This window comes from Felis catus, chromosome B2 (assembly GCF_018350175.1).
Source record: "Felis catus isolate Fca126 chromosome B2, F.catus_Fca126_mat1.0, whole genome shotgun sequence".
Taxonomy (NCBI): domain Eukaryota; kingdom Metazoa; phylum Chordata; class Mammalia; order Carnivora; family Felidae; genus Felis; species Felis catus.
Genome location: NC_058372.1, coordinates 94,043,112 through 94,262,145, shown reverse-complemented (window position 1 = coordinate 94,262,145; position 219,034 = coordinate 94,043,112). Strand labels below are relative to the sequence as shown.

The 219,034-nt window shown below is 37.7% G+C and overlaps 2 protein-coding genes, 1 long non-coding RNA gene and 3 pseudogenes across 9 annotated transcripts; 5 read left to right on the top strand and 1 right to left on the bottom strand.

Annotated features, from left to right (window-relative positions):
* The first annotated feature begins 22,795 nt into the window (after positions 1-22,795).
* Positions 22,796-28,972, top strand: LOC109500201. The gene is made up of 3 exons (XR_002742117.2): positions 22,796-23,050; positions 26,402-26,483; positions 28,614-28,972. It is a non-coding gene; the product is annotated as an uncharacterized LOC109500201 (long non-coding RNA).
* A 14,668-nt stretch (positions 28,973-43,640) lies between these two features.
* On the top strand, positions 43,641-44,041 carry LOC101095660 (apolipoprotein C-I-like). Its single transcript, XM_011282536.3, is given in 2 exon segments — positions 43,641-43,822; positions 43,824-44,041. Coding segments are annotated over 2 exon segments (267 nt in total). The 5' UTR covers positions 43,641-43,663; the 3' UTR covers positions 43,932-44,041.
* Positions 44,042-51,966: 7,925 nt separating this feature from the next.
* HACE1 (HECT domain and ankyrin repeat containing E3 ubiquitin protein ligase 1) lies at positions 51,967-173,489 on the top strand. 7 transcript variants are annotated; one of them, XR_006598123.1, is made up of 25 exons: positions 51,967-52,178; positions 59,901-59,955; positions 61,174-61,263; positions 62,520-62,624; positions 69,659-69,734; positions 77,574-77,705; positions 90,230-90,312; positions 98,622-98,718; positions 99,749-99,850; positions 100,468-100,574; positions 107,029-107,179; positions 115,309-115,643; positions 116,131-116,199; positions 116,435-116,522; positions 136,973-137,084; positions 137,178-137,275; positions 137,456-137,543; positions 141,473-141,622; positions 142,152-142,348; positions 151,238-151,369; positions 159,530-159,628; positions 159,926-159,996; positions 171,418-171,487; positions 172,092-172,205; positions 172,758-173,489. XR_006598123.1 is itself a non-coding variant. In XM_023254199.2 (24 exons), the coding sequence occupies exons 1-24, from the start codon at positions 52,103-52,105 to the stop codon at positions 172,858-172,860; spliced, it is 2,730 nt and encodes a 909-aa protein (XP_023109967.1). In that variant the 5' UTR covers positions 51,967-52,102; the 3' UTR covers positions 172,861-173,489. The 7 variants fall into 7 exon arrangements, 5 of the variants coding, with proteins under 5 accessions (XP_023109967.1, XP_023109969.1, XP_023109970.1 ...); XM_023254199.2 differs by lacking the exon at positions 171,418-171,487; XM_023254201.2 differs by lacking the exons at positions 171,418-171,487; positions 172,758-173,489 and adding an exon at positions 165,792-165,915.
* On the top strand, positions 109,822-115,372 carry LOC109499807 (annotated as a pseudogene).
* A 967-nt stretch (positions 173,490-174,456) lies between the features above and the next one.
* LOC101095174 lies at positions 174,457-177,162 on the top strand (annotated as a pseudogene).
* A 12,022-nt stretch (positions 177,163-189,184) lies between these two features.
* Positions 189,185-194,428, bottom strand: LOC101094928 (annotated as a pseudogene).
* Positions 194,429-219,034: the final 24,606 nt, after the last annotated feature.

Below are 219,034 nucleotides of genomic sequence, written 5' to 3'. Positions count from 1 at the left end.
GTGTTTTTTAGGTGCTTTATTAGACTTTAGGTATATTTATGTAATACCTGTGTGAAGTCCTGAGAAGAATTGCAAATAAAATAAAAATTAAAACTTTAAAACAAGGGCACATAGGTGGCTCAGTGGGTTAAGCTTCCGACTCCTGATTTCAGCTCAGGTCATGCATGATCTCATGGTTTGTGAATTTTAGGTCTTTGTGCTGACGTGAGGAGCCTACTTGGGATTCTCTTTCTCTCTGCCCCTGCCCCCAATTCGTGCACACACACACACACACACACACACACACACACACACACACGCTCTCAAATAAATAAACATTTAAAAAATAAACTTGTTATGGAAAAAACACATTAAAACATAACCTAGAGTTGGTATCCCAGACAAATCCAGAGGTAATTTTTTTTGGATTTCAAACTATTTATCATCATGGCATCATGCTGCTGTCACAAAAATGAAAAATGGGACATTATAATATTTAATGTATAATTTCATATCAGGTGCCAGGAAGGGGAGATAATTAACTTTGATAAACTAAGCACTTGCTAAAGAATATCTTAGTATGATTAAGAAAGGATAAAAAGCTACAAGAGAAAGTTAAAGGCAAATGAATGCATTAGTTTTGTATGGCCCTTGACGATATCTTTCTGAAAATATGTTTTTCGGGGCACCTGGGTGGTTCAGTCAACTTTGACTCAGGTCATGATCTTACGGTTCATGGGTTCAAGCCCGACATCAGGCTCTGTGCTAACAGCTTGGAGCCTGGAGCCTGCTTCAGATTCTGTGTCTCCTTGTCTCTCTGCCCCTACCCCACTCATGCTGTGTCTCTGTCTCTCTCAACAGTTAATAAAAATTTAAAAAAATAAAAATGAACAAATAAATAAAAAATAAATAAAAATAAAAATATATTTTTCTACCTGAGGCCATGTTGATAAGTTGCTTTACTCTTACAATTATATCTGATAATTACTCCCAGAGAGAACAGGCTCTATCTTACTATTCTATCTCCAATGCTTGCAATAGTGCCTGGCACATAGCGGGTGTGAAAAAAGTGTTTTTATTTTTATTGTTTTATTGAAGTATAATTAACATACAGCATTATATTAGTTTCAGAAAAAAAATAATTTTTAGAGTTTATTTTTAAGTAATGCCTATTGGGCTCAAACTCACAACCCTGAGATCAAGAGTAGCACACTCTACCAACTGAGCTGGCCAAGTGTCCCAGAAAAAAATGTTGGTTTTTAATTAGTGCATAAGAATGCACCCCTTTAAATTTTCAAGCAAATAATTAGCAAGACGTTTAGAAAATAACAGAATGCAGTTTGAGTGTGTTATGTCTCATCCCCGCCTTTTTAAATGACTGGAGTATAAGGGGTGCTTGGCTGGCTCAGTTGGTGGAGCATGGGACTCTTGATCTTTAGGTTATGGGTTCCAGCCCTATGTTGGATGTGGAGATTGCTTTAAATAATCTTTAAAAAATAAAATAAATGACTGGAGTATATGAAAGTAAATCCCAGGTATCATGTCCTTTTGCTTATGAATTACAAGTGCTGAATGTTGTAATACTGAAAACTAGGTTCTTTACATGTTTGTTCTCTTGTTCTAAAACAATTTTTAAAATAGTTTAAGAATATTAAACTATAGGAAGGGGGTCCTGGGTGGCCCTGAAAGGATAAGCTTCAGACTTCAGCTTAGATCATGATCTGGCAGTTGTTGAGTTCAAGCCCCCCACATCAGGCTCTGTGCTGACAGCTCAGAGCCTGGAACCTGCCTTGGATTCTGTGTCTTCCTCTCTCTTTCTGCCCCTCCCCTGCTTGTTCTCTCTCTCTCTCAAAAATAATAAATTCATAAACTTTATTTTTAAAAAGTTTGAAAAACATTTTTAATAAAAACAGTGAAGTATGCCAAATTATTGATGCTACTTCTATGGAAAGCACTCTTAAAATTTTTTCCAATTTTTTGAAAACTCATTGTTAAAAAAATGACAGCCCGCCCACCCAAATGAAACAGTGTGGATCAGTGAAGGAAATTTGGCAAAATCTTGGTAACTGTTGATCTTGGTAATAGGTATAAGGTAGTTCATCATACTTGTCTAATTTTATCTATTTCAACATTTTCTCTTTTTTTTTAGAATTAAAAAAAATTTTTTTAATTTATTTTAAGAGAGGGATAGAGAGCAAGCAGGGCAGAGGCAGAGAGAGAGGGAGACAGAGAATCCTAAGCAGGCCCCATGCTGTCAGCACAGAGCCCCATGCAGGGCTTGAACTCGCAAACTGTGAGATCATGACCTAAGAGCTGAAACCAAGGGTTGGATGCTTAACCTACTGAGTCATCCAGGCGCCCCTGAACATTTTCATATTTTTAATGTTCTTTTAATCATAAGCATTTATTAAATTGTATGAGTTACCTAAAAAAATTAGATAAATTTGTAAAAATTTTTGAAAAATTACGTATCACTAAAAAATTGTTGATGTCTAATATACCTGGCTTTGAAGGACTCTACATAATTCTAGGCTTTAAGGCAGTTGGCTAGAAATAATCAGTAAAGTGTCCTTTGAATTGGTAGTCTTGTCAAGTAAACCAACCAGGAAAAAAGGAATGCTTGGCAGAAAGGCTATTTATTATTACAATTCACAGTAATAGATAGATCTATAGACCCCAACATTTAATTTTATTATTTATTTATCTATCTATCTATCTATTTATTTATTTACTTATTTTAGAGGATGAGCAGGGGAGAGAAGCAGGGGCCAAGGAGAGAGAATATCTCAGGCAGGCTCCATTCTCAGCTCCAAGCCCTACATGGGGCTTGATCCCACACCCTGGGACCTTGACCTGAGATGAAATCAAGAATTGGAAGTTGAACCACCTAGGCACCCGGACCCCAACTTTTTAAAATCAAACTTCCTCATCTGTCTCCAACTTCTGAGAGAATCATTGCTCATTTTTAAAGTTTAATTATATTTTAAATTGTTAGAGCCATGGTTTTTGTATTGCACCACTTTAGTAAAAAAAAATTTGGACCACATACCTCCAATATGTTTATTTATTTATAGATTTTATGCATATACATTTGTAAATAATATGGCATGTACATTATTAAACATATATAGAGTAGAAATTTAAACCAATGGGATAAAAACCAATTTTAATTATGTATCTCCCGTTCCTTATTGGATTATCTTGTGTGCTCATCCCACTTGGAGACCATTGGATTTGGTGGTCTGGATGCCAGGCTGGATGCCAGGTAGGCTGGATGCCAGGACAGTGCACAACTGTAATCCTACCCCACTATTGCTTAAGGGCACAATGAAAACCGAAAAAGGGCAGATTAATAGGAAATTTATCCCTATTCTGGAAAAATAAAATCCAGGACTTAATGATGGTATATCAGTAGTGTCATTTCCCTCTGTTATAATTTAATTGTGATTTAGCCCCATGAGGATAGGTGTTTTTGCTTGCTTTTATACTTTGGAGTATAAAATAAATAACAACAAATTTATATAAATGTATAACAATAAATAGCTATAGAATAGACTGAAAAAATGAATATTTGTACTACTTTCATCCAGTTCTCTCCAATTCTGCCTTGAGGCAGAAAAGAATTTATTAGATCTAGCCACAATAATGTCAGAAATCTAGGGTCTTGTAATATTTAGAATGACATCTGCATTTTCACCTTATATGGTAAAACATCTGAGTTTGTAAATGTTTGGCTGATTAAATATTGGTCTTGGAGTGAACCTAAATTAAACAAAATCCTCTAAATGGATTAAATTATCTCAGAACAAAGATTAATCAAGGAAGCGGCATTCATACATTTATACTGGGACATATTTAGAATATATCTGAAGGGCGCCTGGGTGGCTCAGTCAGGTCATCATCTCCTGGTTTGTGAGTTCGAGCCCCGTGTCAGCTCTTGCTGTTAGCTCAGTCGGAGCCTGGAGCCTGCTTTCGATTCTGTGTCTCCCTCTCTGCCTCTCTCTCTCTCTCTGTCAAAAATAAATAAACATTTAAAAAAATTATATATATGTATATATATATATATATATATGAATATATGTAAAAGCAACTCTTTCTACAAAATTGGAACCTAAGTAAAAGTCCACTTCTGGGTGACTGGGTGGCTCAGTGGGTTAAGCATCTGACTTTGGCTCAGATCAGGATCTCACAGTTTGTGGATTTGAGCCCCACGAGGGGCTCTGTGCTGACAGCTCAGAGCCTGGAGCCTGTTTCAGATTCTGTGTCTCCCAGTCTCTCTGCCCTTACCATGCTTGTGTTTCAAAAATAAATAGACATTAAAAAAATTTTTTTAAATACTTAGTCCACTTCAGTTCCAGGGGCTGGATGCTAGGCCTCATAGAATAAGTGTGGGAGAAGCATTTACCTCTGACTGCTGCCTTTAGTTTACGCTCTTTCTCCCAATAAGAATCACCTACCCAACCCAAAGAGATACAAGAAATAGTAAGTGTTTGAAATTTTAAGCCACTACATTTTGGGGTGGCTTATTACACAGCAAAATTGGTATGAAATTCTTATCCTCGGATCCTTTGCTAGCTTCTGTCATATGATGTCTCCAGGTTGTGGAAACCCACTCATCCACACCTTGTAGAGAAGTGCAGCAGAGCATTTTTGCATGGCCACAGAGCATTTTTGCATGGCCTCTTCCTTATTCTTCCATTTTCATCCAGACCCACCTGCTCACTGATGAGAACTAACGTGGTGAATAAACTTTGTGTGCATATAATCATAGGCTAATATTTTTATGTGGCTTCTCACACAAGTTTTCCTATCTTGATTTCTAACCAGGACTTTTGGGGAAGAATTTCCAGGGCAGGCAAATTTGTTCTGAGTCATTTGGAGGAGTAGGGAGTGGTATTTGGGGAGCGTAGATGGAGAATACTTTGCTAGTCTTCAGATCATGCCCATCTTCTTTACCTAAAATTATTACTGACTCACTGACCATTTAATAAAAAGGTTGAAGAATGACATACACATAAGGATAAATTCAGGGTCCTCCATCTTTTTACATTGTTCCCTTCAGTAGTGCTACTCAGAACTTGGTCTACATATAAATTATAAGAGATACTGAGGCAATATGATTCAAGGTTCTGTTGTATGATCATTGTTTAATCTGCAAAAGGATTACCTGGAATCATCTGCTTTTAGTTTTGTCAGAAACGCAATATACAAGACAATACATTTAAAACGTTTTTCGGTGTTTTTTTTTAAGTTTATTTGTTTATTTTGAGAGAGACAGAGAAAGTGTGAGTGGGGGAGGGGCAGAGAAAGGGGGAGAAAGAGAGAATCCTGAGCAGGCTGGGCACTGTCAACACACAGCCCGTGCAGGGCTCAAACTCACGAAACTGTGAGATCCTGGCCTGAGCTGAAATCAAGAGTCGGATGCTTAACTGACAGAGCCACCTAGGTGACCACGTTTAAAATAATTTGTGTAGGGATGCCTGGGTGGCTCAGTCTGTTAAGCATCTGATTTCAGCTCAGGTCATGATCTCACGGTTCAAGAGTTCAAGCCCCACATTGAGCTCTGCAGTATGTGCAGAGTCTGCTTGGAATTCTGTCCCCTCTATCTCTGCCCACCCTTGCTCATGCCTTCTCTCTCGCTCTCCAAATAAATAAATAAATAAAATAATTTTTGTAGTGCTTTTCTTTTTTTTTTAAACTAGAGAACCCTCCCCCACATCGGGTTTGTAGGTGGTGATAGCCATGAAGAAGGTGTCTCTGCTACCTTTTAGAGCACACTTTCAAATTTTAGATGCTGGGTTTCTCTCCCAACAAAAATTCCCAAAGAGTTTAAGGATTGTCCATTAAAAATAGATTTATTGAGAAAAGAAAGACATTGGTTTTATTTCATTGCAACATATTTTAAAATGTCAAAAAAGAAAAATGGAGGATGCCTCAAAACTTTACAGATTTATAAATACCTTTTCTTGTTACTTAGCTTTAACATAGATTGTATTAAATGGTTGGTTAACAAAAAAAAAATCATTATAGTTGGAGCACCTGGCTGACTTAGTTGGTAGAGCATGTGACTGGATCTCTGGGGTACTGAGTTTAAGCCCCATGTTGGGGGTAGAGTTTACTTAAAAAAAATCATTATAGAGTTGATGGGTAAAGAACTCCCAACTGGTGGTCTTCCCAGGGTCACTTTCTCTATTAGTTATTACTTTAATAACTCTAATAACTTTAATAACTTAGTTATTACTTTAATAACTGAAATTGCTGTACTTTTAGCCCTACAGATCAAGTCATGGGAAGATAGTGTTAAAGTCCAAGTGATATTTCATGTTTAAAATAGGGACAAACAAGTTAGCTCAAATTATGGGACAGTATTAAAATATTGTGACAGCCATCTTGATTTTCATTTATTAGAGCATAGTGTAATGGATGTTAACCTGGGGCAGGTGGTAGACCAGTTTTAAACAGTCAGTAAAGCTATCCAGAAATAAATCTAGCTGAACACCAGAATACATTTATTGTGGTCATATTGAGTAGGGGGAAATTATATTCAACATTTTTCCTTCTTGTGTAGTGGAAAACAATTTCTAAAACAGAAAGGAAGGGATTTGGGGTGAAGAATTAACATGTGTCAAATCCTTACTAAGTTCCAGACTTTGTTGTAAGCATTTATGTACATTACCTCACTTGTATCTCATAAGAAACCCATGAAGTGAGCATAATCATTTCCATTTATAGAGGAGGATTCTAAAGCTATTTACTTCATGTTTCTCAAAGAGTGTTCCACAGGTCACTCACATCAAAATTGCCTGAAGAGCTTAGTAGAGGTTTAAATTCCTGGACCTCAATTCAAATTCCACTGAATCATAATTTCTGGGATACTTTCACAAGAACCAATGAACAAAAACGACAACAATTAAAACAAAACAAACAATATCAAAACACCAATGAACTAAATAAATTATACTAACTTTGAAAAATGCATGAAAGTTTTCTTTTTTTGATAGGTGGGTGTTAAAATCATCAGTTAATCTACCTTTGTTCATGATAAAGTTCTTTAGTGACCAATATCTGTATATTTATAGTTATGTTTCTGTGTTATCAATGGTCAAATACTAATTTTTTGTCTGTGAATAAAGGCAGCATTATAAAGAGGAAAGAGATCAACATTCTAGACTTTAGTCTACTCAGTCTCTTCAATTGACTGTCAGGAATACCACCAAAAGCAATTACTAGTACCATTCTTATCACTTACAGTTATTTTAAAAATATATTCTTTGTTTTTATTTTGCTTTTCTTATTTCAATTTCTCTTTTTAAAATAAAGTTATGTAATTTTATTTTTTTATTTTTAGAATTTTTAAAAATTTTAATTCCAGTTAGTTAATATAATCTTTTCTACTTTCTTATTGATGTGCCTTGAGTTTATCGCTATTTTATGGTGGCTTGGTAAGGCATTTAACAATACTCCATTTTCCTTTTCCCAGTTCTGAACCAGTTATGATATGTACAGAGAAAGAAGACAGATGGAGATTAAAACAAAAAAGCTAGATTGAAAACTAAGGCTTAGGACAACGACAAGCAGACTTCCTAATACTTCTCACCAAATCTAGACCTTGGAATCACCCACTGACTTGGAATCACTACTTCAAATGTCAAGCCCAGGGAGCCATAACAAAGACAAGTAGTAGCCTTGAGCCATGTTTTAAGTCAGGTATGGGTGTTAGTGCTTTTGTATTGGGACATATTTAGAATACACACAAATACATATGAAGGCAAGTTTCTCCACAAAATGGGGACCTAATAAAATTTAGTCAACTTTAGCCCCAGAAACTAGATACTAGGCCTGGTAGAATAAGTGTGGGAGAAACATTTACTTCTGACTACTGCCTTTAGTCTATGCCTTCTCTCCCTGTGAAAATATGCAGAAATAAAATGTTGCCATACAGATTTCCTACTAGGTTCACCTAGCTTGAAAATTCACCTTGCTTGAAGAGATTCAAAAAATCATATAGAATCATGATTAAGTGAATTGATTATGCTAAATCATCCAATAGGAATTAATACATGGTTCAAGAAGTCACATAGTGACTATTAGAATGCAGATGTCCAGACTCAATGCGCATCCTCCGGGACTCTTTGAATTGGGGTTTTGAGAAATACAGACCCAGGATATCTCTGCTGCTTCCTGGTATATTTGATGGTATCATATTAAGCAAGTATGGGGTTTCCCACCAAATTAGAAGGCTGTTGTGACTTTTTTTTTTTTTTTGAAGCCATGTAGCAGAGTTTTGGTTAGAGAAGCGTGACACAGTCTATGGCAAAGATAATGTGGGTGGTTGCAATAGAAACCATGAAAAGGGTCAATCACTTTCAGACAGAGCCTCCCAAAATGGTATACAGAGATGAATACGACCATCCCAACCTCACAAAGTTTGTAACTTGGTAGATAAAGGAGATGGGAACAACTTACTTCAATGCTAGAAATAAGAAGAGAGACAATAGCCAACATTTATTGAGTGCTTACTGTATTCCAGGCACTGTTGATCAACACCGTTGATCTTTTCCACAGAATCGTGATGTTGGTACTAATATAATGCTCATTTTATAAGTGCATAAATTGAGACTTGGTTGGGGGGATATTAAATAGTTTACTCATGGACATACAGAAATTAGGTCCTTAAACTAGGATATAAACTCAGGAAAAATAAAACCCAGTAGATCAGATGGAAAGAGAGGCTTACATGGGGAGATGCTTATGTGTGGTTACTACCAGTTCCCTTTTCTCAGTAGACATTACCTTGCCGTGAATACCATAAGCCTACTCGTTGAATTTTTTTTAATAACCATAATGAGCTTATCACAAATTTGGGGGAAGGAAGTGGCAGGAGTCACATTTTGTGATTTGTCATTTGAGTCCATGTTTTTCCTGTTAATCTTCTGGTCTGAAGACAGACAGGAAGGAGAGGGTTTGCGGGCAAGCTTCAGAACAGAATGAAGCCAAATCTGACAAGTGAGAGAAGTACCAAGTATTCAGGTCTCAGAGATTATGGTGGATTCAGGGATAGATAGCTAGGGCAATTAGAATATGCAAGTAATTAGCCAGAGCTAATTAGTTAACAACAGACTTCCCCTAAGCTCTGAAAACCTAGTTACAAAGCAGTTGAAACAGCTAAAGTAAGGCTTTAGATGTTGAAACTGTTCCCAAAGTAGAACACACAAATCGAAACAGCAGGCATAACTGAGCAGTTTCAAAATACCGTAAGTAGAAGATTTACATTTTTCTTAAAGGTAGCAAAGAAAACCAAAGATTAAGGAGTCATTGATAGAAGTTCAGATTTACTCAGAAAGGGATGTGACTTGTATCTTAAAAAATGTTTCTTTTATACCACTTTTTATGTATTTCATCACTTTATATAATGAATAGCTAACTCATTTATAATATCTCAATAAAAGTTTATATATTTATATATAAGCATTTACTTTTCAAATTTACAGAGCTAACTTCTGGAGCTCAAAGGATTGTTATAATTTTTTTTTTTTTTTTTTTTTTTTTTTGAGAGAGAAACAGCACAAGTGGGGGAGGGGCAGAGAGAGGGAGACACAGAATCCAAAGCAGACTCTAGGCTCCAAGTTGTCAGCACAGAGCCCAATGCAGGGCTCGAATCCAGGAACTGTGGAATCATGACCTGAACCCAAGTCGCCGCTTAACTGACTGAGCCATGCAGGTGCCCCAGGACTGTCATAAATAGATTACAGCTAGGAGACTGTGCTTCTGAGTCCTGATGGGACAGCCCAATGCTATCTTATCTGAGGAACCATTAGAAATACCTGTTGGATGGGAGATGGAAGGATATGGAAAGTGACATTGGTTGTTAATCTACCCAATGTGAACTTTGAAGCAGGTTACAAAATTGCCATTTTGCTTAGAGTCCCAAGAGCCCTTGAAGAAAGTTTTGGGACTGAAAGCTAGGGCACTGTGCTAATGAAATTAGGACAAAGAAGGGAGATGAAATCCATCCAGCTGGATGGAAATAGGGTTTAATGCATTGGGAGGGGAAACAATTCACTACAGAGCAAAAGAGCTTCTTGTTGATCATCAAGGAAAGGGTATTCTTTTCAGTCTATTTTTTTCTGTTATTCAGATTTGGTGAATTTATCTGTTCTCAAGTTTACTGCTTCTATCCTATCATCTGCATTATACAACTAAGTCCATCTCGTGATTTATTGATTTTGGTTTCTGTATTTTTCAGTTTTCTCTTTTCCGTTTTTTAAACATCTGTTTCTTTACTGAGATTTTCTACGTTTTCATTTGTTTCAAGAGAATTCATATTTGCTTGTTGAAACATTTTTATGATGGCTACTCTACAATCCATGTCAGATAACTTCAACATGTGATTCATCTCAGCGTTGGTGTCATTTCATTGTCTTTTCTCATTCAAGGTGTGGTTTTCCTGGCTGTAAGTATGGCAGGTGATTTTCTATTGTATACTAGACACTTGGGCTGTTGTGTTAGGAAATTCTAGGTCCTATATACATTTTCTATTTTAGCAGGCAGTCATTCTGTTTAGGTTTAACATGCAGGTCATGGTCTACTTGTAGACTGTGGTTCCAATGACAGTTTAATTTTTGGAGCCTTTGCTGTGTTATTTTGGTCTGCTTGCTTCCTTTGGTGCCACTCGGGTCTCCCCTGGTCTCTGCTGTTGCCACCTATGGGGATAAAAGGCACTTCCCCAGTCCGAGCCACCCATGCCTCTAGGTGGGAAAAGGAAGCCTTCAGCCCACAGTGATGAAGAGTAGTTCCCCAGGGCCACTTGTCAGAAGAACTTCCCCTCTGTCCCCTTTGTCAGTGCCACTTGGCCTGCCTGGTGTTATTTGCAGGACTTCTGTTTGATCCAGGGGAGAAATAAGCCTACCTGGGCCATCTTCTGCTACTCGGTTAGGCACAGGGTCTGGGTTGCTTTCTTTTGCTGGGTGAGAAGGCTAATTAAGATACTTAGCCACTGTGTTCCTCTAGTCTTGGCTCCCTAGCCAGTCTGCCTTTCCCTTTTCATCTTTCAAAGTCCTCCTATGATTGCCTCTTTTGTTATTTCCGGGGTTTATAGCTGTACTTAGCAGGAACAAGAAGAGAAGTCTATGCCATCTTGTCTGAAAAACAAGCCCACCAGAAAGGATATTTTTAAAGGCAATGTTTTCACTTATGTACTCTCTAGCCAATCCTTGAGGGACTTGGACCATTCATTGAACAAATATTATTGACTTACTATGTGCCAGGAAGGATCCTAGAAATACGGATAAGATTTGGTGCCTGCCCTCATGAAGGGGACATTTCAGTAGGATGAGGAATCATTTCATAGTAAGAGTTGTATTTGGAGACCAAAAGGGTATCATTAAAAGAACAAAACACTTTATCACCTCTCTGTCTTCCACTGTGGGATCAAAACAACAAAGACCAGGAGAATATTGTGGCTGGAAATGCAAAGACATGTGCCAACATCAGGATGATAGTAAAAACAGCCCAGAAAGCATTTCTAAGTAACGGTATCCTGTGGTGTTTACCAAAGAAGAGCATGAGCCACATGGGCTAGTCAAAGGAATAGACTTTACCCAGTCCTAATAGTGGGTAGAGGCTCTGGCAAATTCTCATTGCCATGCCGAACCACATTGGGTAGAGATGTAGAGGATGGTATGATTATCCCAAGGGTTGTTCGGACAATGATAAAACACATGAACATGAGACAACTGGGGCAGTGTTTCACACAAATAATAAGCAGGATTGGGACTAAAATATTATCTATGATATTAACTCATAAAACATTGTTTTTATCTAACCACCCACCTTGCTATAGTGATGCTCTTATCTTCAAAACAGTGTGGGGCAGTTAGCTGCAAAATAAACAGCTGATACAGAGTGGTATGGAAGTGCTCAAATTCCTTAGTCTCCTAGGTTCCTGCAGGGTTCCCCAAGGGCTTGGAACATAGACACCCCTCTTTAGCTGAATAGGTGACTTGGAAGGGGGTTAAATAACAATCAGTGCATTGTGAGGCAATTGTCTGGTTCAAATTATAATATCTGTGTGTGAGAGAACATCTATGATACAATCACTGTTTCATAAAAACACTTGGGAAGTTGTTTCAAGGGCTTATGGTTGATGCCTATGGCCTACTGAACTGAAACAGTTTTCATGATAATTGGGAAAATCAGAGCACTTCTATATGCAAAAGCATTTCTAGCATCTTCAAATGTTTTAACATTTCTGAAGTAAGTCAGTTAATTCAATAAGAAGCTCTGGACCCCTTTTCCTTCAGTATTTTCTTCAAATTGATATTTAGATTATACTGAATACAATTTTCATTGCATTTCAATAAAATTAGTTCCCTTCCTCAGTCCATGTACTCGCTCTAGTATGTTTATTTTCATTTAGAAACAAAATTCAATACTGCTATTTCTTTAATCATAATTTTATCTACTTTTTCTACGGAGTGTTTTCTTATTATTTACATGTAGCCATTCCATATTTAAATTTCCAGTGTTCTAAATTTTATTTGCTGCAATGTTAAAGCTAACTAATTTTTTAAACCTTTAATCTTAAAATTATGGAAACGAAATAAGTTTATTGAAAAAATTAGAACGTGATAGGGTACATAACGTAACAAGTAGAATTCTCAGAGTTAAGAGTTTGGCATATTCTTTTCCACGGCATCAATAAAGCATTCCCGTACTTGAGGTCATACAATGTCATCAAAAGGAAGTTACGGTTGGGGCGCCTGGGTGGCTCAGTCGATTGAGCTGCCGACTTTGGCTCGGGTCATGATTTCGCGGTCCGTTGAGTTTGAGCCCCGCGTCGGGCTCTGTGCTGACAGCTCAGAGCCTGGAGCCTGTTTCGGATTCTGTGGCTCCCTCTCTCTGACCCAACCCCGTTCATGCTCTGTCTCTCTCTGTCTCAAGGATAAATAAACGCTAAAAAAAAAAAAAAAAGTAAGTTACGGTAATAAGGTAACCACTGTACCCCCGTTTTGAAGATGCAAAGCTAAAAGCATGGGAGGCAATAAGGCAAAGACCAGGTCTCCTGAAGCAATTTCTCCAATGCAGAGGTTCACTTGTAAAAGACCCTGTGGCCACGAGCATTTAAAAGTTTATCTAATCTGGCTCCTTAATCAGGATAAGAGGGGATTCTATATTGGGAACCAAATTTGCAGCAGAGAAACAGAAACAATTGGATGGAGAAAAGGATAATTTTACCTACAAAAGAAAGAATGGGAGGAAAGAAAGAAAGAAAGAAAGAGAAAGAAAGAAAAAAGAACGAAGGAAAGAAAGAAAGAAAGAAAGAAAGAAAGAAAGAAAGAAAGAAAGAAAGAAAATAGAAGGAAGGAAAGAAGAGCTGGGAGAAGGGGAGGGAGAAAAGAGGGAGCGAGGAAGGAAATGGGTGACAAACCATGAGGTGTCATGCTAACCTAATTTCATACCAGGTTCTGTAACTCACCCTTAAATTACAGAACAAACCAGTATCCAAGGACATCCCAGTGAATAAGGAAAATATTGTTCATAATTCTGCATAAATGTACACTGGTGGCATGGTTAACATAAACCGTAACACTGTGGCTACCTACTGCCACAGGTTTTTACACCCGCTCTGCCTTAGGCAACTAGGGAACTGATAGGAAAATAGCATCAAAGTGAAACTTCACCTCACATTCTAAGGTAAGGATTCAAACGATGGCCAAATGAATAAGGAACGGCATTAAGATAATTCTACCACACTGTTTATGACAAATAATAAGAAACACTCACATGGGGGATGCCTGGGTGGCTCAGCCAGTTGAGTGTCCAGCTTCAGCTTAGGTCATGATCTCACGGTTGGGTTCGTGGGTTCGAACCCTGTGTCGGGCTCTGTGCTGACAGCTCAGAGCCTGGAGCCTGCTGTGGATTCTCTCTCTCTCTCTCTCTCTCTCTCTCTCTCTCTCTCTCTGCTCCTCCGCTGCTCCTATTTTCTTTGTCTCTCAAAAATACACATTAGAAAAAAAAAGGTAAAAATAAATAAATAAATAAGAAATACTCACATGGTACCTGTAGAGAAATGTTGGGAACAGAAACAGAATGGAGCAGAAGATGTATATTACAAATGAAGAGCACACTTCAGAAGAACAAAATTTTTCATAATTGCTTTGATTCCCAAAGATTTTAAAGAAAATAATGAGCTCTGCAAAATAAGAAAAGACCATGTCAGATAACCCCAGCTCTATGTCTGACCCACCACATAATCTTGACTGAAACAAATAAACAAAATCACTTGTGTGTGTTTAAAAAAATTTTTATGTTCATTTTAGTACTTATTTTTGAGAGAGAGTGTATGAGTGGTGGGGAGGAGCAGAGGGAGACACAGAATCTGAAGCAGGCTCCAGGCTCTGAGCTGTCAGCACAGAGCCCCACACAGGGCTTGAACTCATGAACCATGAGATCATGACCTGACCTGAAGTCAGATGCTCAAACGACTGAGCCACCCAGGTGTCCCTGTGTGTGTTTTAATGTGTGTGTGTGTGTGTGTGTGTTTTAATGTAAGCTCTGGGCCCAATGCAGGGCTTGAACTCAATCCTGAGACCAAGAGTCGCACACTCCACAACTGACTGAGCCGGCCAGGCACCCCAGTAAACGAAAGCACTTTGGGACTTTTTTCTTTCTGTATCTGTAAAATGTAAATGAAGGGGTGCCTGGGTGCTTAGCTCTGACTCTTGATTTCCTCTCAGGTCGTTATCTCTGTGAGTTGGAGCCCCCTATAGGGCTACGTGCTGTCATATGGAGCCTGCTTGGGACTCTCTCTCTCCCTCTATCTTTGCCCCTCTCTCAAAATAAATAAACTTTAAAAAATAAGGGGCGCCTGGGTGGCTTGGTCGGTTAAGCGTCCGACTTCGGCTCAGGTCATGATCTCACGGTCCGTGAGTTCGAGCCCCGCATTGGGCTCTGTGCTGACAGCTCAGAGCCTGGAGCCTGTTTCAGATTCTGTGTCTCCCTCTCTCTCTGTCCCTCCCCTGTTCATGCTCTGTCTCTCTCTGTCTCAAAAATAAATAAATATTAAAAAAAATTTTTAAATAAAAATAATAAAATAAAATGAAAATAAATGATCAAGTCATGTAGGAAAAGACTATCGATACACATTTAACTCACATAAACACAGTTAAGTTTAAATAACTCTGGCAATTATAGAAAGGAGGATATAAATCTTACAATTATTGAAAGAAAATCTTGGTGTATAAAAATCAACTGTAATAGTCTAGGGCAAAATTCTCAGAGCATGCAAACAAAACTTTGAAGTTGTGGGAAATGGAAAGCAATATTGGTGCCTTGTTTTACTTCTGTGTCATAAGACACAGCTACTGGAAATGCTAACTCCATGGTATGGTTTGATCATGTTTTTACTTTTAAATAAGGGTAAGAACAATTTTCACTTTCTTAAAGCTATGTACAGGTGGTACAAGAAACGGGCTATTCAATTAGACTCATGTATCACAGAACTTCAGATATGGAAGACATCTCTGAGAATACCTATGAAAGTATCTAATGGCCTAAAAAATTCTATTGTTTCATTTCAGACTCTGATCAAAATGATGCCAGTCAGCTGAGCTCAGTGTGTGCATTCCTCACTCAACCCCAGACAGCTTAATAATGGTTCATTAAGCAGCTAATTAGACTTACATTATTCTCAGCCACAGGCTCACAGACCCCGCCCTATGGACACACCTTTGGCCTGCTTCTTGCTCTTGGTGCATCTCACTTTGTATGCTATTCAGAAATAGCCCACGAGAGATTTTTGTGTTCTAGGAAAAAACCAAACCAAACAAACAAACAAACAAATGAAGGTTTGCTTTTTAAGTGGCCTGTCAGTGCACTGATTTTGATTTGTTGAATATGCTTCAAAAGCAAAGGAAATTTAGTGATTGCATGGCTTAAATCTAAAAGGAGAAACTGAAAAAAGTTGATGGATGGTTGGCAAGAAGCGGCATAGAAGTGTTTGTGCAGGACCATAGCTAGTATGGTTTTGCGAAGAAGAACATTTTGCTATCATGACCTGAAGGAAATCCCAAATACATAGGTTCAAAGTCCACTTATTCAGTTCTTGAGATGTTAGGGTATTTGCCTGTAGGGGATTCTTGCATGTAGAATCTCGTCCTGGTCTTTTTTTGGCAAAGTACCAGTTGGTGAACATCCAGGGCTTGCAAAATGATCACTTAAAATGAGATTTTTAGGGGAGCCTGGATGGCTTAGTTGGTTAAGCATCCAACTCTATTTTGGCCCAAGTCATGATCTCATGGTTCGTGAAATCAAGTCCCGAATCAGGCTCTGCACTGACAGCTCAGAGCCTGCTTGGGATTCTCTATCTCCCAATCTCTCTTTGCCCCTCCCTGCTCATGTTCTCTCTCCAAATAAATAAATAAACAATTTTTAAAAATTAGATGTTAATTCTTGTTATAAGAATTGTCACTATAATTGAGATTGTTTTCTAAATGTGAGTTTATCTACTTCAAGCAAACATTTACCTGTTTTCCAACTATCTTGTATCTTAAATCATAATCTTGAAAAGAAAAAAAAATTAAACCGACATCAGAGACATTGGTGGGATTACAGTTCTTAAGTGCTGACATCTAGTGGTTGTTGCTGTTTGATAAATTACTTCCCAGGTTCTTTTCTGTGGGTTCTGTCGTAATAAGTTTTTTAAAGTAGTTTACTTGAAAACGTTAAATAATTTTATTTCTCCTTATAAAACTCTATGCCCTTCAAATACTTTGGTTATGAAAAATCATTCTCAAACCTTCAAATTAAATAGAATTTTCAAATATTTCCTTCCATGCAACTATGGCATTCAGAAGTGCTTTCCCATCAAAACATCTGCTACATGCAATGACTTTCAAGAGGATCATGGAGAAGTGGGAGGTACTAGAGTACAGGCAAGGAGTTTCCTAAACCTCTTGAAATGTAACTAGTTGTAAGTTTTTCTTTAATGTCTGCTTATGAATGTGAATAGCATCAGGGATGATCATAATGTTTAAATTAATTGGTATTTCCTGGAAGCCTAGCTCTCTTCCGGTGATCACAAATGATCAGAATGAAACGATACACTTATGAAATGAAATGAATGAAAACATACACATATTACTTTTGTGCTATTCCCAGAGTAGCCCTAGGGATACAAGATTAATTTTTATGGACCCTAACAATGAGAAATTTTAAGGCAGGGAAGACAAATGTGTCAATGAGATAATTGCAGTTTAGTATGATAGGTAGACTTTTTGACTATGGTAGATTGAAAAGCAGAAAGGAGGAAATTACTAGAGAGGTGAAGAAAAAAACTCTAAAACAGAGTTTGGGGGTGCCCTGGGTGACTCAGTCGGTTAAGCGCCTGACTCTTTAATTTTTTTTTCAACGTTTATTTTTTATTTTTGGGACAGAGAGAGACAGAACATGAATGGGGGAGGGGCAGAGAGAGAGGGAGACACAGAATCGGAAACAGGCTCCAGGCTCTGAGCCATCAGCCCAGAGCCTGACGCGGGGCTCGAACTCACGGACCGCAAGATCGTGACCTGGCTGAAGTCAGACGCTTAACCGACTGCGCCACCCAGGCGCCCCTAAGCACCCGACTCTTGATTTCAGCTCTGGTCATGATCTCCCCATTCGTGAGATCAAGCCCCATGTTGGGCTCCATGTTGACAGTGTGGAGCCTGCTTGGGATTCTCTCTTTCCTTCTCTCTCTCTTTCTCTGCCCCTCCCCTGTTTGCACTCCCATGCACACATGTTCTCTCTCAAAATAAATAAACTTTAAAACAATTAAAAATATAAAACAGGTTTTGAAGACTGAATTAACCAGGTGACAAAAGAGAGGCATTTTACATTTATTCATTAGCTATTACTGAATATTTATTGAACACCTACTATATGCCTAGACACAGCATGTGCGAAGGCTAGAGTTGGAAACGGTACTTTATGTATGTTATTGCTGAAGCAGAAAATAGAAATTAAGGGAGAAGTAGGAAATGAAGGTGTGTAGTGGGAAAGACAAATCTGAGTTCAAATCTCATATCCACCACTCTTATTAGTATGTAAACTTAAGCAAATAACATAAACTCACTAACTATCATTTCTCCCATCCATACAATGCAAGAAAACAGTTTCACAGATTATTGAGAAAGTTAAATGAGCTAATAGATGTGCAACTTCCTCGCATGGAATCATAACAGATTCTAGTTAGTGTATCCATCAGCTTTTGCTGCATACTTAGCAACCACAAAAATCTTTGTGGCCTACAAAAATTAGCATTCATTTTCATGCTCACTGGTCTGCAGGTCAAGGGCAGATTGGCTGTTGTAGGGTTGGCTGGGGAGCTCTGCTTCATGTTGTGGGTCCAGCCCACATATCTCATTCTGGGCTCAAGATATAGGGACAAAGGCTATCACTCTCTTATAGTGATGACAGAAGTGCAAGCCAAACCATGCAGGCTCTTTTCAAGCCTCTGCACATGTCACATTCATAACATCCCATTGGTCAAATGGTTAAATCTGACCACATGGTCAACTCGAAGGTCAAAGAGTAGGAAAGCACAAAATGCCTCCATGAAGCCATGACAGGTGTATGCTGTATAATACTACCAAGGGGAATAAGATTTGGGAGTGATGTATTTTGTTAGTTTTTTTCCGGTTTTTGGTTTTTCATTTTATTGCAAAGCTTGCGTATCCTAAGGAGCTTGGACTTCATCCTGCAGGTACTGTGAAATATCTGATCAAATCTGTGATTTTTAAAAAATGTTTTTAAGTTTATTTATCTTGAGAGAGAGAAAGAACATTAGCAGAGGAGGGGCAGACAGAGAGAGAGAGAGAGAGAGAGAGAGAGAGAGAGAATCCCAAGTAGGCTCCACACTGTTAATGCAGAGCCCAATGCAGGGCTCAAACCCATGAACTGTAAGATTATGACCTGAGCTGAAATCAAGAGTTGGACACTCAACCAACTGAGCCATCCAGGCACCCCTCAAATCTGTGATTTTCAGAAAGCTCATTCCCTTGATGCCATGGAGAGTGGAAGTAAAGAGGAACAAGACTAAAAGCAAAAATACCAGTTTCAGTAACTTCTTAAGTCTAGAGATGACAAAGGCCTGGGTTGAAAGTGTGCTTTAGGACGCATAGAGGCAGGAGACTCTTGAATAAAAAGAGTAGTATAGTACATGGAATCCCGAGTCTGAATCCAGAAGAACTTATTGGTTTTATTTTATGTGCTTTGTTTTTAAAAATTGTTAAATAACTCTGACCAGAGTTGTTGTTCTTAAGGTCATGGAATTTAGATTTGATAAACTAGAAGTAATCTTAAATTGTATAAAATAGTGTCTTTGTCAATTGATGCAGAAAGTGAAGCTCAAGCAGAGATATGCCAGCCTATACCAGCTTGTTGAGAGCCAGTTGTTAAATTTGCAGGATTTTATAGGCAGGTAATTTACACTACCATTATTGAATATTAAATTGCATAAACTTATAATGAAATAAATTATACCAAAAATGAAGGTAATCACTTTTGCTTCCAGCCAGGATGAAGTAGTAAGAAATGGATTTACTTGCCCACCTGAAAAAAATTTTTTTAATACTTCAACAAAATACATGAAATAAGAGTTTTCTAGACACTGGACATTTGGTAACAAAAGACAATGATCTCCATGAGATGAGAAACAACAAAGGAACCCTACAGTTGGCTCCAACTTACCTTCCTTGAGAAAGGTTCAAGGCCAGGAGCAAAGGGGGAGAATGTGGATAGAGCTGAGAGTCCAGGAAGACCAAGGCGGCTAGAGTTCTCCAGACAAAGTACCAGAAAGGAGAGAGTTGCAGAGAGAAACTACTTCAGAACTCTTCAGGGTCCCTCCAAAGCATTCTGCACAGTACTTACCAACACATGCATTAAGGAAATCTCTTTAGGAATGAAAAATAACTATCTGGAAGGATTAGAGGAAATAATATTCTGTGCTAATACATGATCTGAAACAGTGCCTGTTCCCACCAGCTGGAAAAGCTCATAATTTGGGTGCAATACTCAGAAGGGTCTTGCCTCAGTAGCGGGGAATAATTAACTCTAGACTAAATGCTGCTGTGGCCCCACCTTAAAAAATGTGAAAATTGAGACCCAAAAGGAAATATTTTCCAGTAACAACTACATCTCAGAAATAGCTCAAGAAAATACAGAGGAGTATAAAAATATGCAGCACTATGGGGCGCCTGGGTGGCTCAGTCGGTTAAGCGTCCGACTTCAGCTCAGGTCATGATCTCGCGGTCCGTGAGTTCGAGCCCCGCGTCAGGCTCTGGGCTGATGGCTCAGAGCCTGGAGCCCGTTTCAGATTCTGTGTCTCCCTCTCTCTCTGCCCCTCCCCCATTCATGCTCTGTCTCTCTCTGTCTCAAAAATAAATAAACTTTAAAAAAATTTAAAAAAAATATGCAGCACTCAACAAAATTCACAATATCCGATCTAAGATTGTCAGGAGTGTAAAATAGCAGAAAAGCAGGAGCTACAAGAAGAAAAATCTGTCAATTAAAACTGACTCAGAATAGATACAAAGGTTACAATTAACAGAAAAACAGTAAAACAACTATTTATTTTAACTATGTTCCATGTGTCCAACATTTAAGTAGAAACGTGGGAGATCTAAAAGAAGACGCATATAGGGACACCTGGGTGGCTCAGTCAGTTAAGCACCCAACTTTGGCTCAGGTCATGATCTTACAGTTGGTGAGTTCAAGCCCCACATCGGGCTCACAGCCTGCTTCAGATCCTCTGTCCCTCTCTCTCTGCCCCTCCCCAGCTTGTGCTCTCTCTCTAAATGAATGAATGAATGAATGAATGAATGAAGACCCATATAGAATTTCTAGGGATGAAAACTACAGTGCCTGAGATGAAAAAATCTCAGGTTGGATTAACAGCTGACCCGACATTAGAGAACATTGGTGAACTTCAATACATAACAATGGAAACTGTCCATAATGAAACCCAAAGAGTAAAAAGAATTCTTTTCTTTCTTTTTTTCTTTTCAGTAAATGTGTGGATGGGAATGTGACATGTGAATGGGGGTATGAAATGTCATGTTGGGAATATTTATATCATGGAAATTGGCAAATTCCTAAAAGCACGGCCACTCCTCTCCCTAACCCGCCCCCTCATCCGAAGAGCCTGTTAGCTAGAGAGACAGGTCTGAAACCACGTGTCCTATTCCCAAATCCAGTGTTCCTTTCACCAAATCATGCCACCCATTTCACCAGCATAACTGCAGACCTCTGAGAGACACACGGGGGAAGGTGGACTGAAGCAGAGACCGAAAGGGCCGTTTCCTTCTGCCTTCCAACCAGAGGAACAGTACTAATTAAGACTGTGGAACAAGTAAAACTAGGAACAATATAAACTTTCCAAGTTTGTACTTTCAAAAAAAAAAAAAAAAAAAGACTGTGAAGCATAAGACAGTTTCCTTATTTCGTCTAATTTTTACTTCTTCACTACCCCCTCAACTTCCTTTCCATCTCCTTTTCTCCTGATAAAGAAACAGGTCTGCTGTTAGTAGTGTTGAGCAAAAGGAATAGATTATTTATGCTGGCACTTCAGCAATCAATGAAGACATTTGTCTTCTGATGATAACATATGAATATGGTAACTATATTTCTGCCCCCCACGTCAGGCATATAGTTTGGAGATGAAATTTGTGCATTTCCATGTATGTGTTTTTTTTTTTAATTTTTTAAAGTTTATTTACTTTGAGAGAAAGAGAGAGCAGAGAGAGAGAGCACGTGTGCATGGGAGTGGGGGAGGGGGAGAGAATCATGAACGAGCTCTGCACTGTCAGTGAAGCCCCATGCTCGGCTTGATCCTACGAACCATGAGATCATGACCTGAGCTGAAATCAAGAGTCAGATGCCCAAATCGACTGAGCTACCCAGGTGCCCCGCATTTCCATGATTTTTGAATACCATGGGAAGAATATTTGAAATCTGGATTTTACTGGAAAACACATATACACTAATTTTCAGTTGTCACCAGCCTGTGGGTACAAATGGACATAAATAAGTGATCAAATGAATTTCACATTAGTGCCCCTACCTGCTCTCAGAAGGCTTCCAGGCTCCTTCTGACTGCCCAGGGCATGTTTCACATTGGCTTGGGAAGCCCTCTTACATGCTCAGGAATTCTGGTCACCTGATTAATGTGCTGCATGAATGAGGAAGCCCCTGAAAGTGGTGCCTTCCTTTGTTGCCCACATCCAATGTAATATTGAATCTGTTAAAAGTGCCATCTTTCATTGCTTTCAGAGCTGCCAAATATGATGCCAGGTCATGCTGTGCTGTGACAAAATGTGGAAAATGCCCCCTTCCTTGCTTATATCCGGCTGTGTTCCCTTGGCTCCTAGAGTATCATATAGTGTATTCCTTGGCATTTTTTTTGTGGCTTCTCTTTCTGGAGTGTTCCACTAGGAATTAATGGAGCTGAGGGGAGCATGGATGGCTCAGTTGGTTAAGTGTCTGACTATTTTGGCTCAGGTCATAATCTCCCAGTCTGTGGGTTTGAGCCCACATCGGACTCTGAACTGACAGTGCGGAGCCTGCTTGGGATTCTCTCTCTCTGCCCCTCCCCATATGTGCATTTTCTCTCTCTCTCTCTCTCTCTCTCTCTCTCTCCCTCTCTAAAATAAGTAAACTTAAAAAAAAAGGAATTAATAGATCTGAGCTCCAGGAAAAACATGCAAGACACACAATATACTATTTTCTCCATCTTTGGCTTCTGGGGTGTGACTTGGGTGGCAGAGGGGGTGTGGTGGGGAGTAGGCTGTGCAGATGTAGGAAATGGCAGGGGAGAAAAGAATAAAAGCAAGTTAAAATTAGGTCCAGACACGTCTAAATGCTGTTTTTTTTTTAATGGCTTAAATTTGTTTCTTTGTTTGTTTGTTTGTTTGTTTGTTTAGGTAATCTCTACACCCAATGTGGGGCTTGAGCTCACAACTCCAAGATCAAGAGTTGCATGCTCTTCCGACTGATACTAGTTTTGACTCAGTAAGGGCCCACTACATCCAATCATGTGAGTAACCTTCAATTTTTCCTATGGTGGTAAAAATTGGTCTTACTTAAACTCTCCAACCTGATTCTCATTACAGAGATGAGATACGAGGGCAGCACATAGAGAGATGGTCTGTGGTTGCCTAAGGGAATTAAAACAAATGTTGAATAATATTGCCCAATAGCTTAGCTTTCTCTTTTTATTCAATCAATGATCTTTCTTATTCTACTACTGAATCTAGTGTTTTTATTTTTTATTTTGAAGATTGAGAAGGGTGCATTTGAAAGGCATAGAGAAGTACAAAATAAAGAACTCTGTCTTTTTCCTTCTTTTACATAACTTTACTATTAATTGAGGCATAGATACTAGCATGTGAAATCAATTTTATAAAGAGAAAAAATGAGGCACTGAGGGATTAAATGTCTTCTTTCACAAAGCCCCTTCAGGCAGAAATGATCTAAGAGTCTGTGTTTTTTAACTCCTAGAGCAGCAAAACCCCTGTGTTGGCTGCTTATCACCTTGTATTATCTACTCAAATCATAGTGTCCTATCTGCTGATAAATATTATGGAGGAACATCTTTATGTTACATTTTGGTATTTGTTTATGACTGCAGCCCATGTAGTTGTTGAGGGTTTTTGTGTTCTGAGCCTTTCTACGATGGATATTAGGGAAATAATGAAAGCCTTACAGAATGGGAGAATCTTTTGACAAATCATAAACCTTTAGGAACACAGATTTGTTAGAGAGTGTGGTTTTACATCTCTTATAATTCTCCAGGATGTAATTATATTTACATCTCCTATAATTCTTGCAAAAGACTGGCAATCATATGCAAATTAAAAACTCCAAAGGTTTAAAACCATACTTTACGTTCTAAAACTGCAGAAGCAATTGGATGATTTAGTCAGGCAGGGGGTTTGTAGGGCTCGGTTCTAATATTAGACAAATCAGTTCACTCATCTCTAGCTGACCTATTTGTTCATCCATCCAAGTCATTACTCTAATCTCTCTATAGCTCCGTGTTCTGTAAGGTAATTAGCACATATGTGAATCATTTGTAGCAGGCAGTGTCACCTCCTTGACGGTAAATTTAATCTAAATACATACGTTTATTAAAAAAAAAACTTCCTTCTTTAAGAGGAGCAGCTGATTAAGTGGAAATGGGTGTGATACACCTTGGCAACAGTTATCAAGCAAGTGTAGAACCCTCCTCATTCTATATATGAGTATTGCTGATGCTGGTAGGGTGCCTGGATGGCTTAGTCAGTTAAGCATCCAACTTTGGCTCAGGTTATGATCTCACAGTTCCTGAGTTCAAGTCCTGCATCTGGCTCTGTGCTGACAGCTTAGAGCCTGGAGCCTGCTTCGAATTCTGTGTCTCCGTCTCTCTCTGCCCCTCCTCTGCTCACGCTCTGTCTCTCTCTCAAGAATAAATGCTTAAAAAAATTTTTTTTAATGACACTGGAGGACTCTTTGCTACATGAGTGTGTGTGTCCAGTACTTTATGGGCATGGGAGGCAATGATAGACAAAACCAGTTAACTAGATGGCTTGCAGTGACCATTCCTACTCATTCAATTATACTCTTTTAGTTCCCTTATATATCTTTTGAAATTATGTATGAAAAACAGTGTCCTGAAAAAGTAGTTCTATGAATTAGTGGAAATATATAAATGTGTTTTTATATATTTATTATATATACACATTTATAAATTCATTCTTACATACATAAACATGCCCAGATATTTTTAAAATTTATTTATTTATTTTTTGAGAGAGAGTGAGAGAATGTGCATGTGTAGGAGAGCATGAGTGGGGGAGGGGCCCGGAGAGAGGGAGAGAGGGAGAGAGGGAATCCCAAGCAGGCTACGTGCTGCCAGCAAGAGCCCTTCACAGGGCTTGAACATACCCAACACCTGGTAATCACTGCTCTGTTCTGTTTCTTTTGAATTTGTCTTTTTTATATTCCACATAAGTGATATCATGCAGTACTTGTCTTTTTGAAAACCTGAATTTTTGCCTTCACATAAACCATCATTTCAAACATCTGTAAGGCAGATCAGCTGACCTGAGCCAGAGATCAAGAGTCAGATGTTTAACCCACTAAGCTACCCAGGCACCCCAAAATGCACATACATTTTATCTATTTTTATTTCTATTTCTATTTATCTATTCCTGTTATGTATATATACACCCACCCCACCCCCATACTCACCCCCCCACGACATATCACATACAGGTATTTTCTACATAATATGGAGAGAAAGTTTTCTTTCAAACTGTGGCTTATATAGCTGATATGAGGAAGAAAATCAAGGAAGGTAGTGAATACTCCCCTTGAGTTTGTCAGAAGTCTCTTTCTTTTTTTTTTAAGATTTTTTTTTTAAGTAATCTCTACACCTAACATGGGGCTCCAACTTAAAACCCTGAAATCAAGAGTTGCATGCTCTACTGACTGAACCAGCCAGGAGCCCCCAGAAGTCTTTCTTAGTAGTTTACTCTTATGAACATCATTGCTTGTGTGGAATGGACAAATCATATCATTTTCCAAGGGGTAAATTAATTTTAGTTGTCGAAACAAAATCATAGATGGTATGGCCATAGCCATTTGAAAAAAAAGAGTGTCACTTTTTTTTAGAAAGTTATTTGTGTTTTTCAGATTTTATTGATGTGCCCTCATCCCACACCTTTCTTTAGGTCAGGCAACTCTAATCTTCTTCTGAACTTTTTCCTTGCAGGAGTTGGCCAACTATGTCCTATGGGTCAAATCTGGCTTATAGTCTGTTTAAACTAAGAATGTTTTTTACGGGGTGCCTGGGTGGCTTAGTTGCTTCAGTGTCTGACTTTGGCTCATGTCATGATCTCATGGTTTGTGAATTCGAGCCCCGCATCGGGGTCTGTGCTGACAGGTCAGAGCCTGGAGCCTGCTTTGGATTCTGTGTGTCCCTCTCTCTGTCCCTCCCCTGCTCATGCTCTGTCTCTCTCTCTCTCTTTCAAAAATAATTAAACATTAAGAAAAAGAATGTTTTTTACATTTTTAAATTATTTTTTAAAAAGTTTAAAAAATGAAAGAGAATATATGATGGAGAAGAATATGTGGCCCACAAAGGCCTAAAAATATTTACTATCTGGGGGTGCCTGGGTGGCTCAGTCGGTTGAGTGTCCGACTTCGGCTCAGGTCATGATCTCACGGCTCGTGAGTTCAAGCCCCACATTGGGCTCTGTCTGGGCTGACAGCTCGGAGCCTGGAGCCTGCTTCAGATTCTGTGTCTCCCACTCTCTCTGTCTCTCCGCTGCTCATACTCTGTCTCTCTCTCTCAAAAGTAAAATAAAAAATAAAAAAAAAATATTTACTATCTGGCCCTTTACAGAGAGAAGTTTGCTGACCCCTTTTCTAGAAGTTGGCTCAAATCCGCTAATAGCATCTACAGAAGAAAAATCATTGTGGTCCAGGTATGGCCCTTAATCTTCCTAGATATTAGGCAAGACCTGAATGTGCTTTAAGCAGAAGTATAGTTTTCTGTTTATCTCTGAACAAAGAATAAGTCTCTTATCTGGGAAGGTATTCTATAACCAATAAAGCACAATTTTGGAAAAAGTACATATGGGGCACTGAAGAAGTTTAGGGATACCCATGTAGTCACATCGTACCAAATCTACTATAAAGGCCGATGAAGAGACTTAACTTAGTGCCCAATGACATTTGCGTCCATAATAATTATGCCAATGGTGCATCAAATTTAAGTGGGCATATGGCCCTCCATAACTTTGGCTTGTTTAATTGCCAAACTCTTGAACTTCTATTTAAAATTTCTTCCCACTAAGTTGGCACCATTATCAATCTCTGAGAAAGGAACGTCTGGTGTTAAGAATCTTACCTACTATACTCTTGGTTTGTTTTATCTAATGAGTCTGTCCTTTATTTAATATATTTAAAAAGACAGTATAAGGATTCTCTTACCCTTAAATAAGAGATGATTTCTTCTTTAGTGGGAAAAAGTATTTATATACTGTGGTTAATTGTCTATTTCTCCCAATTGTGTCGGCACCCCTTTATCTGTTTTGGATAAAATCAAAACAAAATTTCTCAATTTATACACACATGTACATACATACATACATACATACACACACATACACACATGCAGACACACACACATCATTTTCTTTCTAAAGGACGTCCATATAAAGTCACTTTTTGTCTAGAGAGATTGAAAAAAAAATGTTAAAATGAAATACCTAATAAGAAGGTGGGGATAATCATGTCAGTATGCATCAATTTCCCCTTCCCCAGTGACCTTATCCCTCTTTTCGTTCTTTTTTCTTTATCTTCTCTGAGTTAGTGCAAAAGAATTGATAGTGAATTAAGTAAGGCACTGCTTCCAGATGTCAAAACCTTGAGGATCCAGAAGACCTAGGTCACAGGTGTAATCAGTAGTATCTGTTCAATCTTGTTCACACCTCTGAGCAGTGCAAATCTGTTAGCTCTTATCTGTCCATACCAGGATTACTGCCTGAAGCCATTGTCTCACTATTGGTGTGCATTGAGTGCTTGTGGATTTGAATGAACTTGAATTGAATTGAATTGAATTGAATTGAATTGAGTTGAATTCAGATCCAAATGCAAGAAGACCTAACTCTAGTTGCACTGTTGTGAAACCTTGTTGCCTGCTTCTGTACTTGAAAGTGTTGTTTCTAGTCCTCAAGCCTGAATGCCTTCTGTTTTCTATTGTATTTAGCCTTAGCTTATACTCCAGTCCTGCTTTTTGACCTCAGATTTCGTTTGTTATTTCCCTGAGTGTGATTCCTGCATATCTGTCTTTGGATTTTAAGACCTTCACCATGCTTCTGCCTGGGCTCTGTTTCTGCTAGATTGACCTGTGCATTTGGCCTCTGAGCATGGTCTGTGCCTTTGATCTATCCACTCCAGATACACAGTAACAGATGCTTTTTTGTAGGAGCAAGCTTTCTACCACAGGGAGAAGGGAGGCGAGAGTGCCACTGTCCATGGTTCTGAATCACCATTGCACTGTTACCGTGTGATTACACTTAATTCGCCTAGTTCTCCAGCCTAATTCATGGTCTTGACCTCTGAGTTCTACTTTGCCTTGCATTAAACAACAACATTATTTTAATTTGCAAAGCACTCCAGGAGGATGCAATGTGGAGCCACTAAAATAGGGAACTGGGCTTGCATCTGCCACCTAGCTTATTTTCCTTTAACCAAGAGATGCTTAAGACAAAACATTGTGTGGAAAAACTATTACATCATTTCCCCCAATTATTTTGTTTTCTCAACTCCTCTATTTTTCTCAACTCTTTAACTGTCATTGCATGCTGATAGCTTTAAATAAACAATTATTGTAGTTCTTTGCACAGGATTTTTATATTTTTGAATTGTCATAGGGATAGAGAAAATCTTGGGGGATTTAGACTTTAAATAAGTTTGCCCCAGATAGTTGAGAAACTCTGATAAATAACCATGTTATTAATCGAAGATGATTCTAAAGGTTAATTAAAGTTGTTGAGAATAGTGAATGGACCAGAATCCAGACATTTATGAAATCTCTTCTTTATCCTTAGGTAAAGATTATTACCAAGAGAAGTTATATGAGTAGAGAAAGTAAAGTTTTCATTTAGGAAAACAGGTTTGGCCATAAATTGATAATCACTGAAGCTGGTTATGGATACTTGTAGGTTCCTTATTTGTATGCCATCTAATTTTGTTTTTGGAAAACTCCATAATAAAAGTTTTTGAAGTTGTTTTAAATAGTTTGAAACAAAAGACTTTTGAATAAAATTAAACTGTATCTATATAATAAAATACTAGATACATGTTAAATTACTTGTAGACTGTATTATGTAAACATGTTCATAATATAATTGTGTCATTGTAACAGAGCTATTAAAGGCATGGGAAATTTTATCTGCTCTGCTGTGTCACAAGCTTCTTCTTGTTGTTGTTTTAACTGACAAGATGAATACAGAATACAACTTGGGATATTTTTGAAAAAAAATTAAGAATATATGGAGACATGTAAAGTATAAATTGCTACATATGACCTTGACTTTTCTTCTCTCAATATATGTCCCTCCTTAGAGGTGATGCCACTATCAGGTTTTTTGCTATTATCCCTGTAGACTTTTTAAAAAATGAACTAATATTGATGTATAAATTTATGAATATATAATTGTATTGCATATGTATATGTTATATGGTACAATGTTTTTCTGCCAATTGGTTTTTAAATTTAACTGTATTTGAGGCCTAGTAATAGTCATTAAATAGATATATAGTCCTCTACTTAAAATACCTATTGCATCTGTTAAGTAACAAAATTTAACCAAGTAAATCTGAAGATCTAATTTGCTTTATTAAGCAAATTTATGAATCAAGCAGCCGCCTATCTAGGAAGTAGAGAGATGCTCCAAGGAGTTGGAAAATTTTTATAGAAGAAAGGTGGATGCAGAAAAGCTATTAGCAAAAGAAAACGATTGTTCCAGATGAGGCCATTTTCTAGGGGGAAAAGCAAAGTGTCTAAGTATCTCATGTAGGTTAACTCATCTTTTTCATGGGAGTGAAGAGGACCTAGGTGGCAGATTCATTTGTGCAGCTTGAAAAATTCCAATGTTCCAGGAACTATGGTACTGAGCTGCAATTAGACTTCTAGTCATGGTGGATTCTGCTCTGATCTTATAATGACAGCCTCACATGCAAATCTGACAACTTTGTTCTGGGTCATCCATATGCTCTTGGCTGCCTGTCAGTTGCTTTCTGTTACTTTTAACTTTTTAAAATTATTTATTTATTTATGTATTCACTACTTACTTACTTACTTACTTACTTACGTGATTAAGTAAGTAATCTCTACACCCAAGGTGGGGCTCAAACTCACAATCTCAACCAAGATTAAGAGTCCCATGCTCTACTGACTGAGCCAGCCAGGCACCATTCTGTTACTTTTATTGATCAGACAATTACTACACTACATCTAAGCACTGGAAGAAATATAAACAATCATCTGATTTGCTTAATAAAAGTTATAGAACAAAGGCCATTGCTCAAGCCTATTGCCTAAAAGCAGCCTCTACACCCAACTCCTGGTAATCACTGCTCTGTTCTGTTTCTTTTGAATTTGTCTTTTTCATATTCCACATAAGTGATATCATACAGTACTTGTCTTTTTTGAAAACCAGAATTTTTGCCTTCACATAAACCATCATTTCAAACATCTGTAAGGCAGATCAACTGACAATGTTATGAGATAATGACTTTTAAGTATGTTATGATGGAAAGAATGTCTGTGTATATGAAATTAATACAATTTGGGTAACTTTTACTGAGGTGCTATATAGCCTCTTACTCATAAGAGTTGATTCTGAGACAATATCTTTGAATATTTCCTACTTAAAATAATATATGCCCCTTCCATATGTAAGGGCAAATTTCCAGAATCAAATCTGCAGTGAGATTTTCATAAGAGGCAATATGCCTTGTAGAAGAAAAGTTGTAGTAGAGAAGAGTGAGTAATGGGTTAGGTATTAAGAATTCTATTTTGTGGGGGTACCTGGCTGATTTAGTCTGAAGAAAATGTGTCTCTTGATCTTGGGGTCATGAGTTCAAGCCCCACATTGGGTGTAGAGATTACTCAAAACAAAAACAAAAACAAAAACAAAAACAAAAACAAAAACCACAAAAACTTAAAAGAAATTCTAGTTTGGAGTCCCTGGCTAGCTCAGTCAGTAAAGCATGAGACTCTTGGTCTCAGGGTAATGAGTTTGAGCCCCATGTTGGGGTTAGACATTACAAAAAAAAAAAAAAAAGAGAGAGAGAGAGAAGTATTTTTTTGTTTTGCTATAACTAACTATATATCTTTGGAAAACTTATCTAGTATCTCAGTTTCATCTGGTCCAGTGGAAATTCTTTTCTTTTTGGCCTCCAGTGATGTGTTTTATTCCATCACCAAATATTTATTGAATATTCAAGATAATGAAGATATAGAGACATCAAGACTCTACCTCAAAGAAATCACTTAGTGAAGGAGATAGACAGTAAAATAAACAAATTCAATGATTAGCCTGAAATATGTGTATAGAACAAGCTATGTGATCCGAGAAGGTGAGCCCCTGACTCATCTAGGGGGAGACATGAGCTGAGTGTTACAGGAGAAGTAGTACTCAAAGCAAGTAAATGAGGTTGGAAGGACATTCAGTGAAGAATCAATAGTATATACATAGATGTGATGTGTGAGAAAGTACTTTGTATTTGAAGAACAAGTATTTTGTCATGATTGAAGTGAAGGTTTCATATAGCAGAATGCTGAAAGAAGATGAAGCTGATAGTGGGACTCAGAAGGGCCTTGTAGGCAATTCCAATAGTCTGAACTTTATTCTGAATGTGATGAAGATCACTTGACAAACTTTAGTTAGTGGAATGATACGATATTAGGAAGACATTTGTGTAGTAACAGTGCGGAAGACTGATGAGGGAGGTGGTAAAGGCCCAGCTCAGGGTAACCAAGTAGGACACTGCAGCAAATATCCAAGGAGGATATTGCAGAAGAAATGATGCAGGCTCAAAGTGTGGCCATGGTAATGGGATAGAGGTAAAAGGCAGGTAAAAGAAATGTTTGGTGGGGGGCAGGCAGATAATGAAGGTGGTCAAAAGGTACAAACTTCCAGAAAAAAATACTACAAAAAAAAAAAAAGCTTTGGGGTGTCTGGGTGGCTCTGTCATTTAAGCATCCAACCCTTGATCATAGCTCAGGTCCTGATCCCAGGGTCTTGAGCTCAAGACCCATGTTGGGCTCCATGCTGGGTGTGAAGCCTACTCTAAAAATAAATAAATAAATAAATAAATAAATAAATAAATAAATAAATAAATAAAATTTAAGAAAGAAAAAAGCTTCAAGGACATAACGTACAGCATGGTGACTATAGTGTTGTACAGTTGAAAGCTGCTCAGAGAATAGATCTTAAAATTCCTCACCACAAGAAAAAAAATTTTCAACTATGTGAGATGATGGATGTTAATTAAACTTACTGTAGTCATCATTTTGCAACATATACATATGTCAAGTCATTATGTTGTACACTTGAAACTAATACATGCTACACATCATTTTTCCTCAATAAACCAGGAGGGAAAGAAGGAGAAATAAGGGGCAAGGGTCAGTGAGGTGCAATGAGACCTATTGGGTGTAGGGGTGAACAATTCAAACATGATGCCTTGATTTCTGGCTTATGTATTTGGATGGATATAGATAAAGACTGAGGTAAAGAACACAGGTAAATAGCCAAACAGTGGATATTTCTTTCTTTTTTTTTTTTTTTTTTTTTTTTTTTTTTTTGTGGCTGCGCAGCATCAGAACTCCCTTCTTTTGAGGGGGCAACTCCCCATAATAAAATCTGAGCTACAGTCAGAGCTCACTTTCCACCATAGAAGCTAATATGACAGACTCACTTTCCTGGCCTTCTTTGCAGCGAGGGTAGAAGCACATGTCACAGACTCAGCCAATCTGATGCTCCAGCCTCAAAGTTTAAACTGAAAACCGATGATATAAGAATGGACTCTCTAATCCATTGTTATGATAGCAGTGGTAGCAGAAGTTCTGCTGTGGCATCCAGCTGATAGTAGCTGTGTGGCTGTGGTGCCTGGCATTCATCAGCAGTCACGTCAGACTCATTCTGCGGAGTGATCCTGGTTGTAACCCTGGTTGCTATTCAGGAACCTCCTTGCCTATTTTTCAAGCCTGGCTGTGTGCTTCCTAGTGACTCTTCAGCTCAAATTGGCCAGAGTGATGCTGATGCTTGTGATTAAGGTCCTTAGTGGATACTAACAAACTTGGAGGGTAAGATGTTGGGGGCTGTAGACAAAATATTTTTATGTTTCTGCACAGCCAAGGCTTTTTGAACAAATGTTACATGGTTCCAGCAAACACTGAAAGGTAACTTATGACAAATTAGATAATGAGAGACTTCCAGAGAGACTCCAGAGAGATATTCCTCACAAAGACACGTATACAGTTGTGGGGGGTGGGTAAACATGGTGAAAGCTAAGATAGAGACAACCCTGGGTTATAAAGCTGAAGACAATGGTCTTGTCTTTTGTCTGAGAGATTTATATAAGAGAATCCAGGATCCTCTCCATCCCATCTCCAAGGAGACTTTCAGTAGGGAAGGGGACAGCTTCTTCTCTCTTTTATATATATGCCCAGATTCTTTTTTTTTTTTTTTTTTTTTTTTTTTTTGGCATGCGGGAGCATTCCTCTGCTACAATACAAGCCTTGTGTTTGTAGAGTCACATCTGGCTTTTGTTGTATCACTCTAGGGGAAAGAATTGGGGGGCACATGGGTGGTTCAGTTGGTTGGGCGACCGACTTCAGCTCAGGTCACGATCTCATGGTTTGTGAGTTCGAGCCCCGTGTCGGGCTCTGTGCTGACAGCTCTGAGCCTGGAACCTACTTCGGATTCTGTGTCTCCCCCTGTCTCTATCCCTCCCCTGCTCATGCTCTGTGTCTCTCTATCTCTCAATAATAAATAAACGTTAAAAAAAAGAATTGGGACACAGGGCAATTTAGGGGTGTTATTTGCTTTTAAGTGAATAATAACAATCTGTCTCTACTCTAGGAACCTAGTGTATATACATTCAGAATAGTGTTAGTAAACACAGAAAGAAAGGAAGAAGTAGTCAATATATTCATGTATCTTGAACACATTAATGAATTGGAAGTAGCAGTTTTCAGGAGGTCATTGAGGAAGGAAAAGGGGACTATGAATTAAAAATGTGGCAAAAAATAAGAAATTGTATCAAAGTTGCATTTAGAAAAAAGTTGTGCTGATCAAGAACTGATAGTTGGGGGGCACCTGGGTGGCTCAGTCAGTTAAGTGTCCAACTTTAGCTCAGGTCATGATCTCACAGTCCGTGGGTTCGAGCCCCCTGTCAGGCTTTGTGCTGACGGCTCGGAGCCTGGAGCCTGCTTCAGATTCTGTGTCTCCCTCTCTCTCTACCCTTCCCCCACTCGTGCTCTGTCTCTCTCTCTCTCTCTCTCAAAATAAAATAAAGACATAAAAAAAAAAAAGAACTGATAGTTGGGGACAAATAGGAGCAAAGGACTAAAGGCTCAACACCTAGAAAATGTACATCCTTAGGGTCAGGGTCTAATCCGTTGACCAGGAATTAGAATAGGAATGCTTTTCTCCCTGAACCTCATTCATGCCAACAAATATCTGTGCTCCTCCACTTGCCAAGCACTACGCTAGGTTATGAAGATATAGCAACGAACAAAAATAAACAAATGTCCTGACCTCAAGGAGCATACATTCTAATGGGGAGGGGGGAGACAGATGAGTAACTACATGTATCAGATGGAGATAAATATAATAAGAAAAAAATAAAACAGGATAAAGGATTTAGAAAATGGTAGGAGGGGTTGGATGGGTGCGGTTAAAAGATAAATTGAAGTGTACTCTAATTTTAAAGTATATTTGAGCAAAAATCTATTGGAATTGGGCAGCATCCAACTGGAGGTGGTTGGAAGTGCTCTAGGGACAGGAGTGAGGGGTGAGACATTTTATGGAGAAGACATAGAAGCAAAGCAAGGAACTTATTTGTAGCTTAAATGGTTTCCCTATTTGGGAAAGCTTAGTTGCCTAGTGATTGGTTGTCCTTAGGTTTTGATTTCTTAACCTTGAGACATTTACAGGCTTAGTATCTGGTTTTCTTAGGTAGTCTGCTGAGGCGTTCGAACTACCTCAGTCTAATGGCTTCCTTGTTTAATTAATTTAACACTGTTAATTTATATAAGATGGTGGTCAAAAAACATCTCTGTGTCCTAGAAACAGGAAGTAGAACAGTGTTTCCAGGGGCTGAAGGGCGGGGGATGGGGAATTACTGTTTAATGGGTGCAGAGTTTCAGTTCTGTAGAAAAATGTTCTGGAAATGGATGGTGATGATGGTTGCACAATAAGGTGTATGTACTTAATTCCACTGAATAATACACTTAAAAATAGTTAAGGTGGTAAATTTTGTTACATAAATTTTACTATAATCTTTAAAAAAATTACCTTTACGTATGTTATTTTGCACATATCCAAGTATATTTGCAGGATAAATTCTAAGTTGAATTGCTAGGTCAAAGATATGTGCATTTGAATTTTGACTGCTATTACAAAACTGTCCTTTAAACTAGCTATATAAATTAACTCTATCTTCAGTGATATAGGAAAGACGTTCCCTTTCTCATTAAACCCATTCCAGTTGGGTTTCACACTCATCACTCCAATGAAACTACCCTTACCAAGAACACAAATGACCTCTATGCTGCCTAATCCAGTAGTCAGTTTTCAGACTTCTTACTCTCTCAGGGAAACTTAAATACTTCCTTCACTTGACTTCTGGTCTACCAACTCACACTGATTGCTCCTTCTAAGACTGCTTTGCTAAATGTATCTATACTTTCCTATCTGTAAATGTTGCATGGCTTATTTTCTCAAATTTCGCTATTTAAGTCATATCCTGAAGAGTCTCATTCAGCTCTGTGGTTTTAATACTTCGATGCTGATGAGGTAGACAATGTAAATATGGTAAAAAATGGAATGTATCTGGTATTGACCTTTTTCTTCATTGCTAGACTCATCTATCCAGCTTTCTACTTGACATTTCCTTTTAGATGTCTAATAAACATCTCAAACATAAAAGACTCTTGATTCCTCCCTGCCCCACCAAGCTCCTCCTCCAGTGTCCTCCATATCCATAAATAGCAACTTTAGTCACCCAGTAACTTGGGCCAAAGTCCTTAGGTTCTAAATTTTAGACTCTTGACTTCTCTGTCTCAAACCCCTTATCCTATGCACTAGCAAATTCTCAAAACACACCATATCTCACCACCTTCACTGAAATACTCTTGGTTCAAGCCACCACCATTCCTCTACTGAATTGTTGTGACAGTTACGTAACTGATCTCCTGGCCTGTGCTCTTGCATTCCTACAGTTTCCTCTCTACTCAGTAGCTAGACAAGTATTTTAAAAATATACATGAGATTTTATCACCCCATTGGTTCAAACCATTTGGTTCATCAGACTATGTCTACCTACCCCAATACCTCTTTGAACTTATTTCCTGCACTTTCTCCCAAGCTCACGATATTCTAATTACACTGGGCTTTGTGTTATTCTTCAAACACCAAGAGCATTCCCATGTAATGGCTTTTCTATTTGTTCCTTCTGCCATTTTTTCAGCACTTTTAAATAATATCATATCATATCATATTATTTATTTATATGTTTATTTTATTATTTTTGAGAGAGAGAGCATGTGAGCAGGGGAGAGGCAGAGAGAGAGGAGGACAGAGGATCCAAAGTGGGCTCTGTGCTGATAGCAGAGAGCCCAGAGCAAGGCTTGAACTCACAAACTGTGAGATCATGACCTGAACTGAAGTTGGACCCTTAACTGACTGAGCCACCCAGGCGCCCCTCATATTATTTATTTTTATTTTCATATTTTCAGTTTTCCCTACTAGGATAGGGATATTATCTGTGTTCTTTATTGCTATACCCCCAGTACCTAGAACAGCACCTGGAACAGAATAGATAAACAATAAAAAGGTGTCCAGTGAATTCAAATGTGCATGTCTTTATTTTAAAAGTTTCTTATTTTTGGGGCGCCTGGGTGGCTTGGTCGGTTAAGCGTCCGACTTCGGCTCAGGTCATGATCTCACGGTCCGTGAGTTCAAGCCCTGCGCCGGGCTCTGTGCTGACAGCTCAGAGCCTGGAGCCTGTTTCAGATTCTGTGTCTCCCTCTCTCTCTGCCCCTCCCCTGTTCATGCTCTGTTTCTCTCTGTCTCAAAAATAAATAAACGTTAAAAAAAATTTAAAAAAAAAGTTTCTTATTTTTATTTTTTTAGTTATCTCCACACCCAACATGGGGCTCAAGCTCACAACCCCTAGATTAAGAGTTGCATGCTCTTCCAACTGAGCCAACCAGGCTCCCCTAAAATGTGCATGTCTTAATCTGTCTTCTGACATGTATTTGACCTCTCCCCTATCTCTACCACCAGTTCTCACTTGCCATGTCTTTTATAGATTAGAATAACACTTATATTTCTCATGATCGCTTTTAGCATGAAGCACAATGCTCTGCACTTGTTTCATCTGTTGGTAAAATAGGGATTTGGAGAAAGAAAGAGATGTCAAAAAGATAAAAGACTATTTCTTTTAATTTTACAGTCTGATAATGTCTTCTAAAAATGTTTGAAATTGTAATTAACCCAATTATAAAAGTAGTCCAGATTAGCTAGTATAGCTCTAGTATAGTAGCTATTCAGTAATTATAATAGAATAACTGTAATAGAATAGTGTCAGCCTAGTGGCACTTGTCTGAGTATCATTGTAAGTAGTACATGGTGATGTGGGTCTCTCAGTGAAAATCTGACTTCTTCTACCTTCATGCTCTTAGGAATTCCTTCCAAAAATGACTGAGTCAGAGCCATGTAATCCTCCAACAGGAAGTGTCACTGAGTCTGAACCTAAGAATGCAGATGAGTTCCCCTCCCCCCACTATTTCTCAGGCATCCCTAGAGCACCCACTTCCCCCTTTATCTGCTTTCTGCCCCCATCCCCATCAAATCTTTCTTGGCAATGACCCAGGAAGCATAACTGGCTGTATTGTGTTGAAATTCAGAGAGAGAAACTAAAGATTCTGTATAGATTTTTTAGGAAGATGAAAAAAAAAAAATCACCCCTTTCCAATTGATTTCATGATCAGCTAAGAAAGCACTGGTAAATGTCCAAGATTTGCTACATTCTGTTTCTAAATCTATATATTTGCATTTCCAGGTATGCACACTTTCAGTAATTGTGAAGAAAAGATAGATCCAACAATCTTTACTGTTTTTCTGCCAGGATTTCCATATGAAGCCAAACACTGCCTTTGTGAATGCTATAGGCATACTAAGTTATAGATGTAGTTTGAAGAACTAGTACCCCAAATGTTGAAATGCAGGTGTTAAACTAGAACTGTGGCATTAGGTAGGAAGCAGGTTGGGGCACAGAAATCAATGGTTAATTAGGTGCAGCTGAGATTAAATAAGGACTTTGGAGCTGTGATATGTGTCTGGATAAAATGAAGCTGTAAGATCAAGTTCTGCTCTTCCTTAAATAACAGGAAATCCACGACTCCCAAGGCTCAGGGTGGTGAGGCTGATCAAGTATTCTTAACTCTGTCCCCAGTGGCCAGTTTGGGGCAGGAGAGTGGTGAGGAAGGGGGCACAGTCTTTCACCGTGGCTATGGTGGAGGATCAATTTGTTAGATCACTTCAGCTTGCCTGTTTTCCTAAAAGCAACGAGTGCTAAGATATTAAATTAATTGAGAATTCTTGGGGTTGTGGCTATCCTAAAAATGAAGAAAGATTCAGGAGGTAAATGCCAGGCTGGCAGTACAGACAAAAGAAGCAAAAAAATTTAACAACATTTTGAAGAATAGCTGTCAAGGAGGTGCCAAATAAAGATGTTACTTCCAGACACAGGCTTTTACAGTCAAATAAGTAAGTCTACATCCTCTGTATTGGCCAAATTATTTTGCATTTCTTGGCTCTTATTTTGGGGGGAACTACATCTCTCAAGCACATGGTTCCTAAGAGAGCAGCCTATTTAAATAGCTTGGCCTTGCACCCTGGTCCGAAAATGAGCCATCAAGGAAAGCTGAAAGACGTGAGACCATGTTTCCTACCGTGAAATACAGCATGAAATAAGTGAAATAAGACAGTTACTATAATTACTTACATTTTGCAAATGATGAAAATGGCGTTTTCCAGGGGCTAAGGAAGTTTTTTCAAGACACACAGTTAGTAGGGGTTGATCCATGAATTCTAATCCCAACTTGTTTCCCTTTAGGACAAATTCTGGTTGCAGTAAGGGCTCAATACATGCAGGCAATTGTTAAAAGAACCCTGAAAAGGCTGTTTGAGAACAGACTCCGTCAGGTTTTGAACACCATGCTTAGGAGTTTAGACTTCAAATTACGGAAAGTGGAGAAAACTACATAGATTCTGAGGTGGAAAGTGATATGTTTCAGGTTGTTCTTTAGAAAGATAAACCGGATAGGGATCAGAGAAAGTGCTAATGGTGCTTCCTCCTCTGGCAGTCCACAATACAATAATCCTATTGTATTAATAAATTCTTTATTTAACATAAGCTGGCTGAAGTCACATTTCTGCCATTTGAAACTGAAAAAGTCCTGATTAATAAATCTCAGTTTGCAGATGAAGAAACTTGAAACCATACAGTTTGAATGAATCACAGTTTTCTGGTATTATTGCCAGCACTAGAATGTCTCCATTCCCGGTCTTAAACCAGTCTACTCTGGCATATTAGAGTTTTTACCTTTTCACTCCATGATTTGCCTTGAAGAAATGCTGAACAAACCAATTCTTCTTCATGGTGATTTAAGGTGACTTTATGTAAATTAAACACAACTGATATGAATGTGGAACTTAAATGACAGATGCATTTATTAAATATGTCTAGCGTAAGATCATCCCATATTCCAGACTCAAGCCTTGATAAAGCTCTTTAGATTCTGCAGTCTAATGATTTGGAGTTAGGACACAGCATGTGCATATAAATAGTAAGAAAGTTTTAACAACTTTTTTTTTAAAGATTTTATTTTAGGGGCGCCTGGGTGGCTCAGTCGGTTAAGCCTCCAACTTCAGCTCAGGTCACGATCTCGCGGTCCGTGGGTTCGAGCCCCGCGTTGGGCTCTGGGCTGATGGCTCAGAGCGTAGAGCCTGCTTCTGATTCTGTGTCTCCCTCTCTCTCTGCCCCTCCCCCATTCGTGCTCTGTCTCTCTCTGTCTCAAAAATAAATAAACGTTAAAAAAACAAATTAAAAAAAAGATTTTATTTTAAGTAATCTATACACCCAACATGGGGCTCAAACTTACAACTCTGAGATCCAGAGTCACACAGGCTACTACCAACTGAGCTGGCCAAGCGCCCCAGTTTTAACTCTTGAACAAGATTTTCTCCCTCAAAAGAACTTACTCCTGACCACCACTAACTTTGGAGTCATCTTTAACTCTTGCTGATCTCGGTTCTGCCTCTTGTCAATCCATGGCGGTCCAAATCCATCTTTTTCCTTCACTACCACCTTAATATGGTCCTTTGTTTCCACTTGCCTATATAATTGTAGGGTCTCTTAACTCATTCAGCTGTTGCCACTCTCTTCTACTATCTAATTATATCATTTCTCACTGCTTATAGAACTGGCCTCTAGCTCCCACACCCACTATCAAGGCTAACTAAAATCTGACTAACATATGTTAGCCTTAATTCTCCAATTGCCCGTAAGCCTCAGCTAAATCAGCGATTAATGCTCAACAATTATCAGCTGTTATTATTTGTTGTTAATCAGATTGTCCTGCTTATTTCTATTCCTCGTGTATTAATGTGACCTCCTTTCAGGCATGAACATTTCCTTGATTCCACTCCTTCCCTACTATGAGGTAATGATTCTCCCCCTCATGTCTCCAGAGTTTTGACACAATGTGAAGAGCTCTCCACAGTTTGCCATGTGTTACTATCATATTTCTACATGACAGAACATTCTTTCCAGAAGTTGAACTCCTTGAGAGTAAAATGAAAAAGGCTTATTCTTTATTGTATATCCACCTTGCACCTTGCACGTAAATATTTGTTTACATTGAATTTGGGACTAAGTTACTGATGATGAAATGAATTGAGAAAAATCTTTTATCTACCCCAAACTGTATGTTTTAAAAAGGCAGAATTTTACTGAAGTGGAAAAAAACAATACATGTAAAATGGTTTCAAATATACACAGGTTCAATGATACTGGTTTTCTGGACACTATTATTTTTTGGTAGGAAACATGATCTTTCATGCTCTCAAGTGATCACTGAGCTCATTAAACTTACTATGAAATTCAGAAAATTCTTTCATAGGACTATTGATTTCAATTTCATTTATCATGAAATTCAGAGACTTCTGCAAATGCTTTAAAGGCTTAAAAAATTTAAATTCTCACTATGAGTCTCATTTTGGACATTGTCCGTTAGATCCTAATGCCTCACATTGGGAGACATAGCACTGCTTTTAATATTAGCATAAACCTTGAAATTTTTGTAACAGTTTTATGAAGGTTTTAAACGGAAAAATTATTTTAGTCGTAGCCAAAATCCCCTACTTTACACAATCACAATTTATATGATTTGTGGAAATCCCATAATTTACACCTCCCCCAAGAGCAAATACATTTTTAATCCTAAATGTCATGCATGCTCTCAATAATCTACTCCCAAGAATGTTCTAGTACCTTGCAATTTATATCCATGAGGAATAGCTGATGTTGGCATGTACTTCCCATGGATGATATGTGGGAAGAGAATGGTATCTATTGTGCTATGAATTCATAGAGTTAGGTATGAATTTTTAATGTACATGTTTTTTAATATTTGTAGTGTGTTATCTCGGGACTCAAAAAAATTATTTTACTACATACAGCTGGGGTTTTCCAGGACTAATTCTCCCCCATATATTAAGGATGAGTGTCATCTGGAAAGGAGAGCGTCTAATACCTTATCCCCATACTATTTCATTTTAGTCTTAGAGAAGAAGCCTCTTGCTTTGTTAAAAGTCACTAGCTTTATGTGTCATAAGAGATGTTAGAATGTCTTTCTATTCCATGGATGATGTATATTTTCTGAGAGCATTATAGCACAAACATCTTCAATTTGCCAGGTCGTCTTTTATTTATTAAAAAAAAAAAAAGTTTTGAGTAAGCTCTACACCCAACGTGGAGCTTGAACTGAAAACCTGAGATCAAGAGTTGAATGCTCTCCTGACTGAGCCAGCCAGGCATCCCCCTGGGTTGTATTTTAAATGGTAGGAGTTTTTCCATATAGAAATTCTTTATGTGGGGTGGAGTGAGATCTTGACATCTTGGGGATCTTGGAATTGTGAATTTGAGGCCTACATTGGGCACAGAGCTTACTTAAAAAAAAAAAAGAAAGAAAGAAATTCTTTATGAGATATATGCTTTGTAAGTACTCTTTCCCATGGAAAATTTCATTTTCATAATGGTATCTTTTGATGAGCTTAAGTTTTTAATATTGAAGACTAGCATCGAATATTTGTTTTTATGCTTTTTTGCTTTCAATGTTCTATATGTCCTATATAAGAAGTTTTTGCCTTCTCCAAGGTCATGAAAATAGTCTCCTGTATTTTCTTGCAGAAGCTTCTTGGTTTTAGCTCTTGTGTGCAGATTTATGATCCTCCCCAGATTGATGTGTCACATCATTGTCTATGATGTGACATAGAGATTGGGTTTCTTTTTTTTCTCCAAATGAGTATCAAATTACTCCAATACTGTTTTCACTGATTAGGATTCTAGTATAATGAAAAGAAGTGATGAAAACAAACATTCTTGCCTTATTCCTGATCTTAGGAGGAATATTTTGCCATAAATATGATAATAGAGAAAGAGAAGGGGGCTGGGGTGTGGAGAGAGCATGCACGAGTGCTTGAATTCTGGAGGCTTCCTTAGAAAAATGAAGAAGTTTCCTGACAATTCTCGGTAGCTTATTTTTCATTGGTCTGAATTATGAACTACTGACTATCAGTAGTGGCCTGGGATGAGATTACACCTGAGCCACATGCCCCTTGACTCAGGGATGGAGTCAGCACATGGCTGTGCAGAAGTATGGACACCTGAATGAAATTATAAATTATAAATAAGTGTTCAGGAAAAAGAAAAAGAAGAAGAGGATCCTATAGAATGAAAGAGACTTTTGAGCCATATCAACAAAATATGATATGTGAGAATTATTTGGATGCTGATTCAAATAAACCAATTGTTAAAAATATCTAAGATATCTATCTATCTATATACAATGGAATATCACTCAGCCATAAAAATGAGTGAAGTCTTGCCATTCATGACAACATGGACCCAGAGAGTTTTATGCTAAGTGAAATAAGTCAGACAGAAAAAAACAAATACCATATGATTTCACTTATATATGGAATCTAGAAAACAAAACAAAACAAATGAACAAACAAGTAAAATGAAAGCACACTCATAACTACAAAGAACTAACTGGTGGTTGCCAGAGTGGAGGGGAGCGTGGGGGGTGGATAAAATAGGAGAAAGGGATTAAGATTTACAAATTTCCAGTTATAAAATCAGTCACAGGGATGAAAAGTACGGCATAGGGAATATAGTCAATAATATTGTAATAAATTTGTATGGTGACAGATGGTAACTGTACTTATCAGTGGCAAGCATTGGGTAATGTGTAGAATTATCAGATCACTATGTTGTGCACCTGAAACTAATATAACATTGTATGTCAACTAAACTTCAGTTAAAAAGGTAGGTCTAAGACAATTGAGAAAATTTGAACATTGTCTGGATATTTGACAGTATCAATGTATTTTGGCAAATATTTTATATATAATAATAGTAGTATAATTATTCTTTGGAGCCCTTATCTTTTAAAGATACATGAGAAATGTTTACAGATAAAATGCTAGGATGTCTGAAATGTACATTAAAGTAATCCAGTGTGACCCCATGCTGTCCTGTGGCTGATCCAGTGTGCCCCTCCAGCCCAGCCATGAGTCTCATCCTGTCACTCCCGGTTTGGGTGGTGGTTCTGTCTTTGGTTTTGGAAGGCCTAGCCCTGGCCCAGGCAGCCCCACAAATCTCCAGCACTTTGGAGCTCATCCTGGATAAGCTGAAGGAGTTTGGTAAAGCTCTGAAGAACAAGGCCCTGGGCAGCCATTGAGAGCATCAAGCAGAGCGACATTCCTGCAAAGACCCAGAACTGGTTTTCCAAGACTTTCAACAAAGGGAAGGAGAGGCTCAAAATTACCTTCTCCTGAATACAATGAGAGCCGCCTGCCCCTCTCCTCTGTGGCTGTGCCCTAGGAGGGTGCTCCAAAATTTCCCATACCCCTGCTCCTGTGCCCAGGACTTGATGATACCCAGGTCCACCCCCACCCACCAACAAAAATCCCATAGAGGGGGAAAAAAACGTAATCCAGAGTGAAGGTAGGGGAGTAAAAATGAGAACATTGACAAAACAAGATTGGTTGGATGATGAGTATATTAGGTTTTATTTTGCTATTTTCCTTATTTTTTTTGTAAAATTATATTCCTTAATAAAAATTAAAAAATCCTCTACTTTGGAAAAGAAGTTAAATAAGGATTGTCATAAAAGAATGGGGAGACTGAAAGCTTTCGGGGCAACCACAGTGCCCACTCTATTAATACTTTTTGTATGTATCGTTGTTTCTTATTGTTTTAAATTATTCACTTGTTTATTTTCACAGTGTTGAATAAGAATTTATTTTCACAGTGTTGAATAAGAAATGAATTCATAGGGGCACCTGGGTGGCTTAGTCGGTTAAGCATCCAATTCTTGGTTTCAGCTCAGTTCATGATCTAATTCATGAGTGAGCCCTGCACCGGTCTCTGTGCAGACAGCACGGAACCTGCTTGGGATTCTCTCTCTTCCTTCCTGCTCTCTCTGTTTCTCAAAGTAAATAAATAAAACATTTTTTTAAATGAGATTTTTATTCTTGTTTTAAGAATTGTCATGGGGCACCTGGGTGGGTCAGTCAGTTAATCATGTAACTCTTGACTTCAGCTCAGGTCATGATCTCATAGTTGTGAGATGGATCCCCAAGTCAGGCTCAGCACTGAGCATGGAGCCTGCTTTGGATTCTCTCTCCCTCTCCCTCTGCCCCTCCGCTGTGCTATCTCTTTCTCTCTCAAAATAAATAAATAAACTTAAAAAAAAAAAGAATTCATAGAGGTCAAAATTAAAAAGATTTACAAGGGTATATATACAGTGATAAGTCTCCCTGTGATCTCTGGCCCTTGTCACTTAGACTTCCATCCCATAGCCCCCCTCCCACCTTAACTTGGGATCAATGCTACCCTTTTCTCATACGCACCATTTTTTTTTAAAGATTTATTTATTTTTGAGAGAGAGCACAAGCAGGGAAGGGGCAGAGAGAGAGAGAGAGGGGGACAGAAGATCTAAACTGGGCTCTGCCCTGACTGCAGTGAGCTTAATTTGGGGCTCGAACTCACGAACCGTGAGATCATGACCTGAGCAGAAGTTGGATGCTCAACCGACTGAGCCACCCAGGTGCCCTTCATACTCACCATTTTTAATGGCCGCAAAACATTGCATTGTGTAAACATACCACGATTTATTGAATGATTTTCTTATTGTTGAAGCAGTTCTCATTTATTTATTTGCTTACTTATTTAATATATTTACAAAGCTTCCTGTGCTTTAGATCTTACATCACTGATTATTCCTTATTATGAACCAAATGTTTGTGTCCCTCCAAAATTCATATGTTGAATTTCTATCCCCTGAAGTGATGGCATTAGGAAGTGGGGTCTTTGGGACACGATTAAGTCATAAGGATGATGCCTCAAAAATGGGATTAGTGCCCTTATGAAAAGACTTCAGAGAGCTCTCTAGCTTTTTCTGCCATGTGAGGGTACAAGAAAACAGCAGTCTGCAACCTAGAGAAGGGTGTCACCAGAACCAGGCCATGCTGGCACCCTGATATTGATTATCCTATCTCCAGAACTGTGAGAAATAAATGTCTGTTGTTTAAATAACCCACTCTCTGGGATTTTGTTATAGCAGCCTGAATGCACTAACACTTGCCTTTTTCTCTGGAATATTCAATTAATCTCAACCAGAGCATTTAAAACATCCTCAATCATCTGATTACTTGGAAACAGAAAACTTTCTGTCAACCCCCCATCCCACTTCACCTACCTCTGTATTACCCTTTGCTCCTTCCACACCCTGATCCAACACCTCAATATTCTATTGGAATAGACTACCTTTACCACTCAGATTTATCTACCCACTTTCCACTGAGCTTTCAGGAAGACAGCTTCCCCTCCAGGAAGTCAACCTGCAGGGATCAATCTCAGAAAAGTTAAGTCTACTTTTCTACTTTATGCTCTTAACTTAGTTTTCAAACACCATCTGTACAGTGATATCTCCAAATATTTATCTACCCCAGAATGGCTATGTATGTACCTGATACCCCACTGTACTACCTCAAAGGCATTTCAAACTCTTCACGACATGATCTCCTCCTCTAAACTTGGTTCTATTCCAGTGTATTTATTCTGTTCCAGGGAAGGGTACTATCGTACATGCAATTGCATGAGCCACTTTTCTCTTTCTCATTTCCCATCTCGATTGATCGTCAGTTCTTATTGATTTTATCAGCAAAATATTTCTCAATCCATCCTGTACTCTCTACTTACAGACTCATCGTGCTAGCCCAAAAGACAATTACCTCTCACTTAAACTAACTAGTACTCCTAACTAGCTCTTCTTATCTCCTCTACCATGAATCTAATCCATTCTTCATACTTTAGGTGGAGAGACTTTTCCTTCTGAAGACCATTCTGATCACATTACTCCCACCAGCTTAAAATTCTCTAATGCCTTTCCACTGCCATTACAGTTAAGGCCCTACCATGGCTTTCAAAGCCCTGTGTGAACTTCTTCCTCTCTTGTTTCATCTCAGTGTACTCCCTTTTATTACATAGCTTTTAGCGACATAACTGAAAGATAACTTTCTTTAGGTTTCTTAAACATTTCATGCATCAGAGGATCTTTGCAAATACCTTTCTCTCCATCCAGAATGTTCCTCACCAGCCTTTCTCCTATGCATAGATACCTCGTATTCGTCTTTTTTTAAAAATTGTGCTCTTTTTAAAAAAGTTTATTTTATCTTGAGAGAGAGAGAGCGAGGGCACGCGTGCATGAACAAGGGAGGGGCAAAGAAAGAGACAGAGAAAACCCCAAGCAGGCTCTGATCCTGGGCTTGATCCCGGAAACTGTGAGATCATGACCTGAGCCAAAAATCAAGAGTTGGATGCTCAACCTACTAAGCCAGCCAGGCGCCCCTGTCTTATCCATCTTTTGATTCTTAGCTTAAAAGTCTGTTTCTTGGGAAATCCTTTCTAGATGTCCTCACCCTACCACAGAATGGTTTTCCTTTCTTTCAGAGCATCTATCTCTATTTGTACTTATATATCCATGAGTGTAATTATTTGAAAAATATTATTTAAGATATATGGCATAGTGCTTAGATCACAGGACGTACTCAACACATACTTCTGAATGAATAAATGAGTATATTTACTTATTAATCTTTGTCTTTATTTCAGATTATTTCTTTGGGCTACATTCCCAGAGGTGAAATGAATTGATTAAAATAACTTTTTTTTTTAAATGGCTTAAAACAACATTTCTTATCTTGATATCTGTAGGTCAGGAGTCAGGGTGCAGCTTAGATGAGTCCTCTGCTTCAGTCTCTCACAAAGCTTCAAAATGTCAGCCAGGGCTGGGGTCATCTGAAAGCTCGACCAGAGAAGCTTCTGCTTCTGAGCTCACTCAGGTGGTTATCGGCAGGATTCAATTCCCCAGTGGTCAGAGGCTGGCCTCAGTTCCTTACCACACGGGCCTCTGCATAGGGCTAAAAGGTGCACAACCATTTTACATGGCTTTCAATAGATGGATAATTAGATATACTCATAAATGACTATGAAACATTCTCTCCAAAAAAGCCCATTAATGAATTAAAGATAATGTAGGAAAAGTTTTAAGTGGCAATTGTAATATTTTTTTTTCCTTTGTTCCCCTCTTATTTCAGCACTGTTACCTGACTTAAATCTCTGTAGAGAGATGTTTGTCAACATTGTACATGATACACATCACAGAAGGATACTAAACACCTGATTAGTAGATGCAGGATCCAAAAAGATCTTTGCAGATACAATAGGGGCCTCAGTATTCAAAGCTGAAATTCAACAGGGCAAGTATAGGATCCTGAACTTTAATTTAAAAATTCTGTTGATTGTGTACTGAATGAGAGAGTGTGGCTTAATGAGACCCGTGGCTGTTTCTTGTGGCTCGTCTCCAGAGTTCCTTTTTCTGGCTACTCTGTCCCTTGCCTTCCTTGACTTGCAGCCTGCTTTGTTTTCCTTTGATAGCTGCCTCTGTACACTTCATTCCTTGCAGTTTGCACACTACCCTAGCCTGGCTTCTCTCATGGTCTCCTTAGTTGCCTCCTGATTGAGGCTGTTTTGAAGACAAGCACTAGTGCCCTTTGTGTTTTTGTAAATATAACATGTCAGCGCAGCGCCCCCCGCAGGGCTCAAACTCACAAACCCATGAGATCATGAACTCAGATGAAACCAAGGGTTGGACGCTTACCGAGCCACCCAGGCGCCCTGTAACTTATGTACTTTAAACGAATGTGTATCCCCTCTATGTTAGGAGAGTGAATGTTTCACACATGCCCTTGATAAGGATTGTGTTTCAATTTTCTGAATCTTGTATCTCCTTACCTATCTTTTTCTTCTAGCTCTATCAGTTTCAGAGAAAAGGGTATTAAAAATCTACCGTTGGTGGTGGAACTTATTTTTGTTATTCTGTCAAGTGTAGATTTATTTTTAGTCTCTGTTGTCAGGTGTAGATTCAGGACTATTATAAACTTCTTGGTAGTCTCTTTGACTCTAATAATGTTTTTTGCTCTAAAGGTTATTTTGCTAATGTTAATAGTGTTTGTGACAGTTAATTTTATGTGTCCATTTGGAAGATCTTTTTGGATGAGTTAAAATTTAAATCAGTGAACTCTGACTAAAGCAGATTGTCCTTTATAACGTGAGTGGACTTCATCCAATCTCTTGTAGGTCTGAATAGAAGGAAAGGACTGGCAAGAGAGAATTCTTTGGCAGACTGCCTTCACACTTGATTTGCACCATCCTCTCTACTGAGTGTCCAGCCTCCCTGCCCACACTGAGATTTTGAGCTGGACACGCTCCATAATCACATGTGCCAACACTTTATAGATCTCCTTCTACATATGTACACATATCCTATTGGTCCTGTGTCTCTGGATAACCTGGACTAAAACATAACAACAGCTTTTAAAAATTTATTGGGTATCTTTTTTCCCATTTCCTCCTGGAAATGGCGGTCTCCTGCAAATGGTGGCCTTTTAGAAATAGCAAATAGCTGTTTTGTTTTACCTTTTCATACAATCAAGACTTCTGTTTTTTAACCATTAGGTTTTGTCTGTTTATATTTTCTGTGACTGTGGCCATGGATCTGATTTTTGTGTTTTGTTTTTATAGTGACTGTTCTTTATTCTTTGCTTTTTCCTCCCCTGTTCTCTTCCTGCTTTTTGTCAAATTGATTGTTTTCTTCTTCCAAAAGTTAAAATGGGCCACAGAAAAATCTGGATTCTTATAAGTAAAAACCTCTATTCTTTAATAACGGAACTTATGATACAAAATGACCTTTAAAATTTTTCCATTTGATATTCTTGGTGTTGACTTCCACAGGACAAGTGAGAACATCCTCAGTTTTTCAGCTAATAACCTATGAAAAGCTATTTGGTGTTTTTTGTTATCCTTGGTGTGATAAACTGCCCTGTTCAACATTGTAGCCACTAGGCATGTATGGCTATTTAATAGAAACTATTAATTTAATTAAACTATTAATTTAATTAATTATATGTATTGTGTGTTTAAAAAAATTTTTTTTAATGTTCATTTTTGAGAGGGAGAGAGACAGAGCATGAGCAGGGGAGGGACACAGAGAGAGACACACACACAGAGAATCCAAAGCAGGTTCCAGGCTCTGAGCTGTCAGCACAGAGCCCGACACGGGGCTCAAACTCAGGGACCTCAAGATCATGACCTGAGCCGAGGTCAGATCCTTAACAGACTGAGCCACCCAGGCACCCCTTATGTGTGTGTGTGTTTTTAAATGTTTATTCATTTATTTTTGAGAGAGAGAGAGCATAAGCAGGGGAGGGGCAGAGGCAGAGGGAGACACAGAATCTGAAGCAGGCTCCAGGCTCTGAGCTGTCAGCACAAAGCCTGATGCTAGCCAGAACCCACCAACTGTGAGATCATGACCTGAGCCTAAGTCTGACGCTTAACTGAGTCACCCAGGCACCCCATTTAATTAGTTACATTTAAATACATATTTAAAATTCACTTGTACTAGCCACATTTCATGCACTCAGTACCTCCACTTGGTCAGTGACTACTATTTTAGACAGTGCAGATTATAGAACATTTCTATCATTGTAGAAAGTTGTATTGGATAGGCGGTGATAAGCCTATCATAGTACTGTAGTTTCATACATCATGGAGCAGAGCTATTTGAGAGACTGCCTCATGTTGCAGAATTTAGACCTGACAATCTATAGCAGCATTTTTCCAGCGTCTTCTGCTCCTGTGGTGAATAGTGACCAGCATGGGGAGCAATGCCCACTATGGAGGTTATTGGGGGCTCCTGCCAGTGTACCCAGACTCTGGGCTTGGTGCCCACAGGACATTGGAAGTAATTTAAATGGGACTAACAGCTTAGGGAGTGATGGTGATAACAGGGACTGAGGTGTTAGCTTCTGTACAATAGTGGTCTTGATCTTCTGAATGGAGTGGGGAGGCCAAGAAAGGCTGAAGCATTTCCAGTGGAAACCAGATTGCAAAGGGTTGGGCATGGACCAGACTGGGCTGTAGCATTTGGTATTCCTTTGAAGCTTTGACCTCCCAATCTTGTTGTTAGACTGGTTTAGGTCTCATCTGAACCAGCTAGTTAGGAGGTCTGCCCTGAGCCTGTTGCACTGCTGGCAAAAGTGACCAACAGCTGCAGTTTAGAACTAATTTAGGGGGGCATTGGCAGAGAACACCATGCTGGCCACCATCTGCCCCTGCATATCCTGGATGGGCAGGTGAGACTCTTTCTCTAGCTCAGGCAACATGTAACATTAACACCTATGTGCCCATTCATTGCAGGGACAGCTTTGCTTCTTGAGGAAGGAGAAACTGAGAAAGTCTAAGCTCTTTGCTTCTTTATTACTCCAGCGTCCGAGAAAAGAAAATTCCTCCCTTAACTTTTTCATTGTCAGTGGTGTTAGCCAGGCTCGTATTTACCTGGATCGCATTCTTCCATGTTTCAGCTGCTCAAATTTCTGTTTTTACCTTGGCTTGTGCTCAACTTCAGTGCAGAGCTGACAAAAATGATTCCCCCCCACTGATTTCCTCATAATTCATTTCTTCCACACTTTGTTGGTATTGTCAAATTTTTTGCAAGCCATAAAGTCAAAGTCTGGGTTCCCCACTGGTATCTATTGTCACCTTCAACTTCAGCAGTGTACTAAAGAAACCAAAGTTTTCTTTCAGGATGTCATCATCTGTATCTTCTTAAAGTTTCATCGTTGTGTCAGGTGCCGTGGCAAGTACGGGAGTACAAGATGCAAGATAGGTTCGTGATTTGCCCTCACGAAGTTGTCCCAATGGGGAGACAAATAGTTGAGAGAAAAGGTGTATCCTGCTTTGCATTTGTTTGACTTCGTTCTTCTTTAAATTTGACTTGTGAACATACACTATTTGAACAGTTCATGTATCTGGAAAACAAATGTACCCAAACTAGGAGGAAGGCGAGGAAGGATTTAAGAACCGCGCAGAACCCCAATCTGCCATATAGGGGAGTGACAGAATTGAAAGAAGCTGCTCCTGTACAACTCTGGAGGGCAAGAGAGGGCGTGGGGCCACCCAGCAAGTCTCTCCAGGAACTTGGCGGTAAGCCCGGTGTTGGCCAGGCTTCCCGCACTCACCACTCTACCCCAGCGTCGGCGTGGCCTCGGCGCAGAGCCACGGGCGCGCCCAGCGTGGCTCCGCCTCAGGCGCGCGGGTCGGCCGGCTCGGAACTACAGTTCCCAGAAGGCCGTGCGAATCCGGGAGGGAAGCGGCGGCGGTGGCAGGAAGGGCGCGATCGGCGGCCGCGGCTGCCCCGTCAGTGATCGGTCCGGCAGTCTCCGGTCCCGGGACGGGGGACGCGGCCCCGAGCGGCCCGTGCAGCCCCGGGCGTCAGCCGGGGCGAGCCGGTGGCTCCTCCCGCCGAACGGGCCGGGGCGGGATGTAGGGCGCTGGGCGCGGAGGCCGCCGGCGCGGCGGGGTGTGCGCGGAGGGCGCGCCGAGGATGGAGAGAGCGATGGAGCAGCTCAACCGCCTGACGCGTTCGCTGCGCCGCGCGCGCACCGTCGAGCTGCCCGACGGTGAGCGGGCCAGGGGGCTCGGCGTGTCGGGGCGGCCGTAGGGGGCCGGAGGGCGGGGCTGGGGCGCGGCTAGGTCGGGTGAAGAAACTGACCCGAAGCCGAGAAAACGCCCACAGTTACTTTCCTTAGCTGGGAGGGGCCCGGCTGGAACCCGCGGCCGCCCCTCGCCCGCGGCTCCCGCCCTGGCAGATGGGAGTTTGCGGGAGGTCTGGGCTCGGCGGGGCCGTGGTGCTGGAAGAGGCACGACCGAAGTCTCTCCCGACTGTCGATTTAAGGTTTTAGCAAAGGGGCAGAAATTTCAGTCGGATGGCGGAGACCCGGATCCAGAAAACATTACAGTTGTGGGGCGTTTTACAGTCGCTGCTAGTTGGGGGTAGACAGATGCATCAAAACAGTATTATTTGCTTTAAGTTGCAGAGCGGGAATTAAGTAGCCTTTCTTTTCTTTTCGGAAATGTAGAGCACTGTTGTATTTTGATGGTAAACAGATAAAAGGGTGTCAGATACCACGCTTGTACTCTTAAAGTTCTGTTTGTGTATGTAGGTATGTATATGTGTATACTTTAAAAATACGCGTGCCTGCCTGCCTTTTTCATTTATTCATCAGATTTAAGAGTGAGGCGAGGACCTTCCCCAGAGAGGAATGAGGCATGACCCTTGTAGTTCCGGGATTTTAGTTCGTTGTGCCAGGGTTTCAGAATGGGTAAAGCACTAGCAATAAAGGAGGTGAGAAAACTGTTGTTCGCAGCCTCATGAATTCCCACCGTTTAGTGGCAGCAGGAGATGGCAGTGCTGCATCTCATAGGCTTTCGGTTCTGTATGCCCCAGCGAGAGAAGGGTTAGGAGGTTATGGCTGGTAATTTTTTTTAATGCGTTGTATTAGTGTGTCTTTCATTTTTCTTTTTTCTTTTCTTTCTTTTTTTTTAAGATAGAATTCCTTTTCTTGTTTTTTTTTAACATTTTTTAAAATGTTTTATTTTATTTTATTTTCGAGAGAGACAGAGCGTAAGCAGGGGAGGACAGGGAGAGAGAAAGACACAGAATCAGAAGCAGGCTCCAGACACCGAGTGTGTCTGCACAGAGCCAGATGTGGGGCTCGAACCCACGAACCGTGAGATCATGACCTGAGCCCAAGTCGGACGCTTAACCAACTGAGCCACCTAGGTGCCCCGTGTCTTTCATTTTTCAAAACTTTTTTTGAATTGCTGCCGGAGAGGTGACTTGTAGGTTATGGAAGGGGACCTTGGGAGAGAGTCATCAAACAAATAAATGTGGCACTGAGGACTTGAGGGGTAATTTTCACGAAAAATTCCCCCCCCCCCCAGTCTCTATTTAGGATTAAGAATAGGGATGATTTGTGTGACTTTCTGAAAAATGGTTTTCTATTTGATATTCTGCTAGCATGAAGTAGTTGACTGAAAATAATGAATGATGTCAGTAACTAGACTTCTAGCTTGAACTTCTACATTCTGTGTTTTCTTTCCAGCGTCTACTTTGAGTCCATTTCTTAGGTGCTGTCCTCACTCATTTTCCACAAATTATGGGCGTAGGCTGATGAAGAACACAGCACGTACAGTTGAATTAACCAGGCACTTGTGTTGCTTAGTTTAAATTCCACTATATTTTACACAAATATGATTTAGAAGACTTTGATAGTGTATCCTGCTCCGAAAAGTAATGTATTTTCATTGTAGAAAATTTCAAGAAGAATAATTTTAAAAATCTGTTATTCTACCATTTAGTAATAAAGTGTTAGTATTTTATTTCCTTTTCTTAGTGTTTTTTTCTCTTTATCAAATTAAGAACCTACTGCATATAGTCTTTTGCTTTTAGAAAATATCACATTTTTTATGTCTTTAAATATGCCTAATGATTTTGCAGCATTTCATAGGATACATGGAACAAATATTGACTCATTTTTGTTTTGATAATAGATTTTATGAGGAGCAACTTTGTAGTTTTAAAGTCTTAGCCTTCCTCTAAATATTTCCTTAAGATTAATAAGTGGGAGAAAAATTATAGACCTAATTACATCGACATTTTTAAAGCTCTGAGTTATCACCCTCCCATAGAAGGTTTCACCAATGGTCTAGAGTCCTTGGAAACTAGAGTAGTAAGTAAAACTAAAACATTTCTCTCATGTTGCAAGGCAAAAGTGGCATCTTGCTTACATTTGTTTCTGTTTCATTGTAATAATTTCTTCATTTTTTTTTCTTTAGTTTGTCTTTGTCCCTAAATTCTGATGTATCTTTTTGAATTTTCTGAGCTTGGCTTTTTCAAGTATGTAATATATGTGTGTGTGCACGCGCACGCGCGCGCGTGTGTGTGTGTGTGTGTGTGTGCGTGCGCGTATGTATTGCATTCTGGTTACAAAAATCCAGCTTGTTGTGCTTGCATTTTAAAAGCTGCAGGATTAAGTCCTGAGATCTCTCTAAATTTAGAAAATAATCAGATACTGTACTTATTTTGCCATGTTAGAATTCAGTGATCAATAAACGTCTAATTGGAACACAGTATTAAGGTTGGAAAGTTTTTAATCTCCTTTTACTCTAAAATTAACTTTGTTGCATAGGATTAAACTGCGTATTTGATTTACTGAAACTGGATTCTGGTAGAACACATTTATGTTTCCTTGGGATGATGAAAACCTGAGTATCACCACTAAGTAATACCACTAAGTAACGGAGTGCAGGTTGTTCAATCATCCTGGGCAGGGCTAACATTGGAATATTCTTGTGAGAGAGGAAGTGTAGAGAAAGAAATTACTTTAGGGATGTGGATTCTCAGTGGACGTTAAAAAATTGGTTTATGTTGTTTGTTTATGTGGAAAAAACAGTCCTAAACTACTGAATTTACAGTGAATTTGTTTAGTAAAATAATAGAACTTGAACCCATATTAGCATATATTTGAATGATGATTAGGGTGATTATCATAGTTTTTATTTTTTATTTTTTAAAATATTTTTTAATGTTTATTTTTGAGAGAGAGAGAGAGAGACAGAATGTGAGCGGGGAGGGGCAGAGAGAGGGGGAGACACAGACTCTGAAGCAGGCTCCAGGCTCTGAGCTGTCAGCACAGAGCCTGACATGGGGCTGGAACCCACGAACCATGAGATCATGACCTGAGCTGAAGTCTGGCTCTTTTTAGTATCTGTGCTGCTGAAGAGAGCACTGAAGTCTGGCTGTTAACCAGCTGAGCCACCGAGGCGCCCCGTGATTATCACTTTTTAAAAAATCACTCCCATTTGATGGTTTTATAGAGAATTGTAAATAATATAATGAACCTGAGCTCCCTGTTCTTAAAGGATTTCCTTTTAGTTGTAGAGTTCTGGAGCTTTATCAATTGATCAAAATGGTCACCATATCTGATAAACTGAGATTAAACTCTTCTTATCACTCTGAAAACTTCAATTATATGCTTAATTCTTAATGTGTCTTCATGAGTGTGGAGAAGGAAGCATGTGACAACAAATTTTGTTCTTTCCTTTTTTTGTAATGTTTACTTATTTATTTTTGAGAGAGTGAGTGAGCTGTGGAGAGAGAGGGAGTGAGAGAATCCCGAGCAGGCTCAATCCCATGACCTTGACATCAGGACCTGAGCCGATACCAAGAGTCAGATGCTCAACTGATTGAGCCATCCAGGCGCCCCTGTTCTGTTCTTTCGTAGTATACTATTTCCTGGATAGTCTCCTTCTAGCATCATAGTTGTGGTTATATTTATTTCCTCATACTTTTAGTGTATGTGAACTGAATTTTTATAAGGTTATATGTGACTTAAAAAGTAAGATCTTCATCTGAATTTTACCTAAATAAATACCCTCTAAGTAAAACCCATGTGAACCTTATGATACTCATTCATGGTCACTTAAAATTATGTACTAACTTGACTTAAAAATTTAAATTCAAAATAAGGGTATTTCCTTTTTGTGACTTTCTTTATTATGGAGGGACTTAATGAAATTGTCATCGTTTGGAAGTTCAGATGTTTATTAGGGCGTGTATCATGAGAGAGAAAGAATGTTGCCATGTCAAGGGAGGCTTAGTGCAGTGTTTTTCAGCTCCAGGTGGTGACTCACTGATAGTTAATGAGAATAATTTATTGCAGTCAGCATTAACAAAAAAATTGAAATAGAAGAGAATAAATTAGAGTGTATTGTGCATAGAAGAATAAGTATGTAGGCCTTTTGTTTACTGTATGTAGTATACTGGGTGCACTGTAAGGTTTTTACTGTATGGGCTGTGGACTCAGCCAGCTTTGAGTTTGAACTGAGCCCCTTACTGACACCATCACACAGCTTGTTACTTAATGTAGTGCTCAGTTTTTTCATTTGCAAAATGGGGGTAATAATAGTACTTCCTTCATAAGATGGTTGTGAGGTTAAAAGAGATGATGTATATAAAGTGTTTAGAACAGTGCCTTTAAGATTATGTTTTAGGGGCTCCTCCTGGGTGGCTCAGTTGGTTGAGTTTCGACTTTGACTCAGGTCATGATCTCAGGGTTTATGAGGTCGAGCCCTGTGTTGGGCTCTGTGCTGACAGCTGGGATCCTGGAGCCTGCTTTGGATTCTGTGTCTCCCTTTCTGTCCCTCCCCAGCTTGCACTCTGTCTTTCTCTCAAAAATAATAAACATTAAGGGGTGCCTGGGTGGCTTAGTCAGTTATTTGACTTTGGCTCAGGTCATGATCTTACAGTCTGTGACTTAGAGTTCTGCGTTGGGCTCTGTGCTGATCAGCCTGGAGCCTGGTTCAGACTCTGTGTCTCCCTCTCTTTCTGCCCCTCCCCAACTCGCTCGCTTGCTCTCTCTCAAAAATGAATAAACATTAAAAACAATTAAAAAATATTAAAAAAAATTAAAAAACCCCAAAAGATTATGGTTTAAAACATGTGGGCTGTTACAATTAGGATTTTTTGTTATTATTTTTTTGTAGTGAAAATGTTGCATCTGCATGCTGAATTTGTGAATAGTCCTGACTAGAACTAAATTGCTTTTCATGGATATACTTACAAATAGTGAAATAATGAGCAAAGATGTGAAGAAATGGTAACTTTTTTCCTTCTCAGTTATATATTTCTTCAGTATATATTTCTAAATATGTAAACTGCTTTTTTCAAACATAATCACAATATTATTCTTTTTTTTTATTTAAAAAAATTTTTTTTCAACGTTTATTTATTTTTGGGGGGACAGAGAGAGACAGAGCATGAACGGGGGCGGGGCAGAGAGAGAGGGAGACACAGAATCGGAAACAGGCTCCAGGCTCTGAGCCATCAGCCCAGAGCCTGATGCGGGGCTCGAACTCACGGACCGGGAGATCGTGACCTGGCTGAAGTCGGACGCTTAACCGACTGCGCCCCCCAGGCGCCCCTTATTCTTAGAGCCAACACAGTTGGCAATAATTTCTGTTATCATCAAATACCCAGTCCATATTGAGTTTTCTTCTCTCAGAAACATTCTCTTACAGTTGGTTTGTTTGGATCAGTATCCAAAGTCCACATATTACATTTGGCTGATCATCTCTTAAGACTCTTTTAATGAATAACAGTCCCCCCCCCCTTTTTTTTTACACCTTCTTATTTCTAAGTAATTTTAGACTTAGAGAAAAAAATGCATAAATAGCACAGAATTTCCATGCACCCTTCAGTCAGTGTCCCATAATGTTCATATCTTGAACAGCCATAGAACTGTTGTCAAAACTAAGGAATTAACATTGGTGTAATGCTGTTAACTACGTTACAGACTTTATTAGAATTTGGCAAGCGTTCTCAACAATGTCCTTTTTCTATTTTAGCATCCAGTTGGTGATACCATATTGCATTTAGTTGTCCATGTTTCCTTAGCTTTCCCAAACTGTAATAGTTCTTCAAGCTTCTCTTGAATTTAATGGCCTTGAGACATTTTTTAATGCTTATTTATTTATTTTGAGAGAGGGAGAGAGAGAGAGAGAGAGAGACAGAGTGCGTGCATACGTGCACATCCATACGTGCACATCCATGTGTGTGATGGAGGGACAGGGAGAGAGGGAGAGACAGAATCCCAAGAAGGCTCAGTGCTGCAAGCGCAGAGCCCAACAAGGGGCTAGATCCCATGAACTGTGAGATCATGACCTGAGCCAAAATCAAGAATCAGACATTTAACTTCCTGAGCCACCCAGGCACCCTGGGCCTTGAGACTTTTTAAGAAGACTGCTTGGATGTTTTGTGGAATTCCCCTTAGTATGGGTTTGTCTGATATTTTTTTCATGATGTGCTTTTTATAAAAAAACGTGGGTTATATATCAGAGGCTACATGATACTACATGATACTGATATGTGTTATATCTGGTGATGTTACCCTTTATCAGTTGATAAAGGTGATTATCAGCTGGGTTCTCCACTGTAAATTTACTATTTTCCTTTGTAATTAGTCAATATTTTGGGAAGATACTTTGATACTCTGCAAATACCCTTTTCTTCCTGAAACTTAACTCATTAATTTAGTATCAGCATTAATGTTTTAAGGGCTAAATGGTCATTGTCAGAGTTACTTCTCTGTAAATAACTCATAAAAAAACATAAATGCATTGAATTGAGAAACGACCACTAGTAATATGTAAAAAATAAATCCAAACATTGCTGAAACTTATGTAAGTATAATCTATCATAGATATTGTTGACATTTAACCTTTTCTTTTGGATCACACTTCTGTGAACTTACTCTATACAAGATATAAATGAAAATGTGAATAGTGTAAAGTAATAGGGAAAATTAAGACTTAAATTTCATAAAATAGGGGTGCCTGGGTGGCTCAGTCGGTTGGGCGTCCGACTTCGGCTCAGGTCATGATCTCACTGTCTGTGAGTTTGAGCCCCGTGTTGGGCTCTGTGCTGACAGCTCAGAGCCTGGAGCCTGCTTCAGATTCTGTGTCTCCCTCTCTCTCTGCCCCTCCCCTGCTCAAGCTCTGTCTCTGTCTCTCTCAAAAATAAACAAACATTAAAAAAAATTTTTTTTAATAAAAAAAATTCAATTTCGTAAAATATAGTTTCATAAAAGCTTCTAAAATAATTTCTTTTGTTTTAATGTTGGCAAGAAGCAAGTACTATGTATATTTAATGTTTTAAAATTATTTTAGCATATATATCTATAATGCCCATATATACTTAAAAATTTCCCCAAACTACATGTAAGTTTGATAAAACATGAAGTTGATAAACACATCTTTGGAAGTAAAAGAAATTTTTTTTTGTAAAGCTACAGAAACTAATATATATCTCATTTTCCCCATCACATCCAGAAGCTAATAAGCACTTTGGTGATGATTTAAAGGGACTGAACATTATGATAAAAAGTTCTGCATTGCTGCAAATTTTGCAATACCTCTGGTATTGTGCACTTTTTAAAATTTAAGTTTATTTGTTTATTTTGAAAGAAAGTGAGAGAGCCAGGGAGGAGCAGAGAGAGAGGGAGAGAGCATCCCAGGCAGTCTCCGTGATGTCAGCACAGAGCCCACCTCTGGGCTGGAACTCATAAACTGTGAGATCACTACTTGAGCTGAAACCAGGAGTCAGATGCTCAACTTCAACCAACTGAGCCACCCAGGCACCCCTCTGTACTATCTTTAACCTTCTTCCACCTCTTGTTACTTTTTATATGGAATTAGAAAAACTCTAAAGTAGTCTTAAGTATCTTTGGGAGAAAATAGATAAATTAATTCTGTTTTTTGTTTTGTTTTTGTTTTTTACTCAGATAATGAAACTGCTGTTTATACATTAATGCCAATGGTTATGGCTGATCAACACAGGTGAGTGCCGATTTAAATTGTTTTTTTTTTTTAACATTTATTTATTTTTGAGAGAGAGAGAGAGAGAGAGAGAGAGAGAGACAGAGCACAAGCAGGGGAGGGGCAGAGAGAGAGGGAGACACAGAATCCGAAGCAGGCTCCAGACTCTGAGCTATCAGCACAGAGCCTGATGTGGGGCTCGAACTCAAGAACCGCGAGATCATGACCTGAGCTGAAGTCGGACGCTCAACTGACTGAGCCACCCAGGCACTCCATGCCTATTTCACATGTATACTTTTTGTTTAAATGAGTACGGGAAGTATATAAATTTACCTAAATGTTGTGTACACTTACATGCACACACACAAACCTACACACACAGTTTGGACATAGATGTTGTCCTGGGGCATGTTGTTTAACCTCTGTTATAATTTACTGTCTGTGAAATAAAAACCAAAATTTTCCAAGATCCGTATCACCTGTAAAATTCTATGGTAAGAGATTTTCTGAATGAATTGTCAGCTATTAAGTCAGGTATTTGGTTGGTCACTGACAGAAAAACACTGTGATGGGTTCAGTTAGAAGTCACTACTGATCTTTATAGCAAAAGGTTAGGGCTGATGGACAACTTACTTCCCTAATGTTCTACTTTGATGTTCTTTTTATTTGGTGCATATGAGACACAGTTATCTGACTAGATGTTGAGATGTTTACACTTGTAGCAGACATTTCTGCTGTGGTTAGCCATTGGATAGTTTGGTGTAATAAGAAAGTGACAAGGGAACTATCTTGCAGTAGTTTACAGTGTAAATAATTTTTTGCTTTAAACTTCTTGTCTTATGCAACTAAAACATATTTTAATCTGATTTTTCTTTTTTGGCTATGATTAATACAGATAAGCCATACTTTTTGCAAGGGGATTAGCCAGCCCAAGAGTCTTTCTTAAGAATCTAGGGAGAACTGAAGCCAACTTAGGTTTCTTCAGAGCAGATGATATAGATCAGCAGATGAAGAAACCTTCAACACCAGTTTATAGGTCAATGCAGTTGGTTTTTGGATAAAATGTTGTTGGCTACCATACTATGCTTAGAGAATAGTGCTTTGTTTCTTGGTTGTTGTGGGACAGAACTTTTTGGATAATTGTTAAGAGTAACTGAAGAGCTATTAACTTGAGTTACTATGTTTTTAAAAGCACGTTTTTTTAACATATTGACTCTTACTAATTTTCTTTTGGTGTAGGTCTGTTTCTGAGCTACTATCAAATTCGAGGTTTGATGTCAATTATGCATTTGGACGTGTGAAAAGAAGCTTGCTTCACATTGCAGCAAAGTAAGAAAAAAGATATCGTGGATTAAAGTCTGATCTAGAGGAATGATCAGTAAGCTCTGGATCATTGTTATCCTACAGTAGTTTTGGGGAAAGATGAGAATAGGCTGCTGAATGGTTCTTTATTCTGTTTAGAGCATAGTATGCTATGTTTGTATTCTTTCTCTAGATAACCTTGAGATCAGACTCAAGTCTCACATCTACTGTCTTAGCTTGTTTTAGATCAGATCAGTAGGTTGCCTTTCCTGGATGTATTTAAGAGGGTACATTCACTTACTTATAGCAGCACTATCAACAATAGCCAAACTATGAAGAGACCCCCAAATGTCCATCGACTCTTGAATGGATAAAGAAGGTATGTTATATATACACAATGGAATATTACTCAGTCATCAAAAATAATGAAATCTTGCCATTTGCAGCAACGTGGCTGGAGCGAGAGTGTATTATGCTAAGCCAGATAAGTCAGTCAGAGACAGACAAATACCACATGATTTCACTCATAAGTGGAATTTAAGAAACAAAACAGATGAACATATGGAAGGGGAAAAAAGAGAGAGAGGGAAACATCATAAGAGTCTTTAATCATGGAGAACAAACTGTGGGACATGGAGATCAGTGGGAGAAGAGCTGGATGGGTGATGGGTATTAAGGAGGACACTTCCGTTATGATGAGCACTGGGTGTTATATGTAAGTGATGAATCAGTGAGTTCTATTCCTGAAACCATATTGCACTGTTAACTAGAATTTAAATAAAAATTTGAAAAGGAAAAAAAAGGTTATATTCACTGTAATCTTTTTCTTATCCTACCAGTATGAAATTTTATATGTTAACTGCTCACAGAGCCATTGACTTTATACTTTTTACTTAGGTCTGAGAATGATTTTTATCCATAGTCTTCAAGTATGTAATCAATCACTCAGTTAGTTGACATCTAACTTCCTTTCAAGAGTTAGGTAAATGTGTTAAAATTAATTTTTCATTATAAATTTGGCTTCTGGAAGTACTATGTGGTTTTTTTGTGTGTATTAATACTTTGTTTTGACTTATTTGAATATCTTCGTAGCTTTCATAGTAGAATGTACCATCTTGAAAGTAGAGGATATTTACTATTTGTGACGGAAGTTAAATCAAATTGTAAGTTAATAATGGACCTCAAAAATAATGTGTTTACTAGAGCTTTTTGTTTTTTAATTAAGTTATGTCAACTGTGGCTATTCATTGAATGTATCTGAATTGTTTTTAATACTGTTTTAGTTGTGGATCGGTGGAATGCTTGGTTCTGCTCTTAAAGAAAGGAGCGAATCCTAACTATCAAGATATTTCAGGCTGTACGCCCCTTCATTTGGCAGCTCGAAATGGGTAAATATTTTGTTTCCTTGAGGAGCTTAAGTTGCATTGTCAGTTATGTCTAACAGTATTCAAGGCACTCTTGATGATTTTGTTTTTTGACCATTATTTGCCTTGGAAAGTGGGTTGTGGGTCTTATATGCAATTTTTAAAGAACTATCGTATTTAATAGTTTATTACATTGTTTACTAATATTTTTTCTTGAAAATATTCTTGTTGAGGTTCATTTTTACTTGTATTATAATGACATTTTATTTTCTGAAAAGCAGAGTTGTCACCTCTTTGTTTTGGTATCCCTTTTCCTGATAATTTTTTCCTGTGTCTAATTTCATACCTTATTTTCCAAATTACTTGTTTAGTTAGTTTTATTAATGACATTAAAGATAGAGTAGGGGCACCTGGGTGGCTCAGTCGGTTAAGCGGCCGACTTCAGATCAGGTCACGATCTCGCGGTCTGTGAGTTCGAGCCCCGCATCGGGCTCTGGGCTGATGGCTCAGAGCCTGGAGCCTGCTTCCGATTCTGTGTGTCCCTCTCTCTCTGCCCCTCCCCCGTTCATGCTCTGTCTCTGTCTCAAAAATAAATAAAACGTTAAAAAAAATTATTTATAAAAAGATAGAGTAAATATATTGTACCTAGCTTATTTATAATTTTTTGAGAATGGGCTGTCCTATAGTCAGCTTTCTAAGTGAGGCTAGCTAACTCATTTTAGTGCCAAAAATTGTGTTTTCTTTTAATTATGACAAAAAGCTTTCTGAATAAATAATGTGTTTACTAGCCTTCCTTTTGAATTTTTTATTAAATAAATTTATTCCCATTATAAAACTAGTATTTCCAAAATGTAAATATATTTTTGCCTTTTTTGGATAACTTTGGTCATCATTATGAACATCTTTATGTTATTATGTGCTATTTTAAACCTTACTATATTTTTTATGGTTTTCATTTTCCTTTTTTTGTTGTTGAAAATTTCAGATGTCACATCTTTGTGTCTGCCTCTACCACTGTTTTTTACTTCTTAAAATTCACTTGGACTGCAAAACCGTATCAAATGGCTGAAATTATGTTTAAAATGAAAAAAAGTAGTTTTGACTCAGGACTTGAGGAATTTACATTTATAAACATGTTTCAAACGCTGTAAAGTTTATTCCCATGTGTCTCTTTGATTACTCTTGAAAATGTTTTTGTTTGCTCTTTTGATCTGGGATTCTAGGTAGTTGAGGTAGCTGCCTAACTGAGATAGATATGGGGCTAAAATTGTACACTGCATCATTCTGAGACTAAATTTTTGCATATAAAGGATTAAAGTGGAACCAAAAATACAAAAATCATAGTGACGTCTAGGTTGGACCAGGGGAAGGCATGGTCCTTTGACACTTACTGTTCTGTTCCAGTTCCTGATTTAGCATGTGAACTAGTTGTCCACTGTTCTGGTAGGTAACAGTGTGCTGATCAAAGAGCTGTTTTTATAATAATTAGCCACATTAGATATGTTTGTAGGGTGTCACACTCAAGGTCATAGATCTTGTTGAATTCATTCCTTGCTGAATTGATGTCAGATCTGGATACATTATCCCAGGTGTTGGTGGGATAGTAACAAAGCTCTTTAAAAAAATTACACATTAAGGGGTACCTATGTGGCTCAGTCGGTTAAATGTCCATTGACTCTTGATTTCGATTCAGGTCATGATATTGCAGTTTGTGAGATCAAATCCTGCCTAGGACTCTATTCTGACAGAGCAGAGCCTGTTTGGGATTCTCTTTCTTCCTCCCTCTCTGCCCCTCCCCTGCTCTCTTTCTCTCTCTCTCTCTCGAAAAAAAAAAAAAAATTACAAATAAAAAAATATCTCAGTACTATATCTCAACAACTGTAAGTGAGAGGACACATCATTACACACTGGGGATAAAATGTCTACTGCCATTGTAGTCAGAGACCTAAGTCATTCAGGAGACTATTAACTTTTTTTTTCCCCTAGCTTTGTTGAGGTATAACTAACAAAATTGTAAGATATTTAAAGTGTACGTCATGATGATTTCGTAGATCTATGCATCGTGAAAGGATTCCTTTCATTTAGTTAGGTAACACATCCATCATTAACACCTCACATATTTATCTTTTTTGCTGGGGGGATGTGTGGAAACATTTAAGTTGGAGAGCTTTAAGTTTAAAAGACGAAGAAACACAACAGAAATTACTTGATTCACATGGCAAATCCGTGAGGAGAGAAGGAATAAGAAGAGTTTGTAACCCTAACATAACATCTGATTTGGATGCCTTTCTATTTCTGTGAAGACTAATTTTGATATTTAATACTTAACTACTTTCTTTTTTATTACTGAGTACCTTGTACATTTTAGACTTGTTTCGTAAATGTTTGCTGAGTGACTTGAATGCATGTTACTTCCTGTAGCTGCTGCTGTTTTCAAAAATAACTTTTTATTACAATTTCTTCGAGTTTAGATTTGTCTAGACTGAAGCAGAAGTCTTTGCCTTTTGCTCATACGTCTGTTTTGGGGGTTTAGTTTTTTGTTTTGTTCCTTCAGTTATCGTCAGATGAGTAGTATAATTCTCTTGGCCTGCTTTAGCAGTCCTCTCTGTAACCAGTGGTGCTGGGCACATTAGTACTGAATTGCCCTCCTTTCTAGTAGAAGACCCATTAAGCTACCACAGACCACTTGGATGATTGGTCTTTGTGTCATTTGGGTTACCATAAGCTTCCTATAATTATTGCAGTATTGGGGCTGGAAAATAGTTGCTTCCTGTACAGGAGGATCCAGGGTTGCTCATGATTATATGAGATTATTAAAAGAGAAGACTTCAAAATTGTTGGGAATTCTTAGGTTGCATGTTGCTCAGATTTGAAATACGATTTTTTTTCTTTATTTTTTTGGGCTGTGTTGTGAGCTCATAAAGGGCAGAGCCTGTGTGTTAATTAATATTTTAGCTCTAATTCTTGGCAAAATTGGTGCTCATTTAGTGGGTTGCTTTGACTTACTGAGATTCTGGAAAGTAGCAATAATGATTGTTAAGTAAGAAAACATAATTTCTCTCATATTTCTCTTTTGCAATTCATTTTTGAAGGGGAGCATTATGGATTGCTGTTTTTCTTCATCAACACCCCCCCCCCCCAACACCCAACACCTCCTTGGGACTGTTTCCCTGGCCCATTCCCATGGAAGTGTTTATTTTGTCAATAGGCCAGTGGTCTAAGACAGCTTGAAGATGTTTTAGAAATCCAGCAATATGGGTATAGACAGTCAGACACGCAGACACACACACACACATTTTAAACAATGTATTCATAAAAACATTTTTTTAATGTTTATTTAGTTTTGAGAGAGAGACAGAGTGTGAGCGGGGGAGGGACAGAGAGAGAGAGGGAGATACAGAATCCAAAACAGACTTCAGGCTCTAAGCTGTCAGCACAGAGCCCGATGCGGGGATTGAACTTGGGAACCATGAGATCATGACCTGAGCCAAAGTCAGACGCTTCACTGACTGAGCCACCCAGGCGCACCAACAAATGTATTCATTTTAATAAGACTATCTGGTCTGTTGTCTTAGGATTATGGAGGATTTATTTCCTAAGATTTTCATAACAATGTGTTAGATAAAGGAACTTTGTAAATGTTTGAACTTATAAGTTTACTCAGAACTTTCTTTCTTTTCTTTGATTATAATGCTGATTTTAAATGACATTTAACTTCATTTCAGATACAGAAACCAAAGCAAGAAAAGTAATTTGCTCTCTGTTAAAAAATATTTATTCAGTTAATAAAAAGCTTAGCTGTTAACTTATAAATAAGATTGAATAATTAATCAATTAATCGTTTTATTGAGGTTCATTGAGAGCACCTAGCTGTGCTTTTTGAGTTTATTTAAGAAATATACAGTCTAAGGCATAAAGAAATTTGTGATCTAATTGAGTAAATAATAATATATACACATACATACTCTATATATTATATACTTTGTATATATCATATACAGCATTATATATGTAGTATACTGATGTTAATGCTATGTATATATTACATATGACATATAGTACATAATATGCTATTATATGTACACTGTTACATATTTTTTATATGTATAATTGTTCATTCAACCAGATCATAAACTTCTTCATGCTATGGATTATATCTTATTTCCTTAATTTAGTGCTGAGCATTGTCAAGCATATATATATATGTGTGTGTGTATGTGTGGGTATAAAATGTGTATTATAAATATATTGTGTGTGCATCAGTTTTGGTTTCTAAAACATGAATTTTCATTCTTTAGTGAAGAGGAAATGGAGATTGAATAGTCACTGGGAATGGATCAGGCTAAGAGTAAACATTGTGAGCAAAATGAAATCGATAGGCGGTTCGTAAGAGGACAGAGGACTTAAACAGATATTTCTACATAGAAGATCTACAAATGGCTAATAAGAACATTAAAAGATGCTCAATATCACTAATTATTAGGGAAATGCAAATCAGAACTACAGTGAGATGCCAACTCAAACTCATTAGTATGGCTATCAAAAAAAAAAAGCAGAAAATAACAAGTGTGAGCAAGGATGTGGAGAAAAGGAACCCTTATGCATTGTTGGTGGGATTGTAAAATGGTACAAATGTAGGGGCATCTGTGTGGCTCAGTCAGTTAAGCGTCTGACTCTTGGTATCAGCTCAGGTCATGATCTCATGGTTTGTGAGTTTAAGCCCTGCATCAGGCTCTGCACTGACAGTGCAGAACCTGCTTGGGATTCTTTTTTCTCCCTCTCTCTCTGCTCCTCCCTCCTTGCTCTTTGTCTCTCAAATAAGTAAGTAAACTTCAAAAAAATGAAAAAAAAAAAAAAAAAGAACTTTGGAGCACCCGGATGGCTCAGTTGAGCATCTGATTCTTGGTTTTGGCTCAGGTCATCATCTCATGGTTTGTGAGATTGAGCCCCATGTGGGGCTCTGTGCTAACAGTGCAGAGCCTCCTTGGGATTCTCTCTGTGCTGTCTCTCTGCCCCTTCTCTCTCTTTCTCTCTCTCAAAATAAATAAACATTAAAAAAAAATGGTATAGATGGCCTGAAAAACAATTTGGTGGGTGCTCAAAAAAAAAAAAAATAGAATTACCATGTGATCCAGAAATCCCACTTCTCAGTATATATCCAATAAAATTGAAAGGAGGGTCTTAAAGAAGTATTTGTACACTCATGTTCATAGCAACATTAGCTAAAATGAAAGCAATCGAAGTATCCACTGATGGATGAATAGATGAGCAAAATGTGGCAGATATGTACAATGGAATATCATTCAGCCTTAAGGAAGGAAATTCTGACTTATGCTACAACATGGATGAACCTTCAGGGCATTATGCTAAGTGAAATAAGCCAATCACAAAAGGACAAACACTGTCTGATTCCAGTTTTATGAGGTACTTAGATAAATTGTAGAGACATAAAGTAGAATAGTGGTTGCCAGAGGCTAGGGGGAGAGGAAATGGAAAGTTACTGTTTAATGGGTATAGAGTTTCAGTTTTGCAAGATGAAAAAAAGTTCTGTGCTTGAATGGTGGTGATGGTTGCACAGTAATATGAATGTACTTCATACCCTTGAACTGTAACTTAAAAATGGTTAAGATGACAAATTTTAGATTCTGTGTATTTTTCCACAGTAAAAATGACCAAAAAAAAAAAAAAAAGAAATGAAATAGGTAGGGGGATGCATAGATATGCACTTCATTAATTTTATAGTTATGTTCTTATAACTCATCTAAGTATTAACTTTTAAATATCTTGTAATCAAGAATGTAGGATACTAGAACATTGACTTTCATTGTCTTATATTTATTTAATTTTTTTAAAACTTTATTTTTGAGAGAGAGAGACAGAGTGTGAGTGGGGGAGGGGCAGAGAGAGTGGGAGACACAGAATCTGAAGCAGGCTCCAGGGTCTGAGCCATCAGCATAGAGCTGGACGTGGGGCTCGAACTCATGAACTGCAAGATCATGACCTGAGCCAAAGTCCTGACGCTCAACTGACTGAGGCACCCAGGCGCCCCGTCTTATATTTCTTTAAAAAAATTTTTTTTAATGTTTATTTTTGAGAGAGAGCAAGACAGGGAGAGACAGAGCATGAGTGAGGGAGGGGCAGAGAGAGGAGACACAGAATCTGAAACAGGCTCCAGGCTCTGAGCTGTCAGCACAGAGCCTGATGCAGGGCTCGAACTTGGGAATGGTGAGATCATGCTTAATCAGCTGAGGCACCCAGGCGCCCCACCCCCCATTGTCTTATATTTCTGAGGAAGGTTACTATTCCAAATGTTCAGTCAACAGTAGAAATTTCTTAGCATTTAAAAAAAAAATTATTGATTTACTTTATTATTTTTTTTTAAATTTTTTTTAACATTTTATTTATTTTTGAGACAGGGAGAGACAGAGCATGAACGGGGGAGGGTCAGAGAGAGAGGGAGACACAGACTGAAACAGGCTCCAGGCTCTGAGCTGTCAGCACAGAGCCTGACGCGGGGCTCAAACTCACGGACCGTGAGATCATGACCTGAGCCGAAGTCGGACGCTTAACCGACTGAGCCACCCAGGCGCCCCTATTGATTTACTTTAACATTTATTTATTATTGAGAGATAGATACAGAGCATGAGTAGGGGATGGGTAGAGAGAGGGGGAGACACAGAGTCAGAAGCAGGCTCCAGGCTTTGAGCTGTCAGCACAGAGCCTGACGTGGGCTCGAACTTAGAAACTGCGAGATCATGACCTGAGCCGAAGTTGGTCGCTTAACCGACTGAGCCACCCAGGCGTCCCGTTTTCCTTAGCATTTTGAATGATAAATTTGTCTTAATGACACGAAAACCTCATTGTACCTTTTCTTTATCCTATTATCTTGAATTATAGAAACAATTTTTCATTTTATTTTATATGTTATAGTTTATTTAAAAAGATACAGATTAATATTTGCCACCAACTAATGTTGAGTGTAGTCAGTATTTCAATAAAATAATAGTCATTTGCTTATTTTTCTTGTACCAGTTATCTGTATCTTTTTTTCTTTTCAGGCAGAAGAAATGCATGAGTAAATTATTAGAATACAGTGCTGATGTCAACATTTGTAATAATGAAGGCCTTACAGCAGTAAGTGCTAAGAATTTTATCTGAGAATTTTAAAATACTTTTAGAAAATGATATTGAAGGTGATAGTAATGCAAAGTGCAGTACAAGTGTTTCTGCAAGTTACTTCTTGGTGTTCATGAAGAAGATACAGAATGATTTGAGACCTGATTCTTTGCTGTATTAAGAGAAGTTACGTTTCACTTTGTTTCTCCTATCTCCTTTTTGTTTGTGACCTTTCACTTATTTTGAAGGCTTATTCTTCTAGCTTTTGTCACTGACTTTCAGGACACTTCTTAGGGGCATCTCTGCTCCTTCTTCATAGGAGAGCTGTTTTTTATTAGGTCCTTTAAAATATTTTAATATGTACATGGTAGGAAAATTGGATGGCTAGGCAGAAAGGAAAAAAAAGACAATGAATGGAATGATCGCTCACTGTATCCTGTGCACTCAGAGATAATCACTGTTAATATTTTGGCCTATATCCTTGTTTACATCTTTTACCTATGCTAGACTTGTTTATATCTTTTACCTATGCTAGACTTGTTTATATCTTTTACCTATGCTAGAATTTTTATCCATTTTGCTATGTCACATAAGTTAATATGTTTTTGATCCATATAGATGTCATAGGGAGGTGGTGTGGGATATTTCTGAAAAGATTGTTGAAATCCAAAAATTTTTAAAAATTTATTTATTTTTATTTTTATTCTAGTGTAGTTAATATGCAGTGTTTTTAGTTGAAGGTATATAATGTAGTGATTCAATAGTTCTGTACATGAAATAAAAAAATTAATCATTTTCATTAATGGAACATTATTCATTTTAGAAGTTGAGATAAAATAGAATTATGTGATTATTGAAAAATTGTTTTGAACTTGTGACAGATGTTAAATTTTATATATCAAATTTTACCTTCCTATATATGAGGTGATGGTATTAATTAAGTTGATGGTCAGAATCCTTTCTATTCAGTTTTTATTTTTAATTTCAATACAGTCAACATACAGCATTATATTAATTTCAGGTGCACAGTATAGTGATTCAACAATTTTATATGTTACTCAGTGCTTACCATGATAAGTGTGTGTTTTAATCCCCACCCCCTATTTCATCCATTGCTCCCTCCACCTCCCCTCTGGTAACCATCAATTTATTCTCTATAGTTAAGAGTCTGTTCCTTGGTTTGAAAAAAAAAATTTTTTTTTTAAATGATTTTGGTAGTGTTTTGTAGATTCTAAATCTTTTAATTTGTGGATAAAGAAGAATATTGAGTATTTACATACCATGCCAGTTTTTAAGACCTTTCTGATTAAAAATATTTTTGAAGGTAGGGGGTACTGGGGCATAACAAACAGCTTGCCTAAGATTTACTTTATTCTGTGAATGACTTACTAAAGGTAAAGAATAAGCTCAATCATGATTATTATGTGGAACCCACAATTCCTGTGATAATTCAGATTTTGTTATATATTAACAACATAATGCCGTCTATAAAGAAAAACTGTAGTCTGAATATCTACAAGATGCTTAGTGATACGGTAGCTACCATTTGGGTATTATAAAACTATGGCAATGATGTAGACCTGTCCTTAGTACACTATCTGATATAGGCAAGTTAAGATGTTCAGTGTTAACATAATCTGTTTAATCACATAAGTTTTTATCTGCTAATTTCCCACTCCTGAACTTTAAGGAAGGTAGAGTAGAAAAGTTTTAAAAATCAAATTTTTACTTAAAAAATTATTAGTGCATATATTAAAAAAATTTTTTTTAATGTTTATTTTTGAGAGAGAGAGAGAAACAGAACGTGAACATGAGAGAGGCAGAGAGAGGGAGACACAGAGTCTGAAGCAGGCTCCAGCCTTTGAGCTGTCAGCACAAAGCCTGACACGGGGCTCAAACTCACAAACTGGGAGATCATGACCTGAGCCAAAGTTGGATGCTCAACCGACTGAGCCACCCAGGTGCCCTTGTGCATATATTTAAAGAGTCAAAAGATTCTACAAAGCTTGTGGTAGAAAAATAGTCTCTGCACTCTTTCTGACTGGGACCAACCTTAATATTCTCTCCTGTGGCCCTGAATAGTATAGCGTGCCTCCTCCTCTTGGAAACTATTCTGGCCATGGACCATGATTCTGCCTAGGCCAAGACCACCATGATGGAATTAATTCAACAGCTGGGCCACTTGACTCCATCAGTTGAAGGAAGCTGGGCTGGTGAAAATGTGTTGCTGCAGAACTGAGTAGTTGCCAGCAAATATATGGGACAGTAAAGCCAAGGGCTCCTGAGTTGGAAGAAACCTTGTATGAGGAGCCAAGAGCCCCAAGACTTTTCTTACAAAAGGAGAGAACTGTTGACTGTATGCTTTCTAGGCTGGTTACCCTCACAAAAGAGTTATCATATTTCTTCATTCATTTGCTCTTTCAACAGGAGTTTCTTGAATACCTACTGTGTGCTGGGCACTTTGATATTGTGGGATAGAGCCATGAATATGACTGACTGGTCCTTGTTGTCCCCACACTTCTAAGGAAGACAGGAAAGTTAACAGGCAGTGGTAACACAGTGTAATGAATGTCAACACAGAAAAGGGAGATGCTATGGAAGTCCTAGCAGGGGCCCCATCATCACTTGGGACATTGGAAGAGGTATCCCAGGGACATACCACATGAGCTAAGTCCAGAAGGACCAACAGAAGTTAGATTGGTGAATGTCGCGGTTGTGGGGTTGGGAGAGGGGGTGGGGAAGAGAGTTTTGACTCAATGGAATAGAATGATGAAGGCTTAGAGATGAAAGCACGCTACATTAGAGTGGTGAGCTTAACTGGTGTTCAGGTACCCCTGGGGGTTCATGGAAACTTCCCAAAGGTCTTTGGCATGGATAGTTACAGGGATCACTTTCCAGACCTTTAGCTACCATATGTACTTTTTTCTCAAGATTATGTGCTCAAGGAACATTCTGTAGTAGATATCCTGCCCTTCCCACCTTCACCTTCAAAATCACTCTTCCACCACTTTTTTTTTTTTAATTTTTTTTTCAACGTTTATTTATTTATTTTTTTTGGGACAGAGAGAGACAGAGCATGAACGGGGGAGGGGCAGAGAGAGAGGGAGACACAGAATCTGAAACAGGCTCCAGGCTCTGAGCCATCAGCCCAGAGCCCAACACGGGGCTCGAACTCACGGACCGCGAGATCGTGACCTGGCTGAAGTCGGACGCTTAACCGACTGCGCCACCCAGGCGCCCCATTCTTCCACCACTTTTTGAATGAAGTACATTTTGTGCTCAGCCTTCCTGAATATTGCCAAGGCACATTGTTAAGGGTGGCCTGGGGTAGTGTCAAACAAAAGAGCAATTCAAAGTATTAGTGTGTGCAAAGACTCTGTCACTCAGTACCCACCATAAAATCATGGCAGGATTTTGTAGACTTTTCCCTGCCTTACACATATTGCTGTTAGGGGTGAGGTAATTAAACTGAGTTGGTTTGTTCCAAACTCAGCAAAATTATAAAAGTGAGGCAATAGGAGTGATGGAATATTTGTTTATGTCGCCTATAGCATCCCCCAACCACCGTCTGACAATTCACTGCCTCTAACAGAGGTCTATGAGAGCAAAGCAAAGAACATTAGTAAAAAATACTGAAGGCAATGTTGACTTATTTCACCCAGGTGACAAAATCAGGGTGACACCTGTATCTTACCTGTCTATCTCAGGAAAAGGAGGAAATGGGTAGTGACTGCTAATGGGTACTGGGTGTCTTTTTGGGGAAATGAAAATGTTCTAAAATTGATTGTGGTGATGATGATTGCACAACTCTGTGAATACACTAAAAACCACTAAGGTGTATACTTTAGTATACACTAAAGTGTATACTTTACACTTTGTGTATTGTATGGATCGTATGGCATGTGAATTGTATGGCATTATACTTCAAATAAATATACATCTATATTGTGACACCCCTCCAAAAAAAGGAAACATTCTCTTGACTCTCCTCCCCAACCTTTATAAACTGTTAACTCTGTAGTTAGCTCTTAACTATTTCAATGGATATAAAAATTTAGTTTCCTCAAATCTAAATAATGTACTATTGTTGCTACTTCTTGATTTTTCACTTTTAGGCATTACCAATTGACTTTATGGAACATAAGGTTATTTGCTGTCTTTTCCAATCCCGCCTCCTTTTATCCCATCATGTATAAGCACTTTTCTGTCACACCTTTCCAATATAGTTGTTGTAATTTTAGTTAGATCATTTTTTAGTATTTTAATATTTAAATTATATTTATACTGTTTATAGTAGTACCAAATAGTTTGTTATAGTTACTTCTCTTTATCACATAGCATTTTGTTTTTCATGTAGTCAAGAATTGCATTAAAAAATATCAAGACAATTGTAGATTCTTAAGTACCTATAAGAAGTAATACAGAGAAATCCCCTTACCTATTGCCCAGTTTCCCTCACTGGTAACATTTTACAAAATTATAGTATAATATCATGACCAAGATATTTATACTGACATCATCTTTCTTGTTCAGATTTCCCTAGTTTTACTTGTTTATCTGTACCCGGTTTTACTTGTGTGTGTATATGTATAGCACTATACAGTTTTATTACCTGTGTAGGTCTATGTGCCCACTACCACAGTCAATATTCTGAACATTTCCACCTCCACAAAGATGTTTCGTTTTGCTTTTCTTTCATAACCATACTTTTTCTCCCCTTCACTCCATGCCTAACCCTCAACAATCACTAATCTGCACTCCATCATTTTAAGAATGTTATATAAATGGAATTATATTGCATGGAACCTTTAGGCTTTTATATGTTCATCATATTCCATGGAGATTGATCTAAGTTGTATGTGTCAATAGTTTGTTCCTTTATATTGTTGACTGGTATTCCTTGGTGTAGATGTACTACTGGTTGTATAACCATTGAAGGACATCTGGGTCATATCCTGTTTGGAGCTATCTCGAATAAAGCTGCTATAAACAGCTATAGTGTACTAGTGAACCTGTATTAGTGTACAGGTTTTTGTGTGAACATAAAAGTTTTCACTTCTCTGGAATAAAGGCCTAAGAATGCAGTTGCTAGGTTATATGGTAGTTTCATGTTTAGTTTTAAAATGCACTGCCTAACTTTTGCAGAGTGCCTGCATCATTTTATACCTCCGGCAGCAATGTATGAGTGATCTAGTTTTTCAGCATCTTCACCAGCATTTGATGTTATTACTGTTTTTTTATTTCATCTGTTATGATGTGTGCAGTTGCTGTCTCATTGTGGTTTTAATTTGCATTTGCCTAAGTGACATCTTTTCATGTCCTTTTTTGCTATCTGTATATCTTTCCTTCTTTTTCTTTCTTAAAGTTTTTATTTAAATTTCAATTAGTTAACCTACAGTGTTCTATTAGTTTCAGATGTACAATATAGTGATTCAGCACTTCCATAAAATACCCAGTGCTCATTACAGGTGCCCTCCTTAATCCCCATCGCCTTTTTAACCCATCCCCCCCACCCACCTCCCCTCTGATAGCTATCAGTTTGTTCTTTATACTTAAGAGTCTGTTTCTTGGTTCTGTTTTTTCCCTTTGCTTGTTTTGTTTCTTAAATCCACATAGGAGTGAAATCATGCTAATTGTCTTCCTCTGACTTATTTTGCTTAGCATAATATTCTTTAGCTCCATCCACATTGTTGCAAATGGCAAGATTTTATTCTTTTTTATTGCTCAGTAATATTCCATTGTAGATACACACACACACACACACACACACACACACACACACCCCACATGTTTATCCATTCATCAGTTGATGGACACTTGGGCTGTTTCCATAATTTGGCTATTATAGATAATGCTGCTATAAACATCAGGGTGCATGTATCCCTTTGAATTGGCATTTTTGTATTTTTTGGGTAATTTTGCTATCTATATCTTTTGACATGTCAACCTATATCTTTCGACATCTTTTTTTAGTGTTTTATTTTTTTTTGAGAGAGAGAGACAGAGAGAGTGTGATTGGGAATGAGAGAGAGGGAGACACAGAATCTGAAGCAGGCTCTAGGCTCTGAGCTGCCAGCACAGAGCCCGATGCGGGGCTTGAACCCACGAACTGTGAGGTCATGACCTGAGCAGAAGTCAGACGCTTAACTGACTGCCCCAGGCGCCCCAATTACATTGTCCTTTTTAAAAAAAACAGTACCCTGTTCTTGTTTAAAGGGTGCAGTCAATATTTCTCTCTCTGAGAGTATTAAATATAACTTTTTCTTTTGCAGTTTTTCCTTCAATATCCATGGTTCCTTTTTTTCTCTTGCTATTTATTTATTTATTTATTTATTTATTTATTTAGTATTTTGTCTTTCAGACTAGATGCATTTGTCAAATATTTGGTGGAACTGGGAAAAGCTCTTTGAAAGCTCTGTTTAAATGAAGGAGGTTTATTCACTGTAGACTTCAGTGTAGGGTAATATGCTTGGGCATTTGCCTTTAGGATTCTTTCTGCTGTCAATTTCTTTAGGCATTTACTCTCAAGTTGGTCAGATTCCTCAGAGAAAGCTCTAACAGTCTCCAGGAGGAAACTGGATACTGGGTAGAGGAAAATGCTTTGGGATTTCAGTATTCAGTGTGTGTAAACTTGCACTTCATCTCTCATTTTCAGTATGATATTCTTGCTTCATTGTGCCTGGTGTCTCTCTTATGTAGAGACTGTTTTCATGCCTCTTGTGTTCTCTCAGATGGGGAGGGGCAGTTATTGGCCTTGAAGAGTTCAGGAGGGATGGTAATTTAAGAGTCTCAATCTTATTTAGGTCTGCTAATACACCCCTATTTCAAGAGATGCAAAGTGCTTACTACTGATTTTGAGCCTTTTGGGATTTCAGTGATCTGAATCACCTTCTTGGCTTTCTCTACTGCTGGTTTAGGATTCAGCTTTTTGTTCTGATAACTCTGACAAAAGCTTTTAGCTTCCAAAACTTGTTGCTATTTAGTCTCTTTTTTATCTTAAGATAAAGATCTATCTTCTAAGAAAAAGTACTCTTTATTGTCATTTCAATGGAGTTTGGGGAAGAAATAGAGGTTGATGCATATGTTCAAGCTGCCATCTTAAAACAAGTTTCATGATACATTTTTTTAATGGAAAAAAGTCATTTGAAAAATGCATGGATTGGGGCGCCTGGGTGGTTTAGTTGGTTGGGCATCCGACTTTGGCTTAGGTCATGATCTCATGGTTTGTGAGTTCCAGCCCCACATCAGGCTCACTGCTGTCAGCATGGGGCCCACTTGGGAACCGCTGTCTCCCCCCCCCCCCCACCAAATAAATAAAACATTAAAAAAATGCATGGATGGCGTAGTCCAAAGTTTTAATATTGATTATCTTTGAGTGGTAGATTTATAGGTGTTTTATCTTCCGTATATATTATTATTTATGTATGTTACATGCATTACTTGTAAAAGACATTAGGTAAAGAATATGGTGCCTACTGTGTTAATTACTTTTTTACTCATGTTTGCTTCTGGGGAAGGAAAAGTATCCAGTACCTTTTCTTTAGAGACAAGCTATGCATAGAGTCCAGGATCATCTAGGAAGCAGAGTATTTGATGATCCTAAGTCTAGGACCCTTAACTATTTTGATCTATGGAATGCTTGATTTTGAAGTACATAAAGTACATGGTGTGTAACGTACATCTGGATGCATAGTTTTTCCCCATATAAAAATATAGGAAAATGTAGGGGCTTTCATTTTAATTTAATCTTTAGTGTGTGTATCATGCTCACATTTGAGATGTAATAGCATTATTTATCTGCTGGTTTTATATGAAACACTCCTTGCACAAATGTTAAGTAACTCCATGGCTGCACAGATACACTGGCTGGCTGTGAATGGGCGGACAGAACTACTCCATGACCTTGTACAACACGTCAGTGACGTCGATGTTGAGGATGCGATGGGGCAGACAGCACTGCATGTGGCCTGCCAGAATGGTCATAAGACGGTAAATTCATCCCTGAAGACTTTAAATTGCATGTATTTATTTTTGAAAACTTTAAATTTATGAAAAGTTTTTCACTGTGCATAATTGGGAACATGAAGCACCATAGCAAAATCTTATGCATTATATGGACTTATGATTAATATATTCTTTGTGTATAAAAGGAATAGAAAACAGTGCTTTTAAATCTGTTTAAAATATTTGGATTTCAAATTTATTTCTGCTTCATAGATTTTCACTAAAATTTTAAGTGTATGTTCGTATGTAATTTTAAGTAATAATGTTCTTATTCTCAGTCTTATTACATAACTTTTTCATATTTTATTTTTTACCATTAAGCCCCAGTTACTGGGATTAGGTAGTAAGAAGGTAAACACTGACATTACTTAAATAGTTCACCTTGGATTATCATATTTTTCTGCTGTCTTGGAATATGCTGCAAGACTAGAGTGATGGTTTTCATTCTTTCTTAGAGTTCTAAAATCATGTATTTGTTTTATGTCAGTACTTTCCTGTTACTCCCATGTACAAAGCCTTTACCTTTATAAATTGCTAATAGTTGGGGTGCCTTGGTGGCTTAGTTGGTTGAATGTGCAACTTTGGTTCAGGTCATGATCTTGCAGTTCATGAGTTTGAGCCCCACATCGGGCTTGCTGCTGTCAGCGCAGAGCGCACTTGAGAGCCTCTGTCTCCCGCTTTGTGGTCCCTCCCCCACTTGCACTCTCTTTTTCTCTCTCTTGAAAATAAATAAATATTAAAAAAATCTTTAAAAAAAAAAATGTTGCTAATAGTTTTCTCTTTCATTAGGAGAACTGCTGCCTATGTAAAAATTGTTAGCTTAAGATTTTAATATTTGCTTTGCTATAATTTTCTATCCTGGTTACTTTTGAGTTTTTTTTCATATTTAACATTATTAATAATACAGTGTTACTTATTTACTTGTTAACTACAACAATAACAACAGCAAAAACCAGCCAAAAAAAAAATCACCAGTAACTGCAAAGATACATAAATTAGTGTGTTTATTATTTTGTACATACTCTCTCTGAGTCTTTATGTTGGGAGAATTCCTACTGGAATCTGGATTTTCATCTCTGCAAATACTTTTCCTTAATTTGGGTTCAGGATGTAGGATCCTTAGTGTTTAGAGGCTTTATGTATGACTATAATTCACAGAATATTGCACTTCTTTAAGATAGGCCGAGTGTGACATTGCTATGTTTTATAAGAATTGGATAAAAGGAGGGATATAGGATTTTTGTTTTCTTTACTGGAATTTCTTCTGGACACCAATTGTTCATTTTTATTTTATTTTTTTTGGTCTTTCATCATCTGAAAACTGACCCAGTATTTCCTTCTCATTAGTTTTTACTTTCTGAGAGTCAATACTATTCATTGAAAAAGCATTCTGTGTGAAAAAAAAAAAATGATCTGAAATGCTCTAATGTGGTGGAATGGCCCAGGTTTTTAAAGAACTGTTGTGTATTAGAGAAGGGGTCCTGCTGGCAGCTGTCATAGGACAGAAAAGCACCCACTTTAATACAAACATGCTCTGTTATAACAGATTGGAGTGTCATTTACTAAGATTATAAACCCTACCTGTTGCCCATAACTTTTGTATAAAACACTGGAATTCTGATCAGAAGAGATCTACAAAACCCAATTTTACTTGCCTTGAGCCAGTGAAGAAATAAGAATTACTAAGAAAACCTTATTTCAAAACATGTGTATTACAGGCTGCATTAAAAATTTAGAATTGCCTTCTGAAGTTATTGAAGAATAGTTAGTATAAGTATAATATACTCCATATGGTTTACAACCTAAAGCAGGTGTGGTGAAGGAAGGGAGAATTCCTCATAGTCAAATGCCTTTGAAGAATTATATTCTCAGAAGATTTATAGGGGGCCTGACTTCACTACAATGATGAGTTTCACAGAGTGAGATTTTGCAGATATAGAGGAGGAAGGGTACAAAAGCCATGTTGATTTGTGGTTGATTGTATTGGTGAGTGAGATTCCATTCTGTCATAGTTGGTCAGTTATAATTATCTGCAAAGATCATGAACAGAGAAAGTATGTTTAGCACTGACTATTTTGTGAATCATTGTATGCATCTTTTTTTTCTTCAATTAGGGCAAGAAAGAATCTTGAAAAATTAGTCTATCTCTTAGCTTCCAGGCTGAAATATACCTCTAAAAATCTTTGTTGGTAGTTGTGCTAATATTACCTGTGTCTCATAATTACTTACATATTTCTGGGACATGTTCAAATCTCAGTGGATGAGCATATGATATGATTATTACAGGGTAGGGATTATTGATTTTTTTTAACTCTTTGTATATTTTTCCCTATGTTGAACACTGAGTCTAAAATGCTTTGTCAGGTATCCTAGTGACTTATTTTAGCAGCAAGAGAAAAATGGCCTTTTTATTGTCTCCAAGTAGCCAGTTCATGCATAAATTTATTAAAAGGTCTTCAAAACTTGGTTCCATGTAGACATATAACAGTGCGTGTAGGTTTCAGGATTTATATTTAAACTTAAAAACTTACATATTGTTTATATGTATTTTACAGAATAAAATAGAAAACTTTAAAGGGCGAAAGCTCCATTTAAAATTATTTTTAGGGGCGCCTGGGTGGCGCAGTCGGTTAAGCGTCCGACTTCAGCCAGGTCACGATCTCGCGGTCCGGGAGTTCGAGCCCCGCGTCGGGCTCTGGGCTGATGGCTCAGAGCCTGGAGCCTGTTTCGGATTCTGTGTCTCCCTCTCTCTCTGCCCCTCCCCCGTTCATGCTCTGTCTCTCTCTGTCCCAAAAATAAATAAACGTTGAAAAAAAAATTATTTTTAAAAGATATTAGCACTTTTCAAATTAAAGAGGAAGATATGCCAATCCTCTGAAATTTACTTTCTCACTCCATTTTAGGGTAAATCTCAGGAGTACATGGAAAGATCCTGATCAACTGGTTAAAACCTCTAAAGCTTTGTAGAATTTATCATTGAATACTGCATTCTTGCTTTGATGACAAGAAATGCTGTTCAGATATGCATTATTTTTTTAAAAGACAAAAGATTTGGAAGAAAGATTCATTTTTGTTATAACTAAGAAATTGAATAATCTTTCCCATGATTTCATATAGATGCATTGGTTTCGGTAGTGGTAAACCAAGATAAAGGTGTCAGCATCTTACTGAAAGAAAGTGGCTTGCTTGCAGTCTGACCATTTTTTTGTTCTTGCAACAGAGTAGCACTATGATTTTAAACTACTTCTGTTCTGATTTAGAAATGATCAGGTGAAAGAAATGATCATAATAACTCCTTAATATTTTAATTTTCTATAACTTTCCTTAGGTCAGCTGTTATTAGTTGTATGGTTTGTCTTGGGATATTGATTTTATTTTATTTTTTATTTTTTATTTTTTTAAAGATGGCGGCTAGCAGAGGTCAGCTCCCTCACCTCTACAGTTCTTCCATCATTGCCTTTTATTTTTTTTAACGTTTATTTATTTTTGAGACAGAGAGAGACGGAGCATGAACGGGGGAGGGTCAGAGAGAGGGAGACACAGAATCTGAAACAGGCTCCAGGCTCTGAGCTGTCAGCACAGAGCCTGACGCGGGGCTCGAACTCATGGACCGCGAGATCACGACCTGAGCTGAAGTCGGACGCTTAACCCACTGAGCCACCCAGGCGCCCCTGGATATTGATTTTAAAAATCACTTCAGAGTTTGGTTATTCAGCTGGCCTAGTATATAGTCTTTGGCAACTTTTTCTTCCCTTGCCCTTATCTACCTCCTAAGGTATATTCTGTTTACTGATTATGTAATTAGGAAATTGTTGTCAACACTTTGGAAGACATTTCAGAGCGATAATAGAATTGGTATTGTTATTACATTTATTGTTTATTTTTACTATCATTATTAATATGGATGATGTGATTCTGCAAGGAAAGGTAGAAAACATTCTCTGAACCCTTAATTCATTTACTCTTGTATGGTAAGCTAGGACCAGTGTGTTTGATTTTTAATCTCAGTTTTAGAAAGTATAATAAAACATAATATTATTCTACATAGATATAATTGACACCAATTTTTTTTGGCCATAAATGGAACTTACTTTTTGATACTTTTTCTCTTCGTCATTAGTTTTTTAAGATGTATTAATGTGTTAAATTGCCACAAAAGGTTGATTACTGGTTTCCTAGAATAACTTGGATTTAGAAGCCCTAGGAAATTGTCAAATGGTTTAATCTCAATTTATATAAATTAGAGTATACAGCAGGATTAGTTTATGGACTGATTTCACTTCACTTAATTTTTAACTTTATACTCCTAAATTTATATAGCTAAATATGAAGCTTGACAATATAAAATGATAGTTGAACCCTGCTTAGAGTAGATTTAAGCCCTTGAAACTTAAAAACATTGTTTGACACTGACATTATAGACTATCTTTGATAGAACTGACTGCATGTTTTACTGAAATTGTAAGCTTGTTAAGGAACAATGTTTGCCTACTTTCAGTCCGCTCTGTTGATACCTTTCAGTCAGCTTCCAAGCTTTTCATCTAGAGAATTACAGGACAGCCATGCAAACTTAATTGAAAGCTTTTACAAAAACATTCGTTGGGTTCAGCCTTGAGTCACAAAGGTAGATAGAGTAACATTTTGGATTGTATTTTTAGGTTCAGAGTAATTTTATCTATTCTAATGTTAGAATTCTCCTTTAATCACTTCTGGGAAATGTGAGCAAATAATAGAAAGTTCTGTTACTGTGATTTTCAAACACAACTGGAAAATAATGAGTTTACTAGATGTTTACTAGATGTTTTCATATGACTTCAAAGTTTTGATAGGTTTAGGTGGACAGTTTTCTATAGAAAACCTATATAAACCAGTCATTGATTAGTGAGTTGGCCATTTTTTCTTGGTGCGTAAGTTATTTGTACATTGCTGTCAAGTCATGTCATCAGAATTATTTTTAATAAAAGGTAAAGATGCTTTTTTGTTGTTGTTTGGTCTTCTTTTAGGTAGTAATGATACCATAACTCAGATTTTTACTTGTAGTTTTAATATTGAATATCTGTTTCTTTTTACTTTGATCAGTGTTGTTTAGAGAGTTGACATTGATAAAGTAGAGCTGCCTTGGATTTCTTGCTTTGTAATTTATCAGTGTATTGGGCACAGGTGGTCTTGGTTAGTCACTGCCTTCAATTAAATGACTTTTGAGATTGACCCAAACATTAGCTTTTGCACATTAGTTTTCCACTTAGAATATTGTTGTATCACTTGAAAGGTCATGAACAGTCTGTTGAAGATGTGTTGTTTCTTTTCAAGAATTTCTTTAAGCCATATGAAAATCCCCTTTCAGTGCTTTTTTTTTTTTCAACATTCCTTCCCAGCACTTTCTTATACTGTAAGGAGGAAGGACCCCCCATTGTAGATTATCTAGGAATAGGAGAATTGTTTTGTTTTGTTTGCTGGGGGGGGGGGGGTGTTGGACAGGGAATTTGAAGTTTTGATTATTATTTTTATTATTTTTTAATGTTCTTTTATTTTTGAGAGCAAGTGAGGGAGGGGCAGAGTAAGAGGGAGACAGAGGATCCAAAGTGGGCTCTGCCCTGACAGCAGAGAGTCTGATACAGGGCTCAGACTCACAAGCTGTGAAATCATGACCTGAGCTACAGTTAGACACAACCAACGAGCCACCCAGGAGCCCCTAAAGTTTTGATTATTTTAAAAGCATATTTTGATGATCTGTGTTAGGCAAATAAAATGATTTCAGTTCAGTGTCATTCTTAAAATTATGTATTATGTTAAATTGGAAAATGTAGACAACCAGTTATCATTCAGGATATTTATGTTGGTATGCTTTTATATGTCTGCATTTTATACTGTAAGCTGCTGAGCTTAATTTTTTTCAAGTAAATGAGAAGTCACAAAATTTTGAAAACAGAAGAACTTAGGACTGTTGTAAACCACAGGTCTTTTTTGAACTTCATGGTTTATAGTCACAATACAATAGACACAATGCAGTTTTTACAGAAGTATTTGTATATAGGGGTACAGGTGTGAGGAATTTGCTAAAGCACATTGACTCCAAATCTCTCGTAGAGAATCTTGTTAATTTTTCTGCATATCACTAGTTACTGTCTACCACAGTACATATTTTATTTGTTTAGTCTCTTGGTCTTCCTTTTCTGCTAGAACATAAACTTCATGAGGGCAAAGATTTTTGTTCATTGCTGTAACTCCAGCATCTAGAGTCGTCTCTAGTATATAATAGACATTGGATTTTTTTTTTTTTTAAAGATGGAATGGACAAGACAAACAGTACTATTTCAGCCAGTTTTTTCCTGCCATTTTCTTTCCATTTCTGAATGTTTGTCACTCTAAAATTTTGTGCCTTTAAGTGTTGTAGATAGTGCTGATTCTTATAAAAGTTCGGGTTTAATTTGTTTCTACTGGTGAAAATCTCTGGTTTTGAGACCTGTTAGGGATTTTAGTTGTTAAATCTAGAATTATTTTCTTCAATTATGTTTTTCCTTATGCTTCTGTATAATTTAAAGTCCTCTAGTAGAGAGCTTTCATGTGTTTATTTTAGTTTAATAAACACGCAGAGTTTCCTCCCCCCGAGTTTTACTAGTTTCAAAGTTATTTTCAAGTAGTTCTACATAGACGGAAAATATTTTTTAAAAACTGTGATTTAGGCTATCTGTGACTTTCTTGCTCCTCCTCCTCTTCCATTTAACCGGTGATTGAATTCTAAATTATCCTTTCTCCTCCTGTTTCAGAGCTTTTACAAAACGCAGTCTGTATACAAACCCGTTTTCTTAATCCTAAAGATTAATGACTTTTCAGTCATTTCAGTGCTACGAGGCAGAGGCAGTTTTCATTCTTCACATTCAAATCCTTTTATATACTATTTATCCTTACTCTAAAGGAACTGTTTTTTTCTCCTTATTTGTCTTCAGGCAACATTCTAGGTACAAGTGGAACTGTTGAAAGCTTTTTAAAAATACATGTTTCTTTTAGTAGGTACATATTTTGATGATAATTTTGTTAGAAAAGCAGAAAGATTTACAAATGGAAAAGAAAATGCTAGAATGAGCTATTTTTACTTTCTTGATCTTTTCTTAAGAACAGAAATAATTTTTCATGTCTTCATCAGATATTTCCTATAAGTGAGGATGTGATAGGAACATATGATAGTTCATATTATAAGTCATGCTTTCTTGCTATGATTTGCCTAGTTTGTCTCATCACATTGTTGAAGAGAACAGTAGAGAGGAATATGTTAGTCTAATGGCTAAATTGTTTTTGTGCTCTTAAGTTCTACAGTATAGACACAGAAGTACTGTAAAAAGTATATGATTTAAAATGTATTATTTTAAAACTGAACACAAACAGCTGTCTAGGCACTTAAATTTGACTCTCAAGTAGTTATTTAGTGGGGAATTGGTAGAATTAATGCAGTTTGTGAAAGTATGCCAGTTAGCCATAATACTATTTAGTAGTCTGAATTCAGAAAAATTAGAATTCCTACTTTTTGGTAGGTAGCATAGTGGTTATGAATACAGGCTTAGGTTTAATCCCTGCATCCCTGTGTATTTGTATGTTGGGGTGCACATTACTTGACTTCTGTGAGACTCAGTTTTCTACTTTAAAAGTAGAAAGAATATCTGTTTCCTCACAGGATGTATTAAATTTATTAGCACAGTTTCCAGGCACATGTTAAGGTTACTTAAACTATTATATGTTTTACATTTTAAACATTTCAAACTGTATAATTTTTGTGAATGTATAATATGTTTTATTAATTTCTGCTTCTATCTGGATTGCTTGGTTTTAATTGCATATTAGTATATATTTTCAATAAATTTGCTTTCATCTCTCTTGAGCCTTTTGAATTGTGGCTTGTGTCTAATTGCTGTAACAGTTAATGAACATTATTGCTGTTGTCTATCTCATTCTTCTTTTGGGCCATGCAGATGCAGCTTCTAGGTCAAAGCTCAGAAAGGAGAAAGTCATGATCAAAAGGCTTAAATAGGTTTTGTCTTATAAAATACTGACCTAAATGCTTATTTTTCTTATATTTGAAAGTTGTGCTTGACTACTTGTCCTTAGTTTAAAGGAATTATATAGCTGATGATAAAGTCTTATGTAACAGTGTTTCTATTCCTCTTGGGATAGAAGTAAATAAAGTAGCAGTACTTGATACCTTTGTTTTAATTTTTATTTTTATTAAATTAAAAAAAAATCTTTAAATGTTTGTTTATTTATTTTTGAGAGAGAGAGTGCTAACAGGGGAGGGACAGAGAGGGAAACACAGAATCCAAAGCAGGTTCCAGGCTCTGAGCTGTTAGCACAGAGCCCAATGCAGGGCTCGAACTCACGAACTGTGTGATCATGACGTGAACTAAAGTCGATTGCTTAACTGACTGAGCCACCCAGGCAACCCTCTTTTTCTTTTCTTTTTTTAATGTTTATTTATTTTTGAGAGACAGAGAGAGACAGAGTGTGAGTGGGGGAGGGCAGAGGGAGAGGGAGACACAGAATCCAAAGCAGGCTCCAGACTCCGAGCAGTCAGCACAGAGCCCAATACAGGGCTGGAACCCATGAGCCTTGAGATCATGACCTGAGCCTAAGTCGGACACTTAACCAACTGAGCCACCAAGGTGCCCCCGTGAGTACTGTTATCTTAAAATATTTTTATCAAAATCTTTGCAGTAAAAATGATAGTCCCTTGAACCACCATTTTTTTGTGAAGCCATGATCACCAGGCTGCAATTTTCAACTCTTAGGTTTTCCTCTGGTATGTGTTTTCAAACAATATGCTTCTATTGCTCTTTCTCAACTTTTAGGTAACACTGAATCATTTCTTGTCCTGGTTGAGTGAGGATTTAACTCATTTAAATCCTCTTCCCATGCCTTCTTCCCCCATTTCTAAAATTATATTGTACATTTTGGCTAGATAAGACTAGTTGTATATATAGTTAGGTAAATATTGTTTACTGCTGAGTCAAGTAATGAATTGTAATAACATTTTCTATCTTGGGTGACTACTTTTATTAAAGTTAATAATTGGCCTTGTTTAATTTTTCTTTTTATAAATCAGTAATTCTTCCTGTATGCTCCTACATAATATCTTAGTACTGTTTTCAACAAAGACAAATTCATTAATTATCACTTCCATTTTTTTTTTTTAACTTGGGAATTTCTTAGTCTCTCTTATTTATGTTCAATCCCAAATAGTCTAGATTTCGCATCTTCTACTTTGATGTGTTCCTTCGTTTTAGAGGAGGATATCCTCCAGTAGCTTCTTGGAAAAGGTGCATTGGAGGAAACTTTTTCCCTCAAATCTTACATAGCTCAGCATATTTTTTATTTAAAACCATGTATTTGAGTGGTAGTGTGGTTGGTTGTAGGATTCTACATTGGAAGTTATTTACTTTACTTTTTTGAAGGCATTTCATGTTTTAAATTCCAGTGTTGCGGTTGAGAAGTTTAGCGCTAATCTGATTTCTGTTTATCTCTGGAATCGTACATCCCTAGTATTCTGCAATTTCACTTTGATGTACCTTGTTGAAAGTCTTAATTTATTATGTCAGACGCTTGGTGTGCCTTTTCAGTCTGGCACTGCAGGTCTTTCAGTTCTGGAAAGTTTTCGATATTATTTCTTGATTACTTCCTTTTGGTTCCTCGTTGTCTTTATTCTGGATTTTCACAGTGTCTCCCTGGATTGATCTACCAATTTCCCATTCTTCCCATTTTCTTTGTCTTTTTGTTTTACTTTCTTTCTTGTAGAGTTTTTCAACATTGTCTTTCTAAACTTCTCTTGAATTCATAGGGCGCCTGGCTGGCTCTGTCAGAGGAGCCTGTAACTCTTGATCTCGAGGGTGGGGCGGGGGAGGGGTTGTGAATTTGAGCCCCACAGTGAGTGTAGAGATTACTTAAATAAATAAATAACAATACACTTTAAAAAAACTGTTTAACTTCTATTGAATTTTTGCTTCTTCCATCATATTTTTGATTTCTTACTCTCTGAATATTTTTTTTCAGCATCTTGTTTTATCCTATGGATATAATATCCTTTCTGTTTGAGGGTAATATCTTACCTGATTTTTATTTTTTCTTTGGTTCCCTGTATTATCTTTATATTTTTTACTTCCTATTTCTGTTTTTTTAATTTTTGTTTTTCAAGCTAGAGACCTACTTTTAGTTAGCCATTAGGTTAATTGTCTCTTAAATATTGTCTATCCATTTGTGTATAGCGGTGAGGCACTAAAATATTGGCTGGAAGCATTGTATACATGGGCTGGGTTTTGTTGGCTGGCCTCACGGTATGCTATGGTTTCTCAGTTTTGCCGCTATTGTTATTTGGGGCCTGAGCTTCCTTTGTTATGGAGGCTGTCTGTAGATTTAGGACGTCTAGACATATCCCTGACCTCTACCTACAAGCTGCCATTTGTATTCTTTCTTCTCCAGTCATTAAAAAAAAAAAAAAAAAATCAGCATTTCTGAATGTTCCCTAGGGGACAACTGAGATATTTCATAGACACTCTGTAATGCCTTATTTGTAGTGGTGCCAGTCTTTAGAGAGGAAACTTACAATCTCTGCCCTTTGAGGTTTTAAGCCTGGCTACTGGATTTTTGGGAGCCTACTGGAATATGGGGGTTGGAGGTTTTCACTGAATTGTTTTCATCATGGCTCCTTATCTCTGCTTTACCTGTATATCCTGCCTGCAGTCTAGAGCCTCCCATTTTACTTTGCCCAGAGAATAAACCTTCCTACTTTGAGATAGTATAGGGAGGGATAGTGTCTAACTCTACAGCATGGGGAGGAAAGGTCCTGGGGTAAAGTTCAACTGTTTTTTATTATTACTATTTTTTAAGGTTTATTTATTTTGAGAAAGAGAAAGAACATGAATGGAGGAGGGGCAGAGAGGGGGGAGAGAGAGAGAGAGAAAGAGAGAGAGAGAGAGAGAGAGGAAGAGAGGGAGAGAGAATCCCAAGCAGGCTGTGTGCTGTCAGCTTGGAGCCCATTGTGGGGCTTCAACTCACAACCTATGAAATCACAACCTGAGCCAAAACCGAGTTGGATGCCTAACCCACTGAGCCACCCAAGCACCCCACCAATTATTTTCTTTTATAGGCTTTCAACTGCTCTTCCTATTTAGAACTTTTTGTAACTATCCCCATCATCCAAGGTACTTGGTACTTCCAATTCCTGTATTTTCTGTGTTCTATAGTGAGAATTTGGTGGTTTGTTGAAATCCACATTTGTAGGCACTTCGACTTCAGCTGTCTTTGATCTGCTAAATCAGCTACTTTTCCTCCACTTGCTTGCCATTTTCCCAGAACTTACTGACTTATCTAGTATGCTGTTGTGTTCTTTCCTGTTCTTCCTTGTGGGTTTATAGTCTTATTATTTTGCTGACCTTGTGCTAGGTTTTAGAGCAGCAAAAATGAACATGTGTGTTCAATCCAGAAGTAATACTAAACAGTGTAATTCCAAAAACTTTTGGATTTTTACATGTTTTCTTCCTTTTTGCAGGAGAAACTCAAATGAGGGTTAAAGAAATAAACCAGAAGAAATTCTTTTTTTTTTTTAAGGGTTTCAGGCGAGCCTCGTTCTCTCTCTAATTACTGATATGTATTTTTAAGATTTTATATTAACTTGATTTTCTTAGTTTGACTCACATGATTGCAGAAGTAGAGCTTAGGAGACAGAGTATGGATGAATGAGACTATCAAAGAAACTGAGTCAGTATTGGTTACTGTTAATAGCAAAAGGACTTTGTAGTTTTTTAACATTTTGTACTTTAATATTTATGTTTAATAGCTATGTTTGATTTTAAGAAAGGTATAGCTCTGGTACTTATTTTTGGCTTTTAGAGGCAAGAAATTGTGTAGTTTTTTTTTTTTTTAAGTTTATTTATTTATTTTAGAGAGAGACAGAGTGAGCGAGGGAGGGGCAGAGAGCAAGGGAGACAGAAAATCTCAAGCAGGCTCTGCGCTGCCAGCACGGAGCCTGATGTGGGTTTGAACTCACAAAACTGTGAGATCATGACCTGAACCGAAACCAAGAGTCAGATGCTTAATCAGCTGAGCCACCCAGGCACCCCAAGAAATTCTGGTATTTGATTTCAAATATCTAGAGCAGTGCTGTCCAATTTGCTAGCCATATGTGGTTATTTAAACTTGTGAATTATAGTAAAATAAAATTTCAGTTTCTCAGTTGTTGTAGCCATTTTTCAAGTCCTTGATATCTCCATGTGTCAGTGATTTTCTAGAGCCTTCCCAGGTTAACACAAGTTATGTTACATTATAATTCCACATATATTGTTTAGTGCCTGAGAGTCTCAGGAGAGCTAACCAAAAAGTAGAAGCTATTCAGCCATCGTAATTGTCATGTTCCTACTTGTTCTGCTTTAAAATTTCACGTTGGAGCAAGAGAATTCCGTATATCTATTTAAACTGTGATAATTGTGTCTTTCTCTGTATTTACTTTTAATTGTTCTTTTCCCCCTCAGACAGTGCAGTGCTTGCTAGACAGTGGTGCTGATATTAACAGGCCAAATGTATCTGGAGCCACTCCATTGTACTTTGCCTGCAGGTATGATATTTTATATTTTCAGATGCTTGCATTAAAGAATGTTGTGTATCTGTTATGTTTCCAAACACAGGCATTTCTGTACACTTTCTAAACCTCTCTTGTTTTCCCACAAATACTGCACACCCTTAACTGTGTAAGGAAAAGTTTTTCTATTGTATTGCCAGTGTTTTTATATGTTATAGGTGGGAGCTTTTGATTTACTTGACTATTTAAATTTTAAACTAATTACTTAGTAGGTAATGAAAAAAGACATGTTTAAAATCCAGTGATTTCCAAAGTTTGCCTTATTAAGTACTAGGTCAGTTCCAAAGGCATAAGCTATTAAAGTATGTCTTGGACCAGAGCCGTGTCTTTGTTTTCTTTGGATTTGTAACTTTTGCAAATATATTTTTTTAAATGTTTTTAGTGTTTCTTTATTTTTGAGAGAGAAAGACAGAGGCAGAATGTGAGCAGGGAAAGGGCAGAGAGAGAAGGAGACACAGAATCCGAAGCAGGCTCCAGGCTCTGAGATGTCAGCACAGAGCCCGATGTGGGGCTTGAACTCACAGACTGTGAGATCATGACCTGAGCTGAAGTTGGACGCTTAACTGACTGAGCCACCCAGATGCCCCTCGGATTTGTAATTTTTAAAAAAATCTTTGAATTTGTCTTGTTAGGTATTAAGTTATGCATTAAGTAACTTTTGCACTTCTGTCTTGGTTCATTTTCTTGGAGCATACATTTTGATTGTTGGTTCATTCATGTAATGAGAAAACATTGACTTAACCACTCACTGTGTGCCATATATTATAGGCATTAGTGATACAGTAATAAACCTCAGTCCTTAAGGAGCTAACAATGTAAAAGTTATACATATATTCCACTCCATAACCCCCCCCCCACATATATACATAATGTTATGTAAATGTAGTTTGCAATTAGAAGCAGTTTACAGTATGCTAGTATTTCTTGTCTTTGGTTTGGATTATATGAATTGTGTTACTTATTTAGGCTCTTAAATTCAGATATAAAGGTCTCCAGAAGGTTCCTCTTTTGTTATCCTTCTCTCTGTTGTATATCATTTCATTGGAGGTTTATTTTAGACTAAAAGACCTGCTTTTGTTCTTGTTTAGCTTCTCTTTGGGGTCTCTAATGTTACTGTGATTACACTGGTTCAGATCATCATTGAACAACCTTGAATTAGAATACAAGGACTTTTGGATCTCTAGACTTTTATATCTCGTCTGAACCCAGCAGTTTTCTTACATTATACTTATGATTTGGTTGCTTGGCTAGGAAGCCAATTCCTTCTGTAGTGTCCTGAATTTATGAATAATGTCATTGTTTGGTTTCCTGAAATCATATCCTATCTTCAGGAGTTATCTCTAGATCAGTTCTTTCTTTGAAGCTTCAGATTTGAATGGCTACCTACCTGATTTACATCATCGCTTGCAAGTCTTGTAGAATCTCACATGTCAGAATGTCCAAACTAGAGCCTTAGATTTTCCTTTTCAAACCTTTCATCCACCTTTTCTCATCTCAGTTATTGGAACCCTTATCCTTCTAGTTGTTTAAACCAGAAACTAGATGATGATTTTGTATTTCTGTCTGTGTCTCTCTCACCCTCAACTTGGAATTTATTAGTAAGTTCTGTAAATTTCACCTTCAGACTATATTCTGAATCACTTAACTTCTTTCCAGCTCACAGAAGTGACCTTAGTTAATGTTGTTACCTCTCATCTAGAGCCCTGTAACCGTCTCTTAACTGGTCTCCCTTTCTCTATTGTTTCCCTCCCACCTGTCTGTTTCTCAGCAGCCAAAATGATCTTTTAAGAAAATGAATCGACTTTTGTCATTCTGTGTTTAAACTCTGTATTAAAACTTTTTCAGTGCCTCTGTTGCATACTCTGTCTTTGCCTACGAGACCTGCATGGTCTGACCAATGTGCTTTTGCCACATTGGTTCTCTTTGAGTTTATCAAATGCAAGGGACTCTTTCTAGCAAGCTTTTCTGCATGCTGTTTGTTTTACCTCAAATGCTCTTCTCTAGGCTTCTTATGTGGCTGACTCTATATGTCACAGCTTAACTGTTACATTTTAGGAAGGCAATTCCTGACCAGTCTAAGTAGGCCTCTCCCCAAATTTTCTTTCACAGCATCACAATCCTTTCTTTTATACCACTTTGTATTTTGTAATTATTTATTTACTTTATTTATGGCATGTCTCCTACTGGACTGGAAGCTCAATGAAAGTGAGAATTTTATTTTATTCACTGCTTTATATTCAATGTGTAGTACAGTGTTTTGCATTTAGATGCTTAGTAAGTGTTTTTTGAATGAATGATTTGCTGTAATTACATGTTTGAAAAATATATAAAATAATGCCCTGTATAATAGTTAAATATAGGTATATTAGGGTTGTATAGAGCTTGGATATTCTTATAGTTAGTCTGAACTTAAAAGTATGGTAAAAGAATATTTTAGAAGTATTTTCTGTTAGTATTATATGCCCATGATTAACTTTTAATCTAGCAAATACTGGATCTCTTTGAACAGAGATAGTTAAGCAAGTCTGATTGAAATTGAAACTAGAAAATAAATTTATCATTGTAGCAGGATGATAGATACGGAACATGGTTCATTTGCAGGCAGACTTTTAATTCTGTTTGTGATATCTAGATATAGGTATACATTCAACGTATTATTCCCAGTGTATTGTCTCTGATTAAATGAAAAGGGAAAGGAATGTGGGGGAATAGAACAAGTTGGCCCTATAGACAAATTGTAGATCTTTAAAAAGCTAAACTTAAATTAAGTTTTTATTGGTTGAGAGGTATTACTAGATATCATATGTCTTATTTAAGAATCAACTACTGAAAAAATTTTTTTTGTTTTGAATTAAATTCAAAAGATATTGAGATATATAGTAGAAAGAGCCTTGGGAGGCAGGTTGCAAATCTCAGCCCCAAAGCTATGCAACTTTCATGAAATTTCTTGACCTCTGAAACTTCTGTTTCTTTGTGAAATAGAAATGCTGCTATCTGGCTTGTGGGACTGTAATGAGAATTAAATGAGATGGCTTATGTAAAGCATCCAGCAGAGGATTTTGCACTTAGGTATGATTCTGAACATAGATTTGTAGCTACTGCCAAGCATCTCCTTTCAGTTAGTAGAATTCACAGTCAAAGCCATATAAAACAGCCCAAAGACTCAAATTTGTAAATTTTTAGAAAAGGACCATTGGAAAATGTAGTCTCTTTGTTTTATTAGCAGTTCCAAAAAATACTGCAGTATATGCACTAGATGCACTTTAGCCAAGTTTTCTGATCATATTGCTTGAAAAGAGCCTAAATTTAGGAGACTCAAAGTGCTTAAAAAATCAGTTCTAAGTGCTTTAGAAGTACTACACCATTCTTCTTAAATCTTTGCCAACTTCCTGGTTTCCAGAAAATGCATTGGCATTTCCTTGAAGGGAGAATGATCTCAATCAATATTAAAAAAGTGGTTGAGGGGCGCCTGGATGGCTCAGTCAGTTAAGCGTCCAACTTGGGCTCAGGTCTTGCCCTTGCAATTCGTGAGTTCCATCCAGCGCTGCATCTGGCTCTGTGCTGACAGCTCAGAGCCTGGAGCCTGCTTTGGATTCTGTCTGTCTGACTCTCTCACTCTCTCTCTCTCTCTCTCTCTGCCCCTCCCCCACTTGTGCTCTGCCTCTCTCGGGCTCTCAAAAACAAACATTAAAAAAAAAGTAGTAGAATGGCAAAGAAAAATTATTCATTGGGCCAAGTTTTGCAGTTATTTGAACTGAAAAATCTTTTATGCAATACTCTGAGCAGTCTGTTATAGGTTAATCTTAATGTCTTATAATATTACAGGTGAGGCACTTGATATCCTAATTGGGTTATGCAGATTTTGTATATTACTTAGCTCATGTTTTTTTCTTTTAATTAATTTTTGAAATGAAACATCACTTGATCGTGGGTGAGATTTTAATGTGGTTTTAGAAATAACTCCAGTTTTGTAAAAATGTCATAATGGTACTTTTTTCCTTCATGCTAATTATCCATTTTGCTATATATGGTAAATAACTGATCATATGCAGACTTTTTAAAAACCACGTATATTCAACCGTGTTCCATTTGTAGATGGTGATCTCTTCTGTTCATAGTGTGTGATCTCCATCGTATTTTTCTCATAACATAAATCCCCTTGCACCTTATACATTATTCTCTTGAGTATTGAATTGTTTACTCTTTGAGGTAAAACTCTATGTTTATTCATCTTGGTGGAATAGTATGATACAGATGAGGGATTTGGAATCAAACTGATCTTGATTCAGATTCTCCTGTTATGTAATTGTTGATCTTGAGCAACTTAATGGTTTTCTCAACTGAAAAATAGAATGAATACTTATTTTATAACAGTGTCAAGATTAAGTCAGACTTTGTACAAAGAACTGAGCATCATGCTTGTCACCTAGTAGATCCTAAATCAGTTATGATTCCGGTCTTTTTTATGTTATTTTCTATAATAAACTACCTTATTTAATGCTTATTTGTCAAATGAATGGTACTTGAATTTAAAAACTATAATATAATTCAATAAATGTATTGAGTGCATGTTATAAGCCAACTATCATGCTCTGTGTTATGGAACAAATATGTTGTCAAGTTTACAGTTTAATTGGAAAGATTGGATATGTGGATATTAAATATCTGTAGAAGAAATGTCATTAAAGTTGAACAGATCAGCTTTGCACATCTGAGTTTCTCAGAAACAAGGATTTTAGCAAAGATATCACTGTCTTCCCTAAATAAGTTAAGCTCAAGTTAGTTTCTTTTCACTTAGCTTTCCTTTTTAGGCATTATAAAGAATACAACAGTATTAATTGTAAAGTATTTGATATTAGCTATAGTATTTGTGTTGACCAGCACTCCCAGCTCAATGACAAATGATGCTTGACGAAGATTTTTCTTGATGTACAATAGTATAACTACTTTTGCCTTTGGAGAGATTGCAGATTTACTTGGTTTCTTGGTTTTCTGGTATAAATTAGATACTGCTCTTAGGTCAGTTTTGGCCTCTTGATACTTGCATTAAGCAAGATAATCAGTATTACAATAGAGTATCAAGGGAGTGGTATACCTATAATGTCTACGATTAGATTCATATTAGGAATCTATTAAATTTTTAAGATTTAAAATTTAAATATTTTTAGTTGTTTAATTCCATTTGGTTATAAATAATGCAGTGTCATTCTGTGAAATAGAGTGAGTAGGCTTTTTTTTTTTTTTTTTAAACTTTCTGAGGAGGCTGTGTGTCCTTTCTCTTTGGGAAATGACATACCTTTATAAGTATAATGGTACTATAGAAAGAGTACTGGTATAGACGACCAGGGATCTAAGTTCTAGTTTCACCTATGGTTGAGTTAATAGTTCTTACCATCTACGAAATAAAAATCTTTGATCAGATACTCTTCCAAACTATATGAGTTCCTTGGGAATTTCTTAAAATTAGCTTTAAACTTTAATGTCCCTGGATTGTAAATTTATTTTTTTATTGCCTAGTATCTAGGATCAGATTAGCTCTTTGAATAATGAGACTTAGAGTCTAGTGGTTGCTGTCCCCAAAGTAGCTTCCTCCTAGCTGAAAGAGTTGTGGTTACTAATTTTACTCCTACTAGAAAAGAGAACAATTAGAATGAGCATGTGGATAAGAGCACTGTTCATTTTAGGTCAAATTGAATAGCTGTCAACAAAAGCCAAACTGAGTGGGTTGATAAATGAAGGTTGAGTGCTAGATAGTATTTTTGGCTAATTAATCCCTACCACCACCACACCCCTCCCCCATTCTCTTATGTTGATATTTGTATTTTTGCCTTACTTCTTTCCATTTTATTTTATTTTTATTTTATTTTTTACAAAGTATTAAAGTGCTATAGAATGTACTTGTCTTGAATATTGAAGGTTTTTTGGAGGTAAGAAGTCTAGAAACTTAGAGGGTGTGGTAGGAAGAAGGTTAGAGTTGCAAAGGGAATTGTTTGGAAGAAAACAAAGCAGCATAAGCCGGAGTAGCAGCTGTTTATCCCAGAATATTATGATTTATTGTAGATAATGTGTCCTAAGTTCAATTCTAAGATTTAATAGGTCAATTTCTTACCTATATAGTAAAAGTATGTTTTAACATTGGGAGAAGTTTTCCAGGTTGTTGAGGATGTAATTCAGATCATCCTCTCCATTAAAAAAAAATTTTTTTTAATGTTTATTTATTATTTTTGAGAGAGAGAGGGGAAAGAGTGTGAGCAGGGGTGGGGCAGAGAGAGAGAAAGAGAGAGAGAGAGAGAGAGACACACACACACACACACACACACACACACACACACACACACACACGGAATTCGAAGCAGGCTCCATACTGTTTTCCAGTGTGGCTGCACCAGTTTGCATTCCTACCAGCAGTGCAAAAGAGATCCTCTTTCTCCTCATCCTCACCAACATCTGTTGTTGCCTGAGTTGTTGTTAGCCATTCTGACAGGTGTGAGGTGGTACCTCATTGTGGTTTTGATTTGTATTTCCCTGATGATGAGTGATGTTGAACATCTTTTCATGAGTCAGTTGGCCATCTGGATGTCTTCTTTGGAGAAGTGTCTATTCATGTCTTTTGCCCATTTCTTCACTGGATTATTTGCTTTTTGGGTGTTGAGTTTCATAAGTTCTTGATAGATTTTGGATGCTAACTCTTTATCAGATATGTCATTTGCAAATATCTTCTCCCGTTCTGTCAGTTGCCTTTTAGTTTTGCTGATTGTTTCCTTCACTGTGCAGAAGCTTTTTATTTTGATGAGGTCCCAATAGATCATTTTTGCTTTTGTTTCCCTTGCTTCCAGAGATGTATTGAGTGAGAAGTTGCTGCGGCCAAGGTCGAAGAGGTTTTGCCTGCTTTCTCCTGGAGGATTTTGATGGCTTCCTGTGTTACATTTTAGGTCTTTCATCCATTTTGAGTTTATTTTTGTGTATGGTGTAAGAAAGTGGTGCAGGTTCATTTTTCTGCATGTCGCTGTCCAGTTTTCCTAGCACCATTTGCTGAAGAGACTGTCTTTATTCCATTGGATATTCTTTCCTGCTTTCTCAAAGATTAGTTGGCCATATGTTTGTAGGTCCACTTCTGGGTTCTCTGTTCTGTTCCATTGATCTGAGTGTCTGTTTTTATGCCAGTACCATACTTTCTTGATGATTACAGCCTTGTAGTATAGCTTGAAGTCTGGATTGTGATGCCTCCAGCTTTGGTTTTCTTTTTCAAGATTGCTTTGGCTATTCGGGGTCTTTTCTGGTTCCATACAAACTTGAGGATTGTTCTAGCTCTGTGAAGAATGCTGGTGTTATTTTGATAGGTATTGCATTGAATATGGAGATTTCTTTGTGTAGTATTGACATTTTAACAATATTTGTTCTTCCTATCTAGGAGCATGGAATATTTTTCTGTGTTTTTTTTTTTATCTTCTTCAATTTCTTTCATAAGCTTTCTATAGTTTTCAGTGTATAGCCAAACTATGGAAAGAGCCCATATGTTCATCAGTGGATGAATGGATAAAGAAGATGTGGTATACACACACACACACACACACACACACACACACACACACACACACAATGGAGTATTACTCGGCAATCAAAAAGAATGAAATCTTGCCATTTGCAACTATGTGGATGGAACTAGAGGGTATTATGCTAAGCAAAATTAGTCAGAGAAAGACAAGTATCATATGATTTCACTCATATGAGTACTTTAAGATACAAAACAGATGAACATAAGGGAAGGCAAGCAAAAATAATACAAAAACAGGGAGGAGGACAAGACATAAGAGACTCTTAAGTATAGAGAACAAACAGGGTTGCTGGAGGGGTTGTGGGAGGGAGAATGGGCTAAGTGGGTGAAGGGCATTAAGAAGGCATCTACTTCTGAAATCATTGTTGCTAACTAACTTGGATGTAAATTAAAAAATAGTTTAAAAAAAATTATTAGTCTTCAGAGCTCCTGGGTGGCTCAGTCGGTTAAGCAATTCTTGGTTTCTGCTCAGGCTTAGTAGGTTTGAGCCCTGCATTGGGTTCTGTGCTGACAGCATGGAAACTAGTTGGGATTCTCTCTCTCCCCACCCATTCTCTCCCTCTCCCCCACTTGCGCTGTCTTTGTCTCTCTCAAAATAAATAAAGTTAAAAAAAATTCTAACCCCCCAAAACCTTGTTAATCCTCTGTTGATTCATATTAACTGTTTATAATTCATAGAAAAAGACTAAATTAAAAAGATTACTTTTTTAACATGGCTTTTTCTATACAGTCACGGTCAGAGAGACACAGCACAGATTCTCCTGTTACGAGGAGCCAAATATCTGTCAGATAAAAATGGAGTAACGCCTCTGGATTTATGTGTACAGGTATGCTGTTAGTGTATATTCTTAGCCTTTTATTTTATAATAGAAATTGAGGTTGGTAAAACCACTTTCCTGAAATGAGAAAGATTTTTATTCTGTTTTGTTCTGATTTTATTCTATTTTATTTTAGCTTTTTTTTTAAAAAAAGAATATGATCCTTAAATAGGAACTATGGCATTATAAGAAATATATATTGGCCTTCATCTCAGTTCCTGACACAAGAGTTTCTAAGGCTCCTAGAATCTCCAGGGTGATAAGAATGTCTTTTTGTACGTGAATGAGATGGCTGGTGGCTAAAAGCCTCTGAAAGCTTCAGCATGGGGGCTGGTTGCCAAGGGAACCAACCATGTGACTATAGGGCAGTGTCCTATCCCATTCCCTTTGAGGTAAGAGGGAGTGAAGATTGAGTTCAGTTATCAATGACCAATATCCTGCCTATGTAATGGAACTTCCATAAAAACCCTATAAACAGTGGGGTTCTCAGGGAGTATCCAGGTTGGCAAACACATCAAAGTTGTGGGATGGTGGCATGCCCGGAGGGCGCGTGGAACCTCTGTGCCCCTTCCCACATACCTTACCCTATGCATCTCTTCCATTTGGCTGTTGCTGGGTTGTATCCTTTATAATAAACGGGTAATATTAAATAAGGTGTCTCCCTGAATTCTGTGAGCTGTTATCAAACAGCAAATAGCAGATTATCAAACCTGAGGAGGTGTTTGTGAGAAATCCTGACTTATAGCTGGTTTAGTCAGAAGTATAGGTGGCCTGAACTTGTGAATGGCTTCTAAAGGAGGGGGCACTCTTATGAGACTGAGCTTCAAACCCATGGAGCCCGTGCTCACTCTGGCTAGTTTGTGTTTGGATTGAATTAAGTTGTATGATGTTCAGTTGGTGTCCACAGACAGTTGGGAAATTCTTGGTGTGGAAACCTAAACATACAGTGTCAGACTGGTATGTAGAGGAAACCAGTTTTCCTTTAGGAACTTTTTTAAAATCTAGATAAGTTTAAATCTATTTTTTTTTTTTTTTTTAGGGTGGCTATGGAGAGACTTGTGAAGTATTAATTCAGTATCACCCTAGGCTTTTCCAGACAATTATTCAAATGACACAGAATGAAGATCTCCGAGAAAACATGGTAATTGTGCTAATAGCTTGTAAAAGAATAAGCCTTATTCATGCTTATCATATATGGCATTTTAGAATGTGCTTGGTAGTTTTATTATTACAAGTATTTTAATAATTCAAATTGTCTGCATTATAGGAAAGTATGAATTATACACTAATAAACTTTGTGCTGATATTTAGCCCTGTGAATCTTCTGTCCTCTGGGTCTTTGGTTTTTGCTTAAAATAATTAGAATTTTCCCCAGAGGTAGGGGAAAGTAATCTAAGGAGGAATATCATAGTATCATTAGTAATCACTAGTTTATTGAGTTTATTTGTAATAGTTTTACTCGTTGAAAAATTGCAGAGTTTGAATTTCTCTTATATTTTAGAAGTTTGGAATTAAGTTTCTGTAAATGAACTTGGTGATTTCTGTTTATGTTTTCTATTGCTTTTTTACTGGGTAATTTTGAAAAGATTTTTTGTCTTCTTATCTCTGTATTAGCTTTTGTAAGGCAAAATAACTGTAAAGGAGTTGATTTAAACTAGATGGCTTTGGGATACTTTTTAAACTAATAGGTACTTACTTTCTTGATAAAGTTTAATGGATTATTATGTAATCATATTTTTTTATTTGTAAAAAATTTAGTTACGACAAGTTCTGGAACATTTGTCTCAGCAAAGTGAAAGCCAGTACCTGAAGATTCTAACAAGCCTTGCTGAAGTTGCCACAACAAATGGCCATAAACTGCTTAGGTAAGTGTTTCAAAATATAAGCAAATCAATAGGCAGCAGAATCTGTCAGCTTTGTCTCCTTTCAGGCTTTTCTGGGAATAGTTTATTTTGTTGGATGTTTTTGTCAGTGGTAAGATGTTCTAAAATTTTGCTGACTTATTATTGTTTTGTTTTAACGGACCAGAGCAATCAACTATTACTGGGAAATTTTAGTCTCTCTAGGTGAAGAAAAATAGGGGCTTACTTTGGATTTGGATAGGTTTCGAAAATTTTATAAAATGATAGGTTAGTCATCTAAGTAAAATATACATGAAGAAGAATCAAGGAAATTTAGGAGTCTTTTGTTGTTGTTGTTCCTCCCCCAAGAAAATAGTTTGGGAATCAAATCGTGATCTCTAATTTATAGAACTCTGGGTACAGGCTACTGTTCAGGGTCTCAGCATACCTTCATGATTCCTTACAAAGTGTTTGCCCTAAACTGTCCCCCTCTGTTCAGTTCTTTATTCTTTCCAAAAGACGCTATGGTTTTAATAGCTGATTTTTATGTTCTTGGAGGTAATGCCTTTATATTACTTGCATTTCTATATATGCCTTTTCCTGCAACTTTACATTATTGTAAATGGTTAGCTGCCCCAAATAGGAACAAACAGCCACTTAGAAATGGTTAATGTATTCTTTCTTAGCTTATAAATTTGGCCTAATTCTAATATGGATGCTTTTCCCTGGGTAGTTTTCATTTCACTTCTCTTAGTACACCCAACTCTTAGAACAGGTCATGGTCTTATCTCTGTGGTCGCAACTGGAGTTTCTTCCTCCCAACTCCATGATATTTCTATATATCAGCTACATTGTCAAGCCCATTATGTTGGCTCCTTTCTGTCTTCCTTTGGGGTTTTCATATACTCAGACCAGAATCACACTCTATAACATTTATGTAGAAGGATCTTTGCTAGGCCCCTTAAATTTCGTGGTACCAAGGTTACCCTCTTGTTTTCTTTTAGCCATTAAGTCTTTCTTCAGTTCTACTCTCTATACTATTTGCTAATTTTTTATAATTCAGTTTCTAACTTTGAGACTACTTAAGATTCTTTTTATGGGATTCATTGAATTTCGCCTTTATATAATGTTCTCATTTTATTTAGTCGTTTCCATTAATCCATTTATTTGATGAGGGCTTTCTGTGATTCAGACATACTAAAGGCATGGCTCAGGAGTCTGCCAGACTCGGGTTTAAATCCAGATATCACTATTTACTGTGTGATCTTAGCAAGTGACTGTTTTGAGTTTCCCTTTTTCATATACCCATCCGTCTAATACATACTTTTGAGTGCCTACCATCCCCCCAGGCCATCTGGTAGGTGATTGTGAATAAAACAGACAAGATCTCTCCCTGTATTTAATTTACAGCCTAGTCAGGATTTTGTTTCCTTATTGGAAAATGGTAGTAAATATCTTCTTAATGAATTGTTGTAAAAATGCAATGATAAGATACTGTAAAGTGCCAAGCATAATGTTTGGCCCATAGTTGAGACGGTGATGATGATTATATAAATGGAAAATGCCAGAGATAATGATGATTATTTTAAACACCTGTTTTCCTATATTAGAAAAATGTCCTGTTTTTTTCTACCTAAATCTTTTGTCTTATTTTTTGCTTTTCCACAGTAATGAGAAGGCCTATGTTTTTAAATGTTTATGGTTTTATTTTAAGTTCACCTTTAATACTTACAACCAGACACTAAGCTAAGGAGCATTGAAATACATTATTTTATTTAAACCTCACAATAATTTTGTTATTTAGGTAGTAGTTTCCATGTTACATGGAAGAAAACTGAAGTTAGCAACTGACCAAGCTAATACATAGAAGAGTGAGGATTCCTATTCTCAATAATAGAGAGCAGATTCTGGGTTCCAATCTAGCTCTTAAAAGTAACAGGGAGAGGGGTACCTCGGTGGCTCAGTCGGTTGAGCGTCGGACTTCGGCTCAGGTCATGATGCCGCAGTTCGTAAGTTCAAGCCCTGTGTTGAGCTCTGTGCTTACAGCTCAGAGCCTGGAGCCTGCTTCAGATTCTGTGTCTCCCTCCCTCTGCCCCTTCCCCGCTCATGCTCTGTCTCTCTCTGTCTCTCAAAAATGAATAAACATTAAAAAAAAAAAAATTAAAAAAAAAAAGTAACAGGGAGATGAGTGGAACAGAAGTACGGTAGGAAAAAGGGGGCCATGGCCAGAACGACTTTTAAAACTGTTTTACTAAACTGCACTGCCTCACCACCTACAGTGCTACTTTCCAAATGCTCTATGAAATCTGTTAATTATGGCCATTTTGGGGCTCTAAGTATCTTTTTCTTTTATTTTTCTAAATGTTTATTCATTTTTGAGAGAGAGTGGGGAGGGGAAGAAAGAGGGACAGAGGATCTGAAGCAGGCTCTGTGCTAACAGTGGCAAGACCATGACCTGAGCCGAAATCTGATGTTCAGCCTACTGAGCCACCTGGGTACCCCTAAGTATCTTTTTCTTGAGATTGGTAGTGAGTATTGGTTATTAGAATTATATTAGAATTTATTGTGTTGTTTACTGTTTTGGGAAGTCCCGTGTTTCTCCTTTACTACCTTTACCTGACACTGTTACCACCCTCGCCAGTTGTGTGGGTTCTTCATTCCCCACACCAGGCAATTCTTTGAACACCAGCTGGTGTACAGCTTTTCTCAGCTTTGAAAACTATCCATCTAGAGACACATCAAGTCTCATAGGTTAAGGACTCTTTCTTACGAGACTGCTCCCACTTTCAGATGCCAATTCCAAGTAGTAAATCCCCAGGTTAGCCATAACTTCTATCTGACTTCACTACAGATTAGAAGTTCTCATGACTTCCTTCCCCTTGGGTTTGGTTATTTTTTAGAACAGCTCACAGTATTCGGGGAAACACTTATTTAGATTTGCCAGTCTATTAAAAGACACAATAAAGGATGCAGATGATCAGCCAGATGAAGAGATACAAAGAAAAAGGTATTGGAGGGTCTCGAGCACAGGAACTTCTGTCCCCATGGAGTTGAGGGTGCCACCCTCCCAGTATGTGGACGTGTTCACTAATCTGGAAGTTCCCTGAACCCCATAGTTTTGGGCTTTTTGTGGAGGCTTTACCCTGTAGGCATGTTGATCAATAACTCCCATTTCCAGTCCTTCTCCCCTCTCTGGATAACGTGGGGTGGGGCTGGAAATTCTAAGCTTCTAATCGTGGCTTAGTCTTTCTGGTGACCAGCCTCCATCCAGGAGCCCACTAAGATTCACTTCAGTAGAACAAAAGACAACTGCTGTCACCCAGGAAATGACAAGAGATTTAGGAACTCTGTATCAGGAACAGCAGTCAAAGACCAAATATTAGAACAAAAGATGTTCCTAGTGCTCTTATCACTTAGGAAATAATGAGGGTTTTAGGAGCTTTGTACCAGGAACCAGGGGTAGAGACCAATATATATGTTTTCTGTTGCCTCACAGCTGCCAAGGTAGAATAAGAGGGTCTCAAATACAAATTACTCCCTCCTGAGGGTTTATGTTTCATGGTACTTTTGCAAATTGTCTCCCTTTTGTTCATTAATTTATAAATCATTTTATGCTTCTTAACCCACAATGGGATATAATTTTGACCACTTTAATAGAAATTTTAATTAAGAAAACTGATTCAAATATATATTTAGTGACAATTGAGATGTTAATTAGCTTACTTTTGAAAAAATGGATAGCCTTTTGTCTAACCAATTCTGGGAATATTTACTAAAGATAATAAATATGTACTTAAAAATTTTTTTTAATGTTTTTTAAAATTTATTTTTGAGAGAGAGAGAGAGGGAGGGAGGGAGGGAGACACAGAATCTGAAGCAGGCTCCAGACTCAAGAGTGTCAGCACAGAGCCCGACACAGGGCTTGAACTCACAAACCGCAAGATCATGACCTGAGCCAAAGTTGGACACTCAACCAACTGAGCCACCCAGGTGCGCCTAGATAATAAATATTTATTTGCAGTCCCTTTTGCACATAATGTGTTTGACTAAATAAGTGAATTATCTTACTTTCTGTATACTTATGATTAAAGATAAAGATAGTTATCAATGTGCAAATGAACAGAGAAATCACAGCTGTTTGCTTAGTAAGACATTGAATGAAAGTATACTTTCACATATAAACCAAAGGTAAGTTCATTGATAGGGCCTTGATTTAGGAAACTAATGTTAAAACTTTTATATTGAGACCTTATGGCTTGGGAAGAAATTATCATTTTATGATCAAGTGGAGAAAGATATGATAAAGTTTAGATTTTGTGATATTTTTGTGTAATACTAAAGACGTTTCAGTTGTTGTAAAGTGAAAAATAACATTTTTTAAATCAGTGATTCAGCTTGGAAGAATTTTAAACTGGTTATAGTAATATAAAATTATTAGATAGTGTTTATAATTGAGAGTCATATTCAGATTCCATTGTTCAGAAAATACTTCTTAAGTCATGAAATGTTTCCTAGATCAGTTATTTAAATATTTAAATGTATGGTAATTTTGCAGAGGAAAGTCAAATTCACCTCTTTCTCATAGAAAAATTTGAGAGTCATCATAGTTAACTTTTCCAATAGTCACAACACAATAAAAGAAGGAAGTAGTTTCAGTCAAACTACATTTCTGTTTTGTCAGTCTCAACAATCTTATGATATAAAATTAGAAACACTTCATAAAGACAAATACATAAAAATCAATACAAAGTTACTAAAACAAAAAATTTTGTTAATATGATGTAGGTATCCCAGTTCAATACAGTATGGATAGTAGTAACTGTCATATTTTACTAACAGTTGTAACTGATAGCTAATTTTTATTGAATATTTTTAACAATTTAATTCTTAGAATGAGAAACAACATGAATATTGAAGTGAAAATGTCAGGAAATTTTGGGTTCACATGTCACCAGCAGAGAAAATACGCTCTAGTTGGCACTTACACACTGGAATTCTTAGAAGTAGGCATTTGCTATTTCCACATTACTTATGCATTTTATTTATTTTATTTTATTTTTAAGTTTGTTTATTTATTTTGAGAGAGAGAGTGAGTGGGGGAGGGGCAGAAGGAAACAGAGAGACAGAATCCCAAGCAGGCTCTGCACTGCCAGCACGGAGCTCAACACGGGGCTTGAACCCAAGAACCGTGAGGTCTTGACCTGAGCCGAAACCAAGAGTCGGACGCTTAATCAGCTGAGCCACCCACTCACCCTACTAATCCTTTTAATTATTATTATTGACGTATAGTTGACATACAATGTTGTGTAAATTTCAGGTGTATAACATAGTCATTCAACAATTCCATGTTACTCAGGGCTCAACATGATATGTTTGGTTACTATATGTCACCATACAGTATTATTATGGTATTATTGAGTATATTCCCTATGCTGTACTTTTCATCTCCTTGACTTTTCATCTCTATGAGCTGGGTAAAATACACTTGGGAGAATTTAGGATAAGCTATGATAATTAATATATACAACCATAACCATTCTGCCCAAAAGTTTATGTAACTCTTTACTGCTTTTGTGCTACCATTAAAATACAAGATAACTGATGGTAGAGATTCCAAATTAAACAACCCCCTGAACAACAACAACAAACATTTTTTTTTTTAAAGATCTGTCACTGGTTTCAATACAGATTTAGCCTAACTCCTACAATTTCTCTATGGAAGAATAATTGATTGATATTTGTAATGATGAACAATTCCCAGGCACTATAAAATAATGAAGGGTTTTTTGATTTGTCAAAGAAGGTTTATATTATATTCAGTATTGTTGTGTTAATTGGATTTGAGTTCTTTTTTTCTTCACAGTGGTGTGTATATCCTATATTTATGTAGAGTCATAAGACTACTAAGACTACCATTAGAGAACTTCCTTGATGCTGATATTAACTTTAAGATTATTCAATTTGTAAGTGTTCTGCTATATGTGAACAATTGGTTACTATTCTGGGGTGAGGAGGGGAAATGAGGTTATGGATAGAGTAGAAAGTTCAGCTTCTACAATGGAGTTGTAGGTTGACTTGAGAACATAATCAACATTTCTATTTCTCTGTGAAATGTCCTCAGAATTCCTAAGAGTCCGTTTAATTTATAAATATACTTTTGGAAGTGAAAGTTAGAGATTGCTTAAAATTGATGCCTCAAGAAACCAACTGTTGCTACTTTCCTTCATATTTGTGCTTTGATTATTGGTTCTATTCTGGTTGCTTAAATATTAATAATTCATTCATATGCAATCCAAATAATGTATAGCAACTTCCTATTAAACAAAGCATTCCGTTCCCTATCACAATAGGAAGGAACTTCGCTAGTTATATGAGGAAACAGATGATTAATGTGATGAAAAGGTTTTAAATTAAATATTTTAAGATGTAATTTGTTTTATTCCACCTAACCTGTTCGTATTTTAACTTTTATTTTCAGCTTGTCTAGTAATTATGATGCTCAAATGAAGAGCCTTTTAAGGATTGTGAGGATATTTTGTCATGTCTTTCGAATTGGTCCATCCTCTCCCAGTAATGGAATCGATTTGGGCTACAATGGGAATAAAACTCCAAGAAGCCAGGTGTTCAAGGTCAGAAAAGTATATGATGTTGTTAAGATAGACAAAAAAGAGATGAATTTGACAAAGCATGCATTCATTAGTCAGAAACCTCATAAACTAAGTTTGGTTCATACTCCTATCACATTTTAAGTTAGACACACATTTCTCCTTTCATCCCTGTGTAATCAACAGCAATTCTTAAGTGGTAAGCTTTCTGTATTTTTCTTACAAGTAACATTTTAATTCCATTAGTGTTGTATTCAAAAGGTAAAGATACTTAATACTTAAATCTACTTTTTTAAATTGGATTACAGGTTTTAAATGTAGCAATATGCAGCCATCATGCTTTTTAAAAAATTATTCAGAAGTAAAGAAAATAACTAGTTTTCTTTTTTTTCATTGTGTCCATTTTTTTTAAAGTTTTTATTTTAATTCCAGTTAGTTAACATACAGTATTATGTTAGTGTCAGGGGTACAATATAGTGATTCAGCAATTTCATACATCACCCAGTGCTCATCACAAGTGTCCTCCTTAATCCCCATCACCTATATAACCCATTCCTTCTCCCCACTCCCTTCTGAAAATACCTAGTTTTGGGGCGCCTGGGTGGCACAGTCGGTTAAGCGTCCGACTTCAGCCAGGTCACGATCTCGCAGTCCGTGAGTTCGAGCCCCGCGTCAGGCTCTGGGCTGATGGCTCAGAGCCTGGAGCCTGTTTCCGATTCTGTGTCTCCCTCTCTCTCTGCCCCTCCCCTGTTCATGCTCTGTCTCTCTCTGTCCCAAAAATAAATAAACGTTGAAAATACCTAGTTTCTATTTGGAGGTTATTATTGCATATTTTCAGAAGGGAGTTAATGTGTGTGTCCATATATGTGTTTTAAAAGTAAGTTTACTTTCATTTCCGGTGTTTACTACCAGTTAATTCCTGGGATCACTTCAAGGAAGAATCATTGAGATATTTTCTTTTCTCAAAAATTAAAAAAAATATATTTATTTATTTTGAGAGAGAGAGAGTACAAGCAGGGGAGGGACAGAGAGAGAGGGAGAGAGAAAGAGAATCCAAGCAGGCTCATCAGAGTCTGCATAGAGCCTGATGGAGGTATCAATCTCATGAACTGTGAGATCATGACCTGAGCCAAAATCAAGAGTTAGATGCTTAACCGACTTAATCAACCCGGCACCCTGAGATACTTGCTTAAAATATTTGTATTGCTTCAGCTGCTTCCTGTAAGACCCAAGACAGTGTTGCTACCTAAGTTAAAGTATAATTTTATGAATTAAGCAAAATGAATGTGGCTATAATTGTTATTGTTAAGGCTTTTTTTTCTTGAGGCGTATTTTTAAATAACTCAGATTTTGGACAAATGTGTAACTTTATAACTTTTCATATTAGCTTTTTAAAGGTAACTTATCTTAAGAAATTTTCATGGTACAAAATTTGCTTTTGGGTTCATGAAGGTTTGTATTTCTTTAAATAGTCTTTTGAGTATAAATATAGGTTATCTGTCCAAAAAGTGATATAAACATTTTTATTTGTCACTTTCTAAAAAACTAGTTATGATTGACAGCTTTACTGTCTGTAAAATTTGAAGTAAAACCAATGACCAATGCTAAGTGATTCTTTTCTTACATGGAACTTTTTGGGCACCTACAAATAAGTGCTTTGTAAGCATTTTGACACTGGTGGATTTTAATAGCTAAAATAGGTACAATAGGCTTTTAGAAAGATGTGTGTAAGGGTCTTGCATCTGTTTGTGTTCTTCACTGTTTCTAAAGAGTGCAGAAAAGAGTTTTCATCTGTTTGTGTGTGTGTGTGTGTGTGTGTGTGTGTGTGTGTGTGAGAGAGAGAGAGAGAGAGGGAGAGGGAGAGAGAGAGAGAGAGAAAAAGAGATTGATTCTTATTTTTTTCCTTTTTTTCCCCTATTGTGCCACCTCCTGGAAGAAGGCAGTTATACAACTTTTTGTAATTCAAATTTTGGCTTTTCACATACCACTTCTTCAATACTAGTTTGGAGTCATAAGTTACTATCTTTGTAAAATTTGAATCTAAATATTGATCCACTATTTTGTCAGTGTTATTTTAAGTGAGTTTTACTGCTTAAATAGTCACATTACATGCAGTTGTTCTTAATGTATTCTGGTATGGCTTGTGCTGATTTAATTTTCAGCTTATCCTTTCTACTTACCTATAATGATGAATAGAAAATCAAATCAGGTATAGATAAAGTCACTATTCTCCAAATTGGGTATAGATTATATTCACTATTGTCTGTTTTTTTTGTTTTTGTCTTTGTTTTTTTGGTTTTTTTTTTTTTTTGGTTAAAATTTGAGTCTGCCATGTGTTTGCTAATGATCAGAAAATAAGTATGTGTTAATTCGTAGCATCTCTATAGGAATTTTGTGCTTGATTTAAAATGTTAGTTTCCTATCTAGCCAGTCAATACTGGTATAACAGAGTAGAAAAGGGTATCCCTGGTTTTCTTTGAGCTTTTCTTTTGTGAAATCTAAACTCTGTTTTGATTATTATATCAATGACATATATATTACAAAAAGCTCTTTTTTTTCTATCTTATTTCATTTGTTAGTATCTTTTTATAAGGGATTGTTTTATGCATCATTGACAACCGCTTTTGCCTTGACTGTTGGTTTTTTTTTTTTTTTTTTATTTTGACCTTACACTTCGGTAAAACATTTTTATTACAAAACTACCTACGTTTTTAAAAACATTAAATGTTACTCTTAAAAATTTATTAGTCTCTTGACATATAATTTTATGAATTATATTTTATGACTGGAAGATGACAAAATGATGCCCTCCCACTTAACAGGATAAAAAATAGAAACTACATTGTCATCTATTTATATATAATCTTGTGTTCATTGTGGGGTGATTCAGAGTTGTAAAGATCATAACCATTTCCTGAGTTCCTGCAATGTTAGACTGGAAAATACCATTTTAATTTTTACCACATTTTGTCTAAGGTTGCCATTGATCCCTACTTTCCATTTCATTAACTAGGTACTCTAACATGTCACTTTATTGTTAGGATTAACTAATGGGTTTTCCATTACGAATGAGTGGGTTTATAGGCCATGTGGTTTTAGTAGGTGAAATTGTTTAACATCCTGTTACTAGTTTTCTGATTTATCTTAGAAATCTTTTAAGTTAATCTTAACACTTAGCCATTTTTTCAGTGTTAAGAGATTTTTATCTAATGCCTTGGGAACTTCGGAGCATCTGAAGGAGAAGGTAGTTATGTTTATTGAAGCAGTGTGAACATGGGGAAGACAATTTAGACTTATTGAATCTTGATATGCTCTTCTTTTGTGACTAGTAAGCTGTGACTGTTAATACTTACATAGAATTGTAATTGGGAAAGTTTGGAAGCTGAGAATGATTGAGAAACTTTTAACTTCAAAATCTTATATTTTGGATTGTAACATTTGACATTGTCAAATTGAGAATAGTGAGACTATACTGTTAAATTTCAAGAGTGTATTTCAAGATACTATTAAAGAACTTAATTTAGTAATGCTTTCCTGTCAAATTCATATCTCATGTTGGTACATGGATCTTAAATTTTTAAAAAATTGTCCAGCAAGTTTGAGACTATATACTATAGCTTTGAAATAGAACTTAAAATGTTTTGAAAATTATGTATGATTGTCAATAATGTGAAATGAAGCAATATTTCACAATGGCGAGATCTGCTAATGTTTTCCATAGTCATTGACTCATTTTTCAGTAAAAGTTGATATATATGGTGCTTTATATCTTTATTTTTTTGGTGCTTTGTGTCTTAGCTAATGTTTTTATCGTTATTATTTATGAATATAGAAAGCATCATAGATAAGGCTTGAAATGGTTTATTTTTAATTTTAAAAATTTATTTTAATCCTTTTTATCTGTGGCTAGTACCACAGTTAGAAATTAAAGTTATTTTCACAGTACTTTTTTTGTTGTTGAGGCATGAACTTTGTGAACAGATCTTCAAAGGAAAACTCTATAGGTAAAAATACCTTGAGGTTGGGATTTAGTTTTAATACATATGTGAATGAAGAAAAAAAAGCTACGAAAAAGAGAAAAGAAAGGCCTAAGATGACGTACTACTTCTTTTTTCTCCTCATTCTCTTTTAATTTTTGCTGTGTTCCTTTATTGAAACTCTTTCTAGACTATCATTTTTACACAGATATGGGCTTTAAAAATTATTTCTGGATTATTCAAAACTTGCCTTTAATTTTTATACATTGTCAGTATTTAAAAATAGGATTGTTGGGTGCCTGAGCGGCTCAGTCAGTTAAACGTCCAACTCATGATCTCAGCTCAGGTCTTGAGCCCAGGGTTGTGAGTTTGAACCCCTCTTTGGGCTCCATGCTGGGTGTGGAACCTACATTAAAAAAAAAAAAAGGAGAGAAAGAAAAAAATGGGATTGTTGCTGGTTGTTGCTGGTTCAGGCTCAGTGCTCTCATCTGTGTGAGCAGCAGGTATCATTTCTTGCCTTAGGCTTCATCTCTATCCAGTGTGCTGTTTTTCTAGGTTGCAGTTCTCATTTAGAGGCCAATTATTCCTTTTGCCTTTTGTTTCAAGAAGTTTTTCATTACCACCTGTTCTTTCTATTTTGGAAGTTCATTTTGTGATGTAAAGCTAAAAGTTTTACTGACGTAAAATGTTTTTTTTCATTCTTTACAGCAGGTTTGATGTTTTGCTCACAAGAATTAAGACATTTTCTGTGCAGGTATCATGTCAGTGTTTATGGCAGCTGGTGCCTCTTACCCTTCCTTTGAAGCAGCTCAGGCATCCTGAATCTTGCAGCTGCTATGCCTAACCATGGAAGAGCCCTCTTTGTTGGGGAGAGGGGTGCTTATTTCAACCTCAGAGAGTATAATCAGTTTCTCACTTTGCCTACCTGTTTACGTAGTATGTACTAACTAAATATTTGTTGAAAGAAGGGACTAGGTTTTTGTTGATGATAGGGGGAGCTTTTTTTGCTTTATTTTGTTTTGTTTTCTGCTTTTTGGTTTAATGTTTAAGTGAAGACTTAAGCTTGATTTAATTATTTGCAAATCTAGTAAGTCAAATAAATATTCTCAAAAAGACAATGTTCTGCAAACCTGAAGAAAAGCTGAACACATAGCAGAAGAACTTGTTAGAAAATAATGATAAAGAATTTCCTGGAAGAACATGTTATTTAAACATTTCTTAAACTTCCAATTATAGTTGTGTAATCTCTTTCTGTAAAGTAAGATTTTAATATTTAAAAGTAACATTTCTTTTGGTTGAAATATTGTGGGTCTTTCTGAAGCGCATCGTCTAGTTTGTAGCATTCTGTGATCCCATTAGAAACAAAAAGATTAACTCTTATATTCATTTGCAGAAAAACAGTTTATCATTCTCAACAGTATTATTTAAAATGGTATATAGCTTTTCAAACTCCCCCTGCCCCCCAACTTCTTCGTCACACCCCCAGTGTGACTTCTTCTGCACCGTGTTTAGGGCTCCCTGCTCCTGCTAAGATAGTGCTGCCATCGTCTCTCTCCAGATGCCATCATGATTATCTACCAGGACCTCATCAGTCATGATGAGATGTTCTCTGACATCTATAACATCTGGAGATCATGGGTGGGTTGTGCCTGGAGGTGGAGGGGAACATGGTTGGTAGGACCGAGGGTAACATTGGTGGATCGTTCATTGGTGGAAATGCCTCCGCTGAAGGTCATGTGTATGAAGGTACCAAAAGCACAGTAATCACTGGTGTTGATGTTGTCATGAACCATCACTTGAAGGAAACCAGCTTCACAAAAGAAGCCTACAAGAAGTACATCAAATGAAATCAATCCAAGGCAAGCTCGAAGAAAAGAGGCCAGAAAGAGTAAAACCTTTTATAACAGGGCCTGCAGAACGAATCAGGCACATCCTTGCTAATTTCAAAAATGACCACTTCTTTATTGATGAAAACATGAATCTAGATGGCATGGTTGCCCTGCTGGACTACCGTGAGAGTGGTGTGACCCCACATACGTCCTTTAATGATGGTTTAGAAATGGAAACATGTTAACAAATTTGGCTGTTACTCTGGATGTATCCCCTGTTGTCATAACTGGTGGCTCCTCATCCACACAACACCAGGACTTAGACAAATGGGACTGATGTCATCTTGAGCTCTTCATTGATTTTTGACTTTGATTTATCTGGAGTAGAGGCATTGTTTTTAAGAAAAAAAAATATGCATTTAAACTCATTTGAGAGAATGGCCTCTTCGTTTAGTACATATTTAAATCCACCCTGTGTAGTGTCCTGGGGAAGCTAGAGCCTGGTTGTAGACTACTGCTAGAAAGCATAAGACTTCCTGCAGATAAGTCTACAGTGAGAACTACTTCTGGGGCTGCAGTATTAAAAACAAGAACCCAAAGTCTTAATTCTGAGTTCAAGTAAACGGAAAGACCATGCTCATAGCTGTGCCAATATTTGAAGTGGATTCTTTACACATTTCATCACCTACAAACAGAAGTAGTGAACTCTGGGAAAGATTACTAAAAGAATAAGAAGAGACTAATACAGTTGGAAGCAAAAACAAAACAAAACAAAACAAAACAGTAGTGTAGGAATGAAGGAGCATTTAAGTGCTATCTTTCTCCTTGACCCTGACTGTTCATTTTTATTTGGGGTTAAAAATGTTCTTGCAGACCTTTTTTCCCACCAGTTTTATTGAGATATAATTGACATATAACATTGTGTAAGCTCAAGGTGTATAATTTGATAATTTGATACACATATACATTACCACAATAAGGTCAGTTAACACATCCTTCACTCACATTATTACCATTTTCTTGTCATGGTGACAACATTAAAGCTTTACTTTCATAGTAACTTAAAAAAAAATTTTTTTTTTAATGTTTATTTATTTTTGAGAGAGATAGAGCATGAGCAGAGGAGGGGCAGAGAGAGAGGGAGACATAGAATCTGAAGCAGGCTCCAGGCTCTGAGCTGTCAGCACAGAGCCCAACATGGGGCTCAAACTCATGAACCATGAGATCGTGACCTGAGCCGAAGTCAGACGCTTAAGCGACTGAGCCACCCAGGTGCCACATGGTAGCTTTCAATTTACAGTACAGTATTGAAAACTAGACATGATGTTGCATATTAGATCCCTGGTTCTTTTGATAGTACTTGGGCATTTATACTTCTGCTTGTTAAAAATTACTAGTTATTAGGGATGATGTAAATATTTCATCTCCTTTAGTACTTAGTCCTGTTGTAGCATTTGTGATTACATAATATTTTAAACAGAAAATTTCATTTGCTGTTAGTTTACAAAAGACATTTCATTATTTTTAAAAGGAATATTTTAAATAGTGTAAAAAAAAGAAACAGTTTACTCCCTCCTTTTTTCTTTTTCAACCTGTTAATCTTTACTTGGAATTAAGGATTTGCTAGTCAGTTTTGATAGTTACTAGTCATTAGATGGAATTTGTGTATATGTGTATGAAAGCATATGCATGTATGTGCATATATATAAATATTATGTAAAATTTTTAAATTTCTCTCCATAAATTTTCAAAATTCTATGAATTACATGAAAAGAGTACAATAAAGCTTTTATTTTTTAAGTTTATTTCTTTTAATGATCTCTACACTCTCTGTGGAGCTTGAACTCACAACCCTGAGATCAAGAGTCACATGCTCCACCACCTAACCCAGGCAGGCACCCCAGAACCAAACTGTTCATTAGACTTTTTAGGACTTCTTATTTTTTTTTAATTGAAAAAAGACAGTTGAAAATTGTTAACACACGAATATAGTAAAGGTTGGGGGATTGTATATTTAAAAGTAATATATGCTTTTAGAACTAAATATTTGAAAATTTTTAAAAGAGGAAAGATTGCTTATGAATTTTTTGTTAGATTTTAGGTTTTACCTTTTTATTCCAAGGAATAAATAAATAGAAATTAAATTTTTGCTATAAATGAAGAAATTGTTATTTATGTGGCATTCATATGTTTTGTTATTTACCTTCAGGCACTGCTGTCACATTAACTTGGGAAAGGAGCAGTAGCTAGAGTAAATTTTCTCTTTTATAATATTTGCTTGAGTGAGTTTTTTTATCCTGGAGTTTAAGAATGATGTTAAAAAAAAACCCTTCTGTTTTTCTCCTAGCCTCTTGAATTGCTTTGGCACTCGTTAGATGAATGGCTAGTTTTAATAGCTACAGAATTGATGAAAAACAAGAAGGATTCAACGGATATCACTTCTATTTTGCTGAAACAAAAAGGCCAAGATCAAGATGGTACTTCCATTCCTCCATTTGAACCTCCAGGACCTGGGAGCTATGAAAATCTATCCACTGGCACAGGGGAATCTAAACCAGATGCTCTTGGAGGGAAACAGGAAGCCAGTGCAGACTGTCAGGATGTTATTTCTATGACAGCTAACCGGCTAAGTGCTGTCATTCAAGCCTTTTACATGTGCTGTTCTTGTCAGATGCCCCCAGGGTAAGAAGGTTTCTGCTTATTATTTCCTTTTCTGATAGATGAAGAAAAGCTATGATTTTTTTTTTTGGTAATTTCAGTAACAAACAATAATTTGTTGATTTTAGGTTCTGTTTTGATCTGTTTTAGGACACTCATCGTACTAATCTAGAATTGGTTTAAAATATTTGAGTTTTAAGCATTATATAAATGATTAACATGTAGAATGGTGAATGTCACTTTGTGCAGGATTACTTAATTTTGTATTCAAAGTGTATAGAGCAGAGATGTTTAAATTTCAAGGTTTTTAAAAAGTCACTGTTCATATCCTCTGTTAATGAAAAGTTCTATATATTTTTTCATCTTATAAATTGACTAGGCATGCCTAGTTTTCCAAACACAGATCTTTTTTTTTCTTCTGCTAGGAGCCAGTCCAATTGTATACATAGTTACCAGATTTGCTTTATCACCAATTTCCGTCCATACGTTCTGATTTTTTTATCCCCCACAGAATGACTTCACCCCGTTTCATTGAATTTGTCTGCAAACATGATGAAGTTTTAAAATGCTTTGTTAATAGGTAAGGCTTTCTTGGATTCATAGATCGCTCTTGTAGGCTTTTCTTTCTTTGCTTACGTGTTTATCTCAACAGAAATAATGTTTTTTTCTGTTACAATTCAAAAAATGCTCAATGATAAGTAAAAATATAGTAGGTGTAGATTAATATTTTTTTGTTTCAGTATCTGTATATCTGAATTTGCATTTCACTTATTCATCCTTCCTGTCCATTTAAACAAAATATATTTTTCTTTTAGAAATCCCAAAATTATATTTGACCACTTTCACTTCCTCCTTGAATGTCCTGAGTTGATGTCAAGATTCATGCATATCATAAAAGCACAGGTAGAGATTTCTCTTAATCTTGTTTTTAGTCTGTCTAATGAAAATTAGTTTTTTAATTTGAATACTTTTTAGTGAAATAATTATTATACTTGAGACCTCTTGCTAGAAGAGGAGTGACATTACCTTATTCTTTACTTCAGTATGTGGAATTACATTAATATGTTACATTAGTATGAGGGGCATTTTTTTATCTTCAAGAAGTGTGTACTGAGTGTCCAGTGTGTGCAAAAGCTTGTGCAAAGACAACAGAACACATTGCCACATTTCCTGAAATGAGTTTTATGGAGCATTAGTCCTATAAGGCTGATGGTCCTTGAGGAAAGGATTTTATCCCTAAATACGTTTGGAAAATACAATATGCCCTGTTGGAGATTTGTAAAGCGTATCAGCAGCTTGTTAAAAGGCTTTGAGAAACCCTTTGGTAAAAATAGTGATTTAACTTTCTTAATCCTCCAAATTTATTTGACCTGAGATCCTTTCCCCCACCAGGGTTCATTCCACATATCTCATGTTTCGTGAAACATGCTAGGGAAAAGTTTTTTTGCTACTTACTAGCTATGTAATTTTGGGCACATTTCCAACATCCTTGAGCCTTGGTTTCTTCATCTATAAAATAGAGATAATGACACCAACCTCAAAAACTATTGTGAAGAATAAATTTTAAATAATAACTGGTATATATGTTCAATAAATGGCAGTTATTTGGAGATAGAAAGCATATGTCCTTTCTCCACAAAGATCTTAATTCAGTCTAGCAGGTAAGATAATAAATGTACCTATAAAAGAATAATTACATCATTATCTGACTGCCTAGGACTTTAAGGGAGGAAGACTTTGCTTCTGCCTGCTATAGTCAAGGAAACTTTTAAAAAGAGGAGGTGGATTTTATGCTGGACCTTGAAAAACATTGCAAAATTTTGCTTGGAGTGAATTGGGTAGATGAACATTCTAGCCAAGATATGGTCCAGGGCTTGTAGATGAAGAAGTGTATAAAATTACAGTGGTTGAAGCAGAAATGTTGTGTAGGTGAGGAGTGAGGTGTAATTCTGGAAAGGTAGTTTGGGGTCATGCTGTGTTAAGCCTTGATTGCCAGATTGAAGAATCTTCTTTGTTTTCTAGGCTGTCAGCAGCCCCTGATAACTTTTCATTCAGGAGAATGATATGATCCTGGCAAAATTTTAAAAAATAATTTGTCAGAAGTGTAGGACAGACTGGAAGCTGTGGTTTGGTTAGTAATCATAAGGTAGATATTATAGGTGTTTTTAAATCTTTTTAGGGACACTGACCCTTTCAGAAATTAAAGCTAAGAACTAATTCTTATAAAATTATACACCTGTATATAAGTATCCTTTTGACATGTGTTAAAAATGATATTGTGAAAGAGAAGATAGTAATAATAACATTTCTTGAATGCTGACTTTAGGTCAGTTACCATATTATTTGCTTTACTTGGGTTATTTTCATAGCAATCATGCGAAATGGGTACTCTTGAACTGAAGAGATTATGTAGCTTGTTTAAGTCATTCAGCTACCAAGTGGGAGAACCAGGATTTAAGGGTCTGTCTGGTTTTTAAATTCATTTTCTTAATCTAAACTATGTGACTCCATTCTAGGGCAAATGAAATTATAGGTGTAAGAAGCTTTTAGTTTTTGAAAGAGGTAGTTTGCTATTCTTAATATTATCTCTGCTTTTATTATCTTTTATTATCTCTGCATTTATTTTCCTCTTCCCTTCCTGAACAATTTAGTCAAAAGCATCTGCATTAAGAGGTCCACTGTTTTTACCTATAGAGGAAGTTTTGTTGCCTGGCCAGAGTGAGGAAGGTGTTCACATGCATAATGACCTAATGTGTGGTTTTGGAGCATGGGTGTGGTAAGGAGGTTGTCTGTGTAGAAGAGGGGCTCAGCATGGAGTATGTGAGTTGGAAGAGCATATGGAGGATGTCCAGCATGGAGGGCGGTGACAGTTGCTAAGAGTAGACTGACAGAGCCCGGGTAGGGTGGAGGGCATCGGTGTAGTAAAGTATGCATGTCCGTGACAGGAGATTGGTTATACAGAGGGTGGGTCAGTTCATCAAATAAGTAAGTATACTTCATATGGGAGCCTGGTTTCTCAGTGTTGGAGGGAGGAGTTACAAAATGGAGAACAGAATGAACCATACGCTGTTGGATTAGAATTGGACATATCAATGTGAACTTACAGTTTTCAGTGTAGATTGATAGCTATAGCAAACCTGGCACCCAGTTTTTGGCTTCTGAACACCGTTCTCAGTTAACTAGTGCTCTTTGGAGAAATGGCTTATTTCACGGCTGAGTCAGGGAACGTACAAGATGAGCCTGGAACCTCTTACAATGCAAGAAAGTTTCTCGAAGAGTGATAGGATTATGTCAGAATGACACAGAACCAACTTGAATGGACTCCACTGGCCAAAGCTAAATGATGTGAACATCTGAATAAATAATGATGGCAAAATATTACAAATAAAATTGGAACCCGTAAGTCTATATTGAAAAAGTTAATGAATAAATGGAAAGTTTGATGAAGCAGGGAGTATGTTTACAGTCTCAAAGTATCTACTGAAAGAATAGTTAAAAATTACAGAGATTAAAAACTACAGTGGAAAAACTTGGCAGTGATCAAAACAGACATATCAGTGTGCCAGCTGATAGGATGCACTGAGACTGGCACCACTTTTATATTCCTGCCAAAGATGTACACCCTGAATTTAATCTTGAGAACGTCAGACTAACTCTAGAGGAGGGACATTCTCCAAAATAACTGACCTGCAGTTTTTATAAATTTTTTTTAATGTTTTTATTTATTTTTGAGACAGGAGAGACAGAGCATGAGCAGGGGAGGAGCAGAGAGAGAGGGACACACAGAATCTGAAGCAGGCTTCAGACTCTGAGCTGTTAGCACAGAGCCCGATGTGGGGCTGGAACTAAAGGACTGTGAGATCATGACCTGAGCCGAAGTCGGATGCCCAACTGACTGAGCCACCCAGGCACCCCACGACCTGCAGTTTTTAAAACTATCAATCAAGGTCATGAAAATTACGAACACACTGAAGAACTGTACTTGAGTGAAAGAGACATGACAGCTAAATGCAATTCATCAGTCATGATGCTATAAAGGATATTATTAGGAAATTGGTAAAACTTGAAATGGGGTCTAAGGATTAGCTATAGTAATGTACCAGGGTTAATTTCTTGATTTTGATGGTTGTTACCTGGTTATGTAGGAAGATTCTCTTGTTTGTAGGAAATACAACACTGAAGTATTTAAGGGTGACTGGATTTCATGGTGGCAGCTTACTCTCATATAAGGGAAAAAAAAATACTTGTACTCTACTGTACTTAGAAATTTTCTGTAACTTGGAGGCAGAAAACAAGAAGGGTAAAAAAAAAAAAAAAAAAACAAGACAATTACCTGGGGTAAGGGGTTGAATTCTTATTCTATTGGTGGCTAAAGGAAGAGATGTTTTGTATGGCTGTACAAATGCTATTAAGAGGAGCCTGTAATCAGTCTTGTGAATTATTTTATGGAAGTGCAGGTACTCAGAAAGTTTATATACAAAAACGTGCCCTTCAGCTTTGTAGTTGTATATAAATGTGTTTTGATCTTCCAGATATCTTATTAGCTTTTGAAGATAACATTTTGTACGTTTTAATGTTCCATTTGAATTACTTTAAAAAATGCCATTTGCTTTTATTTCTTGGTTCATATTTTATAGATAATATCTTACAATAGGGGAATACATTTTCTGTCATGTTAAATAATTTTAACATTATTCCAAATGATAATAAGAACAATATGTATTTATTGAGCATTCTGAGTCTTGAGTATTTCCCCAAGTTACTTAACTAACCTTTTATTGCTTCACTTTTCTCTTCTGTGAAATGGGGATAAGAGTCCCTTTTTCTCTTAGTGTTGTGAGAATTACATGTGAAAGTGCATGTGAAGTACTTAAAACAGTACCTGTTCACATCCATAGGTGCTTTAATAATTGTTAGCTAATTAATGATTATAGTTATGATTCTTAGGATCTCTATTTGCATTATTTCATTTAATCCTCTTAGTTAGCCCTTGAAATATTTTCCCTATTTTACAGGTGGGAAAGCAAGTTCTGAGAGGTTTACTAATTTCCCTAAGGTCATAAACTTAGTAGTGACAGAGCCAGTATTCTAAACCATGTGTATCAAACTTCAAAGCCCCTACATAAATACATTACTTCTGTGTAATGTTTTTTTTTTTCTTACCAGAGTTTAGAAATAATCAGCATTAAAACTGAAAGCACTTTATATTCTAGTTTATTAAAATTTATATGCCCAGAAGTTTTATAACAACAGCAATGCTTTATTCAGAATGGAAAGACTATTAGAAGTATGAACAAGATTATACATTTAACTTTATTATTTTTAATACATATATCTTTTTCTGTTATTTCATTTTTTGTTTCAAGTTTTTATTTAAATTCCAGTTAACATATAGTGTAATATTGGTTTCAGGAGTAGAATTTAGTGATCCATCCTTACATATAACACCCAGTGCTCATCTCAAGTGCATTTCTTATTACCCATCACCCATCTAGCTCAATCCCTGCTCATCTACCCTCTGTCAATCTCAGTTTGTTCTCTATAATTAAGAGTCTCTTATGGTTAGCTTCCCTCTTTTTTTTTTCCCGTTTCCCCTATGTTTATCTGTTTTGTTTCTTAAATGCACAGATGAGTGAAATCATGTGGTATTTGTCTTTCTCTGATGGACTTGTTTCACTTAACATAATACCCTCTAACTCCATCCACGTCGTTGCAAAGGGTAAGATTTCATTCTTTTTGATCATCAAGTAATATTCCATTGTGTATATATACCACATCTTCTTTATCCATTCATCTGTCGATGGACATTTGGCCTCTTTCCATAATTTAGCTATTGTTGATAGTGCTGCTGTAAATATCAGGGTGCATGTGTCCCTTCAAATCAGTATTTTTGTATCCTTTGGGTAAATACCTACTAGTGCAATTGCTAATTCATAGTGTAGCTCTAATTTTAGCATTTTGAGGAACCTCCATACTGTTTTCCAAAGTGGCTGCACCGGTTTGCATTCCCACCAGCAGTGTAAGAGGGTTCTACTTTCTCTGCATCCTCACCATCACCTGTTGTTTACTGTATTGTTAATTTTAGCCTTTCTGACTGGTGTGAGGGGGTATCTCATTGTAGTTTTGATTTGTATTTGTCTGATGATGACTGATGTTGAGCGTCTTCTCATGTGTCAGCCATCAGTTGTCTTTGGAAAAATGTCTATTCGTGGCTTCTGCCCATTCCTTTTTTTTTTGGAGGCTTCACACCTAGCACAGAGCCCAAAGTGAGGCTTGAACTCACGACCGTGAGTTTAAGAGTCGGACACAACTGACTGAGCCACACACGCACCCCTCTTCTGCCCGTTTCTTAACTGGATTATTTGGTTTTTGGGTGTCGAGTTTGATAAGCTCTTTATAGATTTTGGATACCAACCCTTTATCAGATATGTCATTTGCAAATATATTCTCCCATTCCGTCAGTTGCCTTTCACTTTTGCTGATTGTTTTCTTTGCTGAGCAGAGGCTTTTTATCTTCATGAAGTCCAAATAGTTCATTTTCACTTTTGTTTCCTTTGCCTCCAGTGATGTGTCTGGTACAAAGTTGCTTCAGCTGAGGTCAAAGAGGTCGCTGCCTGTGTTCTCTTCTAGGATTTTGATTGTTTCCTGTCTTACATTTAGGTCTTTCTTTCATTTTGAATTTATTTTTGTATATAGTGTAAGAAAGTGGTCCAGTTTCCTTCTTCTGCTTGTTGCTGTCCAGTTTTTGCAACACCAGTTGTTCAAGAGATGGTTGTTTTTCCATCGGATATCCTTTCCTGCTTTGTCAGTGATGAGTTAACCATATAGTTGTGGGTCCATAAATAAATCACACTTGACCATGGTGAATAATTCTTTTAATGTACTGTTGAATTCAATTTGCTAGTATGTTGAGAATTTTTGCATCCATGTTCATCAGGGATATTGGCCTGTAATTCTCCTTTTTAGTGGGGTCTTTGGTTTTGGAATCAAGGTAATCCTGGGCTTGTAGAATGAGTTTGGAATGAAGGTTTTCTTTCCATTTCTATTTTTTTGGAACAGTTTGGGAAGAATATGTATTAACTCCTTAAATTTTTGGTAGAGTTCCCCTGGGAAGCCATCTGGCCCTGGACTTTTGTTGGGAGAGTTTTGATTACTGATTCAATTTCTTTGCTGATTATGGGTCTGTTCAAATTTTCTATTTCTTCCTGTTTCAGTTTTGGTAGCTCATATGTTTCTAGGAAATTATCTATTTCTTCCAGATTGCCCAATTGGTTGGCATATAATTTTTCATAATATTCTCTTACAATTGTTTGTATTTCTGTGGTGTTGATTTTGATCTCTCCTCTTTCATTTGTGATTTATCTATTTGAGTCCTTTCTCTTTTCTTTTTTATAAGTCTGTCTAGGGCATTATTAATTTTATTAATTCTTTCAAAGAACCAGCTCATAGTTTAATCCATCTGTTCTGTGTTTTGTTGTCGTTGTTGTTATTTTTATATCAGTTATTTCTGCTCTAATCTTTATTATTTTCCTTCTCCTGCTGGCTTTAATCTTTATTTGCTGTTCCTTTTCTAAGGTTAGGTTGTGTATTTGAGACTTTTACTTACTTCTTGAGGTAGACCTGTATTGCTGTATACTTCCCTCTTATACCACTTTTGCTGCATTCCAAAGGTTTTGGAGTGTTGTGTTTTCATTTTCATTTGCTTCCACATATTTTTAAATCTTTATCTTTAATTTCCTGGTTGACCCTTTCATTCTTTAGTAGGATGTTCTTTAACTTAACGTCCATGTATTTATGTATTATGGTCTTTCCAAGTTTTTTCTTGTGATTGACTTCAAGTTTCCTAGTGTTGTGGTCTGAAAATATGCATGGTATGATCTCGATCTTTTTGTACTTGTTGAAGCTTGATTTGCCACTCAGTATGTGGTCTGTTCTGGAGAATTTTCCATGTGCACTCAAAAAGAATGTGTATTTTGTTGCTTTAGGATGAAATGTTCTGAATATATATGTTAAACCCATCTAGTCCAGCGTGTCATTCAAAGCCATTGTTTTCTTGTTGATTTTCTGTTTGTATGATCTGTTCATTGTTGTAAGTGGGGTATTAAAGTCCCCTTCTATTATTGTATTGTTATCATGAGTTTCTTTATGTTTGTTATTGATTTGTGTATTTGGGTTCTCTCAAGTTGGAGGCATAAATACTTAGAATTGGTAGATGTTCTTATTGGTTAGACCCCTTAATTATGACACAGTGTCCTTCTTCATCTCCTGTTACAGTCCTTAGTTTAAAATGTAGTTGGTCTGATATAAGTATGGCTACTGTGGCTTTCTTTTGACATCTATTAGCATGGTAAATGGTTCTCCATTCCCTCACTTTAAATCTGCAGGTGTCTTTAGATCTAAAATGAGTCTTTTGTAGGCAACATGTAGATAGGTCTTGTTTTTTTTGTTTGTTTGTTTGTTTGTCTTATTTTTTAATCCATTCTGATACCCTGTGTCTTTTGATTGGAGCATTTATTCTCTTTATATTCAGCGTTATTACTGATAGATACAAATTTAGTGCCATTGTATTACCTATAAAGTCAGTGGTTCTGGAGATTTTTCTCTGTTACTTTCTAGTCTTTGTTGCTTTTGGTCTTTCCTAGTCAAAGGGTCCCCTTTAATATTCTTGTAGGGCTTGTTTAGTGGTCATGAACTCCTTTAGTTTGCTTGTCTGGCAAGTTCTTTAAGTCTCCTTCTATTCTAAATGACAGCCTTGATGGATAAAGTATTCTTGGCTGCATGTTTCCCAATCAGCACATTGAATATATCATGCCACTCCCTTCTAACCTGTCAAGTTTATGTGGAGAGATCTGTTGCTAACTTTGTCTTTCCTTGTCGGTTAGGGATTTCCTTTCCCTTGCAGCTTTCAGAATTCTTTCCTTATCTCTGTGTTTTGCAAATTTTACTAGGATATATCTTGGTGTTGGCCTGCTTTTGTTGATTTTAATGGGTGTTCTCTGTGCCTCCTGGATTTGGGTATCTATTTCCTTCCCCAGTTGAGGGAAGCTTTCAGCCATAATTGCCTAAATGAAACTCTGCTCCTTTTCCCCTCTCTTCTTCTGAGAGTCCTATGATGTGAATGTTATTATGCTTTATGGAGTTGCTGTGTACCCTAAGTTTATATTCGTGATCCAATATTTTTCTCTCCCTCGTCTTTTCAGCTTCAGTATTTTCTACAATTTTATCTTCTATATCATGTGTTCCTATACTTCTTCCATTCTGTGGTCATTATAGTCTGTTAGTTTTGCATCTCAGTTACAGCATTTTTAAATTTCAGCCTAACTAGTTTTTAGTTGTTTTTTAGCTCTGTGGTAAGGATCTCTTTGGTTTCTTCTTTGCTTTTCTTAAGCCCAGCTAGTATCCTTATGATTGTTGTTTTAAAATCTGGTTCCGGCATATTACTTACATCATTTTTGATTAGCTCCCTTTTTTTGTTCTTTTGGGATGAATTCCTTCCTCTTGGCTTTTTGTCTAAGTATTCTGTATATTAGGAAAACCTGTTATGTTTCCTGCTCCTGAGAGTAATGGCTATATTAAAAAGAGATCACATACTGTCCAGGGTCTGATGCTTCAGGAAGTATTTCTGGTATATGCTGTGTGCACTCTGCTGTTGTGTTTTGGCTCCTCTTTCCCTGAGGTCAGTCTTCTGCAGAATTTCTCCTTGCCTGCAGTGGGGGAGTATTTGGACCTTGTCCACTATACGGTGAGTTTTATCTAGATATGTTTTGATCTGTATTATAAAAGGGGCTAGATCCTGTTTCCCCTAGAGCTGAAGCTTTGCAGGACTCTATGGTCATTAGACTTGGTGGGTGTGGGAGGTTTGTGCTGGTCTTCTGGGGGAGGGTCCCACTGCTGATCTGACTCTCAGGCACACTTGCTTTAGTAAAAAAGCACCTGCAGGGTGCCTGTGTGGCTCAGTAAGTTGAGTGTTGACTCTTGATTTTGGCTTAGGTCATGGTCTCACAGTTTGTGGGATTGAGCCCCGCATCTGACGCTGTGCTGGCATCAGGGAGCCTGTTTGAGATTCTCTCTGTGTCCCTCCCCAACGTGTGAGCTCTGTCTCACGCTCTTTCTCTCTCAAAATAGATAAGTCAAACATTAAGAAAAGACACCTGCGGAGCGCAGGGGGCACAGAGCTTGGTGCAAGCAGCTGAAGCCTCCACTGTGGGCTCTGTGCTGTTCACTGGAATTTGACGGGCGGGGGTAAACATAGGGTCACCTGGCTCTCTCATCCCCCAGTGGGAGAGTTTGCACCTGCCGCTTTTCAGGAAACCCTCACAGAAGAGCAAACAGTCTCTCCTCGTTTGTCACAGGTTCCCTCAGATCCCTGCCTTCACTCTGTGTCCAAACCGTCTGCTCACCCGGCAGCCCTGTGCTCCTGTGTTTTATCTCAGGTGTGCCAACTGGATTTCAAAACTCCAAATTTTAGGGACCCAGCAAGGACCTTCTCTGATCCTCTGGGGCAGGGTCTTGCTACACTGTGTCTGGTGCTGTTTTGTCCCAGAAGGGCAGTTGCACAGGGACTTGGAGTTTATGGTCACGTGCAACAAAAAGCTAGCGTCCAGGTTAGTGGCCCACAGCAGGCGTCTCTGCTCCTGTGCCAATGAATGGGGTAGCTCAGTGTTGCCCACTGGCTCATTTGTCCCTGGAGAGGCAGTGCTTCCTCTTCAAAATGCACTCCAACAAGGGGAACTGGCTCTCCCAGTGCCACCCAGGGGATCCTCAGGCCACACTCTGCTCCCACAGTGAGGGCCTCTGCCCTACATTCCACAGAAGCACCTCTGTACCCTCCAGGCTCCATCCAGTGATAGTGGGGACTTCTAAAACTTCAGACTTTGAACTCTGCTGCTTGTAAAAACTTACGACTATCAGTTCCTCTTGTTTTCCCTGTCAGTGGTTTGGGACAAGTATCTTTTCTTTGCAGTGCCCTGCACAAGAGAGAGTGTGCTCTCTCTCTCTCTCTCTCTCTATTTCTCTCCTCTCTCCCTGATCAGGGCTCCTTCCTCTCTGCAGCATTAGGAATTGTTTTCTCCCCCAAATCACGTCTCCACACCTCCTACCTTCCATGATGTGACCTCTTTTTTCCCTCTAGTTGTGCAGTTTGTTCTCTCAGTCCTCAGATCTGTTTCCTTCATATTCAGAATGATTTGATATTTATCTAGGTGTGTTCAAGGAACGAGGCAAGCATAAGGTCCTCCTACTATTCTGTCATCTTTTTTTTTTTTAATTTTTTTAACGTTTATTTATTTTTGAGACAGAGAGAGACAGAGCATGAACAGGGGAGGGGCAGAGAGAGAGGGAGACACAGAATCTGAAACAGGCTCCAGGCTCTGAGCTGTCAGCACAGAGCCCGACGCGGGGCTCGAACTCACAGACCATGAGATCATGACCTGAGCCGAAGTCGGACGCTCAACCGACTGAGCCACCCAGGTGCCCCAACTATTCTGTCATCTTAACTCAACAACTTATTTTTTTTTTAAGTTTATTTATTTAAGTAATCTCTACACCCAACATGGGGCTTGAACTCATGACCCTCAGATCAAGAATCACATGATCTGACTGAGCCAGCCAGACGCCTTTATACATTTAACTTTTAAAAAGAATCTGCTCTTTCTTACTGAAAGATCAGACATTAAAAAGCAGAATTTGGGGCACCTGGGTGGCTCAGTCAGTTAAGTATCCAACTCTTGATTTCGGCTCAGGTCATGATCTCGCCGTTCGTGAGTTTGATCTCCACCCCCCTCCATCATTCTCTGCACTGATACCATGGAGCCTGCTTAGGATTCTCTCTCTTCTCTCTCTGCCCCTCCCCTGTGTGCTCACATGCTCTCTCGCTCTCTCTCAAAATAAAATAAACATTTTTTAAAAATAAAATAAAAGGCAGAAGTTAATCTTTCACCGGTTATCTTCACAACAGTATTTTTACTAAGAATTAATAAAAAGTGATATTTAAGCCTTTTGAGGATAAACTAATTCTTAGTTTAGCTCAGATGAAGAAATTTACTGGTGTCCTGTAAATTTCCTGTAAGATAACCTCTTTGTGGTCTTGTGTATTGATTATATTTATTTCTTGAAACTCTTGGCTTTGTGGTATTACACCACCCTGGTCCTCCTTTGACTTTTCTAGCTTTGTGTATCATTTGGCCAAGCAGATTCTCAGTCCTGACTTGTAATCATAAACTCCATTATAGGTGTTTTTTCCCTGTATCTTTAATCTCTTGAACAATAGACCTTACCTTGTGTCCATCTTCAGCTTTGTTCATGACTTTCTTTCTAGTGCTCTAGCTGTGGTACTTTCCAGTATTTATTTCCAAGCTCTTAGTAGTTACATCCCAAATAACCTGAAATTCAGAATATATAAAAACCTCATTCATTATCTCTTCACCTCTGCTTCCTAGGAGTTTAGAGGTAGATTGTGAGAGGAGGGTTTTCCCCCTCTAAGCTGTTTCTATCATTAAGTTCTATCTCTAGAGATTTTCTCTTACTTTTCATCTTTATTCAAAGAAGTCGTGTCTCATTTCCTTTTTGTTCCTCTTTCATCCCATGACCCACAGATTATCACCCAGTACTTAACATTTTAACTGTTGCCTAGACAGTCTCCTTTTATTCTGGTGCAACTCACATTTTAATAACCACATTTACCATGTTATTCCTCTGACCAAATACAGTAGCCCCTGTATCCTTCACTTGATTCTCAGGATCCATAATTATGTCATCAATGTACTTGCACAAACTTATTTCCTTCATAATGTGCAGGAATAGAACTCTGGTTATGCCAGCTACTTTCACTTCACCTTCCAGAAAGACACAGTTTCTCCTTCTGTGCCTTTCTCCTTGACTCCCTTATCCTGGTGTGCTCTCTTTTCTCCGTGCTTGAGTAAATCTTACCCAGCTTTATATTCCAGTCCAAACTGTGACCTCATGAAAGCTTTCTACTCTCCTCATCTTTGCAGTCTGTAAATTCTTAGTGCACTGTAGTCTTCACTTAATGGTTTAGAACTTGATATTATATGTGTATTGTTTGTTTTATGCTAGTCTTACCTCTTTTAACTGTATTAAATCATTTTTAACAATGAAATTGAGATTTTAAAGCTCATATGTTCCCCGCAGTGTTGGCACTTAGTAGGTATGCAATACTGCCTGATTAATCATAAAAATTATGCTTATCTGGCAAATGAATAAAAGGTAGAGATTTCTTTACTGTTCAAGAGATCTTATTTTTCAGTTTTTCGGGTGGAGGAAGGGAAGAAAAATGTAACAGTTCCTTTTTAGTTGCCTTATATATTCGGTTGTGTGTTAACTCTCAGCTTACCAATAACCAGTGTTGTGGCTGGACCAGCCTTTGTGGTTCTGAACCCTTCAACAGTAGCCATCAGGAGACTTTGAAAATGAAGGTTTGTTACTTACAGGACTTGAAAATTACTCAGCATACCTGAGGCCACGCGGTGAGGTCACTCGTAGAGAGAGAAAGAGCATAAGCACGCCTGAGCCTGGGGTTCTGCTTTTATTGGGGTTGATGTGGGGGTCTAGGGTTTTGAAGGCTCATTTTTTACTGGTGAATTTAAAACATTAGAGAAGGAATTTAAAGCACAGGAAGAGAAAAAACAAGTGGCCCAAATGGTTAGTTATTAAAATTAACCAAGATTTCTAAAACAAAGGAATCTCAGTGTGAGGAGATGGCCTGGCTCTGTATCTAGTTTTGTGGCTGTGTCCCATACCCCCACCCCCCTACCCCCATTCTCCCCCTTCAGAGAGTCCATCTTTGAAGTGGCTGCCACAGCAATCAAAGTTTAAGTCAGGCCCTTGCATTATGAAAAGGCAAACACCCCAAACAAGTGTCAGTATTTGTAGTCCACTCTGAGGCATCAGAGTCAATGGTGAGGACCTTAACTGCCTGGGTAGCAGATATAAGTCTTTTGTCGGGCATGTGTAAAACCCAGTACACATCTAAATAGCACATTGTAATAACAAAACTTAATAATTATACAGGCAGTAGTCTGATATCCAGTCTGTAGCCATTGTCCCAAATTTGAAAGGTCCAGCTATGAAAATAGACCAGTTAAATAGTTGTATCTCATTTCAGGAGGTGGTCTTGCAAGTGGATTCCCAAAGTTAGGCCTATATTTGCAAGAAATCAGGTATTTAATAAGAGGCATTTCTATGGAGTAAAGGAAAAATAAAGGCTAATGGTTGAAGCAAATTGTAAACCGAATCTGAATCTGGAGGGCAGGATTCCTAGATGTTAGGGTCAAAACAGCTTTGCAGTTTGAATTTTTGTGATGATGACATCAGGTGTTCAGGCAAACTTTTATTGCCCACACAGCAACAGACACGAAGATTGTATATGAGATTGTGATGATTTCTCTGAAGTGTATATCCAGTTATTCCATTCTAGCTCTCGTTGTTTTGGAGAAAGGCAATTTTAGTTCTCAATGATTCCAAGTCACAAGGGTGGGAGAAAAACTGGACATGTTAGTTTGGAGAGTTGTAGCCAAATACTGGAAGAAACTAGAAGAATTTATGATCCATTTCAATTTACAGGTAAAAAACAAAACCTCAAGGACAATTAAAAGCACTTAAATCTAATATCTGGAAAGGCATATTACTGAAACATAATTAGGTCTTTCTGCAGTCACCCCCATTTCTATCAGAGATCAGGAAAATAAGGCTCAAGTGTTTGTAAAATAAGTCCAGTCTCTTTAAACTTGGCCTGGTTATTTACAGAAGTGCAGCATGAATAGCTATTGACCATGATTGACCAGATAGACTCTTTTAATTCAGCTTTGCTGAATTTTTCATAAGGAGTCATACATTGAACTTGTAGATGCTTCTCAAGACTACGAAGCCAAGCCAAGGACTTGGATGTCAGACTTCATCTGTAATACAGATAGATTGGGGTGAATTCCTCATTTTTTGAGGCTCTCAACTATTCTGAGGTTCCTGGGCCTGCCAGGAAGTGACCTTCTTCACTTACCTGGTAAGGCTGCTGGGAACCCTGTATGTAAGGCGCCAGACTTTCCCTAGGGGCCTTACTGGTTCCATAAAGTCAACCTTAATTTTTTAAAACTATCTGGTCATATCTGAATCTATGTATGTCTCTCTCAACTATGACATTCCATTCAAAGCCTTGGTAATGTAACCATTGTTTCCAGTTGTGTCCTGGTACAAGGAGAACAGATTCTTAAGTGAACATATGCAAATAATTGTACTGCTGTGAAAGTATAGTCACTGAGAGTTTCCGAATTCTGGAGGGATCAGATGGAGGGAAAAAGTGATTGTTTCACCTTTGTTCACAAAGGTATATATTTTACCAAATTGCTCTAAGTCGTAGCTAGCTTAAGAGAAAACGTTTCCTTCAATCTGGAAAACAGAAGATTAAAGAACCAGCAATATTTCAAACAAAACTCATAAAAAAATTATAATTATTCTCTTCAGTTCATTCAGTCCTAGTGATTCTTGGTCGTGATCTTTTTTTTTAGCAGTTTTATGAATTTAGTTTTTCCTTAGAGTTCTGTCCGTTCTTACCTAGTTTAGTGGTACGATCTGAAAGTTATCAGAAACCTGGGCTTGTCAGATTCCTTTCCAGGAATCTCCTCGAAGATGAAGCATTTGTGCAAAAGCATCAGAGTGAAACAGTAACTTCTGTAAATGATAAAAGACTTAAGAATGCTTAAATTTAAAGCTCTGATGAGAGTTAATTATAACACCGCTGACAAGGAAATTTGGCTGTTTCCGTGCCACACGTTTTAAGATGATAACTGGAAATGATGACTGATAACATTTCATATCAGATTTTTAGGAATTTTATAGAATTTCTGGAACACTTACATTAATAGCATAGATCCATACAAGGATATCCATAAGGAGGGTTTAGTGTTATTTCTTATTTGATAATGCTTCTCTTATAATTTAACATATCAAATAAACCTAGTTAATTCATCATCTCTCTTTTTATAAGGAAAGTAAAGAGATCTTTTGAGATGTTCCAGGGGTTCCCTAGGAAATCCCAGAGTTATTTCCACGTTAAAAGGACTTGATGTAGAATTTGATTTGGGGAACGTTGTCAAAAATATCAAAAGGTTTTAGACACTTGAGTAAATAGGATCACAGATGATTATGAAACAATACTTAATTATCTACTTAAGTGACAAAAGATTGTATTTTTTAAATTAGTTTTTAAATGTTTTCATTTATTTTTGAAAGTGAGACAGAGCACGAGCAAGGGAGGGGCAGAGAGAGGGAGACACAGAATCTGAAGCAAGCATCAAGCTCTGAGCTGTCCGCACAGAGCCTGATGAGGGGCTTGAACCCATGAACCATGAGATCATGACCTGAGCTGAAGTAGGAAGCTTAACTGACTGAGCTACCCAGGTACTGCAGTGACAAAAGATTTTAAAGGCAAATATAGAAGGTTACATAGTTGTGAGCAAAATTCAGCTCCTTTAATATTGAAAAGACTGTTTGCTTAAGTAATCAAAGATCTGATTAAGACACATGACACAGGTTAATTATTCTGATAAAACACAAAATCTTTGCTTTCTAGCTAGATTACTTGAAAGATAAGGCAAAACCTTTCATAATCTATTATCAAGAGCTGACCAATACTCCCAAGAAAACTTTGTCCTTATAGCAGATGAAAGAAAATTATATAAGCACAGTATTGATTTTAAAGCTTACTATTTTAAAAACCACCATTTATAACAACAATTCAGTTTTAGCCAACTTGACCGCACAAGGTAAAATTCTTTTCTCTTTCTTCTCAACTTTCTATACCATTTTGTGCTTTATTTTCCTCTTTCCCATTCTGAAAAAACCAATTTTAAGGCAAATTGCTTTCTTTTTCCTTAGCAAAAATACATCTTCATACCTCATACCGTCTCTTAGCTGAAGATACATTCCTACTTTTCTTGCATGCAGAGATGTTTCCCTTATTATTTCTAGTAGCTGTAATTATATATATTATTTAGAATTCTTAGCCCTTAGAAACCTTAATTTCTCACAAAAAGTAAGAAGTAAAATTGTGAATTATTATATCAGCATTCTTTAGACTGGCAAATTTGTGACTATATTTCATAATTTCTATAAACATACATTTCCTCGTAGTACAGCTTTGCAGTGTGGTGGCACAAGACACATTTACTAACAGACCCAAATATCTTTAGTTCCTCTGTAATAAGAGGTCAAAAGTAGGTCAAATTAGGCTTGTTTTGCAATTAATATTTCAGTATTTTATCTTATTTGGAAATGATTTAGATAATCAGTGAATTCCTTTCATTTAATTTAGCAAAATTCTGAGGGTGGAAGTTAACAAAAATTTTAGAAACTACTTTTAAGTAGACATGTCATCACATAAATATTGCTGAAAAGTTCGCTTAGAAACTCTTATCTCATTTAACATTTATCTAAATCACTCGATCACAGCAATTATGTTTAGACTACCCATGAAAAACTTCTTTAGACAGTAGACAAAGGTAAACCACCATCCCAAGCTATTTTTCTTGCTGACAAATTTTATAAGATATAACATGAATTTATTTGACTAGTAAACCCAGGTAGAGTAAGTTTTTTATCTGAATTATACTTAACGTAATTAATTATATTAATATGATCTGCATTATATTTACTATGTATAATATACATGAACAGTATAATTTTATAATATAAATGAATTAGATATAATTTGCAATATACTGAATATCTATGTGTCTGAAGACATACTTTTTTTAATTAAACCAAATTTAAAGTAGCTTTTACTTACCAGAGATTATTCCAGATCATGTGAACTTGAAAATATTTGAGTTAGTTTCAGTATTTCTGAGTTTTAGGAATACTTATTTCCTAAGTGCTTATTTTTAAGCCAGTGAAATAGTTCTTTTACAAATTAATTTGGTGATCCTGTCTCTGGAGGTAGAGAGAAAAAAATCACATATACATAACATACCCATAGACATACATGAAAATGCAGACAGACATAGAGAGCTGTAGCTTCCATTTCAGCATTCTAGCCATGAATCAGGCACAGCAATATAAAACTCACTAGTTTATAAATAAGGGCTGAATCCAAATTGGCAGACAGAATAAGAAAAGGTTGCCTGCTCTAGTAGCGAAAGCTTTGTACTAATATTTGTAGAGACGACTTTCAAGATTTGTACTTATCCTTAACAAATAATCTTAAAGAGGCTGTGGACTAGAGTTTGGGCAAAAGAGCTTTTATAGCATTTTGTATTTTAAAGGGCCTGTTTTCCCCCTTTTTTTCCTGCGGTTTCAGGCGATTGTGGGCAGGGCTTTAGGTACCCCCTGGGTGTTTACATTTCAAAGACATGGCTGGATCTTAAATCTTCAAGGGACAGAGTAGAATGCAAGCTTTCCCCTAAGAGTTCTAGTGCCTTTTGGATGGTTTTGGCAGTCACAATAAAATGTAGTAGTGCTACCCTGTAATTAGGGGGAATGCCTTGCAAAAATAATTCTCTGGACTCCACATCAAATGGGGCCTCTTCAGGTTGGAAATGCAGAAGGGGTCATTTGGGTCATTGTGGTCATGGGAATGATGAACCCATTGGACCATGGGAATTTTGTGCAGCAGGAGATGGGCTTCCTCTGTGAACCTTAGCAGTAATCACGATGTGGAAGGACAGGTGCAGTGCCAGGCAATGTATGTCCAGGTGAGGAGAGGGAGGGCTCGGCTATGAGTATCAGTGGCTCTAGGGGCCTTTGCCTTCCCAGTTCCCTCTTCCTCCTCTAGGAGAGGGCTCGATAATCCTGTCAGCTCTTCCCTTGTTGGAAGAGACACCTCGTGAGGCATGCTTCTAGTGGAAAAGCTGTTCAGTGGAAAGCCGAGGGGGCTCAGGATCTATGGTATCTCAGAAGGAAGGACAGTATAGCCCAGATGGATCTCTGAGAAAGTTATGGATTTTAGGGTCTATAGATACTGGCCTGTTAGTGCATTTTGGCCACTGTGAGGCATTCAGAGCCTGTTCCAAACAAACAAGAAAATCCACAATGGCCAATTAGCTCTCTTCTCTCCTTCCTGCTGCATAAAATCTTTAAGCAAGGTTTGAGTTTCATTAAGGTATAGTTTTTGATCTTGGTTTCTACGTGTTTTTTCTCCTGTGACCTTAATCTTCCATGTTGTTACCAGAAAATTTTGGATGACATCACTGTCAGCCCTCTTCATAGGTGGTTGCTTTCTTTTCCAGGGTGTCCCAATAGACATCTCCAGGATTGGAGTCTGTCTTCAGTAGCGTGATATGCACAGGGTGTTTGGGAAAAGTCCCTAGGCCTCTGGAGCATAAACCAGAGTCTTGGCATGTTGGCGTGCATGACATTGAATAATACCCAGGAAGCATTCGTGGGTTTTGCAGTTATCACAGAGCTGGTGTACCTCCTCAGGGTTCTTAGGACGTGCTGGCACCAGATGTTCAGGATATTTATTTGTCATTAATTTTTAGCAATACCACACCAGGAATTGGACCCATGGTATCCCATTGGGTCAGGGGACAATAGCAATTTCAGTGAGTGAAGTGGTAACACAGAGACTGTAGGCCTCTGTTGTATTTTCCCTTTGTGGTGCCATTAGCTTCTAGTTGTAAGCCTATTTCACTCTTCTGGGTTAGGACATATAATTTGGGCACAACCCAGTTGACTCAGTGGTTGCAGGTGGAAACCTTCAGTCCTCCTCACCTAAGGGGAATAATTTCTTCCTATCTTTGGCTCGGAACCCTCCTTGGGCAGTGACAATAGCCTTGCAGTCTTACCTACCCTCCTTAGCTTTCCTTGGCCACTGAGGATCTTTATGCACATTAGTAATCAAATAAGATCTTTATAATTAGTAGTCTGATTGTCGCATTAGACCACATGGCCTTGATTATGCTGCTCTGGGGAAATTTTTGGATTATTATGGCAGCCATGACCTTTAGGTTGGATACTGCAGGCAACACACAACAGAGGCAATGTGTGAAAGCACATAGTAGTATGACCCCTAGCTAAAGGTGTCCCTTTCTTAGATGGTGAGTTTGGCAGTTAGTAGGCAAGTTGCAGGTAAAGGCATAACCCTTGGTTAGTTGCAAGGGCAATCATGTAGTCTTGCCGACTATGCCAGTTGTGTGTTGGTCTTGTCATTAACCAGTTTTGTGGCTAGAGAAGCCCTTGTGGTTCTTATTATGATTGCAAGATGCCGTTCAGCAATAACTATCAGGAAACTGAAAAAAAAATAAAGGTTTGTTACTTATAGGACCTGGATATTACACAGTATACATGGGAGTGGAGGTGGGGGAGTGGGAGAGTGTGTACACAAGTGTGAGCATGATAACATGCATGGACCTGTTGTTCTGCTTTTACTGGGGTTGAGGTAGGAGCCTAGGATTTCACAGGCTTCCTGTTGGTGAATTTACAACGTAAGAGTGGGAATTTAAAGCACGGGAAGAGAAAAAAACAACAAGTGGTCCAAATGGTCAGTTACAGAAATGAACCAAGATCTCTAAAATGGAGGAGCCTCCATGTGGGAAGGTGGCCTGACTCTTTATCTAGATGTGTGGCTGGCATTCTGTTTATTTGAAATAGCCATCTTTGAAGTGGTTGCCTTGGCAATCAAAGCTTAAGTCAGGCACTTACATTAAAGTAAGAAAAAATACCCCATTTATCAAGGTTTACACTACATACTCAAAGGATAGAAATAAGAATAAAGTTAGGCCTAAAGATTATTTTCATGGAAAATTAAATGTAACATGAAGTATAATCTTTCTGGATTTGGAAATTCATTCTTTTTTTAAAGTTTATTTATTTTTGTGTGAGAGAGAGAACGAGCAGGGGAGGGGCAGAGAGAGGGAGAGACAGAGGGAAAGAGAGAATCTCAAGCAGGCTGTGTGCCGAGCCCGATGTGGGGCTCAAACCCATGAACTGTGAGATAATGACCTGAGCTGAAACCAAGGGTCTTGGATGTTCAACTGACTGAGCCACCTAGGTGCCCCTGTAAATTCATCCTTAAAAGTGTTGTTGGGATTGAAAGATATTGAGAGTAAATTACATATCAGTTACATATCTGATATTAAGTTTTTAGATATAACCTAACTTATTAAGTCTTTTCTGTTAAAAAATATAATTAAAAAAAGTCCACTCTATGTAATCAAAGCATTTCAGCTAAGACCTGCCTTTTTGCGAATAATTTTTGAAATGTCAGAACATTATCTAGAACTGTTTATTATAAATAAAGGTCTAAGAATGATTATTTGTAGAAAGGGGATTTAGCAGGCTCATTAAGTAATCTGATAGATAACTGAAATAATGCTAACATATTTTACCGTTATTTGTTGGGGTAGCCATTTAAAGATCGCTGTGAATGGTTCTATGAACATTTGCATTCAGGACAACCAGATTCAGACATGGTGCACAGGCCAGTGAATGAAAATGATATCCTGCTGGTTCACAGAGGTATGTTTGACAAAGAAACTGATGTGTGTGAGGCACAAAATACTAGTTATTACACGTTTTAGTATGTAAAATTAATCAATGCTACATATTTAGATTCTATTTTTAGGAGTAGCTGTGAAGTTGTGTCAAAAGCAAATTGTGCAAAGCTAAAGCAAGGAATTGCTGTACGGTTCCATGGAGAAGAAGGCATGGTGGGTATAAAAATAAGTGCTGTTAAGGTCATTATATATAAAAGATTGAAATACACTTGAATAAAGTTTAGTATTTAATTGATAATGGAAGAAACTTGAAATTATTTTCGTTTGTTATTCAGAAAAAAATTTTTCCTCATATATTTCTGTTCATACTTAATTTTATTTTCTTGAACTCAGGGTCAAGGTGTTGTGCGTGAGTGGTTTGATATTCTGTCTAATGAGATAGTCAATCCTGATTATGCATTGTTTACCCAGTCAGCTGATGGTAAGTTGCACAGTCTACATCACTTTTTCTGTGGCTTGTCACATTTTCAAACTCCTTCAGTGCATTGTACCCTTTGATTCCCATAGTGATCCTGTGAGCTAGGTGGGGTATTCCCATTTCATAGAAAAGAAAGTTGAAATTCAGAGTTTCCATCTACATTAACACAGTTTGTGAGCGGTAGGATCATGAATAGAATCTGATTCAGTTTAGTATTCTTCCCTGTAAATAGTTGGTTCTTAAATATTTGTCTCAAGGGCTAGTGCTGGCCCCAACGAAGTTTTCATCAGTCCTTTGTAAAGTACAAGTAAACTTACTCAGTTTAAGGATTGTCCTTAGACTCATTTTTGAGTTAAAAATTTCCTTTTGTGAAACAGTGCTAGTAGATGGGCTTAAAAATAGCCTTATGTGGAAAAATTAAAATTTGCTATTGCTTATTTGAGTTTCCAAGTCTTAAAATTTTTGGATCATAAAAAGAAAGTCTAGAAATCATGGTATTAAATCTTAACTTATAATCTATTTATGTATAGTATCTTAGTTTTCAGTCCTTTTAAAAGATCAAAATCTGGTAACTGAAAACCTGTTATTATCTTATAAAACAGATAAACTGTTTGTTGAAATGATGCTTTGAATCTGCACAATTGTAACTTGATATTGTAGGCAAAGTGGAAATGGTTATTGCCTCATCTGTGGGAGGTATACCTGACAGTTCTCTAACTTAATAAAGACATATCCAAGTGAAGGTGGGATTCCAAGTTTTCAGTGCTTTACACAGTTGCTTTTATTTCCTGAAAGTCTTTTCTTTCCCGGTGTTTCAGTTCTTTTTATAAGCAGAGAGTATATCATTAATTACAGCTTCTGATTGCCTCTACCCAAACCAGCAGGCAAATCTCCATTGAGTAAGAAGGATGACTCTAAGAGAGGCGAGGGGGTGGGGGGCTGCAGTGATGCCAGGGAGCTGCAGGGATTCACCTGTGTGATGGGCTTCAGACTCACATGGTCTCTTGGAAGTTACTTAGGATTATGGGACTGTTTGCTTTAATTCTGTAACTACTGATTATTTACTCTGAGGTGAATTTGGTGTCTTTGTGATTTTGATGACAAGTTTGATGAGGTGCTGAGTTTAATTAGGCCTAACCTTTGAAGCAAGATTTAGAATTAGAACATTCTATTTTAGATTTATTTCTTTTCTTTATAGTCCCTTACTCTATGTCTGTTATTTTCATACCTGAAAAACAGATTTGGTGTGGAATCATAAGTCAAGATTCTTCCTCATATTACAAATATATTAGCAGAGCATATGTTGCTCTGCTAACAGAGACCATAAAGAAGGTGATTTGTCCTTTTTGTAAGCCATATAAATCTTCTCTTTAGGGTCACACTATTTATAAATTAAAATCTAGATGAAATGTTTCTTTATTCTTACGCTTAGTTGATATGGAGGGAATTACATTAAAATTTTGAATTAAAATTCCTAAATGTGGGAAATGTTTGGCTAGATCTCATGTCTAACAGTTTCTTTAAAACTTGCTTTCTCATTATATTAAGATGCTTACTATAGAGTTTGGCCTTTGGTGTTACACTGGACATGAATCCTGGCTCTGCACCTCTTTTTGCTATGATCTTGGGCCAGTAAATGTCACCTTTCTGGACCTCAGTTTCTCCATTTGAAAATGATGATAACCTATGTTTTGTAACGTGGTGAAAGAAATCAATTAGCTGATGTGTAAAAATGCTTAGCTCAGCACCTGGCACATAGAAAGCAGAAATAAATATTAGAAGCTATTATTCTGTGAGAATTATATTTTCTTGTTCTGTAGGATTTTTCTGAGTAATGAAAAGAGCTGTGTCACAGTTACACTTATTTTGAACTGAGAACATAAACTTTGTGTTCCGTTTTAAGTAGTTTTCAAGTTAAAAATAACATTTCTTTCCTGAAGATCCCTCCCCCCAATTTGTTTCCTTATTTTTTAAAAATTTCTGCTTTTTAAGAACCCAGAATTCCCAGAAAATACTTAGCAAAGGAATTATAAATCACAGACCTAGAAGAGGAAAGTTGAGTCATCAAAAATCTTTGCTGAGGGGCGCCTGGGTGGCGCAGTCGGTTAAGCGTCCGACTTCAGCCAGGTCACGATCTTGCGGTCCGTGAGTTCGAGCCCCACGTCAGGCTCTGGGCTGATGGCTCAGAGCCTGGAGCCTGTTTCCGATTCTGTGTCTCCCTCTCTCTCTGCCCCTCCCCCGTTCATGCTCTGTCTCTCTCTGTCCCAAAAATAAATAAACGTTGAAAAAAAAAATTAAAAAAAAAAATCTTTGCTGATTCATCAGTAACCCTAAGCATTTACTATTTTGATAGGTAAAAAAAATACTTGTGACTATTCTTAAAATATTATATTTTTAGAATTATTATGTTTGTCCTTGAAGTCTTTTATTCATCTCACAAAACTTTGTTTTGACTTTTTTAACATTTATTCATTTTTGAGAGACAGAGAGCACAAGCAGAGGAGGGGCAGAGAGAGAGGGAGACACAATCTGAAGCAGGCTCCAGGCTCTGAGCTGTCAGCACAGAGCCTGATGCAGGGCTCAAATCCACAAACCGCGAGATCATGACTTGAGCCGAAGTTGGACGCTTAACTGACCGAGCCACCCAGGTGCCCCTTGTTTTGACTTTTAATACCCAGTCTTACCCATGACTGGGAATGATTTTCAAAAGATACTTGATAGTGAATGACTAGCTTCATGTGGCCCTTTTAAGTCATTCAACCATAAGCTTCCAAATTTGTACCTTTTATCTAAGTAAACTGGTTACAGCAATGTAGTCTAGTGCTAACAGTGAGGCATCAAAGACCAGCAATGCACAAAGTGAATTATTATCAAAATATGTATACTAAATGACCAAACATCTCACTTTCCAAAACTTTCCATTTTTCCTTTATTTTATTTATTTATTTATTTGGAAGGGATACTATTTATTAGATTTAGCAGTTATTCTTTCTTTTAGCCCAGTTGCCTAGAAGAGTGGTAAATAGGCTGAGCTCAATAAATATTTGTTCAATGAATGAGAGTTGTATTCAGAGTTAGTGATCATCACAGAAAAATAGGGAAAGAATTCTTTAAAGGTAAGGCTTGGTATTAGGTTTTTCCATTGCACTAGATTTTGTTTTAGACTTTTTATTGTAAAATATGTAACAAAATTCACTGTTTTAACCACTTTAAAGTATACAGTTCACTGGTGTTAAGTACATTGACCGTGTTGTATAACCATCACCACTGTCTATTTCCAGATCTTTTTTTCATATAAGTGGAATCATACTGGGTTTTGACAGTAATTGGTAACTATTGCCTTTGCCATTTTTACTTTTATACCTCAGTGGTACTTATTTGAAGTGAAGAATAATTGGTTGACTTGTGGATTTAGGTGATTTTCTGAAAATTGTTAAAAGGCATCAAGTTCATTACTTAAGAACAAGTTGAACATTTAAAATTCTTACCTTCTCATAGTGCTCTGTTCCATAAGAAACAAAAAGTAGTGAATACCTACTGCACTGGGCATGTATAGATGAATGAAACAATACCTGCCCTAATTCATAGCCTAATATTTCTACTGCCGAGGAAAATGTGTGTGTGTTTTATCGTATAATATATTATTTCCACTATCTCTCTGGCACATCTTCCAACCTTTCGGTTAAAAGTATTCTAAAATTTTCTCTCTGCACAAAGACTTAACTCTGATAAGTATGTGTGAATTAATGATTATCTTCTGACAATTCCCTTGTCTGCTATATATTCCACAAAGAACATTACTGTGGAAGTTTATACATCATGTAACTTTGGTTTTGTCAAAGTTGTGTTTGAACTGATTTATCTGCAGTGAAATGATCTTTCTTCTGCATCTGGATTCTTAGAAATAAATTATATTGTATTTATTTTAATAGGAACAACTTTTCAGCCTAATAGCAACTCCTATGTAAATCCTGATCACTTGAACTATTTCCGGTTTGCTGGACAGATCTTGGGATTAGCTTTAAACCACAGGCAGCTGGTCAACATTTACTTTACAAGATCATTCTATAAGCACATTCTTGGTACGGCTCTATTGTTATTTCCATAGGCATTTATTTAAAGTGTTTTTCTTAGAATCTTTAGGAAAAACTAAGTAGACAAGAGGTGGCATTTTGGATGAGGTAATTTTTATTTCAGTTGGAGACTATCTGTGTATGTAAGGCATTTGGGAGCCTGAGGGAGAGGGAAAAAAATTACCTTTTTCCTAAAAAAAAAAAAAAAAGTGTTTTTCATTTAGTGTGTACATGTTCATGCTAAGAATGCAATTTAATATGAATATACTTAAGAGAATTGGCACTTCTTGAAGTGCATGATAATTTTCCTGTATAGCTATTTCAAAGAAAGAATACATTGTAAAAATGTGGAAAAAACCACAAGCTTCAATTAATAGAGTTCCAAATCCAGGAATTAGCATGTATTTAAATCTTGCTGTCAATTGGATTATATTTTGCAGTTTTATGGAATATCTGTAGAGGGCAGTATTTCACCATTAAACAAACAAGGAAAGGCAGAAACATTTAGAATATAACTGCTGTATGTTTGCATTTTTAGGTATTCCTGTAAATTACCAGGATGTGGCATCCATTGATCCAGAATATGCCAAAAATTTGCAGTGGATTTTAGATAATGATATTAGTGATCTAGGTCTAGAACTAACCTTTTCTGTTGAAACTGATGTGTTTGGAGCAATGGAAGAGGTGCCTTTGAAACCTGGGGGTGGAAGTATTCTTGTGACACAAAATAACAAAGTGAGTATTCGAATTTTTACCTTAGCCAATGTTTGTAACTTGTCCCTGATTGCTAATTACTCTAGTTTCCTGCCACTAGCTAGAAAAGCTTTTACTGTTACAGGGTTTCACAGCATTTTATAACAGATAAGATATTTAAATTAGCTAAACCATCAAATATCAAACTTTGAATTAGGATTAAATCACTATTGTGTTAGACAGTCAAGGCAGTTCCTGAAGCAGCCTAGAGCTGAATTTAGTTGATTGTATAACTTGGGCAACTGTATACTGAAAAATTCAATTAGAAATGGAAGCTTACATCAAGAACATATTTGCATCAGTCACTGTTTCATGTTTTAATGTATGATATTAAGAGTTCCAGTGGAGAAAAGAAGAAATTCCCATGTTAAGCTCTGTACCTGCTTTTGGGATCCAGTAGAGCTAATGGATCCAGTAGATCTATTCGACTACTTGATTTTTTTAAGCTTTATAACTTGATTATGTATTGTATCTTCTGTTTGTAAGTAGTTTTTCCAGTTTTACTGAGAAATAATTGACATACACCTGTACATATTAGTTTTAAATTTTGGCATATGTTTTAAATTTCATTGTTGAAAAATATGTTATTTTAATATATAATACATTTTTATGTTTGAAAATGTAGGAAATTGGGAGTCAGAAAATCTGGTTTGGCAATTCCACTTCTGTCATTTGCCAGTAGCAACTTTTGGTTAAACAAGACTAAAATCTTTTCCCTTTCCGTTAGTTGGATTATAATTCCAAAACGGCTTCAGAAGCAACTAACTATAAGAAATAATGTCCATTGATTTAGTAAAGCATATATTCTTTTTTAAAAGCCCAAAAGACTTGGCTGCACTTTAACCTCTTTTAGCCCCAGTTTTCTATTCTATAGACTTGGGATAATAATACTTCTTTTTTAAAAAAAAATTTTTTTAACGTTTATTCATGTTTTGATAGCGAGAGACAGAGCGTGAGTGGGGGCGGGGCAGAGAGAGAGGGAGACACAGAATCGGAAGCAAGCTCCCGGCTCTGATCTGACAGCATAGAGCCCTACGTGGGGCTCAAACTCACCGACCATGAGATCACGACCTGAGCTGAAGTCAGATGCTTAACTGACTGCGCCACCAGGCGCCCCCCGGATAATAATACTTCTGATACAGAATTGTTACTAGCGTTTTGCTGACTGAATACCACAACATAAAAGGCAGTTGTTATTGCATAGTTTTCTATAAAGAGGCTCTTAGTTTGAGATACGTACAGGGTATTGGAAAGTTATATTAAGCTCTGTAGTTTTACTTTTTGAAACTTAGATACTATACACATAAAAAAAAAACATTAAGTGTAATTGTTGAAAATAAGATCAGGAACTGAGTATTTGCATATGTACACTTGGACAATTTTTAGTCTCCTCTTTAATTTTATCCAGGAGGACACTGAAGCCTAAAGAGTTAATGGTAAAACTGGGGCCAAAACCCAGTTTCAAATCTAATGTTCTTCCTGTTTGCAAAACATGTTGAGGAAGATCTCATTTGATTTTTAACATAATGAGTCATTTTAAGCTCTAGAAGATGAAAATTATAAAATGCTTATTTTTAAGATTATGTATATAAGCTTGCCAGTGAATTAAAATACTTTAAAAAATCTAATTATTAGATTGTCTACCCTGTCGTGCATTTATTATTTTATTTTACACTGGAGACCTATTCTCAATTAAGAGTAATGAAGTTATAGAATCTTGGTTATAAGCAAGAGATTGCTTTTCAAGAAACTCAAATATGATTCTTATCTGTGAATATTATATCTGATGAGTAGATTTGTCACTCTTGTCAGGTACGTTTTATGGGACAAAGTTGAAAGACCCATTAACAATTGCATGATGCATAGTTATATTTATCCTTGTATCTCCTAATAGTCCCCCTCTCATTATGAAATGACTTTTGTTTAGATTTTTAAAAATACATATTGTATTAATTCTTTTGCATTTGTGTCTTTTATTGAAATGTAGTATTGGTAAGTAATAACAAAAATAATATATGGATATTGGGGGTATACCTTTCGTTGTGAGCCTAGTTTGAGGCTAGAATACTATTGTAATATTAAAGAACTTGAAAGTTGCTTCTAAGTTTAATACACTTTTACTTCACTGTATTAACTAATTTGATTATAGGCTAACTTTTTTTTTAATGATTAGTTTCGGTAATAGAGATAAAAGCAGGATCTCAATCACTAATATGTTCATTATTCTCAGCTTTCATTTTGTGATGTAAACATTTTTTTGGAATAATTGAACCTCTTCATTTTCTAATATTACCAGAGTCAAGTATAATTGTATATCAGATTATTGATGTTTAAACATTTAATGCTTACCCAATAAGCAACCTGATTAATTTTTTAAAATTAAAAATCTTTAGAAACATACCTGCATCTTAAATTGATCACTTGCTCTAAGATTGTTAAAGTATTAACTTTGTAAATACAATTTTCAAACCATGTTTTTTAGAGATTTTGTTACTTTTAAACATACCTTTCTTTGATGAACTTTTTTGTTACTTTAGGGTTAGCCTTTTACTTACTCTTCTCTATAGATGTAAAGTTGTAACTGTCGTTTGGAGTTCAATGTCAAAATCTGTAAGCATATTGAAGCTTAAATGAGTTGCCAAGCTTGTTAGTATGAGAAAATCTATGTAAGCTGATGTCCACATGGGGGAGTCATTTATTCCTGAATTTTATGGAAAGTCTTTGGTAATTATAGAGGGAAACCAAATAGATGAAAATAACTTTGTTTAAAAAGGACTACCTTAAATAAATACAAATGATGTATGCAGAGAATATATATATGTTCCACATTTGAAATATAATGCTCTTTTAAATTTAATTTTGTATCTATCAATTTGTTTACAAATCTTAAAAACAAATAACAAAATGAAACTCTGGTTTCACTTTTGAAAATGGCTGAATTAACCGGGAGCTAAACATTAACATTTAAATAACACTTTCACCTTCTTTTAAAAGTTTTGCTTTTATTTTTCACTTTTACTTTTTTATTCTTGACCAAAAACTGGAATCATGGAACCATAAAATTTGTGTTAGAAGTGACAGTTTTTCTTAGATCTTCAGTTCTGTCTCCTCGAACTGAAGAGTAAACTACATGAGTTTTAAATGTTAACACTTTTACAATACTACTCATAAAGTTCACTCAGGCTGGGACGGAAAGAATTAGGGGTGGGGTAAGACAGGATATCAAGGAATGGAGGAGGTGCCATGGAAGTTAACTTACAGAGGAGATGCATTAAGTGGTCAGATAGGAGGAGTAAGGGGGAAAGGAAATGTTCTGGCCTTACACGAAGTTGAGGATGACAGAGGATGATGTGTTTGGGGAACCACAGGTAGATCAGAGTTGTAGATCTTAGCTTCGGTTGTGGAGTAAATGAGTGGTAAAAGATGAGGGGAGTATATGGGGGCCAAATTCTGAAAGACTCTGCAACCACAATTAGGAATTTGAAAATTAATGTGACGACTACAGGGATGATTGCAGGTGTTACAGAGCCAAGTGTCCTGAGTGAATTCTGGTGTTTAAAAAAAACACAAAACAGCCTCAACTTGGAGTGTGAAGAATGGATTGAAATAGGGCGATACGGGAGTCAGGACAGCTGCTAGGGGATTGTGGCATTGGTCTGGGGAAGATGCATGAGAATTTTATAAGACAGTGACAGTGAGGATAAAATGAGATAGTGTCTAGCCTTTTTGATATTTCTGCTTATTTCTACAAAAGAAACCTGATTATCCTTTGGAGTTCTCAGTAGAGAAATTTTCAGTGAGAACTTTTACATATTAGAGCGACAATAAGTAGATGAACCCAGGAAAGAAGCTTTTTATCACCAAAGGATTTATATTCAAACGGTAACTTGAATTATGCCAATAACAACACCATTTAACCTGTTAACTATTAAAAAAAAAATAACTAGGGGCACCTGGGTGGCGCAGTCAGTTAAGCGTCCGACTTCAGCCAGGTCACGATCTCGCGGTCCGGGAGTTCGAGCCCCACGTCAGGCTCTGGGCTGATGGCTCCGAGCCTGGAGCCTGTTTCCGATTCTGTGTCTCCCTCTCTCTCTGCCCCTCCCCCGTTCATGCTCTGTCTCTCTCTGTCCCCCCAAAAAATAAATAAACGTTGAAAAAAAATTAAAAAAAAAAACTATTCAAAACCATTTTATAAATGTGGTCCAGTTTTTATCTCTACTTCGAGGAGGGGGGAAAAATCTTGTTTTCACTATTAAGAGTTAACTGTTGGGGCGCCTGGGTGGCTCAGTCCGTTGAGTGTACGACTTCAGCTCAGGTCGTGATCTCATGGTCTGAGTTTGAGCCCCGCGTCGGGCTCTGTGCTGACAGCTCAGAGCCTGGAGCCTGCTTCAGATTCTGTGTCTCCCTCTCTCTCTGCCCCTGCTCTGCTCATGCTCTGTCTCTCTCTGTCAAAAATAAATAAACATTAAATTTTTTTTTTAAGAAGAGTTAACTATTATTTAAGTAAATGTTTTTTTTTCCGGACATCTTTTAAGAGATAGAGAAAAAAGATTTTCAAGAAGAAAGATGGCTTTAACAAATGCATTAGTTTTCAGCATCACCACCACTCTTCATAAGAAGATATAGTTTAGGTTCAAAGCCTGAAGAGAAGTTAAAATTTTAAGGAAGATTTCTGAGGGGTAGATATTATTTATTTCCCATATTCAAAAGACTGGGAGATTATTAAAACAAAATGGTTCTGTAACTAGACATTAATTGGAATTTAATGTACAGAAGTTCATTCTTCTTAATCTTAATCTTTTTATGTTTTTCACTTTGCAGTTTCTTTTTTCTTACCTATTTTATGTCAGTGACCAGGGTTGGAGGTTAAAGCCAGAAAAAAGTTGCTACGGCTCTTTTTTTTGTTGCTGCTGTTGTTTCTATGCTCAGACTTTCTCAGTTGAAAGATTTCCATGTATTAACATAATTATTTCACCATTATAAGTACTAAGATTTTTAAATATGATCAATTCTTTAATTCTTTGGCATCTGGTATTAATTTATGCCTTCAAAGAATTGACGGCAAAACTCAGGTGGGAGCAAATAGGACTCCTAGGATATGCCATCTGTTAGGGATAAAAGATCTCCTGCCTCCAAGTTCTATCAATCTCTTTTAATAACTTAAAACAAAATGAGAGTTTAGGTATGGTTTGTATTTAATGTTTAATTATGCAACTCTTTATGCCAGTGTTTTGTGGACTGCTTGTCATCTGTACATCCACTGTTTCCTTATTAAAACATGTAAGATATTTGATGCAGGGGCATAAGGTGTGGGGGGATGAGTCCCTTGGATGTCTGCATAGGTAATGGGAATGCAGCCAGTATATTTCTGCACAGTGTGAATAGTCAAAATGTTAGTGTGTGATAATAGTGGCTGTTCATGGTAATAATTGTATCATCAAGATAATGTTAATTTGTGTCCTTCTGTTTGAGGATGTGCAATGTTTAAGGAAGCAGGGAAACATTTTAGCAGCAGTTGGATTTAGATTTTCTTTTATTAAACACAGTTATCTTACAGCTACATGGAAAACTATTTTATTAAATACCTCAGGAGGATTTGTGATGGCTAGGATTTTATTATTTTACTGAGAAATAATTTAGACCAAGATTCATCCACAGTTAAGTTAATATGGAGAATGGTATGTGAAGGAGCTGATTTCCATAAGTTGACATCCAATAGCTAGGGGTCAAAGTTATAGAAATAAATGTGGAAAATAATTAATATTAGACGGAATAGAAGGGAACATGTAAGGAAAGATTAGTATACTTGTGAAAAATTTTAAAAAGAATGTGTGAGGAAATAATAGGAATTAGCTGGTAGAAAATGGAATGTGTACTATTCTGATAAATATGGACTGCAATGGCAAATTAAAATAGGTAAAGTGCCCTTGAGCAATTCACAAATCTTTTACTTTTATGCTTCATAATTTAACATCTTAAACAATGATTACTGAATAGTACTACAAAATTCTAAGTGCAAAATCTTTTGGGAAAAAGCTATTTTTTAAAAGTGTATTTATTTATTTTGAGAGAAAGCCAGAGAGAGCATGAATGGTGGAGGGGCAGAGAGCGAGAATCCCAAGCAGACTCGTGTTGTCACTGTGGAGCCCGATGTGGGGCTCAGTCCCGCAAACTGAGATCATGACCTGAGCCAAAATCAAGAGTCAGATGCTTAACCCACTGAGTCACCTAGGTGCCCCTGGGAAAAAAGTTATTCTTCTTAAAGGAAGATAGGGTCTCATGTACCTTAAACATACAATTGACAAGTGAATGGAGCAGAAAAATTGTAGTAGTTCAAGTAGGCAATTTTAGAGCAGACATAAATTAAAAGATAATGAGGTGCTAATGTTGAAATCACTGCTGGTTATCACTTGGAAGTGTGCTGTGTATATTATTTCCTGTATTGGAAAATCTAGTTTATGTTTCTGTTTGTTTGGCACACATTTCCATCTCCCTCTCTCTAGTAACTACCTGAATATAACTTGTAGTAACTGATTCATTCCTGTCTAGTGGAGAAAAACTTTTGGGTGGTAGGGAGTGCAGTTTGGGGGTGGGCATAGACTGAATAGCAGAGATGGCAGCTTTTGCTGTGCCAGATTACACAAGGGACCACGTTGGGTTTGGGAAGAACTGTGGGGAATCCACCATGACACTTCTGTAGCTTTGGCATGTATGGAGAATTCATAGCTAGTGGTTAAATACAGTTTGCTGACTTAGTGCTTGTGGAGGCAAAGCATTAGATTAGTGCCAAACAAAATTAAGGAAGGAACCTGAAACAGGCTTTCTCACCTCTTTAGAGTAATCATACCTGAGAGGTGAGAAATATATACAACATATTGCTTTTAAATGACAAAGTTTCACTTAGACATAATTTTTTTTTTTTAATTTTTTTCTCAACGTTTTTTATTTATTTTTTGGGAGAGAGAGAGAGACAGAGCATGAACGGGGGAGGGGCAGAGAGAGAGGGAGACACAGAATCGGAAACAGGCTCCAGGCTCCGAGCCATCAGCCCAGAGCCTGACACGGGGCTCGAACTCACAGACTGCGAGATCGTGACCTGGCTGAAGTCGGACGCTTAACCGACTGCGCCACCCAGGCGCCCCCTTAGACATAATTTAAAATATATAAACGATAACAATGATAGAGTTGATTGAGAGATATGGCAACTCATTCTTGTCTGAGCCAAAATATGTTTTTATTACCTTAAATTTTAAGTGACATTATTTTCTATGAGGATATATTTTATTTATTTATGTTTGTTTATTTATTTCCATTTTTTTAATTTAAATTTTAGTTAGCATACAGTGCAATATTGGTTTCAAGTGCAGAATTCAGTGATTCATCACTTACATAAAACGCCCAGTGCTCATCACAAGTGCCCTCCATAATACCCATCACCTGTCTAGCCCATTTCCCACTCTCCTCCCTCCATCAACCCATAGTTTGTTCTCTGTCATTAAGAGTCTCTTCTGATTTGTTTCCCTCTTCCCCCCTTCCCATAGGTTCATCTGTTTTGTTTCTTAAATTCCACATATGAGTGAAATCATATGGTATTTGTCTTTCTCTGGTTGACTTGTTTTGCTTAGCATAATATGTTCTAGTTCCATCCATGTCACTGCAAATGGCAAGATTTCATTCTTTTTGATGGATGAGTAATATTCCACTGTGCCTGTGTGTGCGTGTATGTGTATATATATCACATCTTTTTTTATCTATTCATATGATGATGTGTTTTAAAATAAAATGTGTGAAAATAGTTTACCTTAATTCAGAATCAAATTGACTATGTTTAAATGGCCCATTTATCAAGTTCCAACTATGTATTAAGTGCACCTGTTGAATGTATGCATTCATCACATATTTACTGAACACTCTACAAAGTGGCAGCCACTTTTTTAGGAGCTGGGAACATGTATGTATCCTGGTAAACAAAACAGATTCCCTGCCTGCAGAGATACTATATTCTAATGAGATATTTCAGTTAGAGACGCTAGGAAGTGTAAAGACACTGAGGGGTGCCTGGGTGGGTGGCTCAGTTGGTTCAGTCGTCTGACACTTGATTTCGTCTCAGGTCATGATCTCATGTTTTGTGAGACCTGAGCCCCACGTTGGGCTCTGTGCTGACAGCATGGGATTGTCTCTCTCTCTGTCCCTCCCCCGTTCATGTGCACGCTAGTTCTTCCTGGCTCTCCCTCTCAAAATAAACAAATAAACATTAAAAAAAAAAGACTCTGAGGAGTGAGTAAACTTTAGTTTGGGGAACAGAGAGAATGAACAAGGGGAAGAGTGGAAGGAAATGAGATGAGAGAGCAAAGCAGAGGCTGGATCACTTAGGGCCTTACAGGCTAGGAAAGTAATTTGGATTTTACTTAAGTCACTGTAGGATTTTAAGCAGAAGTTGTGTGGTCTGAATTGCATATGAAATTACATATAAAACATATTTTAAAAAACACTCAGTAGTAAGGAAGAAGCAGTACAGAGGCAAAAACGGAAGCTGGAGCACCGCGTGTTGCAGTAATCCAGGTGAGAGATGATGGCTTGGACCGCTTGCTAGCAGTGGAGGTGGTGAGACAAGGTCAGACTCAGTATTTTTTTGGAGGCAGTTGTGATAGCACCCACTGATACAGCCTGTGAGAGAAGTCACGGGTGATTGATTCCTAGGATTTTGGCCTAAGTAGCTTAGTGATTGATAGATTATGGGTTTACTGAGATATGTGGATAATGGTGCCAAATTAATTCCAAGCCTTTACCTCTAAAATGAGAAATGAGTGTATCAATAGTGTCTTAAATATGTGAAATTGAAGAAAAATCATCACTTTTTTTTTTTAATAGGCGGAGTACGTCCAGCTTGTTACTGAACTTCGGATGACAAGAGCCATTCAGCCTCAGATCAATGCTTTTTTACAGGGCTTTCATATGTTCATTCCACCTTCTCTCATACAACTTTTCGATGAATATGAATTGGTAAGGAAAAACATCACTTCTTTTGTTGTTATAAACCATACAAAACTCCAGTTGCTGCAATTCAGAAATAATTTTGTGGTACTGTGAATGAAATAATATATAATAAGACATTATGTTTTAATGTTCATGTTTAGAGGTTTGTTACAAGATTTGTGATTGTGCTTCTCTTGAGCTTAATAACCAGATTAATAATTCCTCAGTGTGAAGCGGGGCGAAGTGGTGATAAACAAAGATGGAATACATTTTCAAAATATTTTATGTGGGAGATGTTGAAGGCCAGTCTTCTCAAAAGTGGTGTTCATATTACAGTCGACCCTGGAACAACGCGTGTTTGAACTGTGTGGCTTGAAACTTAAAATGTGGATGTGTTACAGTATATCATTGTAAATGTTTTTGTCTTCCTTTTGGTGTTCTTAGTACTATTTTCTCTAGTTTCCCTTATTCTAAGAATATGATATATAATACATACAATGTACAAAATGTGTCAATTGGTTATGTTATCAGTAAAGCCTCTGGTCAACTGTACATAATTAATAGTTAAGTTTTGGGGACTTTCAAATGTCACATGTGGATTTTGGCCGTGTGAGGTAGTCCCTAACCCCTGCATTGTTCAAGAATCAAATGTATTTCTCCGTTTTTTATTTGACCATATGAGATAAAAAATAATGATACTGTCTTCCTGTACATCCAAAAAGGAGAATTAAGAGGGTTTTTCTTATTCTATTTGTTTAGTTTTCTCTCGTTTCTCATTTGACCATATATATAATTTTATCATTCTCCTTTTAAATCTCTGTGGAGTCCTCTCTGTTGTGGCCTCCAATATCTAGTAAATGTTTTGTTTTGCTTTTTTAATTTGTGTGCCTTTTACTGTGACCTAACAGGATTTCTAATTTTATATGATTTATGTTTGCATTTTCCCTCATATCCTTTTTCTCTTTTATCATTAGTAATGAATTATTTTGAAACTTTGAATTGTCTAACTCCTTAATAAAACACAGTATTTTAAATAGAGTAGAACTATTTTTTATTTTATTTTTTAATTTTTTTTAATGTTTATTTATTTTTGAGAGAGAGAGAGAGAGAGAGCATGAGCATGGGAGGGGCAGAGAGAACACAGAATCTGAGGCAGGCTCCAGGCTCTGAGCTGTCAGCACAGAGCCTGATGTGGGGCTCAAACTTATGAACTGTGAGATCATGACCTGAGCCAAGGTTGGGCACTCAACCGACTGAGCCACCCAGGTGCCCCTGTTTTTTATTTTAAAAATTATAATTTGGAATAGCACATTTTAGATCAGTGGAGAAGTATTCGTTGTTGTTGTTGTTGTTGTTGTTGTTGTTGTTGTTGTTTTAATGTTTATTTTTGAGAGAGAGAGACAGAGTGTGAGGTGGGGAGAGGCAGAGAGAGAGAGAGGGAGACACAGAATCCAAAGCAGGCTCCAGGCTCTGAGCTGTCAGAAAAGCTCACAAACTGTGAGACCATGACCTGAGCTGAAGTCGGACTTTAAACCGACTGAGCCACCCAGGTGTCCCTCTTTGGTTTTTATTCTTTCCCATAAAATTAGTTTTATCCTGTGCCTTTCACTTTACTGTATGAGTAAGTACACTGGTTTATACCTTTTAATTTTACATATATGCCAGTATTTTCAGTTTATCATTCATAGTATATTTTAGTATAGTAGTGAACAAAATTGTTAATTAAGTTTCAAGTTGTCCATTGTGACTTAGTTTGATTAAATGTCAGTTTTGAGTTTTTGCTTACAAGATTAATAGTTTTGTTTAGTATATAGACTTGTGTAGTTTTTGCATAGCAATAAGTTATTTTTAGCATTTAAAAGCTGAGGAGTACTTATGAGCTATTATTAAACATGACTAAAATCTGACTTTTTATGTACTGTGCTTGTATTAAATTAGCTTTTATGAAGTTCAAAACAGATAATTACATTATTTTCTTGACCTGTATGTAAAAAAAAAAAAAAAAAAGCAACAATATAAATAATTGACAAAAACTTTGCCTCCTAATTTTTTTTTTTTTTTTTTTTTTTTTTTGAGAGAAAGAGCAAGTGAAAGAGTGTGTGTGAGTGGGGCAGGGGCAGAGGCAGGGTAGAAATCCCAAGCAGGCTCCATGCCCAGTGCCTATCATGGAGCCCAATGCGTGGCTCGATCCCACGACTGAGAGTTCATGACCTGAGCTAAAGTCGAGAGTTGGACCCTTAACTGACTGAGCCACCCAGGCACCCCTTTGCCTCCTAATTTACTGATAGTGCTAAGTTTTATGAAACTTATTGATCTACAATGTACATAGAGAGGAGCACATGCATCATAAATGTATACTTTGATGAATTTTTACAAACTGAATACACCCAGTACCCAGATCAAGAAACAGAGAAACCTCCTAGCACCCCAGATGTCTATTCCTATCTTCTTCCTGTCATTATTCCTCTTCATGGGGAACCCATTCTTCTGACCTCTAATACCATAGATTAGGTTTCCTGTTTTTGAACTTCATATAAATGGAATAATCACCTAAAATATATCTGACTTATTCAGCTTAATTTTTTGTGAGAATTATACATATTGTTGCATGAAGTTGTAATTTGTTCATTTTTTTGCATTATAGTATTTCATTGTGTCTGTGTGTGTGCGCGCGTGTGTGTGTAGAGAGGTCTATTTCTACTCTTGATGAACATTTGGTGGGCACTTTTCAGTTTTGGGTTATTTGAAATAGCACTACTAGGAACACTTTCATACACGTCTTTAGGAGAATATATGTATGCATTCTTGGAGTGGAATTGCTGGGATACAGGTGTTCATTTTCTATTATAGTAGGTATTAGCAGATAGTTCAAGGGTGTGTGTGTCAGTTTACATTCCCACCAGTAGGTGTGAGAGTTCTGGATATTACACATCTGTGCTAGCATTTGATATTTTCTTTTTCATTTTTATCATTTTTGTGGATCAGTAGTGGTATTTCATTTCCCTGACTGATGAAGTTGAGTGTGTTTGTATGTTCATTGGCCATTTGCACTCTGTTTTTGAAGTTTAAATAATTTGTCCATTTTTCTATTATGTTTTCTGGGGTTTTTTTGGTTAGTGATTTATAGGATTCTTTTGGGAGTCTTTTTTATCTGTATTGTGAATGTCTTCTACTCTGGTGTCTTTTGTGAATAAAACCTTTTAGTTTTAACACAGTTTGGTTTATCACTTGGTTTTTCTTTGTTTAATGAATGGAGCCTTTTTGTGTCTTTCTTTTTGTGTGTTCAAGAACGTGTTTCTTATTCCAAGGTCATGAAGGTTTTTTCCTTTATTTTTCCTTTATTCCTTTATTTATTTATCTTTATTTTTCCTTTATTCCTTTATCTGTATTCCTTTATCTTTCATATTTAGGTCTGTTACTGTTAAGTTTTTTATAGTGGTTTTATATTGGGAGTTAGGTCTGGATTCCTACTCTGTGTTAGATTCTGGCTTTATTCCACTGAGCTGATTCAAATAGAGGGATTATTTGGGAAGAGCAGTGTTGTCAGCATGATCCTAATTTATGTAGTGATGAAAATTATTATTAAAATTGTAGTATTTGCCAGGCACTTTATATGTATTAACTTTAAAATTTTTTCACAACAGACCCCTGAGGTATTACTATTTCTATTTTACAGATGAGGAAAACTAAGCCAAAGAAGGTACAGAACTTGCTCCTTCATAGAGTATGTGTTAGAGCCATGCTGGGAACCCATGTTCTGTGACCTACAGCCCAGTCTGTATCAGTATTGCCAGACGGCCTCTCAGAGGCATGAGTTCTAAATGGGACTTTTAGAACCTTTTGTATGACTTTATGTCTTCTATGGGAAAGGGCTATGCTACACTGGGTTAGGAAGCTCTTTTTTAAAAAGTTGGCACCAACATTTGAGCTAGATGTGCATCTGAGTTAAAAGATACAGGTTAGATTCTAAAGTTTTAGTGATAGGAAGGTAGCTGGTAGTGTCAGTGTCCTGAACTGAGGTTGTATTCATCCACTGTGGACAGAATGCAAGTTCCAAGTCAAGAGATGATTATCAGGTTCAAAAATAGTGACAACTCTGGGGCACCTGGGTGGCTCGGTTGAGTGTCTGACTTTGGCTCAGGTAATGGTCTCGTGGTTCACGAGCTTTTTCTGACAGCTCAGAGCCTGGAGCCTGCTATGGATTCTGTGTTTCCCTCTCTCTGCTCCTTCCCCACTCACGCTCTCTCTCTCTCAAAAATAAACAAACACTTATAATACAGTAACAGTTGAGGGATCCCTACCAAATATCTGAGGGACTGTCCTTTCATACTGTGCTGCTTATCCATGATGGTACCAGAATATTAAAACATTGAACCATGTGAATACTAAGTAAGCTAATGGGCTGTGAATATTTGCATGACTCAGTCTCTGACCATTGGTATGGGCTATATGTGTTATACCAATTTCCAGTGGATTAATTCATTTATTTTCCCATTTTTTAAAAATGTTTATTTTGCGAGAGAGTGAGTGAGCAGGGGAGGTACAGAGAATAAGGGAGAGAAGAGAATCCTAAGCAGGCACAGCCCTATGTGGGACTTGAACCCATGAATCGTGAGATCATGACCAGAGCTGAAACCAAGAGTTGGACGTTTAACTGACTGAGCCACCCAAGCACCGCTGTCATATTTTTAAAAAGCAATAAATTATTGATTGGGATTTGAAATCTTCTTGCTTCTTTTTATTGTGGAATTACCATTTTATCTACTTGTTTTTAGTCAGTGTAATAACTTTTTTTTGCCTAGGTGTTAAATGGGATAATAAAGATCTTTCATCTTCTTCACAAAAGTCATAATAATATATTCATGAAATGATTCAAATTTCTTGAGAGAATACAGTCCCACTCATTTTTATTCATAATTATTAATAATGAAAGCATACTTGATATTATTAAATGCTTATCTTCAGTCTAGAAGGGAAGAGGATTAAACTCATGGCTTGTATGAAATGTGTAAAATTCATCCCCACTCCCTTTTGGCAAGATCTGTATCAGGATCTTGCCAGGGGACAGAATTTCCCCAGATGGTTCAAATAGAAACTTTAACAAAAGGGCTACTATAGAGGTGCAGCAGTATTAAGAATAACAGCAGTAGGGTGAGGCATCCACAGACAAGCAACATGGATCGCCTTATCATCCTTAGAATTGAAGAGACAGGTGGAGGAATTATAGTAGTCCCCGCTTATCAAGAGGGAATCCGTCCTACCATCCCCAGTAGATGCCTGAAACTGTGGATAGAACCAAATCTTGTATAAAGTATGTTTTTTTCCTAAATATATATATATGTATATATATATACATATATATATGTATATATATGTATATATATATACATATACATATATACATATACATATATACATATATATACATATACATATATATATACATATATATATGTAAGATAAAGTTTAATTTATAAATTAGACACAGTAAGGATTACCAGCAATAATGAATAATAATAATATTTATAACAACAATAACAATATACTATAATAAAAATTATGTGAATGTGGTCTCTCTCTCAAAATATCTTCTTGTGCTGTACTCATCCTTTTCCTTGTGATGACGTCAGTTAAAATGCCCATGTGATGAGATGAAGTGAGGTAAATGATGTAGGCATTGTGACGTAGCGTTAGGCTACTACTGACTTTCTGACAGTATGTCAGGGGAGTCATTTGGTTCTGGACTGCGGTTGACCATGGGTAACTGAGACTATAGAAGGCGAAATTGTGGGTAAGAGTGGGGGGCTACTGTATGTGAGGACCCTGGTCCTCAATGAGGGCCACCTGGTAGTAGCTATTATTGAGGGTCCATGGCTACCGTAAAGATGGGCTGAAGCAAGGTGGGAGCAGAAAATATCCTCACCTCTACACTCCTGCCTGTTTCCTAAGGATGGAACCCAGTCTAAAGCTGATAGGCAAGAGAACCAGTCTGTAAGGATTGGTCTCCAGGGGCACAGAATAGTACAAAGAAAGGTGGAGAATGTATTTGGAATGTTAAAATGGAGACTAACCAGAATGTCCATCTAGTAAAAGTATTTTATAATACTATGGGAAGGAGGACTAAAACACATCTCAGATCAGCAGTTCTCAAACTTTTTGGTTTCAGGACACACAACAAAAGTTTTGTTTATGTGGGTTATATTAATTGATATTTATTATATTTGAAATTAAAACAAAAATATAAAATATTTTCTTAATATAGAAATAATGAGCCATTACATATTAACATAAATAATATTTTGAAAATTGCATTTTCCAGGATAAAGTTAAAAATAGTGGGAAGATACCCCCCAAACCAAGAGCATGCTGTATATACTGTATGTTTGCTAACTTGACAAGAAATTATATTAAAAAAATAAATGAATTGATTATAAAAAGACATTTCTAGGTAGTCAGGGCGATTTATATGAACAAATATTAGATGGTTTCAAGAAGTCATGATTAATTGTATTTTACGTAATATTGCCATGTGGTTTGGTAAGGAAATTCTATAGTGGCTTTAGATGTATAATGAAATACTTAGGAATGAAATGCCATAACACCTAGGATTTCTTTAAAAATGCATAAGCAAACATGGGGGTGGAGATGCAAACAATTATGTTACGTTTGGATGGTTGTTGAAGCTAGATGACGAATTCATATTGATTTTGTTTTGATCTCTTTTTTCAGTGTGATTTTTTTTAATGTTTATTTATTTTTGAGACAGAGACAGAGCATGAGTGGGTGAGGGGCAGAGAGAGAGGGAGACACAGAATCCGAAGCAGCCCCCAGGCTCGGAGCTGTCAGCACAGAGCCTGATGCAGGGCTTGAACTCATTAATTGCGAGATCATGACCTGAGCCGAAGTCGGACATTCAACCGACTGAGCCACCCAGGCGCCCCTCAATGGTTATAATTTTTCTAATAAAAAAAATTGAAGGGGCATTTCACGAGAAAAAATAAAATTTTAAAAAGTAGTGGGAAGAGTGGCATTGTTTTGTGTTTTTGTAAGTTTATTTACTATCTGGTTAATAGAAGACACTGGGTTCTCATGTCTGCTTCTGCATATAATCAATTGTAATATGTTGTTTGCTTGAACTGTGTAGAAAAATTCCGGCCTCAGATACGTTGGAAAAGGGAGAACCTTGCAGACCCTGAAAAGATCTTAGAAACTCCCAAGAGTTGTCAGATACCATCTCATATTAACCTTCACTAATTTTCTTCAGAGCACACTTCTTTACTAGTCAGATGTGTGCTCTAGGAGATGTGATTTTGAATCACATTCTGTCCATGTCTGTGACAACAAACCCTGCTGTTTGGCTTGTCAGTATTTAGTTAAATGTAGTATAGTCACTGCCTTATCTGACTATGTAAATACATCCACTGTGAGATACGGGCTGATGGAGCCCTATGGACAAGTTCTTTCCATGTTCTCTTTTCTCTTAGAAAACATAATGGTAAATATTTTTGACATTCTTAATTTCATTTTTATTTACTTAATATTTTGTTTGATGATCTTTATGTAAAAAAAAAAAAGACTGTCATTAGGAAAATTGCTTTTTCCCTTACGCTGGGGAATGCTTACGTTAAAGGATTTGAATCATTCCAAAATAGAGTTCTTCACAGGCCTAAATCTGTTGGTTTTTTCCACATAATGACTATTTTTGTTATACCTCCTTTTTTTATATTACTCCTTTTTCATAGTGATTAGAGTTTCTGGATGATCTTTTCCTTTGCTTAACCCAGAATTTATTCAGGGCTTTGTTGTCACTTACATGTTGAGAGTATGGTCTCTTCAGAATTTAACAAATTCATAAAATAAACATAGGCATATTTACCAGAGATAATAACATTCATAAAATTGTTGCAAATGTAAACTTGCTGCATATGTGTTCATGTATTTATCTCTTCTTATGTTTTAGTGAGATATCAGTGTGGAGACATTTCCACATCTCAGCAGTATTTGAGATTATCAGGATGAAGAATTCTCTCCCATGTAGTACTTGTTATTGATGACGTGCAGAAACTGTCACAAAAATAAATCAGTTTTACATGGGATTAGTTTCTAATCAAGGCAAATTTACTATTTAAATGTAATAGCTTTTTTTCTTAATGAAGATTAATGAAATACTTTTTTTCTTCCCCAAAGGAACTACTGCTCTCTGGCATGCCAGAAATTGATGTGAGCGATTGGATAAGAAATACAGAATACACAAGTGGCTATGAAAGAGAAGATCCAGTTATTCAGGTAAAATCTCTCTAGATCTTAGAATGAAGTTAAGTTTTGCCATTTAATTTTATAAGCTTTACAGCACTATTAGATGAAAACCTACATTAATTAACAAAGTAAAAATTTTCCCTAAACTCCCCTCATGGGGATATTGCATGTGAAAGCTTTGTATGAAAGCATTTTTGATAAATGAGTTTCATAGAATAAAATATGCTTTATGAATATTGCATGTTTCTCGGGTATTAGGAAGTCTACAATTGCTCAGAAATGTGAGTTCGTTTTTTTTTTTTTTTTTTTTGTCATTGTTGTTGTTAGTGGTTTTGGGAAGTTGTGGAAGACATTACTCCAGAGGAGAGAGTTCTTCTCTTGCAGTTTGTTACTGGCAGGTAAGAAGTGTTTATATGCTAATGTGGAAAGAACTTAACGTGTTCCAATTTTAATTACTTAAACAACAAAAATGCGTTATGACTTTGAATTGTCAGTTTCCACCTCCCTTTCCTGTTTTCAGTATTAAAGATTTGTTTAGCTACTAAAGATAAAACATAAACTAGTGCTCAATAAATGTTTATTTGCTGTATAAAAAATAAGCTGTTCCAATCAGGACTGTCAGCATATATATTGTATTTTATAATTTGGTAATCTTTTCATTCCATAGGTAAGTCAGTGATAGTGCCAAATTTTTCATATTTGTGTGTTGCTGGACAACAGACAGACACATACACCTGACATATGTAGTGCCCACAGTCAGCAATTTTTCTACAGTTCTTATCAAATTTTAAAGTCTCAAGACACATGGCCTAAACAATAATTTGTGAGACCACACTTCTTTGAAAAGTCTACTTTTGGACTGATTAAATATCATAGATACTAGAAAACGAGATGATTTTAACCTCCTTTAATTTATATTTCTGAAAGGTGTTTTAAAAAAATCTGGTTTTCCTTCTTGGTATCTTAGAATTTTATCTATGCCCTCCTGTTATTGGAAACATTGTTCATTTGTTCCATTATAAATGTACATGGTTCTTCTAAGAAAGTTGGAACACACATAAAATGAGAACAAATAAGGAAAACCACTCCCTGCCAGCAATAACTACTATAAACAATTTGATGTATTTACTTCTATTTTTTCTGCCATTTTAAAAACATAAGTGTGATTATATGTCTCTATGAAATATACACGTAATTTAAAGTCCACTAGTTTTTTTTTTAAAGTAGTCTATAACCATTATAGAAAATTTGGAAAATGAAGAATATAGATAGAAGAAAATGAGAATCCATTAAGTAATTCCACTATTCAGAGATAATACTATTAACATTTTGCTTTATTTTCTAAGTCTCTGAAAATGTTTATTTTTATTTTTTTAAATGTTTGTTTATTTTTGAGAGAGTGAGAGACAGAGCTTGAGCAGGGGAGGGGCAGAGAGAGAGGGAGACACAGAATCTGAAGCAGGCTCCAGGTTCTGAGCTGTCAGCACAGAGCCCTACACTGGGCTCGAACTCACAAATGGTAAAATCATGACCTGAGCCGAAGTCAGATGCTTAACTAACTGAGCCACCCGGGCACCCCTATTTTCTAAGTCTTTTAACTATATAATTAGAAAAATAGTTGGAATCACATTATATGTCTATTTTTAAATGATAAATAAAACATGAATATTCAAGGGCACCTGGCTGGCTCAGTTGGGAGAGCATATGACTCTTGTTCTCGGGGTTGTAAGTTTGAGCCCTGTGTTGGGTGTCGAGATTACTTAAAAATAAAATCTTTAAAAAACACCATGAATATTCACAGATTATAGACTTAAGATATGAAAGAAAACAGAAAAAAGTTGTTTTTTTTTTTTTTTACTTCTTAATGCCAAGAAATACCCAAAGGTTTAATAAAAAGTAATTTAATAAAAAGAATTTAAAAAATTATATATTCTACGTAGGAGGGTTAGGCAATTTCAATTTAAAAAAGTCACCTCTAATATCAGTATCTGGGATTCTAGAAATTTTCCCACATACATAAATTTTTACTTTTTAAAAACATTGAAACATTGTTCTTCTTTTGTAACTTTTGAAATTAAGAATATATTATTAAAAATTGTTCTGGGTGCCTGGGTGGCTCAGTTGGTTAAGCATCCGACTTCAGCTCATTTCATGATCTCCTGGTTTGTGAGTTTGAGCTATTGGGCTGTCTGCTGTCAGCTTTAGAACTTCTGTCTCCGTCTCTCTGCACCTCCCCTGCTTGCATGCATGCGCGCGTGCTCTCTCTCTCTCTCTCAAAAATAAATAAACATTAAAAAAAATTTTTTTAATGGTTCCATATATGGATCTAATTTTTTTCATGGCTACCTCGTCTCCAATTTATGGGCCTCCCTTAATTGGTATTGTCCTCCCTTAATTGGTAATTTTCCTGCTTGTGAATAATGCTGAACAAATAAGGAATTCTTGCACTTATACATTTGTGGGCCAGTTTGATTATTTATATAGAATAAATTCTTAGAAGGGAAATTTTTGGATATGAAAGTATGTAAATTTTTATAACCTGATACATATTGTTCATTTACCCTTGAAAAAGTTATCAGTATTCATTCACATCAACAGGTAATGAGAGGGTCTGTTCCATTTACTGCATCAATGCAGGGTGTAATAATTTCCATTTTCATATAATTTATTATTTATATAATTTTTTTAAATGTTTATTTTGAGAGAGTGTGTGTATGTGCCTGCAAGCGGGGGAGGAGCAGAGAGGGAAAGAGAGAATCCCAAGCAAGCTCCACGCTGTCAGCGCAGAGGACACGGGGCTTGAACTCACAAACCATGAGACCATGATCTGGGCAGAAATCAAGAGTCAGACCCTTAACCAACAATTGAGCCACCCAGGCACCCCCTTATTTATGTAATTTTTGTGTGAATTGCCTGTCTTAAATGTATGCATTATTCTATTGTCGTTTTCAAAAATTAAGTTTTAGGGGCGCCTGGATGACTCAGTTAGTTAAGTGTCCACCTCTTGGTTTCAGCTCAGGTCATGATCTTGCCGTTCATGGATTCAAGCCCACATCAGGGTCTTTGATCGCAGCGCAGAACCTGCTTGAGATTCTCTCTCTCTCTCTCTCTCTCTCTCTCTCTCTTTCTCTCTCTCTCTTTCTCTCTTTCTCTCTCTCTCCCTCTCTCCCTCTCACCCTCACCCTAGCCCTTGCCTTCTCTCTCTCTGCTTCCCCCTTCCCCCCCCCACCCCTCTGCTGCTTGCTCTTTCTCTCTCAAAATAAATAAATAAACTTAAAAAAAAAGAAAAATTCATTTTTAAGTGTTCTTTATATGAGACATCAACGCTGCAAATACTTTTTCCAGTTTATTGTTTGCCATTTAATTTCATAAAGGTAAATATACAGATTTCCATGTAGTTTAAAAAAGTTATAAATTTACTTTATAACATTTATAAAATCAAATTAATTTTGTAAGTTGATTATCAATACCTTTCCTTTTGGTTTTTATAAATCCTTCCCCACTCCCAAGATTTGATATATATGTTTATCAGCATTTTTTTTCTGTAACTTTTTATTTTACATTCTAATTTTTAAATCATCTGGACTTTGTTTTATGTTGTGAGGTAGAGCTCTTAATTATTTTCAAAATGATTTATATTGAAACACTATTTAATTATTATTATATCCCCTCTCCCCAAAACACACACCATGATTTGGTTGGTATGATTTAAAGTGCAGATAACAGTTTACTCAAGTTTTCTGGTACTAAAAATGTCTGTTAAGTTGTGCTCTTGTAGAATAAAAACCACTTGGTGTCAGAGTGCATAATCCCAGTTCAATAGCATAATCATTGTTAGCAGTACTGAAAAGGATTGCACTGTTTATTATTTAACTGGTCATGAAGTGTAACATGTGAATCATTTGAACTGAGGATGTGAGTAAAAAATGTGAATCCATTTGAACTGAAGGATGTGAGTAAAAAATAGAAGCCACAGAAGCTGAGGGGAACAACAGAGAGCTCAGCTTCACCATCATGCTAAAGAAGCCACCTTTCAACACTGTCTACATAGAGTCCTTGTTTTGAATTCAGGCTGAGTTAAGTTCTAAGTTTTTTTAAACCTGAATTTTCTTTTATATTGGACTCAAGTATAGGTATAGCATTTGCCATTCTAAACTTAGTGTGTGTGTGTGTGTACATATATGTATATATTTTTTTCTTCAGCAGTGTTTCGAAAATTCTGCTTATCTATTTGTTTATATTTAGATATATTTCTTTCTCTACATACATAGTATAGTTTAGTGCAACCTCAGTGAAATGTCAAATGCGTTCCAATTACTAGAAGCAAAAATCAGTACAAAGTAATTTTTAATATTTTTATGGTGGGGCACCTGGGTGGCTCAGTTGGTTGAACGTCCCACTTTGGCTTAGGTCACGATCTCATAGTTTGTGAGTTCGAGGCTCGCATTAGGCTCTGTGCTGACAGCTCGGAACCTGGAGCCTGCTTCAGATTCTGTGTCTCTCTCTCTCTCTCTACTGCCCTTTCCATGCTCATGCTCTGTCTCTCTCTCTGTCTCTCTCTCTCTCTTCATCAAAAATAAAAAAATAAACATTAAAAATTTTTTAAAAATATTTTTGTGGTATAACATTATTTTGTTGGCCTATAAGACTGTCTTAATTAAATGTCTTACTCTTGTGTTTCTTACTGTTTAAGAATAATGAAAATCAGACTTAATAATTTGTGTATAAAATAGAAGTATTATGTCATTTTCATTGACTGTAATTTTATGTTGTATAATCCAAGTGTCATAATACTCAAAGACCATTTCATTTATTTTTCTCATACATGCTTAAGCTGCCCAGTCATATTTATTTGTAGTTTAGAAGAAGAGGAGTAAAGTTTCAGAAATTGTGAATATCAGTTTACAGTGTAATTTTAGTTTAGATCTTAAAATTTGGGAATCTTCTGATTTTCAAGCTTATTTTTGAAAACTTAGTGATACAAAAAACATTAGCTCGATTATTCTGATATTGAAATACTTTGTATTAATTTGTGTAAGAATCTGTGTCAAGTCTCATTTTCTCATCCTATCCTGGTAAAGTGGTATACTTACTTTTTTAAACATTTTTTTCAAAATTTTATGTAAATTCAAGTTAGTTAATATATAGTGTGATATTGATTTCAGGAGTAGAATTTAGTGATTCCTCACTTACATATAACACTCAGTATTCAGCAGAACAAGTGCCCTCCTTAATGCCCATCACCCATTTAGCCCATCACCTGCCACCTCCCCTCCATCAACCCGCAATTTGTTCTCTATAGTTAAGAATCTCTTTGGTTAGCTTTTCTCTCGTTTTTTTGACCCCTTACCCTATGTTTATCTGTTTCATTTCATAAATTGCACAGAAGAGTGAAATCATATGGTACTTACCTTTTTCTATTCTAGCTCCATTTATGTCATTGCAAATGGCAAGATTTCATTCTTTTTTGATGGCTAAGTATTATTTATTGTATATATACCACATCTTCTTTATCCATTCATCAGCTGATGGACATTTGGGCTCTCTCTATAATTTGGCTATTGTTGATGCTGCAGCTATGAACATTGGGGTGCATGTGCCCCTTCAAATCAGTATTTTTGTATCCATTGGGTAAATACTTAGTAGTGCAGTTGCTGGGTTATAGGGTCGTTTTATTTTTAACTTTTTTTTTTTAATTAATGCAACTATTTTCTTTTTTTTTTAGTTAATTTATTTTGAGAGAGAGAGAGAGAGTGAATGCATGTGTAAGCAGGGGAGGAGCAATGAGAGAGAGAGAGAGAGAGAGAGAGAGAGAGAGAGAGAGAGAGAGAAAATCTCAAGCAAGCTCAATACTGTCAGCACAGAGCTCGATGCAGGGCTAGAACTCACAAACTATGAGATCATGACCTGAGCCGAAATCCAGAGCTGGATGCTTAACCTACTGAGTCATCCAGGTGCCCCCTCTTTTTAACTTTTTGAGGAAACTCCATAGTGTTTTCCAGAGTGGCTGCATTTGCAGTTTGCATTCCCACCAATCCCATTTCTTCGCACCCTCACCAACATCTGTTGTTTTGTGTGTTAATTTTAGCCATTCTGACAGGTGTTGTGAGGTGATATCTTAATCATGGGTTTTTTCTTTTCTTTCTTTCTTTTTTGTTTTTTTGTTTTTTTTTTTTTTTTTTTTTGTAAGTAGGCGCCACACTGGGCATGGGCTTGAATTCAGGACTCCGAGATCAAGACCTGAGCTGAGATCAAGAGTCAGATGCTTAAGGGGGCTCCTGGGTGGCTCAGTCGGTGGTTGAGCGACTTCAACTCAGGTCATTATCTTACGGTTCATGATTTTGAGCCCCTCAACGGGCTCTCTGCTGTCAGCGCAGAGCCGGCTTTGGGTCCTCTGTCTCCTTCTCTCTCAGGCTCTCTCTCTCTCTGTCTCAAAAATAAACATTAAAAAAGAGACACTTAACTGAGTCACCCAGCTACCCCTCATCATGATTTTGATGTGTCTTTCCCTGATGATGAATGATGTTGAGCATCTTTTCATGTGTCTTAACATGTTTCATGTTAGCCATCTGTATGCTCTCTTTGAAAAAATATCTATGTCTTCTGCCCATTTCTTAACTGGATTAAGTGTTTTTTGGGTATTGGGTTTGATAAGTTCTTTATTGATTTTGGATACTAACCTTTATCAGATGCCATTTACAAATATCTTCTCCCATTCTGTAGGCTGCCTTTTAGTTTTGTTGATTGTTTCTTTCACTGTGCAGAAGCTTTTTATCTTGAAGTCCCAGTAGTTCATGTTTGCTTTTGTTTCCCTTGCCTCCAGCAATGCATCTAGTAAGAAGTTACTCAGCTGATGTCAAAGAGGTTGCTACCTCTGTTCTCCTCTAGGAGTTGATGGTTTCCTGTCTCACATGTAGGTCTTTCATCCATTTTGAATTTATTTCTGTATATGGTGTAAAAAAGTGGTCCAGTTTCATTCTTCTGCTTGTTGCTGTCCAGTTTTTCCAACACTACTTATTGAAAAGACTGTCTTTTTTTCCATTGGATATTGTTTCCTGCTTTGTCGAAGGTTGGTTGAGCATAAAGTTGTGGGTCAATTTCTGGGTTTTCTATTCTGTTCCATTGATCTATGTATCTGTTTTTGTGCCAGCCTGGAATTGTGATGTCTCCAGCTTTGCTTTACTTTTTCAAGATTGCTTTGGCTATTTGGGGGCTTTTGTGGTTCCGTACAAATTTTTGTTTGTTCTAGCTCTCTGAAAAATGCTGGTGGTATTTCGATAGGGATTGCATTGCATTAAATTGGGAAGATTGCTTTGGGTAGAGTAGACATTTTAACAGTATTTGTTCTTCCAGTCCATGAGCATGGAATGTTTTTCTATTCCCTGTGTCATCTTCAATTACTTTCATAAGTGTTCTATAGTTTTCAGAGTACAGATCTTTTACCTCTTTAGGTAGGTTTATTCCTAGGTATCTTATGGTTTTTGGGGGGCAGTTGTAAATGGGATCGATTCCTTGATTCCTCTTTATGCTTCTTCATTATTGGTGTATAGAAATGCAGCAGATATCTGTATGTTGATTTTATATCTTGCAAATGTCCTGAACTTGTGTGTCAGTTCTAGCAATTTTTTGGTGGATTCTTTTGGGTTTTCTACATAGAGCATTATGCTGTCTGTGAATAGTGAAAGTTTGACTTCTTCCTTGCCTATTTGGAACTTACTTTTATAAATTCTGCCTCTACAGGAAATTGAGAACAGCTTGGCTTCTTATCCCTTTTCATTTTTGGTTGCATTTGTTGATTTTTCAAGCAAAGGTTAATATGCATAGATTAGTGTTGAATTTTATTTCAGTCCAAGTTTCTTTAGCTATTCTTTTGCCCTAAGTAGAAATTGCTCATGCATTAGTATTTTCTAACAAGATACAGGCCAGGAATATAAAATATTCAGGAATGTTTTAGTATTCACTTGGATTTCTAAGGTAAGCTAAGGCATTTCATCAGTAAAGCATTTAATCGCAACCAAATGACTTCCCAGGTATAAAAGGAAACTATTCTTAGATATTTATTTATATTAGATTGTTATTTTTCCCGTCAATGTATACATATCATTTATAACTTCAAATAAAATCCTGGTGCAAATTCATAGTTTTTTATAGTGTATATGACAGAAAATACATAATATAACTTAACGTTGTAACCATTTAAGTATACAGTTCTGTGACAGTAAGTGCATTCATATTGTGCAATCATCACCACCATCCAGCTCCCAAACTTTATCCTTTTCAGCTGAAACTCTACCAGTTACACACTAATTCTTCATACTCCTTCCCTGCCACCCTAGGCAACCACCATTCTGTTTTCTATCTCTATGAATTTGATTACTGTAGGTACTTCATATAAATGGAACCATACATCATTTGTCCTTTTGTGACTGGCTTATTTCACTCAGCATTGTGTCCTCAGGGTTCATCTACATTGGATCATATGTCAGAACTTCTGTCCTTTTTAGGGCTGAATAATATTCCAGTGTATGTGTATACCACATTTTGCTTACCCCTTCATCCATGGATGATCATTTGAGTTGCTTCCACCTTTTGGCTTTCATGAATAATGCTGCTGTCAACATGGATGTGCAAGTAATCTTTTTCAGTCTCTGTTTTCAATACTTTGGGCAACAAATTGTAATTTTATCTTTATTTTTTGAGAAACAGCCATGCTGTTTTCCACAGCTGATGTAAATTTTACATTCCCACCAGCAGTGCATAAGGATTCCATTTTCTGCGTATCCTTTCCAATGCTTGTTCTTTTTGTGTTTTTTTTTTTTTTCATTTTTGTGTTTTTTCTTTAAAATGGTCATCCTAATGTGTATGAAATGATATCTGATTATGGTTTTGGTTTGCATTTCCCTAATACTAGTAATGTTGATTGAGCATCTTTTCATATTCTTATAAGCCATTTGTATATCTTCTTTGGAGAAATGTCTATTCAAGTCCTTTCCCTATTTTTAAATTGGATTTTTATTGTTTTTCGTTGAGTTGTTTAGAAGTTCTGTTTATTTTTCTGGATATCAATTCCTTATGAGTTTTATGATTTGAAAATATATTCTCCCACTCTATGGGTACCTTCTCACTGTGTTGATGGTGTCCTTTGGTGGATAAGTTTTTAATTTTGATGAAATCCAACTTACTTATTTTTCTTTTCTTGTTTGTGCTTTTGATGTCAAATCCAAGAAATCATTGCCAAATCCAGTGTTGTGAAGCTCTTCCTCTTTATTTTCTTCCAAAAATTTTGTGGTTTTGGTTCATGTTTTCATCTTTCATTCATTTTGAATTCATTTTTGTGTATAGTATTAGGTGAGAATTCAGTGGATATCCAGTTTTCCCAACATAATTTGTTGAAAAGACTGTCCTTTCCCAGTTGACTAGTTGAAAAGCATTTGGCCATATATGCAAGGGTTTATTTTGGGGTTGTCTATTCTATGTCTGTATGTTTGTCTTTATGCCAGTACCACATTGTTCTGATAACCATCGCTCTATAGTTTAAGTTTTGAGATCAGGAACTGTGAAACCTCTGACTTTGTTCTTCTTTTTCAAGATTATTTTGGCTATTTGAGATTCAACAAGTTGGGGTTTTTTTTGGTCTTTTTTTTTGTTTTTAATAAACTGAATTATGCTTTGTACTCAGGATCCAATGTTAGAAAACATTTTTTAAACAATTTTTTTAAGTTTATTTATTTATTTTGAGAGAGACCTAGAGAGAGTGCAAGTGGGGGAGAGGCACACAGACAGGGACAGAGGATCCAAAGTGGGCTCTGTGCTGACAGCAGAGAACCTGATGTGGGGCTCGAATTTATGAACCATGAGATCATGACCCAAGCCAAAGTTTAGATGCTTAACCGACTGAGCCACCCAGACACCCCTAAAAAACATTTTTAATACTAGTCAGACTTCTGCCTATGCATTTAATTACCTGTACCTTAAATATTTCTTTGTCATCATTCTTATTTATCTAAAAGCACTACAGCATCTCATTTTTAAAATGACAAAGTGTTGGGTTGCCTGGGTCCAACTTCACCTCAGCTCATGATCTCACGGTTTGTTGGTTTGAGCCCTTTCAGGCTCTGTGCTGACAGCTCAGAGCCTGGAGCCTGGAGCCTGCTTCAGATTGTCTCCCTCTCTCTGCCATTCCCCCACTCACATTCTGTCTTTCTGTCTCTGCCTCGGTCTCTCTCTCTCTCTCTCTCTCTCTCTCTCTCTCTCTCTCTCTCTCAAAACTAAAGAAACATTAAAAAAGTTTTTTTAAACAAAAAACTAACAAAGTGTTTTACAGGATCAGATTGTCTAATCATGATGCATCAAAGGCTAATTTGAAATACTAATTGTCTTTCAAATGTAAACAATAGAATTTAGGAAGTTGTAATTACATTCTCTATGGCCATGTATTCAAGATTAAATTTTCTAGTACTGTTTATGCATTTCGTTAGGGTTTTCCAATTTGAATCTGATGTTGTTATGTTAGGTGACATTAAAAAATAAATACGTCTGATATTCTGAATCTTTGGAACAGAAATGTAAAGAATATTCTAGTTTTCCTGCTGTGAAACCCAAAACCCTTTTGATGAAGTTTTGGGGTGATGGTGGGGTGGTCCAGAGCAGACGGCCAAGAAAGAATCTTGAAGATGTTTTTGGTGCAAAAAGCTGATGTTATTAAAGCCCTGGGACAATGCCTGTGGGCAGGAAGAGTTGTACTGGGGTCCTGACGGTAACTCAATATATATCCTCAGGTTGGGAGAGGGGCTCAGGGATAGAGTAAGCCTCTAAGGTATTTTGGAAGCAAGGTTTCTAGGACCTCAAGGGACTAGCTGTTGCTAGGGAAACACCACTTATTACCATTTAATAAAACCTCAGTCATGAGACCCTTCAGATGTATATGGGGTGGGGGGCTATAAGCTTGGAGTATGATTGCCAGCATCTTTCTTGGGGCAATTAAGATAAAGGAAGTAGACTTACAGGATCCTCCAGGTTGGGACAATGTTTAGCTAAGACTCTCTTTTGCCCCTAGCAAAATGTCATCCTTTCAGGCAGCTGAGCTCCTAGAGGGAGGTCACCCTGCTGGTTTCAAGGACTTGTCAATGGGCAGGAAGAGAATTTAATTTCTCATTTGCCTTAGTTTCTCACATTACCATGGCAAGCACTTAAACCTTTGTTCTTGGGTGGCCAGGAGTGTTCGAGGAATATCACTCGTATTCCACCTGGCTGGGGGGTGTTCCAGCTGTATTTTGCCCTCATCTTACCCCATGTTCCCTCATCACTTTGACCTATTAGGAAGGAAAAATTTACCTTTACCACTCAAAGTTATTCTGCTTGGCCTAAGAATTAAATTGATTAACACAGATCAATGGTGGGAGGGAAACAAATTTAATTCACATGTTTTGGAGGTCATAGAAAAAGGAGTCTCAGAGAAGTGACCAAAGTAGGCAGGTTTTACACCTTTTAGACCAAAGAGACAATAAATGTTTGAGGAATTGAAAAGACAAAGAAGAGACTCTTAAATACAGAGAATAAACTGAGGGTTGATGGGGGTTTGGGGGGAATGGGTGATGGGCATTGAAGAGGACACTTGTTGGGATGAGCACTGGGTATTATATGTAAGTGATGAATCACAGGAATCTACCCCCAAAACCAAGAGCACACTGTATATACACATATGTCTGTTAGCCAACTTGACAATAAATTATATATATTTAAAAAAAAGACAAAGGAGTTTGTGCTTGGGGTAGTAAATGGATGAAGAAGTAATGAGGTTTATTTCTACACCTTCACAGCCCTGAATTCCCTATCTCTGGTCATAGGATGTTTCTTTACCTCCTGCTACAGGGAGAGTACCTCTTACAAGTGAGAATTATTTCCTGTTTTCAGGGAGACAGGGGAAGGTTAGAGTGTCCTTTTTGCACTGGTTGTTTTTAAGTAACTTTAATTCAAAATAATCAGTGTGCCAAAGTGGCATATTTTGGGGTGGCCTGCTTTTAACTCCATCAGACCCTAGATATTTTTCACAAATAGGGAAATCATTTGGATTATTTCTAAGAGCCTCTCTATTGCTTGAATTAATCAAGCAAACATTCATGTATTCAACAAATATCTACTTGGATGCCAGTCATTTTGCTAACCCCAGGGTCATATAAACATGACACATTTGGGTCCTCAAATTAGTCCCAGTTTAGTAGGGAGACACTATGTACAATAGTAGAGGTATGTGCTATGGCCAATTGAAAGCATAGTATGGCTTATAGAAATTTCCGGGACTGTCTCCATGGAAGCTTGCTAACTGGCCATGAAGCACCTTTTAATAATGAGTTGGGGAGTTTTGCAGAACCAGAAATGTTACCTGGTCAGTATCCTATAGTTGAATATATTCTTACCCTAACTGATCAGTTGAAATATATGTATCACAAAGGTTTTCCTTGCATGATTAGTTTATTAAGATATGAACTCTTAGTTCCAGGGTCCCACATGGTGGATTTGCTAATATCATGGGTGGAAGTGGACTGCAAAACTTTACAATTGCTGCTGTGCCATATACTCCAAATCTCCTACCAACTTCAAGCACATGGTATGTTAAATTGGTTTTTTTAAATGCTGTGAATTGTTTTTGATTAATTTTGAATAATTAAAGGTCTAACTGTTGTACTGCTGCATTGAGAAGAAAACCTCAACAATAATCTCTTTCATCATTTTGGAATCGCTGATAAATAAGTGCCAACATAATTCCTTGCCTCTCCCTTTTGTGCTAGGGAAAATATTTGGGGAAACTACCTATAATTTAATTAAATGTAGTTCACATATCACTGAAGTTATCCTGTCATAAGTATCACTGAGTTACACCATCACTTCAAACTAAATTCCCTTATTGCTTATTTATTTTAGGCTGAAAGGAACTTATTTTCTTTCACTACATTTGCATGCTAAAGGAAACTGCAATGCAGCAGTTTTGTTGTTTTTTTTTTTTTTTGTCTTTTTAAATACTTCTTCAGGGTTTTCCAATTTGAATGCAAATTTAGAGGGTGGTTTTATGTTAATTTTGAGTAGTGTTTTCACTGCTAGACAAAACAATCAGAAATTTCATAGATTTCCTATTTAATGGTGGTATATTTTTCTTTTAAAGCATCAACATGCTCAAGTTACCTGAATACCCAAGTAAAGAAATACTCAAGGACAGACTTCTTGTGGCACTACACTGTGGCAGCTATGGTTACACAATGGCTTAAGTCTGGAAAATTCGTCTGATTACTGATGCGCAATTCCAAGTGGCAGAAATAATTTAGGAAACTGTCAACAGAAAAGGAGCCTAAATGCAGCCCACAGGCAGGGGTGATGTTTAAAATTCATAAAGGATGACGCTTTCTACTCTCCTCTCCCTGCTTCCTTTTTTTGTTTTCTCTTTGTGATACAATTAGAAAATATAAAATCACAGTAGTCTTCAATTTAAAAAATGCTAATTGAAAGTAGTAGAAACTGTCCTTTTTCATATTTCTTTACTCGTATCCAAGATCGTGTCAAGGCAAAACCGTATTCTACATTCCACCTACACTATGTAACTGTCTTGTTAAAAGGGTGTTTTCTCTTTATTTTCCTATATATTAAATTATATTAGGACATCCAGCCTGGTATGTTCTATTGCATGTAAAGTGCCGTTTATATTTTGGAAAACTATTGTATAGAATGGATTAATTTAGATTGTGTATAAAGCCACAAATATGTATTTTCCCATATTGAATCTATATTGCAATGATGTTTTTTAGCTTTTTAATATTTTAATATATAAAGTTTAGACTGATGTGACTAACAGCTGATGAAATGACATTTAATTTATATATTAAAGCTTATATTGTATGAATTATTTGCATCTTTCAGTGGTCACTTTTCCATATATGTATTATGGTCTCAACGTTTTTCTTATGCCCTATTTTAATTTATATTTTAGGTAAAATTAAATATAATATTTTACCACATCATTACTTTTGTTTTATCTCTGAGTTCTGATGATACATTGGAAGAAGTAATCCAGTGTGCAGATTACAATTTAAATTTGTAATTTTGAACTTCTTATTTGTTTCTCATGGTTAAAATGTTGAGTTCAAGTGACATATGCCTAATACAGAGCTTTGGGCTTTTAAAGGTGATCTTATGAGTTTTCTTTTGAAAAGGTACACTTGAGTAGTTACAGCATAGAACACTCACATATTTAGAAGTGCTAAGAGAGGAATCTGTAGAACTTTGCCTTTGTAGAATCTTTAGAACTTTGCCTTTGGAAACTAAAAGTACACTGTCTACTGGCATCAATGTTGGTAAAATGACTCATGCAGATTTTCTCATATGAACAGCTTCGCTCATGTTTTCAGTATACATTGAAAACTTCGCTACATTATAAAGCTTCTTTAATATATGTCTTAGTTTTCTTTTGTTACTGTAGGGGTGTGTGTGTGTAGTCTCTCACCAGATTAATTTTAAAACTAGAAATTCTTTAAAAATTATAATTAGTTTTAAAATTAAGACTCACATGCTTATTTACAATAAATAAAGTTAATTTTAAAATTTTGATTTTCAAAATTCATCTGTATAAGAGGTCATTGCCTTCTGAGTTTTCAAATAGATAACTGACCTCTTTAAAATTACATTGCTTATGGGGTGCCTGGGTGGCTCAGTCAGTTAAGCATTTGACTTCGGCCCAGGTCATGATCTCATGGTTTGTGAGTTCGACCCCTGTGTCAGGCTCTGTGCTGACAGCTCAGAGCCTGGAGCTTGCTTCGGATTCTGTGTCTCCCTCTCTCTCTGCCCCTCCCCAGCTCATGCTTACACTCTATCTCTGTCAAAAATAAATAAACTTAAAAAATAATTAAAATTATATTGCTCATAATTATAATTTTTACAAATACTCATTTCCATTAATAATCATATAATATATTGGCTTTGTCAGATTGGTTCTTTTGCAACTATTTATGTAGAAGAGATAATAAAATATTAAAAATCTCATGGTATTTTATCCCTGAATTTGAATATTTTTTGATACAGATTTAGTGATTTCAGGGTTTATATTTTTATATTGTCTTTATTTTTGACTATAAGAATGTAGTTATTATATAAAATATTTTATGTGGATTGAAAATAAGCAAGAGGCAGCAGGTCTTTTTAATATACTCTATTCCCATAATTTCTTCTGTAAGTAGATGGATATGTTGAATGCAAAGTAGTTTAGAAAAATGACTAGAGATTTTCAACTCCTTCGGGTAAAAGATTAACAGGAAAATGACTCAACCTTTAATACATGTTGTAGTTCCATATAACAAAGAAAACAGGAACACAGCACTCTAAAGGAAGAATCATGTAGGGCAAAGGACCCTAATGTAGGAAACTGGTTAATAAAAACATCTGGGCAAGAGTAGATTAAGTTGTTCAAATACTTTGAGGGAATAGTGACCATGTTGTTAATAAAATCTTCTTGTTCATCTAAAACCAAAATGGAATCTAAGGAAATCCCAGCTTTAAAACTGTACACTACACACCAAGTAAAGCCATGACAGTCTTTGTTGGATGTGGAGGTGGAAATTAAGGCTTTAAAGCATAGGCCACAGTTTGGAGCCCCAGAACATGATTGCCACTCACAGTTTTGTCTGTCTTGCCGATTCTAGAAATTTAATGAGTTGTCAACATTTTAAAAATCTAGAGATTTCATGCATAAGTCTAGATTTTAGGCTTTTGAGACATCAAGGGAATAACAATATTAGGCATAGATTTCTAGAAGGCATAGTAGGCTTGAAGCTGCTTCTTTCATTGACTGAATATGCTCTTCAGTTGACCATTTTCTTACTCCAGCTTGCCTTACTAATTCATGTTACCCTCCTGGCCATTGATAGCATTGGAGTTTTCTTTAAGGAATCTGTCGTGATCGGAAATGTTCCCCTGCAGTGTAAATTGGTATAAATTCTTTGGAAGGCAATTTGGCAATATCAGGTTTCTTAAATGTACATATACTCTTTTACTCAACAATTCTAAGAATTTATCTCATAGGTAATCTTCTTCATGTACATAAAGATATTTATATAAGAATGTTCCCTGAAGTCTTGTTATAAAGGTAAACTGGAAATAATTTAAATGTCTGTCAGTAAATGTCCATTAGTAAAGGGTTCCTAATAAATTACAGCCATCCAGGAGAATATTAAGTAGTATTTGCTAAGAATAAGATGGATTTATACATGTATAATACTGGTACGTAAATGTTTCTAAGGTATGTTAAATGAGGTAAGATGTATAGAAGAGTGATTAGCATATAAATACAATTTACACGGGATAGTTTTACACAGAAACAATTTCTGGGCCATGGATTATTGCTCTAGGTGGGAAAGCTTTGTAAGATGGGATGAAGACTCCTTCATTGTATAACCTTTTTTTCCTGTTTGTCTAAATCACATGCCTGTGTTATTTTCTATGTGGTATATGTAAAAAGAAATGTCTAGTATCTTTAATCAAGGGAAGCAAGTATCAGTAATAGGTTTTATTGGATCTATAAAATCCACAACAATAGCAATAAGTGATATTTTATAACCACCAAACTTACCGTTTTATAATGTGATTAATTTAAAATAAGTCTCCTTCAGTCAGATCCTGGCAGTGGCAGTGGCTCTCCTCTCTTCTGACTCTCCTTGCTATCACCCTTTTGCTTCCAGAAACATGGCCTCCACTGTGGTGGTCTCTGAGGGTGTCATCAAAGTGTTCAGTGACATGAAGGTAGGTGCATAAGCCCCCAGCACCAGAGGAGGCAGTACTCCTCTGCCTGGGCAAGGACAAGAAGGACATCATCCTGGAGGAGGGCAAGGAGATTCTGGTAGTTGATGTGGGCCAGACTGTAGACCCCATGCCACCTTTGTCAAGATGCTCCCAGACAAGGACAGCTGCTATGCCCTCTACGACACAACCTTTGAGACCAAGGAGAGCAAGATTAAGACTTGGTGTGCACCTGTGTGCACCCCTTAAGAGTAAAATCAGTGTCAGCTCCAAGGATGCCACCAGGAAGAAGCTGATGGAGATCAAGCATGAATTAGAAGTAAACTGCTATGAGGAGGTCGAGGACCCCTGCCCCCTGGCAGAGAAGCTGGGGGGGGCAGTGCTGACATCTCCCGGGAGGGCAAGCCTTTGAGAGCCCCCTTAAGCCCCCTGCCTGGAGAATCTGGCAGCCCCAGACATGCCCAGGGGTGTTGCAGGCTGCCTCTGTCCTGCCAGACCTGAGGGCCTGGGGGATCCCAGCAGGGGAATGGCAATCTCTTCAGCCCAGTTGCCAAACAGTCCCCTCACCTCCTGGACCTTCTTCCTCCCTCGATCCCTGACAGTTACGGTCTTCCCAAACCGTCTTTGATCTTCTGACTCCTCTTGGGTTGAAGCAGACCAAGTTCCTCCAAGGCACCCCAGTTTGGGAGGGGGCTGAGATTTTTTAATGGAACTCCCAATTCCCCACCTGTTCTATCCTCTTCCCATGCTGCCAACTTTTTTTTTTTTTTTTAACGTTTATTTTTGAGACAGAGACAGAGCATGAACGGGGGGGAGGGGGGGCAGGGGCGGGGAGAGGGTCAGAGAGAGGGAGACACAGAATCTGAAACAGGCTCCAGGCTCTGAGCTGTCAGCACAGAGCCCGACGCGGGGCTCGAACTCACGGACCGTGAGATCATGACCTGAGCCCAAGTCGGCCGCTTAACCGACTGCACCACCCAGGCGCCCCCCATGCTGCCAACTTACTTCTAACCCCAGTAGTGACTCTGTGCTTGTCTATTTAGTTTTGTGTAAATGGAATGTTGGGATGACCCCTCCTTGACCACCTGGTTCCCCTCCCCTTTTCCTTGGGTGGCAGCCGCTTATGGGAGCAGGACCAGTAAGGGACTTTCAATTAAGACACACACACACACAAGTCTCCTAATTAAACTCTTTTGCAAACAAAGGAATGCTCTTTTGCTCACAAAACTCTATTTCCACGGTCCCTGTTAATTAGCACTGTTTATAGCTCTCTAAAATTCTACCTATTAGAGATTTATTTGAATTTATACTTTTTTCCCTTGATTTTCCTTCTTCTTTTTTTTTTTTTTTTTAATAGCACTTACTGGTATGGGAAAATCTGGAAAGCATGGATTCATGTACTCACTTGGGAAAAGCCATAAATTACAAGTTGTCTACCCAACAATTTTATTAGCTCCTAGTCTTAATACATTTTTTCAATAATTGAGTTCATAAAGAACATAGCACGTATCATTTTTACTTATTTAGCATTTTATTTTATACAATTGCCATGTCATTACAACTTATTTGTAAACATTTTTTAAACGTTGGCATAATAGTCGTATCAATGTATCAATTTATTTGACCATCTCTGTAAAATTTTTAAGAGGTTTCTCATATTTTTGCTTGTATAAGTTTTAATATTTTAAATATTTTAATATTTTTGCTTGTATAAGTAACAGTCTCTTTCAACACTAGTTCTACTTTAGGAGTGGTAATATTTTCTGGGTTATTTGTTGAAATATCCATCAACTGCTTCACAGTTGTGAAATTACTATTTAAAGGTTCAAGGAAGTGCTGTTGAAACTGATGGTAGGTAGGACTGGATAGGATTGTTTCAGCAGCATGATTAGGGCTGTGTGCTCTATCAGAGTGTAGAAAGTTAGAGAGGTAGAAGGGTGTGATGAAGGTAAGTCAATTTTAATCATTGCTTACTTCTAGTCTTTCCAAGAACAGGGGAGGAGACTCATCAATATCACCCAAGCCCCATTCTCAGGACCTATATATAAGTTGAGCATTTAATATTATACAGTTCAGGTATATCAACAATTATTTATGCTCTTATGGGTTAAACTAGAAACCTCGCTTCCATTTACAAAGTTTTCCAAAAAGGGATTTACAAGCTTTTGGAATGCAACCCTTTCATCAATTGCAAAATGTATCTATAATAGCTGTGTCTATGAGTGAGTTTCTAGCTAATAGTAAAATTGTGGTTGTTTTCAGGACGATTTAGGCATATTAACATGTGTCAATAGTCACTTTTTTTTTCATGTGAAACATGTTCCTCTATTCCTGTGCATATCCTCAGTTGTTAGGTAACAAAATTTACTTTAAAAGTTAACAATAGTAACAAATCTCAATTTTACACTTTGGCTTAAGCTATTTTAATGTGGAGAGATTTTTTTTTTTAAATGTCCTTTATGAAAGAAATTCTTAGGTCCTGGGCTATGATTACCTGCCTACTGATCTGGTATAAATGTCATAAATCCGTTCTTAAAATTTATAATAAGTCCTCTCATTTTGCAGATGAGAAAATTGTGGAGATCAGAGAGGTGGTGACTGGCTTAATGTCTCAGGGCTACTTTACTACTAGAATTTAAAACCTAGATTTTCTGATTCTTAGTCCACCAGTTTTTCTTTTACTCCATGCTGTCTCTTTTATGACATAACTGCATTGTAAAAAGACTCTTTTGGAAAAACACCTGCAGCCTATTAACAATCATGTAAGACAAGCCTGTTGGGAAACTATAACTTAATAAGCTGATAGTTAAGAGTGATTAATAGGACTATATTTCTTCTCTCCCACTGTGCCACAATGAGCTAGGGTGGGTATTTTACCATCTCAAGATGAAAAAGAACAGATGTATTGTCAGATCATAGATCATGGGTAGTCATTAAGTTTTATTATCTTTATAAAAATGTTCAATTTCAAGCATACTTGGTGCTTGGAAATATGTTGTGAATCTAATGTTGCAATACCATTAAAACCATAAACCGAGACTATGACGACTATTACTGTATACTTGTGTGAGTGAATGGAGTCTAGTTGAGTGAAATGGAGAGTGAGTCATCCTAGGTGAGTGCTGGATATGCAGTTAGTGGAGACAACTTTCCAAATCAACAAATTTCCCTTAAAAGTATTCAACATTGGTTTAGGGACTGGGTCACAGTCCCTACCCTCAAAGGAAATGAAATTGGGTTGGGCAGATGGAAGGCATATTTGAAACAGATTTTAAAACTGTGCAGTGTAGCATATGATTAAGTATAAAAACCAGCTACAGAAATGTATTTGTATAGGGGAAGAAGGGTTTAACATAAACTGAGTATCCAAGGTAGCTTCAAATATTTGGCCTAACTGAATTACTAAGTTGCTCTCTAGATATGGAGACAAATAAATTGTTCACCCTGTTGACTGGACAAAACTGAACATCAGGTTAAAAATGATAAAATTGCAACAACTAGGCTAATGTGTGGCAGTCACTGGGTTCTCAGATTTTTACTTAGTGAATTATTAGCTTGCTCAGTTCTAGATTCTAGTCATTCCTTGAGAATTCTGATCTGGTAGTTTTCATAATTTGGAGACTGTTGTGTCCATATACCAACCATATTTGAAGATGGCTCTATATTTTTCTCAGAAGAGTGGCAATATCTGATTCTTTCTGAAAGCTTACTGTTTGAGTGGGGAGGAGTGCTTAAGTTGGTATCTGCACAGTATTCTCTTATACAGTATTTCTCTTTTCCTAATATCTAGACATAGAAAAAAAAAGTAAAACTGTAAAAAAAAAAAAAGTAATACTCTCATTCAAATTCCAAAATTCCATATCCAGTGGCCTACCTGACATCTTCACGTGGGTGTTTATTAAGAATCTGAAACCTTAAATATATCCAGAGATGATCTCTTGTTTCTCCATTGTCCCCCTGCCACCTGTCACCCCATCCCAATCTTTCCTGTGTCAGCAAATGGGCACCAGCATTTACCTCATTGCTCTAAGCTGAAGACCGAAAAGTCATCCTTTATTCTTCCCTTTTTCTCACCTTCTACATCCGACCCATTACCAACTCTTGTTGAGTTTAGCTGTTTAGTACACCTTAGTCAACTTCTATTGTCCTGTCTAAGTCACCATGATAAGTTCTTTGGACTAGAGTGTTCTTTTTTTTTTAATATGAAATTTATTGCCAAATTGGTTTCCATACAACACTCAGTGCTCATCCCAACAGGTGCCCTCCTCAATACCCCTTACCCTCCCTCCCACCCCCCCATCAACCCTCAGTTTGTTCTCAGTTTTTAAGAGTCTCTTATGTTTTGGCTCCCTCCCTCTCTAACCTTTCTTTTTTTTCTTTTTTCCTTCCCCTCCCCCATGGTCTTCTGGTAAGTTTCTCAGGATCCACATAAGAATGAAAACATACAGTATCTGTCTTTCTCTGTATGACTTACTTCACTTAACATAACACTCTCCAGTTCCATCCACATTGCTACAAAGGGCCATATTTCATTCTTTCTCATTGCCACGTAATATTCCATGTGTATATAAACCACAACTTCTTTATCCATTCGTCAGTTGATGGACATTTAGGCTCTTTCCATAATTTGGCTATTGTTGAGAGTGCTGCTATAAACATTGGGGTACAAGTGCCCCTATGCATCAGCACTCCTGTATCCCTTGGGTAAATTCCTAGCAGTGCTATTGCTGGGTCATAGGGTAGATCTAGTTTTAATTTCTTGAGGAACCTCCACACTGTTTTCCAGAGCGGCTGCATCAGTTTGCATTCCCACCAACAGTGCAAGAGGGTTCCCGTTCCTCCACATCCTCGCCAGTATCTATTGGACTAGAGTGGTCTAACACAAGGGGAGGCAGTAGCACATTATGGTTAGGAATACAGGGTTAGACTGAACTGCTTGGATTTGAATTCCAGCTTTCGCACTGGTAACTGTTAGGAGCTCACCTCAGCTGGGAAAGTGGGCTGAGCTTCAGATGTTAGAGTAGCTAATTAATACAACAAACTCAGAATGAAAGAGGTAGGCCTTTAATCTGCTGCAATGGTACCTGTGAGAGTATAAAACTGGAGAAGGCACTGATGCCCCCTGTCACATTCCATCATGGAAAGATGCACTAATCCAGGGTTGGGTATATCAGCACAGATGTCGGATGTTGCTGGAACTAAAGGCTGCAGCAATTTTATGGACCCTATCGTTGAGGGGAGGGTGAAGGAGGTAGGTTAGGAGTGGAAAATCACAGGGAAAAGTCACAGTGGAACAAAGTGTTTTCAGGGTTTCCACTTCTTCCCGTCAAAAGGAAGACTCAGCAGAAGCACCTGAAGAAGGCTTCTGCCCCAGGCCTCAGATAAAGAGACCCAGAGATGAAGACACCAGGCTAGGAATGCAAATATGTGAAGAGCATGAGTAAGCAGGGAGCCTGAGTGGACTGCAACTGCCTTCAAAGACTGCAATGCATTGGCTGTGTGCCAAGTCTGGGTGGGGGGCAGCAGCTTTCTCCCACCAGGCTTGCCAGGTAAAGCCTTTGTAATTGCCATGGTCACATCTGAAAAATCACATAGGTTTTTAACCATGAGCCAGCCTGACTCCTCAGCTATGTGACCTTGGGCAAGTTTCTTAACTGCTCCCTGCTACAATTTATAAAGGAGATGTAAAATTATGAGAATTACATATTTTATGTAGTTTCTATTGCTGCTGTAACCAACTACCCAAATTTAGTGTCTTAAAACCACAAACATTTATTATCTTAACAATTCATGAGTTCAGAACATTATTGGAATAAGGGTGAAAATTTGTATGATTACATCAATAAGCGTAGAAATAAGCGCTTCATAAAGTTCAATCCCTTTAGATAAAAACTGTCAAAATTCAGAATTTAAAAGAATTTCTTGATTTGATAAAGACACATTGTATACCAAAAATTCTACAGTAAATATCATATTAGTGGGGAAACTTTATTCTCATCAAGATCTGCTCCAAGACAGGAATCTTGGATTCCTCAATATCACTGTTAATGTTTGACATAATACTGAAGGTTCGACTAATGCCATGCTGTAAAGAAAGTAAGTAAAAGTTATCAGGATTGAAAAGAGAAAATTATTTGCAGATATAATTACATAAGAAATAAGTGGATTGAACAGAACAACTGTTAGAACTAATGGGATGAAAATGATAGCGTTTGTCTTTATCAGCAATAACCAATCAGAAAATTTAATTGGAAATTAGACACTACCTGCTAAAACTATAAAATAAGAAATAAATCAAAAATTAAAAAAAAAAACTTTACAGATAAAACCTTAAAACTTTTTAAAGACTATGACCTGAAGGTGGAGGAAAACATTTAAGACCCAAAAGTTCAAATTTTATGGTGAAAAATTGCTCCAAAATTAAGAGGTTCTTTCATTTGAAGGACATCATACAGAAAGACAGATGACAGATGGGGAAAAGAGATCTATAACGTCTAAGTCCAACATAGGATTGATATATATATAATATATAAACAAATGCTGCATATCAACAAGAAAAAGACAGGAAACCCAGAGACAAATGGGCAAAGGACATGGTTAGGCAATTCACAGAAGAAGCCCAGCTGGCTAACAAGTATATGAAGAGATGCAAAACAAAACAGGCAAGTTTCAAATAAAAATTAGGTTCCACATCCGAATAGCAAATATTAGAAAATAGAAAATACTAAATTTTAATGACCATGTGAGAACTCTTAAGCCCTGATATTTAGAGTGTTAGCTGGTAGGGCCATTCCAAAAAATAATTCTAGAACAATTTGGTAAAACTAAATATGTGTGTGCCTATGGTTCAGTTGTCTCATGCTTTATATTTCCTAGAAGAGTTTCACACTTGTCTATAAGGGGACATTATAACTTGTTAATTGTGGCCTTGTTTAAGGTAGACGTTTGTACTGCTTCCTGTTTTTGTTTTTAAAACAATACTGCTATAAGTATTCTTGAATGTCTTCATATGTGCCAGAGTTTTTCTGGGGGAATTGCTGGATCACAGGGAATGCACCTCTCCAAGTTTAATAGGTGATCCTAATGGTTTTCCAAAGTGGTGATATCAGCTAATACTTTCTTTAGCAGTGTATAAGAGAGGTGACTATTCCTAGATTGTGGTCAACACTTCAGATTGTCAGATTTTCAAAATCTTGCCAAGAGAGTCAGTGTGAAATATATCACAGTGTGACTCAAATTTTCATTTTCCTTATTACTAAAAAGTTTAGCAGCATTTTTATAATTTATTGGCTATTTGTGCTTCAGTCTTCTATGAAGTGCATTGTGGCAAAGAATATAATCTGTGTGATACCAATCATTTAAAATTAGTTGAATTTTAAAACACTGACCCAGAATGCATTCAGTTCTTGTAAATTACCATTTCTAGAGAGGCCTGAAATACTTCACTTTTTGGGTGAAATGTTCTATATATATTTATTAGGTAAAGCTTGTTAACTGTATTGTTTAAATCTTCTATATCCTTATTAATTTTTTTCTGCTTGATTTTTGGGCTATCAATCACTGAGGTCTGAGGTGTGTTAAAAACTTCTTCAGCTCTACCATTGTGTTTATTTCTTTTTGTAATTCTTTTAAGTTTAGCTTTATATAGTTTTAAGCTATATTATTTAGAGCTTTATTATTTGGAATTTTTATATCTGATGGTGAATTAACCTTTTCTCATTATGTAGTTTGTCTCAATGCCCTTTGTCTTAAAAATCTATCTTGTCTGATATTAATATTGTAACATCAGCTTTATTTTGGTTATCTGCAATGTGCATATTTTTTTTCATCTTTTTATTTCAACTATTAGTTATCCTTATGTCACAGGATCCTTTTTATTTTTATTTATTTTACTTAAAAAATTTTTAATGTTTATTTATTGAGACAGAGCATGAGCAGGGGTGGGGCAGAGAGAGAGAGAGGGAGACACAGAATACAGAGCAGGTGGGGCTCCAAGCTGTCAGCACAGAGCCCAACGTGGGGCTGGAACTCATCAACCATGAGATCATGACCTGAGCCAAAGTCAGATGCTTAACTGAGCCACCCAGGTGCACAAACACAGGATTCTTTTTATTTATTTATTTATTTATTTATTTATTAAAAAAAAATTTTTTTTTCCAATGTTTATTTATTTTTGGGACAGAGAGAGACAGAGCATGAACAGGGGAGGGGCAGAGAGAGAGGGAGACACAGAATCGGAAACAGGCTCCAGGCTCTGAGCCATCAGCCCAGAGCCTGATGCGGGGCTCGAACTCCCGGACTGCGAGATCGTGACCTGGCTGAAGTTGGACGCTTAACCGACTGCGCCACCCAGGCGCCCCAACACAGGATTCTTTTTAAAGCAGCTTATAAGTGGATTTATTTTTACCCAATTCAATAATCTTCACTCTTAAACACATTCATTTTTTAATTTAAATTTACATAATAATTCATATTTTAAATTTATTTTCATGTGCTAATGTTTATTAAAACATGATTTTGGGGGCACCTGGATGGCTCAGTTAAGATGCCACTTTTGGTTACAGCTCAGGTCATGATCTCGCTGTTTGTGAGTTCAAGCCCCGCATTGGGCTCCCCGCTGAAGGTGCAGATCCTGCTTGGGATTCTCTCTCTCCACCCTCTCTGCCCCCCCCCCCCCACATATTCTGTCTTTGTCAAAATAAATAAACTTAAAAAAAAAGCATGAATTTGTTTTTTATTTATCCAGCTTTTCTGTTTTTCTCTTTTCTAACTTAGTACTTCCTGAATCTGAAGATTTAAATCATTCAAACTAGAAAATTCAGTGATTATTTCTTTGAATATAGTCTCCCCAAAGTTTCCCTATTCACTCCTTCACACATTCTAATTTTGCTTTTGTAAAAGTAGATATTTCCACTCTACCGTCTCTTCAAGATTTTTCATATGCTTGTGTCTCTGTCTGCATTATGCAAAATATTCTGATTTATCATCCAGTTTATTCTGTCTTATGCTGTGTCTATTCTTTTGTTTAGCCATCCTTTAAATTTTAAATTAAAATTATTTTAGGGGTGTCTGGGTGGTTCAGTCAGTTAAGCATCTGACTCTCGATTTTGGCTCAGATCATGATCTCAGGGTGGATCGAGCCCCACATCGGGCTCTGTACTGGGTGTGGAGCCTGCTTAGCCTGCTTAAGACTCTCTCTCTCTCTCTTTCTCCCCCACTTTTCTCTTCCTCCACCCCTCCCCCCATACCACCCCCGCTTGGGCATTCTGTCTCTCTCTATATATATATAAATAAATAAAGGAAAAAAATAAAACTTTTATTTTTCATTTCTAGAAGTTCTATTTGGTTCTTTTTTTGAAACTTCCTTTTTGTGTTTTTATTTTTTTGTTCTTTATTCATATTTTAAATTCTCAGGCACATAGTTTATTGGAGGAAGTGAACCCAGGGAAACATTGGAGAAAGTGAAACAAAGAAAGGAGGGAAAGCCAATATAAGGGTGTCCTATGGATTGATCTTCACTGTGGGCAACTGGGACTCAATTCCATCATGACTTTTGAAGATCTCGTACCTTAGAATTGTCCACTAAAAGAGTGAAAAATGAGGGCATTTATCCATTAACTTTCATACTCCATTGGTCAAAGGTTGCCCCAGGATGGCAACGTTCCCTAATTCCAGATGTGTGTGCATGAGTGCCTTCTTGACTTCTGAATACATCCTAACTGACATGAGAGAAGCCCAGGTATAGCAAGAGATAAGTGGAACAGCTGAAGTGAAACACTACCAGATTACACCTGTCATTCTCCATTACATAATTACACTCTCTGGTGTCTTCTGGGGTCTAATTCTGATTTTGTTTTCCAATGGCCCTAAACTCACGGTCCTTTATTTATGTGTTTTGTGATACTCTACTCTAGATTTTATTGTCTGGTAGTTTATCTGTGGGAATTCTTTGGGAATCGACCTTACAGTTGGCCCCTTTTGAGTGGGGTTGCTTTTGATTCTTCCAGGCATCTGAGTGCACTACCAACACAATAAAATTTTAAACCATATTCTTAACCTGAAGTTTCTTTGGCACCACTCTAGTAGTGTAAATTTGGACTAGGAACCCAAATAAAGGTCTGTTTGTGGTTATGAATTCTTAGGAGAGATTTTTTTTTTTGGCCCTCTACTAGCACCTAGGGATTGAAAAGTTAGTTTTTCTTATTATCTCTAATGTAGGCAGTAGATCTGTGGGTCACTGAAGTCTCCTATTAGTCTTTCCACCCAGTCAGGCCACTTGTGTCTCCATGGCCCATGACCCTATGAGAAATCAAAGATCAAGATCTACAGGAACATTGAATATTATCAGAGTGAAAACTGACTTCGGGGTTCTGCTTGTCTTTTTGGGTCCACATTTTCACGTGATTTTAGGCACCTAAGTATTCCTTACTTTCTTGCCAGTTTATTAGTATATGTTAAAAAGTTTTTTTCCTTTTAATATTCTGTATTGATTTTGTGTGTTTTCAAAGGGAGGGTCAGTCAGACCATTTAGGCTACAATTACTGCCTGAGATGGAAATACTCATTATTGTCTTTAAGTCAGAAAAGCAAGTGAAATTTCTCATAATTCAGGAAGTCTTTGAAAATTCACCATTACTACCAGACAATAATCAGAGCACAAGTTGGAGAATCAGTTTGCCTGAGTTGGAATGCTGGTTCTAACATTTACTAGCTGTATGGTAACAGGTAACTCAATCAACCTCCTATTGCCTCAATTTTTCATCAGAGTAACAGTACCTGCTTCAGAGGGTTGTGATGAGAATTTAATAAGTTAATATACATACAGCACTCAGAATAGTGGAAAATATCAAGTGCTCAATATACATTAGCTATTATATTACTATTTTCATTATTCTTCCAAGCTTGTCTTGTAACCAATCTCTTCTTTCATTGCCCTCTGACTGAATTGAGTGTGTGTCATTATTTCTCTTAAAGTTCTCCTCCAACTGTTAGAGATCATTCTCAAAGAACACCTGTACCATCACTTAGGAAGAATTTTCAGCCCACCCTTCCATGAGATCCCATTCATTATTGCTGCCTCCTCATCTATTTTGTTTCTTTATTGTAAGTTTGTTAGGGTTCTCTGTGGGGAGCAGAAGGAACCTGACAGGGCTGCCTTATTTGGGGACAAGATTCTCAACAATGCTACCCCCCCCCCCCACCTATCCTACTAATCCTAACACTAGAACAAAAGCTCCAAAACCAAGATTTACAGCAGCAGGAAGACTTCAAAACCTCAAGCCATCAGCTCTAGGTTTGAGTTTCTGTTCTGTAACTTACTAATGAGGTAAATGATGTTACCATGTCTATAGACCTCTCAAGTGTTGTTGCAATAATTAAACAAGAAAATGTACTTAAAGATCCTGGTGACAGTAAAGCCCTAAATTGGTATAAGCATTATTAAGAGGTTAGGAACCCCTGTTAAAAGATAGGAGGTGATTTAAAAAAAAATAACCATGACAAACTTTTATTTACATCTAGAGGAATGGAGCATCCTGTTGATAAATGCTTGTGAACATGACACAATATGAAGCCTAGGTGACATAACATCATTAAAGATGAACAGACATCACCACACACAGCAGTGTGCTCCTCCCCAGACCGAATGCAGTAATCATTAGCTTATGCACGAGAGGCTAGAGTTTGTGTGTGAACATAGGGTTCAGCTGTATGTACTAATTCCCCTAAGTGCTTGTGACACTATGTCAAGAGTTCAGCGGCTGAGTTTCACATAGGGCAGTGTGATACATCGGGATTATTAGGATCCTCCCGGAATAACTTCCCTGAGTTGATTGCCTTTGACAGATCAGTTTGCTTTGATTAAAAAGCAATTGCTGCTGTCTAGTCAAATTTAAACACTTTGGCTAGAAAAAGCTGAACTCTAACTCTGTCCAGTCTATAGAAACACCTTGATGTGAAAAATACATCGAATGTAGTGATGTAAAGAGAAAACTGAGTTAGCAATTCTCTGGGGTACAGTTTTGTAATAATGTGAGGGAGCATAAATGCCAAACAAAAGTGACCCCAGGCATATGCGAGGGAGGGAAGAGTACATTACTTTTAATAGCAACTTTACTTGTGCCCAATGTATTGCTAAATCAGTAACAATGTTTGAGGTACCACTCTGCTCCACACTCATACAACATTCACTACCATTAGATTTGGGAGTAAAAAGGATCCATCTTCTGGGATGAAAGGAAAATATTTGGGGATATAGGCATCTCTCCCTTTCCCCTTTCTGAATAGACCTAGGAATTTAATAGAAGAAACAATACTATCAAGACGGCTGAAGTAGCAGTATGCTAAAACGTAAACCATCTTTTAAAAAATGAATGGAGGGGCACCTGGGTGGCTCAGTTGGTCAAGCATCGGACTTCGGCTCAGGTCATGATCTCATGGTTCATGAGTTCGAGCCCTGCATCAGGCTCTGTACTGACAGCTCAGAGCTTGGAGCCTGCTTCAGAATCTGTGACTTCCTCTCTCTCTGTCTCCTCCCCAGCTCATGCTGTCTCTCAAAAATAAACGTTAAAAAAATTTTAAAAAATGAATGGAATATCTGATTTTAGTGAAATTTACCCTTAATGCCTGACATTACATTCCCAGCCTGCATGAGTTGTAGGACAAGATGATATTAAGCTGACATCCAACTTATCTCTGGTGGATCAGCAAAGAAAGTATTGAAACTAGTGTTAGAGGAAAGTCTCCTATACACTATCCCTTGCATCACAGCTTGCTTTTATGTTTAGGCTTCTTGAGATCTTTGAATATGGAGGCTGACTGGGATGTTTAAAGTGGAGGGCATGAGAAGGCTGGCTTGATGGGCTTCTCTCTTCTTGGGAATTTAAGTCCCCGGAGGGTATAATCCTTACATGGACCCAGGCTACAGAAAGCACTGGTTATACAGAGTTTTAATTTTAGTGAATTTGTAGTGAACTTTTATCCACAAAGAGCACTGTTGCCATGTCATCTATTAATATATCTGTGGAGTTGTGCAACCATCATGATCTAAGCTTAGGCAATTTTGATCACCCAAAAGAAACCCAGGTATCCATTAGCATTCTGTCCAGCAGAACACTGTGTACCAGTAATCAATGCCAGGAGAGGACTCCAACTACACGGAGGATAGAAAAGAACATTACAGTGAGAGCCAACTGGTATAGAGTCCAGATACTTGTGCCCACTGCATCTTAGTATCAGAGTCACGAAGGAAAACGGAACATAGCTAAACACTGGATGGAACAATGCTTTTACTCACACAGAGAAGAGACAGCCTGGAACTTCCAGAAAGACCTGGCCAAAAGCAGTTCCATGGAGTACACCAAGAATCACACTGTGGAACAGCACTGTGCAAGGCCAGCCAGCCAGCTTGCTGGAGGGTACCCTTTACAGGCCATCCCCAACCGCTTCCCCAATTACATCTGTGTACCCAGGAGGCCTGAAGCCAACCCTATGAAGGAGCTGCAGCCCAAAGAGGAGGATGACTACCATGACATGAGTGTCCAGCGTTGGAAGGAGAGTGTGGGCTCAGGGGTTGCTGGCTTCCTTGAGTGGCGGTCATCAAGCTGCCAGACTGCCTGGCCAGCTGCCACCTGTTGCTGATATATGCTCTGAGTTAGCAATAGCTCTGGGCCAGGGACAGACAGGAGCTTCGTAGGTGGAGCCCAGCTGCCCTCACTTTCTCCTGGGGGCCACTCCACCCCTTCTCTCTCCCAGAGCAGCCCCTGTCCCCTGCTCCTGAGGGTCTTCTGGGTTTTGGGCTCTCCCTCCTAAAATGTGGCCAAAGAACTTTGTGTTGGGGGTCTTGAGCTTCACTGGGAACTTGTCCCTAGGCCGGTCCCTCACTTCAGCCTGAATGTCCTCCTTCGTGGGGGTGATGGCTCCTTGTGGGGCCCTCCTCCGTCTGAGGTCTCAGCAGGGCTGTCTGGATGTGCCGGTTTCTCTTCAGCCCCTCTCTGCACTGCTCCTGTCATGCTTCTTGGGGAGCAAGCAGGTCCTCCCTGTGGTCCCACAGACCACAGCACCACATCTGGGGAAGGTGGAGGAAAAGGGCCACGAGGCACACCAGATCATAGGTGATGTAGCTGTCAGTCTTCTTCAGGCCCAGGATGCATGGAGCTTGTTCTCAGCGCCGTTCTTGTTCTCAGCGCCGGCATCACTGTGTGGTTGTTCCAGAGGAAGAAGCCAAACTGCAACAGGTTTTCGGTGACACTGTGAGGACAATGGCCTTCATCCAGAAGCGCTTGTTTGGCCACTGGATGGACAGCATGGCCCACAGGAAGATGAACACGGCGGCGCCAGGAAGGTGGCTGAGGCGGTGACCACGTGGTTGAGGACGATGAGGACGGAGCAGAGCAGTTCCGAGTGGGCGGTCATACACTGGTAAGTGGTCTACAGCAGCCTCAGTGCCTGGCCCTGCCCCACCGCGAACCGCTGGGCCTTCTCCAGCTCCGGGACGCACAGGTACCTGGTGAGGAGAGGTTCACTGCCCATGCGCGTCCGGCTGCCAGTGTGGGCTGGAAGCTCCCACGGTCACACAGGGAAGCCCACCAGCTCGGGACCACTTCCTCCTCGCTGCTGCTGCTGCTGCTGCTGAGGGTACTGTAGCCGGTGCTGAGGGGACTGCTTGTGTCGTCGGTTGTGCTGCTCAGCGGCTCACCTGATGCTGTGCTTGGTGCAGCGCGGGCCTCTGAGGGGCCTGGCAGCGTGGCCTGGGCTTTGCTCTCCTCCAGCTGGTCCAGCAGGCGTTGGTGCTTCCCTCCGTCCCCGAAGGAGATCCTGCGAGTGGAGTTGGCACCCGGCGCGCAGCACATCGCTCTCGGCGCTGTGGTGCCGCGCGAAGCTGTGCAGCCAGTATGTCGGCCCGCGACTTCGGCTCAGGCCTCCTTCCCCGCGGGAACTCCACGGGGCTTGTGCTCAGCGCTCGCTGGGTCACGTGGCTGCGCCAGGCCTTCCGCTGGCTCCGCCTCTGGGCGCAGGCCGTCCCGCGGGCAGTTGTCCTGCCGGGCCCTGCCACCGCCGCCTCAGCACTGCCGGGACGTTGGACACCCGCTCCTGCTGTGCCATCTGAAGGGCGCTCTGTGCCCCCCGCCTGGGGTCCGTGGACTGGGCCTCCTTCCCCTCCTCACTGTCGGACTCGAAAAGAAAGTAGTCCCGGGCGGAAGTGGACGGGTCGGGGGCGGTCTCTCCACAGCCACTTCCACTGTTTCTGCGTCAGGGAGAAGCCCCCTGGACTGCCGGGCCCTGGCTCCTGGTTTTGGGATGGAACACCGCCCGCTGGGTCCTGCCTGTGCTTCTCCTGCTTGGCGCAGTTGTGCCGGGGACTTCTTTGCTTTGTGCCACGGGTGGATGCTTTTGAGGTTGACAGCATTGTAGAGGGCGAAACCCCTGGAGGCCTGCAGGGCGGGTGGCGTGGACCTTGGCTTCGATGTGCAGCAAGCGGTGGCTGAGGAAGAGGCAGCGCTGCAGCAGCAAGAACAGGGAGCAGAGGTCGTCGCAGAGGACCCGGCCTCCTCCACGGGCAGCAGGCAGTCCTGGTTCCTGCCCAGCATCTCCTTGGAGTCATAGTAACCTTTGACTTCAATAAAAGCTGGGTGACCCAGCAGAAGTTGCCCTGCATTTACTCCACAAACATACAGGACAGGAACAAGAGCATGTTCTTGGAGATGATGGTGGTGACCGTGTATAGAGAATGTGGCAGTCCCATGGCAGGAGGCAGGCACGTGTGTTCTTCTGCAGCTTGGTGCTGAAGAGCAGCAGGTATAAGCAGGCTAGTACATGGCCCAGCTTGAAGATGCTGATGTGAGTGGCCCCCTTGACTAATGCCAACCAGAAGAGGAATGAGAAGATGGCCACCTTCGTCACGTTGAGGTAGGACCTTCAGGGGATGAAGTTGGGCATAGGTTAGGCTCCCCTCCACTGGCTCCAGGTGGTCAGTATTGATGCTGGCCACCCCTCTGTGTGCTTGGCAGGAGGTGCAGAGCAGCAGGAGGAAGTCATTTATGAGGTTGGTAGAGTTGGGGGCCCTGAATAAATTGGGCAGGCACCCCACTTGCATGTGGAGTTCACAAGGATGGCCTGGCCCCAGTGCTACAGGTAGTTTATGCACAGGGTGGGGAGAATGCCCAGGTACAGCAGGTACTGGTGCAGCAGCAAGAGTGCCAGGAAGAGGCACTGACCAGAGTGCTGGTGGGTGAGGATGGCCATGCAGGATGATCATGACATTCCTGCACTGCCCATACATGTTCATGGCCATCAGGAATATCCCCAGCCCAAGTTTGTAGAAGAAGAACTTGAGGCAGCTGAGCAAGTCCTGGCTCAGCCACTGGGGAGTGCTGTCATTTATAGACAGCAGGGGCCAGCCGGTGTTGTGGATGGTGATGTTCCTGGCATTGGTACGTGGTGGCCTCAGATGCCAGCAGCAGTAGGGTCTGTAGGTGGTTCTGGATGTAGCCCAGGTTTGGGAAGCCCTTCCATACCCCCAAACCAGTTAGCAGGGTTAATGGGCCTCTGGTATAGCAAAAACTGATTTTTTTTTTTTTCTTCTGTCTTCTGAAAGTTGGTGCTATTGAGAAAGGGTTCAGTATAGTTTCTGGAGTACTCATGGGGTTGATGATCTCGATAGACAGTCTTTCACAGGGTGATGATGCCGATCCAGACAGTAGACTGGCAAGAAGCCATGGACCAGAAGTGGGGGTAAGGCAAGGTGAAGGCCCACAGCACAACCAGTGAAAGGTTCATCATTAACACCTCCTTTGGGGCCATCCAGATAGTGTATAAGACTATCAGCTTGAAGATATGTAGCTTTAGCAGTTATCACAAGAACACCTGCATGTCGGTGAGGACATCCCAGAAGCCAGTGGCCAACTCCAACAGCTGTTTGCCCACAAGGCCCCACTTGTTTGCTGTTGCTTCTGGAACTTGTGTGGCTTGGTGGGAGCCAGCTGTGCTCAGCCCCTTGTCCTTAGAAACCTATTCTTCCTCCTCCTGCTGCTGGACCAGTGGGGTGCCACTTACCACACCCTGCCTGTGAACCCAGCACAGGAGGTGGTGCCGGGTCAGGGGACATGCTTCAGACTGAAGAGCTGCATAAAGAGCTGGTGGAAGGAGTGCTGTGCAGGATGCAGGGGAGCAGGAAAAAGCCAGGGATGAAGATGCTGGAGAAGAACTTGGACATGCTGAGCTGCTCCAGGCTCAGGTCCCCCAACTGCTCATTGCCCATCAGGTTGTGCCAGTATATGGTGAAGTTGTGTAACTGGAAAGTATAGACAGCGATGAACACCAGCATGGTGTAGGCTACACCCAGCCACCAGAACGCTTTGAACAACTTCTGCTACCGGCTATAGTAGATGTGGAAGAGGGTGAGGCAGAGCAAAAAGGGGAACATAGAGACGATCTTATAGATGATGGGGCAGCCGGCAAAGCTGACACCAATGAACATGCCATCAGACATGTAGATCCAGTACTTGGCATAGACACCTGTGATTGGCTCCCCCAGGCTCTGAAACAGCATCTACATAAACTCTGTGTCTTCCGTGGTGACTTCCATTAGTGCAGTGGGGTCTTCACCTTCAGCAGCTTTTTCCCCTTCCTCCCTCTTCCCCTTCCCCTCCCCACACCCTTCCTGTCCCCAGTCCTCCTCCTCCTCCTCCTCCTCCTCCTTCTTCTTTAAATGTTTATTTATTTTTGAGAGAGAGAGAGAGAGCATGAGCAGGGCCTAGAGAAGAGGGGAACAGGGGATCTGAAGCAGGCTCCACACTGACAGCACAGGGCCCGATGTGGAGTTCAGACTCATTAACTGTGAGATAATGACCTGAGCCAAAATCAGACACTTAAACGACTGAGCTACCCTGGCACCCTAGCAGCTGCCTTTTGATACACCAGGTGTAGCAGGAGCCAGAAGGTAAGAATGTACAGCACCATGGCACCAAGGTTTAAGCAGAGGTAGCAGGTGTTCTCTAGCTCCAGATGGCCAGGCTGACAGGGCCAGGGTCGTGGTGAGCTCGGGACACTCCTCCATGACCCACATGTAGGGTAGCCCACATAGTGCCAGCCTGTAGAGCAGGATGGAAGGTGATCAGAGCATGGCCAGCTGGTGGCAGCTGCACATTGACCAGATGAGGCAAGCCCAGAGCAGCGGCACAAAGGCATGAAGGCCAGCCAGCTGTGGTAGGTGATGCTCCATATGATTATGGTGATAAGGGCACACACGTGCATAGAACACTGTTCCGTGATGAAGTGGGCCCCATGTCTCTGTAGGCTCAGCCTGGGGCACAGAGGGGTACAGCTGGATGGGGCTGTGGCCAGTCAGGTTGTGCCTGGTGTAATTGTCAGTCTCTATGTCAGGTCCTGTGAGCATCATGTGCTGGGCAGCCTCCTCTTTCATGGCAGCCCTGGCCTGGCCCTAGACCACAGTACACCTTGGTTAGCTCCACCTGTCTTTCTTCCTTGCCCCTGGAACCTCTTTTCTCTGGTCCAGGGGTGGTGTATGCAGAGCTTCAAGAGTGAGATTCATTACCTTGACTGGAAGACATCTGAGGCCCTGGAAGAGGTCTTCAAGAGGCTGCAGTTCAAGGTTGGGAGTCTGGATGAAGATGGTGCCTTAGCCTTCTTCAACATAATTGAGTACGCTGAGTGGGCCATCCTTCTCAAATCTTGTTCAACAAGCACATTACCAGTGGGGGCTGGCAGGCTGCCATACAGGCCTGGGGTGATATACCTGTCAAACCGTAATGCAGGTGTCCTAAGGTGAGCTCAGGAAGGTGAGCTTCCATGGAGCAGAAGGACAAATGCTCCCTTGATCTTGATTTTCAGTGTGAATACACATTGTGAAAACAGGCCCTCATGATCCTTCTGATATCTGGGTAAGTTTTAAGTAGGAGGTGTCAGAAGAGTTACCACAAGGATAACTGGCTTGTGGTGGCCAAACATTCATAACAATGTTGCTTTATGATCCTTTGAAATAGTCTCTTCCTATCATTGTGAAGTAGAATTCACCAAGCATTGGTGAATTATTCATTCATTAATAGGGAAGGAGAGTCGGGATTAGACCATCATGGGATAGGTTAGTTTTACCTTACTGATAATGTGTTGCTGCCATGGTAAGGCAGTCCTGCTTTATTTAGTACAAAAGGAAGCTCCCTGTGATTTTTAAGAATCATGATTCTGAAATTCACTTTCACATCAAAGAAGTGTTCTGAGCTTCACACTTATGAATTCTATTTTGTTAATGCTGTTAATTTTTTTTTTTTTTTAAATTTTAGAGAGGGCAGGAGAGAGAGAGAGAGCATGGGGGAGGAGCAGAGAGAAAGAGTAACTTAAGAGTTAAACACTTAGCCAACTGAGACACGTAGGCACCTTGTTAATGCTACTTGAATGAAAAGTTTAACAATAAACTAACTACAGTCTTATTTAGGCACTCAGATTTTTGTTCCTGGAAGGATTTTGGAGATAGTCTAAGGATTAAGCAGTAGCCACTCATTGCCAATCAGTTATTGCCAGACTGCAATGAAGGCCCAGTGATGTTGGATCCTACAATTAAAAAAAAAAAAAACAACAAACCATTAATCTGTATGTTTATAGGAAATATTCAAATTTTAAAATGGCAGTAGTGAATTTAAAACTCTGTTAAGGTGAGAGACCCTGCTCTTTTAGTTTTTTTGTATCCTGCTATATTTCCCCTCATGTTGTGGATTGGAGATAGATGTTGCTGAAGAATTTAGTTGGAGGAATTCTAGGATATTGTAGATTTGATGTATTTTAAGACTGATACAGACAGGAAAAAATTATTAGCTTTAGCCTTTTAATATAAATATTGACTGTTTTGAACCAGATAGGTATTAAGAAGCCATGTCAGTGAACTTTCTTCCCTTCTTAAGCTTTGATTCTTGATTAATCAGTCATTTATTAATTTGGATCTTCAAAGATACTTTATGTTAGTCCTGGGAGTTGTCCCTTCTATTCATCTAGAACTTGAAAAAATGCTTTAAAATGAAGCATTTATTCTCCTGTTCAGCTCAAGTTTTAGGGATTGGTATCTTCTGGAAGTAAGGCTCTCTTAAGAAAGCTTCCTGGGCAATGTGATATTCAAGGAGAATGGTGTGAGAAATACACTATGGAGAATCCAGCACCATTATTCAGAGAAAAGCTCTCAATATATTTAAATGTTATACTTGGAAGTGATAAAAATAGTTACATTTTAAAAATGGAAAATGGGTGCCACTTTTTTTCTTTTTCTTTTTTTTTTTTTTGGAGATAGAGATAGGATATTCCTTGTGATCTTTTTTCCTTGGCTAATCTTGAGATTTGATTTCTCTGTTAAAAAAAAAAAAAAGAACGTGGTTGAACATTTGTTCTCTGAAGTATTTTGAGCTCTTTAAAGATGACTGGCATAGTTCTTAGTTTCCTGATACCTTTCTTAAGATTTCCTTCCTGAGAAAACGTTATCTCACAGCTGAAGAACAAAGCCTCTGGCCATATCCTGATGTTCTGATGTGTAGTTGATCAGTCTTTTTTTTTTTTTTTCTTAGTTTATTTATTTGTTTTGAGAGAGACTGAGTGAGCAGGGGAGGGGCAGAGAGAGAGAATCCCAAGCAGGCTCCGTGCTGTCAGCAAAGAGCCTGATGCAGGGCTTGATCCCATGAACTGTGAGATCATGACCTGAGCTGAAATCAAGAGTTGGCTGCTTAAGTGACTAAGACACACAGGTGCCCCAATCAGTCTTTTTCAAATCTCAGGTAAAGGCAAGGTGAAGTGGACTTCTACCACTTTTCTTTTCTAACTATAAATATTTAGAACTAGAAACTTTTGAACCACACAACTGGGTATGTAAAGATGTTTTGCCAAGTAAGGTGATGCTTTTAAAGTGGGTCCATTTAATGGTGAAAATGAAAATCTTGAATATTCATCATGGGAGATTGTGTGATGCTGGAAAACTCTAATACATGCAGTATAGGAAATTTCTCTACTGTAGAACTGAAATGCTTTTACGTCCTTGTTTGTGGCTTCTGTTTTGTGCTTTGTTTAGGCAATATATATATATTTCCCTTAATGAATAGCAGTTGAACTCTATGTTTTATATATCGGTAGGTGATTAAGAGACACTTCTGAAAATTAGTGACGAGCAAGTGCATTTCATGTTGCGAAGCAACATTTTGGCAGATGGACTTAGCCTGAAATTGAGACTGTCCTGAATTGGCTTTCAGCATCACAAATTAATTCCATGTGGAATCCCACCAAACCTTTTGGCATTAAACAGAGCATGATGTAAATGCTTGAAATGTACATCACACTTGATGAGATGGGCTTTCTAATAAAAAGTGAGTCCAGAGGCTAGACATCTGGTGGTGTGCTTTATGCAAAATACATTGTCAAATTGCAGCATATAGAAAAATAATGGTTGTCATTCTCTTTTGCTGCCATTCCTCCCAGGAACATGTTATAGTCTACATTTTAGTCAAAATTATGTTGATAATAATAACAAATAAGCTTCAGAGTTTTCCAAACGTAGCATTACTGCTTGTTACTCTTAAGGAATGTGACTTCTGACCTGTAGTTTATGATGCTGTAGTTTTCTTTCTCACATATGTAGGTAAGATCTTCTCAGATGGTAAAAGAGGAGGATGTATGTTTTTCAAATGCTGACTTCTCTTTTTACTACCTGCTTTTATTTAGAAAAACATGTTGCATTTCTTCTTTTGAAAGTAATTTATTCTGTTTCAGTTTGCTTTCTAGTTCTGGTTAATATTGATTTATTATTTTGAAGGTATTCTTTATAATTTTCATCAGATTCTCAGTTTTACTTTTGTAAACTTTAAGTTCTGTGACTTCACATTGTTATTATTCTCTTACTCATTATAAATAAGGTTTACATGTTTAATGAGACCTGAAAATACCTAAATTGATGAAGATAGTGTATGTAACAGTGGTTTAAATCACCATGGTAATTTTGTTTGAAGTATGGTATTCTGAATGTGAAGTTAAAGAGGGTATAGTGATTTGATCCATTTATTTTGTCTATTCAGGTTAAAATCTGTAGGTTAGAGTAGAAAAGAGGTGCTGGTATCCATTCATCTCTCTTCTGTCTGGAAGACTTTCCCCACATTCCTCTGTACATTTGTCAGATAGCGTTAATTACTTCTTCTATAAGCCCCTTACACTGATGCACAATGAAAAGCTTCTTTCATGCAATGTTGCTTTAGGTATGCGAAGTTTTAATGGACCACCTTCGGACCACGTTTTCAATAAGTGGTTGAAGAGATTTTTTCCAAATTGTTACTGTCAATGAGAAACTAGACCTGTATTAAGGGAGGCAGTACAAGGAAATTTATATCAATGGAAAAAAAACCTAAACCTTCTTGAAATCACTATTGTTCACTGACAAAAAGGGAGACTGTAATTTTGAAGGCCTCTTCCAGCGACTGAATTGCCATTTGAGTTGTCTTGGCCTCCTATGAGTGGATCCCTCACCGTAAAATGAAATCTCTTTGTTGCTTGTGGTTATGAAGTTTTGTTCTTTAATAATAAATCTAGCTCAGAGACATCACTTTACTGTAAATTTGTCTCCACTGAAGTGCTCGTAAACAGTATCTGCTTCTATTACCAGTGGTAGAACCAGGTTTGAGCATCTTGTAGAGTAAGCATATGCACTGAGAATCAATATGTGTTTTATTAGCACCAGGAGACTCATTGGATTGATTTTTTTTTCTTTTTACCTTTATGGGCAATTGCTATAAAAAGGTAAATTAAAAAGTTAACCATCTGCTACCTCACTTTTCATTTAAAATCTTTTATTTGATTACTCTTTCCAGGTAATCAATGCTTTCTATTTTGCTATTATGCTTGCTAGTGAATGAAGGTGGGTTTAATTTATAGCTTTTATTTATCTAACGGTATTGTCAGAGTCACAATCTTTATGCATCCTATTAGTAGTCTGGAAAATATTTCTTACTACATCGAAACAGAACAAAATTCAATTTAGAAATATAATTTCCTGCCATGGAGACACTTGATAACAGGGGGGAGATTAATGGAGCCCAGTGACAGAAACTTGATTTAAAGCAGGAGATTAATACTGCTTTATCAGCCTACACTGCAAGTGAATTGGCTCTGAAAGAAAAAAAAATCTGTTTGAAGTTGCTGAGTTGTCGGCTTGTTGGTTGGAAAAAGGTCTCTGGACACTTATTTTGTTATTGCTGAGTATTTGCTGCATTCTTGTCTATTTGACAACATAGGAACAGACCTATGGTGCAACACCAGACTTGCTTATTTTACAGTAGTAACATGTTTCTTATTATTCCTTTTGATCCCACAGGAAGCTTGAATGCTGTGGAGGTCAGCTTCTGACTTAAGGGGATTTTACTCAGTAAATCATGTCAAAATTAACGAATAGAATTGTGCTGACACTCCAGTTTGGTTGGATTTAAGTAAAATGTTTAAATGGTATTTTTAATTGCAAAGCCCTGCCCCTAAATCCCATTATAAATACTTTTTTCTATCCTGTACAGAAGTCATTAATTCCTGCCCGCCCCCCCCCCCCCAACTATAAAAGTGTGAATCTTCCAGTAGAATTCAGAGCAAATCTGAAGATTACCTCAAAGGGTTACAATGCCCACTAGATCTGTTCTGAAACAAAATATGGAGCTTGGTAAACTGTTAGAATGCAGCATACTAAAGGAAGTGGGTCTGAATTTTGATTTTTAAAAAAATTTTTATTCCCAGGAAATTAAACTATTCATATTGCTGGAATTAAACTTTTTGAACTTTGCTTGAGCTATATGGATTTTTAAACTTGGTATTTGTCTAGTAAATCCCTCCTGGGAAATAAAAAAGAAATGGAATGAATTCCTTACCCAGTAGCATCACAAAAATGGCTCTGTGTTTCTCAAAAGCTTGAGTTTTTACATAATCCCCTACAAATTACTTAGTAACCTTATTTCTGAGAGGAGATAGTTAACAACTTTTATTTGTTTTTATTAACTGAAATTTTGTAGAAGTGAACTGAAAAAAACTTGTGTTTTTATTAAGTTGTATAGTAGAAAAAGGATTTTGCTAGAAATCAGACTATCTGGGTTGTCGTTTAAGGTCATTTAACAACTTTCTGTCTTCTTGTGGGCACTTTTAAACTACTTTGTATTTCTAGGACAGCCGAATAATAATAATAATAATAATATCTGCCTTGCTACCTTGCAGGGTTATTGAGAATAAAAATGAGATGATTTATGCAAGGTATTTAGACATATAAAGGGCTGTAGGAATATAAGCAATTTTTCTTAAAATAATATTAGCACGATTAGGCTACTTTAAATATATTGCATATAGGATTTTATTGGAGGGAGAGGTATCATTTCAAAGACATGTATGCTAATTTTATGTTGCTATAACTAAAACTATCAATATTTCTTGGAATTGATCCACTGTAGGTTGTTTAGATGTTTTTAAATATGTGGAGAGTAATGACCTGTAGCACATTTCTCTTTGGAACTAGACACATGGAATAAATTAAGTAGAAGAAACTTAGGGCCAATTTGATTTGCTCATGGTGGGCTCTCAATACATTAAAAAAATGAATGATAATGAATCAATGGTAGTAAAGATGGTCATAAGTGCTCTGAACCAAGTCCTTTGGGTGGTGCTCTGTCTGATGTCACTTGCATGGCTTCTTTAGTCTTCATTGGCTTATGGACTCTGTTTGGTGCTCGAAAAAATACATATGCCTGAAAGGAGAATTAGACCCTCTTAAAACTCTTTTCCTAGCTTGAAGGCACATACAAAAGTCCCAGGTAAAGCACATTAAAGTGGCTAAACATTCACTCAGAGGGGAAGGAGTTGCTTTCAGGAATTTAAAATCATTCAAGTCCTAAGAATTTAGCAGAGAAGACAACCTAAAAGGGTTTTTAATTTCAGTGAACATGCATGTGCTTTTATCCCCTCTTATTTCACAGATCCAGAGGGACCTTCTCGAATATGCCCCTTTGACCTTTTCCTAGTCATCAAATTACCCTTATCCTGCTTTTTCTCTTTTGCACTTCCTTTCCCAAATGGCCTTTCTTTGGTAATGCAGTTTAAATTGTGCAGTGCCTACACCAGACATTGGCACTTGGATTAATTTTAATCCCCTTCGTTCTCATTTGCTGGGATGTGACCATCAAGCGTGCTGACCTCTTGGGAGCCGGTCTGCATTTTGCCTGGAGTTCATGGCATCCCCCAATATTTGAGAAGCTTTTATTTTCCATCTTGGGGAACATAGTATTGGAGATTTTTCTTCTCTTTTGTTTTTCTTTTTTAACTCCCCCTTCTCTGTGCTGAAAGTTACATCTGGGAGCAGGAGAGCCATTTGTGAAGATTACTGACTGCGTCAGCTCAGTTGCCATTATGAATTCGAGTTGGCAAATCAGACTCAGGAGACACAGACAGGCTTTAATCAATACAACTCTTACTGAACTTCCTGGAAGAAAACACAGCCGAAGACCAGCAAGGAGATAGTGTCATCAGCTCATGGGGATGCCTAGCAGCTACCTTAGTAGCAGCTTTTTGTTTCCCCCCTCACTCACACAGGTCCAAGGTGTGAGATTCAGGGTGGGTGGGGTCACCTTGTCACAAAGAGGCCACTTCCCCCACCAGTCTTGTATATGGTTTTCATCAAGCTTGAGGTCTGCATGCCAGCTCACAGATCCCTCAGCCCAGGTTTTTGTTTTACACAATACAGAGGGAGAGACAACTGTTCCCCATTTATCTTAACTCTACTGTTTCCAAGGAAACAAGGCCATGGGAGGCAGGAGGTCATTCTCAGGCAGGCCTGCCTCAGCCAGGCCTGATATTAACCCTTTATTCACACTTATACATGCTGCTGTGGAAATGGTAGCATCACTATGTGCAAGACAAATGCTAAGTTTCAGTATTATAATGGAATGTCTTTAATGTCAGTGTTTACCACTCTGTGTTTTCTAGGGCAATAAATAGAAAAAGAAGGCCTTAGACAGTCATCTCTCTGTTCAACCCTCCACATTTTTTAAGTGCACACTGCATACCACACCTGATTTTAGATCCTAAGAATGCAAAAATGGACAGGCCTGGCTCCTGAATACTTCAGAATCTGAAGGGCAGTTCTCTCAGGATTTGGATTACTACAATACCAAGCTCCCAAGTTCCACATAGAACTGAGTGAGAAGAGAACTCAATCTTTTGCTATTATTTTGTATCTTATAGACGTCATTCAGCCGTTCCTTACAAGTATGACCATATAGAATAGTAACTGATATTCACAGTGATTACTCTGGAATGTTGTAAGATTATTAAGTGTCTCCCAATCATTGAAAAAGGACTTTTGGAACTGTCTGTAATTTTAGACTATAAATATTAAGTTCATCCTTGTATACCTCCCAGCATATTAACAAAGTATTGTATGTCTAGGAAGTGAATGATCAAGGTTTCTTGAATTAAGTCTAAATAATATCACCAGGGGCATTACACAGTATTCAAGACGTTAAGTTATAGAAAAATAAACTGGAGTACTTCAAATTTAAACTTATGGAACTTACACTTCCCAAAAGTTTATACATGCTGCCAAAGGAGAATTATTCAAAGCCCATTAGATAAGTCCATTAACTGTATTTCTGTAATAGGTTATGGGAGGGTAGAATGTTGAGGCATATTACATCCCCACCCTTGAAACAGGTGTCGGGGGGCATAGCTACTGCCTTACACAACATGCTTCTGAAGATCACCATCAGATGTGATTGTAAGTGGGGAGAGCCATGGATCTGACCCATTCATTCTGATTTCATTCCCTAAAATACTTGTTTGTTACATTCACAGATTTTTTTTTCTTTTTCTCATTATTTGAGTAGAAAACGAATTGGTGGGTCTTTTGCCAGTTTAGGGAAGAATCCATTCATGTACCTGAGAATGTGTTCAATATTTAGATTTAGTTTCAACAATTTCTGAGTACCTGCTATATGCCAGGTACTTCCACATGAATCATCTGCTTTGATTCTCACTATAAGCCTTCCATAATTTTTCACTTTTTACCTGAGGACATTAAGTTCTGAGAAGTTGAAAAACTTGGCTGAGTCACACAGCTGGAAAATGGCAGAACTAAAATGTGAACTATCTTTTGAGTCAGAGGGTAATGTCATTATACCACCACCAACTATAAGTTGAGAAAGAAAAACAAGAAAAAACTTTGTGGTACTATTTGGCAGTCAGAAAGTAGGAATTTATAAAAGTGGGAAGCCACAAGATCACAGTAGCATATTTTTAATTCCTGAAACAAAACAAGCATAGCACAAGTACTTTGCTTTGGTGGCTTCTAGGTCTTTTTCAAATCTTACCTCAAGTGTTACCACATCAAAGAGGCCTTCTCTTAACTCTTTATTTTCTAGCCCAGTGTACTGTTTTATTTATTGATTGTTTCTTAAGTTTTTATTGCATGTTTACCTCTTAAAGTTTTTTTTTTTAATGTTTATATTTGAGAGTTAGAGAGAGACAGAGCATGAGTGGGGAACAGGCAGAGAGAGAGGGAAACACAGAATCTGAAGCAGGCTCCAGGCTCTGAGCTGTCAGCACAGAGCCCAACATGGGGCTCGAACTCGTGAACCTGATTGTGAGATCATGATCTGAGCTGAAGTTGGATGCTTAACCAACTGAGCCACCGAGATGTGACTTTTAAAATGTATTTACTGTCTGTTTATTTCTTTGGGCTCTAAGGTTGATAAAGCCACTGTCTCTTCAGTGTTTATCACAATGACTGCCATGTAACAGACATTTTAGATCCTTTGGAATGAATAAATGAGTAAATGAAAGGCAACCAATGAAAGGACCGAAAGTAGATGCCTATCACCTTTAATCCTGATTAAAAATCAGTATTGGTAAAATCATAGTTGTTTAAAATTGACAGATGGATCACACATATTTAACCACCATTTCCTCCCCAGTCCCGCTAAAATAAGAATAAAAGATTGTATTTCACAAAGAATACATCTTCAAGGAAAAGGAGATCAGAAGAAGACAACAGCCAGGAAATTTGGGAAACTAGAGAACAGGTGGATTATCTCCAAAAAGTAAAGTGGATTTGAGAATTCTGAATCCTGGCCCACAGTTGTAAAAGTTAAAAAAGCAATCTTAGTAACACTACAAAACCCCAAGAAAGCTGTCACAGGTCAGTGTCACAGGTTCTTCTAGAAGGGGAAGTGGAGGTAGGGCTAAGTACAGAAGGACTGATTGAAAATCTATTTGAGAAGCTATGGCTGAGAAGGCTCCTATCTCCAAATCCAATCTCTCTTTCTGCCTTTTGGAATACCCTCATCACCGAGTTTTAGCTAAACATGTACAGCCCAGCTAGCAATGACATTTCCCAATCTTTCTTACAGGGAGAGATGGCTACATGAATAAATTGTAGCTAATAGGATGTGATGAGTCAGACTCTTAGAAAAGAAGTTAATTTTCTTCCAATTTCTCTCTCCTCTCTTCCTGTGAGCTGGAATATAGATATTATGTGTTGAGTTGACTTGTACCATCTGAAGAGGACCTCCTAGAAGAAGGTGGAGCAAGAAATAGAACACATCTGGACTTTTTTTTTTCCTTCTCATGGAGCAAAGTCAACTCAACCAGGACCAACTACCTTCTTTTCAACTGTTTTGGGAAGAAATAAAGTATCTTCCAAATTAACATAGAAACAGATCTTAAGACCTTCTTTCCCACTTTGCACAACCAGGTGACTGCCTCTCACCTACCCTGGCAGGAAACTAGGTTTATTTATGCAGGACCATACTAAAAACGGGGAGATTAAGTGAATACTCGCATACTGATACATTCCCTGTCCATTTCTTCTACTCGTTCCCAGAATATGGAGTCAGACTTCATCTATATGTATATGTAGGAGACTGGAAGAGTCTTATCTGAAAAATCTGACCAGCGCAAGAGAAAGACCTTCATCTCCTGACATTGAATGGCGGCCAGTGAAACCCCTAGGCAGATGACTAGACAGAACAAAGTTGCCAAGTCTCACCCATGCACACAGAGCTTTAATGAACTTGTTGGTGCGACACTTTTAGAGGCAGACAACCAGGGATCTTCTAACCTTTTAGGAAAGTGTGCCAGTAAGGCTGATGGAGATGGAAACAACCTGAAAAACAATCTTGGAGGGAATAGGCACTAGGAAGACAATAGGAAGAGAAAAATATGACCAAAGGAAATTATTAACGTTATTTAATTCTTTAAAATGTCTATTTTTGAGAGAGAGAAAGAGAGGGAGAAAGAGAGAGGATGAGCAGGGGAGGGGCAGAGATAGAAGGAGACACAGAATCCAAAGCAGACTCCAGGCTTTGAACTGTCAGCACAGAGCCCAATGCAGGGTTTCAACCCACAAACTGCAAGATCATGACCTGAGCTGAAGTTGGACGCTCAACTGAGACACCCAGGCACCCCTGACCAAAGGAAATTATTAACCAGGGGGATGAAAGAAGATATTGCAGCCATAGAGAAAAAAAATATTGGCTATAAAAAGTAACATTCAGAAAACTGTAAGAGATTCTAAAAATTAAAACTATGACAGAAGAAATGAAAATTCAGCAGAAGGGTAGAAAGATAAAGTTGAAGAAATAAGCCAGAATATAGACCAAAAATAATTTTATTTATTTATTAAAAATTTTTTTAATGTTTATTTTTGAGAGAGAGAGAGAGAGAGGGAAGAAGAGAATCTGAAGCAGGCTCCATCCACACTGTCAGCACAAAGCCTGACGTGGGGCTTGAACTCACAAACTGTGAGATCATGACCTGAGCCAAAGTTGGATGCTCAACCGACTGAGCCACCCAGGTGCCCAAAAATAATTTTTAAAATATCTCAGTATTGAAGGACAAGAGTTTCCAGAATCAAAGAGCCTATGGACTCATGGGAGTGTAAATGGATCCAACCAATTTAGAAAACAGTTTGTCATTGCATTTCAAATAGGAAGCAAGCATAACATAAGGAGTAGCATTTTTATAACAAGATTGATAGCCCCATTTTACCCCTTAAAATATGTGCAGGTGTGACTTTGTTAAAAATAAAACTAAAAATAAAACTAACATTTAAAAGAAAGCCATTAAAAGGGCGCTTAGGTGGCTCAGTCGGTTAAGTGTCTGACTTCAGCTCAGGTTGTGATCTCATAGTTTGTGAGTTAGAGCCCCGCGTCAGGCTCTGTGCTGACAGCTTAGAGTCTGGAGCCTGATTCAGATTCTGTGTCTCCCTCTCTCTCTGCCCCTCCCCTGCTTATTCTCTGCCCCTCTCTCAAAAATAAATATTTAAAAATAAATAAATAAAAGAAAGCTATTATACTAGTTTCTTTAAATAGCAATAATAGCTACTGTTTACTGAGGACCTTCTATCTGTTAAGCATGAAAACAAGTTTTTTTCAGATATTATTTCTAATTCTTACAGAACCTTGATCTATACCATTTACAGAGAAGAAAACTACCCCTCAAAAGAAGTTAAATGACTTTTCCAACAACACATCCATCTGGCTTCAAAGCCTACCCTTCCTTCTCTAGACCTGCTTTTATTTCTGAGGACCTAACTGGAGTAAAGATATTCTTGACTTTACAGGGGTCCTGGAAACTGAGGTTCACATGGCTTTGCTGTGTAACATACTTCATGATGGTGAGAGAAATACCAGGAATTTCTGAATTTGGTCACAGGTCTGAATTTGTGATCTGAATTTGACAACTTTGTTCTCTTCTAGCAAGTGGAGGCATTTAGAAGGCTTTTCTGATGGCCACTGAAGGAGAGAAAGTCCTCTGATGCCGGGGTCTTTCCAGTGGAAACATGTTGAGTAGAATTGGGAAGGTGGGTGGCAAGTGTCAACATTTGGATGAAATATGGCTGTTGATTCTCTTTCTTTTGTGAACTAGTTTTAGACTGTTAGGTTCTATAGAGGCAACTTCTAAGTAAACTAGAAGTGACAGATAATAAACATATAGCTAGGGCTGTAGCAACTGAAATCGATGCATTTCAAGTTCCGCAAAGAAGAAAACAGTCAAGATGTTTCAAGTCCTTTTAGAGTGATAAATGCAATTTACACAATAAACAAGAAGCAATGATTGGGAATAGACGGTGTAAGATCCCATCTAGGAGATAGAAAAGAGGTGTTTGATGGGGTTGATGCTGCTAACCTTAGGAACTGCCAACAAAATTGGCTCTGAAAGTTATAAAAAACCTGTGAATATAAGCCAAAAGACAGAAAAAGTTTAGACTTCTTTTTGCTTCATGTCACTTGCATAATGGTGATTAGACCCAACCAGGATAGTACAGCTGCCTTGTCTTAGAGAAGTGGAACCACACAGAAGTCAGGTAGGTCTACAGGCATGTAAAGACATTTCATGCAAGTAGAGGCAAGATGAGCTCCTATGTTTCCAGAGAGCTCTCCCTAGGCCGCTGCCAGATCTTATACTATACCATTTCCTACTGTTAAACTGAATGGCACACTCCATTGACAGGAGCCTTTGTGGGGCACAAAATGAACTCAGTGAAGTTTTATAATAGTCTGTTATAAAATATGTTTCATGCATCTCCCAACCTGTAAAGTCCGTGCCTTTCAATAATCTTATAACGTGGTCATGAGAGTTGAGGGACATGTCCCCTTTCATCCTACAAAGACCATAGTCTTGATGTTAGGGGCACTGCTTCTCCTTCCCTCTTCCAATTTAAAAAAAATATATAATTGATTGTCAGTTGGCTAATGTACAGTGTGTACAGTATGCTCTTGGTTTTGGGGATATATTCCCATGGTTTTTCGCTTCTCCTTCCCTCTTCTAAAGAGGGAGCTTTACAAAGAGGCAACAAGGTATCCTGTGGGCAAAGCCTGGCCTTTGGAGTTACCATAGAAGAGAGGGTCTGAGGAGGATTGCTTTCTCAAGGCCACTCTGATTCTGGGCAAGTTATCTAAACTCTGAAATATGTATCATCTGCTGTAAAACAAGGATGGTGTTATTCCCTACTTTAGGGAGCAGTGGGATAATGCATGTGGAACACACAGTAGAAGCTGCACGTAATCAGCATTCAGTAGACATCAGCTTTATAAAGTTACCTCATTACTTTAAGCTTCCTTCCCTAACTCCTAGAATGGGTACAATAAAACCCTCTCCATGGTGTTGTTTATGGAATGAGAGCAAGTGTAGGTGGAGAGTCTGGCTCACGATGAGTTCTTGATGAATGGTTGCCATTATCCCTTAGTCCTGCAAACCACATCAGAGGTTGGAGTTTCAGAAGGGCTCAGCAGTGTGAGGTTGATCCCAGGAGACACACAAAGCAAATGGAGATTACTTAGATTAATAAGATAAGGTCTCTTTTCACTCTTTTTATCTCATTCAGTTAAGGGTCTTGGGGTTGATGCATCCCTGGCTCACTGGGCTCCAGGATGAGGCTCCACTCCAGGCACTGACTGGTCAGGATGTACTTTGTTTCTTGGGTTCCAAGCCTAGTTGCTCTCCCAAACTGACTCCCTTTCTTGTTTCATGGCTAATAGCTAGAGAAGGGGCTAAAGAAAGTGTCTCTTTTCTTTGTTACCTGCTCTTTTCTCCTTTAGTCATAAAAAAGATTAGGAACTTAAGGTTTAAGGTATACAATCTAGTCTGGCATATTCCACTGTTCCTGTTAACTGTTGTTTTGTAAAAATTAAAAAAAAAATAAAAATAAAAAATCAGCCTAAGTTTAAAGTCATAGAACATTGACAGCTACTATATTAGGTTTGACAATTTCTGATTGGGAATTTGGAGGGCTCAGCTGGGCAGTTCTGGCTCTAGGTCTCCTGTGTTTACAGTCTTATGTTTTCTGGAACTGGAACATCAGGGACCTAGGGCATCTGCGTGCTGGCTGGGCACTTCTCTCTTCATGTAGACTCAGCACTTGTAGTCTCCTTGGGTGGGATAGTTTAGTTTCTTCACAGCATGATGGCCTCACACTAATTCAGAGTGCTCATGTGGTGGCTTAAGGCTTTAGCATAAGTGTCCCAGACAACCAAGTGCACACTGCATTGCCTTTTGTGACCCAGGCTCAGAAGCAGGACTGGCTACATAATTTGGGGGGGTGGCACTACAAAATGAAAATGTGAGTCCTTTGTTGCTAAGAATCTGAAGATTGCAGTAAGAAGCCCTCTGAGCACGGAGCCTTTTTGATTTCATAGGTCCATGACTAGGAAAGTCACTCTCACTAAGGTCAACCCAGATTCAAAGGCAGAGAACCTAGAAACATAACTTCTGATGACAGAAGTGTTCCAGAATTTGCAGATAGATATTAAAATCCTCATATCCAGATTTGTCTGATCTCTCCTTTTTTTTGACTTTTATGTTCTCTACTGGTCATTCTATTCTTACTTCATGTGTAGTATCCTTTCCTTATATTAGGGTCCTTAGTATTATTTGCAGGGTTTTTTTTTTCAGTTTTTATTTGAGGTTAGTCAAATTTAGATTTTTAAATTACATGTTTTTTTAATGTTTATTTATTTTGCGGGGGGAGAGAGAGAGAGAGAGACAGACAGACAGTTTGAGTTGGGGAGGGGCAGAGAGAGGGGGAGAGAGAGAGAGAGAGATACAGAGAGAGAGAGATACAGAGAGAGATACAGAATCTGAAGCAGGCTCCAGGCTCCGAGCTGTCAGCACAGAGCCCGACAAGGGGCCGGAACTCACAAACAACACAATCACGACCTGAACCGATGTCACAGCTCAACTGACTGAGCCACCCAGGTGCCCCATAAATAACATGTTTTTAACAATTGTATGGAAATTTGGCTTTCACATTTACTTGACCAAATGCTTCTGGTGCACCTGGAAATGGCTTGTCATAATTTTCTGCCTTTCATTGAGCTCTGTGCTCCGTAGCCAGCTGCCTCCGGGTTGTGTCGCTTTGTGTTCAGCATCTGTCAGGGCAGAGGGAAGGGTTGAATTCATGAAATTCCTCGAAGAACAAGACAGACATCTTGATTGGGGTTCAAGCTGAAAGGTGAAAATACTATGTTCCCCCCCCCCCACACACACACCCCACTCTTTGGACATATGTGTGATGGTGCTGTCTCCTTTGGCACATTAAACATCTTTGCCTGATGCAGCTGTGGGTTTTTAAATTTAAGCCTCATTACCATATGATCTTCATTAAGATTTTTCCAGATTATTGTCTTCTACTCAGGCCACTGAGTTTCTTAATTCTTAAAAATTAATTACCTATTAATGAGCTTGTTTATGTCACTTTCAGTTTATATGGCACTAAATTCTTAGATATGAATTAGATATTAACTAGCATGTTTGTGTCACGTTAAACTGATATGGCGCTTTCAGTTTTATCATTACCCAGTTGGAGCCTCACAGGAAGCCTCTTTAGATTTGTTCCTACTGATAGTTGAGAAAACTGAGGTTTGAAATATAAGTGCCTTTTTCTAGATTACACAGCTTTGATGATGTGGAGCTGAAAACTGAACCCAGGTCTTTCAGCTCCTGTGCTTCCTGTGTATTTGCACTGCATCATATATCTCCCATTGAATTCAGACTTCGCTGAATTCAGTGTTCGGTGAACAGTGAGAGATGATGTACGTTTAGTTTTTCCGTATCTGTGTCAACAACAAGTCTCAGTGGTGCTGGCAGAGGAAAATCACAGATAATTGCCCAAGGCCTTGCTTGAACATTTTTTCTGTAATTTTTTGAGTAGATAATGAACATGATCAAAAGTCTTCATCTATCTTTGATCCTACAATGTGCAGCTGTAACTGTATTCACATATCGCTTAAAACACTCACTGATGGTAGCATGCCGTATATTCTGTTCTGCAGCTTGATTTGTTTCATATAGTAATATCACTTGGAGCTCGTTCACTGCCATCATCGACTGCAGCATGTGTGTGTTCAGTCACTTATTTAACTGGTCCTCAGTGAAGGGTGTTTGATTTTTATCTGATTGTTTTCTATTACCAAAAAAAAGTTAACGTTTAATTCCCTTTTACATACTTGTTTGTGTATATGTGAGAGTATTTTTGCAGTATATATTAGGGTTATAATATGTATATATAAACTTCTCATAGATATTTTTATATAAGTAGAATTTATGTGTCAAAAATTTGTATATTTAGGGGTGAGCTCAGTCGGTTAAGTGTCATACTCTTGGTTTCGGCTCAGGTCATGATCTCACAGTTTGTGAGTTCAAGTCCCACCTTGGGTGCTACACTGAGAGTGTGGAGGCTGCTTCAGGTTTTGTCTCTCTTCCTCTTTCTCTGCTCCTTCTTCACTCACTCTTGCTCTCAAAATGAATGAGTAAACTTAAAAAAAATTGTACATTTACATTTTGGTAGATACTTCCAAATTTCTCTGTAAAGAGGTTGATTTTGGAAGAGATGAGGACATGACCACCAGTTGATCTTCAAGCTGGACCTGGGCAATTAGAGGCTCATCACCCCCTCCCCTGTCCCTAGAATATATTTTTTACACACCGTGCCCATAGCTGGAGCTGTTTTCAACGACACAGCCTTCAGAGAGTAATGTGTTCTTGAGACCATCTGGATGGATACCTGACTGAACTCCATTAAGGGCTCTATATAAAATTTTACAGTTCTGACGGGTATGTATAGAAATCTACTTTTCTTGTAGCCATTTAAGTCACGCCTTTATTTTAAGTTCCCTTACTTATTAAACCTGCTACCAACCAGTCTGGAGTGAGTGATCTGCTTGTTTGTTGGGTCTCTCCTTGCCCTTTGTGTACGGGAGCTAATTTCAGATTTCACTTGGGACGTTCCCAAGGTTGTGAACCAAACAGAAGGTATGTTCTACTTCCCTTCCCACCAACATTGTTATAAGAGTATTTGTTTCATCTCTCTAATATAATATGCAAAGTTTTGTTTTTTTCTAATCTGATTGCTAAAAAGTGGAATCATAGTGTTATTGGAATTTCACTTATTTTGTGAAAGCTTGACTATTTAACATGTAGGAAAACCATTGTATTTCATTTTCTTTCTTTCTTTTTTTAAGTTTATTTTATTTATTTTGAGAGAGAGAGAGCATGGAAGGGGCAGAGAGAGAAAGGGAGAGAGAGAGAATCCCAAGTAGGCTCTGCACTGTCAGTGCAGAGCCTGTTGTGGGGCTCAATCTCATGAACCGTGAAATCATGACCTGAGCCGAAATCAAGAGTCAGATGCCTAACTGACTGAACCACCTAGGCACCCTGTATTTCATTTTCTGTGACTTACTGTTTTTGCCCATTTTTTCCTTTGAGTTGTTGATAGTTTCTGATTGATATATTGGAATCTTTATGTGTATTGCAGATAGGTTCTCCTGTTTGACATTTGCAAGCTGGAGAAAGAGCATTTTCAGGCAGAGAGAATAGCAAAAATACCTGAGGCATGCAAGAAGAATGGAAAGAATAGTGGGGCTGTTTTTCTCCACTTTGTGATTTCTTTTCAAGCTGAAATAAAAAATTGTTATGGAGTCAAATTCATTATTTTCTTATAATCCAGTTATAAAGTAGGTTCAAAACCATCCTTGACTATTCTTGCAAGTTTATTTTTCCATATTTAACTTTAGAATTAACTTGTTTCATTCCAAATATTCCTATTGGTATCTTTATTGGGGTAGCATTAAATGGCTATCTTTACTTTAATACTGAGTTTTACTAGCTACTCATCTGAATTTTAACTTGACTTCTTGAAGTCAACAAATGTATGAGGACAAATGTTAATAATATTCTCATTTTACAGAGGAAGCAGAGATCTTTTTAGAGGTTTTAAACATTGTTATTGCTCAAAGTCACAAAAATGACAAATCTTGAAGAAGACCTAAGACAAGATGTTCTCCCTTTATACTCCTGATCTTTCTGTTGTTCTATGGCCTACACATCCAGTCAGTCTCATCTGTCCTTTTATGTCAGGGAAAGGTAGGTTCTTGAGACCACGGGCACACCTGTTATAACATGCAACCATGCTAAGAAACATGATGTAGTAAAAGAAGCTGTAGGGTGGGGAATATTCCAGTTGCTCCCTGACTTTGCTCTTTCCTATCTGTGAGATCTTGGGAAAATTATTCAACTTTTGTTGAATCTCAGCTTCTTGTTCAGTAAATGGTGGATTGCACTTAATTTGTGGAGGATTAGTGACAATGTATCCTATCCTGTTTGGCATTTTGGAGGCACTCAGTAAATGGTAGATATTTCCCCCTTCAGAAATGTGAAATACTTTCCCATATGGCATTGTGCTTTTGTGATCACTTTGTAGTGTGAAGTTTACCAGACTGGTGATTTTCTTCCCCCACAGCTGAAGTTCTGGGCTGTAATAAGGGGAAAAATCTTTGTCCCAGATAGAGAAATGGTCTCTTTTTAAGGTGTCCTAGAACCTTGGTCTCCATAGCTTCCCCCCTTCAGCTGTGCTATGGCTTTGGGCCTCTTCCTTGTTGCTTTAGAGTATATTTTGGCTTCTTTGGAGGGTTCCCCCAACCCCCTATTTTTTTCTAAGGCTAATTTTTATAAGAAAATAGCCATTTAAAATGAATCCATTTGGAATAGGGACCAAAACGTTCTAGTAAATATGAAAAAGGCCTAAATTGACTTCTTGCCTTGGAAACTAAAACTAAAAACTTATGAAAATAAGTCTTCTTATTGGAATAAAATTAACAATAATTATAATAATGAACTTAGATTCAATAAGGAATGAATCCAGATTGATTTGCTTTTGGTAAAAAAAAATCTGTAAGACAATTGGATGATCATATATACACCATTTCACATTTTTCATCATAAGCAAAAAATTTGAGGAGCTTCATCAGTTTTCCAAGATTCTCTCTTAATCAGGTAGTATTTCCATAATTTTTTCTTTGCTGTACCCAGCTGTTACTCTTCCTGCTGATTTTCTATTTTTTTTTCAATTGTTTCAGGTTCTGTCTTGCTGAATCATCATTTGTCAATGGCTTTGCTCATAATTTCAGCAGTTCTCAACCATAACTTTTGTTGACTATGAATTCATTCATCTTTTGCAAGTCTGACAGTTTCTCTTTGTGATCATCTTGCATTGAATTTGTACTGATTTTTTTAAATAAAGTTTGTGACATCTAATAGTGTAATAGGCTGAATAATGGCCTCCCCAGTCATGTCCGCATCCTAATTTGTTGAATTTGTGAATGTTACCTTATGTGGTGAAAGGGACTTTGTGGATATGATTCAGTTAAGCCTCTTAAGATCATAAGGATTTTTTGTTGTTGTTATTAAGTTTATTTATTTTTGAGAGAGAGAGAGACAGAGCACGAGAGTGGGGGAGGGGCAGAGAGAGAAGAGAGAGAATACAGGGCTTGAACTCACGAACCCCGAGATCATGACTTGGGCCAAAACCAAGAGTCAGATGCTTAACTGACTGAGTCACACAGGCACTCCAAGATCATAAAGATCTTATTCTGGATTATTCAGGTGGGTCTGATGTAATCGCAAGGGTCATTATAAGAGGAAGGTAAGAGATCGGAATGAGTGGTGGATTGAGGCTGGAAACAAGAGATTGGAGTAATGCAGCCACCAGGCAACAAAAGCCTGCTGCCTCTAGAAGTTAGAGGAGGCAACGAACAGATTCTGCCTTGGAACCTTCAGAAGGCTCAAGCCCTTCCAATACCTTGATATTAACCCCTTCAGACTTCTGACTTCCAGAATTGTAGAAGGATAAATTTGTGTTGTTTCAAGGGACTTAGTTTATAGTAATATGATACTAATATAGCCAGGCGCTAACCAAAGTGATGACCTCAGAGAGCTTGGGAGTGGATAGATGCTGTTGCAAAGAGTGGGATAAACAGAGTAGGTTCATTAGTGAATGTTTGAATGACTGTAGCTTCTCCATGTATCCCATCACTGTGCTGTGTAAGTGTCTGTATGTGTACCTGTGTGTGTGTGTGTGTGTGTGTGTGTGTGCAATGAAAAATGAATATTCAGAGAACAATTTAGATAGTCCTTTTCCTTCTTCTGTCTTGTTGGGAGCCAGGATTCTTCCTTGCAAAGCTACTGGATCTACTTGGGGAAATGGTCAGAGATAAAACCTGAAGACACTGAAGAGCATGATGACTGAACATAAGAAAGAACCTGAAACTGTCCGAGGAATACAGGAGAGATGCTGATAGGCTAATGAGAAGTAGAGCCTACTGATTATGGAACATGTTAAGAAATAGAGAATGAGAACGGGGCAGCTGTTCCAAGAAGTAGGACTTTTAGGAGCAGAGATGAGAAAAGAGGATTTTTAGAAAGTTTAAGTGTGTGTTGTGTATTGTAATGTATACCTCTTTTGCTTCCCAACCAGCTTTCCTTAATAAAAATCTTCAGGTGTGATCCAGAGTTGAGATTTCATTTTTATTTTTATTTTTAATTTAAAATTTTAAAGGTTTATTTATTTTGAGAGAGAGTGAGCGAGAGGGAGCGAGCGTGTATGTGCATGCATAAGGACAAGCAGAGGAGGGTCAGAGAGAGAGGAAGACAGAATCCCAAGTAGGCTCTGCACTCAGTGACATGGGGCTTGACATGGGGCTTGATCTCACGATAGCAAGATCACAATCTGAGTCGACATCAAGAGTCAGATTCTCCACCGACTGAGCCACCTTGGCATCCCAGGATTTTGTTTTTAAAAATAGGCTGGTCCTAAAGCAGGAACAAGCACAACTTCATTTGGATTGTATGTTATCAAAATAAGCTATCACTACTATCTCTTACCAGAGGCTTCTAAGCCAGCTCTTTCTGACCTGTAATGTTCTAGGCTGGAACTAAGATGTCTGCAGCTTTCTGATCTTTAGCATTTTGGGTAAAGCCTTCTTGCTGACTGTCTTGTTGACTGCCTATATGGCAGTTTGGTCTCTCTGAGCAGCTGCTCTTGGGCAAGGCCTTCACGAAAGAAGCCTTTCTAACCTCAGCTTCATGCTTCTGTTTCTCATTTTCTTTGCTTTTTTGAACTTACAGCAGTCAAACATCTGTCATGTTGGAATTCCTTTCTCTGGCTACACCGTCCTTGGCTTATCTTTCAACTGACTGTTTTGGATGGATATTCCTCTCTGGGGCAGCTCCTATAATGTTTTGATGAGCACTGTGTAGGAGTTTGAGAGTAAAGTCAGTAAGCTGTGTACGTTTGCACGTAAGAGCACACATCCTTATACCACTTCACACACCATCAACCAAAGTCCAGTTCTGATCAGTAACAACCATGATTATAACTACATCCCCAGGATGTAGTGCAAAGGAAATGCAGACTACCCAGCCAGTTTTTTACATCGTGCTTGGTACCTTTCAGCCTGAAGCACTTGGAGGCTTCTGAGTAGTTTCAATTCGATGTCTCCTTTACTGTATCTTCTCTCCTTGCCCCAGGGAGAATCCAAGGCAGGTTTCAACTTTGAAATACCCCCCCCCCCCCCGCGGTGTTATTGGGCTTGTGGGTGCTGTATGATTATCCTACAACGTGCTATGATATTCGAGTGTTTTATTTTTATTATTGTTACTTTTCCCTGAATTTAAGGTTAGCTGAATGATCAGCCATTGGTCAGAGAGCTCAATTAGGGGGCACATCTTACTGGGAATGCCACTGCAGGGCCACATGTGTTCATGCTTCCCATTCCCAGCAATGACTCCCTTATGAGAAGGAGGGATTCTTTCCACGTACTTATGACCTAAACTGATAAATACAGAGAGAACGTAATAGGATGGATTTTCCTTTAGGCTCTGAAACACTTGTGTTGCCATGCCCATATGGACTATCTTGTCTTGCCAGTGAAACGTGAAACATGGCCAAGTCCAAAGAAGGCCGTCAACTGGCCTGTGTGACTGAGAGGAGGGCATGTGGTTGTGGCTAGTAGATGTGTCTTTTCTGGCTTTGGAGGTATAATTAAGTTCTGACTGATTATTGAAGAGAACTAATAGCTCTAGAAGTGCAAAATAAGGAAAGGAGTCCTTAGTACAAATGAGAAGCAAGGACTGGTGTCAGCAGATTTTTGATGAAGGTAAAACAAATGGATAAACCCAAATTATCCTTTTCTTCGCCCTATGTGGATTTGGTGAGCAGGAAGAATCTGTTATAGACAGAATCGTTTAGTAAACAAAGATGAAAATTCTTAGTGTTTTTTCTGGTGGCTGGCATGCTAGGATTATGTTGACAGAAAGTAAATAGCAAGGCCATATGTGATATGTGAGAGAAAAAAAAAATTGGATCAACCCATGTGTTATTTCGTGAAAAGATCCAATCAATTTTACTCCCATTGCCAGAGGAAGAAGTTATGTAGCCATGCTGGGTAAGGTTTCCACATTGCTCTCCAATCAAGAGGTAAATAATATCTAAACCCTGCAAATTGAATTTTTATTAAGAAATTCATCTCTGGCTACCCCAGGGTTTATAAAATCTTTTAGAGCTTGTGGAGGAAGGCAGTATATCTCAATGTACAAAACCAGATTGATTGGGGTACGGAATTTTAATTTTTGGGGTCAGGAATATACCTCACCTTTTAAAACAGTCTTAATGAGAAGGGAGAAGACAAATGTTGCTTTAAAAGCCATTCTAATTCTTCTTGTGTTGTCCTTTATCTATATTACCTCTCGTGTTGCTAGTTTCATGTACTTTACAAATTGGGATTAATGGCTTTTTTTTGCATAAGAGTTTCAAGGTCACAAATTCATAAATTGAGTAAATAAATAAATCCCTCTCTATCATCGACTTGCTGTGTACTTAACATCTATATATTCATTATTTTCTGCATTCATAAGATGCCAGCACTGCTATTCATAAAATTTGTATTTCCTGTACAGGGCTTGTTTAACTAGAAAATGTAAGTGTCAGTGCTTAACATAGCATTTTTTTAAGGATGAACGAGTGGAAATGTTTATTCCGCTCTTGCACTTTTCATGTTCAGATTCTCTTCTATAAGAACAAGTGATAATAATAGCTATTTTTAAGCTATACTGATATTTTACTGTGTGAAAGGTGTTTTACAGCATGTAGGTTCTCATTTAAGGAGGGTATTATTATTCTCATGTTTCTGGTGGAGAAAACAGAGGCTTAGAGATATTAAAGAACTTGCCTCTGTAATCAGGGATAGTTATCAGAGCCAGATTTTGAACCTGGCCTGTTTCAGTGTTGAAAGCTTAGCTCTTTCTGCAGTTTCCTACCACTTCTTGAGAACTAAATCTCTCTGTAACCTTGCCCAGTGATACCTTCCCTGACCTCTGCCTCTACAAAGCCTGTGTCTTGGTGCATTATTAAGGTACGATTTTCTGATGTGGCATCAGTCAGGCTATGTTGGATTATGCTGCAGTATAAACAACCCCCAAATCTCAGTGGCTTAAAACAGCAAATATTTATTGAACATCAGTCATGGGTACCACGTGTCTGTTTTGCCTTCGAGGAGCCTTTGATTCATGATTTTCTTACTCGGGGCTTAGGCTACATAGCTGGACACTGTGGCTGGGTGAGGGAACAGACCAATCAGGCATTGGCTCTTCTAATGTTCTGTTGGAAGTGATGCGTGTATTTACTGTCTCATTTCATTGGCCAAAACAGTTCACTTGGCCCTGCCTAATTTCAGAAGGACAGGGAAGTGTTAATACTATCACGTACTTGCCTGGAAGGCAGGCAACAGGCAGTGTCAGTGATAAACATAATACCACATGTATTCAGAAGAAACCT

Excerpts from the sequence above, each read along its gene's own strand:
- HACE1 (XM_023254199.2), top strand. The coding sequence starts at position 52,103 with ATGGAGAGAGCGATGGAGCAGCTCAACCGCCTGACGCGTTCGCTGCGC. Across the intron at positions 77,706-90,229 it reads GCCAGAATGGTCATAAGACG|ACAGTGCAGTGCTTGCTAGA; the intron begins GTAAATTCATCC and ends TTTCCCCCTCAG. Across the intron at positions 107,180-115,308 it reads CAAGAAGCCAGGTGTTCAAG|CCTCTTGAATTGCTTTGGCA; the intron begins GTCAGAAAAGTA and ends TTTTTCTCCTAG.